This window comes from Mesoplodon mirus (assembly GCF_964341445.2).
Source record: "Mesoplodon mirus genome assembly, chromosome: 13".
Classification (NCBI taxonomy): Eukaryota; Metazoa; Chordata; class Mammalia; order Artiodactyla; family Ziphiidae; genus Mesoplodon; species Mesoplodon mirus.
Window position 1 is genome coordinate 1,264,549 of NC_138989.1, and position 287,120 is coordinate 1,551,668.

The 287,120-nt window shown below is 51.6% G+C and overlaps 2 protein-coding genes and 1 pseudogene across 7 annotated transcripts; 1 reads left to right on the plus strand and 2 right to left on the minus strand.

Annotated features, from left to right (window-relative positions):
* Nucleotides 1-7,071: 7,071 nt before the first annotated feature.
* MMP17 (matrix metallopeptidase 17) lies at nucleotides 7,072-28,465 on the minus strand. 2 transcript variants are annotated; one of them, XM_082640620.1, is made up of 10 exons: nucleotides 28,257-28,465; nucleotides 18,426-18,558; nucleotides 17,498-17,627; nucleotides 16,729-17,012; nucleotides 15,618-15,794; nucleotides 13,987-14,086; nucleotides 12,230-12,312; nucleotides 11,977-12,129; nucleotides 8,869-9,126; nucleotides 7,072-8,126 (listed from the first exon to the last, which is right to left on the minus strand). In XM_082640620.1, the coding sequence occupies exons 1-10, from the start codon at nucleotides 28,407-28,409 to the stop codon at nucleotides 7,813-7,815; spliced, it is 1,785 nt and encodes a 594-aa protein (XP_082496746.1). In that variant the 5' UTR covers nucleotides 28,410-28,465; the 3' UTR covers nucleotides 7,072-7,812. The 2 variants fall into 2 exon arrangements, with proteins under 2 accessions (XP_082496746.1, XP_082496747.1); XM_082640621.1 differs by lacking the exon at nucleotides 28,257-28,465 and having other exon boundaries at nucleotides 18,397-18,471.
* Nucleotides 28,466-41,336: 12,871 nt separating this feature from the next.
* On the minus strand, nucleotides 41,337-125,353 carry SFSWAP (splicing factor SWAP). 4 transcript variants are annotated; one of them, XM_082640317.1, is made up of 18 exons: nucleotides 124,992-125,353; nucleotides 122,274-122,443; nucleotides 121,561-121,692; nucleotides 117,036-117,121; nucleotides 110,876-111,101; nucleotides 109,814-109,926; nucleotides 108,732-108,867; nucleotides 90,616-90,856; nucleotides 89,474-89,605; nucleotides 88,863-88,956; nucleotides 87,754-87,925; nucleotides 80,311-80,541; nucleotides 78,997-79,187; nucleotides 61,370-61,635; nucleotides 54,805-54,930; nucleotides 43,474-43,626; nucleotides 42,028-42,100; nucleotides 41,337-41,648 (listed from the first exon to the last, which is right to left on the minus strand). In XM_082640317.1, the coding sequence occupies exons 1-18, from the start codon at nucleotides 125,207-125,209 to the stop codon at nucleotides 41,583-41,585; spliced, it is 2,826 nt and encodes a 941-aa protein (XP_082496443.1). In that variant the 5' UTR covers nucleotides 125,210-125,353; the 3' UTR covers nucleotides 41,337-41,582. The 4 variants fall into 4 exon arrangements, with proteins under 4 accessions (XP_082496443.1, XP_082496442.1, XP_082496445.1 ...); XM_082640316.1 differs by having other exon boundaries at nucleotides 43,474-43,629; XM_082640319.1 differs by lacking the exon at nucleotides 124,992-125,353 and having other exon boundaries at nucleotides 43,474-43,629; nucleotides 122,321-122,425.
* On the plus strand, nucleotides 47,739-49,529 carry LOC309814442 (heterogeneous nuclear ribonucleoprotein A1-like; annotated as a pseudogene). The gene has a single exon. The product of its transcript is annotated as a heterogeneous nuclear ribonucleoprotein A1-like (transcript).
* Nucleotides 125,354-287,120: the final 161,767 nt, after the last annotated feature.

Here is a 287,120-nt window from a genome sequence, read left to right on the forward strand (position 1 = left end):
GCTGTTCCCTCTGCCTGGAACACTGCCCCCATGCTCTCCCATCACGGAGGGCTCACTCACATGTTGCCTACTCCAAGGGGCCCTCCGGGACCACCTGGTCTAAAGTGCCCCAAACCCACCTTCATCCCGGCCGCTGTGATCACCACTTACAACCCTCCTTTTATTGACGGCGACACTGACTTCTCTCTTCTGCCTCTGGAACGAGAGCTCATGACGTCTGCTGGCATCTTGGAGTCCCTGAGACCCCAGGAAAGGGGCCAGGTGTCCAGGGGCTACGGTGCCCGTGGTGCAGCCTGGGACCTTCTTGGGGTCCCCGAGCCCAGGCACCGTTAACGCCACTCCTGGTTCACAGAGCTCTCCCCCGCTTCCCCTCCGTGGAGTCTGTGACACCCTGTGCTCTCCGGCTTAGTAATACTTCTGTGTTCAGTCAAATCTAAATGCCTCTGATAGTAAGACCCCCATTCATTTACGAGCTGCTAGAAAGAACACAACGTTGCGGGTTGTACCTTTGTTTTCCTTGGCTGTGCCGCGCGGCATGTGGGATCTTACTTCCCTGACCAGGGATCGAACCCGCGCCCCGGCAGTGGAAGTGTGGAGTCCTAACCACTGCACCGCCAGGGAAGTCCCTGTGGTGTACTTTGACCCTCCATCAGCTTTAAGACACATCCTGATTTCACGTGCAAAACTGTTCATCAAGGACTCGGTGAAACTCGGTCGTGACACGAGCAGGCTCTGGCCTTGCACCTGTGCCCCGGCCGGGTGTGGCTGTTCGTTTAATCCGGCCCACCGGGCAGGTGCGCTTATCCCCAATTCACAGATGAAACAGCTGAGTAACTAGTCAGAGTCACACCGTCAAGGAGAAGACCAGCAGGCGTGAACGGGGGCCTGGCCGGGGGACCCACGCTCCCGACAGGCACGCACCTGGCTCCACAGCCCCCGGGCCGCTTGGGAGGTGGGAAAGGAAGCCTCGGAGGCCGCTAGTGACTTGCTTGGCACCGCAAGGCAATAACCCCAAGTGCTTCTAGGTGGAGCCTGCGAGGAGGGGGCAGCTGGAGGCTGCGCTGGGGGCCGGGGCCCCTGGAAGGGCACAGTCCAGGCCGGCAGGCCAGCGAGGCCACACGAGTCCAGGCAGGGGATTGCATCAGAGACCACGCTGCTGTGGCCCGGGGCTGCCTGGGGCCTCGCTGGGGGGATGCAACCCTGGCCGGTGGCCGCCTTCCTGGGCGGTGACTGTGATGAGGGCGGGCCCTGGGAGCTCCACATTCCATGACCCTCTGACGGTCCCCAGACAGCTCTCAGCCCCGGCTGCTCCGCGCAGACCCCTAGGGCCTCCGTCCTTCCCAGAACTCCCGCCTCTCACTCACGGCGTGAGGTCACCACCCATTTTCCTTGCTATTTACTCACTTTCCCCACAACCTGCGCCCCCGTCCCTGCAGAGCCACCGACTTACATTTACCCGTTGGTTCCTGGGTGCGATTGTGAAGTGCGTCTGACAGTAAGTGCTGCGGTGCAGTCTGTCTCGGGGGCCCGCCCGTGTCCTCTGTGGGCTCGGTCAGCACTTTGCGTCCTGCCCCTGTGTCTCTGTGACAAGGGCTCTGCCGGGCAGGGAGTGGCCGCATCGTGAGGAATCACTTGTTCACGTCTCATGTGTTATCACTAAACAAAGGGCCAGGAGACCCTGAGGCTGCTGCGCGGCGTCCGTCTGCTGAGTCTGTTCTGTCTCTCGCTGCTTCTCGTGTCTCCACCTGGTGCTGATTCGAGGTCCTCGTGCTGCTCGCCGCAATCAGCCAGGCGGCCTCTGCTGAACCATCCCTGGGCCTCCCGATAGCGGAGCGCAAGAGGCTTACCTCTCCCCTCTGAAACCAACGCTGGACGGAGAGAGATTCAAACACTCCCTCCCCAGGAGGGGGTCAGGATTGAGAGAGGCTCCGGGCATGGAGCTTGTTTCAGTCGCAGGGAGTCTACCCCCGAGTCAGGCGCCGCACTCCTGGTCTGGCCTAGAACGAGGGGCCAGCCGTCCAGGTCCATCCAGGACAGTCCTGGTTTTCATCCAAATTGAGCGGCCGCCCTCCCAAAGGCCGCTTCCTGGGCCAGGAGGAAGAGGGGAGTCCTGAGACGGCACAGGGGAAAGAAGGCCTGGCCCAGCCGCCAGCATGGGGCCTGGGTCCACCTGCGGCATTTCTGTCATTTTGTTTGTTCGCTCAGCAGACATTTAGTAAGTCAGAACCACGGCGTTGAACAAAGTAGGCCAAATCTTTACACTCTAGTGGAGAGGAAAGACAGCCGACAAAATACAAGCTGAGTATATAAACTGACTATAGAGTGGGTCAGATGGTAGTGGGAGCCATGGAGAAAATAAAGGAGGGAAGGGGTGTGGGTGCGTTTATGGGGAAGGAGGGCTGTTTGCAGTTCCAGGGAGGCGGTCAGAGAGGCACCACTGCAAAGGTGACACTGGAGGCACCTGCGTGTGCAAAGGCCCTGAGGCAGGAGCTGTGGTCCGGGAGGGGCTGGGTCAGGGTGGCTGGAGCGAAGGCGGGGAGGGGAGGTGGAGGGCAGGGACGAGGGGCCTGATCTAGGCCATGGTGAGGACTGGGTTTGTACCCTCACGCTCACTCCCAAGGCCAGGGGATCCACGGGAGGGTTTGGAGACCAGAGGGATCTGGCCTGATGAAGCTTTTCACGGGTCCTGTGGTTGCCGTGTGGAGAACAGACGGGAGGGTGGCCAGTGCAGATGCAGAGGACAGTTAAGAGGTAGAGCGGATGGTGGCTTGCCTGGGGGTCAGAGGGGCTGAGGGGCCGGGCGGGAGGTGAGAGCAGCGTGATGAAGTCTCCGTCTGAGCCACGGGGTGGCCTGCTGTCTGCCTGTGGAGGAGCAGGTCTGGGGTGCTCAGGGGAGCAGTGTGGCCAGCTGAGTTTTCCAAGAGGGGCAAAAGTCCTTGGATCTCACATGGTTTCTCAGCCTGTGGACTGACACTTGTCACCCACTGAGAGGTGGGGTCTGTCCCCTTCCCTTGGGGCCAGTGGGCATGAGACCAGCAGAAGTGACCTGTGGCTTCCGCTCAGCCTCCTGGGACTCCTGCCCTTGGCACTGGCCGCCGCCGGGTAAGGAAGCCCAGGCCAGGCGGGAGCTCCAGAGACAGCCAGCATCACCGCCATGTGGGTGAGGAAGACGCGGCCCTGGTCACCACCTGGCTGCAAGTCCACGACGGCCCCGGGTGAGAACCCAGAAATGGGAGAGGGCAGGTGGGAGTGCTTGCTGTAGCCTCGAGCTTGCCCAGTGCCTTGGGAGGCAGGGGAGCAGGCAGCTGTGCTGGGGGCCATCTGCTTTGGTTTCCTCTCATTTCTCTGGACGCACTGGGACCCTGTCTGGGTCCACCCAGAGAGGGCAGGGGCTGCAGAGCCAGCAGGGGCCCAATGCCCAGCTGGAGTGGGAGGCCCACAGGCACACAGTCGCGAGGGACACCTGGGAGGCGGGAGGACACCGGCCCAGCGCTGGCCTGGTCCCAGAGGCCTGGAGGAAAACCCGCTCACCGTCCTTGGGATCCCAACGAGGGGCACCCGCGCTGCTGTCCCATAATCACACCCCCTCCCCACCCAGGGAGGGCCACAGCAGCTTGTGAGCAGGACCCCCAGAGCAGGAGCATCACGGGTTCACTCCCAGCTCCCCCACCCACTAAATGCCTGAGCTTCAGCAAATCACCGCTCCTCTCGGAGCCTCAATTTCCTCATCTGGAAAATGAAACTAAGCACATTCCCTCCCTTGTGCCTGTCAAGTGCAGAACAGAACCAGTAACTGCACCATCGTGATTATTCTCTAGGGTGAGTCACCCAGAGCCTCCTAACCTCCCATAATTTGCTCCTAGGAAAGGTGGCAGGAGGGGATGAGGTGTGGCTGGAATCTGGGTCTGGCCTCGGTCCCATCCAAGGGGCAGCTGCGGTGCTGGGGGCCCCTCTCCCTGTGTGTTACGGGCTGAATGTTTGTGCCCCCCCGAAGGTCGTATGTTGAAGCTCTAACCCCCAACGTGATGGTACTTGGAAATGAGACCTTGGGAGGTGATACGCTGAGATGAGGTCATGAGGGTGGGGCCCTCATGATGGGCTTAGTGTCCCTATAAGAAGAAGAGACCACATGTGAACACACGGCCAGAAGGTGCCGTCACCAGGAACCCAATCTGCCATCACCGTGGCCTTGGACGTCCAGCCTCCAAGACTGTGAGAAATAAATAACTGCTGTTTAAGCCTGCACTGCGGCCTTTGTTATGACAGCCTGAGCCAAGACCAGAGCCTCAGTTTCCCCACCTGTAAAATGGGAGCTAGAACAGAGACCTTCTGGTCCCAGGGGTCCCCTGTGTAGACGCGTTTTGTATACTTGACACCCATGCACACAGGCATATGAGTGTTTGCCTGCAAGGCCCAGTCATGCTGAGGTCAGCCAGCACCTGGGCCTCCACGGCTGACCTCGCCTGGGGTCTGTGCTCTCACAGGTGTGGTGTGAGCCCTATTCTCCTCCTGAGGGATCTCTCTGGGTCTGTCACCATGGCTGCAGGCTCCCTGGGGGATCCACAGCTTCTCCAAGTAGAGCCAGCACAGCTTGGGGTGAAAATAGAGACTTTTGACTGAAAACCTAAAATTTTACATGAAAGCTCCAGGTGTTTAAATAGTGACTCACCTAAAATTGAAAATGTTATGTGAGCATAATATCTTTCTGTGACATTACTACCAGAGATGCAGGACCGGAATTGAACCACGGGGACACTTAAGGCCGCTGGCATTGAGGGACAGTCTACAGGACAGCCAGCCTGTGACCTTCATGAGGGCCAAGGTCATGGAGGTCAAGGGAAAACCAAGGCTCAGAGAGCATAAAACCTCAGGACAGCTGAGTGTGATGCTGGGTTGGGTCCTGTCAATAAAAGACGTTGCTGGGACAAATGCAGAAACCAAGTGGGGTCTGATGTGTCCTATTATTTCTTGATTTTACAGAGACTTGAGAGAAAGTCCTAGTTTGCAGGAAATACACAGAAAAGTGTCCGGGGTCATCAGTGTGCTCCCAAATAATTTAGGTAAGGAAAAAAAAAAAAGTCTTGTACTCTACCTGCATCTTCTCTGTATATGTGAGACTGTTTCAAGATGTAAAAGCATGTGTATTTATAAACAGATGGGCTCAAGCCAAGTATTTCCATGGGTTTGTTCAGTGCCCAGACCCCTGGTTTGCAGCCCCTGGCGGGAGCAGCTCTTGCTGCTCCTACTTTCACTGCTAATTTGTCCTTTAGGACTGAACACAGAGATGCACCACTTCTGTGTCTACTGTTTACTGCATGTGAGACAGAATTAGTGGGAACGTTTTATAAAATGGTCTTTGGCTTTAACACAAGAGTAAGACCACCACCCACCATGAGAGAGCCTGGGTTCTTGTAGACCCGGTCCACTGCCGGCTCTGACCCACGGGCTGTGTGCCCTTTCCCCAAATACACGAGGGCCTAGGACTGCGCCCCCCCACCCCGTCGCAGGCTGCTGGAAAATGAAGTGGGACCACGCGGGGCCGTCCTTGATGAGCAGAGGTAGCCTGTTCCCCCAGGAGGGACCTTTAGTCCATCTGGTGTGGTCGGACGGGCGGAGACCCTTCCTGGGTCCAGGGACCAGATGGCGAACAGACAGATGTGGGATGGGGCCTGGCCTGGCTCAGTGAGCATGGGGCCTGGCCCGGAGACTGCCTGCCTGGCCGTGGCATCCATGCATCCCGGGACGGGCCCTGAGCCTGCCTCTGCTACCTGGGCATCAGGTCGGGGTGGAGGTGTGCAGCTGCAGGAACCTGAGCCCTCTCCTGAACATGCAAACGTCTGTGCCTCACCCTAGAGCGGGGGGTGGGGTGGTTGATAACTCCCACGATGCAGGGAATGAGTGCCAGCACCTTAGAGCAGTCTACCATCCCCCATGTGGGCTGGCCTTGTGGAAAATCTCCAGGATGCAGGGTCTTCTGCTGAGCGGGCCCATTGCACCCCAGAACGTGTGCACCTGCCCCGCCCCGCCCCCCGGCTGGCCTCTTCCCTCTGATCGCTGCACAACCAACTCCTTCTCCTCTGTTTCGGCTCATTCCCCGGCTCAGGGAGGCCTTTCCGGAGCCCCCTGGAAAGCAGCTGTTCACAAACTTCCCCGTGTATCACACTCACAGAAAGGGGGGAGGGTAACACATGGCCAGCCCCACCCCCAGCCTTCTGATCAGCAGGTAGGGCCAGGCCCGAGAATCTGCATTTCTACCGGCTCTGGGTGATGTGGATGCTGCTGGCTGGGCACCCCGCCTGGAGAACCCCTGCTCCAAAGCGGCCCCTGCAGGGGCTCTTCGCACCCCCCTTATGGCCTGACGCTCACCTCACCTACTCTTCTCTTCCTAACCGACACCATTTTTGCTGCAGGCGTTCACCTGCCCCAGCCCCAGGGAGGGGTGGTGATTCCTCTAGACCAGAGGTTCTCAACCCAGGTGACCCTACCTTTGGGGTTATCTATGGCTGCGACAGGGATGGGCAGGGACCATCCCACCCCCATGTCCACGCACCCCCAGGAGAAGCACTGATCAATCGCTCCCTGCCAGTGAGAGCGGGCAGGCAGACAGGGCTTCTGGGAAAGGTCGCCCTCCCGGGTGAAGGAGGTACCGCTCCCACTCTTTGCCCCTCCGGGTGGGAGAGTGGTGGCTGCCATCCTGGCCTTGGAGCCAGAAGCAGAAGGAGCAATGGGACGGAGCCACCTCCCTGCACTTCCTGTTGGGAGGCCCTCGGGGGCATTCGGGGTAGCAGACAGCGTCCCAGGTGCCTCACCCAACACCTTGTCTCGTTCTGCACGTCCTGCACTGAGCACAGTACCTGCACGTGCAGGTAGTCACTCCATCCATCAGGGAGGTTGGGCGAACGTGCCAGAACCCCAGGTCCTGAGACCTGACCCGGCCCGACCCCTGCCTGCGGGCAGGAGGCTCGTTTCCCTGAGCTGGGCCTCAGCTTGTCCATCTGTGAAATGGGTGTAATGACCCAGGGGTCATGGAGTCGTCAACGAGGCGCTGGGCAGGAAGGTGTTGGTGACCACTGCACAGGCCTTCCTGGAGGCCCCCCACCCCAGAGTGCAGGTGGTCTGGGGCCAGGGCTGCAGAGCCCCTCGAGGCCCCGGAGGACGCCCACGCTCAGACCGCCTGGGCGCGTCAGGGAGCCGAGCCTGAGCCGTTACAAAGCAGAAAGAGATCGTGTTTGTCTGAAACGCGTCACAAGGGAAGCCCACCACGGCCCCAGCTTGGGGGCTCGCCCGTGGAGGCGGCTGCCCTGGTCAGGGCAGCCGGCAGGCCCACTGGGTCCAGGAGAGGAAGCCCCACGGGCGGGCGGAAGCACCAGGGGCGGCTCTGCGGCAGGTGATGGGGAGGGGGTGCCCGTGGGCCTGCGGACCTGATGTAACGCCCCCAGCCCAGCCTACCCCTGGCTCCTCGGTCAATCTCCGTGAGATTCAGTCACTCGCTCGCTGAAAGGACGGCTCCCGGCCCCGACCCGGCCGGGACGTGACGCAATCTCCCCAGCTGGCAGAGGGCAGGCAGGCCAGGCGGGCGCTCCCCCTGCATCCGCGCCCGCGGAGCAGCGCCCTCTGCTGGCCTCTGCCGAGTCGGGGAGGCTGCACCCGGTGGCCTCGGCCCGGGGGCTGGTGGCGCCGTCCCCATCTGCAAGGCGGGGTCCGCTCTGCAGGGACGCTTGGCTCAGGCGCTGGAGGGGCGGGCATCAGTCCTTGCACTTTGTGCCTCTGGGCCGTGGCCCCTTCTGTCCTGTCGCAGGCCAGCGCTGAATGTCACAGCGCCAGGGCCCGGGCCGCTGTCCACAGGAAGCTCAGCAGCGCGGCCAGCAGTGGGCCCGCGGCCCGCGGTGCGGCGGCGGCGATGGAGGTGCAGGAACAGACCTCGTAGGCGTCCTCGGAGCGGCTGTGGTCGCGCTGCCCCGGCCGGGCGTGGGCCCCAGCCTCTCCGTCTGCGCCCTCGGGGTCAGCGGGCGGGTCTCTGCAGACCAGCCAGTCCCGGGCCGTGGACTGCGGGTACCCGGGCGCCACCTCCAGCTCACCGTCCAGCACCTTCCAATACTCCTTGCCGCGGAAGAAGTAGGCGGCACCTGGGAGAGAAGAGGGCAGGCGGCTGAGCTCCGGCCGCTGCAGCACGCGGGATTCGGTGTAGACGGCAGGGGGACGGGATGCAGAGAGCTGCGGGGCCAGCAGGAAGGACAGACGTAGAACGTCTCAGGTGGGAGTCAGAGTCTTGGTCTCAGCCTCCGGGGAGCCCATCTGTGGGCACTCAGAGCATTACAGGCCTGGGAAAGCTCAAGGAGCCGCCTGGAGGCAGGGGGATGGATGAGATGACCTCTGCTTTTTCCCTACTATTTATTTACTGAGGGCCTACTATGTGCCAGGCTGTTCTAGGTACTGGGGACTTGGCTTTGCAAATAGAACAAACGAAACTTCCCGTACGGGTGGAGCTGCCCCTGTGGGAGGGTGCTGTACTTCTCACTGCAGCCAGGGGGCGCTCAAATGACGTTTGGGCGGAGCCCTGAAGCCGGTGGGGAAAGTGTTGGGGGGGCGGGGGACGCACGGCAGATGCAAAGGCCCTGGGTGTGTGTGTGTGTGAGAGCAGGAGGCGAGGCTACTATGGCTGGAGGGGTGACGGGGGCGAGGAAGGGACCCCGAGAGGTGAACAAGCGCCAGAGGGGGCGACCCAGGGGCCCCTCCGGGGGCGGGTGGTGTCTGCGGCGCGGGGGTGGGGGGCGGGGCAGACGCACACATCTGCCCCTGGATCCCCGCTCCCCAGGGGTGGAGGCTGAGGCTGCCCCGGACTCGCCCTTCCCCCGGCGCCCGGCTCACCATCGGACCAGCGCATGGCATCGTCGAGCGTGCTGGGGAGGCCCCTCCACGGGGGGCTCTGGGCGGGGTGGCCAGGGTCCACGCGCCGTGTGTGCTCATCGTAGCGCCAGTACAGCTGGTCCTTAAAGAAATAAGTCTTGTCATTGTGGGCCCAGGAGAAGGCAGCATCGACGCCGCCCGGCGGGAGGCCGAAGTCCGAGATGGGCCGCGGGTATCCTTCCTCTACGTTAGTGTCCTTAAACACCCAGTATCTGTCTCCTGGGGGCGAGAGAAAGAGCCGTGGGCCGGAGCTCGCCCAGCCCGCCGGGCGGGGGCCCCAGCCCTTGCTCCTCCCACAGACGGGCACCCCGATGCGCAGTGCCCACGGCGTAAGTCCCAGGAGGGTTCACCGAGCGCCTGCTGTGCTCCCGGCAGGGGTCCCACACGTGCCAGCCGCCTGGGGACGCGGGGCCAGATGAGGCGGCCACATCACAGCCAGGGGGCAAGACTCCCCCCTCCCACCCCGAGAAGCCACTTCGGTCAGTGGGGCCTTGTCCACTTCTGCTGTGAGGCGGGCTGCGCATGTTCACGGGCAAAGCAGGAAGGGCACTGGGTCAAGGCCCACCGGACCTGCATGTGTGCAGCCTTGTCAGATTACACAGAAGCAGGGCTTTAGAAATCACCGAGAACTTCAAACCTGCATGTAAAGCTTTCGGGAAATGGTGTGACTGAGATCCTTGTTGGGTATATCCTTGACTTTGGGCTCTGGAAACATCCTTAGCTGCTCTGCCGCAGAAGGGCGGGAATTAAATTTGGGTATGTGTTGTCAGGTCCCCCACTCCCACCGGGGTTTAGCAACAAATCAACCCTGTTATTTAGAAAACAAATGAGGGAATTCCCTGGCGGTCCAGTGGTTAGGACTGTGCTTTCACCCTGCAAGCTGCGGCCAAAAAAAACAAAACAAAACAAATGAAAAAAGAAACAAATGAAAACAGAAGATACAAATGAAAAAGAAGCAAAACATTAAAAAAATCTTTGGCTGGACAAAGGACTGGAATAGACATTTCTCCAAGGAAGATATTCAAATGGTCAGTAAGCACACGAGAAGATGCTCAACGTTACCAGTCATCAGGGAAATGCATGTCAAAACCCTAAAGAGATACCACCTCACACCCGGTAGGATGGGCACGATCAAACCGGCCCCCAGAAAACAGCAAGCGTAGGTGAGGATGGGGGGAATTGGGCACTGCTGGTGGGAATGTAAAATGGGAGCGGCTGCTGTGGAAGAAAGTTTGGCAGTTCCTCAAAAAGTTAAACATAGAAACAGTACAGGATCCAGTAACCCCAGCGCTGGGTATATACACAAAGGAATTGAAAGCAAGTCCTCAAAGGGCTATCTGTACACGCTTGTCTACAGCAGCATCATTCACAACAGCTAAGAGGTGGAAGCAACCCAAGTGTCCATCGACAGATGATAAAACGTGGTCCATCCGTACAATGGAACACTACTCAGCCTTAAAAAAGGGAATCCTGACACCTGCTACGTGGATGACCTTGAGGACACTATGCTCAGTGAAATAAGCCAGTCGCAAAAAGACAAATCCTGTGTGGTTCCACGATATGAGGTCCCTAGAGCAGGCAAATCCATGGAGACAGGAAGCAGGCTGGTGGGTGCCGGGGGATGAGGAGGGGGATGGGGAGTTAGTGTTTCATGGGGACAGAATTTCAACTTTACAAGATGAAAAAGCCTTAGAGATGGACGGTGGTGATGGTTGCACACAGTGTGAAAGAACTTAATGCCTCTGAACTCTACACTTAAAAATGGTTGAGACGGTAACTTTTACATTTGTGTGTGTGTGTGTGTGTGTGTGTGTGTTTTACCACAATTAACAATAATTTCTAAACAATCATCTGTCAGAGACTGGCAACAACTGACGGAAATGATAGCACAGCTGCAGACAGGGCCCCGTGCAATCACAACGAGGAGGGCTGTGAGGCTTTCCTCTGAGTGGGCACACACGCGGGGTGACGCTGCCAGGCAAGTGCACAGGCCCCAAGTGCCCACACTGTCTCATATTTCAAGTCTGGAGCTGTGGTTTCTCGTGGGGATCTCCCGATTTTTAAATGTTAAGAAATAATCCAAGTTACTTAGATGCCAGACAGGTCCCCCCACCATGACTGTGGCCGGCCCTTGACATCCAGCCTGGGAGACGGTGATTCCACTGTCAGGGGGCGCGTCAGGGTGAGTGTGGAGGGGTCGAGCCCAAGCACCACACAAGGGAGGCCAGGCTGGAGAGCCTGGGTCAGGGCAGCAGGGTGGCTTCACTCTGGGGAGCTACAGACCCTGCACCCCCAAAACACAGCTGCACGTACACACAGCAGTGCGTGAGACTGAGGAAGGCTCACAGCCCCCAAAGTGCCCACAGAACTGGCAGGGCTCAGTCTCCTGCTGCAGGCGGGGCACCTTGCCTTCTCCCCAGAGACAGCATGCTCCCCAAGGGCAGGAACCACCACCCCAGCCCAGCCCGGGAGCGGGGCTGTTGGGGGTGAAGTGACACCCCTCCTCCAGTGGACCGGTCACCCTGCACTGAGATGGGAGAGCAGTTTCCCCCTGCTCTTAGCCTAAATCCAGCTCCTTCCCACGGCCGCTGGGAGTCGACCTGCACTTCCCACCCCCGCCTCCTCACCCTTCATTCTGATCCAGCCTCATCACCCTCTTCCAGGTTCTTTCAATCAGCAAGATTGTTCCTGCCTCAGGGCCTTTGCACTGGCAGCTCCCTCTGCCTGGTATGCTGTTCCCTCAGGTCTATCTGAAATTAACTCCCTCATTACTCGCAGGTGCTTATTGTGTGTCCCCCGCCCCAGAATGAGGGCAGGGGTTTTCGTGTCTTGCCCACTGTGTGTCTGCAGGGCCTATCACAGTGCAGAGCACATAGCAGGTGCTCAATAACTACAAGTTGGTTGAGTGCACACATGAATGTGATACTCTCTGCTCTGAGCTCTGGACCCACGGAGCAAAGCACAGGACTGGCCTCCTGCGTGGACGCGAGCTTTGGGGGTCCTGGGGAGTGCGGGCTGTGGCCCCCGGTCAGCGATGCCCAGCAGGCACCCAGATGGGGGGGCGCCCACCTTTGAAGAAGACGATCTTGTGGTCACTGGTGCGCTCGTACACGGCATCCACGCTGTCCAGGTGCAGTGGCAGGCCCCGCCAGAAGCGGTGCACCTGTGCCGGCTGCAGTGACACCAGGTGCCGGTCCCGGGTCAGCCGCCAGAAGTACTTGCCTGGGGGGGACACAGGGGGTGGGGCTGCAGGTGGCCGGCCTGGGGCCCAGAGTGGGGTCTGCTCTTCTGTCCAGCGGCTGCTGGACCCCGAGGGGGTTACCTTTGAAGAAGAAGGCCTCGCCTCGGATCTGGGCCACTGCGTCAAAGTGGGCGCTGCATCTGTGGGGCACATCCTTCCTGGGCCTAGGGGCAGAGAGAGGGCCGGGCTGGGAGGCAGCCCCACTCCGAGCTGCCCCGGCGAGCTGGGCTGGGCAAGGCCATGGGGACAAGCATCCCCGAAGGACCCTGCACGCCCGCATCACCGCCTGCAGGCCCAGCGACCGCAGCAGTTTAGTCAAGAGAGAAAAGCAGGTGAAACTGAGCCCCACGCTCGCCATGCAGGATGCAAGATGGATCGCTGAGCGAGCGTCAGGGAGCACTTGGACGAGCAGGCGCTCTCAACGCTGCCAGCGAAGCATCGAGAAGCGAGCTGGGCACGTCCTACAGAAACGCTGAGCGTGCGTGCCGGGAGCCCGGTTCTGAATTTGGAGCTCTATCCACAGACGGTACTCACAGCAACATCATTTGTGACGACCAAAGGTCAGGAACTTAAATGCCCACCGATCCAGGACTTAAAAACAGGGCAGGGCACACATGTACCGCAGTGCAGCTCAGCTCCGAGACCCAGGCATCTTCACAGACCCAGAGGCCTCCACGGGCCCTGGGGCCAGAGCTGAGGCCCAGAGCAGCACAGGAGACGTCCCACTGGGTTCACGCATGTACATCTGCACGCTTGGCTTTCTATACACATGTGGAATCTCTCTAGAAGGTCACGCACACGCACGAATGTTTGCCCCGGGGAGGGGACTGGGAGGTCAGCGGCGAGGACTGACTTTTCACTGTGAGTGCGTTTTGTGCCTCTGGAACCGTGTACTGCTGGCAGGTGTTACTTATGCAATAAATAAATGCAATGAAGAACAATAATAACACAAGTCAGAGCAACACCTGTTGACCTCAGTGGAAATTCACCACATACAGCTGAGGGAGAAAAGCATAAAAACATCCCACGTTTGGAAAACCAAACCTCAAAACAAGCCAAACCACGGAAGCCTAAATACATAGATTTCTGTTTGTATTTTTGTGTTTAGTGTGAGCCTGAAGGTGGCAAGGAGGCGTGCCAGGCTGTGAGGGCAAAGGTGGGAGGGGTGGACGGGGACACCCCTGCAGACTCTGTGGCACTTGTTCCACTGGGGGATAGGGGGGTGAGAGTAGGCAGGCTCTGACTCCTTTCACCACAGGGCTAGACGAATCCAAGGCTGGGCCTTACAAGGCGGACAGCTGCTGCATGGCCTCCAGCACTGCCAGTCCTCCCTTGGGACAGCCACTCCAGGAATCCAGCCTCCGGCACGGGACACAGATGGTGCCCAGCTGAGCCCAGCCTTCGAGTCAGCCCAGCCCAGGCACCAGACCTGAGTCAAGATGCCCGCAGACGATTCCAGCCCCCAGCAGATGTTCCACAACACTGTGTAGCCGACCCCTGACCCCCGACTGTGTCCTGTCCAAGTTCCTGACCCACAGAACCCACGAGCCTAACGACATAGTGGTGGTTTCATGCCACGAGGCAGGGCTGCTTGTTACGCAGCCGTCGATGACTGACTGGGATGAAGGGTGAGAGGAAATCGCACATTTGAAAGTCAAGGCCTCTGCACGGTTCTGGGCTGGAGTGAGTGGGGGTCCCCTCCGCTGTCTGTCCATAAGAAAAGAAACTAACTGTCACTGAGGGCTCAGCTGGCCCAGAAGAGCCACGAGCTCAGGACTCGGAGCTGCTGCTGGGGGCCGCACTGGCCGCAGAGCGGCGACAAGGGGCCCACGGCTTACGGGGTGCTAGAACGATCATCAGGGGGCTCCGGCAGGAGGGGCGGCTCCTCGGACTCTGGGGTGTCCGGCTGTGCCGTTGGGGACACGGACTCCCGCACGCCTGTGGAGACAAGGAGGCTGCATCGGGCCCAGCACACCCGCCTCCCTGCAGACTCCACCACCCTCCCTGGAGCCGCCAGGACGGAGCCGGGGCCATCGGGTAGGTGGCACTGCGTCTTGACTGAGCTGGGCGCCGGGCTGCGGCGGTGAGCAGGGCAGGGGAGACTCCCGTCCCTGGAGCCAGAGCATCGTGATGCATGAGCAGAAGGTACAGGTGCCCCACTGACGTAAAGGAGTGTTTACACCCCGCCCCACCCCCCAGCTCCACTCTTGGGTACAGACCCAAAATAACAGAAAACCGGTGTTCAAACAAAAAGCTGTACATGAATGTGCACAGCAGCATTATTCATAATGGCCAAAAGGTGGAAACAACCCAAATGTCCACCAACGGAAGAATGGATAAATAAAATGATTCAGCTGTCAAAAGGAATGAATTACTGATGCATGCTATGACGGGGATGACCCTGGAAAACACATGCTCAGTGAAAGCAGCCAGACACAAAAGGCCACACATTGTATGATTCCATTTATGTGAAATGCCCAGAAGAGGCAAATCCAGAAAGACAGAAAAGTGACAAGTGTTTGCCGGGGGCGGGGGAGTGGATGGGAAGTGACTGCTAATGGGTGAGGTGGGACGGCGGGGGGGATGGGGGGCGGGATGAGAACGTTCTGGAAGTGGAGAGAAACGGCGGTTGAACAACATTGTGAATGTACCAAATGTCACTGAACAGTTTAGTTTAAAAGGGTAAAAATCGTAAATTTTACTTCAATAAAAGACGTCCACAGACGTCAGAGGGTGGTAAGCGCTGGGGCAACAGTGAAGCGGGGGGGGGGGGTGTCCAGGCGGAGGGGAGAGGCTGCGACGTGGAATGAGGGGAGGCTGGCCTCCAAGGCGAGGCACTCGATCCCAGGCTTTCAGAGGGTAGCTCTGGCCGCTGTGGTAGGGGCAGTCTGGCGTGGGGTCGGGGAGCCCAGCATGGAGTGGGGGGGTGACCGGGGGAGGTTCATCCCCCCTCCTCGCTCTCACAGTTCCCAGGACAGAGCTCCTTCTGCCACATTGTCTGATGTGTCCCCAGCAGAACGGGGCCCGGAGCTGGCCCTGGGTCAGTCCTGGCTCAGCGCTCCCATCTCTCAGTGGGGATGTGGTACCCACTTCACAGGTTGTAAAGACTGGATGACTTAATACATGTAAGTGCTTTGCGTGGTCCCTGGGTCACCATCAATGTCAGCTGTCAAGACCCGAAACCGTCTGGGGACTGGACGTGGGATCTTGCCCGGGGCTCTGAGACGAGCTCCGTGGAGAGGGCAGCGGGGCCCCAGGTCCTAGGGACCCCTGGCGACACAACCCACCTGCTTATTCATTCCACACACACCGCGGGGCAGCCAGCGTGTGCCAGGCAGTCCCAGACGCTGAGCACGCAGCGAACAAGACAGAACCAGCCGTCTTCCATGGGGCTCTGTGCTCTGGGGGTCCCCGGCATTGCTGTCCCCATCCCCGGCTGACCCGTGACGGCTCTGTGGGGAGGACTCACCATACAGCTGCCAGACGCGCACCCTGTCCTCATAGGGGAGCCCGTAGCGCAGCGGGTCACCCACTGGGCCCTGGTAGTACGGCTGCATGATGGAGCGTGTGGCCGCCACGTGGCTCAGCCCGATGGCGTGGCCGAACTCGTGGACAGCCACTGCGAACAGGTCCATGCCGTGGGCATCTGGGGACACAGGAGCCAGTGAGCCCAGGGAGGCACCACCAGCTCCTGCTGGGCCACGGGGACGGGACCCGTGGGGTGGGGTGAGATGAGTCCACCAAGCTGGTTACAGAGGAGGCCCTGGTCCTGACAGACGGGTCCTATGGAGTCACTCAGGGCTTGTCTGCTTCCTAGGAGGCCCTGTGGAGTTCACAAGGGCCTCTCGGGCCCTGGGGGTCTCTTGGTCCCCCTCACGTCCCACGTGCCCCTCACAGCAAAGTTGGCAAACTATTCTGTACAGGCCACATGGTAAGTATTTCAGGGCTTGCTTGCCATCACGATCCCAAGTTACAGGGGTCACCGTAAGCTCCCTCAACCCCACAGCACTGAATAGATGCTCCAGGCCCCACAGGACGGGCCTGGACTCCCATCAAGGTATAAAACCCACAGGTTCTATGGGGCCACTTCTGACTCCTCCAGCTGGGATGGGCTCCCCAGCCTGGGATATAGACTCACCCCACAAGGCCCCCGTCTACCCCGCCCATACCCACAGCCTGTGCCACGCGGCTCCGACCCTCGTCCCGCCTTGAAGCTAGGGGCCTGCGACTCCTTTGGCCAATGGGACTTAGCAGAAGTGATGGCGTGCCTAGGCCTGCAGAGGCCTTACAAGCTTGTACTCCCACTTGGGAGCTGGACCAGGGTGAGGACAAGCCTGGCTCACGGAGTCATGTCCCAGGCCTGCGAGCCCAGCCCGGGTCTGCCAGGTGGGCTGCCCGTGCAGAGACGGCTGGACGCAGAGCTGTCCTCCTGAGCTGGACAGGTGCCCACGGCTTTAGGCAGGGGAGCTGTGGCGGTTTCCTCTTCCTGGGGGGCTGGTGTGGCTCCCTACACCATCCTGGGCTCTGTCAGGGGCTGGGGGTTCTGCGGGGTCCCCGGGGCCACCCCAGCCCGGACGCACCTGAGGAGCGGAACGTCCAGGCCTCGTCATCGTCAAAGTGGGTGTCCCCTGCAGTGTGGTGGTCGCCCGGGAAGAAGGCGTGGGCCACCGCGCCGCCGGGGCCGTCGAAGGGGTAGCGGTCGTTGTGGTCCGCTGTGGAGAAGTCGATCTGGATGTCGGCGGCGCTGCCGGCCACCTCGTGGAAGTTCAGGGGCGTGAGGTCGCTCCAGACCTTGAGCGCGTAGTGCATGAGCGCGCGCACCGTGTCACGGCCCAGGGCCGAGTCCCGCGGGAACGTGCGGACCCTGGGGCAGGCGGGGTCAGAGCCGGGTCGGTCATGGGGACAGGCCCAGCGCCCCCGCCCCAGGCTGGACTGCACTCCCTGGAACAACTTGCCCTGGGGTCGTGGGGGGCAGCGGGGCCCTTATTTGGAAATGGGGGGTTTGCAGACGTAACTGGGGCGGGGATGGAGATGAGCTCATCCCGGAATAGGGTGGCCCTTAAATCCAGTGAGTGTCCTTACAACAGACAGAAGGGGACACGGACACGTGCAGATGGAAGCAGGGATCAGAGCCACGGGCCCAGGGTTGCCGGCAGCACCCGGACGGGGGCTGGGCCGGATTCTCCCTCACAGCCGCCAAGGGACCTGTGGCCCCTGGATCTCAGATTTCTGGCCTCCAGAACCGAGAGGATAAATTCCTGTCTCTTAAGCCCCGGTCTGTGGGTGCTCATTTTGGCCAACGCCCAGACGCCCGGAAAGGCCAGGTCCGGTGGAGCCCCGCCTGCCCACCTCCACGACAGGTTCCTCTTCCTCCACTTGGTCGGGGCCGGAGCCTGGCGCCTCCTTCGAGCCGGGGCTGCAGCTGGGAGGTCAGGGAGGGAACAGCGCGGGGTTCTCATCAGCGCCAGGGTGGCCTCATCTGCAGGGCGGACGGGCAGGCGGGGGTCAGGAGCCAGGCCCAGCGCACGCGCACCCCCAACTGGGGATTCCCAGCAGCTCCCCGAGAGCCGGCACCAAGCTCCCTGCACCAGATCTTGGGGGACGAGGCCCAGGCCTCCACCTATGTCGGGCCCCCCTGCCGGGGTACGTCCACAGACCAGGATGGGGGGCTTTCACAGCATTCACTAATGTACGGCAGGGCCCTGAGCAGTCGGATGGGGCATGGCCCCAACTTGGACCATTGGCCAACATTCCCTGCATCTCACGGGACACACACCCGACCGGTTCTGTGTGTGACACACGTGTCTACTCCTGAGAGGCCTGGGGACAGACATGTTTTGATCAGCTGGCCCTTTGAAGAGTCTTTACAAAATTGGAATTTGTAGCCAAAATGTAAAAAGTGGGGTGCTCACATAAACCCCCCCGATTTCTGGTTTCTCTTGGAAAGCGGGCAGTTTCAACAGCACAGGCCTGGCACCCCAATGGGGCAACTCAACTGGGGCGTGGGTGGCCAGACCCCACTCCGACAGTTGGCCTGCCTGGCCCGTGGCATGGAGTTTGAGACCCCACTGAAAGTGTGGAAAGGGGGTCTGGGTGCGGCTGGTACGCACTCACCCCCTGCTGTGCCCACGGGCGGGGGACGGGGAGGGGGATGACGGAGGGTTCCCATGCGGCGGGAATCCTCCCTCCATCCCAGGACAGCAGGGCAGGCTGGAGGGGGCAGTTAGGAGGAACTGGGCTCAGCTCACCCATCTCCCACTGCACCCTGAGAACTGACCTAGGACGCCAGTGGCCTCCAGGCCTCCGAACCGCTGCATGGCCACGATGGCCGTGGACAGCTCCTCTGGCGTCTGCAGCCGCCCCGTTTCGGGGTCTGCTGGGGGCAGGTAGCCGAACCTGCTCAGCCACTCCTGTGGGCAGAGAGTACAGTGAGGGGTGGATGGGGGGCTCAGCCCCACAGAAGAGCCGCCTGCCTGGGGCCATCACTGCGGGGAGGGGCAGGCCTCTCCCAGCTCTGATCAACACTCCAGCCCCTGCCCAGTAGCCCACAGGGCGTCTCATGCTCCTTCCTTGCCTGAGTGTCTTAATAAACTTGATGCCCCTTAGATGGGCGGGCTTGAGCAGTGCACAACCTGTACGACTGCTCATGGCAGCCTGCCCCACCTCACTGCTCCTGAGGCAGCAAAGTGCCCAGGGGACACTTAGGAAAGTGACAGTTTAAAAGGTTATTTAACGTCGTGAGTGCCCACTTCAGGCCCTGAGCTGGCCGTGAGGCAGCACTTTAGGACCCAAGGTCTGAAACCCACGTGAGAAGGGCAGTGGGCTCCGAACCTGGGTTAGGGATCCGGTCATGAGCTGCATGTGCACAGCAGTTAAGAGCCCAGACTCTGGAGCGAGGCTGCCTGGGTGCACATCCCACCCAGCCCCCTCCTCACTGTGCAACTGAGGCAAGTCACACCCCCTCTGGGCTGTTTCCTCGCCTATGGATGTGAGGATATAAAGGGTTAGAACGTGGAAATGCTCACACCAGCCCTGACACAGGTACCCTCCACATAAAGTGTGTGCTGCCAGCGGACAGCTCTGATGCAAAGTGCCCCGCTGGGGGTCCTCTGAGCCAAACAGGAAGCAGGAATGGGGGGCAACCCTTTATACCACGGACACACATAGAACCCCTTTACCATCTGTGGGGGGACGGGGACAGGGAGGCACCAATGCCATCTGTGGGGACCTCCTGGGGGCTTCTGTTTCTTCAACTGCCACACAGTGCTCATGCCCACTTCCTAAGCAGTGTGACAATCCCATAAAAAGCACTCAGCCGGGCTTCCCTGGTGGCGCAGTGGTTGAGAATCCGCCTGCCAATGCAGGGGACACGGGTTCGAGCCCTGGTCTGGGAAGATCCCACATGCCGCGGAGCAACTAAGCCCGTGTGCCACAACTACTGAGCCCACGTGGCACAACTACTGAGCCTGCACTCTAGAGCCCGTCCATGCTCTGCAACAAGAGAGACCACTGCAGTGAGAGGCCCGCGCACCGCAGCGAAGAGTAGCCCCCCTCGCTACAACTAGAGAAAGTCCGTGCGCAGCAACAAAGACCCAACGCAGCCAAAAAAAAAAAAAAAAGTCCTAAAGGATTAAAAAAAAAAAAAAGCACTCAGTCATATGGACGCAATGCTGGGGGTGGGCTCATCAGCCAGCTTCAGGATGACCCACAGGTGGGTGGAAGGCAGGGTTTTGGAGATTCTCTGAGCTCCACCCCCTCCCAGACCAGGCTTCAAGAAATGCACCGACTTGCAGGTCTATTTTTTTTTTTGGTGGACATTTAAGAAATCCTTGATTCATTTATGCTACCTGCAGGGCCCCCAGAAGCTTGCGCGTTTGCAGCCCCTGCCTGAGGACTCCCCGCCCCGGGGACCTGTCCCCACAGGGGGCCCAGAGGGTGCTCAGTGGGAGGGGGTCTATCCTCCTGGAATTCCCAGGGAACGCAACTGACCAGGAGGGTCCTCAATGATTTGCATATAATTTGCACACACCTGCAGCAGACTAGCTGGATTCTCTCCTTTCCAGGAAACACTGAGTCCTTGCTGGGGTTCTCTCTGTTCCTTTACCTCCTCCCCAACTCCCGAAGGAACCCCCAGAATGCGCAGAACTGGGGGACCCGGGAGACCCCCCTCAGGTCTGGGGGTCCCTCTTAGAGCCAGGCAGGACAGTGAACAGCAACCAAGGGGTGCTCCCGGTGGACACCCGAGTGATATCCTGTGCTCAGACGAGGGGAGCACGAGGGCCGGGCAGGCTCACCCCTGACCCTGGGCTCTGCCCTCTGTGGTATTGAGGCCTCTGCCACCCCTGAGCACCCTTCTTTTGGGAGGACCACCCTTCACATCACTTCAAACACATTTAAATGCATCCCGTCAGCCGTCAACAGGATTTACTGAGTCCCTTGGCTAACCACTGTCTGGGCCCTGGAAATACCCAAGAGAGCATTCCAGGTGACAGATGTGTGTTTGTATCCCCTTTGCTGTACTAACAGAAACTAACATGACATTGTAAATCAACTATACTCCAATAAAAATTATTTTAAAAAACGTGTACTTGTGGCTACACATTTTGGGGGAAAGTTTTACACATGCTTTAAGGTTTTGATTCTGCCGTTTTCTTTCTGAAAGTCAGAAAATACACACACACGTTTTGCAGCTCTTTGTTAAGATTGCAGGACTGAGCTACAGAGCCTGGAGGCACCCAGCGCCACGAGGAATCCCTTGGGAGTGTCCTCAGGCCATACACGATGCTGGGTGAGGGTGCCATCCCCACTCTCCTCACCAGGTAATGGTCCACCCAGGCAAGTGCCTTTCCCCACCCAGGCCAGGTGCTTTGGGTGGGCAGGGGCTGAGACAGCCTGGGGGGACCACCCATCTCCCGGCTGTCCCCTTCCAGGCTGGGAGAACAGCTGGGTGTCTGATCGTAGCAGACCCCTGCTCCGAGCCCTCGTGGGGCTCCACGGGGCTCACAGAGGAGCTGCGCCCTCTGGGGCTGGGCAGCCTGGCCAGGAGGCCACGCACACCTTTGGGCTTCAGGCCTCAAGAGCACTTCAGGTGGTTTGGAAACGTTTGCTAACATTGCAAAGCAGGAGGTTTCAGCTACAGGTCTGAGTGGCTGGCTCTGTGTCAACCTGCATAACAAGGGCAGAGCTGAGGGCCTGTGCCGGCCTGGGACAAGCACTGCTCTGACCACGGCCAGCAGCTGCTGGCGCCTGCCCGGGCCCTGGGCACTGCAGCTTGCAGCCCCTGCTGCGTGCAAGAGCGCAAGAATGGGACCAGATCTGAGGGGCTGGCGGGGGGGAGGGGCTCCCTCCCCTCTTTCCCCGCAGGCTTGGGCTCAGACATCCCACCTGCCCCCAGCGCAGCTCCCTTCCCCATCACAAAGCCGGTCCCCTCTCTTCACACCCCTGGCCCACCTCCTCCCCGTGGACCCCCAGTGGTGGTGGCTTCTGTGTCGATTCCTGGACAGCTCTCTGGGGGAAATCCTCAGGAGGTGTCTGACAACAGGACGAGCCCCTGGTGGGTTTGCTGGGGGGATGCTGCTGGCAGCCACCGGCCCTCAGGTGATGCATGGATCAGGGGGGCCTGAAGAGCCCATGGGGACCCTAGCCCAGCCCTGAGCCATCCTGTTCTCCTGCCTTCGGTGGAAACACAAGTGTCCCCAACAAGAAGCCCCCATCCCTGCTGGGAAGGAACAGTCAGCCCTAGAGCCCTGGGAGGGAGGGGGCGTCTCGGACAGCCCCTTTCTCTCTCCCTTTCTCTCTCCCTCTCGCCCTGCCAGCTTGTTCCCCACTTCAGGGGAGACAAGCAAATTCCCAAAGGGCCGGGGTTTTGTTTTTTTTCCTGGTAGTACGTACACGCTGGAACATCACAGAGGAACCAGGCTGAGAACCCGTCCTCAGGGCCGGGGTCCTTGCATGGGGCAAAGGCTGACAAAAGCCCCGCCTCAGCTGCCCTGGAGCCTGTGCAGCGCCGATCCCTGCACCCACCACAGTGGTGCCTGCATCAGGACGGCCCCTGGGGTGGGGGCCCAGATCTCTTGCCCCCCAGCTGTCCCCAGCCCTGCCCCTTGCCTCCCAGTACCCTACAGAGACTGTGGGTCGCCTGGGCCAGCCCCCTCCTGTGCTCATCCACTGGTCCTCCCTTCACTGTCACCACGGCTACCGTGTCTCCAGGGCAACGAGGCTGTGTGGGCAGAGGGTGAACTTTCCAGAAGGCTGAGGGGAGGGGGGGAGGGGGGAGCAAGGGGAGCCCCAAACCTGCAGGGGCTGCCCCGCCTTGGAGAATCCCTAACAGCCAAGGACATGCTCTCACCCTCCTCCCCGCAAGGACCCCCGTGAGCTGAGCCAGTACTGCAGATGGGGAAACTGAGGCCCAGAGAGGTGGGTGTCCTGCCCAAGGCACTGGCAGGAAGTGGGGCGCCGGCCCCTCCCGCAAACGCAGTCACCTACCATCCCTCCCGTGGCTTTCCCATTCCCCCTGCCCAGCCCCCGCCTGCTCTTGTTTTTCTCTGTATCGTTTATTGCTGGTTGACACAACGTGCGTTTGTTCACAGCGTTAACGCTGTTGAGCGATGTTTAACGCACACACCACAAAACTCCCCTCCTGACCTCGGCAAAGCCACAGGCAAGTGGGCCATCGCCGCCACCGAGTGGCCCCGCATTCACGTCTTCGGTGGCCCCTCCGCCCAGCAGGTCAGCCATCAAGTGCAAGCACCCAGGGGGCGCAGCAAACCGACCTTCCACAGACGGGGGGACCCGCGGGCGAGGGAAGGCCGCGCCGTGATGTGCTTTACGGTGCCGGTGCCGGTGCCCCCGCAGGTCCTTCCCACAGCCCCAGGCCTGGCCACTGCTCCCACAGTGTCCCTGGCCACACCTGTAAGTGGGGAAGTGAGGGCTCGCCGGACGTGCTGGCCGTGAGAGCAGGACTGGAGTGAAGCCAGCCGGGACCCCGGGACGCCTGTCGGCTCGCCGATGCCCCGTGAGCGGCCTGTGTCTGGCCGGGACAGTGGGGACGGACGGCTGAACTGTCGGCGCCCCCCTTCGCCCCCCATCTCTAACTGGACTCCGCCAGCCTCGTTTGTAGGGGGTATGGAGAGCGGGTGTCATCAGCCCCACGGCACAGATGAGGAAATGGAGGCCCAGGGCAGTGCAGACACCGTCACAGCATTGGGGGAGTGGAGGTGGGTGGGCAGTGGCTTTAGAGCACCCACCCCCAGACCCGAATAATAACAGACCCTTCAGCACCCACTGCGTGCCGCCAGCTCTGCATCTTCACCCACTCATTCCTCAGCACCCACGAAGGTGGTGTCACCATCACCTCCACGTGCAGCTGTGGAAATGGCTCGCGGTCACAGGGCGCAGCTCTGGCTCAAGTCTGTGTCTGACCCGCTTGGCCGTCAGGGCGCGAAAGACCCAGAGACAAAGGAGTTGGTGGCCCCCCGGCAAGGTGGGTCTTCCTCCAGGGGCTGCTGGCGGTTGGGATGACGCCTTGCCCCAGCATCTTCCCCAGGGGGATGCTCCCAGAACCCCCTCTGACGGTCCACTCATCCATCCGACACCCTCACCGAGGGATCCCTGTGCCAGGTGCCAGGGGACAGGGTAGGTCTGGGGAGACACCGTCCTGCTGTCTACCCAGGAGGAACAGTCTCACGCAAAAAGCCAAAGATAAACACGTGATAAGTGTCACAGATGATAAATGATTAGTGATCCTAATGGCCAGCGATTATTGAGCGCTGCTCAATTACTCACAGCACCCACAGGGGAAAGCTGTGAGAACAGGGGTCTGTGGGGTTCAGTTCACGCTTGGCACACAGTAGGTGCTCAATAGAGAACTACTGAAATGATCTTATAGGTGGGCGCTATTATTATGACCATTTTACAGGTGAGAAAACTGTGGTGCAGAGAGGTCAGGACACTTGCCCACGGTCACACAGCCAGACAGTGCAGAGCTGGGAGGGGAACCCAGGCTATCTGGCTTCAGGGCCTATTCCCAGGACCGCTGTGCTATGAGGGGAAGTGAGACAGGGTGGAGGGGCTCCTTAAATGGGTGCTCGGGGGGGTGGCACCTGAAGGATGAGAAGGAGCTGGCCAGATGATGAGCCGAGGTGAGAATTCATGGCAGTGGGAACAGCTAGTGCAAAGGCCCTGTGGCAGGAACCAGCCTTGGAAGTTCAGGGAGCAGAAAGGAACTGGTAGGACTGGGGTACAGAGGGAAGAGAGGATGGAGGAGTGGGCAGGCGGGCCAGGTAAAGGGGGGAAGTGGGTTCCGCATCCTGCCCAGGCCACTGTCCATCCCTCCTGAGAGCTGGACAGTGCCTGGGAGGGACACAGCAGGCTATCGGCTAGCCTGTGACAGACGCACCCGTCACCCTTCCCGTGCTCAGCATAGGCCCTGCACCCAGAGCATCTCACTGGAAGCTCCAAGCCACCATTAACCAAGAGGCAAAAACCACACGCACGCAAAGCACCCTCGGAAACCCTCAGGAGGGCACTGCATCAGGCAGCTCCCTGGTGAGCCCTCAAGCCCTTGTCCCTGTTCCCACACGCCCTCCTCAGAACACGAAGGCAGCTTACTTCCTGCAGACGCTGTGGTGAGAGATCCAGGGGCATCACCCAGGGAACGTCCTCACTGCCCCGTTCTCATGGCCCCACTTTACAGACAAGGAGACTGAGGCCCAACACTCAGATCCCAGGCTGTGAGCAGCAGCCTGGGATCCACACCCAGAGGCTGGTCCCAGAGCCCCTTGAAAGAGCAACATTTCCTCAGCTGCCAGGCTGGTCGCCAGCCCATTTAGTCAGCATCCACAGTCCCGGGGCTCAGACCACAAGCGGCCAGTGCGGTCCTGCCCACGCCACAGGCCCCCTCGAAAGCACCACAAAGACTTCTCAGTCATCCAGACGCCCAAGGCCATGAGTGTCTGGGAAATGAACTCACTTGTTGACAACGTGCCTCCAGGGTCTGGGAGGGGCCCAGCTGGGTCCTAGGACCGTCATCACATTTAAATTCAAGCTCTGGGAGGGGAACTGGGAGCCGAGGCTCCCCTCTTGCCGGCTCAGTGAGACCATCCCTGGTCCCCTTGGTTGGGTTCCCTGACCGCTGCAGAGAGGGATGTTCCTGGCCCCAAGCCAGGTCTGATACGGGTCCTGAGTGCACCGAGGTGCCAGAGGCTTGCTGGGGTGCTGGCACTGAGCAGCGGGGACCCAGAGGCGACTGGCTGAGGCCAGGGTGACGGCCACCCCCGCCACCCCCCTCCCTACCCCCTGGAGGGGGACATGTGCTCACAGGAGCTCCAGCCCCTGCCCAGCCCCCTGGGCCGCTGAGGGCCCTGCTTATTCCCGGCCACCCTCACATACTCTCAGTCACAAACCACTGTCACTGTCTGGGTGTTCTGATCAAAAGACCTGCCAACACGCGTGGTACAAGGCACAAGAGTTCACAGACTTTGTTGCCGGGATAGAAACCTGAGAACAAACTGTAGAGGATGGTGGCAGATCTGCCAACATACGATACGTTACGTGCACGCCTGTCACCTGGGCTCCCCCAGGGCCGGGTCCCTCACGTACTCACGTCGCAGTAAGTGGGCGTCCTGGCAGCTCCTGGCCACGGCGAACTATTAGGAACAGCCTGCACGTCCGTGCGGGGCTCTGGCTAATGGATGTGACATCCGTGCAGTGAAATGCGATGCGTGGAAAGAATGAACCAGGAGGACCTGACGTTCCAGCGTGGACCGTTCTCCAGGACACATTGGGAAGTGAAAACAGCAGGGCACGCAGCAGTGGACAGCAGGTTGTCATCCGCAGAAATAAGGGACCGAGGTCCCCATGCCCTTTTCCGTGCCCAGACAACCTCTGGAAGGATCCTCAGGAAATGAGGGAGACAACGACCCCTGCGGACCCTTCTGTACGGCCTGAATATTTTGCTGTGGGTATCACCTACTCAGAAATAAAGTAATGAAAACGGGCCCAGAAGGACTTGCGGCTCAGTCGACAACCCCAGGAGGGCACGGGGCTCTTTTGTCCTGCTCGCCGAAGCCTGAAAGACCACCGTTGGACCGGCGTGGCAGGCCTCAATCCGGTGCTTTGTTCTCCTCTGAGGCTCGGGCGGGCTGGGCTGGGGAGCCCCCTCCCGGGGACAGCCAGCGCACAAGAGACCCGCTGGGCACGGCTCTGTCTGGCAGAAGCTGGGTCACACTTACAAAGGGGCCCTTCTCCTCACTGGCAGCCCTAGACCTGAATATCCAGAGTCACTGGGCCCCTGGGGGCAGCCTGCAGAGCGGGGTGGAGAGGAGTCCTCCCTCCTCCCGGCAAATCCCTGCTGGTCTCCCAGCCTTCCTGCACCTCCGGGTCTGACGCGCTGAGGTGTCATTCCCCCGAAGGCCACCAGAGACCGCCCTCGGCCCGCAAGTCGGGGGCAGCAGGCAGGAAGGTCTCTCTCACTCGGGCTGGAGGGGGCCTGGCCTTCCCCGGGTTGGGGGGTCTCTCTGGGCAGCGGCAGCATCCTCTGCTCTTTACGCGCCGGGTCGGATACCAGGGCCCTGCCGTCTCTGGGGCTCCAGGCTGGGGAGCCACGTCCCCTGGAACCCAGGAGAGCAGGGAGAGGGCGGCGAGAAACTTCAGAACAGCACTGGACGAGATGCACGCACTTGGCTGGGCCAGGAGCTCCACGCCCTGCGTGTGCGGGCCCGACCCCCAGGAACCCTCCCGCGAGGCCCCTCACAGCTGGAAGGTGGGAACCTAGTTCTACTACCACCCAGCCCAGACGTAGAGACTTGATGCCCTCAGAGCGTGCGCCCCGGGAGGGGGTCCAGGACACCCCAGGGCCCGGAGGAGGTGGGCAAAGGCACCCCGATTTCAGAGCAGTTTGGCTGGGAGGAAGCGGCGCTGGGGACCCTCTGGCGTCTGGATGCAGACGGCAGGGACTGTGGTTGTTCCCCCCCAGGCGGCTGCAGGGGTTGCGGCAGCTGGGCGGGGGTGGCCGAGTCCTGCCAACCACGGGGCTGCGGATGCCGCCCAAACGCCTGCACTGGCCTGAAAGCCACCTGGAGCTCGAGAATGCCACTGGCCTGGGAGAGGAGCCTTATCAGCACCCCTTTAGGAGACTGCCGGGGGCCGGGGGCGGGGGCAGGGAGCCAAGGTCCCCGGCCCTGTCCCTTCATCTGTGCAAGTGAGGGCAACTGCAGGGGCGGAAGCCTCAGAAGGAATCTGCTGAATCCACCGCCCTGCTCTCGCCCTCGCCTGGCCTCCCGGGGCCTGGGGGTGGTGAGACCCACAAAGTCTGATCTAAATCTTCCAGGTCCCAAAGAGGAGGCTCCAAGCCTGGCGGGCCGAACGGGGGAGGGGTTGTGGGAAGAAGACACTGCGCAGTCCCCCAGTATGGTTTCCAAGCCAGTGGGACAGCTGATACTGGTGGGGGGGGGGGCGCAGGAGAAGGCTGGACGGCTACATCCGAGCCTGGGAATGGGAGGGGGACTCCACCAGGCTCAGGACAGGGACAAGGGTGGCAAGGCAGGGCTGGCCACCCTGGGGGTGGAAGGGGACAGGGACTAGGGCCAAGATCCATGCCCAGCAGGGGGCTGGGAGGCCGGCTCCCTTGCTCCCCGACATCTTCAACATCCTCAACGGAGCAAACTCGAAACCACCGACTTTCCGGGGCGCCCACACTCAGCAGCCCTGTCTTTTTCTCGGTTGTGGGTGCGCACCCCTCCCCCCGCCACTCCCACGGGGAACGCACTCGGGACCGCCCTGCTCTGGGCGGCTGCGACTGCTGTCCCACCCGCCTCAGGGGCCCCTTTGGGGCTGCACGGAGCCGGAAACGGGGCTGGGGCCAGGTGAGCCCCCAACCTCCGCGGGCTCCGGCGACTGCGGCGGGCTCCGAGCGCACGGAGCCCGGGAGGGACCCGCCGCCTCTTTCCCAGACCCGGGTGCGCGCGCGTAAGACACTCAGACTGTGACCCAGCCTCAGCCTTCCTGCCCAGGAAATGGGTGCAGGGCGTCCGAGTTCCCGCAGGCACCGAGGCGCCCCGATGGGGTCTCCCCGGCCCGCGGGAGCCCCGCATCCCGGCCGCGCACTCACCACTCCCAGGCTGAGGTCCTCGGCTCGGGGCGCGGGTGCGGCGCAGCCCCCACGGGTGGCCAGCGCGAGTAGAAGCAGCGGCAGCGGCGGGACCCGGGCCCGGGGAGGCGGCGGGCCGGGCCCCCGGGCGGCGCGGCGCCGCATCGCGCTCATAGGGCGGACGGCGCGGCGGTGGCAGTCCCCGCGCCTGTGCGCCCCGCGCCCGCGCTCCCCGAGCCCGCGCCAGGCTGCCTGCCCAACCGAGCCCCGCGCCGCCTCCCAGCGACGGGGCGGGGCATACTAATATATGTTAATGAACGCCGCCGGCGCTCCCTCCCCCCGCCTTAAAGGGCCCGCGCCCCGCTCCCGCCAGAGTCCCGCGCCCCCTGGAGGATGCTCAGACCTCACCCACGCCCCGCCCGGCGAGTCCACACGGGGACCTTGGCTGCGGCGGCCCGAAGGAAGACACTTCCTGTGTGTCCCCAGACGGCCCCGGGGCGGCGGAGGCATGCAGGCGGGGGCACAGTCCGGGGCTCTGTGCCGGCCCCCAGGGAACGGACCCCGCCTCCCGCCCGACCGCGCGTACGTGGACCCCGCGCCAAGCACGGTTTCACGGTCAGGGCTGGGGACCCGGAGCGGCAGCCGCAGCGCGTCCGGCGGACGCTTGGGGGAGCCTTTGCACCGTGGTAGGAGGGAGGTGGGGTCGGGTGGCGGTTGAGGTGGGAGAGTGGGAGGGGTCGGGGTAGGGGTGGGAGCAGGGAGGGGCTGGGGGCGTGCGAGGAGCCGGGCTGCAGCGGGGCTGGGGGTGGGAGCTCGGGAGGGACTGCGGGAGGGGGTGGGGTGAGAGACTAAGAGGGGCGCGGGCGGCGGCCCTGACTCTGGTGGGGTCTGGGCGCAGCTGGGAGTCAGCGAGGGCCGTGGGTCTGTGGTCGCTGTGGGTTTGGGGAGGAGAATGTAAATGGGTGACGTCTGTTGGGAGGTCAGTGCGTGCCCGGCACAAGCTCAGAACCTGCCATATATAATCGTTCACTTCTCACAACATCTTTCGTGATAGAAACTATCATTCCCATTTTTCAAATGAGGAAACTGAGGCCCAGAGAAATTAAATAACTTGTGGGAGGTCACAGAGCCAAAGGATCCTGGGCAGGGCATTCAGATGCAAATACCCCTACACCTTAGTTCTGTTTCTACAGCTGCTCCCCTCCCCCCCATCACAGCTGGTGCTATCCAGATTGAGGTCCCATTCTACGGACAGGGAAACTGAGGCCCAGGCGCTTCTGCTTGATCCACATCCCCCCAGTCTGAGGGGAGTGGTGGCCCCTTCACCCAGGTGAGGGCTGGGTTTTCCGGTAGAGCCTCCTCTCCACTGTCCTCCCGTGGCTGGGGTCTTGCTCATCCTACCCTGTTACTCTCCAAGCCTCAGTGGTCTGTTCTGGAGCATGGAGATTCTGCACCTGCTCAGAAGACTGTTATATTGACCCGCTGAGATCACTTGCAGTGAAGACCCTGCATACGATGACCATTCACAGGCACATCCCCCAGCTTTGCTCAAGTGCTACTGGCAAAAACCTAGCTCAGACTGGCTCTGGTCAGGGAAAGGAAATTTATGGGCTCATTAAACTAGGCCATCTCAGAGCAGGCTGACGTCAGGCAAGGCTGGATCAAGTTGCACAAGGACATGATCAGAATATGGTTTCTCTCTCCATCTCTGTGTTGGCTTCATCCTCAGGCGAGATCTCTCCAAATGGCAGCAAAGACAGAGCGGGCAGCTGCACCCGACATTCTTCCAGATTAGCAAACCCGGCCGACCGATTCTCAGGCCACAGTCCCAGGGCTATCTCTCATTGGACGCTGTGGGCTGTGTGCCCATCCCTCACCAAGCATGTGGCTGGGGGACAGAAGTGAGCAGGACCACCTGCACTGATGATGGGAAGGAAGCGGTTTTCTAAAGGAACTTTGAGATGCTGACATCAGAGTAAAGGAGGGTGGGTGGCAGCCAGGGCTGGCTCAAGGGGCTCGGAAGAGATACCGGAGCAGTCGACCCCATGGTGTAACAGTTCTTCCTGCATTTGAGAGGGGACGCTGGCTGAGGAGCTGTAGGAGGCCCTGAAGGCGGTGAAGAGCCATGGCAGTGGCAGTGGCAGGGCCACAAGCATAAGAAGCGGCCGACAGACACACATGGTTCTCCCTAGGTAGGTCCAGATGGTGCCTGGTGAACGGTGCGGGAGCCAAGGATGCTTGGTGTCGGGGGACATGTCACTTCATGGCGGGGGCCGTGTGGCACCACGGCTGCTGTTTTCTCCTCGAGCCTGCCACTGAATTCTGGCATTTGAATGTGGCCCAAATACAAGCGCTGACGAGAGGCCACTTTTCACCCATCAGATGGGCGACATTGAGAAAGTCATCTATCATCACTCACCGAGGAGGGAAGTGGGGACTTTGGTGCTCCTGGAGGGGGTGCCAGCTGGTACAACCTCGCTGGGAGGCCATCAGGGAGCAGCTATTAAAATTTGAAACGTACATTTCCTATGGCCCAGCATTCTTGGTGTCTGCCCTAGAAAAACACTCCCATCTTTGTACAAGACGGCTGATGCAAGATGTAATAGTTAACCAAAAAAAATAAATAAATAAACCCAGAAACTGCCTAACTGTGTGCTCTGGTGCTGGTTGTGGTCAAGGACGAGGGTGACGGGCAGAGCCCCTGTGCCCATTTGCCGGCCTGTGTTTGCTGCGGTGGGGTCATGTCCCACTGCAGAAAAGGGCACCTTTTCTAAGACCCGCAGGTGCTGTGGAAGCTGGTGGCTGCCCTGGGATGACCACACTGGGACGTACCCCAAAGATGGAACACTACACTGAGTGAGAAAGAGCGGACTAGATCCAGGTGCACCAACGAGGCTACTCAGGCCTATTGTTGAGTGAAAAAAAAATTACGAGAAAAAAAGCAGCAGAAAAACCCCACGAAGCAACTAGATAGTTACATTTACCATGTGAACCATGTACAAACACACGTGTCATCTCTTCTGAGCTTGGTCTGCTCAGGGGACCAGCTGAGGACCAACAGGTAGGTACCAGGATGTGAAGGGACCAAGGCCTTCAGTGTCTCAGCACAGTTTTACATTCTTACCAGGAGCAGCTACTCCTGGTTTGCTTGTGTAACTCAAGGTCAGTGGGAAGAGCAGGGTGCATGTGTGTGTTGGATGGGAAAGGTCAACTTGCTCAGGGAGGTCCCTGCTCCAAGATGGGCCCCAAGGGGATGTGGTGCCCTTAGACCAGGCCCCAGGCCTTCAGTCTAGCAGAGTGACGGGGCACTGGCCGCATGCCTGAATCCCTGCCCTTATGGGGCTGACACCCGGCAGGGTGGGCATAGATGAATCGGGTGCAAAGTGGAACAGTGGCTCCCAGAGTTTCCAGGCCCCACTGCTGGAATCCACGGATGTGTCCCCTTATGTGGTAGGGGGAGCCTTGCAGATGTGATTAAGTTAGAGATCTTGAGATGGGGGTGGTCGCAGCGTCCTCACAAGGGCCCTTGAAAGAGGGAGGCGGGGGAGGCTCAGAGTCATGGGAGGAGGCCACGTGGTGATGAAAGCAGAGGTCGGAGTGATGCAGCCGGGAGCCGAGGGATGCAGGTGCTTCTAGAAGCTGGACGAGGCAAGGAGCAAGCCTCCCTGGGAGCCCCAGAAGAAGCCAGCCCTGCTCACACCTTGCTTTCACTCCAGCAAAACTGTCTCTAGACCTCCGGACTCCAGAACTGTGGGAGAACAAATGTGCCTCACTTTGCACACTAGGTGTGTGGTCACAGTTACTGCAGCCACAGGAAACTCCTGTGCATCTCATGGGCGGGGTCGGGAGGATGAGATGTCAGCTTCGCAAAGGCCTGAGGGAAGAGCAGTCAGCCAGGGGGCCAGCCCGTGCAAAGGCCCTGGGGCAGCCTCTGTGTGTTGGAGGTTCAGCCATGGGGCTGGAGTGCCAAGAGGGGAGGGGGTTTTAAAACTTGTCCTTGGGACTTCCCTGGTGTCACAGTGGTTGAGAATCCACCTGCCAATGCAGGGGACACGGGTTCCAGCCTTGGTCCAGGAACATCCCACATGCCACGGAGCAACTAAGCACACGTGCTGCAACTACTGAGCCTGCGCTCTAGAGCCTGTGTGCCGCAACTACTGAGCCTATGTGCTGCAATTACTGAAGCCCGTGCACTCTAGCGCCTGTGTGCCGCAACTACTGAGCCCGCGTGCTGCAACTACTGAAGCCTGCGCGCCTAGAGCCCATGCTCCGCAACAGGAGAAGCCCCTGCTTGCTGCAACTAGAGAAAGCCTGCGCGCAGCAACAAAGACCCAACATGGCCAGAAACAACAACAACAAAATTGTCCTTGGACTCTTGGCTCTGCTTCCCAGCGGGGGCTGCACCCCTGGCCTTCGTGTCCACCTCCATCAACAGATGGGCCTGAAGGCTCACTTCTGAGCCTGCCTTAGAGAAGGCCACGGGCTTCCCTGGACCCCCGGCACTCAGTGCAAGACGCTTGCCATCTCAGTGGGGGCGGAGAGAGGGAGAGGGAGAGAGGAGGCACAGAAGCCCCAGCTGCTCTAGCCGGCGCTTTGCGTCTTCCCAGCTCAGGGGCCAGCTTGTGGGTGAAGAAGCTTCAGATGGTCTGGGGGTGGCTGCAGGGAGGCCTTGAGGAGCGCTGCCCGGCCGAGCCCGGACAGCCGCAGCCGTGGGAGATAGTCAGGATGGCTGAGAGGTGTTTAGTACTGCCACATTTGGGATGTTTTTGCTGGTATCTAGATGCCGTGTGAGTCTGCCAGGGCCGCCGTAACAAGCACCCAGACATTTATGGTCCCATGTCCTGGAGGCGGGAAGTCTGAGATGGAGGTGTCGCAGGGCTGGTCCTCCCGAGGCCTCTCTCCTGGGCGTGTAGACGGCCGTGTCCTCCCGTGTCCTCACGTGGTCGTCCCTGCACATGTCTGTGCCCTGACCTCCTCCTCCTATAAGGACACCAGTCACACTGGATCGGGGCTCACCCTATGGACTCATTTTACCTTAATCACCTTTAAGACCCCATCTCCAAGTACAATCACATCTTGAGGACCGCAACATCCAGATTTTGGAGGAACACTGTTCAGCCCATAGCAGACGCCCAGATGGAGGGGGAGGGGGTCGTAGCTGGAGGTGAGAGGTCGTCAGGGCGGGGACCGTATGTGCAGGGGGTTGTGCGGGCCAAGTGGCCGTGGGGGCTGGGATGGGGTGTCGCTGGTGTCCCTGGGCCCCGCCCCACTCAGCTGCCAAGTGCAACTCTTGGTCCTGGAGCTGGACCCTCTGCCCAGGCCGTGCCCCCGGGGAGCACCCCGGCCCCTCCCTCTCTGGGGCACCTGCCTGAGAGGGAGGCGGGTCCCTGTGCCACGGCCTCCAGAGAGGGCGTTACAAGAGAAATCAGTTCCGGCTCAGAATACTTGTATTCACCTCTTGGGATCTGAAGAGAAGATGCTCTAACTGCTGGGATTGTCTGTGGGACGTGCTTTCTGGCACTCAGGCTGTCTCGTTCCCTGTTGTCTTCCATCCAGGACGAGTCTCTGGCCCCCTTGGCCCCATTGGTCCCTGTGCAGGAGGAACAATTTCAGGCGCCTCCGAGAAACCCAGCTTAAGAGGAAAAATTAGAGGGTTGGTTTCAGGCATGGCTGGTTCCAGGGCTCTGGGCCCAGACTCTGCTTCCTCCCTTTGGTTGACCTCGCGTGCTCCCCCCCCGCCCAGAAGAGGAGGCCCCCCTTCTTTTGGGCCATGCCATGCGGCACGCAGCATCTTAGTTCCCCAAACAGGGATCAAACCTGTACACCCTGTGCAGGCAGCTCGGAGCCTTGACCACTGGACCGCCAGCGAAGTCCTGAGGAGGCCCTTCCTGACGTTTCAGGGAAGGTCCTGGATTGTCTCACTTGGGTCTTGTGCTCTTCCCTGAGCCCATCACTGGGCCAAGCAGAGGTGAGTTCTGATTGTCTGGCCGGGGTCTTGGGCTGAGGGCCTGTCAGCCCCACCCTTACCACGTGGGCCAAGTCGGGGAGGGGCGGCTTTCCGGAGGAAAGTTGGGGTGCAGGTGCCAGAAAGGGGTGTTAGCAGGAAAGCGGCCGACAGTGCATGTTCCCGCACCCTTTCCAGGCTTGTCGTCTGGTCGCTGTGCTCTGGGAGCTGATCTAAGGACGTACAGACCCAACTCAGTGAATTCTGGCTGCCCTACCTGGAGGCGATGTAGCTACTCCCAATTTAAAAAGAACCAAAGCTGAAAACCTATGTCCACAGACAAACTTGTGCATGAGTGTCTGTTGCAACATTATTCATAATGGCCAAAAGGAAACTGCCCAAATATCCATTGACCCGTGAAGAATGGACACACAAATGTGGTGTATCCACACAATGGAATATTATTCGGCCCTAAAAAGCTATGAAGTTTTGATGCATGTTGCAGCGTGGAAGAGCCTGGAAAACACTTTGTAAGTGGAAAAAAACAGGAAGACAAGCCCACGAGGTGTACGATTCCATTTATAGGAAATGTCCAGAACCAGCAAATCCAGAGAGACAGGAAGCAAAGCGGTGGCTGCCAGGGGCTGGGGGAGGGGAAGGGGGCGACTGGTAATGAGTAGGCGGTTGGTTTCTCTTGGGTGCTGGGAATGTTCTGGAATTGGATAGTGGGTGATGGCTGTACGGTGCTGTGAGTGTACCAAAAGCCACTTTAAAGGGGTGAATGGCATGGTGTGTGAGTCTCTGCTTAAAAGGAGAGAAGGAAACGCGGGGATGACGGGTCAGGGGCTCTGCCCCAGGCGCGCTGGTGAAGGGCCGGCAGGTCGGACCCGCCTGCCCCGTCTGTGCTGTGTGGCCGCTGCTCTTCCGGCCCCGGCTGCACAGTTGACAGCTGCTCGCAGGGCTCAGCAGGTTGTGAAACTGAGAAGCCAAGTTACTGTGCGTCACTGAATCAGCGGTACCACGATCTCAGAGAGCGCTAAGAACGGGAAGGGCCGCCACGCACACGGTGACGGGCTGCTTTGTCACGTGCAGTTGGTTTCCGACTTATGGGAAGAGCTTTCTAGACTCAGCAAGACACAGCTCTTCACCGTGCATCCCCATGGAACACACAGTAAAGGGCAAGGAAAGCTAAGCAGGCTGGTGAGGTGTTGGAGTCGCTGTCAGGTCTGTGCTCGGTCCCTGTGCGGGGGGAGGGGTGGGCGGAGGGAGGGGCGGGGCGGGGCAGGGGGCGGGGCGGGGCGGAGGGGGAGAGGGAGGGGCGGGGGAGGGGGAGGGATTCTCCTTCTTAAATAGTCCGGGAGGAGCCTAGCCGGCTGGGAACACACGCAAAGGGTCCGACGCTCCCACTGCCCTCAGCCTATAGCCGTGTGTTCTCGGAGCTCAAGCCTGCCCCTGCACAGCATCTGGGGTTTCCTTCCAAGGCCCTGTATCTGGGCGAGTGGTGTCCCCCCAAATTCACGTCCACCCAGAACCTGAGAATATGAGCTTATTTGCAAAGAGGTTGCTGCAGATGGCATCAAAGCTGAGGCTGGAGATGAGCCCATCCTGGATTGTCCGGGTGGGGCCTGAACCCAGAGTCCTTGGAGAGGAGGTGAGAAGCGGGGAAACACATGGGCAGGTGGCGGCAGAGCCAGAAGCCGTGCGGCCACGAGCCAAGGACACAGCAGCGCCCAGGACGCCGGCAGCACCAGGAGCGGACGGGCAGCAGCACATCCGCCCACAGAGCCCCAGCCCTGCGGCAGCCGGGCCTCGGGCTTCTGGCCCCCAGGACTGAGCGGGCAAACTCCTGAGTTTTCAAACCCTGCTTAGTGGTGGTCTGGGTGGCTGACCAGGACCCTGACACACCTCCCAGCTGTCCTCTGTGCCCACCCTGCCTTCCTGCTGTTCCCTAAACCAGGGCCGGGGCGACCTTCCCCACATGTGGAGGGATGGTGCCACCTGCATCAGCGTCAGGGTCTTCCGTTGTGCTCGGGGGGCAAGTCCCAGCTCGTACCCCAGCCTGTGGGCCCAGTCCACTCCGCCCCTGCCCCCTCCCCCCAGGCCTGCTCCTGCCTCAGGGCCTTTGCTCACGCTCTTCGTGCCCCCCCAGCCCCAGAGCTCCCCCCAACCCTCATTACTTCTCGCAGGTCTCGCCCGCGCCTCTTCCTGAGAGATGCCTCCTTGCTGAAGCCTCTGCAAAGCAGCCTCTGCCTTTGCCCCAGTCCCTGCTGTGCAGTCTCCACCACCCGCCATCTGGTACCTTCTCGTCTGTTCATTCCGGGCCCCCCTCAAGGCCGGGGGGCTTTGCTGTCCTGCCCTCAGTGGCTCTCAGCAGCACCATGAGGGCCACAGGAGGGATGCTCCACCTTTGAGGGGAGGCTGCCCCAGCCCACCGCCAAGGCGGCGAGGGACTGAGGGGACCAGCCACTGCCGGGGCTCTGGAGGCCTGGTTTCCCCGGGTGTCCTGGGCCCTCAGCTCCCCTCACTCAGCCCTTCAGTGCGGGGCTCCCAGAGGCTGGTCCTGGGTCGCTCTTTCCCTGCTCTGATGCCCGTCCTGCTGACTCTGGAGGCTCTGGTTACCAGCCACGTGCTGCGGGCACGAGGCCCCTGCCGCCCGAGCTCTGGCCTGTTTGAGACCTTTGGCTGACAGCCTCCTCCCTGGACAGTCCCATGGATGAGCCACGCCAGGCAAACCCGTGTGTCCTCAGCACCGGTGCGTCACCTCCCCACCACACACCCTGCACTCCTGACTCCGTGGCAGGTGTAGCCGTGAACCCTGAAGCCCAGGCTGGAAACCCGGGCGTGATTGTTATTTCTGTAGAATTGCTTACTGTGTCTTTAACCCAGAAGTGCTCATTCTGAACAAGTCTGTTACAAATAATGGCAAAAGGAAATGCAGCTCTACACCTTGACTTGATTGAAGTCAACAAATATTTCCTCTGGTAGCGTTTGAGCCCCTAGTTCCAGCTCTCTATTCACACGACGTTTTGGAAGATTAGCTCTGGAGCCCAATCGAGGGGCACCTGCGTTCGGATGGCAGCCTCAGCAGCAGGCGACGGTGCCCACCAGGCGTTCTGCATACGATGGATGCCGTGTGTGACTGAGGCCACTGTTCCCGAGTGACGCCCCTGTCCTCTCCCCGCCGGACTCTGGGTCCCAGGGTTCCAAGCACACTGGGCAAGCAGGTTTGATGGCTTATGTGCGCTCACCGTACAAGCTAAGGCGCATTCAAAACGCGGCGTTCCTAGGTGCCCGCTTTAGAAGGCAGAGTTCGCGTGTTTGAGTTTCTTTTCTTCTTTTTTTTAAAAAAATAAACGTTGGGAATTCCCTGGCGGTCCAGTGGTTAGGACTCTGCTTCCTCTGCAGGGGGATCCCTGACTGGGGAACTAAGATCCTGCGTGCCCCGTGGTGCGGCCAAAAAAAAAACTTAAAAATTTGGAACAGTTTTGCGTTTACAGAAGACGTGTGAAGATGGTGCAGAAAGGGCCCGTGTGCCTCACACCTGCTTTCCTGCGCTGTTACCATCGTACATGCTGTGGAGCGTTGTCACCATCAGTGAACTGATGTCCACGCATTATTATTAACTGAGGTCCCTGCTGTATCAGACACTCTCATTTTCCCCCCAACATCCTATTTCTGTTCTGGGATCCCAGGCAGGTGCTCCTGGGGTCTCGTGTGTCAGCTGAAAGAAGTATGTGCGTGTAGTAACCCGTGTGTGTAGTAACCTGTGTGCGCGCACATATGCATAAACGCTTCCACATGCAACCTTCCGGAGCTACGTTCAGCTAAGCGTGTGCTCCCGCTGCCGTCTCCGCATCTAGTCCATCACCACAGGGATCATCCGGCCTCTCCCCTTGCCGACCTGGGACCCTGGGAGTCACTTGGGGCTCCTCTTTCTCTTTCCCTGTGTCTCTGTCTGTCTCCCTCATTGGTCCCTGAGCCGGAACGCCTGGCCCTGCCCCCATTCCCGCCCTCTGCTCGGAGTCCCCTCTCCCCCAGGCCCACCGACCGCTGCTGTGGACCAGACTGTTGTCGGGCCTCCCGCCTCCAGGGCTTTGTCATCGCCTGGCTCGTGTGCTGAGCCCGGGCCCACGCTGGGCTGGAGGGCGCTGGCCCCTGGGGCGGGTTTTGCGCACTGAGTTGAGAGCTGGGAAGCCCGTGAGCCCACGGAAGGTCTCCGCATTACAGAGGGCGCAGCCGACCTGCCCTCCGCCACCCGCCCGCCCCCTCTGTCCCCGGAGACCCCGGCGCTGGTTGCGCAGCTTGAACATCAGAGTGAACGAGGAGCCACTGGCCGTGCGTCCTCAGCCCCCTGGTCAGCGCCTGACCCCCCAGCTCCCCTGAGCCGCCCGCGATGAGTAGTTCACGCCCCCGAGGTGGAGTGAGTTGGGGCCTGCCCTTGCGCGCCGCCTGTGGAGGGAACGCATGCCAGCGTCCTGTCCCGCCAGCCCTGCGAAGCCGGAGCCCCTGGCGCCTGCTGGCTGCGTGGACGGCGGGCGGCCTGGCCTGTCAGGGGGACTCAGCACCGGCCCCAGACGCCAGGTGGGCAGCCCCCGACCCGCGGGCACGGAGCGGGGTGGACGGCTGGCTCTCGGAGGGCCCGGCGTCCTTCGCACCTTCTGTGGGCAGCGGCGCCCGATTTCCTCGGGGCTTGGCCTGCGTCCCTCTCTCGCCCGGGGACCTATGGCCATGCCGTGCCCGCCGGAGCCCCTGCCGGCGCTGAGCCCGGACAGAGCTGGAGGAAGTCCGAGCAGGGCAGCCGCTCGCCCGCTCCCTCGCTGGGAGGTGGAAGGGCCGCTCCTACTCGGGCTCCCCCAGCCCCACGCCGGGAGCTGCCCTGCTCGACTCCACCCTCGGCCAGGTCAGTGGAGACGCTCTCTGCTGCTCCCCCCCACCCCCCACACCGAGTCCACGGCAGGTGTCGTCTGGGCGACGTCCGTGTGAAGACCGCGTCTCCTCACTGCACCACGAAGCTCCCCTGGCAGCTTGATGTCACCCGCCATCACTCCAGCCCGCTTGGCTGCAAACAGAAATGTCCACTGTGTCAGACAGGGCCTGACAGACGCCGGACAGAGCCCACGGCCCCAGCCCGGGCGTCCTCTGCCAGGGCTTGCCCGCAGCTGACGTCGCAGGATGCACCCCCATGACAGACGCCCACTCCACAGCGCTCGGTCAGTGACTGTCCTGCTGGTGTCGGCCCAAGTGGTCATTTTCCTGCCAAGGCTCTTTCTCTGGCTCATAATCCCAGTTCCTTCACAGTGGAAATGATACAGCCAATCGACGGCTCTGCACAAAACAGCAAAGGCGTACAAGTAGCAGGGATAAAGAAAGTCACGGTCGGAGCCCACACGTCTTGTCTAAGGACACAGAGCCCATACGCCATGAGAAAAATGAAGGACCGTGTAAAAAATCAATTTTTGCAGGTTAAAAATATAAAGTCAAGGGCTTCCCTGGTGGCGCAGTGGTTGAGAGTCCGCCTGCCGATGCAGGGGACACGGGTTCGTGCCCCGGTCCAGGAAGATCCCACATGCGGAGCGGCTGGGCCCGTGAGCCATGGCCGCTGAGCCTGCGCGTCCGGAGCCTGTGCTCCGCAACGGGAGAGGCCACAACAGTGAGAGGCCCGCGTACCACACACACACACACACACACAAAATAAAGTCAAGAGAGAAGTGACAAACTGGGAGAAAATTATTCACAAAATAAATAATACAGAGAGGAGTGCTTATAGTGTGGTAAGAAACTCAATAGTAACAAACAGCCAAAGTACAAGGTTGGTTTACAGAGGAGACATACAAATGGATTTTTAAATAGAGAAGTTGCTCAATCTTACTCATGATTAAAGAAATGAAATTAAAATGTGAGAACTTTGTATCTTTCTGATTGAGCCAAGGTAACGTTTGCGCCACACGGCTTTGGTGAGGGTGCAGAAAAGGCACTCGGGGTTGGTTGGCAGGGAGCCCTTTCTGGACGGCAATTACTTGCAGCAAAATCAAAAGCACACGTTCCCTGTGACGTCCACCGCTAGGGGTGGAGTCTGCAGACTCCGTGGTACCTGTGTGCACAGGTGACGCCTGCACCAGGATGTCCAGTGTGGCTGGCTCTCGTGGGGGGACGCTTCAAACAGCAGGAAGCTTGGCGTCCATCCGGGAGGATGCCCCCGACACACACGGACCCGGTCCGTGTGCCAGGACCGTGTCCAGGGGACGGCGATGGCCAGGGCAGGTCCTTAAGTGCCCACACGGCCCTGTCTCAAAGGCAAACACGTAGGACGAAGTACAGAACTCGGCGTGAAGTGGCCACCACTGTGCGAAGGGACAGGTGTGCACGACCCCGATTTGCACACGCGTCTGCCTGGCAGCGGGACCTCCACCGGAGTGGGAAGTGGTTCCTCGCCCTCGGCCCCGCCCCCATGGCCCCGCCCCCGCCCATCCGCCCACAAACAGCCCCCAGGGGCGTGTCCTGCTTTCCCGACTCTCTGGAGCAAGACTCCTGGGAAGGGGGCTACTTTCTAAGAAGGAAAGTGTCAAGGTTCCATTTTTGGGGTTCGGACGACTGGCAGAACGAGGGCGGACTCCGACTCCGGCGCAGGGGCGTGTGAGCGGGGCTGCGCTGCGGGGCCGGAGGCTCTAGAGGAGGCACAGACCACCCGGGGCCGTGAGCACTCTGCAGAGAAAAAGGCCCGAGACCCCGCGTGACGCCACCAAGCGCCCTTCCGTGGCGTGGCTGCAGCCTGCGGTGGGGTCAGTATGGCTGGTCGAACATCAGGGGTCACCAGGGGCCAGCTGAGCAGGGCCCAGTGAAGGGACGGCCTCAGTCGGCACCATCCACCGGGGTAAACGTGGAGGACATCTTGGTGCTAAAGATAGAAAGAAACCCACCCAAACGGCAGCGACGCCCTGCCCGGGGGGCGGGACCTCCCGGCGACTTGCCTCTCCTGCTTTGCCGGGGCTGAAACGGCTGTGGCCTTGTGCCCCGGTGCAGGGACGAGGGAGCGGGACAGGCGACCCCTACAGCCGTCCCCGTGCTGCGCGACACCCAGGCAGCAAGTGTTAGAGGCCAGTGACAGACGGCAAACAGTAAAGAACTCACAAGCCAAACAAGGAAGAAACTGCCCACGGTTACTAGCTAGAAAAGGTGTTTTCCTCCCATTTTATTTGATAATACATTTTCACAGAAACAGGATATTATTTACAAATATACAGGTAAGAGACTGCTGGTCAAAAATCTTAAACCTAAAATGTCATCAAAAATTAATTTACAAAACCCGCCAACCGTCCAGGAGCCCCAGCGGGATGGTCTGTGCGGGACGGGGCTCTGCTCTGCCAGCTCCTGGGGCCCCAGGCCCAGTCGCCCACGGCCGAATCTCAGGAGGCACTGGTCTGCATGTTTTTGGAAGCTGCGAGCATCGCTCTTACTTTGGCCATGAGGTCCTGTGTGAGGAGAGACAGAGGGCATCCCTGCGGGCTCCCGTTACGACTCAGGAAGCGGACGCTCCACACAGGGAAGTAGCTCGCGAACGTGTTAACGGGTGAAGACCGAGGAAACTGGGGGTAACGTGCTGGGTGGCTGGGGACACACCCAGGCAGGCTCAGGGCCCAGGAGGAGACGCTCAGGCCTGGCCGGGAAGGAGGAGACGGGGCTGACCGGAAAGGGGGGCCCAGGGACCAGCTGCCCCGGGCAACGCCGACACCACCACCTCCAGGGGACCAGCCGGGACCCCCCGTCAGGACCCACAAGATGAGGGGACAGGGAGTGGACTAGCCCCTTTAGAAGAAGATGGGAGGAAAGAGAGACCCACTCCCACCTTACCTGAGTGATTTTGCTCTGCACAGAAGAAACAATTGCTGAGGAGATCTGACCGTCTTTTTCCTGAGAAACTCCCCTAACGCAAGTAAAGAGAGAGATCAGAGGCTTGAAAAATACTTTAAGAAGCCATTTTGTTTTACTTGTTTCCAGTATCCTTAAAAAAGAAATCAACATTATAAATATATGTATTTCACTTTTATATTTTATGTAACACGTTTGAAATATTTCATAAAATGCAACATTACTCAAAGATATAGGGCTTCCCTGGTGGCGCAGTGGCTGAGAGTCTGCCTGCCGATGCAGGGGACACAGGTTCGTGCCCTGGTCCGGGAAGATCCCACGTGCTGCGGAGCGGCTGGGCCCGTGGGCCATGGCCGCTGAGCCTGCGCATCCGGAGCCTGTGCTCCGCAATGGGAGAGGCCACAACAGTGAGAGGCCCGCGAACCGCAAAAAAAAAAAAGAAAAAAGAAAAAAAAAATGTTCATATAAACATTATATAAGACACATTAAAAAAAAAGAAGAGATGAAGAAAAGGACAAAAGCACAGAAAGCTGGCGCCACACACCCAGAGCCTGACCACAACCCAAGTGGGCGCCTCTGGTGCATCGTGAGGACTTTCGGGGCCGTGGACACGACACACAAGTGGTGGTCGGGGCCTGTACTGAGTCACGTTTTACCTTTAAAGAAGCCGCGCCTTAGATTCTGACCCACCTCCAGTGAGCTGTGGCCTCGGCTACTCACCCACCAGCGTCGGGGCACCGTAACGCACACTTGCGGAAGCAGGGGGTGGAGGACCTGATGCCCTGCCTCCGACCCCCGCCCAGGCTCTGGGTGGGTGGGTGGGTGTGGGCAGGCGGCTTTTCGAAACAGGACTGTCTGGCAAATGTCCCCCGAGAACCACGGACAGCCAGGCAACGGGGGTCACCTGCGCTGGCACGGGGAGACCGCGGGACGATCAGTGTGGACGCCGACATCCCCACGGCCTGCGCGGTCAGGAAGTGACGGGTTCACCCCTGCCCGCTCGGGCTGAGAGGGAGTGATGGGTCGGTGGGGGTCCCGGGCCCCTGTCACTGTGGAGCCCAGTGCCCGACCCCCTCCTTTGGTCACACCGGGCTCCCCAGCTCCCACCCCATACGGCCCACGTGAGCACAAGCCACCATCAGCGGGGAGCCTGGAGAGACACTGGTTTGGGGACCAGCCGCTGGCACACTATGCAGCCGTCCCACTCCCGGTCGCAGGGTTCCCCCTGCCCGAGCGCAGGGCAGGCGGCCCAGGGCGCCGGGGGTGGCTTCTGGCCGCCCCCCTCAGTGTGCGCCCTCTCCTCACCTGGAGCCCAAGTGACACCCGGGGGGGATGTGCGGCGCAGGGCCCGGGGCCGGGGGTCTGCCAGCCCGCCCCTTCTCGGTGCCCCCCGCCCCCCCCGTGGCCCAGAGGTCAGGGCGGGGTTACCTGGAGCGCTCCTGGCTGGAGCCCCGACTCTCCACAGGAGAGATGCTGGCCGAGTGCCGGCGCGCGGCCTGCTTGCTCGGGGAGGCTGGCTGGGAGCCGGCCTTGGACTTGGTCCGTGACCGTGAGCGCCTCTTCTTCTTCTTCTCATGGGGGCTTCTGGAAGGAAAGCGGGTTTAGACAAAGGCACAGCGCTGGCTCTGACGGCGTTCCGAGTGCTCTCCATGGGACAAGTCGGCGATTCCACCCACCCTTCTACACACATGGACTCCTTTTTAAAACCATACACAGTTAATTAACTTGAAACGGATGGACATAACAAAATAAAAGTCGTGCAGAAGCAAAACGTAGACCAGCTTATCGGCAGAAGTCCTGAAGTCAGATGCCTGTGGGTTTAAAACACGATCAGCACTTTATCTACATTTAAAATAACCCAAGATAAGTAACCAAATGCTGTCTGTACTGCTTGTTCATCTACGCTGACTTAATGGGAATTTCCAACCAGAAGTGGAAAATCATCAAAACCGAGCACTGCGTGTCCTTCTGGCCTGAGGCTGACGGGCCCCGGGGCCACCCGCTCTCCCACCGGCCGCGCGGGCCGCGCCTCGCTGCCCACGCCTCGCTGCCCACGTCCTCCGAGTTGCCAAGGCCCGTGACTCCATGTCAGAAACGCCCCCCGGCCCCTGCCCCCTCCAGACCCGCAGCCCGCACTCTGCCTGGGCCCACCGCCTGCCGCCCAGAGGCAGCTCTCACTGCACTCCACGCCCTGCCCCGTGACCCCCCTCCCCAAGGCCCTAAAACACAGCAAGAAAGAGGGAGTGTGTAGGTGGAGGAAGCGCTGAGCTGCAGGCCGCTGCCCGCTTCTCCTGAGACCACGGTTGCCCGCCCTTCAGAACCCGCCGGGCGCCTGGGCTGCAGGCCGCCCTCCCGCGGGGACCGTCTCCTGGAGAGTCTCTGCAGGCACAGGTCACCGCTGGTTTCATCAGCCCCCGTCTCAGTTTCTGTTGCTCCCCACTTCCTCCCGGGCTGCGACTTGCTGCAAAGCACTAGAGGGTGGATCCCTGGCCGTGGGCAGATGGGCGACAGCACGGGAACTGGACCTCGGGAGACACCACCCGATGCCCGCGCCCTCGTCCTCAGAGCGCGGCCGGAGGGTGGATGACGGGCTCCTGGCGCTGTCACTTCCCCGCGTGCCGTCACCGCTCTAAATACGGACGTCCTGGGTCACCGCCTGCACAGCTCACACTCCTGGCTCCTCGGGACTCAGGTGGCTCACAGGCCCTTCCCAACCTGGAGACACCCCGGGGCCCGTCTACACGCCCACCCACCCCAAGACCAGTGCACCTGTCAGCCCGCCTGTCACTCGTCAGGGCACCTCCCTGGGGCGGCTCCCGCGGACCCCTGGTGCAGGAGGCTGCTGGCCGGGGAAGCAAGCTGACCCTCCCGCCGGGCAGGGCGCGGCTTTCGGGCTCCGCCTCAACAACAAGGACCTGGCCCTGGGTGGTGGCAGCTGGGCAACTTCAGTGCAGCTGTGGGGAGTGTCCCTGGTGCGCTGGCCTACGTGCAGGACAGGAGCAAGAGAAGTGGCCCGTGAAGAAGAGGCTGTTCCCGGTGCGTGCTGGGTACACAGAAGTGGGAAGTGCACACCACAGGCCTACTTCCTACACTGCAGACATTTTGTGACTTTTTGTCTGTAAACACATGGCTAGGATTTCAAAGGAAGCAGCTAATAAAACAATAAATAAAATACTTAGTAGCACGTGACATACGTCCCAAATGATTTCAGCCCCAAATCCGGCTAAGTTCCGATGGCTGCCTACATGAATTAATTAAAGGTAGGTGAGCAATCCTGAACTGTAAATCACGTTCAATTTCACTACAGCTTGATCTCATGACAAAACTTTCTAAGCGTTCGCTTAAGGAATTAACTAATCTTTTTGTTTTTTAAATTGAGGTGTGCTTTATATCCAGCGAAATGCAAAGGTCTGAAGGGCTATTTGATGAGTTTTGGCAGACATGGTGAAACCCAGACCCCTGTCACGACCAGGAACTTTCTACCATCCAAAAGGTTCTTCCACTGATGCTCTCAGGCACCTGCATCCCCTGCCCCACCATCACAGATACCCACTGCTCTGACTTCTATCACATAAATGAAAACTTCAGATAAATCGGATCACACAGTATTAGTCTTTTGTGACTGGTTTCTTTCGCTCGAGCAGGATGTTTCTGAGATGCTTCATGAGGTGGGTTTCTTCTCGCTGCTGGGTAGCATTACACCGTATGAATCTGCCATCACTGGTTGAGGCTTTCTCCTGTTAACAGACATCTGGGTTGTTTCCGGTTTTTAGCAATTACAAATCAAGTTGCGTCTGTGGTCAAATGTTTATGGCGAGTAAACGCCTGGGACTAGCATGGTCAGGCCATAACTCTGTAGGAAACCGCCAAACTGTTTCCCAAGTGTTTCAACACTTAGTAATGTCCGTCTTGCTTGTTTTCAGCCATTCTTGTCAGTGTGAAGAGCATCTCACTGCGGTTTTAATCTGCATTTGCCTGACAGATGACTAAGGAAGCTGAGCACCTTTTCATATGCTACCTTCACTGGCTATTTAAATATATTCTTTTTTTCCCACCAAGGTATTTGTGGTTTATTTATCAAGAGAAACTATTCCTTAGCCCAGATAGGCATAGTTCATAGTTTCAAAACACAAGCATGTGACAAACTACTGTGGAACTCAACCCAAAGAAATTCTTTACATTCCAAAATCACTTTGCACTCTAAGAGATACCAGCCTTCCTCATCTCCTCAAAATCTTTTATGGAATCGTAACTTCTGTCAACATCTGCATACGCCTTCTTTCTTGGTTCAGCCACAGCAAGCGTACAGACAGCTGCAACACCCGGGGACACAACGAACGCCCCGGCAGGAGGAAAGTGCAGGCGCTCGGCCAGGAGGCTGCCCCGCCGAGGCCTCGTTACGGGACGGGAAGCTCCTCTCCTTCACAGCGCAGTGACAACAGCCTTCCAGGCCGATGGAGAGATGGACCCGAAACACATCCTGTTAGGAAATGTCTTTCAAGCCGTCTGCCCCTCTTCTAATTGGGCTGCCTTTCTGGAACTGACGTAGACCTTTGTCAAAGATCCACAGTGCAAATATTTCTCCCCATCCGGGGCCTGCCGATGCGCTTTCTTAACTGTCCCTTTTGAATGAAGTTTTCAATTTCAATGAAGTCAAATTTGTAATTTTTTTCTCCTAGGGTGCCATTTTCTACATCCTCAGGAATCTCTGCCACCTCATAAATGTATTCTCTTTGTTTTCTTCAAAAACAGAATGGTTCTAGTTTTCATGTTTAGGGCTGTGATCCATCTTGAGTTAAGCTTGGTATTTGGGGTACAGGTCACTTTTCTTCCATTCTGATGTCCAGCTGTTCAGTCAAGATTTGCTGAAAAACGACTTTTCCTCACTGCACTGTTTTGCCTCTTCACCTTTTTCAGGTGTACGGCGCACACTGTCCGATTACTGTAGCTCTCTAGTCAAGTCTTGAATGGGTAGCAAGAGTCCTCCAACTTAGTTTTCAAGGTGGTTTTGACTGCTAGTCAGTATGCCAGCATCTACAAGAAGCCTAGGGCAGTTCTGACTGGGATTGTATTGGATCTACAGGTCATTTTGTGGAGAAGAGCCATCGGAACAATACTGAGCCTTCCGATCCATGAATATGGACTTTCTCTCCATTTATTTAGGTTTCCTAAACATTTTCTCTGAAATGTTTTGGGATTTTCAGTGTAGAGAGGTCTTAGACATATTTCCTTACATTTATCCATAAGTAGTTTGTTTTTTTGATACTGTTCCAATTAGTATTGTTTTTAACTTCATTTTTCGGTTGTTCTAGGTTAGTATACAGAAATAAACTTAGAGGTTCCTCAAGATTTTATGATTATGTAAGAAGACACAGCTTTACGCTCTCCTTTGCAATCTTTAGGCCTTCTATTTCTTTTTTCTTGCCTTACTGTTGAGGCTATGAATTCTATTACAGAGCAGACACCTTGGCCTTGTCTCTGACCTCAGGCGGAAGGCACCGCCAAGTGTGATGCTAGCTCTAGGTTTTGCAAAGACGTCCTTTGGGAATTCCCTGGCGGTCCAGTGATGAGGACTCCGCACGTCCACTGCTGAGGGCACGGGTTCAATCCCTGGCTGGGGAACTAAGATCCCACAAGCCACAGGGTGTGGCCAGAAAAAAAAAAAAAAGATGCCCTTTACCAGATGGAGAAAATTTCCTTCTGTTTCTGCTTTTGCCAAGTTTTCTCCCCCCCCCCGCTTTTCTCTTTTTAATGAATGGGTGATGAATTGTGTCAAATATTTTTTTCTGCATCTATTGAGATGTCATATGATTTTCTTCACTTATTCTGTCAATACTGTGAATTACAACGACTGGTTTTTGAATGTTAAAGAACCTTGCATTTCTGAGACAAACCCCATTTGGTCCTGATGTATTTTATCCTTTTAGTTAATTGCTAGACTCAAATCAGCTAATACTTTGTTAAGGATTTTTGCACTTATTTTCCTGAGAGTATTAGTTTATGAATAAACACATGCGTGTGCACACACATCCACACCCCCCCAACAAAACACACCACACTCCACACCACACAGATGTGCATACACTGTCCATCTGCTTTAGGATGGTCTCATGAGGTGAACTGGGAAGTGTTCTCTCTTCTATTTCCTTTGAAGTGTCTATAAAATTGGTTATCCCCTTTTTCTTGAATGTTTTTTAGACTCTACTGATAAAAGTCATCTGGGCCTGGAGTTTTGTGGAAAGGTTTTAAATTATAAATTCAGTTTCTTTAGCAGATGTGGAGCTACTTAGATTTTCCATTTCTTCTGCTGTCCATTTGGTAGTTTGTTTCTTTCAAGGAATTTGTCCATTTCACCTATGCTGTTAAATTAACCGGAATGACTTTCTGCTGGTGGACAGCGCCGAGTAAGCACCGTTAACGTCTCCCCCGCCCCCCTCCACTGCCGTCATGTCTAAGTCAGAGTCACCCAAAGAGCCTGAACAGCTGCGGAAGCTCTTCATCGGAGGTTTGAGCTTTGAAACAACCGAAGAGAGTCTGAGGAGCCATTTTGAGCAGTGGGGAACGCTCACGGATTGTGTGGTAATGAGGGATCCAAACACCGAACGCTCCAGAGGCTTCGGGTTTGTCACATATGCCACTGTGGAGGAGGTGGATGCGGCCATGAATGCAAGGCCACACAAGGTGGATGGAAGAGTTGTGGGACCAAAGAGGGCCATCTCAAGAGAAGATTCTCAAAGACCTGGTGCCCACTTAACTGTGAAAAAGATTTTGTTGGTGACATTAAAAAAGACACTGAAGAATATCATCTAAGAGATTATTTTGAACAGTCTGGGAAAATTGAAGTGACTGAAATCATGACTGATCGAGGCAGTGGCCAAAAGAGAGGCTTTGCTCTCATAACCTTTGATGACCATGACTCCGTAGACAAGACTGTCAGTCAGAAATGCCACACTGTGGATGGCCACAGCTATGAAGTAAGGAAAGCCCTACCTGAGCAAGAGATGGCTAGTGCCTCATCCAGCCAAAGAGGCCGAAGTGGTTCTGGAAACTTTGGTGGTGGTCGTGGAGGTGGTTTTGGTGGGAATGACAACTTTGTCGTGGAGGAGACTTCAGTGGCCGAGGTGGCTTTGGTGGCAGCCGCGGTGGTGGTGGCTATGGTGGCCGTGGGGATGACTATAATGGGTTTGGTAATGATGGAAGCAATTTTGGAGGTGGTGGAAGCTACAATGATTTTGGCAGTTACAACAATCAATCTTCCAATTTTGGACCCATGAAAGGAGGAAACTTTGGAGGCAGAAGTTCTGGCCCCTATGGTGGCGGAGGCCAATACTTTGCCAAACCCGAAACCAAGGTGGCTGTGGTGGTTCCCGCAGCAGCAGTAGCTATGGCAGTGGCAGAGGTTTTGACGACTGCCAGGGAACAAAGCTTAGCAGGAGCCGAGAGCCAGAGAAGTGACGGGGAAGCTACCGGTTACAACAGATTTGTGAACTCAGCCAAGCACAGTGGTGGCGGGGCCTAGCTGCTACAAAGAAGACATGTTTTACACAATATTCATGTGTATGGGCAAAAAAACTCGAGGACTGTATTTGTGACTAATTGTGTAACAGGTTATTTTAGTTTCTGTTCTGTGGAAAGTGTAAAGCATTCCAACAAAGGGTTTTAATGTAGATTTTTTTTTTTTGCACCCATGCTGTTGATTGCTAAATGTAATAGTCTGATCATGACACTGAATAAATGTGTCTTTAAAAAAAAAAAATTAACCGGAATGAGATTTATTTCCTTATCATCCTTTTAATGTCTATAGGGTCTTTCATTCTTGATCAATCTAAAAAAAGATTTATCATTTTTTAAAATCATTTTCAAAGAACCATCATTTGGGGTTTCCCTGGTGGTGCAGTGGTTGAGAGTCCGCCTGCCAATGCAGGGGACATGGGTTCATGCCCCGGTCCGGGAAGATCCCACACGCCGTGGAGCGGCTGGGCCCGTGAGCCATGGCCGCTGAGCCTGCGCGTCCGGAGCCTGTGCTCCGCAACGGGAGAGGCCACAGCAGTGAGAGGCCCGCGTACCGCAAAAAAAAAAAAAAAAAAAAAAAAAAAAAAAAAAAAGAACCATCATTTGGTTTTACTGTTTTCCTCTGTCAGTCTGTTTTCTATTTTGTTGATTTCTGATCTTTTATGATTTCCTTGCCTCTATTTACTCTGAGATTAATTTGTTCTTCCTTTTTCTAGCTTAAGACAGAAGATTAGTTTTTAGACCTTTCTTTTTTTTTCTAATATAAACACTTAAAGCTACTAACTTCCTTCTGAGTACAGCTGCAGAAGGAGTGTGTTACATTTTCAGTATCATTCATTTCAACATATTTTCTCCTTTCTCTTGTGATTTCTTCTTTGACCTATGGGTAATTTAAAATGTGTTAACTTCCAAGTACTTGGGGACTTTCCAGATACCTTTCTACAGATTTTTATGTGGTAAGACAACATACTCTGTATCATCTGAGTCTTTTGGAATGTGCTGGGACTCATTCAGTGTTACAGGGAACGATTTAGCCAGGTGACGGACCCATGCGCATGTCACGAGAGTGTGCACGCTTCACTGCAGGTGGTAGTGTTTAGCTGGTCAACAGTGCCGTTCACATGTGCCGCATCTGTAGTGTTCTACTGCCTGCCTTTCCCTTTAGTTCTGTCAGTTTTGTTTCGAGTATTTTAAAGCTCTTGTATTCAATGCACGCATTTAAAACATTATGTCCTCATGAAGGGCTGGCCCCTTCATCATTATGAAACTGCCTTCTTGATCTCTAGCACCACTTTTTCAAGTCTGCATGGTCTCCTGTTAATACGGCCACACCACCTTTCTTCTTATTAGCATTGTACGGTCTATCTTTTAGATCTTAACCTATTTGTATATTTAAAGTATCTCTTATAAGCAGCTTAGTATTAAGTTTTGCTTTTTAATGCAGTCTAAAATCTCTGCCTTTTAACTAGAGTTTTTAGTCTGCTTACATTTAATGTAATTATTTGTATGGATGGTGTTAACAATTTTCTTGTTTCCTAGCTGTCCATTTGTTCCTTTTCCTCCTCTTCCCCACTTTTCTGCTTTCTTTTGCATTAATAAGGCATTTTTATGGTTCTCTTTAACAGTCTCTATTGGATTTTTAACCTTTTTATTTTTAGTGGTTGCTTTACGGAATTACGATACGCATCTTTCAACTGTCATAATCTACACTGAATTAATAACACTTCATGTTATGATACAAGAACCACAGAACAGTAGCATATTCCCATTCACTCACTCAACAAGTGTCTGCTGATGTGCTCGGTGAGTGCTGAGCTGTAGGGATTCAATGCTAAACCCTGCCCCCCACCCTAACCAATCACATACTATTTACTGTCATAAAGTAACTGGGACTTCCTGTTGGAGTGTACTGTAATATGATTTGGCTAAACATTTTCATGAATTTTACTTTTAAAAATATTCACTCTGCCCAGATCTGGATCTCCAAACACTAAAAGGAACCAGGATTCCTAGGAGAAACAGCTGACTCCAGGTCTGGGGCAGGGAAAGCACCAGCTAAGCCTGGAATATCTTGGGCCAAAAGTGACAAAGTACTCAAAGAACAATGGGGCCAAATGTGAGACAATGTTATCATCAAATAGATTATAATGGCAACGGACTGTTGCACAACAAATAAAAAACAAACCCCCAAACCCAAAGTCCACAGTGACGCTAAAACAAAGGCGGGTGTTTAGAGAAGAAATGAGGAGGAAGCTGCTGGCCACAGGACACTCACATTGCTCCAGTGCCACCCCACAGATGACTTGTTAGTTCAAAGAGGAAAAGGTACAATTACACAGCAGACACAACCTTAACCAAGTGATCAAACTCAGTGTCACTGGCAATGGGACAAAGGGACACTTGTGTGCCTCCTGGTGTGATGCAATGGGAAGTTACACAGCATCACTATAGAGTATTCTTGCTAAAAATACTTAACATGAACACAGCCAAAAGGACACAGTAAGACAAATCCAGAGTGTGGGACCTTCAATGATACAGGTGACCTGGGCTTGTCAAAGTCATGAAATATACACTCACAGGAGGGCATGAGAGAGGGAGGAAGAGGAGGAGAGAGAAAGGAAAGCAAATGTGGCAAAACATTAACACTGAATCCAGCTACAAGTTACATGCAGATGGGTATTTTTAAGTAGTAAGTTAAAAACTTTCTAGTAAGTTAAAAGTTTTTCAAAAATAGAAGTCAGGGACCTCCCTGGTGGCGCAGTGGTTAAGAATCTGCCTGCCAATGCAGAGGACATGGGTTTGAGCCCTGGTCCAGGGAGATCCCACATGCTGTGGAGCAACTAAGCCCGTGCGCCCCAACTACTGAGCCTGCACTCTAGAGCCTGCGAGCCACAACTACTGAGTCTGCACTCTAGAGCCCGTGCTCCGCAACGAGAGGCCACCGCAGTGAGAAGCCCGCGCACCACAACGAAGAGCAGCCCCCGCTCGCCACAGCTAGAGAAAGCCCGCGCGCAGCAACAAAGAACCAATGAGTCAAAAATAATAAATAAATTAAAAAAAATGTTAAGTTTAAAGAAAGAAGAAGAAGAAAATAGAAAAAAAAGTTAGTGAAAGAAGCATTCAGTGATCAGCTTGTAGAAATAATCCTTCAAATCTGGCAGGAGGCACTTTCCCCTCAGTTGGGGTGACCTGACGGGATTAAAGTGACCCTGACTTGGTGGACGGGTCAGTCACCTGCTGCCACACTGAAGCAGAGACCCCGAAGCTACTCCGAGCAGAAGGACGGAGGGGACAGCCTGACTGCTGGGCTAACACAACTCGCCTGCTAACAGAACAGATTCTTGGCCTACAGAAACTCTGGGTTTATAATCAAGCCCAGGAAATCGACCAGTAATCGTGCACTTCTACTGGGTTCCTCCTGAGTCCACCACTGTCCATGACCCCTGAGTCAGGTCACAGGCTTGATCCCATCTACCAGGGCAGGGTAGCTAGGCCCTGCAGTAAGCTGAATCTTAACTTCTTTTGTCTGACTTATTAAAGTTCTGATGATAACACAAGCTCTGATGAATCCTAATATAATCACCATCTTCTCTAGTGACAGCTCTTTTAATGCAAAGGTTAATTTGAGGGCAAAGCAAGAACTCTTCTGTTAGGAGAGATCTTCGGCTACAAGGAATTAATTTTAGACCATGCCCTTTACATATACCAAGGGTGATGATAAATTTCAAATGTCAATTACTTGCATAAGGAATAAAATTTAAAATGGACTTCAATTTTCATCATTTTATCCTGCAACAGTCACGTATGCTTAGTGTGTGAGTTCCAAGGCACAAAATGAAATTTATAAACAGAAGGAGTGAGTCTGTATATGAAGCCTTCACTGAAATATATCAGTTTTACAGCTCCTTTCCTGATTTTTCTGTTTTAAGAAACAGAGATGACATTTTATCATTTAATGGAACTATTGCATAACTAGCCAGACTGCAGGAACATTTTTCAGTTAGAAACGCCTTTCAGAACTGCTCCTGCATGTATACATGTAGCTGAGTCACTTTGTTATACAGCAGAAACTAACACAACATTGTAAAGCAACTATACTCCAATAAAGATGTTAAAAAAAAAAAAAAAAAAAAAAAAGAACTGCTCCTGTTGAGGATGTTTGCTGATGGAGGGGCGTCTCTGAGGCAGGTTTGGGTGATGGCTGGGTTCATTTGTCCAAGAATGGTGGACACCTGAAATGCAGATTTGTCCTCTGGAAGACTCTGGAAGGTTCTGGAACCCCGGGTGTCCTGACACTCAGCAGCATGGCATCATGAATTCTGAGACTACGACAGGCAACAATGGCGTCTTGCCCTTTTCTGGGTGCCTTGGTCACTGGGGCAGCAATGCTCCTTGTCTACCTACCAGAGCCAGGGCCTGCCTTAACTCCAGTGCAGGGACACAAAAAATGGGAAGCCCTCATTTTCAGAGAGAATGGAAATACAGAAGCCAAGTGACATAAAGCATTCAGGTGGCATCATCCACGCTGGACGGGACAATCCCCAGATGGCACCCCTCAGCCGAGAGGGAAACGCCCACTGGTCCACCGGCCATGCTCCTGGCTTGGGTCCTGTGTCTCCTCAAGTCAGTGGTGGTGCCAGGGCCTCTGGTGGCAGAGGTCAGCCCCGGAGCTCTCTTCCTGGGAGCGGGGGCAGGGGCCCTGGCTCGCTGAGTGTCCAAGGCCCAGACTGGGGGTGATGGCGACATGGGAACCAGCCTCCCTCACTCTCCTCAACTAGACAGGTCTCTCCTAGTGGTCAAGGGGCCAGAGGATGGGCCCTCTCCCTGCTCTCAGACCCCACGAGGACCCTGTGGCACTCTCCTGGGAGCTGCAGCCGAGGCGTGGCCACCTGGGCAGCAGGAGGGATCCACTTGAAACCTGAACTTCGGATTCTCCTTGTCACTCATCCCTCCGCTCCTTTCCCTTCTCAACACGTAAAGGGCAAGGAGCTGTGTGTGGGGGTCTAGGGGCAGCTAGACTTGGGGGAAATGTGACCCCAAGAGTTCCCAGCCAGCTGCAAAGACAGACGTGTTCCAGCACAGGCAAGCGCCCTCTGCTTCTGAGTTCCAGAGCAGTGAAAACGCTGCCAGGGTGACTCGGGATCGGCCAGAGCAGCTGCTCCCCGGTTCCGGACAGCTCTGTGCCGGAGACGTGGGAGCCCCACCTTCCAGCGCAGGTCCCGTGTCTGTGAAAGCTCCGCCGCCTACCTGGACCGGGTCCGCTTCCTGCTGACTCCAGGGCTGTTACTCATTCGGTAGGCGGTGGGGACACTCCTGTCCTCCCGCCGTCTCTCGGGGGAGTGCGCTCGTCTCCGAGGGGACCGGGACCGGGACCTGGCAGAGGAAAGCAGGCATTTCAGTCCTGTGTGGGGTGGGCAGGGGAGCACCTCCACTACTGAGACGGAGGCCAGCCCTGGCCTGAGCCCGTGGGGCGTGGTGGGTCCCTGCCTGTCCCTTCAAGGCCCGCCCCCAGCCTCCCTACTCTTGCTGACCCGGAACTGGATCCAGGCTCAGAGGCAGAACGCTCCTCACACCAATGCTAAGCTTCTAAGTGGGGCACAACTCATGCTGAGGCTGCTGGTGCACAGTCAGCAGGAGCCAGCCCCGCCCACCGGGCTCTCCCTGCGGCCCCCGGCGGACGCAGGCCCGCTGCTGCTGTTCCTTCCTCTTGCCTTTGCCCATCTGGTCTCCCTGAAACATGTTCAGCTCACTGGTGTTGCTGTCAAAATTAGGTGAGGAAAGGCAACAAGATCCAAGTGAGTTGTTTCTACTTGTTCTGAACACTGGCGAGAGGAAGAAACTGAAACGTGATGAAGCTCGAGGACCCCCTGGAAATCTCTCGTTTGCACTCATCTTATGGCCTCTCAGCATGAAGAACAGGCTGCAGGCCCACTGGCAGGAAGCCTGAACCTTCAATCCAATTCAGACCATGCCGTTCCCATGAAAATTTTGGCTAAATCATTTGTTTATGAGATGTCTAATATTTTTTCTTCCCTTTCCTGTGCCTGGAGAAGGACTATTCTATTCATGCAGTGCCGTGATCCACACAGGGCAACCATGCCCCACAGACACCAGCATGCAGAACTCCAACTCGAGACCCTCACCCACGGGGTCAAGGTCCTAACGGAGGGCCCTTTAACAATGGGTTTAGGACTCTTATTTTAGTTTTTTGTCCATTCAGTGAAATTACTGTTTTGGGGAGACCTGAAATAAGCAGAAATCTGGGGGGGTGGAATTTCTTTCCATTCTATTTCTATGACAACCCACTCAAAAAACGATATACAGAAGAGATGTTTTGATTTTGTCATCTAAAGAAGCTCTACACGGAATCATTTTAGTCACAGTAAAACCCCCAACAACGCACACCGTTGTTGCAAAGATCAGCTTGTAATCACATTCCACCCTCTGTGTCACAGGGGGAACGGCTGAGTCACTCCTGAAAAACACCACAGCCACGGAATGACCTGCTCCGGGAGAAACGCGCCTTGGCTCTGGGGCTCCTCTGACACAACTGCTTTTCAGCTTATACAATGGTTGTGATTTTTGTTTCCAGAGCTTTCCTAAGATTTAAGTAACAGATTACAAAGGTGAGGTCAGTCAGACACCTTGACATTTTACCAGGCTTTCCCTCAAAAGAGCTCCAGGAGTCAGATCTGTTCGTGGTCGAGGCTGCCCGGTAACTGCCTTGCTGTGCCGCCGCCACTGTGAGCCGCTCTGACAAGGCTCCGAGCTCAGCATCCCTGGGAGGCCATGGGTCTGTGGCACGGAGGCACACCCTTCACATTCAGAATGACATGTGCTGGGCTGCGCGGTGCTAGGGCCCCGAAAAAAGCTCTGCTCAATCAAAGCCACAGCACCTATGGAACGCTTAAACACAGACTTCTACAATAAACTCAATCATCAGGAAAATAAATTCGTTTTTAATGCCTGCAAATCCCTAACTTTGACATACAATACCACTTGGCAGTGGCCACTGGTACTAGCTTTCTTTGAAGTGAAGTGCCTGTTACCAGTAGATTCCAAGTTACCTGGGAGAAAGCCCATCTCAGAACGAAGGGCCATGAGCTACACCAGATGATACTTAGGTTTTATTTTAATTAAAGAAGCTCCAATGCTTTTATTCTGTTAAGTAGGGTCTGAATATTGCTACCATGGCACAGTGCAAGAAACAGGAGTTCCATTTTGTAAGTAAATCATCTGTATAATGTGACCGGAGGCCTTCTCATAAAGAAAATGAAATAGTCTGAATTAAAAAATTTTCAAGCATAATGCAACTCAGATTGTTTTTCTTAAATGATCACAATGGTCTGCTTTCAAAGAGAGTCCTAAGGAGACTTCTCATCTGAATGATAGTGATATTTACAAATAGCTTCTTTCCAGCAGCGTTTAACCATTTCAGGAACCCACTTCCTCCATTCCTGTTACTTTACCACTCACACACAGGTCCTCACGGAACTGCACAAGCAGCATGGGGACCCGGCAGCAAGGATCTGGTACCAAGCAGGCTGAACAAGGAAGAGGCTCCCAGGTTTTAGTTCTTCTCAAGCTTGCACTGTGGGCCCGACCTCACCCGCAAGCCCTTCCCCCCTCCTGCGGGGACAGCTTCTCCCCCAGCGTGGTTACCAACACGGCAGCTGCCGGGGCTCTGCCTGGGGTTACGACTCACTTCCTGGACACCAGCACGTGAACCAGCGCCTCGGGGGAACGTCAAGCACCCCATCCTCCTTTAAGGGCCAGGATCAGGAGATTAAACCAACCACCCTCACCGGTTTGCTACGCAGTTTACCAGGGGGAAAACGTAAGGAATTACAAATTTCAAACTAAAGTACGACCCCAATTTTGCCCGCCTGAGTTCTTTTTGAACATCAAATATAGCACTTGCAAAAGCCACATCAACCCCCAGCTCCCAGACCCCTCCCCGGGTGAAAGCCCCGAGGGAGCTTGACTTCTGGAAGCGACCTGGGGGCCCCCGACCCTCCTCCACACAGAGCACCTCACACCGCAGGGCTGCACAGTTCCACCCAGAATCCCCCCAACCTCAGAACGGGCGAAGCCAACCCCCACCAACTAACCAACGACACGACGCCATAGGTGATCTCATCAAAAAGCCTTACAAATAAGCTGAATTTCAAGCTTTAGTCTCATTGAACTTTGTTTTAAAATACCTACACTGTTACAAGTGGATTTTAATTTTAGGCAGTGAATTGCATGAGTACATCTTCATCCCATTAAGGTATAAAACCTAATGTGATATAAAAGTAGAAAACAACAGAGAAAGAAGTCATATTATACTTTAATCAATGTTGATTTAAAAAACACCAAATACTGTCTTTCGGTAATCACTATGCTTTCTGAGAAGCAAAAGACTGATTTCCAAAACTAAAGATTTTTCTATGACGAATTCACCTTTGGAGAGCCAGAGTCATCTATAATTTAGACATATTTGATAAATGGGACTTCAACCATATGAGCATTAACATATTAACATAAAAATTACTTATGACATAAAAGCTTTTTAATCTTAACTTTCTACATCTTATATAGGATTTCAGTAATTTAATATACAAGAGAAAATATATTTCAACTGTAATATCCTACAAGTAGAAAGAAATATTAACAAAAGTCATTTTACTTGGAGCTGGCGGTAGTCTTTTTAGAACAATTGATTAAGTTGTGTCAGGCCCAAGAAACAAGTCTCATATATCCTATGCAGACATTATGTCTGTCATGGGTTAGTCTATCTGAAAAGACAGATAGTGAAAGAGAAAATTATAACAGTATCATTAGCAACTTCAATATTTTGGTTAAAATTTAAATTTCTTTTTTTTATACTTCATACAATTCATATCACCAAGAATACCAACCTCTCTCATTTTATAACTGTTTATTTTATAAATCCAGTTGGATCCCTAGAAATTATTAGTGTGAGCCTGGATTAAGAAAGCAGGTCTGTAACCAGCTTAAGAAAAAAGGCAGTATTATCAAATAAAACTCACTCTCCTCAGAAATAAGAGCTGAGGCAGGATTCTACCCGGTGAAGGTGACTTATCTGACTTATGTCCCCAGGGCCCAGAGACCCACCACAAGACAGCTGGTCTCTCCTCCATACCTCCGATCAGAGACCTGCAACCCGCCTCTGGGCCCTGAGCTCAGAGGTGGTCTGATTTCAAGGAGCATCACTGTCACATATAAGCTTTCAAGGCAAATACTCCTTGACAAATACTTTGAAGGTTTTATTTTATAATATTATTTTTTAAAAATTTTATAATACAGTTGCACTCTGCCTTGATATTTTATCTAAACTGCAAAATCAAACATCAAAGATCTGACTTATTTAGTGAACTTAAGTCAGCTGATTAAACTCAAATTAACTAAAAGTATCACAGAGATACTACTGAGATTAAAAAAACAGTTTGGGAGTTACGAAAATACTCAGCTCTTTTTACAAATATTTTAACTATAGGTCAAATTAAGGTAAAATTGGTGGTTTGCCATCACAGAACTCACACTAAAAATTTTTTGAACTTAACTTTTTCTTTTAACTGAAAATTACAAACTAAGGATTAGGATTTTGCTTCTTGCACTTGTCAGCACTGAATATATGAAAACAATATAAAATATACTTGCACATAAAATATGTAAATCTACTCTAAAATAAAAAAATATTTTAAATGTATTAAAATAACATACAAAATGACTTACTCTATTATATATAGATAGTCAATAAATATCACATAAATCCTAGAAAGTTAAAATTCCAAGTGCTTCACGAACACTTCTAGTTCTGAACGGACCAACCTGGGGGAAAGGTCTGTGGCCATCACATCTGACCAGACAGGCTCCCTTCAGTACTAGACACCGGCACCTACTGTATGTGCTGATCACTCACCATGAAACCCTACTCACTTCTTACACCAGGAAACAATCTAAGGAACCCTGAGAGTTACCAGTCCCCTAGATGGGGGGTTATGAATGCATTATACTCTCTTCTCTTTGAGCCCTGGAATAAAGGATAACTAGGAAGAGTTTTACTGGGTATGTTATTACTCAGAGGGCTGGTACAGGCCTATTTATTTATTTCCACTATATAATGTTACAAGACATTTTTTCAAATAAGAAACTTTAAAAATTTTGATATATACATATAAAGTTTCTGGGGACTTTCAAAAATTAAAAATATGTCAGCAAAGTTGTTCATTTAATTAAACAACAACAAGCTCTGTGTGTGTGTGTGTGTGTGTGTGTGAGAGAGAGAGAGAGAGAGAGAGAGAGAGAGAAAGGAGAGAGAGAGGGAGGAGTGATGGAGCTTCTAAAGAACTAGCAAAAACGCAGAGAACGGGACTTCCCTGGTGGCGCGGTGGTTAAGAATCCACCTGCCAATGCAGGGGACACGGTTTTGAGACCCGGTCCGGGAAGATCCCACATGCCACGGAGCAACTAAGCCCGTGCACCACAACTACTGAGCCTGTGCTCTAGAGCCTGTGAGCCACAACTACTGAAGCCTGCACACCGTAACTGCTGAAGCCTGTGCACCTAGAGCCGGTGCTCCACAGCAAGAGAAGCCACAGCAGTGAGAAGCCTGCACGCCTCAACGAAGAGTAGCTCCTGCTGGCTGCAACTAGAGAAAGCCCACGTGCAGCAACAAAGACCAATGCAGCCATAAATAAATAAATACATACATACATACATACATACATACATACATACATACATACATACATATATACATAAATTTATTAAAAAGAAATGCAGAGAGCCAAAGATCAAATTTATTCTAATTTCACTGTAGACAAGTGTAAATACTTGTCAAGCCTTTAAGGTCTGGTCTGGGTAAAAACAGGGAAAGCATGTTGTTCTAGGGAAAGCATGTTGCTCTAGGATATATTCAAGACAGGCAGATGTGTATACAAGTGCACTTTTTTTTTAAACATAAAAAAATAAAAGGTATATAGGGCACCTGCATTTTTCCCACGGGAAGGAAAGAACTAAGACCAGCGGTAGAAGAGGAACTAGACCAGTGCAAGCGCTGCGCGAAAGAGAAACTGAGAGACGTCCAGTCAACACTCAGGGATAAAGCAGAAGCGTGAGGTGAGCTTTCAAATTAAAAATTTGCTTTCCTGAACCTCCTGCGAGCCAGGTGCTTTAAAAAAAAGAAAAATACCTGCTTTACTAAGCAGCAAATTCTGTGATCCTTACAGGTTTTCTACTTCTGTTGCCTGAAATGTTAGGCTGCTTCCTCAAAAGCCGGCTCCTTGACTGTGAGTGAGAGGTTTGCAGAAGCAAATTAATCGAGGAAACAGATGTGCGCCGCTGTGCCCCCTCCTTTACGTGCACCTGTACGTGCTGTGCCAGGGGAGCTGAACACAGGCACGGTACACATTCCTCCTGCTTCGCCGTCGGCACAGTCATGAGGAGTCAGCCTGGGGAAGCCTACGCGTGCACACCAAGCAAAAGACGCCCAACCCTGTGGATCTTCCACACATTTCAGCCGACATGCTAGGCTTGCTTCTAAGACCTGTTAAAATGTAAATACCTCTACTTTTAAAAAACCTGGCAGTAGCTGATGAACCTTAGAAAGTCAGGTTAAAAAAATATTTTGAAAAGATCTTATTTGGGTTGGCAGGGCGCATCTCTCGTCAACACACGCAGGTGTGTGGGTCTGTGCTTTCGGGGAGCTGGGCTAGGGAGGCTCCGCCCAGCTCTGCTGGTGAGCAGGTGCGGGGGTCTGCACCCACACCAGATGCACGGCCACGCGGGCGCCCTGCACACCCACCTCGAGCGCCGTGCTGTCCGATAGGCACTGGGAAGACAATGCTTTGCTCTCGAGTGGGATCTAGACCTGGACTTGGACGACGAATGGTACTTGGGAGAGCGTGATCTTGTTCGAGACCGTTTTTTGTGCTTTTTCTTTTTCCTCTCTCTCTCTTCTTCTCTCGGCGGGTCTTTGCTTTTGCTTGAGCGCCCTTCCGGAGGCTTAATGTCTAAAGTGGGCAGAGGTCTGCCTCCGGCCAGTAGAGGGCAGGACACAGTACTGGCTTCCTGGGAACAGAAGCAAACGTCTGGATGTTAACAGGGAAAATGCGACATTTAAAGATGTGTGTTTATAAGCTTCCGACTTTGGGGCCCTCTCACCAATAACAAACCAACACCTCTTAGAGCGGACCACGCCTCCCTCTGTGGTGCTAAAAACACTGCCCTGGCATCTTAGGGAAAACGATGGCTCCTTCGAAGTCAAGAGCTGAATGCCCGCCTCTCCCAGCCGCACCTTCCCGCGCAGGGTTCCCTCCCAATCCTGCTGGGCTGTGGCAGCTGGATCTGATGAAAGGAACGCGGCACGAAGTGCTCTGTGTTAGAAGAGCCCCGCTCGCTCTTCCGTAAATAACTGTGACTTTCCAGCGAAAAGGAGGTTCCTCTAGTGTCGCGTTTTGATGAACCTCTGCTCTGCCTGAACCAAAAGAGGCTCCTCTTTGATTTTGTCACAAGAAAATACACTTCTTTCCTTCTTTCTCTGTACCTGTGTGAGGTGATGGATGTTAACTCCTAACTCCTACTCACTTACTGTGGTAGTTATTTTGTTTTATATGCAAGTGAGATCATGCTGTGTACCTTGAACACACAATGCTGTGTGTCAACTGCTAACCAGAAAACTGTCACTCGCCATCTGCTCTACAAGGATGAAGTCACTGGCCACTGCCGTCGCTGACCTCTGACACCCCCTGAAAGGAGTTCTGGGTGGAGATCAGGAAGGAGGCCCTCGGTGCTCTGGGAAAAGCTGGCAGAACAGGCCTTCAGATAGACAGTTTCAGATTTTATGGGCCTGATTTCTCGCACCTCCTCATGCCTAGAAAAGCACTAACGTCATTAATGGTGACATCGGCTCCTCGTGACGAGCTGCCACCTTCTGCCAAGATGAGTGCTCGACTGCACGCACCCCCTCTCCAGAGTCACGTGTCTACTGACCCCCGGCCCCCAACCTCTGCGGAGCAGTTCCTCGGAGCTCCTGAGAGGCTGTCTCCTGGGCTATCATCCTCATGTTGCCCCAAATAAAACTTAACTCACAACTCTCACGTGGTGCACTTTTTTTCCATTGACACAATTATATCTCAGTAAAACTGAAAGAAAAAAAGAAAGCCACTAAAGGGAATCACAAACAAGATACTCCCATCGGTGCAAGTCAGCCGTGCTCCACACGTGTGAAGGCACCAGACCACGGTACCGCGCTTAGTAAGTTATCAGTCATCCCTAAAAACCTCTTTACCCAAGCGTGACAGAACACAGAAGAGTGCACAGACCTCAGGACGCCGCCTGCTAAACTCTCACAGTAGGACGCCGGCACACACATCAAGGAGCCACCACCCTCAGCGCTGTGGCGTCCACGGCACTCCCATGTCTAGGACTTTATTCCAAAGACACAGTCACCTGAGTGTTGGAGACGCACACCTAGGGACCACATCGCAGTCTGTGATGACAAGAATTATAAACCGCCCGAATGACCATCAGAAGGGTACTCCGGGTTCACTATGGTCCATCCAACCAGTGAAGTAGTGCTCAACTTTAAAAAATGATGTGGTGACCCTGTTTTTATTGACGTTAACATTTGTCCACATCACGTTGTAAAATGAAAAAAATTAATTTACAAAAAAAAAGCAAAACCCCAACAAACCCAGAACTCCAAAAAACCACCACCAGTATTTTATATTTGCAGCTGTGGCCACCCACCTGCAGCCCTTCCCCTTGTCCTGAGAAAGGTCACTTCCTCAATTCGTTTTACATGAATTTAAACTACAGCCAGTGAATACCACACGCAGAGATATACCGAGAAATCTGCAGTGTATCATCTCGTGCCTTGGAGGATTCAGCTGTACGGTTTACGGAAAACAATCCCAGGCAGGGGCTGCGGCCCGGTCCCGTCTCGCGGGCCGCGTGGGTGCTGGCTGCTGCCGGCGCTGGGCTCCAGCAGGACCGGCCTCCCCTCTCTTCTCCGCAGGTCCATTTGGACAAGGCCAACTGGATGAGGGAAAACAACACTTTGTGCAAGTGGTTCTTCTGAAGTTGCGCTTCTTGCCCTGGCTCTGAGAGGATCCGCGGCGGTGCTCCTGCGGCCGACGAGGGTGCCACCCTGGTTAGGGGTCGGGGCTGCGACCCGAGGGCATTGCTCCGCCTGCCTACCGTTTACACGCACAGCACCCTCTCGCACACCTTCCCTTCCTTGTGAGCTGAGCGGCAGCAGTGCCGAGAGCCGCTCAAGAACTGTACGCCCTGTTCCCAAGCACTTTGCTCTTTGTAGCCGGGGCCACCGCAGAAGGGGGGGCGCACGGGCCGCCTGCCGCTCCTGGTTGGGCTTCGCTCGTCTCCTCCATGTCAGCGCCGCCCAGGTCACTTTTAAGGCTCTGCCTAAACTGTCTCCAGGGAACCCATGTCATCGTGAGACAGTTCTTCCTATCAAAAAGGTCTTTCTCACTTCAAATTCTTTTAGTGCAGTAATATTTTCGGGGTTACATTTAAAAGTGACTGGTTGCTGTTAAACAATTCTAACACGTAGAGATGAACCTTTACTTCTAAGAACACCTAACTCCCTCTCTGGCACTCCATAAACATATATACAAAATGATATGTTAAGACTAAAATAAGTAAAATGTAGTGAGCTTTCTAACGTTAAAGGCTGGCGGAAGGGAAATGCTGGCCGTGCCGCCAGCCGTGCTGCCTAGTAGAGAACGCTGTTGCCGCTCGGCTGGAAGAACCAGCTTTTAGTGCATTTAAAAAATCCCAGTAACTGTGGACTCTAAATTAGGAATATACATTGCATGAACAAGGAGACGGAATTAGGGGTAAGAGCCGCCAGTGAGCACTTCCATGCCAGCATGCACGAGGCCTCCAGCAATGGGGAGTTAGTGGTCATGGCCCCAGGCGCCACAGGGCAGTCAGGACTGCTGCGGAGATTTCCCCCGGGGAAGCAGAGTCTATTTTAGGAGAACTGAGACATGGTTTCCATCCTTTATCTAAGTGGTTTGTTGAGTGAGGAGAAGCACAGAATGGCTGTCTTCCTCCCTCAGGGTTCTCCCTTCCTGCACATGAGAACAGAAGCACGGCACTAATTAGTGGTGATTCGTACTGCACTAAACGGGGAGAGATGGGAAAACACGCCCCCCCGTGATGGACGGCCGCAAAGGGTAAGAACCAGGGGGGCGAGGCACTGCCGGCGGCCAGGCCAGGGCAACAGGAGAGGGTGAGTGGCAGCTCAGTGGATGAATTCCTGTTTATACGTTATTGCCAACCTGATACTTTGTACCTCTGAACTTTATTACTGCTTCTTTTGCCTTTATCCTAACTAACGCCCGTCATTAGGAGTACTCATTTCACCACTGTGGTTATAGTTTAGTACTTCATTTTGAGGCGAGGGAATAAGTGAATCAATATATTCAAAATATAACTCGTAATTAAGTCATGGGGTCTATTTATTCCAATAAAATGATTGATTACCCTTCACCATTAAAGTGAAAATCAGCAACTGAGGTGGGGGGCCTTGGCTGGGCTGAATTAAGATGATGCATTGTGACGACCTCACTGTTTTCTTCAGCCTAAAAGTACTAAGAGGATATTTAAAAAAACCCTGGTAGTTAGACTTGAGAATAAGAAAAAAGAAAGGATAACCAATCCCACACGCCCAGGGGCAGCCCCCCAACAATGGTGACCCCAGGAGCAGGCTGTCTGTGCCAGCACGTCTCGGGGTCCTGAGATGTACGCTCTCCCCAACACGGCTCCACCTCTGAAACCAAGCAACCTCATGACGCATCCCACCACGCAGGGCGGCGGCTCTCGTGACCGCACCAGGGGGAAGCAGGCGCGGGTCACGCCTCTCACGCAGGGTGAGGCTGAAGAGACTTCCAGGCCGCCCACACTGCCAGACAGGACGGCTGGATGCAGGAGCTCTACCCAAACACAAGCCGAAGGGCCTGGTCTGCCCGGGCCTACAGGGCTGCTCAGAGGCAGGGCCCCCGTTATGTCCAGTCTCGGGGAGCGGTCAGCACCTGGGACACGTCAGGACAGGAGTGTGTTCTGGCCTCTCCAACTACCTCCAAGGCGTTCCTGGGTGCACAGCTGGCGCAGGGGGGCACGGACTCAACAACACAGAGGGAGTGGTTCGTGGATATTCACGACATGAGCTACAGGACTATTTCAGGAAAACGTCACTCGGGCTGTTGAGAAAAGCGCGGCGGCCACCTGCTTTCTCTGCAGCCCGGCACCCTCTCCCCTACTTGCAAAAACACCGCTGACGTGGACAATGGCCCTTCCTGCCCTCTTGGTGCGTGAATTCTGGATGAAGATCTCCAGCTGAAGCAGAAGACAGACCAGAACATTCTGCGCTCCCCGGCCACCGTGCTACGTTGAGGGAGAAGCACATGACCCGAGTCTGGCCCAGGTCAGCAGATTCAAGGCCAGGCTGAGCGGGGCGGGGCTGCGGAGTGAGGCGCTGACGCAGGGGCCGGAGGGAACAGAGCTGTGGAGCCCAGCCCGCCCGGGAGGCCGAGCCCGCAGAGGAATCCGTGAGCCCCAAGCAACATACGCGAGCCCCAAGCAAGCTGCGCAGCCCTCACAACTCAGAAAGTGAACCCAACTAGTTACTGGACTGGCTGAAGTCATTTGGGGGCAGTCGGGTGGTTTTCTAGCGTGTGTAATCAGGGCCCTGACCGATGCAGCAATCCAGGCTTTCAAACTACCGGAAAAGAGGTTTAAATACTCAGCTAGCTCTGTAATCTAGACCTGGCTGCAGTGACGGAAACGTTCTGTTTCTGCACTCCCCCGCCACTGCAGTTAGCTACCAGCCACGTGCGGCTACTGAGCGCTTGAGATGTGGCCAGTGTGATCAAGGACCTGCATCCTGAATTTTAATTGAGTTAAGCTGAAATTGCCACGTGTGGCCGGTGGCCATACTGCGCGGTGCACATCCTGAAGGAGTCAATGGCCCTGCTAATTTGTACTATAAATTATACGAAAACCCCAAGACCAGTCACTGACGAGTCAACACCCTCCCTGCAGCCCCACACCTCCCTTGTCTGGTTTCTGAGGGTGCCTGGCTGAGGCTCTGCACAGGGCGACCCGTGAGGATGTGCCTGTGATGCCCGCGGGGGACACAGCAACAGAGCCGTGTGGCAACCAGTGTCCAACAAGCAAAGTGGCCCTTTGGGGATGGAATGTTAATACTCCAGCAAAAATGATCAAAGCACAGATCATCATGGGGGAGGAGAACACACAGGTTGGTCTGAGTCACGACTGGCAAAATCAGGAAGGAACTGGAGAAAGATTAGTCATTTATAAGAGTATTTAAGGGCTTTCCTAGTGGCACAGTGGTTAGGAATCCGCCTGCTAATGCAGGGGACATGGGTTTGAGCCCTGGTCCGGGAAGATCCCACGTGCCGTGGAGCAACTAAGCCGGTGGGCCACAACTACTGAGCCTGTGCTCTAGAGCCCCTGAGCCACAGCTACTGAGTCCCACGTGCCTAGAGCCCGTGTTCCACAACAAGAGAAGCCACCGCAATGAGAAGCCCACGCACCACAATGAAGAGCAGCCCCCGCTCACCGCAACTAGAGAAGAAAGCCCGTGTGCAGCAACGAAGACCCAACGCAGCCAAAAATAAGTAAATTAAAAAAAAAAGAGTATTTAAAAACTTGTGTCCCTTATTTTGGTAACAGTGGGAAACAATACTGATCAGTCTTTGATCACAATGAAGTATTTGTCAACAAATTAGCACACAAACCAGCAACTATTATTTCCTGCTGTGGGAAAATAAATTGCTCAAAAGCAGAGTAACATACATTTTAAAATAAAATCTTATTTCTGAAGTAACATTACATTAACCACGAAACGGGATAATTATACAAAGGACTCAAGATTTTTTATACGTTTGAAATCAGACTTTGAAACGCATCCTCTAAAACTGCATTTGCAAATGTCTACCCGCACACGTCAAGCCGGAGTCTCCCGAGTCGACCTCCCAGGCAGGGCAATCGCCCAGATCTGATTGCTGAGGCCTCTTTCCAGATGACTCCGCCTTTTCCACTCTGCTGGCACCCTCTCCTGCCCTCTAATCAGCTGTGCCCACTCAGACTGCTGTTGCCGCCGTATCCATATTCTTCCGTGGAAACGTCCTGCAGCGGTTCAGCCTCTCCCAGACCTGTCCCCACCGCCGTGCTGGTTCTCCCCCTTCCTCCACAGACCCTTCATTCAGTGCGGGGTTGGGCCAATCACTGCTGCCTGCGCAGGTTTCACCCGCCTCTGCAGCTTGTGGGTCTTTGGCCCCAGAGTGCCCTCACCCCCGTCACCTCTCCAAATGACCGCGGTTCCCCAAGACCCTGCCCAGTCCCCAAGCACTCTACGGACCCTGCCCTGTGCCACCTCTGCTGTCCTGGGGGCCCGGGGCCCTCACCCTCTTGCTCAGAGCTGCTCTGTGCCCCGCAGGGCTGACCTGGTGGAAATGTCCACAGGCAGATGCCAACCACACGAATGTGACTGGTCACGGGATAAGAAACAGGCTTCTAATTCACACCCCAAAGCACCCTGAATTGTAACAGAAGCTCAACAAACATGGGTTGATTTTTGTTCCCCTTTCCTTTTCAAACTCTTGTTGGACCTGTAAACCTGGCAGGATCATTAACTTGAAAAAATTACTGTTATCTAAACAACGTCCTGAAGTCTGTTGTTACCACGTAAATGACGGCATGATTCAACAGGGATTCAATTCAAGACTTCTGATTTCTCTTTGTTTTGAATTAAGAGCACAGACAAACACACACCAAAAATTGGATGGTATATAAACAGATTTCTAAGTACTACTTATGAATAGTGTTTTAAATATTTTATATACTGCTTAAAAATTGAATATACTAGTATCTGTCCACATCAATAAACACACTCCAAGGCATCATTAAAAGTTATACCTGAGTATGTAAAGCTCACCTCTCCTAAGAGATCAGTGGAACCGAACAGGCAACCACGTACTAACAGAGCACGTACAGCTGGGACCGAGTGTACAATGAAGGGGCCCTTGAACTAGTGCAAAAAGATGTGTGATTTAGTGGGTTGTGTTGTGTCTAGCTAGATGCTAGAATGAAATAAATTCTCAGTGGTGCAGACTAAAAGACAAAAAGGAAACTGTTGGCAACTCTGGTGATACAGAGCTAACACAAAACAGGAGAGAAAAGCCAGCCAGGAGAAAAGTAAAGGCTATGGAAGGGGTTCACAGCAGGGGAATAAAACGGCCACAAAACCCATGAAAAGTTACTCAGTTAACACCTATAATTAAAATATGTAGGTTAAACCAAACCGATACCACCTTTTCCCATCTATCAGACTCACAGAATTAAGGTGGATGACAGCCTGTGACGGCAGGGCGTGAAGACAGTTACATTCACACATCACAGAGACAAACAAAACGAAAACAACCCCCCCAAAACTGCTGTAATCCTTCTAGGCGCTAATTTAGCAGTAAATAAATTTTAAAACTTTTAAATCGGAAGTTAAACATCGATTCCACAGTCAGGGGTTCAGCCTGTGGACATCCCCACCTCCGTGAGTACACAAGGCTTGAAGCAGCAGTACTCTAAAACCCCAGCAGCGGCTTGCATCTCCACCAGCAGGGAGGGGTGAACCAAGTACGGCGCATGCAGGTGCTTGATTCCAGGACTGATGCGTGAAAGGACGGATACTCACTCATCCTGCAAACAGTTGCCAAGTGTCTATTACACACCAGGCACCACTCTGGCACGGATACGGAAAGATCCCTAGCGGAAGTGAACAGAATCGAGATACCGGAATAATGGAGAGGGCACGGTCCTATTATTGTAATATTTAAAATCTATACCTAGATAAATAGGACGACGGGTGCCAGGGGCTTGGAGAGGGGAGTGGGGAGCTGGTGTTTAATGGGGACAGTTTCAGCTTGGGAAGATGGAAAAGTTCTGGAGATGGATGGTGGGTGGGGATGGCTGCACAACAACATGAATGTACTTAATACCACTGAACTGTATGCTTCAAAAGCGTTAAAATGATAAACTGCATGTATATTTTATGCAATCAAAAATGAATTAAAAACGGATACTTCGGAGACGGGGGAGATGGCGGAAGAGTAAGACACGGAGATCACCTTCCTCCCCACAGATACACCAGAAATACATCTACACGTGGAACAACTCCTACAGAACCCCTACTGAACGCTGGCAGGAGACCTCATACCTCCCAAAAGGCAAGAGACTCCCCACGTACCTGGGTAGGGCACAAGAAAAAAGGAAAAACACAGACAAAAGAATAGGGCCGGGACCCGCACCCGTGGGAGGGAGCCGTGAAGGAGAAACGGTTTCCACACACTAGGAGCCCCTTCGCGGGCGGAGACTGCGGGTGGCGGAGGGGGAAAGCTTCGGAGCCGCGGAGGAGACCGCAGCCACAGGGGTACGGAGGGCAAAGCAGAGAGATTCCCGCACAGAGGACCGGTGCCGACCGCCACTCACCAGCCCGACTGGCTTGTCTCCTCACCTGCCGGGGCGGGCGGGGCTGGGAGCTGAGGCTCGGGCTTCGGTCAGAGCGCGCTGGCGGCGTGAACACAGCCTGAAGGGGGTTAGTGCGCCACGGCCGGCCGGGAGGGAGTCCGGGGAAAAGTCTGGAGCTGCCGAAGAGGCAAGAGACTTTTCCTTCCCTCTTTGTTTCCTGGTGCGTGAGGAGCGGGGATTCAGAGCGCCGCTGAAAGGAGCTCCAGAGACGGCCGCGAGGCGCGGCTGAAAGCGCGGACCCCAGAGACGGGCGTGGGACGCTGGGGCTGCTGCTGCCGCCACCAAGAAGCCCGTGTGCGAGCGCAGGTCACTCTCCACACCTCCCCTCCCGGGAGCCTGTGCTGCCCGCCACCGCCACGGTCCCGGGCTCCACAGACAACATCCCCGGGAGAACGCACGGGCGCGCCTCGTGCTGACGCAACGTCACGCCGGCCTCCGCCGACGCACGCTCGCCCCGCCTCCGTGCCCCTCCCTCCCCCGGGCCTGAGGGAGCCAGAGCGCCCGAATCAGCGGCTCCTTTAACCCCGTCCTGTCTGAGCGAAGAACAGACGTCCTCCGGTGACCTACACGCAGAGGCGGGGCCGAAGCCAAAGCTGAGCCCCGGGAGCTGTGCGAACAGAGAAGAGAAAGGGGACTCTCTCCGAGCAGCCTCAGAAGCAGCGGATTAAAGCTCCGCAATCAACTTGATGTACCCTGCGTCTGTGGAATACCTGAAGAGACAACGAATCATCCCTAAATGAAGAGGTGGACTTTCGGGAGCAAGATATATTATTTTTTCCCCTTTTCCTCTTTTTTGTGAGTGTGTATCTGTATGTCTCTGTGTGAGATTTTGTCTGTATAGCTTTGCCTTCACCATTTGTCCTAGGGTTCTGACTGCACGGTTTTATTTTCTTTCTTTTTTTTTTTTTTACTTAAATTTTTTTTCTTAATAATTATTTTTTATTTTAATAACTTTATTTTATTTTCTTTATTTTATCCTTTCTCTCTCTCTCTCCCTCCCTCCCTCCCTCCCTCTCTCTCTCTTTCTTTCTTTCTTTCTTTCTTTTTCTCCCTTTTATTCTGAGCCGTGTGGATCAAAGGCTCTTGGTGCTGCAGCCAGGTGTCAGCGCTATGCCACTGAGGTGGGAGAGCCAAGTTCAGGACACTGGTCCAAAAGAGACCTCCGAGCTCCACGTAATATCAAACGGCGAAAATCTCCCAGAGATCTCCATCTCAACACCCACACCCAGCTCCACTCAACGACCAGCAAGCTACAGTGCTGGACACCCTATGCCAAACAACTACCAAGACAGGAACACAACCCCACCCATTAGCAGAGAGGCTGCCTAAAATCATAATAAGTCCAAAGACACCCCAAAACACACCACCAGACGTGGACCTGCCCACCAGAAAGACAAGATACAGACTCATCCACCAGAACACTGGCACTAGTCCCCTCCACCAGGAAACCTACACAACCCACTGAACCAACCTTAGCCGCTGGGGACAGACACCAAAAACAATGGGAACTACAAACCTGAAGCCTGCAAAAAGAGACTTACCCCAAACACAGTAAGTTAAGCAAAACGAGAAGACAGAAAAACACACAGCAGATGAAGGAGCAAAGTAAAAACCCACCAGACCTAACAAATGAAGAGGAAATAGGCAGTCTACCTGAAAAAGAATTCAGAGTAATGATAGTAAAGATGATCCAAAATCTTGGAAATAGAATGGAGACAATACAAGAAATGTTTAACAAGGACCTAGAAGAACTAAAGATGAAACAAGCAACGATGAACAACACAATAAATGAAATTAAAAATACTCTAGAAGGAATCAATAGCAGAATAACTGAGGCAGAAGAACGGATAAGTGACCTGGAAGATAAAATAGTGGAAATAACTACTGCAGAGCAGAATAGCGAAAAAAGAATGAAAAGAACTGAGGACAGTCTCAGAGACCTCTGGGACAACATTAAACGCACCAACATTCGAATTATAGGGGTTCCAGAAGAAGAAGAGAAAAAGAAAGGGACTGAGAAAATATCTGAAGAGATTATAGTTGAAAACTTCCCTAATATGGGAAAGGAAATAGTTAATCAAGTCCAGGAAGCACAGAGAGTCCCATACATAATAAATCCAAGGAGAAACACGCCGAGACACATATTAATCAAACTGTCAAAAATTAAATACAAAGAAAAAATATTGAAAGCAGCAAGGGAAAAGCAACAAATAACACACAAGGGAATCCCCATAAGGTTAACAGCTGATCTTTCAGCAGAAACTCTGCAAGCCAGAAGAGAGTGGCAGGACATATTTAAAGTGATGGAAGGGAAAAACCTACATCCAAGATTACCCAGCAAGGATCTCATTCAGATTTGACGGAGAAATTAAAACCTTTACAGACAAGCAAAAGCTAAGAGAATTCAGCACCACCAAACCAGCTTTACAACAAATGCTAAAGGAACTTCTCCTTGCAGGAAACACGAGAAGAAAAAGACCTACAATAACAAACCCAAAACAATTAAGAAAATGGTAATAGGAACATACATATCGATAATTACTTTAAATGGATTAAATGCTCCAACCAAAAGACACAGACTGGCTGAATGGATATAAAAACAAGACCCGTATATATGCTGTCTATAAGAGACCCACTTCAGACCTAGGGACACATACAGACTGAAAGTGAGGGGATGGAAAAAGATATTCCATGCAAATGGAAATTACGAGAAAGCTGGAGTAGCAATTCTTATATCAGTAAAAATAGACTTTAAAATAAAGACTATTACAAGAGACAAAGAAGGACACTACATAATGCTCCAGGGATCAATCCAAGAAGAAGATAAGATAATCGTAAATATTTATGCACCCAACACAGGACTACCTCAATACATAAGGCAAATGCTAACAGCCATAAAAGGGGAAATCGACAGTAACACAATCATAGTAGTGGACTTTAACACCCCACTTTCACCAATGGACAGATCATCCAAAATGAAAATAAATAAGGAAACACAAACTTTAAATGACACATTAAACAAGATGGACTTAATTGATATTTATAGAACATTCCATCCAAAAACAACAGAATACATTTTCTTCTCAAGTGCTCATGGAACATTCTCCAGGATAGATCATATCTTGGGTCACAAATCAAGCCTTGGTAAATTTAAGAAAATTGAAATCATATCACATATCTTTTCCGACCACAACGCTATGAGACTAGATATCAATTACAAGAAAAAAATCTGTAAAAAATACAAATACATGGAGGCTAAACAGTGCACTACTTAATAACCAAGAGATCACTGAAGAAATCAAAGAGGAAATCAAAAAATACCTAGAAACAAGTGACAATGAAAACATGACGACCCAAAACCTATGGGATGTAGCAAAAGCAGTTCTAAGAGGGAAGTTTATAGCAATACAATCCTACCTCAAGAAGCAAGAAACATCTCAAATAAACAACCTAACCGTACACCTACTGCAATTAGAGAAAGAAGAACAAAAAACCCCCAAAGTTAGCAGAAGGAAAGAAATCATAAAGATCAGATCAGAAATAAATGAAAAAGAAATGAGGGAAACGATAGCAAAGATCAATAAAACTAAAAGCTGGTTCTTTGAGAAGATAAACAAAATTGATAAACCATTAGCCAGACTCATCAAGAAAAAAAGGGAGAAGACTCAAATCAATAGAATTAGAAATGAAAAAGGAGAAGTAACAACTGACACTGCAGAAATACAAAGGATCATGAGCGATTACTACAGACAACTCTATGCCAATAAAATGGACAACCTGGAAGAAATGGACACATTCTTAGAGAAGCACAACCTTCTGAGACTGAACCAGGAAGAAATAGAAAATATAAACAGACCAATCACAAGCAATGAAATTGAAACTGTAATTAAAAATCTTCCAACAAACAAAAGCCCAGGACCAGATGGCTTCACAGGCGAATTCTATCAAACATTTAGAGAAGAGCTAACACCTATCCTTCTCAAACTCTTCCAAAATATGGCAGAGGGAGAACACTCTCAAGCTCATTCTACAAGGCCACCATTACCCAGATACCAAAACAAGATGAAGATGTCACAAAAAAAGAAAACTACAGGCCAATATCACTGATGAACACAGATGCAAAAATCCTCAACAAAATACTAACAGAATCCAACAGCACATTAAAAGGATCATACACCATGATCAAGTGGGGTTTATCCCAGGAATGCAAGGATTTTTCAATACATGCAAATCAATCAATGTGATACACCATATTAACAAACTGAAGGAGAAAAACCATATGATCATCTCAATAGATGCAGAAAAAACTTTTGGCAAAATTCAACACCCATTTATGATAAAAACTCTCCAGAAAGTAGGCAGAGAGGGAACTTACCTCAACATAATAAAGGCCATGTATGATGAACCCACAGCCAACATCGTTCTCAATGGTGAAAACCTGTAACCATTTCCACTAAGATCAGGAACAAGACAAGGTTGTCCACTCTCACCACTGTTATTCAACATAGTTTTGGAAGTTTTAGCCACAGCAGTCAGAGAAGAAAAAGAAATAAAAGGAATCCAAATTGGAAAAGAAGAAGTAAAGCTGTCACTGTTTGCAGATGACATGATACCATACATAGAGAATCCTAAAGATGCTACCAGAAAACCACTAGACCTAATCAATGAATTTGGTAAAGTAGCAGGATACAAAATTAATGCACAGAAATCTCTTGCATTCCTATACACTAATGATGAAAAATCTGAAAGAGAAATTAAGGAAACGCTCCCATTTACCATGGCAACAAAAAGAATAAAATAACTAGGAATAAACCTACCTAGGGACACAAGAGACCTGTATGCAGAAAACTATAAGACACTGATGAAAGAAATTAAAGATGATACAAGAAGATAGAGAGATATACCATGTTCTTGGATTGGAAGAATCAACATTGTGAAAATGACTCTACTACCCAAAGCAATCTACGGATTCAATGAAATCACTAGCAAACTACCAATGGCATTTTTCACAGAACTAGAACACAAAATTTCACAATTTGTATGGAAACACAGACTCCGAATAGCCAAAGCAATCTTGAGAAGGAAAAATGGAGCTGGAGGAATCAGGCTCCGTGACTTCAGACTACTACAAAGCTACAGTAATCAAGACAGTATGGTACTGGCACAAAAAGAGAAATATAGATCAATGGAACAGGATAGAAAGCCCAGAGATAAACCCATGCTCATATGGTCACCTTATCTCTGATAAAGGAGGCAGGAATGTACAGTGGAGAAAGGACAGTCTCTTCAATAAGTGGTGCTGGGAGAACTGGACAGCTACATGTAAAAGAATGAAATTAGAACATCCCTAACACCATACACAAAAATAAACTCAAAATGGATTAAAGACCTAAATGTAATGCTAGACACTATAAAACTCTTAGAGGAAAACACAGGAAGAACACTCTATGACATACATCACAGCAAGATCCTTTTTGACCTACCTCCTAGAGTAATGGAAATAAAACCAAAAATAAACAAATGGGACCTAATGAAACTTAAAAGCTTTTTGCACAGCAAAGGAAACCATAAAGAAGATGAAAGGACAACCCTCAGAATGGGAGAAAATATTTGCAAACGAAGCAACTGACAAAGGATTAATCTCCAAAATATACAAGCAGCTCATGCAGCTCAATATCCAAAAAACAAACAACCCAATCCAAAAATGGGCAGAAGACTTAAATAGACATTTCTCCGAAGAAGATATACAGACTGCCAACAAACACATGAAAGGATGCTCAACATCACTAATCATTAGAGAAATGCAAATCAAAACTACAATGAGGTGTCACCTCACACCGGTCAGAATGGCCATCATCAAAAAATCTACGGACAATAAATGCTGGAGAGGGTGTGGAGAAAAGGGAACCCGCTTGTACTGTTGGGGGGCATGTAAACTGATACAGCCACTATGGAGAACAGTATGGAGGTTCCTTAAAAAACTAAAAATAGAACTGCCATACGACCCAGCAATCCCACTCCTGGGCATAAACCCTGAGAAAACCGTAATTCAGAGTCATGCACCCCAATGTTCATTGCAGCACTATTTACAACAGCCAGGACATGGAAACAACCTAAATGCCCACCAACAGACAAATGGATAAAGAAGATGCGGTACATATATATAATGGAATATTACTCAGCCATAAAAAGAAACGAAATTGAGTTATTTGTAGTGAGGTGGATGGACCTAGAGTCTGTCATACAGAATGAAGTAAGTCACAAAGAGAAAAACGAATACCATATGCTAACACATATATATGAAATCTAAAAAAAAAAAAAAAGGGTTCTGAAGAACCTAGGGGCAGGACAGGAATAAAGATGCAGATGTAGAGAATGGACTTGAGGATATGGGGAGGGGGAAGGGTATAAGCTAGGATGAAGTGAAAGAGTGGCATGGACATATACACACTACCAAATGTAAAACAGATAGCTAGTGGGAAGCAGCCACATAGCACAGGGAGTTCAGCTCGGTGCTTTGTGACCACCTAGAGGGGTGGGATAGGGAGGGTGGGAGGGAGACGCAAGAGGGAGGAAATATGGGGATATATGTATATGTATGTGTATAGCTGATTCACTTTGTTATAAAGCAGAAACTAACACATCATTGTAAAACAATTATACTCCAATATAGATATTAAAAAAAAACCAAAAACGAACAAAAACCCGACAGTTTTATTAGAAAATATAGATGTAACCATGTAACATAATGGGTTACAGTATCTATGTATGCAGATACCTTTTAATTAAGCCCTATATTCCCTGCACAAATGACATCAAAACAATAAAGGAAATTAAAGTAGTCCACTCACACCCCTCCCATGTGGCAGCTTCCTCACCTTCTTAAGCTCCCTGCCCCCCGCTCCCCGCACTATATGCATGTTTTTACAGCTGCAGCCATAACCGTGGAGCTGTTCTGTATTCTGCCTCTCCCTGCTTTTCCATCTGTGGCGGTTTTAGCGGCTGCATGTTTTCATCCCTGCCCTGGCGCAGAGGTGCTCCCAAAGCCAGGGCATGACTGCAGGTGCTCTTCTGGGCCCGCCTGCCTTTGGTCTCCCGGAGCGGCTGCCTCTGGCCTCCCCGAGCGGCTGCCTCTGGAAGCGGCACAGGGGAGCACAGAGGCGGCCAGGCCGGTGCTCCAGCAGGCGGCCGGGTGCCCAGGAGGACGGCAACAGCACCCAGACCGCCAGAGCGCAGCCCACAGGCCACAAGCTCTCACGGAAGCTGGCATCTGTGCTCCCCAGTCTGACCCAGCTATATTTTTGAGGTCTCCTGCCAGATTTGAATTTCAGACCGACTCCTGAGGTGAGAAAGCTGATTCGACCTTCAACAGAATGCTGAAAATCTGAACTTAGAATGCTGCTTTCCATGGAGAAACAAATAAACCAATGGCTACATGCAGCAAAAATCAGTTTTTAATAACGGCCTTAGACGCTAAGAAATGTCAACATAATTAAAGTAAAAAACGCACAGCGCTCGTTCTATGTTATAGGAAAAAGGCAGCTGCGAAAGACGTTTGGGGACCCCTAGAGAAGCGGGGCAGGCCGTGTTCTGAGCAGTCCAACACCCCACGCCCCACTGCCATTTGAAGGGAGGAAATGGGCCGGGGGCTAAGCTCTGGTTCTACAGCTTAGGAAAGAGTTGTGAGGATCTGACCCCTTTAAGAGAAGACGATGGTAACCATATCTTACTTTTCTTTTTAATTAAAAGCACTTTAATTAAAAAAAATTTTTTTAAATAACTTTTTTTTTGTTTTATTCTGCATTTCACATGACAGTCCCAAACCCAACACATGGTTTTGTTTTCTGCCTTTCTTATTCTCTCAGCATCTATGTCAACACGTTTTTTCCCAACAGCATATGCAATCTGATCCTCATCTGGTGGGTATACAGAGGCCCTTTAATTTAATTAAAGCACTTTAATTAAAGCGCTGCTATTAACACAGACCCCTGAGCAAGATTCTTGGCCGTCAGTGTGAGCTCAAGGGCCACTGCTGTGGCAGGAGCATCAGTGCTCTGGCGAGTCTGTCCAGGCCTGATGTGGCCCTCACAGCCGAAGCTCTCCTGCAGCTCCTGGGAGGCTCACCACGAAGCACCGGCTCCTAGCCTGGACCCAGAGGTCCGTGTCTCTGACACTGCACCCAGTAGTTGGTGTGCATGTGCATTCAGAGAGTTTTCATCAGGTTCTTACTGACCCCAGCTATACAGTACAGAGAGACCTCATTTTATTGTACTTCACAGATACCGCGTTTTTTTGTTTGTTTGTTTGTTTTTTACATATTGAAGGTTTGTGGCAACTCTGCGTCGAGCAAGTCTATCAGGGCCACCTTCCCAACAGCATTTGCTTATTTCATGTCTCTGTGTCACATTTTGGTGATTCTTGTAATGTTTCAAACTTTTTCATTATTAGATCTACGATCAGTGATGTTACTATTGTAAAAAGATCACTCGCTGAAGGCTCAGATGACGGCTGGCATTTTTTAGCGATAAAGGGTTTTTAAACTGAGGTAACTATATATTTTTCAGGCATAATGCTATTGCACAATTAATAGACTACAGATTAATGTAAACATAACTTTTATACACACTGGGAAACCAAGAAATGCGTGTGATTTGCTTCGCTGCTATGGTCTGGACCTGAAACCATGGTATCTCCGAGGTCTGCCCGGAAAAGCACGCGATCCCACGTGGCAGGAGAGCGGCGTCTGCTCACAGCCTTCGTGCAGGCTCGAGAGCTGAGTGGCCAGAGGAATCCACACTCAGGCACTCTTACCAACCGCACTTTGCCCAGAACACAGACATGGACCCTTGTTTAACTTACCTCTACGTTGAAAGGATTTTCTTCCACTTTCCCGACTTCTGCTTCTGGCAGAGGATTTTTTAAGGTTTGTAAAAATAAAGCTGCTTTCCTTTTACGTTCTGCTTGAAGCTGTTTCTCCTTTGATTCCTTAGACGCCTGGGCAAGCTTTTCCCTGGCAGCAGCTGCCAGTCGGTCCTCCAACTTTTGCTTTGCTTAAGGAATAAACAGAAAAAAAGATGTTTAGAGCAAGCAGTACTGTATAAATATCTTGCTATCTTAATTTCCACGGGCAGTAAAAGGGTCATGAAATATAATGCAGTTATTTTCATACATGAATATGATATAGGTTTCAGGAAAGGTCAACAAATCGGGCAAAGAGAATTCTCAGAGAATTAGTTTATAATGCTTACTATTGGTACTTCTCACAGTTTACATTCAAAATCAAAGTCAGAAAGTTGATGGGATTCCACAGCAGTGAAACCTGAAATGATGAAAACCTTGGAATGGTTCTCATAAACATGTGCCCAAATTACCAGGCAAGGAACACCGTGAAAAGTGTTTTATTCCAAATGACCTGGCACACTGTTCAGTTCACACGCAATAAATGCAGATTTAGGTACACATGCATGAACACAAGTGTGCTCGGGGACAGCAGTGCAATGCTCGTTCCCGAGGGCAGAGCATCCTGTGGTTAAAGAATTACCTTCCATCAATGTTGCGTGATCTGTTTGTGTATACGAAGAAAAATTAATCCACAAAACCAGTTAGAACAGATAAGTACTGCAAACGCAACTGTTAATTCACTACTTTAGTGAGAGCAGAACAGAATTTAGCTTGGAAGAGGGACGGAACACGACAAGACGTTCCCCACAGACACTGCTAGCCATGCGTCAGAGGCAAGCGGTGGCCACATCGTGACCCCTGAAGATGAGCCACAGCCTGAAAACCAGCTTGGGCCCCAGCACCTTCAAGGGTCCGATGGTTCTGCAGGGAGACGGCCTCACAAAGAGGTGTCTCCCAGCTCGGACCATTAGCCCGAGCTGGGCGCGCAGGTTGGGCATTTGCCCCAAGGCTGCCATTAAAGCCTCCTTGGCCACCCTCAGCGTATCCTCTGAAAACAAACCGCCGAGGGCACTGCATCTGAGCTTAAGGAACAGCAGGGCTCCTCACTCCACAGAGAACTTCTCAGATGAGCAAAAACACCACACGGCCCCCCAGTGGTTGTGATTTCCAAAGGCTGGAGACCCGAGTTGGCAGTCTCGTATTTTGGGCTTAGTAGGTTAATCTTGTATTTATGTACTTTTCTTTTAAGAAGTCTAAAACATATTGACAAACCTTGCTTTGCTTCTAGCTCCTCCTGGGTAAGTTGAGGCCGCTTCTCCTCAACAACTACACAGGGTGGGGCAACTGCCGGGTTAGCGTTTGTGGCAACACTAGAGATTTCTTGGCCTTCTTTGCTTTCTTCATCATCATCACTGTCGTCATCTAGCTTAACACGATTTTTTTCCAGGGGAAGTAGATCATTTTCTTTGGCCTTGATTGCAAAGCTTATTGGAGCAAATGAAGCTATTGAGAAAAGGTGAAAATGGTAATACATTTTAAAGTAGCTGGAAGCACAGAGCAGAAATCTACGCGGGCCCCACCATCCACATGAGCATGAGCTGGTAGGAGCACCGTCTTGAGTGGAGCCACATCTTACGCAGAGGGAGGTTCAGGGGCCGCAGGCAGTGCCTGTGATGTCAGAGGGCGTTTAGAAGGACATCACACGTGCTGAGCCCGATGGAGGGGACGGCAGAGCACGGGCTCCACCTCGGGCCACGTCAGGACGCACACACTGAGTGCCAGCTGGGGTCACTCCATGGGCAAATGGTCAATTTTTGTTGGTGTTTTCCTTTTTTTTCTGGGCTCAGCACATTGCTGAGTTTGCAGAAGTAAGCATATGATGGGACTCCACTACGAAAAGGTACTTCTAAAAAATCCCAACCGTGTAAGGTAACCTTTTCTTACAAAAGCAAGCTGCAGACACTGTTCCTTTATTCAGCAAACGTTTGACTGGGTGCCTACTTTGTGCTAGGCGTTATGTCAGACTATTCTCTGCACCTTTAAGAAAATTTTAAACCTAGTGTAACAAAAATTTAGGTGGTTCAGTTTTTCTCTCCTAGAATATTTGGAAATTTTAATTTAAGAGAAAATACAAAGGCCCCAAAGGAAACAATCTTCTTCCCCTCCCCCCCATCTACTCAACACTCACTCACTGGGTCCCTTCCTCCTCAGACTATGGTAAATGGCTCTTAACAACACCTAACTGGTTGTAATGAGATATTTATTTTTAAAAACCATGTGTTATTACTGATGAAAGCTATTCACGTAGACCACAGCGAAGGGCAAGGTCAAGTGCAGTGCAAACGGGCTGACTCAGAGGGAAGTGGATCTAGGTTACCGAAGGCAGGCTCTGATGTGGCTATAACTGTGGAGGTGAGCTCACCCAGCTGCACCCCCACCCACCCCAGGCTTCTCCACTTTCAGCATTTTACGGTTCCAAACCCAAGTGTGACTTGAAGCTGGTAAATAACCCAGATCTTTGACATGTAATCATCTCTCGTCAATAATCTCTCAAGCTACAGAGCACACCCCAAGATGTAAATGTTAGCAAAGTGATATTTTATAAGTCAGAATGAAAAGGGGGCAAAATCAGTCTCTGTGTTGATTATGCAACGCCATGCACTTGCACTGTACGTGGTGCGCTGAGGTCTACCTTCCTAACAACCCCCAAACAAAGATATAACACAGGGTGAAAAGTACACTTTGCTGGGAGAGTCGATATTAACCATTTTACCGTGGTTATGTTAAGAACGGCCCTTATCTTTTGGAGATAAGTGCGATCACACTGATGGATAAAATGCCATGATGTTGGGGTCTGCTTCAGAATATCCTGGGGGTGGGCTGGACTGAGAGTTCTAAGATGTGTCCTGCGTCGGCCACAGGAGCTGGATGCTGAGCACTGCGTGTGGCGCTGTGTGACTATTACACCAGGCTCTGTTTCTGTACTTGTTTGAAATTCTCCGTAAGAAAATACTTTCATAATATTACCCGTTTACATACTCTCTCTATATAGGCTATACTCCAGTAATATGGTCTCTTTAAGAATAGAGTCAAAGAAACATAGAAAAGAAAACTTCAGTTAAATGTTAATCAAAATTACTCAAGTTAACTTGGGCTAAAGTATTATATCACAAAATAATTTTAAAACAATTACTCCCAATCTCTTCCTCCAAATTAAAAAATATGCAATCAACAAATATATTAAAATGAAAACTCCTGGAACACAGTTTAATGCATGTCGAATACAGTGCCTAACAGCACCACTGTTTGACACATACTTTAAAGTGATTTAGGGACTTCCCTGGTGGCACAGTGGTTAAGAATCCGCCTGCCAATGCAGGGGGACACGGGTTCGAGCCCTGGTCCGGGAAGGTCCCACATGCCGCGGAACAACTAAGCCCGTGTGTCACAGCTACTGAGCCTGCGCTTTAGAGCCCGCGAGCCGCAACTACTGAGCCTGCGTGCCACAACTACTGAAGCCCGTGAGCCCTAAAGCCCATGCTCCGCAACAAGAAGCCTGCGCACTGCAATGAAGAGTCACCCCCGCTCGCCACAACTAGAGAAAGCCTGCGCACAGCAACGAAGACCCAACGCAGCCAAAAATAAATAAATTTATATTAAAAAAACAGTGACGTAATAAAAGAACTGACTAATGTGCAGAGTCTCCATGCCTCACCTCAGTTAACATTTGCAACCCCCGGAGGAGACAGATACTACCAGGCCTCCCCACTTACAGATAAGGAAACTGAGGCTAAAAAGGTCAAGTAACCTTCCCAGCATAGCTCAGCCAGAAGGCAGGGGATCAGGAACTATTTTCTTTGTAGAATTATTCAATTACACAACTACTGCTTCTACCTGGAACCTTACTTGCAAGTCACATCACAACACGCGAAGAGCACTTCCTACAGCCTTCAGCGGTGTCCTGTTGTGTTAAGGATGAACAGCCGCGGTGGAGGGGCCCCCTCTCCCGCTCCCACCTTCTGCACTGCGCTCCAGCCCTGCCCTGCCTTCTGCCTGGAGCCGTCATCCTCTTCTCATGCCTGGCTTTCCTGCTCGGCTCATCTCAAATGAAGCCTCTCCTCAGACAGGCCCTGCCCCGCCTCTCTCCTTCACGCCACTCTTGACGTTCTGTGTTGTGTGCGTGGTCTGGTTACCCCGGAGCCTGGAGCGGGCAGGACCGCAGGACTAACATGGCCCCGGTGTGCACTGATGCAGAGTAGCCTGTGCTCAGGAAACACTCGTGAGGGAGCCGACAGTGCCCGGCCCTCCACCTTCCACATCAAATATGCTTCCTTTCTTAAGGTATCAAGTTTCATTACTAACTTTTAACTTCTAAGGTAATATATATTCTCTATGGGAAATTTTGAAAACACAGGTGAACAAAATGAAAGACCAACTGCTCTTCAGATACGGGAAAGAAATGATCTGAACACAATGGTTCCGAGGCACATACGTGTGCATGTGTACAAACACACGAAAAATGGGACCATACTTTATAGCCTGCTGTTTTCACTTAGTACGCGACACCTTTCCATAGAAAAAGTTTAGACATCTTTCCATGTCAACATACATCATTTTAACAAACGGCAATAATATTTCTTAGTATGGATATGCCAACTGATTTCAGTCTCCCATGATGGTTCCCAATTTTTTATTTTTAAAAGCCCATGAGCCTTGGGAGGAACACCTGGTCGAGACGTCCTGGTGAGCCAGACGTTTCTAGGAGTGGGAGGGCATCTGCATTTAGGGTTTGGTCCCCATCATCGGGCTCTCCCCTGGAGAGGCCTCACCGACAACACTCCAAGGACAATGCGTGAGTGAGGGTCCTGCCACTCGCACCCACTCTGTTACTTTCTAACTTTACCAAATTGGAGGCAAAGAACAGTATCTTGTTAGTGAGGATGTATTTTAAAAGTTTAGGACTTCCCTGGTGGCACAGTGGTTAAGAATCCACCTGCCAGTGCAGGGGACACGGGTTCGAGCCCTGGTCCAGGAAGATCCCACATGCTGCAGAGCAACTAAGCCCATGCGCCACAACTACTGAGCCTGCACTCTAGAGCCTGCGCGCCACAGCTACTGAGCCCACGTGCCGCAACTACTGAAGCCTGTGCTCTGCAACAAAAGCCACCACAATGAGAAGCCTGCGCACCACAATGAAGAGTAGCCCCCACTTGCTGCAACTAGAGAAAGCCCGCGCGCAGCAACGAAGACCTGATGCAGCCAAAAAAAAAAAAAAAGTTTATTCACTGATCAACTGTTTTCCTTCTTTTGTGAACTACCTTTTTATGTCCTTTGTTTTTCTACTGCAGTGACTTTTCTTACTGATTTACAAGAGCTCTTTCTATAGCAAGGATTTTGACCTTTATCTTCTGTTATATTAGCCATCACTGCTATCCTGACATTTGTCTTTCAACTTTATACAGGCCCAGTTCCCATCAGACCTATCTTTCTTTATCATTCATGGCTTTAATTCTTAGAAAATCCTTTCCACTCTGACTAGAAAAAAATTACCTTTATTTTCTTCTACTTTATGATTTTATTTTTTACGTTTAAACACTTAAATCTATCTGGAATCACTATAATTGTCAGAGGTAATGTAAGAGTCTTATTTTTTTCAAAATGGAGAGCCTGTTTTTCCAACATCAATTATTGTCATACTAGGGAAGCTTTATCATAAAAATCTCAGGAAATGTTGGTGCTTTTCCAGCATCTGTTAGCAAGGTAAGACTGTACTTGGAGATTTTTCTGGTGGGATGCCGCACTGGGATGGCTGCAAGGAACCCCACCTGCTCATACCTGCTCTGTCATTCCAAGCTTGCTTCCATCTGAGGTGCTAACATCTGGGTTTCCCAGGGGTCCTGGCCTGCAGACTGCTAAGCTTTATGGGGTTAAGGTACTAGGGCTGGAGAGCTTCCTAACTTCCCATCTTTGGGCTCTGGAGTAGCTTTAATCAGACAAGTTTTTCTCTTTATTGAGGGAAGTTACCTTGACCTTGACTTTGTCCTGGCCTGCCTACTTGTAGAGGTATTTCACTGACCAATGTTTTCTAAATTCTTTCAGGCCTATAGATCTGTCATCTTACTGCCTCTCTGGAGACATTTTAGCAATTTATCAATATATTTTCTTAGACAATTTTTTTCAGTTATTTTCAAATTTATTCAAATTTAGTTAAATATATTGTTCTCGTGTACTTAAAAAATACCATTTTCTCTCTCATTATGCTGTGCATTTGCTTTTTTTTCTGTAAACTTGTACAATGATGATAAGTTTTACTGGTCTTTTATTATATCCTCACCCATTTCTGCTTTGACTTTTATTGATTCTCCCTTTCTGCTTTTCTTACATGCATTTTATATATAAAGTTTCTTCCTAGGTTCTTGAGTTGAATGCTTGTTCTGTTTTTACTTTTTCTTTACCAACATAAGCATATGAGGTTATAGGTTTTTCTTTTAAGTTTTCACTGCATTTGATAATTTTTGGATAATATTCTCATTGTCCTCACCTTCTTTGACTGATTAATTTCAGGGCATTGACACATCTGTAAGAATCTTTGTCCTCCAGCATTCAGAATACTTTTCATTCAAAATTTCAGATAGATCTTAACTACCTGGCATTTAATGCTACAGATACACATCTGAAGTGCCAGCCTGCTTTTTCTCCCCCGTGAAGGACAACCTGTCTATTTTCCCATCTGGATGCTTTTCCTTCCATCTCTATCCCTTTCCTTGGAAATTTGAGGAAAATTTTGAACTTGTCTTCTCATCCAATCTGATTTTTAGTGTTTTTATTATATTTTAAAATTTGGCAATCTTTCTCTAAACAGTCTTTTCCAGATGTCAGATTATCGGTTGCACTCATTTTACAGTACCTTTAATTCTGTGAGAATACGAATCAGAGACTAAAAGAATTTTCCTGTCACTTAGTAACTTTCCAAGGTGCCCACATGCTCCGAGGCTTGGATCGTGTCCTTCTGAGCTCCTGCCTCTTTGCAGGAGCCGTGATTCTCTGCCTCCTCGTCCTCACCCTGACGGAGCTGAGGGCGCGGTGGGTTCTTTCGGACATCCGCAGCTCTCGGGCGCCTCAGGCTCAGAGGGCACGACGAGGGAAGCGGCAAGCGCTCTTTCGTCTGCCGAGTCCCAGGGCGCTTGCTCACGGGAGCGTGGAGGGCGCTCCACGGCGGGGGCTGGCCCACTGCGCCCCGACCACACCCTGTTGGGGCCCCGCGGCCCCGTGGATGCTCCCGGTGGTTCTGGCCTTCTGCCCGCCCCCTTCTCTGGCTGACAGTGGGTTCCCCCGGGGTCACTGCCACTGAGTCCCCAGATGATCTGCTCTTTCCTATGAACTGAAGTCCGGTGGCCTGGCTTGTCCCTCTTAAACATGAACAGTACCTCCCCCTGCTTCTAGAGCAGTAACTGTTTTTACTCTCTCTTTACTAATACATTCCTTTGGTTATTCCAATGAGAGTTGAAGGCGGCTGGGAAGGGTGAGAGATTAAACACGTGTGCTCAGGTGACCTCCTGGACTGAGAGGCTCACAGGTACTTCCATGCTTTCCTAAATCACTGAAGTTTCCCCGTTACCCATCTGGGTCACTTTGGTTACTCGTGATCGCCATCTTTGTACCAGCAAAGGCATCTGTACGCTCAGAAAAGGCCTTCCTGCAATCCTGGCCCGTCCCGCCCATCCCGCATCTCCTCTGCTTTTCCTTTAACCCGGGCACTGGCTCCTGCACCGCCCGGCCACGCCCCCTCCTCCACTTCAGGCCACCAGCTCCACCCCGAACCTCCCGCATGGCTTCTCTGCCTCCATCCCTTCACACACTCACCACACTGCAGAAAGTGATTCCTCTGATCTAAGCCGTAAGGTGTGCTGCCCCTGCTGGAAGCCCCGGGACCCGCCAGGAAGGCAGAGCCCCACAAGCTGGCCATGGTTACCTGGGCAGGTGTGCCCCCCTTGACACCCGGGTCCCTCAGACCACTTCCCGTTTCTGAACAGGCCACACGGCTCAGACCACGCCGTCCCGCCTGGGAGCTCCGCTGGCTCTGGGAACCCTCTTCCCTCTGCACAGCCCTTCTCATTCCCACCTGGTGCAACTCACTGCTTCTTCACACGTCCAACCACAGAGTTCTCTGCTACCGTGCCTGTGTCGGCTTTTTTTTCTTTCTATTTATTTATATTTGCTCTTTTCATGTATGTCTGTCCTGGTAGATGAAAAACTCCTCCCAAGAACATAAAAGGTAACTGGAACGGAGCGAGTGGAATACCGCCTGGTAGAGACCCTCAAGGGACTTGCCTTAACAAATAAAGAAAACTAATTCCATTGGCACAATAGTTTGCATATATTTTCAGAAGTCCAAGGGGGGCGGTACAAAACATTATTTGAAAAATTCTAAACATTTCCATTAAATTGCTAGAACAGGCTGTTAGCAACAGCCTGTAGAACGCATACCTAAGATGAGCTTATATCCAAATGACCCCAAACCCGAAATCAGGAAAGTACTATGAAATAAGCAAGTTGTATTAATAACAGCAACTTAAAAGGCGCAGCCATTTCCTCCTGTCCTGTGGCTAAAGGCACCTGACCTTAAGCGGTCCAGCATTCTTCCTTGCTAATTTGAAGTGACACCTGTGAGGTACAAGGTCAAAACTGGAACCCTCGGTAGCGAGGGCAGCATACCTTTCACCAGCTTCCCGTCGGGGACGGCTTTGCTGCACAACACCTCCTTCTTCCCCGAGGAGCCACCTCTGCCCCCTGCGTCGGCAACGTCTTCAGACACACTATCGTCCCCAACGTCACTCGGCTTTTCAGGAGCAGACTCTGCAGGAGCCTCTTCCGGTGCTGACACAGCCTGCAGAGGTTAAACGTGACTCTGAACTGCTCCGTTGGAAATGACACAGGATTTGTCAGAAAAGATATGCAGCACATACATTTCATAGGACAACAGCACGGCTACGTTACTGCCTAAGTAACACCACGGAATATACTTTCTAACTCAGATTTACTATTTTCTGATACAACAGAATGAAAAGAGGAGCGGAAGGAGGTATTTTCCCTGTAATACTGTTTTGGGAACCAGTGCCAACTAGCTCTTCTTTGGAGACTGATCGCTGAGAACACGTTTAGAACAGCAAATTATGCCCAGCACCTACAGATGAGTCCATTTTCTTCAGGAGCAGTCAGAGATAAAAGCTTGAAGAAATCCACTGATACGCAAAGCCTACGTCATCTCTCTACCAAAACAGGTTTTAGGAAGACGTTAGGGTGTCCATGTAATTGAGGAGAGGAGAGGAGAGGCAGAAAAAGGATTACAAGGACAGGAGGCAATGCTTCCAACAGGCGCCTGAGAACCAAGTGCGGGACGTCTGCAGGGATGGGAGTCGTGAGGCGAGCTGCTGGCAGGTGGCGCTCGAGGCCAGTGGGTGGGCAGCACCTGTGTGGCTCCAGCCTGTCAGCTGGGAGCACCTGTGGTTACACTTGGGCATTTAAGTACATGCTAACACAACAGAAGTATAATACACAGCTTCCACCCAAAGTAGTTAAAAACAAGAGCCAACCAAAACACCAAATGCTTGAAGAGACAGGATTACTTTGTTTACAACATTCTGGACAAATGATCCTCAATGAACTATGAATACGGGGCAAAGATTCCAACAGACGTAAGACAAGAGAGGTGGGAAAAGTTAAATTCGGCAAATGCAAGACATACGTTACACCTAAAAGTGAGCGTAAAACCAACCAACCCTATTAGCGCGCATCCCGAGGATTACTTCTTCCCAGACACGTACCTGTGCGCTTTCGCCCCCTTCTTTCTGGAGGAAGAACTGCTTCTTAAACTCGTAATAGGCATTATATTGGTGCCACGGCTGCAGGAACTCAAACCTAGGAACAGAGAAGGGGACGGGTCATTCAACAAGACACGCTCGCTGGCTGTGACACCCCTCGGCTCCGACGGACCACACCTGCTGCTCGGAGGCTTCGCAGTGACTGACCCTGGCGATCGCACAGATCATGCTGCGACCACAGCCTCCTGTTGTTATGTTACGACCCGAGCACGGAACATTATTTGATGAAAAAAACAAAGTGCAGTGTGTGTCTGAATTTCCACAGTAGATTCTTGAAAAGCATGAATTCCAGCTTTTTATTTTAGGTAGGGTCAACATTTTTAAAAAACAAAGCAAAACAAGTTAAACAAACAAAAAAAATATAACAATAAAAAAGACCACCACCCCAACTCTAAGTAATTTAACAAGATATATTTATCTAAACACATAAGGATAAAAATATATAGATATGTATATATACATATATATAAACAATTATGTAGCTAGATTAAAAAAAGAAGCTAAACTAAACCCCAAATACCATTCATCTACCCCACATCAACTCCTTCACTCACCTCTGATCATTCTTGGCACGAACGCTGGTCTCAAACTTAAGGCCGTTCCTGGCCACGTACTCTGCCAGCTTGTCGATCACGGGCTGAATGTCGGGGGGCGGGGGGATGATGGCGGCCACGGAAGCAAGTGCACTGCAGAGGAGAGCTGGGTCACACCCACAGTGCCAGGCCCTCCTCCAGGTCAGCGGCGGGGGGCGGCCAGCAAGGCTGCTGGGGGACTTGCACTGTCTCAGTTCACACCGGCAGGTAAGTTACACGCAGACAGGGAGGCCCTTATCTGAGATGACTGGGACTACAGAAAACTAATCAAAGTCAATCCATTTGAAACAGGGACCAAAATATCATTGCCAATGATGAAAATAGGGGTTTTACTCAAAGTGACACTTAAGGTCATGAAAACAGGTTCATCTTTTCTCTCCTCACATTTCCCCCCAATTGCTAATTCTTAGAAACAACCAAGAACAAATCAAGTGTGAATTTTTGTTACATACATATGAAAGCATGCTGGCTAGCGTGATTCATCACCCTTCGTTTCATGTTTGACTTCCTTAGCATGATCAGAAAGTGGGAACTACCCAAGTGTTCCGTCAAGTCTCCCGAGCGTCTTTGCAGCTGGAGACATGCCAGTGCCCCTTACAAAGTGCTCGCTCACCCACAGGCACTCTTCAGAGCCCCCCTCACGCTACCCAGGACAGGCGCCGGGGGTCAGCCCCTGCCTTGCTGGCTCTGTTATTCAGTGGTTGGCTGGACGAACAGCCAGATCCTCATTTCCTGATAGCTTGTGAAAGATTCACTTGCATCAGCTTTATGAAATCCTGCATTTTTGGCAAAAAGTGGGCTTCACTTCACACTGACTGTGCCTAGTACTGCCCCACCGAGATGGTGGCACACGGGAAAGAACAGATGCTGGGTTCAGGGGAGCGGCGTGGGACGCTAACGGGGAGCTCATTCTCTCAGTGGTTAGACCTCACTGCTACGAGTGCTTATGTTAGGACACTTTCTGTTGCCCCATCAACCCTGTAACTCGGGGATCTGGATAATAAGTACTCGGATAACGGAGACCCTCTATGTGACGCACACCATAAAGAAGCCCAAACCGAGAACACAGGTGCTCCAGGTGACCAGGAGAAGTGAGAGCATACCTTGTGGTGATGGTGGTGGAGGTCACCCCACTACTCGTCTCTGCTGTGCTTGGGGGGGGCGGTGGCGTGGTCCCTGGAGGGGGCGGGGCCGTGGCTGTCACTCCAGTGGAGCCGGACACGGCCACCCCGGCAGGCAGGGTGCTGTAGTAAGTGGCTACGTCAACCCCTGGGGGGGGAGGTGCCAGGCAGTAGGTGCCGTCGGGCAGCATGTAGTAGCTGTAGTACATGGCTGCCACTGTTGCTGTGAAAAGACACATTGTGGGGGCGTGAGAGTGGCAAAAGACAGGCTAGTTGGTGAGTATCCACAATGCAGTAAAAAAGGGACACTTTTCCAAATGCAATGTCACTTCTGTCCAAGGTCAACCACATCGTTTCGTTTTTCTGATATAAGAAAGGCTGCCCAGGTGACACACAGTTTGGGAGAATCAGGCAATGCCCAGACACACACCCAGGGACGACGGAAAGTGAACATGCACGGGGACATTCAAGGCAGCCCAACGTGGACCTTCCTGCTACACAACTGATGTCCTCCCTAACTGCAGAGCGGGCAGGTGAGGACAAAGTCCACTGTCCAGCAGCACTGGCTCCCTTCCTCTGTGGCCTGTGAGATGACCCCTTTGAGGACTAAACACCCTTTGCTGGCTTCCCCGTTTGACACCAGCTCTCCACTCTCTCCTCTCCTTACTTTTCTCATTTAAACATTTGTCTGGGCATAAATCGCAGCCATGTTTTCTTAGGTCAGTCTCCCAAGGCATGACACAAAAGCAAAAATAAACAAATGGGACCTAATCAAACTTAATAAGCTTTTACACAACAAAGGAAACCACAAACAAAATGAAAAGGCAACCCACAGAATGGGAGAGAACATCTGCAAATGGTGTGAACGACAAGGGTTAATTTCCAAAATATACAAAGAGCTCGTGTAGCTCAGTGACAAAAAAAACAGACAACCCGATCAAAAAATGGGCAGAAGACTCAAATAGACATTTCTCCAAAGAAGGCGTACAGGTGGTCAATAAGCACATGAAAAGATGCTGGACATGGCTAATTATTAGGGAAATGCAAATCAAAACTACAACAAGGTACCACCTCACACCAGTCAGAATGGCCACCATTAAAAAGTCTACAAATAACAAATGCTGGAGAGAGTGTGGAGAAAAGGGAACCCACCAACAGTGTAGGAGGGAATGTAAACTGGTGCAGTCACTGTGGAAAAGAGTATGGAGGTTCCTTTAAAAACTAAAAATAGAACTACCGTATGATCCAGCAATCCCACTCCTGGGCATATACCCTGAGAAAACTCTAACTGGTAAAGACACATGCACCCCAGTGTTCATAGCAGCATTATTTACAATAGCCAGGACATGGAAACAACCTAAATGTCCATCGACGGAGGAATGGATAAAGAAAATGTGGTACATATACACAATGGAATATCACTCAGCAATAAAAAAGAATGAAATAATGCCGCTTGCAGCAACATGGATGGAACTTGAGATTATCATACTAAGTGAACTAAGACAAAAAGAAAGACAAATATCATATGATATCCCTAATATGTGGAATCTAAAATACGATACAAATGAACTTATTTACAAAATAGAAACAGACTCACAGTCATTGAGAACACCACCAAAGGGGGAAGGGGGAGGGAAGGGATGAATTAGGAGTTTGGGGTTAGCAGATACAAACTACTATATACAAAATAGATAAACGACAAGGTCCTACTGTATAGCACAGGGAACTATATTCAATATTTTGTAACAAACTATAATGGAAAAGAATCTGAAAAAGAATATATATTATATACAACATTCATATAAATGAATCTGGTATGTATCTCTTATATATATGTAACTGAATCACTTTGCTGTATATCAGAAACTATCACAACACTGTAAATTAACTATACTTCAATAATAAACAAACAAACACTTGTCTTGGAAGTCATCTTGTCTACAAAGCTGTGCTGCTCTGTAACAACCCCTGCATGCCTTCACCCCAGCACAGAGCCGTACTGCAATCGATTTAAGAAGTCCTCACGGACACTGAGGTCATCTGGGGCTTTATTACTATAAACAGTGAAGCACGATAACTTCCTATATATTTTGCCCACCCAGGCAAGTATCTGTAAGATAGAGCCCATTTTTTAAAACAATCAAAATCCCTGTAAGTTTATTCATTTTTTATTTTGGGGGAAAAATATTCAAAACCAGTGAAATCACAGAAGATCCAATGAACTAATTAAGAATTTAAATTTCTAATCCTGTTGTAGATAAGCAACTGGTTCTGACCACACAGAGATTTAATTTCCTCTTCATTAGAGCATGGTGAAAGATTTTTCTCATTATGGAATTTTATTTTGATCTTCAATTAATCTACTTTAAAACAAAAACATTTGCAAATAGAGAGAGCTTTTACACTGACTACAGTTTCCAGCACTGGAAGCTCCGTGGGGAAGATGACAGTGGTGAAGCAGCTCACACCCTGTCCTTGACAGCTATACCCCAGCCTTTGCGCCTTGGCTGGAACAACTGCATCATTCACCCGTGCTGCAGGCATATCCGCGGCTGGTAATGACTTACTTTCTATGAATTATACATGTCTGAACTCCCAAGTTGTGAATCGCTGGCTCGATGCGGTGCACCAACCACTGTTCACGTTCACCACAATATTCCACATTTTCAAAAAAAGATGTGTGGCCTCAATATCCTCTGTGTGATCTTCAGCACAGAGACATTCAAACCATATCTCTGAAGGAAGGCGGGGGCAGAGGGCGGGAGAGACACGTTTGTTCTGTAACCCCAGCACTCAGCACACAGACTCTGTTGGGTGGACAGACGGATTCGATGCTTCAAATATAAGCTTTTCCTAACCCAATTAGGTATTCACATATGAACAGAGGCTTCTGCGAGCTGTATCCTCCTCCTTGAAACGATGGAACGACTTCCCCACTCACCCCGCACTCGGTCGAGCGACGGGGGCCCTTCCTCTCACCCCTGGGCACAGACACCGCCACGGAGGAGGGGTGAGGCTGCAGCGGCCAGCCCGGAGCGTGGCCCCGCCCACAGAGCACCCCCTGTCCTGGGAGGGGCAGCAAGAGCTGCGACCGCCCACAGTGTCACATCCCAAGGACAGGACAGACACTCCGTGTCCTTCCTATGCCAGGCGGCCAGCCTCTGGCCTGAAAACAGGCCAAAATACATCTCAAAGTCGTAGCTACAACCAGTGAGGCGTATGGATTAGAAAAAAACAGTTTACAGTTAAGTGTCAACTGTATGTTATGCAATTGCAACTTAATGCATTCTTTATGTAACACAAGTGAATAAATTATTTTCAAAACTAAGAATCATCCCTTTGAAAGAATGAACATGCAGATAAACCATCAGTCTGTACCTGAGCCACCCATCACATTAAATTAAAACAAAGTCTAAAAATAACCCTGCCAGAAAGACGGCAGATTAACTCAGGAACTCACCCATTACAAATACCTAAACATGCTTGTAAAATATAAGGAAAAAATTTAAATGCATAGCTGAGCTCACAAAGAGAAAAGGCTCCATTTCCATGTGTGAAAATCAAACAAAGCCTCCAAACCTGAAGGCACCTCCTAAGCCTTGAGCCAAGTCTTACTCCGGATGCAGGGATTCCCACGCTAGAAAGCCAGCCCAGGGCACGCGCCCTGGGGAACTTGCAGAGGAGGACACACTGGAAGCAGAAACCTAAAGACGATGCACACAGGATGCCCTCTCACTTCCTACCCACGCACTCTGTGAGTCCTTTCCAACAAGTTCTAATTACACCTTGCAAAGGTGAACAGGAATTTGAAAATCCCTCTGTATCCAAAAATAACCCTGATGCCAATGAAACACCCGAGGCTTGGCGAGCTGAGAACGCAGACTTTCCTGCTGCATGGTGCCTGCTGGGGCAACGCCACGGCTGAGGACCCAACAGCGCAGCCAACTGTGCACTGTGTCTCCCAGATCCCCACTTCATGTGCAGGACGTCACAGAGGAAAAGATTTTAGGGAGAAGGTTGTTTCTGTCCTCTTCCCCACAGACACTGAGGCCCGGGGCGGATGTGACAGTGACAGGCCCACCTCAGCCCGGAGCCACGCCTGGCCTGGCCTGCCCCCCAATCTATGGTGAACAGTATCATGCCCCTCATTTCGTCTGCAGGTGCCAGGGGCACCTCCAAACAGTGTCTTCTGCCTGCTGTGAAGCCCCTCCTAAGTTTTACCTCCAATAAATAACAAAGGTTGGTGAGGATGTGGAGAAAAGAGACCCCTCATATGCTGCTGGTGGTAACGTAAATTGGTTCAGCCACTGTGGAAAACAGTACGGAGGTTTCTCAAAAAAACTAAAAATCAGGGACTTCCCTGGTGGCGCAGTGGTTAAGATTCCGCGCTCCCAATGCAGGGGGCCCGAGGTTCAATCCCTGATCAGGGAACTAGATCCCACGTGCATGCCGCAACTAACAGTTCGCATGCCACAACTAAGGCCACATGCCTCAACTATGGAGCCAGTGAGCCATAACTTAGGAACCCGCCTGCCGCAACTAAGACCCGGGGCAACCAAATAAATAAATAAATATTAAAACCAAAAACAAACAAAAAACCCCCTTAAAATCGAATAAATATATATCTTAAAAAATGAAAACACTAATTTGAAAAGATACATGCAGCATTATTTACAATATCCAAGATATGGAAGCAACCTAAGTGTCCATCAGCACATGAGCTGATAAAGAAGATGTGGTGTACACGCACGCAGGCACGCACAGACACACACACACACACACAGTGGAATATTACTGAACCATAGAAAAGAATGAAATAATGCCACTTGCAACAACATGGATGGACCTGGAAGGTATTACACTTAGTGAATTAAGTCAGACAGAAAAAGACAGATACTATATGACATGACATATGTGGAATCTAAAAACTAAAATGAGTAAACATAACAAAAAAGAAGCAGACTCACAGAGAACAAACTGGAGGTTACCAGTGGGGAGAGGGAAACGGGGAGGGGCAAGACAAGGGTGGGAGATTAAGAGCCATAAACTATTACATATAAAATAAATAAGCTACAAGGATATACTGCACAGCACAGGGAATACAGCCAATTATTTTACAGTAACTATAAATGGACTATAACCTTTAAAAGTTGTGATTCACTCTGTTGTGCCCCTATAACTTACATAACATTGCACATCAACTGTACTTCAACTAAACCAAAGTTTTTACCTCCAGAACCATCTCCCACCCCAGGAGGCCCCTGCTCTGCCCTCCTGCACACACAACCCTGGGGCAGTTCTCTGCGATCAGGGCTATGGTCCCAGAAGGCAAAGCATCTTGAAAGCAGTGAGAGGGAGGCTGCACAGCTCCCAGGTTAGAGCAGGCACTAGAGAAGCGTGTGACAAGCAAAGCCCGTGGATGGCAAGGCGCGTGCTGAGGTATTCCTCAAGAGCAGGAGCCAGCGGCCGGCACCGCCCCGCAGCGGACACTGCAGACGTGCGCTCGTCGCTGCAGTGGGGCCTCACAGCTCTTGAAATCCTTGAATTGGAGATCCTTTAAAATGACTACCAGCTAGAGAACATGTGTTTTTGTGTACAGCTCCCAACTCAGAAATTCTCATGAATGTTAAGTTTTCAGAATCGCTGCACCAGATGGAGCCAAGGACAGACAGAGGTCTGGCTCCCTGGAGCTCACCGTCCCGTCCTAGACACGGGGTGGTGTGATGTGCAGGGCTCCAAAGGGCACCCGCAGTCCCACTTCTCACCGGGCTTCCGAGGCGTAACACTCCTTACTAGGGCTGTTGCTGTTCTCAGGGCTCTCTGTTTAATTTTTCAAGAGGGGATTGAGTCTTACACAAAGTTAAATGCCGATGTGATTTTAATAAACATCATGATAATGTTTATTAAAACATGTCTACTCCAAATAAATCTAAGACAGAAATGTCAACGGGTGCCTACACTTCCCAAGGGCAGGCATAGTTGTGTGGAAAGATCAAGCTGCTTAAAACCCCTGGCACATTCTTAAGCACTTCCTCCCTGACACTCTGTGAGCTTAGAAACGTACAGAGCTGCGGAACCCAGGGTCAGACAGACCTGCCTAATTACCCTCCAAAGCCCTTCTATTCAACGGGCTTCTTGCAAAAATCAGAGCCGATTTACTAACTCTTGTTTGTGATCTTAATCTCGTATGAATCTAACTCTCAGAAGAGAACGTCAGCCTTGGAAGGGCTCTTGGGGATCAGCGGGCTGCTCAGCAATCCCTGCTGTCAGTTCAGAAATATAAACATGTGTCTCTATTAAGAATGAAAGAAAAGAGCTTTCCTGAGTTCCGTGGAGAAAAATAAGTACACTCTTAAAAGACCGATCTACTTTATCCACACGAGATCGTGAAAAAGAAGCGCTGTGCTACCAGCTGAGCGGGCCTGGGCAGCAGCAGCAAGACCGCCCGCCCGCCCGCAGCGCCCCTGCCCACCCCGGGCAGCGCCTGGCCCCCTGGCCTCCGTCACTGGATGGCCAACCGGTCTCCATCCACCTGCATACTTGGGACTTCCCTAATAACTTCAACGGCTTTAAATCCTACTTACACTTGCTGATTCCAGAACTGCTATCTCCAGCTCTGAGCTGAACTGGTATGTTAAGTGCCTGCTTAACACGCACACTGGGACATCTCATAAACCTCTCAAAGGGACAGCGTCCAGAACACAGCTGTCCCCACACACCGCCGCTCCTGCTTCCTGCGGCCGCGCCTCCTCCCGCTGAGTCAGCCCGGGCTCCGTGGTTTCTCTCGGACCCATACCCGCCTCCCGGGAACCAGAGCCCTTCCTGCCGCTGCCCTAGAGGCTCCAGGGACCCCTTCCTAGACCAGCCAGAGCCCCCATACTGCCCGCCCAGCCGCGTCACTCCCCATCAAGGCCCCAGCCACGTTCCCTTTCTGTGAGGCACCTGCCTTGGGTCCCATGCCCCGCCCCCTGCTACCCAAATCGGGCCTCACCTGGGCTTCCTCAGGCCTCTGGGCCCCGGAAGCCTTGGCTCAAGGGCCTCCCTGGTTCCGTCCGCCAGCACTGCGGACTCCCCCAGGGGTCTCACTGATTCTGCTCCACGATGGAGGGAACGCTGTGCCCTGCTCTTCCCATCATGGCTTGCCCGTGATGCCAGTTTGTTCAATGAATGTACAAGTCACGTGTGGAAGAACAGGAATTGGAATGGCACAGGGCAAAGCCTTCTAGGAGATGGTGGCCTGGAACCTTCCAAATTCTGAAGGGCAACACTCAAACCACAATTCTGGGCCCGTGCAAATGATCTACTAAGGCATTTTCAGACATTCAAGAATCAAAACAAATGGTCTTCCCGTGTACCTTTTCTTCGCAAACTACTGGAGAACGTGCTCTAGCAAAATACAGGAGCAAACAAACAAACAAGGAGAGAACAGCAACACAGGAAAACAATGAATGCAAGTCAGTGGAACACCCCAGGTTACAGGCTGGGAACACGGCCTGTCCAGATTGGTGCCAGTGGCCAACAGCTCAAGAAGTACAGCTGTCGGACTTCCCTGGTGGCGCAGAGGTTAAGAATCCACCTGCCAACGCAGCGGACACGGGTTCGATCCCTGGCCCTGGAAGATCCCATGTGCCACGGAGCAACTAAGCCCATGCGCCACAACTACTGAGCCTGTGCTCTAGAGCCCACATGCCACAACTACTGAAGCCCGTGCACCTAGAGCCCATGCTCTGCAACAAGAGAAGCCACGACAATGAGAAGCCCACGCACCACAACGAAAAGTAGCCCCTGCTCACTGCAATTAGAGAAAGCCCGTGCACAGCAATGAAGACCCAACACAGCCAAAACTAAAAACAAATTTACTAAAAAAAACCCCCAAAAAACAGTCTACTTGATTGGAGAATCTTTTTCTGCCTACAGTTAAGAGTTAGCTTTCTCACACTGAAAGCCTTTACATGAGGATAGGTTAAACTATAGGAGTTTAAATATTAAGCATCAACAACACAATTCAATGGTAAGCAAAATTATCACTGAATTCTGCATTTTCAAGGGTGAGGAAAGTGCCCAATAATCCCAGGGAATATTAAAAACGTTCAAGGTGCTTCAGAAGTAGAATGAGAGAAATCAAAGCTGAAACCTCCCTCTCTATCCCTTTCTTAAGACTCTCTTATCCACTCAACTGTCTCTTGATGTCTGTTCTCAAGCCTTCTGGCTTCACCTCCTGGACTGGGATAATTTTCGGGAGTTCCTTAAAAACCCCTTCTGGCCACCGTTAGTTCTAGGCAGAGCATTTACCTACTGGCTCTCTATCATACACAATCTATGATATAATTGTGTATCATACACAATTGCAAGGGAAAATTACAGTCAAACCAAAACTCCCTCAAATTCTACATCCACAGTTTTTAAGTGAAAAAATATTATGGCCCTGGGACTTCCCTGGTGGTACAGTGGTTAAAAATCTGCCTGCCAATGCAGGGGACATGGGTTCGAGCCCTGGTCTGGGAAGATCCCACATGCCACGGAGCAACTAAGCCCATGTGCCACAACTACTGAGCCTGCGCTCCAGAGCCCGTGTGCCACAACTACTGAAGCCGAGCCCCTAGAGCCCGTGCTCCACAACAAGAGAAGCCACCGCAATGAGAAGCCCACGCACCGCAATAAAGAGTAGCCCCCGCTCGCCGCAACTAGAGAAAACCCGCACAGCAACGAAGACCCAGTGCAGCCAAAAATAAATAAATAAATTTATTTAAAAAATAATATATTATGACCCTCCCTACCCCCCAAATACTTAAAAGCTTTCACCATCTGGATCAGCACATACCGTGTCTAAAAACCTGGGGCTCCCCTCACCACAGTGAACGGCGGTGGCCGACGGCTGTTAAGGGCTCATGAGCCAGATGCTAGAGAAGACGGAAGCTCAACATGGGCTCACAGTAGCCACCCTGCTTAATTTCCTTCACTGTGACATCCAGACAGCCCTGTGTTTAAGGAAAAAGAATCCTCAAACAAAAGGAGACTTGTTTTGCTGTCACCAAACTGGAAGAGGAAAATCTGAAGACTTCTGTAGTGACACGGAGAATTTCTCACTTGTAAACTCACTGGAAACCACCCAAATGGATCCGTTTGAGATACATGAATGTGTGACTCAGGAACTTTAAGGCCAGTGTTGAAAAGCGACTGTTCTTTTTTTTTGCTTCTCGAGATGCCTTGTCTCCAACTATTACTTAAAGTCTTCATCAGTGACCCTCAAGCAAAATGACCTGAATTTTTTATACCGTATGGAGGTTTTGGAGGCAAGTTACCTAAGAACAGGTTCTGCGGAGTCCAGGTGGAACAACAGGCAGCTCAAGCGTGAGACCAGGAGCTCAGGGCAGAGCCTCAGGGGTACGGGAGGTGGGAGCCTGCGGCCGGGGCTCTGTGCCGTCAGAAGTCTCCCCTGGGCCCCTGACTGGGGGAAGGACGTCTGCTCCAGGGCATTTTGGGGATCTCGTGAGAGCAGAGAACGGAGTCTCCAGAGGAGCTGCACTTGGGAGGGACGACAAAGCATCTCAGGGCAGGTGAGGATGGTGTCTAGGAGGGGTGGCCAGTGCTGGGATAACAGGTCTGGATGGAGCTGCCGACCTGAGCGGGGGAAGGTGAAAAGGACAAGGCCCAGCAAGCGAGCCCAGCGAGGAACATGCCGGGCAAACAGCAGAGAACTGAGTCTGGAAGGAAACAGAACCCAAGCCACCTCTGAGTTCTTTGGGCCACGGACAAATCTGGAGAGACAGGAGTTCAACTGAGCACAAAGAAAAGGAAGTAAAACTAGTAATGAGATGGAAGGGATCCTGCTGAGCAGGGTCAGGAACTGGGCCTGTGTGCCTGCTTCAGCCCAGCCCGGGAGAGCTCAGGATGGTTTTACATTTTCAAACGGTTCAAAACCAAAACCCAAACAAACCAACGAAACAACATTTCATGATGCAAACATTCTATGAACTTCAAGGTTCGGTGCCCATAAATCAAGTTCTATTGGGGCTCAGCCGCACGCCCTCGTTCCCGATGGCCAGTGTGGCTTTCACGCTCCACCAGCGCCAGCAACTGCCACAGAGGCTGCTCGGCTGCCACACGGGAAACGCTTACGTCCTTCACAGACAAGGCCTGCGGACCTGCTGGAGAGCTTAGAAAACAAACCGCGGACCAAAATACCGCCATCACCCACTGCAAGGAACAGAACAGTCACAGCTGAAGAAAACCAAGTCACCAACCAAGGAGAAGACGGATAGGAAGTGGACGTAATCAAGCTGAACGCCAAAGAGAAACAGATGAAAAAAAAAGAAAAGAAAATGACAGGTATGGAAGAAAAAGATGATCCAAAATAAGGAAACGTTCAGAGGTGTAACAGAAAGTAATTTCCCTGAAATGAGAACTGCATCTTTGACGGAAAGGGTATACAGAAAATTCCAGGAAAACTGGGGGCTTTATGCTGATTAAGTTATTAAAATTTAAGGGCACAGAGAACTCTTGAGGTATCCAGTCAGAAAAAGCAAGCTCTTAAGGGGTGAGGGAGGGAAGAGGGAGCTGGCCTCGCCCCTTCCACAGCAACATGCAGCAACGCTCCCAAGTTCCGGGCAAGTGTGACTAAGTGTACTATTCTCTGCCTAGTTGCTACTTATGTCAAAGGGTAGCAGACATTTTCAAACATAAGATCTCAGAGAACAGCACCCAGGGACAACGAATGAAAACCAACCAACTCACTCACTCAACTAGTCGGTGGCAAAAGTCAGCCAACCCAGGTTTCTCTGATGAAGGACCACGTGAGATTCTAGTTTACAAGGTCTGAGAAAGAAAATACAACCCAAGTATTTTATACCCAGGCAAGTTTTCCTTTCTACACCAGGGTCACTGGCAGGCACTTTTCAAGAATGCGTGAAATGGGGGCTTCCCTGGTGGCGCAGTAGTTGAGAGTCCGCCTGCCGATGCAGGGGATACGGGTTCGTGCCCCGGTCCGGGAAGATCCCACATGCCACGGAGCGGCTGGGCCCGTGAGCCATGGCCGCTGAGCCTGCGCGTCCGGAGCCTGGGCTCCGCAACGGGAGAGGCCACAACAGTGAGAGGCCCGCACACCGCAAAAAAAAAAAAAAAAAAAAAAAAAAAGAATGCATGAAATGGAACCCTTGTAAAAACTTACTTGTTTATGAAATTCAAATGACCAAGAAACGAATCAGATAAAGAACTCAGAGATGCTCTGACAAAAAAACTAATCCGTGGAACTCAGACTAACCAACCAGGGAAAAGAACAGAATGTAAATACTATTTTAAACTCTCACAGTCAGAACACAGTATTTCTTCTAAAAAACCCAGCAGTTAGGGTAGGGGTGAAGGGAAGGCATTTTAATAGCACTGAATTTTCTCTAGTTTCTTAGTTGATTAATAACATCTAAGATAAAAAACATATGGCTCGAAAAAAACCCTACAATTCTAACCTCTCTGATGTTCTCCTTTTAGAATTGAATTCTTGAGGTATGGAAGAAACTTTTAACTGAAGTTCAGGAATTACTTCATTTTCATTTTGATTACAGTTCTTCAGCTAAATTCAAGTAAAATTATAACGCTTATTTCCACTTTAACACAAATATTTCTATCTATACATCAACTTTTTAATCTATCTTTGCATAAAAATTGTCTTTGTATTCTAAAGATATGACCTTTCTTTTTTTCCCCGTTTCCCCACAATATCTCAGTCTTTTTCACTGTGTCCATGATGCTCACTTAATGTTAAAAATGGCTATTTCTGGATGGTGGCATCTTGGGTAGTATTTTTACTTTTTCCCTTTTACTTCTCTTGAATTATAGTACAGCTATTTCTAAAAAAGAGTTTGCGGGGCTTCCCTGGTGGCGCAGTGGTTGAGAGTCCGCCTGCCGATGCAGGGGACACGGGTTCGTGCCCCGGTCCAGGAGGATCCCACATGCCGTGGAGCGGCTGGGCCCGTGAGCCATGGCCACTGAGCCTGCCTGTCCAGAGCCTGTGCTCCGCAACGGGAGAGGCCACAACAGTGAGAGGCCCGCGTACCGCAAAAAAAAAAAAGAAAAAAAAAAAGAGTTTGCAAGGTAAGTAAAGCATTTCAAGGTCATGACTTTGCAGGAAAAAAATGCTAAAAACAATAGCAAAACCACATTTTAAAAACTGGGAAGAAGCATGAAAATATCTACTGCAGCCACGTGATGTGGTTTAATTTCACTTAAGCTATTTATAAACCAAAAAATCAAAAAAACCGAGCTGGCATTTTATTTTTAAAAAAACGCATGTTGTAATAGTGGGTAGTATTTCAGCATTACTGCTTCCGGCATAATTTATTTTATTTATTATGCTTTTTTGCAAGGATTTATAGCTAAATAGCATAAGACAACTAACTAATAACAGAAAACAGCATGAAAGACAGTTCACTGTCAGGCTAATAAATGAGACTGTTTAAGTTTCACATATCTATATTTAAGGAGCTTCCAGAAAAAAAATTCTTTTAAAATAAAAATAGGGGCTTCCCTGGTGGCGCACTGGTTGGGAGTCCGCCTGCCGATGCAGGGGACACGGGTTCGTGCCCTGGTCTGGGAGGATCCCGAATGCTGCGGAGCGGCTGGGCCCGTGGGCCATGGCCACTGAGCCTGCGCGTCTGGAGCCTGTGCTCCGCAATGGGAGAGGCCACAGCGGTGAGAGGCCCATGTACCACAAAAAAAAAAAAAAAAAAGATGCTTTTCTTCCTAGACTGCCAAATCTAGGAAAACCTCTGATCAGCAGAAAGTAAATAACAAGGGACGACTGAGTACATTCTAAGGTGATTATTAAACACTAAGTAATGTAAAAAGACGGAAAAGCTCAGTGACTCCAGCTCCCTGGATGGGCCCCAGCAAGTGGGCTCCCTAGCCTCTGTTTGGGACACAAGCTGTCACAAGGACTGCTTCAGCCTCAACAGGATACAGGGAGAGCTAACAAAACAGTCTTGCCATTAAAATCTCAAAACTGCCAAGAATTAACTCAGGATACGAGTGTTTCAAATGAGCTTCACATAAACCTGCAATTTTTCTGAGAAGGTTCAAAGCAGTACAAATGGCCAGGGAAGGAGTCACCCCCTCACCCTGAACCCTCTTCTAAGCGCACCGCTGGCACCAGTCTCTTGCCTGCCCCTCTAGGCTCACACCAAACGCCCCCTTTGGCTCCACCCTCACCCACTGGGAGCCCCAGGCAGAGCCTCCAGCTGCCGCTGTGCCCTAACCCTACTCCACTCGTCCTCCCCGAGGGACACACAGGGCATCTCAGCCTTTGCTGCTCATAAAAGTCATTCTTACAGTGAACATTCTTGTAAGCTCAGTCTGTACACACGTAAGCTCAGTTCTGGGTCAAAGGCCCGCATTTCAGGCTCTGGTCTACGCTGCCAGCTTCCCTCCACAAGTCGAACACTCCCACCAGCAACATGATGTCGACCTTTTTGCCTTCTTTGCTTACGTGACAGCTGAAAAATGGCGTGTCTCCCTTTTATTTAATCTCTATGATTACTAAGAAATTCAAATAGGTATACATGAAACAACATTTTCCACAGCCCAGAAACCTCGATTTTATCCTAAGACTTATACTTTCAACGTGTTCTTGTGGGCCTGCGAATGGATATTTTCCCACCATAACAAAAAGTCTCGGATTCTTCATATATTTGCTGCAGCCTGATTTAAATGAAATGCTGGATTTTATTTTCCACGGAGGTTAGGTTCTAAAGTCAGTAGATACAATGCTATTTGAGTGAGCAGCAAGGGTAAACCTTTAAAAAAATTTTTATGGTCATTTTTACCTTTGTGAATTATTCATGCTACAGTTCATTCTTCTACTGGGCTATAAGTTTTTTTCCTATTTGACTGTAAAAGCTGTTTCTGTTAGTTTTTTCTGCTTTCTCAATGGTTTTGTTTTTTCCATTAGTTGAATATAATGTCGGTTGGCTTAAAATAGATGATTCTTGTTCCGTTATTTTGGGGCTTCCCTGGTGGCGCACTGGTTAAGAATCCACCTGCCAATGCAGGGGACACGGGTTCGAGCTCTGGTCCGGGAAGATCCCACATGCCACGAAGCAACTAAGCCCGTGCGCCACAACTACTGAGCCTGTGCTCTAGAGCCTGCAAGCCACAACTACTGAGCCCGCATGCCACAACTACTGAAGCCCGCGAGCCTAGAGCCCGTGCTCCGCGACAAGAGAAGCCACCGCAATGAGAAGCCTGCACACCACAGTGAAGAGTAGCCCCTGCTCGCTGCAACTACAGAAAGCCCGCGTGCAGCAATGAAGACCCAACGCAGCCAAGACTAAGAAAATAAAATAAATTAAAAAAAAAAGTCGTTACTTTCCTGAGAACTCTCACATCTGGCACTTACACCTGGAAGTAGTCTTGCTGTGGGATAAAAGGTGAGGCTCTAATGGGATCTGTTTTCCGAATAGCTTTTCCCCGACACCATGCTTTTCATAAGCCAGTCCTTCCGTGTTTGAACCTGTCTCTGGGGGGCTCACTCACCCCTCCCCTCTGAAGCGCCCCCTGGGTTTGGGCCGGGGAGGCCCCGGAGGCACTAACGCGCCGGGCCAGGGCGCTCCTCTTCCGAACGCTGAACCTTTCTGCTTTTACCAGCAGAGTTTTTCACTTAAACTCTTTCTGGTTAAACGTACTGTAATTACGTATTTAATTAAAATTTATGCAAACAGATGAAATCTGAGTGAGAAAAGAGAATTACTGATTCTGTGAAAATGTAACTGAATCCTTTGAAAAGATTGGATAAAACACCAATTGCTTAAAAAACAAAACCAAAAAACTGTTGTGGAACCCAAGGAGGGAGAAAGAACTGTGAAAGCCTTGAAGTAAGACCCTGCAAGCCTGGGGTTCTGCTCTTGGGCGCCTGGCGTGCACCTCACCTCACAGGACTCAGGCTGGCTGTGCTGAGGACGTCCGTCAGAGCCAAGGCCGTGGGCCACGTCAGAAGTGGGTCAACAGCAGCACATGTCAGGCACATACGTACGTAGCATTTTTAGACCTGTTTTAATCACACATTTTGTGTAAACCACCAATTACTTAGGCCTCCCAAGTACTTCTTTTTTTTTTTTTTTTTTTTTTTGCGGTACGCGGGCCTCTCACTGTTGTGGCCTCTCCCGTTGCGGAGCACAGGCTCCGGACGCGCAGGCCCAGCGGCCATGGCCCACGGGCCCAGCCGCTCCGCGGCATATGGGATCCTCCCAGACCGGGGCACGAACCCGTATCCCCTGCATCGGCAGGCGGACTCTCAACCACTGCGCCACCAGGGAGACCCCCAAGTACTTCTATTGTAACATCTCATTTTATTATCTGATGGGCCATGTTGCCTTTATTTGCCTCTTTTTCAAATTTTTCATATTCTTGCTTGCTATTTTTTAAGATAACCATAGACTCTAATCACAAATAAAAACATCTTCGAGAACCCAAGTACAGGTGTCTGTGTTCATTTCTTCTAGGCATTTTTCTGATCTAGATCCAAATTCTAAGGCCGCCTCTCCCATCCTATGACTCCCGGATGCTAGATGGGCTGTTGTCATGGCAACCCAAGGGGCCGATCCTGGAGGCAGGGCTCTCAGGGAACATTTTCTCCACTAGGCACAGCCCCTCCCCTCTTCACAAAGCGGCCCGTGCTCAGGTCTCCCACCTACACCACCCATTCACTTCCCACCAGCGTGGAGTCTGGCTTTTGTCCTCCCCATTTTAATGAAACTGCTCTCAATTCCCAGCACGATGCATTTAAATCTGTGTGAAATCTGAAGGACACTTGACGGCCCCTCCCCAGCTTCTGGGCAGAGCTGACCACTGCTGAGCACCGTCTCCACAGAGAAGCTCTGCGACCTCCCTCTGTCCCGCTGCCCAGGTACCCTCCTGCACCCACAGGAGAGGATGGACGCGGGCACCTATGAGTAGCAGCTGGCTTGCCTAACATTTTGTATTTTTACAAAATATGAATTCACTGCTGACATTTGTAAGTTGAGATGTTTCACCTAAACACGCTAGGTTCCTTGCTTCTCTGGAAAACCCAGAACCTGGTCCCGGCCCTCTGGCGTGGCTGAAACCCACGTCTCAGAAGCACACACTCTGTTGGCACCGACTCCCTCCTTCCTCTCCACTGGCCTGGGCACACGTGAGGCTGGCCCTCAATGCAGCGCGTGTCTAGCACCAGGCGTAACCCCCATTCCGCCTCTCCTACTCGTGTCTGTCACTCTTGCACGTGTGAAGGAGAAGATGACTGTCGAGACAATGATTTCACTGAGGGGAAGAGGTGGTCACTAACTGGTACTCCGCTGCTGGAGCACCTCTGGCTGGGGTCAGGGGTCAGGGAGGGGACCAGGACACCCCGCCCATGGACTGGCCTGCAGGGTTTGCATAGAGCAAGGGTGGGATTTCCCCCGGGCGAGAGGCTGCCAAGGGTCACCCTGGCCTCTGGGGCCCCTGATGAGTGGCAGGAGGGACTGAAGCCATGGGGCTCCAGGCTCCCTGGGTCCTGCCCACCCCTCTCTTCCTCCAGCCGGCCGTGACTCGGCCCAGGCCGTGGTCAACAATCAGAGCGTGGGACCTCGCAGTAAAACCCCGAGTCACGGAGCAGCCTTCCTCGGCTGCTCCCCTGCCCAGTCCTACAGGGTGTGTGGAAACACAGAGCCATTACCGACCTCATAGCTAACTGCACGCACACTAGTGACAAGCAGCGCGAAAAACCTGATAATGGCCACTCAACCCTGAATTTTTATTCCTTTCCGATGCAAGAAGCTTAATAGCTCTAGAAATCTAGAGGAGGCGCAGGGACACTGCATTCAACTTGTGCAAATTCAAAGACAGGTCTGAAAAGAGAAAGCAAGGAAAAAGGAAGCCAGAGACGTCCCACTCAGCGAGCTTATACCCTGGACTGAGGTAAAGATGGGGGCAGAAGCTCCCGGTCACGCCCAACTCCTGATTCGCGGGCTTCACCTGGGCGGGTGGGCTGTCCGTACTGAGAGCCCCGCCAGGAGGCATGAGGAGTGATCTACAAAGCGCTGCAGGGATTACCGCCCACTCTGACGCCCACTGCACCCCCAGCAGGTAAGATGAGACCGCACCAGATCCGCTCTTTGATTTGAACGTTTAAAGAAACTGGATTTAACTTGATTTATGCATTAAAGAAATTATCTGAGTTCTCTAAGAGATTTTTTTAAAGACACATGCATTAAGTTCACTCAAGTAACTGATTTTTGAAGTCTAAAAATGTTAATTTAGCACATCAAAATTACACACTGCATGCCAGTGCCAGACGGGAATTGCAAAAGGACACAGTTATCATTTTTAACAAAAGCTTCTTCCTGAAGTAACAAAGCAGCTTACATTTTAAAAGGGAATTAACCTCAGGCTGACCCTCCAATCTCTAACTGAGAGTGACAAGCTTTATAAATTCATTGTATCAGGTGTCCCTGTGAAGTAGGCTGAACAGATGAATTCCCGTGGCTTTGCTAAAGGTTCTTCTCATTCAGTATTTAACCTCTGGATAAAATTATTTTAAAAAGACCTGATAATGCGACCAAGGTTAAATACTTTCAAATGATTTCTTGAATAGAACTTCAAGGTTTACCTTCTATTAATAATCTTTAAGTAATTAAAGAGAGAAAAGAGTAGCAATCAGCAAGAACAAGCAGGAAGTGTAACCAACCCGAGGTGCACATCAGACCCGTGTCTTTTAGGAAAGCAACCACGGCAAACGGTAGTACAATACATGTCCACCAATGTCCACTTTCCCCGTTCTTCTTAACAGACTCTGACTTTGTTTAGGGCAGCGATGTATCCAGCTGAAAGCCCATTTCCCAGCCTGTGCTGCAGGATGGGAAGACCATGTGAAACTGTTTTCTGCTCTTGCCCTTCCTCTTCATCCTTCCTGGAATGCAGGGCTGATGCTGGTGATAGGGCAGCCATCTTGCCAACGTGAAGGGACAGGCAAAAGGATGAGGCCACATGCTAAGGATGCTTAACACGAACGCTCCTCATGGCACCTCCACCGGACCTGCATACCTGCCCCCGCACCTGACACCCTGCCCGGAGGCGCACAGTGAGGTACTCACAGTCAGTGGTGTACTCCACCTGGGAGGGCTGCACGGCCGTGCCATCTGCTGTGGGTGCAGTGGGGGCAGGACTGTCGGCCTGGGCTTTACGGACCAGTGCCGCAAGGGGGTGATCTGGGTCCACCACCTTCAAAGGCTGCAGAGAGAGAGGGTGCAAGGTCACACCACATCCTGCACTGAGTCACGCAGAACGCTTCTGTGGCAAGAAGGCTCTAGGACGGTGTCTACGCTTCAGAAAAACCTCAGCACACGCATGCACGCGGCACACACGCGCGCACCACACCCACACACGTGGGCGGGCGCACAGAGGGAGGCCCTAACGTGGCCGACGAGAGCTCTAGCTGGTTGTGAGTTCCAGAGGAACTGAATGAACAAATCACCTCAATCTTCCTAATGATGTGAAGGAAAAGAAGGAGGGATGACCAAGACTAGGTTGCTGCTGAGCCAAGTGTGAGCCTCCAAATTCACTCAGAACCTCACACTCTGTCCATCCTTAAAGCAGTTTCTGATTTTTAATCACCAACAGCTTTTCAAGTCCAATCAATCAGCCACACTGCGTGACTGCTGAAATGATGTGCTTAGGTCTGATGGACCCCTGTTTTTTCACATCACAAATGGCACCATGAGTGGTGTGGATTAACTCCTTATAATAAGAATGAAAAGAAAATTTTTCTTTAATTTATGTTTCTCGCTAACACATTATGTTATCCGTGACGGTAACAGACTATTTCAAGCGGCACATAGCCTGGACACCTATGAAATCTAATCCTGTTTTAATAAAACCTGCATGAAAAAGTAATTTTCCAAGTCTTAACCAACATTTTACTTATTCTAAATATCCCAAATAGTAAAACTATAATAAAATGAAAATAAATTGCTTGTGATTTATAAAATGGGATATATAAGAAATAAAGGGAGCAAATCCTTTGCCACCAAGCCAAACAAAAAGGCGAGATATAAGTCAATGCTAATAAAATTTTAAAAAGCTATTATACAAAGAAATGTCTGCTTAACAATTTTCCAAAGTTAAATGAGCAGTCTTGTCATGGCATAAAGCTACAGCTCAGTAACGAGATGAGAACCTTCATGAGCTCCTCCAGGCGGCTGCACTTCTTGGAAGCAAAGAGGGACGGGTGCAGGTAACTCCCGCCCTCTTCGTCGTCGTCATCTTCATTGTCAGAGCTGACCCCCGACTCTGAAAGCAAAACACATGTCAAGACGTCAAGGTACAAATAAATTACATTAAGACCTCAGACGCACACAAAGGCAGAACTATATGCAGCCATCTCTTGGTTATCTGTCCAAAAACCACCTTTGGAAAATATTCCCTATCTTGCTGCCACCCAGGTCTTTCAGCAGAATGACATTTGCTTGTGATTTTATCAAGTGGGATTATAAGAAATAAAGGCAGCGAGAAAGGAGCGTGACCGCGGCCCCGCTGGCACCTTCCCTCTGGCATTTACTAGTCTGGAGCCACTGAATATTTAAATTTTTTGGAAAAAAGGCAAAACTCTTAACTGATTTATGAAGGTAAAGTAACAGCAAGAGATTTTTTACGAAACTACAGCAAACAAACAAACACGGAGAAGATGAGGTCTATAGTAAGATGTATACAACTGATTTTGAAAATCGTGCTTCGGCTGAAAGAAAACTTCAAGGGCAGACACATGTTCTGTCGTCTCGGAATGTTATTCAACAGACATAATTGGTCTTTGTAGTAGGAATTCCAAATTTAGACACTTATAAAAACAACAGCTTAAGGTAGAGTAAAACAAAGAGAGTAAGATTAGCCACTTCATTCTGTGGACTTGTGTAATTTAGCCTCAGGCCCTAACACGGGGTGCACGCTAGAACAATCCACGGAGCACGAGGCTCGCTGTTTTGTCGGTGACATGTTCAACAACCAGAATGAGGGGAAACGTTTCCAACCGACATGGTTATGCTCTGATGGCATCAACATTTAATTCTATGTCACCCATCTATGAAAACGGTAATTAAGAATCTAATATATGCTCAGACTTACGGCACAGCAGGTTTAATCCTCGTGCCTTAGTGGCAGGATTTCACAAACGTTCAGGAAGTCCTACAGCGCAGACCTCACCCCCTCCCCCAGCCCAACACAGGACAGAAACCGTTTCACATACTCTTTTTCTCTTCACTTTTGTTCTCGGCCAGTACCGTATACCGTCCTTCTTTCATAGCTTTCTGGATGAATTTGTAGTAGGGGTTGAGGTAGTGATCAAAGCGCAGAAAGTCGAATTGAGAGTTTCGGGCCTGTTTGGCTTTCAGCATTATTTCAAACTGTGCGCCCTGCTTGCACACGAAGTTGGCCGTGCGCTCGATGATGGCGTGCATTTTGGCTGTTGGTGGCTGCAAGAGAACACACGCACTCACGTCACCAGCCTGTCCTCTTCTCCACTGCGCGTGTGGCTTAAAACACAGGAATAACCCTGGTTTTACTAGTGACCAGAGACATTTCAATGGGAAGAACCCATTGAACAGACTGTGGCACTGGCCCCGTTACATGACACTCGGTCAGTTTCTGAATTTTGCAGTATTTTGTGGGGAGAAAACTCACCTGCTGAGGCAGGCCATTCTAGCTTTGTACTGAACCCACAGGAGGCAAGCTTTTCCGCACCAATCAATGTGCTTCCGTATGTTGGGGGCCCTTAACCAGGGTCCGTGATAGGGTTCAGGGGCGTGTGAATCAATCCTCTGGGGAGCTGTATGCAAATTCTGCACATACACATGCACTCTTCTAGGGAGAGGGGTGCATGTTTCAGTAAGCTTCTCAAGGATCTAAGAATCCTTTCTCTTCCCTTTTCCTCAGCAGGGACTAGTGTTTAGAGCTTGGAAAACACTACCTTTATACGTCCAAGGAAAGCCGCAGGCTCACGCCCAGCCTGACCTCTCCTCACCCGGTTCCTCCTTCCTACTCCCTGTAAGACTGCCCCGTGGCGCCCGTTCATCAACGCTCCCACTTAAAAGTACAGAGCTCCAGGGACTTCCCTGGTGGCGCAGTGGTTAAGAATCCACCTGCCAGTGCAGTGGACACAGGTTTGATCCCTGGTCCGGGGAAGATTCCACATGCCCCGGAGCAACCGAGCCCGTGCGCCACAACTACTGAGCCTGTGCTCTAGAGCCCGCGAGCCACAACTACTGAGCAAGTGTGCCACAACTACTGAAGCCCGAAGGCCTAGAGCCTGTGCTCCGCAACAAGAGAAGCCACTGCAATGAGAAGCGTGCATATCACAATGAAGAGTAGCCCCAGCTCACCACAATTTAGGGAAAGCCCGCGTGCAGGAACAAAGACCCAACGCAGCCAGAAAAAAAAAAAAAAAAAAGTACAGAACTCCAAACTGAGGCCCAGCTACCTGTGGTCTGGCCAGAGCAGAGACGGTTTCACCCACATTTACTGGGCGAGTCATCTGGTTGCCTTGGAGCACGTTCACTACCTGGAACCAGACCCCACCTCTCTCCTGCACGTGCTGCTAAGTTACCTCCGCCACATCATGAGCTGAGCAATTCCTACCCACACAAGGAGCCCCTCGGACCAGAAGCTGGAAGCCACACATCTGAAATACTTTTAATATTAATGAAGAGATTAACACTAGAAAATTACATGCAAATAAAGCGGGTAATTATTCTCATTAATAATGGGCAGTTAAGAACTCAAGATGCTTCCTGTAATTTCAGGGCTGAATCCTTCACAAAATACAAACGCCTTAATTCTCCAATGTAATTCCTGAACTAATGATGTCCTTCACACTTAAACTGGATAAATGTCTATGATTAAAGTCATTTACTGATCCCAGAATACACTAGAGTCCATGCTAAAGGCTCACTGCTGCACCCAAGTGCGGATCCTGGTGCACTTTTTCAGTGGCTTTGGCTCAACAGGAAGATTAATTTTTGCATTAGTGTATTCCGTATATATGACAATTATTAATGATCACTTCAGAATAATGATCCTTAAAGGAAAATACGACCCCTCCCGCCGCCCAAGTAGAGATGTTCTCTATTGACCAAACCAAACTGTTGGTCTAAAATTTCTTAAAAGCAGGCCCTCTTATGATGTCACATTATGGCTACAGCAGTCACAGAGCGACGTGTGGGTCATTTTACAAAGCGACGATGATTAGAGAAAAACAAAGCAGCTTATGAGCGTCCTTCAAGATCTGCTACTGAAGCAAGTGGATATAAGATAAACATTTGGTTTGGAGAAAGTCATTCTCTGCTCTCCTTATCATGTAGGTTTTAGAAAAATCCTCTTCTATTTAAGAATATGATTATTCCTACCGTAAGGTGGGATTTTAAGGATGTAGCCAGCATATAAATATGTATGTGTTACAAAGACTGACTGATCCAGGGGAACATGCTTTTCTAATTTATGGAAGCCTTTCAAGAAAGCAGCTGAACCCAAGAAGAGGGACTAACATCTCCCAGCATCTCCAAAGTTAACATGGCTCTAGAAACTCCAGAGGAGGCATCGGGAAATGGGACAACAGTATGTGAGGTCAGAAAGCCTGTACCCATTTTCCAAAGAGCTTTGGAAAATGCTGGAGCTCCGATCCCTGGAGCAGGGTGGGGCTGGGGCCAGGCTGGGCGGCAGGTGGGGTGAATACGCGAGGAGCCCCAGGAGCAGCTGGGCTGGCCCTCTCTCCTCCTCTGTGATCAGAGCCCCAAATAATATCAGACTGAGGCACGAACTCAACTGTCAAAACAAGACTATGGAAGTAACAGCAGGAAGTATAGGAAAATATTTAAAAATTGTCAGGGGTGGAAAGGTCTTCTAAGACCAGATTCAAAATCCTGAAGCCAGAAAGGAATATGGTGACATATATGGTGACATATATGACTTCACAAATACCTTTAAATTCTGCACGGAAAGAGGAGCAAACAGGTAAAAGACAAAGTGCCAGGAGAACAAAAGTGTACGACACTTACCAGATCAGGGCTTAGCACTCATCATACGTGAAAAGTCCTCACAAACCCCCAAGAAGAGGCAGGACTCCACAGGAACACAGGGGTAAATCGTGCTTCTTTTTTCTCCCCACCCCCATCCCATGGCAACACAGCACCTGAACGTATGGTGAGACCGACACTCTGATCAGAACAACTTTCAGTAAAGCGCAACCGCAGTGGCTGGAAGCGCAGGCCTGACCCTTACAGGATGACCTGGGGCGGCTGCTCTCGACGGCTCTGCCCCGTGTCCCCGTCAGAGGTACTGGTGTTGTGAGGACGGAAGATCCGAGCTAACAGAGCGCCTGGCACACAGCACACGCTCAGTGAACACTCACTGTCGGATGCTGTGATTAACCCACTGGTGCCGCCGCGCAGGACCAGGACGGGATTGTACACTGTATCCTCCCCCCTTTTCCTTCTGTCCGTAAAATACGTTAAACAAGCACATTTCCCTTGTAAATACACTCAGACGGGTGTGCCGAGGTCCCCCTAGCTGATCCGAGGGGAACGTGGGGTGTTACAGAACAGGCGGGGGCTCACGAGACCTCGCGCGCCTCTGGACAGCACTTGTGGAAACCTCGTTTGGGCTCAGAACTCGGATCTGCGGTGTCTCGGGTGGGTGAGAGGTTCGGCTGAGACGTGCCCTCCACCTTCCCCGCAGCGCAAGATGACACAGCACAGCCAGAGACGGACCTGGGCACGTGTAGAACTCAGGAGGTGACAAAGACAGGCCTTCAGGTCCTGGGAAAGGGACAGGTGACTGAAAACACGATGTCGGGACAAGTGACGCTGGGCTACATACTCCGGGAGAAAACAGGTCCTTACTTCCCGAGAAACATACAAATGGACAGAGTCACTACGAAAAGCTAAAATAAAGCTGTGAGATCATCTGAGGAGCCGGCGTCTAGGGGCCCAGTGGCACCAGGCGGCCAGCCTCGAGCAGGCGCCGGCATGCAGCTTCCAGGGCGCTGTGACCTCTCACTGCTCCTGACCCTTCGCACGGACCCCCAGAGACCCTGCAGCCATGAGGTTCTAATCCAAAAGCCTAGTTTAAAACCTGAGAACCCCGCAAGCACCCGCTCTCTTTGCCACCCCCGCCTCCGCTGCTGCCAGAGCAGCCCCTGCCCACCGAGGCAGCAAGCGTCACCTAAACACGAGCCGGCAGTTTCTTGCTTGGTCACCAAGGTGGAACGTACGACGCAGACACCTGTCTCCTAGACAGTGTCCCCACTAACGTGGACACGACAGTGTGTGATGTACACAACGAATCACGGCCCCGATTCACAGCAATTCTGAAGAATGACACACTGATGCCACCATACAGGAAAAGCTAGCTGTCCACAGGTGACCTGGTAAGCACTTACACACGGTTTCTACACACCGCAGAGATTTCCTACCCAGGGGACCATTTTATACGAACGTCGGGAGAGAGCAGACCACTATACGCCAGGCTTGCTGTGCTCTCCATGGGGTGCACACGCTTTGGGTCCCGGCAGGCCACCACGCAGCCTAGTGGTGCTGACTCTGGGAACGTACAGCCGTGAAATACTTCAGTAGGAATTAAGGCAACAAAATCTACACCTCTATGTTTATGTTCGCATAAAAGCTTAGAAATGATCTTTCGTACCAAAACTTAATAAGAATCTATATAGTCAGCCTTAAATAAAAGCTTTTAGCATTACGTGTGGGTAAGAGAGCAACTGTTTTTAATGCGTCTCTCAGGTAGAATAGCATACTCCAGAAAAAACAGAAATACAATACATAAAAATGTATCAACCCCAGTCTCAGAATATCAAATCTTCAGATAACATTTTCAGTTTTAACTGTAGCAAACTGATCAACGGTAGAAACGGGAATCAAACATAAATAGTAATTCTACTTGGCAAAATCCAAATAAATTTTTACCCATATTTGCAAGAAAAGAGCAAGAGAAGGAGAGGATTTATAAATGAGTAAGTGGAGGAAGGACTGGGTGGAGGCAGGCATTACATTCTGTTATCTCCCATCGTCACAGAAAACCGAAGGGCAAGAACCAGCGGATTCACGCTGCGCTAAATAAGGGAAGTATCACGTGCTAGTGCGGGGAACACAAGAGACTCCTTCTACGAGGAATTTTCAGCATCCACTGTTTATTCAATGATGCTGTAGCAGGACACAATGAAGGAGCTGGAATACCCACGTCCGTGGTGCTTGCAATCCAGTTAGGAAGATGCCAAAGAAAAACCTTTACTCTGAGCACGAATATCCCTTTTCCAAGTATGTACACGCAACACAAATATTTTAAACATCCCTAATGAACATGTAAGAATCCCACAAAGCACAGTGACTCCTGATGGCACAACAGCTAAGACCATGGGTTGGAGGTGCTGCCTGGCACGCACGACCTAACTTCTTCACTTTTCTTCATCTGTGAAAGGGGACAGGACGCTACCTTATAGGCTTACTAGCATTAAGTAAGACTTAGAAAATCCTCACTGGGGCCTGTTACAATGTAACCTTGACTGGACGTGGCTGGGGCCTGTCACAATGTAACCTTGACTGGATGTGGCTGGGGCCTGTCACAATGTAACCTTGTCTGGACGTGGCTGGGGCCTGTTACAATGTAACCTTGACTGGACGTGGCTGGGGCCTGTTACAATGTAACCTTGACTGGACGTGGCTGGGGCCTGTTACAATGTAACCTTGCCTGGACGTGGCTGGGGCCTGTTACAATGTAACCTTGCCTGGACGTGGCTGAAATAGAGACATGAGACCGGTGGGAACTAGAGACCCAGCTGCAGAGCACATAGGCCACGAGGATGCGACCCAGGTGTCCCTCCCGAGGGCAGGGGCCACCTGGAGATGCCACAGGTCCCTGGTCATAACGGAGAGGAGACCCGGGTGGACGGTGCCAAGAGAATGTTACGGTGAAGGTCCCTCTCTTGAGTGCCCACAAAACCACAGCAGCAAAAGGCAGGACACAGCGACGGTACTGAAGCCGCGCTGCCGTGAGCAGGAGGGTGTCTGCATCTAAACGGGGCCAACGATCTCCTCACCAGAAATTCTGAGTGGGTTTTTCCATGCTGGTAAAATCTGGGGATTCAACCATATGGTCTCCAAGAGTGAGCCAGCTCCTCAGGCCCGACGCTCTGGTCTGGTGAGTCTGCTATAATTTCTCCCTTTTTCTTTAGGGGGGAAAGAGGTGGTGTGTGATTTCTTCTCCATTAACTCACAAATAGTTGTAAAGCATTACACACCCAAACTAGAAAGCAACTACGATCGTGGCAGGGTGCTCACACCAGTACTTCCCGATAAGTAGTAACAAAGGTTAACAGTACTGTGACTGAGAAAGACACCTACCAGCTCCACATCAGACGGCACGTTCAGTCCTAAAGGGGCAATGAAAGGCTCCTCGTTTTCCTCCAAATTTTCAGCCTCGTGTTTTTCTGTATGAAAAGAAGACATAGAACTTCAGAACCGTGACCTGCAGAGGAGGCACGCCCACCAGCTGTAAGCCACTACGGGGCCGGGGGGCGCGGGCATGACGGGCCCTTCCCGGTTCCGTCGCACACCATCCCTCCCGGGAACACTTCCGTTCTCTGCTCGTTCCACCACGTGTGGGCGGAATCACTTTACCACACCCCCGAGGGGCTGGGGGTACAGACGCGGCGGCAGCGTGGACTCCCCGGCCGTGGGGAGGGTGCAGCGAGACAAGGCACGTGAGCATTTCCCCCAAAAGGCTCCGCCCTTGGCAGGCACTCGACACACACCCGGCTCTCCTCCTTCCCAGCCCCTCTGATCTGCTAGGACCACCCTTCAAACTATCGCTGTGGGTCCCCCAGAGCGTCAGGCACAGGACACGGTGCTCAATTCCAAGACAACCACTTTGACCACTGAACTGTAAAACCCCTGCACGTAACTGCCAAGACTTCTCCCCCCAAGCAAACCACCTCTCTTTTCACAAATAATCAGATGTATTTCCAATTCTTCTTCTTCTTCTTTTTTTTTAAAGACGTATTTATTATTTATTTGTTTATTTATTTAGTTATTTTTTGGGGCTGCATCGGGTCTTAGTTGAAGCTTGCGGGATCTTCCTTTGCGGCGAGCGGGCTTCTCTCTAGTTGCAGTGTGTGGGTTTTCTCTTTTCTAGTTGTGGCGTGCAGGTTCCAGGGTGTGTGGGCTCTGTAGCTGTGGCGCACAGGGTCCAGAGCGCGTGGGCTCTCTCACTGTGGCACACAGGCTCAGTAGTTGTGGCATGGGGGCTTAGTTGCCCTGCGGCATGTGGGATCTTAGTTCCCCGACCAGGGATTGAACCCGCGCCCTGCACTGTAAGGCAGTTCTTTACCACTGGACCCCCAGGGAAGTCCCTCCACTTCTTCTTTAATGGTTCGTTTAATAAACATTTGTCTACTGTATATTAGACAAGGCACTACACATTATAGCTTTCTGAATTCTAAGGTACCTATATACAATTCAATCACTCAGATGATCAATTTAAAAGAATATAGTGAAGTGTATAAAAAATAGTAGAAACCTTGTAAAAGCTAACAGTTTTAAGGAGTTCAACATCTACTTAAGTTTTTCTTTCAAAAAAGATGACATGAAATAAACATTAAATCTTCATCAAAACAAACGTTTCCATCATACATGAGAGTCTCTTGAAGAGATGAACAGTTTCAAGTCTCCTATCAAACCTAATTCTCTGTGAAGCCAAGAGGGAATTTTAAACAGGCTTCACAGTACACAAAGACCTGGGGACTGTAGTCTGATGAGATACAGATTGATTCTAAGTTCCTATTAAGTGAGTCCCACAAGTTCACGTAGCCTCACTCTCACCCAAGGACTAAAGACTTACTGTGGCCTGAAAGCTCCCTGTAATCAACAATACCCCCGTTCAGCTCCAGTAACCAAATGACACGCTGAACTGGTAGATATTAGAAAACACTGGTTTGCGACATGCCAAGTAACAGCTCAAAATCCTCAGTTTCCTTTGGGAATGAAGCCAAAGGTGTCTCTATAAAAGTACAACTTTTACCGTACCTCCCTAAAATGACAAAGTGATGGAAACTAAGGAAATAGCCTTTCCTTAGTGCTAAGTTGTTCTCAAAAGTAAAGCCATGGGAATCAAAAGAGCTGTTTGGAACAGGTGGGTTACACAGCTTTGCTCTATTCTTATACATACCTTTCTTTACAGAAAAATGGCTTTAGCAGCACAAAATAAAAACCAACCATTGCAATACTAACTCAGATTCAGATAAATTTAAATAACTTTTTCTTGTTTAAAAAAAATGGATATGTAATAATGATGAAAAACTGAAAATCTAAAGGATGGAACTGGGATGAAAACAGTAAGCTGCAAAAAGGGAAGAGAGAAGTTACACAGAAATAAAGGTGCCATCAAATGCTTCTGTTTAATATCACAAGGTTTTAAGGCGCTAAAGACGCCCAGACAACGCAGTCATCCCTCAGTATCCGCAGGGGAAACCAAACTCCGTGGAGGCTTAAGTCCCACAGCTGACCCACTGTACCCGTGGTTCCACATCTGTGGATTCAACCAACAGTGCAGCACTGTTTTATCGGAAAAAAAAAATCTGAGAATGAGTAGACCTGCACAGTGCACACCTGTGTTGTTCAAGGGTCAACCGCATAGTAATTCTGGAAATCAAGGAATATTTAGACATGTTGGTGACTCCGGAAAACAAACAAAAATTAAATTTTCAAATTTTAAGATAATGCAGCAGTAAAGTAAAATTTGGTTGTTAGTGGTACTGGGTACCAAATACCCAACATTTTGAATTCCATCTAAAAACCGTGTGTGTGTATAGCTACACATACACGTATGTATGTGTTTGCGTGCATGTGTACACGTTATCTATATATGTGGCATTTTATTTATATTAGTGTATATTAAACATAAAGTGTCAAGCTGTAAGGTTTACATGGGCCCAACTTCCACTAAAAAGTTAATCAGCACACAAAGCAAAGTTCTGAGGATGTGATTACAGAAAGAAACAACACTTTAAATACAGAGAACTTTACGTTAAAGAGAAAACATACTAAAACTTGGAAGAGAAACCAAGTCACGTGGAAGTTCTTAAAATGCCATAATCGTAACAAAGTTCAGCATCAGTCAGCCCAATAAGGACGCCACGACAAGTGCCCGTCACCTAGAACGGGGGCTGGCAACCTCTGTCTGTAAAATGCCAGACAGTAAGTATTCCTGGCTCTTCGGGCCACGCAGTCTCCGTCTCATCTACTCAACTCTGCCACTGAAGTGCAAAAGCCACACAGACAAAACATGAACCAATGAGCACAGCTGTTCCAATAAAACCTCACAGAAACGTGCCAGCTGGGCCTCGGTCATAGTTTGCTGATCCCTAATCTGAAATGTTAAGGAATGATTATTGTACATTTTTCCAAAGATAGTCGATGGACCTTGCAAAAGACACCTGGGCTCTATAAATCTCAATTCTTCACTTGTGAAATGGTGGCAGTATGCATTCCTTCCTTCTGATCAAACACTAGATATTTAAAGCAGACATAACGTATATGGTTCAGACACAACAATAAAATAGGAACTATTCAGCATCCCAAAGTGGATGAATTATTTTGGATAAAGGAACGAGTGTATACTTCTTAAACCTGCAAGAACATGTCTACCGCACCCTAACTTCTGAGGTATGGTCAGATCCAAAAGTCAACGGAAAAAGGTGTTTAATACCTTAACCACGCTTTAACTCAATATGGTTAAAATTACACCTGGAAAAACTCTTTAGAAGCTCACAGAACAGAGCTGTGCAACAGTGATTCTTATGTCCATCAAGTAATGAGCAGAAGGAAAGGACGGGCAACAAGGCAAGTGTCTGTCCTGCTCTCCCAGGATCACGGCCCCGGTGAGGGGCCGGGAGAACCCCAGTGCAGCTGCACCGTGCAGGGCAGACAGCACTTTAACATGAAACTGCTGTAAGGACTTCATACGTGTCAGGAGGTTTGCTACTTAAGGAGAAAACAATCAAGTCCCACATCACAGGTTCAGTTAGCGCGAAAGTTAAATCCCTCTGTGATGTGATTCCTGTTCATTATTCTGAACATCTGAATAGGTTTCTGAAGTTCTCCTTCTCTTTAAACAGAATACCATGAATAGAGGGATCCACCCTTAATAATTATCGTTACCGATAAATCATGACTGATCAGTATGCAGGGCTGTAATAAAGGTGCTCTCAGGTCTTACCAAAGTGACTACGGACGTTTGTTCCTGAACTGCATGGGTCTGGATTTTCTAATAGCACTATTTTTTTTTTAAATAAATATTCCAAGTTAATCCAGAAAGGCATAAATTTAAAACCTTTAATTCTATGTAAACATTATTTTAAAATACCATGGAAAGTCTATATCCTAGGGCCTACTGAGCCTAAGCAGGACATACTGTGCTGTTTTCTGTTCGGTAACAACTGACTCCACAGGCGTCCTTCCACTGGACATCGGCCACTATTTCAGTCGTGGAGGGGATGTGAGGGGCAGGCTAGCAGGAGGGTGGTTAATGCCTGTCCTTTCAATGCCCCAAGAGCAAGTCACTGCAGATTTCAACACATATATTGTCTATCCAGAAACAAAGAATCCAGGGTGAGTAACTTCCTATTCCCTGAATCCAAAAGAAATAAAGGAAAGGCACGCAGATCCTAGACAGCTACTGCAGTCTGCGTTCACTCTCCATCTCCACTGACAATTCATCTTCTGGTCCTTAGCTTTGTTTTACCCTAACACCAATCATGTTCTCCCTCTGTCCCAGTGACGCTGTGATTACTGCGTGCCCGTATCGTGCTGGGGAGCCTCTACCGCTGCACGTGGCACCTGCCCAGCGTCATCGCCCCGGGCAGCCGCCCACCTCTCTGTTTGGAAGGCTCCTCTTCCTCTGTCGGCTCGGACGGGTCATAGTAATCACTGCCGTACGTGAATCCCACTGCATTATAGCTCCCGTCCTCCGCCAGCGCTTCGCTCAGCCGCTTGTATTCTTCCTCTTGAATAAAAATGAGAATTATGTTAACAAAAATAGAAATTTACTGAGAAAAATTTTATATATTTCTAAAGTTGTAGCTATCAGTAAAGCATACAGCACACTTTTTCCAACCTCTTTTTGAGGCAAAAATGTTTCTAAAAATTCACACTTCATATCTATCAATATGTACTTTTGCCAGTACATGTTTACCACAGACAGCAGAATACATGTCTTTTGTGGAAAATTTCTTCCTGCTGAGAAATTTGGGGATTAAGAACTGTATTAAAGATTGTTAAGGCAAAGACAAGAACATCAATTTTAATTTATACGATACTGTTAAAGAAGAACAGTTAAAGAGTTTGGTTTTTGTTTTTTCAAATCCCAGTCTGCCCTCAAAAGCTGGGAAAATTCTTTGTGGCTCTATATATAAACTATCCTGAGGTCCTCTCAGAACGCAAAGACTCCTGTTTTTCCAATCCACTGGGTACTGTCAAGATAATATCAGAAAGAGTGAGTATAAAAAAATGAATGGGAGTAAATTTTTAAATACTTAAAAAATTTTAAAGAGTTTGTTGCTTAAATAAGTTTTTCTTGAGCAGTACCTTGCCTTGCCTCTTCCTCAAGCAAGTCCGTATGCAAGGCTAAATACCTCTCTTCATCACACAGGGCCTCTATTCGTGCCTCCTCTTCAGAGAGCTGGTAATCTCTGTTCCATGTGGAATACTCAGCATCGCACTCAGAAAGGTCATGCAGGTGACCACGCCCATCATATCTGTAATATGAACATGCTGGTCAATGGAAAGAAATTAACGTCTGGGTTGGTTTGTGTGGGATGTTTTATACATATACTTACCGATTAAGATAAAGAAATAAAAATAGGAAAACAAACATACAAACTCTTCTCAGATTTATATTTAATTTGGCTAGTCATAGCTCACCTACTTTTAAGCTCAAGTTATCTTAACAAAGTCTAAACTCCTTTCTGCAATATGATAAAACTTATAATTAAAGGTAAACAATCCTTTAATAGCTTAAAATGGTATCCACTTCAGTGGCAGTTCTTACCGTGTATGGTTTGGTTAACCATTCAATGCCATTTGCAAAAAAAATTAAAAATTAAAAAAATTTTTTTTTCTGAAAAGTCAAATATCATAGCTTACATTCACACAAACCGGATACATAAATACCTATCCGTAAGAACCAAACGGTGGAAATTTCCTCGCTTCCTTCTGCTAGTCCCGAACTCTCAGGAGAGATCTTCACCAAAGAAACTTGCGTCCATTGGAGGTAAAATCTTGGCTAGGCTCGCCCCCTAGCCACTTGGCTGAGGAAATAAGTGCTGGGTTATGTGATAGAGAGACACACATACATAGGAACAGTGACATATACGTGCAGTTTAAGGAGCTTCACTCGAAACAGAGCAAAACTATTAGGAGACGCAGGATCATTATTTCCTTCCAGACTTTATGCCCCCAAGATATAACATACATGAAGACGCATCCACGCGTACTTGCGTGGACCAATAGATACTTCAGCCAAATTAAGAAGAAGAACACTTTCTGCCACGCTTTTAACACAGAAGATTCAATGAAGAGGCTGTCAATGTGCACCTTTCAGATAATGAGTGAATTAGTAAATTTCACTTAAAACACTCAGATTTAGGGTTGCAAAAACCAATGTAGAAAGACAAACAAAAGTCTGCTTAATTTTTTAATGCTGACTTTTGTAATGAGGACCAGAAAATACTACAGGTAAAAAAAAGACATTTACAAGAAAAAAAGGCCAAAAATTTCAGGGTAGCCAAGTTATTGCATTTTATTAAATTTCAAAATTATGTTTACTATGCTGTAAACCTCCTTAACTTACAAATGTAGATCATTATTTTAAAATATTACACATGTACATGTGTAGTGTTTGCTCCCCACTGGTTTTGGAAGACCTAACTCACATCATATACAGAATGATATGGAAAACTGTATAAAAAGCTCAGATTTCCTCCCTTATCAAACTTTAATAATAAATACCGCAAGTAACACTTTGGAAAAGGAAGCTGCCTGACAGCTCAGGCAGCATGATTCAATAGGAACCATGGTTTAAAGGCACAGCATGCTTGAGCAGAGCATGGGGGCCCTCAGGTCCAGACCTGAGCTGGCCACCCTCCGTCCATGAGTCCTTCTTGTCTAGATCTAACTCCAAATGGAAACGTCGGGGATGGAAAAAGGCGTCTGGTCATTAATGTGTCCATTCTGGCCAGCTCAGAGGTCATCCCTACAGTCATGCTCCAGGGCTCTGCAGAATCCAGTTTTAATTGTCTCAAACGATGGGCTTCCTTCACTCGGAGACTATTCCACAGTCTAACGGTTGGTCACGGTTACTTTTCAGTCCGGGCCCCAGAAGCAGAGTTGCCAAATTGGCAAAAACCAAACCGACAAACAAAAATCCCAAGGAGAAGGAAAGAGGGACTGAAAACTTGGGAGGGGAGGAGCGCAAACAACCTACATCACGTAAGGTCATCCTTTCCAAACCAAACACCTTTAGAAATCCAACCCCGGGAGCCCTCTGCCCAAAGTGACGAAACACCCTCCAGGGTGATTACCTAAAGCACCTTTGATTTGAAAAGAACACATCTGTATCCCAGCCCCACCCTTCAGTTTTAAGAGACAGTGAAACCAGCCCTAAGAACGCTACCTCTAAGAGCAAGGCCAGTGTCTGCACGAAGTCAACTGGCCTCCAACTGATTGGCAACTTCACCCTCGGCCTGAATCTGTCAAACTCATGGGATTAACACAGGATGGGGGAGGAGTCGGGGGGAGTCAAATGTCAAGCCGGCAAAATACGCGCGCTCCACAGAGAGCGCTGGGGGTACGACAGGTTCAAAGCCAACTCAGGGGACCCAAGAGGTATCTAATTGCGGCATCAAGCTTGCGGCGTTTCGGGCTGCCCTCCCACCCACACCGAGCTATGGGAGCGCGGAGGGCCCCAGAGCGCCGGTGAGGAGAGGCCCAGGGCCCGGGCAGCTTCCACTGCCCGGAGTGGCAACTGCAACCCAGCGACAAGAGAGGTCGCGAGGGGCTGCGGGGGCAGAGACGATCCCTCCGGCGACAGACGCGACACGCAGCTCCAGCCAGGGCCTTAGGGCCGGTTTCACCGTCCCCCTCCCCCCGAAAACCAGGGGGATGTGGGGACAGGTGAGTGGGTGTCCCCCCGGATCCCTGATGGCTCCAGAAAACCCCTTTCCAGTCCTGGCCATCAAGTCAACATCAGACGAAATCAAGCGGGCGAGGGACGGGGAGGACCGGCGGGTGGGGGGAGGAACCGACCTGTCGATGAGGATCTTGTGGTCCCCCATCCAGGGGATGAGGTGCTGTCCCTGCTCCTGGGCCAAGGCCCGCTCGTCGTCTCGGAACAGCTTGCAGGCATAGCCGAAGACCAGCAGCTCCACTCGGTTCCCCCCACCGCCGGCACCGCCCGGCCCGGCCTCCTCCTTCGCGCCGCTTTTCCTCTCGGTTTTGGCGCGGCCTCCGGTCGCGCCGTACATGACAGCGTCCCCGGCGTCCAGGCTGGTTCTCTTCTGCGCCGCGACGATGTCCCCGATGTCTCCGCCTGGCCTACCCGCTCAGTCAAACGCGCCGCATCCCGGCCCCAACCTCTACACCGCCGCCATAGCGGGCAACAAAATGGAGGAAGCGCAACTTCCGGCGAGGGGCGGCCCTACTTCCAACGAGCAGGTCCTGCAGATTCGCCACTCCCGCGGCAGTTTGAGCCGCTAGAAAAGATTTGGCTTTAGCCTTTCGTATTCGGAGGCGCCGCCACGTTAGGGGCTGCAGTTATCAGAGGGGAGCGTGTTTTTCATGTTGATTTTTCTCCGGCGGCCGCCCAGGGCAGTGGCGAAAGCGCAGCTTTGGATCGCGCGCTGCCCGCACCCTGGCCCTTCCCGGCTCTGGGCGGAAGGAGCGCGGGTGCTTCGTGGGCCGAGTGCGCGGCTCGGTGGGGGCGGATGTACTTTTCCTGGGCGAGGTTTCCTCTTGGCTGCCGCCTGGGCCGGGGGGCAGTGGGGTCGGGTGCTTTGGAGTCGGGGGGCCGTGGGGTCGGGTGTTCTGGCGCCGGCACTCTGAGGCCCGGGGGTTAGCTGACAGGCTGTGCCCTGGGATGGGTCGCATGGCCTTCTGGTGCCCTGGTTTGTTTTCGGTCCTGGGGGTCACGACCCTCGTCTCGCGTACCACGGAAGGTTTCCTTAGCGGGTGTCAAAGAGCTTAGTAAACCGGGAAGCCCTTCGCGGTGACGGACTTGGGGGTCCTGGGACCCATGTGGGAGAAAAGTGGTTGGGGGCGCTGGTGGCGACCCCGTTTGCGGAGACCTGTCACTTGCATGCGGGGTGACTTTGCTTTGTTTTGTTTTGTTTCTTATTCTATTTATTTAGTTTATTGGTACAACCCCTTTTTAAAACCGTCGCTATCTAGTGAAGGTCAACATTCTTACCAATACCCAGCAGTTCACTTGTCTTACCTGATATCCGAAGACCTGCAGGAGACCTGGACTCAAGTGTTTATAGCAACTTTCTGTTTCATTTTAAATATCTTTACTGGAGCATAATTGCTTTACAATGGTGTGTTAGTTTCTGCTGTATAACAAAGTGAATCAGCTACTCGTATACATATATCCCCATATCCCCTCCCTCTTGCGTCTCCCTCCCTCCCTCCCTATCCCACCCCTCCAGGTGGTCACAAAGCACCGCGTTAATCTCCCTGTGCTATGCGGCTGCTTCCCACTAGTATAGCATCATTATTGAATGACCCCAAACTGGAAACAGCCCAAGTGTCCATCAACAACAGAATGCTTAAATAAATTGTAGTATAGTTATATACACAGTGGAATATACAATGAAACTGAATGAGCTGCAGTTGCAAGCAAGAGCGTGGATGAATCAAAAACAATTTTGAGCAAAGGAAGCAAGACAGAAAAGTACAAATAGTACTTTTGTGATTCCAATCCTAAAATTCAAACAGGCAAAACTAAGCTATAGTGTTTAGGTGGTAAAAGATTAAAGCAAAGGGGACTTCCCTGGTGGCGCAGTGGTTAAGAATCCACCTGCCAGTGCAGGGGACACGGGTTTGAGCCCTGGTCAGGGAAGATCCCACATGCTGCGGAGCAACTAAGTCCGTGCATCACAACCACTGAGCCTGCGCTCTATAGCCCGCGAGCCACAACTACTGAGCCTGCGAGCCACAGCTACTGAAGCCCGCATGCCTAGAGCCTGTGCTCTGCAACAAGAGAAGCCACTGCAATGAGAAGCCCGCGCACTGCAACAAAGGGTAGCCCTCGCTTGCTGCAACTAGAGAAAGCCCATGTGCAACAATGAAGACCCAACACAGCCAAAAAATAAAATTTAAAAATAAGTAAATAAAATTGAAGTTGCTTTTAAAAAGAAAAAAAGATTAAAGCAAAGTAAAGCAATGTTAAAAGAGATGAGTACGTGAGGGAGGTGGGGGAAGCAGAGGGTTATGATCAGGAAAGGCTGATGGGATGCTGCAAACATTCCAGTAGTTGTGGCTCGCGGGTTCTAGAGCGCAGGCTCAGTAGTTGCGGCGCACGGGCTTAGTTGCTCTGCGGCATGTGGGATCTTCCCGGACCAGGGCTCAAACCGGTGTCCCCTGCATTGGCAGGCGGCTTCTTAACCACTGCGCCATGAGGGAAGTCCTGTCAAGTGCATTTTTGTTTAATGTTTTTTAAAAAGAATAAAGGGCATCTCGGGTGTAAGCTGTTATTATTTTTTGATATTTTTATTTCAGCCACACACACATATGGTCATAAGATGTAGTTCTTATTGTGGACCACAGTAAAAAAGTTTGCTTATATTATCTGGAAGATTCCTTCCTATTCTGTAATTTGAAATGGCCGATAGCTTCCATTAACATTCTTCCCACACAGGAATGCCTGCTTTTTAACACAACCGGAATCTTAAAGTGTGGGTGGGTTTTGGGCAGTTGTGATGGGTAGGATGGCCAGCCCTGTCCATTGCTGTAGACATTAGCTCAGTCCAGCCAAACTGGAGCTCTTTGATCTCCAGTTACTTCATCCGTCCAATGAGGCTAAGAACCTAGCCAGGTCTCTGCCATGAATGCTAGCTGGCCACGTGAATTGTAACTAGTCACAGCCTAGTTGGGTGAGGCCATAGAGGAAACGACTCTCCTAAGATCACTCCACACTGGCAGGCACAGGCTGTGAAGGGGTGATACGTTTTTGGAAGTAAATAGTCATAGAAAATGGGTCTATATGGTCTAGATTTCTAGGTCCATCTTCGTGCAATTTTGTCCTTTTCAGCCAAATGTGATTTAGTTTTTATACATTTGCAAGCGTTTCTGTGAATAATGCAGTAAATCAGGAATATAAGTCCTAGGTCAGGTCATGGGTCCCAGCTTGCGTTCAGGTTTATGAAAGAGAATATCAGTCACCCCATCTCACCTGAGCACTTGCCATGTGTCAGGCACTTGAGTGCACCTCACAGGACTGTGAACTCCTGGGTGATAGGAAACATGTATTTCTATTCCCAGTTGGACAAAAATTAATGACAATGCCTTGTCTATCATTTGGAAATTTCATTCAGTGGCCAATAACGTTGCGGCCCCTAGGTGAGATGCATTGTCTCCTTGAATAAAGATTCTTTGCTAACAAAGAAGGGAAGAATGGGTATTGGGTGGGCAAATAAGCAATGTCTGTTACATTTTACATTATCCCTACTCATAAAAGGCAGGGGGAAGACATGTAAACACATAAATACTGTAAAGGGGCATACAATTTCTATGAATCTGAACATGCTTAATTTAAAAATAATAGCTTATATTATCGAGCACTTTTCAATCAGGGTTCACTTAGGAAAACAAAGGTGGTTCTACAGAGGGAAGTTAGTACCCAGGACTGGTAACAAAGGCGTAGGAAGAGCTGAAAACAAGAGTAGGTGGGGCAACCCTGAGACAGACAAGAACTGGCGCCCCAACCATCCTGGATGCTGGCTGAGCAGGGGGAAGGTGGCCCCGTCAGACCTGGGGTTGTGAAGGAGGTGCTGTGCAGAGCCCTGGAATCAGGAAAAAGATTCAGATAGAACAGGAGGTGCCTTTCAAAACAGAGAAGCAGAGAGATACACAGGCTTCTTCCCTCCCGCCCTCCAACACCCAAACTGTCACCATTTGCTGGACGGAGGTGACGCCAGTGGGCAAAGGAGCCTGGAGGCTCCGCCTGCAGGCCAAGCCCCACGTGACACTGGGCAGAAGGACCATAGTGGACATGAGGGCAGATAGGTGCCCTCCTGAGCATGTGTATTATCCAATTGGTCCTCACAAGGCCTGGCTAAAAACAAGACGACAGTCCCCAAATGGAGTTGATTGTGCTAAGCCCCACATCACCAAAGTAAGACCTAATTTAATAATTGTTTTGGCTCTCCAGAAATGGGATCTTAAACCTGTGAACCAGGAATCACCACATCAGCACCAGTTAGGTTACCTGCCTGTTAGACGCCTGTCACCTCCTACAGGAAAGTAACCTTGCAATAACCAACCAATTTTTGGTCTAGTATGACTTCCTTGTTCCTCTTCCCTTCTGTCTATAAAAGTCTTTCATTTTGTACAGCTTCTTGGTGCTTCTTTCTATCTGTTAGATTGGATGCTGCCTGATTCATGAATCATTGCATAAAGCCTGTAAGATCTTTAAGGTTTGCTCAGTTGAATTTCTTCTTTGATGGCCCCTTCATGAAGGTGCTCTGTGATCTCAGTCTTACCTGGAGATGTTTGTTAACTTGTCCAAGGTCACAGATCCCTGGCTGCTTGCCCCGCGGGCCTGTGCTCCTGCCCACCAAGGAACTTCATCTTTCCGTATAGACGTGTCTGGGTGTCAGTACCCTCACATTCACTATCGACATGGCCTCGTATGGCCAGAGGGACTTTGCAGATGGGATTAAGTTAAGGGTCTGGAGTTGGGAGATTATCCCGGATCATCTGCGTGGGCTCAACGTGGTCACAAGGATCCTTGTAAGATGGAGGTGGGAGTTTGGGGAGCCGACCTTGAATACAGAAGCAGATTGGAGGGACGCACGCCTCTAGAAGCTGAAAGAAGTGAGAAACAGACTCTCCCCTGGAGCCTCCAGGTGGAACCAGCCCTGCCAACACCGTGATTTTAGCCCCTTTAAGACTCCTGACCTCCAGAGTGAAAGAAAATAAATGTGTTGTTTCAAGCCACTAAATTTGTGGCCATTTGTTACAGCAGCAGTAGGAAATTAATATATATGGTAACTCTGTATTTAACTTTTGGGGAACTGCCAAACTGTTTTCCAGATGGCTGCACCATTTTCCATTCCCACCAGTACTTGGTATGGTCCATCCTTTTGATCTTAGACATTCTAGGGGGTGTCTACCTCATTGTGGCTTTAGTTTGCTTTTCCCTAATGATGTTTTCACGTGCTTATTAGCCATTCAGATATATTCTCTGGTGAAGTGTCTATTAAAATCTTTTGCCCATTTAAAAATCATGGTCTTGGGATTTCCCTGGTGGTGCAGTGGTTAAGAATACTCCTGCCAATGCAGGGGATATGGGTTTGAGCCTTGGTCCAGGAGGATCCCACATGCCGTGGAGCAACAAAGCCCATGCACCACAACTACTGAGCCTGCACTCTAGAGCCCACGAGCCACAACTCCTGAAGCCCGTGTGCCTAGAGCCCGTGCTCCGCAACAAGAGAAGCCACCACAATGAGAAGCCTGTGCACGGCAACAAAGAGTAGCTCCCGCTCACCAAAGCTAGAGAAACCCCGTGCACAGCAACGAAGATCCAACACAGCCAAAGATAAATAAATAAATAAAATTATTTTTTTTGAAATCATGGTCTTTTCCATATATCACGATACACTGATTTGTCTCCTTCTTAAAGGTAGCTGTTCCCTGACTTTTATCATGGTAGATCAGCTTTGCCTATTTTCATGTTTTAGGTGAACGGGATGACGTTGCGTGTGCTCGTCTATGTTCAGTGTCTCACTCGTCACGTTTGCACGTCATCCACGCCCTGGGGCGTGATTTCTCGATTTCTCATTCTTAGTGCTGAATAATTTCCCACTGTGAAAACCCGCCAGTCATCTATTCGTTCTACTGTTTATGGCATTTGAGCAGTTTCAGTTTGGGTCAGTGCTGCTATGACCATGCTTAGGTGTGCCTTTTAGGGCCCAGGGTTATGCACTTTTGCACTGAAATCGACAAGTATATACCTAGGGGTGGAATTGATGTGTTACAGCACTCAGCTTGAGAAGATGCCACCACGCTTTCCCACTGGGGTGTACAGATCCAGACCAGGTTGCTTTTGTCATTGGACATTTTCACTGTGGGGACCACACCCAGGTGACACTGGTGTTGATCAGTGTCATCTTTGAGCTGTGGAAGCACAGGTGAGTGTAGACATTGGAAACTGGGACTGGGCTGGGGAGAGACCAAGGTCGGTGTAGAGATGAGTGAGTAAAGGTCTATTTAGTGCCTGCTCTGAGCCCAGCACCACTGCAGAAAGCATCCAGCCCCTCATGCTGGAGGAGTTAGCTTAGGGGCACGTGTGATTTAAGGGTGTGCGGGTATACTGGTGATCTGTGAAACAGGTGCGAGAGCGTTTAGTATTTTCTGCTGTTGCCAAGTTACATCCTTTGCCATCTGTGAAATGAGCCCAGAAAGGACAGAAATGATGGCATCAAGCTGCCGTCATCCAGGGGCATCTGAGAACGAACCTGTCCTTCACCCAAGACTCTCCTCCAAATCAGCGGCAGAAACAAAGTTGGAAAACATTTTCTTTCCACTGAGACCAATTCTTGGTGGATCTCCTTCCACAAGGAGCAGGTGGTCTGTGGAGTTGCTGACTTATCCTGTATTAAATCTCCCTTTTCTAAGCCTCAAAATTCTTACAGCCCTCTAAAAAACAACCTGGTTCTTTACGAGTCTCCAAATAGTCTTTTCCTCTACGTCGGGAACATGAAAGGGCTCAGGCATGTAACACCAATGAGGACGCCATAGCAGGGAAGGGGACCCCAGCCCAGGGGAAAGGGACACTGGCCACGCCCTGCTCGGACCTCAGCCCAGGGCCACTGAGGTGCAGATGAAAGACTGGGTTTTTATGTGAACGTCTTTTCCCCCTTTTTAAAGTGGGAAGAAGCAGCCCCCAATAAAACATCTTTCAGTCTCTGCTTTACATGCTTTTATTTATTTACTTATTTTTTGGCCTCGGCCCGTGGCATGTGGGATCTTAACTCCCCAACCAGGGATGGAACCCGCGCCCCCTGCATTGGAAGCACGGAGTCTTAACCACCGGACCGCCAGGGAAGTCCCTACATGCTTTTACATGTGATTTGAACCAGCAAAATCATACTTTAACGAAGGGGCTCTGGTAGGGAGGACCTTGCGGAGCTCAGCGCTTCTCAGACCCCTGGAAAAGCCCGAGCGTCTGCCCTGTAACCAGTCCCTTGGGCATGCCCCATAGGGATCCAGTTGCTCAGGAACTGGGGCTGCTCCAGCTACTGCGGCCGCCTCCGCCAGGGGCTCCGGGAAGTGAGATGTCCTCCCGCCGTGCTCGCTGGATGATGCATCCCCTGGGGTGTGTCCACATTTGAATGCACGGCTCTCTCTAAACTTAGCTCTCCGAGCCCACTGAGACTCACTGCGGGCACCATCCTCTCTCTGCTCACCTGCCAGAGCTGTGTCATTTTGTCATTAGGAGAACCCGGTAGGGAGGCACGCACGCAGAGAAGGCCACAGGCCGCCACAGGCACGAACAGCCTCCACAATCTGGGCCCAGTCCACAGAGAGCTGGCCTCTGCCTCCTGCTTCCCAGAGCCTGGGGTCGGTGGAAACCACCTACCTCCTGCCTACGAGGCTGGCAGCCAGGCGTGCGACAGGGCATCCAGCCTGGCCGACCTGGAGGTGGGTAAGAGCAGCGGGGTGTGGGCTGAACCCCGCAGACTGGATTTAGGAGGCCCAGAGGCGTGACTTCAGTGCTGGGACCAGTGCTCGGGAGTCTACTGGGCTGGACAGGCTGATTAGCATACAAATGATGGCTGGTGAGTGAACAGCATAGAAATGATGATGGTGGCAAATGCTGTTTCCTGTGCGGGGGCGGGGAACGGTTGTGTTCCCAGACAGTTAAATCTCAGGGATCACAGTCACTCTGTCGAAGTGCTGGATAAACCTGTCTGGGCTCCCACAGCCCTGCCCATGGCTCTGGGAGGCCGAGTCAGGGTCGTCTGAGCGAGTGGGCCAGGGGAGGGGGCGTTCACAGGGACAAAACCCGCCTGAGCTCTCCCTGGGCCACGCCCCCAAATGCCCCAGCTCCACTCAGCTTCCAGGTCTGAATTCCCCGTGTAAATAAATGAAAATTGGTGGATTTAGGGGACCTGAAGATTTGCAGAATTGGGGATATGTGGACATAGGTGAGTTTTGCACTAGAAAGGACTCCCTGCCGCCTGCGGTCTGCATTCTGTCTGGAATGAGTCAAGTTTGGTCCACAGAGGGTTTTTTAAAAATCTGAAGCAATATTTATGTATTTGGAAACTTCTCTTGAAGAACTGGAATGTCTGCAACTTTGGGCCGGGATTCCGGGATTCTGGCGTGTAGATGCTGTCCTGGGGCTGGGGAGTGGCTGTCCCTGTGGACTCAGTGTGTCCCTCCCCTGCCCCTCCCCGACTCAGCCTTGCCAGGCATTAACCCGTTAGTCACCAGGTCCTGAGGAGGCTGGCAGAGGGCCGGGCGCTTGCGGGGCTTGGGGCAGTGCCTGTTCACCATGGTTAGAGACGCGTTCCCATATTTCAACACTAACAGTTGTTAGGGCCCGTGAACTCAAAGCCACACGGTGGGGAGGTGGTGGCGGTTGACTGTGTCCCAGGCCTCCCCAGCTGCTCTGGCCTCTCCCTGAGCGGGTCTGACACTGATCTCGGAGAGGCAGCAGTGAGTGGTGGCGTGAAGCGAGATCTTAATTCCCGGCCCAGGAGTTGAACCTGGGGAGCCTGGATGAAAACCAGGAATCCCAGCTAGCACACCCCCTGGCTCTTGCCCCCGGTGAAAAACGCATTTCTCACCGAGGCAAAACTGTAAAAACGGGTGCAAAGTTTATTATTAGAGACACTGCACAACAACAAGTGGGAGAGCACACAGAGAAACAGCTTGTTTAGTTAAGACGGAAGCAGGGCAGAGACGCACACCCGGAGAGCAAGGGTGTGGGCGTCCCCCCTAACGAGGAGGACCCCAGTAAAGAGGCGGTAAAGTCACTTATATAGGGCAGGTCTTCCGGGTCTCTGTGCACCTCTGGCCAATTATCTGGTTTCTTTCTCCACACCTGCCCTGCCCTAGGACCCTCCCTAACACGCGTGTGCAACTTCTTTCCAAGATGGATTCCAGCCCAAAGCCTATGGGACGGCCTTAGCATCACCGATTATGGGGTGGTGCCCCCTCCTTTTGACCCCCAAGGAGGCTTTCTGCACATGTGCAGTGTCTCCCTTGCCCCAAGGATGGGAAATGTACGACCTCTTGATCTTTTAACAGGGTTTAGTCCCACTCCGTCCCTGCCACAAAAATGTCCAATGTCTGGTTATTTACCCTATTTCTGTTGCTGGTTTTTATATCGAGGTGCAGGTCTCGAAATATAGACAGGAGTCCGGTCATAAATATGTAGTCCTGGAGCCTGTTTGTCTCTTGCTTCAGCAAACGTAAACAGGGGGCTGGGAATGAATGTCGGGCCTGGAGCCCATCTTCTTCTCCCCCAGGAAGTGTGAACAGGAGGCCAGTTGTAAATGTCTAGCCTGGAGTCCATCTCCTGCCTCAGCACCATCACGTGGACCCATGGATGTGCCCTTTGGGATCAGTGCTTCCTGTCACTGGAGCAGACACGTGATGCTTCTCCTCCTCTCTCTCCCCCATCCTCTGGCTCTGGTTCCACGTCTCTTTGCAGAGGAAGGAAAGAGGAAAACCCCAAGTCACCCCCTGCCCAGATCCTACCTCACAGGACTGGGGAGTAGGGTCCCGGCAGGGCCACCCTGCACCTCCCAGAAGACACCCCTGACGCCATTTCCTCTCTGTCTCTGTCTCTCTATCTCTCTGTCTCTGTCTCTCTATCTCTGTCTCTCTATCTCTCTATCTGTCTCTGTCTCTCTATCTCTGTCTCTGTCTCTCTCTGTCTCTGTTTCTCTCTATGTCTCTCTCTCTCTGTCTCTGTCTCTCTATCTGTCTCTGTCTCTCTATCTCTCTCTGTCTCTCTGTCTCTCTATCTCTCTCTATCTCTCTGTCTCTGTCTCTCTATCTCTGTCTCTCTATCTGTCTCTGTCTCTGTCTCTCTCTGTCTCTGTTTCTCTCTATGTCTCTCTCTCTTTCTCTGTCTCTGTCTCTCTATCTCTCTGTCTCTCTCTGTCTCTGTCTCTATCTCTGTCTCTCTTTCTCTCTATCTGTCTCTCTTTGTCTCCCTGTCTCTGTCTCTCTGTCTCTGTCTCTCTATCTGTCTCTGTCTCTCTGTCTCTCTATCTGTCTCTGTCTCTATCTCTGTCTCTCTATCTGTCTCTGTCTTTGTCTCTCTCTGTCTCTCTCTCCATCTCTCTGCCTCCCTGTCTCTGTCTCTCCTGTAGATTCAGTCACTGAGCTGACAGGGTCAAGGGTGATCATTCAAAGCTGACAGGGTCAAGGGTGATCCTTAAAAGCCCATCATCTCAGAAGAGCCACTTTTGCACCCACACGGGGGTTTGAAGGTGCACAAGGTCAGTGCATTGTCTGCAGTCACAGGCGGCTGGAGCTCCCAGACCCCCGCTGCTGACTCTGCGGTGAAGATGGTCCTGACTCTCCCATCCAGGGTCCCCTCGAGGGGCCATTTCTGTTCAGACGGGCAAAGCTCTGCCTGGAAGTTTGTCGTAGGGGTCACGCTACGTGTGTTTTCACCCGCTAAGATCTGCGCAATCGCTCCGAGCTGACCGCTGCCACTAGTGTGGACGGAGGCTGGCGCTCTGCCGGATTTCCCCGTAAAGTGTAATCCTGACAACCTTGGGAGATTTCAGCTGGGACACCCACCCCCGCGGCAGAGGCGCTGGGTGGCCCAGGAGGAGAGACCTTCTTTGCGCAGCCCCAGGCCGGCCCCTGGGGACAGAGCTGGCTCCCGAGCCTGGGGACTGGGGTCTTCACAGGGACGGCGTCCGTCCGTAGGGCCCCCGCGGGGCTGTGAGCTCCCTCAGCTGGGACGGCTCCCTCAGGCCGCGTCTCCCCTTCCACAGCTCTCTGTCCAGACGCCAGCACCCCTCCCTGTGCTGGGCGTGACCAGGGGGCCCAGGCACTGGACTCAGAGGGAGCGCCCAGCTCAGTCCATCCGACCCCCCTCGTCGGGGGCAGGCGCTTCCTCACGGTCCCCACCAGCATCCCGGCTGCTGCCCAGGCCCCATCCTCCGTTCTGGGATCCACAGGCTCCCAGGACCACGGGGCATGGCTGGTCCACGTGGGGTGATTTGTGGGGTTAAACAAACCCTCAGGACCCAGACGGGCATCACTCAGCTGGTGACCAGTGGGGGGAATCCGTGCCTGCTGTTGACGGACAGCCCCAGGGGCTGCGGGCAGAGGGAGATGGCTCTGCACCTCACCCTGGGCAATGCGCAGGGTCACCTGGATGAGACTGGACAGTCACTGGCCCTGACCCCACCCCCTGGGGCCCCTTGTGGGTGGTTTCAGTCAGGGGACTCCTCTGACCTCAGACTCTTTGACAACTCAGCCAGGGCTCTGCTAGCACTTTCTGCGCCTTTGTGCAGACTAGAAGAAGTTACCTGCTCCAGGGGGCACCTGGATACCTGCGGAGTGGACCACAGGCTCCTCCTCAGCCCCTCCCTGCCCCTTCTGGGACCTCTGAGCAATATGCAACCTGCACCACCAGAGTGGGCAGCCCGGACTCAGGCCTTGGGAAATGGGCTTGAAGCAGTTTCAAGGTTAAAATGTGTTTACCCAGCAGCTCCTTCTAGAAATTCATCCCAAGGAAGTATTCAGGGGTGCGTGTGAAGATTTATGATCATAGCAATGCTATTTATAATGGTGGAAAAATTGGAGACAATTGAAAGGTTTAAAAACAGGGATCCATTAAATAAATTATTGTGCAGTGTTCTACAGCTCTCCAAGCAGGCACTGAAAATAGTGCTGGGGCTTCCCTGGGGGCGCAGTGGTTGAGAGTCCGCCTGCTGATGCAGGGGACACGGGTTCGTGCCCCGGTCCGGGAAGATCCCACATGCCGTGGAGCAGCTGGGCCCGTGAGCCATGGCCACTGAGCCTGTGCGTCCGGAGCCTGTGCTCCGCAATGGGAGAGGCCACAACAGTGAGAGGCCCACGTACCACACACACACACACACACAAAATAGTGCTGTGATATGCACAAGGGCATCCTTGCAAGGATGTTCTCTGCAGGCTTGTCTGTTGAAACAAAAGACTGAAATAAATGTCGGCAGATAGGGAACCACTTCAGTGAACCGTGGGCGTCTGTACAATGGCCACTCTGCAGCCTTTGACCGTAATGACGGCAAGGTAGTTCCAACAATGTGGAAGAATCTTTGAGATTTCTGTTCATTGAGAAAAGGAAGGTCATATAAAATAAAAAATGTGTCTGAGTTTGCTACCATTTGTGGACAATCTGTATGTATAGATATGCAGATATGCGTATAAACTTGATCACATTCTGACTACCTCTGGTGAGGCCAACAGGAGGCTTTGTGGCCAAAGCAACAAAGAAGAAGGTCCCCCCACCGGATCCCGTTTTACACTCCACGCTTTCTTGTGCAGACTGGGCTGCTGGGCACAGGCAGAGGGCCTCTCCCCCCAGAGAAGGAGGCACATGGCGTGGAGCAGCCCCCTGCCCATCCCCACCACCCGCCTCAGCCCTCACTCCCCCAAGAGGACACCTGCCCAGCCTGTGCTCTGTCCTCAGCAGTGGCTCCTGGGGGCAGGGACAGTGCCCACCTGCTGGGCATTCGGGGAACCTGCGGCATTTCAGGAAGGATTTGTGGCCACGTATCCCACACCCTTTCTTTCTTTGATCACTCAGCAAAGATTCCACCCAGAGGGTAGGAAGCACCTCCTGAGGACATGGCTCCAGAGGCAGGGAGGGAAAGGCTGAGGACGGAGGCTCTGTCATGTCCTCGTCCCGCGGCACCTGCCCTCCCATCTGAGTTCCTTCTAAGAACAGGGCCATTTTCTGCAACTGAACGCTTTTTCTGTGACATTTCCTTGATCATGTGTAAATATTTCCTCAACTGGGTACATTTCAAACTCTGTTTAAAGCATAATGTAGGTGAATATAACTTCCACGTTCACAGGGCAGAAACGAGCACCGGAGCCGGTGGGTGCGATCTCCGTACTACCCTGGGGGCATTGCTATCTGCAATAAAGTCAGGCTCTCTCGCAGGGAGGGGGCAAGGACATTTGATGCAGGAGGACACAGCTCACAGCAGGGTCGGACTCTACTGGTAGACCCACTTCTGTTCAGCTGTTCTTAGCCTGCTGCTAAAACACACTATTGTGTCACTATCATTTACGTGGGGTCTCACAAGCAATCTTTTAGGAATAGCAAGGTGTCAAGGCTGGGAACTTTTTAGTGTTTAACAACTAAAGGGATTTGCTCGAGTAACTGACGTTTGGTCAGTTAGCTGCTCATTAGTCCATGCTCCTGAGGACTTGCGGGGCCGGTAGGGGGGAAGGGGGAGGGGGCTTGGGATTCCAGCCAGTGTGACATCTACCCAGTACCCCGAGGCTAGTCGTCCGAGGTTGTGGAGACTGCACAGCTGGGGACAGTTTCTGTGCAAAGCACCAGATACCCTGACCCTAATCGTCACATAGAGGGAACCTGCTGGCTCACAAAATGAAGGAATCTACGTATTTTACCTGGACTTAGGTGTGACTGCGCTCGTCTACCTGAAGCTACCATCCGGAAGTTTTCTGTCTCTCCCTCCTAGCTCTGCCCTCCTCCGTGTGGGCTTCGGCCTCAGGTCCCACAGTGTCCCCGACAGCTGGGTCCTCATCAGGGCTGCAGGACCTCCAGCCTCCCCTGCTCTCCAGAAAGGGCACCTGACTTCCCCAATAGCTCCTACAATAGCCCGACAAGACTCTGATTGGTCCAGATTACGTCACACGCCTGACCCCAAATAACACTGTGGCCGGGGATTCTGTGCTATTATGTGGACCCAAGTCACATGATTCACAGGTAGGAAAAGGCAAAGGCCCCACCTAGACCGCAGGGACTGACAGTGCGGGGTGGCGGGGGGGTGTCAACCCCTAAAGGAAAGCCATCCCTGTAAAGAGGGGGACGGTGTGGTGGAGGGTGATGTTTACTGAAGGTCATCTGGGGCTCAGGAGCTGCTGTTTCCACTTACCCCCTGCACAGCCTTTCTGGGTCTGTCAGACTCTAGATGAGCCCCGGGAGAGTGTCTGCTGCGCATTCGAAGAGCATCCATCATGCGCACGCCCCACCGTGGAGAAAAGGCTGAAAGCCCTGCAATTTCACACCTGAGCGACTAAACCTTTAGTCCATGAGGACTCAGGGTGGAGCCATGACTCAGGAGGCTGGGCTCCTGGTAAAGCCTCGTCTGATCCGCCGCTCACGGCCGCATCCCCAGAGCTGTAGACGTGCCCTTATTTCCTGGCAGTGTGCTTGCTGCAGTTTATTGCCCCGGGATTCATGCCGAAGCTGTTTTCCTGCTCGTGATTCAGACCATGCAGAGGCCCAGTGAGAAAGGTCCTGACCAGGCACCATCCAAGGCGGCTTTGCCCCCGTCATTAATGCTGCCTGGGCCTGTGCCCGTGCTCTGGGGGCAGAGGAAAGAAAAGCTGGAATCTCAGTTGGAGCTGGTGGGGAAGAGCCTGGGATTTGGGAGAGGAGGCCCCGTGGTCTCCATGTGCCGGGGGCCGTGCTCTGGGGGCAGAGGAAAGAAAAGCTGGAATCTCAGTTGGAGCTGGTGGGGAAGAGCCTGGGATTTGGGAGAGGAGGCCCCGTGGTCTCCATGTGCCGGGGGTTCCGGGACCTGCTGGCAGGACACCCAGGTCTGGGGCAGGAGGACATGAAGACACAGGCTGAGAGGTCGGGCAGAGCTGAGCTAGAATGCAGCTCGCAGCCGCGTGCGTGGGCAATGACGTCACCGCTCCGACTCTCAGTTTGCCCGTCTGTGAAATGGGGACAGTCATCATGTTGACGTCACTGAGTCGTGAGGACTAGACAGACAGCCCCGCTGAAGCAGCACAGACACAGCACAGCCTCCATCAGCGGGGGGCTCGTTCACCCTCTCACCTCGAGCCCTGCTCCTCCTGGGAGCCCCTCCTTTGGGCTCATCTCAGCCCCACCCTCTCCTGTCTGCATCCCCAGCTCTTCTAGAACTGAGCTGAAGGCCTTCCTCCACGACCTCCGTCTGGTCAACCCAGAGTCAGGCCCTGGCACCCCACCCCAGCCGGGCCCTACCTCCCAGGGGAGAGACGCGTTAGTCCAGCCACGTCGTGCGTGTTTACTGAGCACGGACCGCGCGCCCACGCTGCTCTGAGCAGTGGGATTACACGCGTGAGAGAAACGGGAAAAGCCCACCTTGCGGAGAATGTCCTGCAGTGAGCTTGCATACGGACGAATCACCCCTTCTCAGTGTCCCCTCCAACCCACCGGCCCTCTTGGGAACGGGGGGAGGGGCCCTGGCTCCTGGGGAGGAGACTGAAGCAGAACGGAGCTCAGGAGGTGCTGTCCCGGGCTGGCTTCATTCTGGGGCAGCGTGTTTTGATCTGCAGGTTTTCAGAGGTCATTGGACTGCCCAGCTGTGGTGCCCAGCTGTGGCCCCCAGCCTGGTGGGAATGAGTCCGTGGCCCTACTCTGAGGTCAGCACGCTGGCTCACTCCTGACTCCCTGCGGGATGAGGGGTGCTGGTGTGTGTCCATGGAGCTCTCGAATTCCCTGGGGAGGGCACGGTTGGTGGACCTGTGACACTGTCACGCCTGCGGATCCCAGCACTCTGGTTTGGATAAAGCTCACGTCCCTCTGGCCCCGGAAGACTTTACCCAGCCTCTCCTTCCTATCCCCAGCCCGGCCAGAGCCCTGCACCTCTGTCTGCCCAGAGGGCCTGGCTGGAGTCGCCTGGGGCCTGTTTCCCTGAGCATCCGTCACAGGTCAGAGACAGGACAGGTGCGAGGTGGAGCCTCACTTTTCACATCAATCTGTGGTGTCTTTTGATAAAATCCAGCCAAGGAGTGTGTGCTCATGTCAGCGTGAGTGTGAGAGTGTGAATGAGTGTGCTTGTGTGTCCACACGCCACAGTCGACAGGATACCCAGTTCAAGCACTGTCACTGATCCTACAATGAGAAATAATGATGACACACTTATGTGGCTCTTGCTGTCTGCCAGGCGCTGCACTCAGCATAGGCAGATGGAAAGATAAATACATAGGTGGATAAATGAGATAGATTCATTTAATCATCTCCACAACCTACAGTGTTCATAGCAGCATTGTTCACAGAACAAAGAAACAAATGTGTGGAATGGACAGCCATAGACTGGATAATAAACTGTGGTACAAACAAGTGTACACAGCAGTGAAAATGCACATTCAATGGACGTTTTAACACAGACGAGGCTCCAAAGGTAAGCTGAACACAATACGCAAATCACAGGGGATCACGGGCTGGACAACTGCATCCCACAGATGTGCAGAGTGACGGCAATCACCTCTGTGTGTGAAGGATGCCTGAAGAGGGGTTAAAGCATAAACAAAAGCAAGGGGGAGGGAGACAGGACTGAGGACGGTGGTACCTCGGAGGGAGGGGGAGGGAGGCTGGGAGGGACTCGGGCTCTTGTGGTCCTGATGCTTCTCCAGATGTGAGTGATCCAGCGTGCGCGCCGCCGGCCACAGGGGCCACGCAAACATCACCCACACCTCCAGCTCAGGTCACCCCTTCCTCCTCCCCTGCCCACGGCCACGGAGGCGGCAGTGATGGCAGACGGGAGGCTGGAGCTCAGGTGCGGTTCCTTCCTGCTCCCACCTGTGACCTCCTCTCTGTCCTCTCATGGCGGGTCCTGGATGGTCAGGGCCCAGCGTTCAAAGTGGCTTTAGACCTGACTCCCCAGGGCGATCACGTTACTAAATTAACCTAAACCCATTATCCCACCTGCACTGGTGTGCAGACCACAGGTGGGGGTTGCTACGGCACCGTCACCATGGTACCCGGGCATCCAATGACTTACTATTGTGTGTCTGTGGAGGGGGGTAAGCAGCATCACTGTCAGCTGTGCAGGAGGCCCGCGGGACGTGAACCTCTGCCTCACCTCTGTCCCCTGATCCCCCTTCCTGGGGACATCCAGGGGCCCTAACCTCCTCTCTACTTGCGCCTGGGGCCACAGGGCCAGGTGTGCACTGCAGGGTCCCTCTCGTCTATTCTCCCCGGACCCTGCCTGTGCCCCCTCCGTACCCCACAGAGGGCTTCCACGGGGGCAGCAGAGAGCAGAGGAAAGCTCACGTGGCTTCCCCGCTGCCCTGATCAGCCTCAGACGCCGGCCTCTTGCTCAAACAGGAGGGGCCCTGGAGGGTCTGGAGGGGCTGCTGGGATTTTTACATCAGTATTCACCAGTGGTATCGGGGTGCTGGTCTGTAGTTGTCTTATACTATCTCTGTCTGATTTTGAGAGTTTGAGAAGGATTGGTATTAAATTCTTAGATGTTTGGTAGAATTCACCAGGGAAGCCAGCTGGTTCTGGGTTTTTCTTTGTTGGGAGGTTGGGGTCATGATTCACACTCCTTATTTGTTGTGGGTCTGCTCTGATTTTCTATTTCTTCATGATTCAGTCTTGGTATGTTGTATGTTTCTAGGAATTTATCCATTTCTTCTCAGTTGTCAAATTTTCGGGTGTAATTGTCCAAGGACGTCTCTTCAGATCATGTGTATGTCCGTGGCATCAGTTCTAATGTCTCCTATTTCATTTCTGATTTTTGAGTCTTTTCTCTTTTTTCTTCTAGCTAAGGGTTTGTCAGTTTTCTTGATCCTTAAAACAACTTTAGTTTCGTTGATGTTTTTCTATTCTCTGTTTTATTTATTTCTGGACTAATCTTTAATATTTCCTTCCTTCTGCTAACGTTGGGCTTAGTTTGCTCTTCTTTTTCAAGTTCCTTGAGGTGTAACGTTAGGTCGTCCATTTGAGGGCTTTCTTCTTAAATGTAAGCATTCACTGCTTCCACCTTCCCTCTCAGCACTGCTTTGGCTGGATCTCACACGTTTTGGTATGAGGTGCTCCATTTTCATTTGTCCCAACATATTTTCTAATTTCCCTTGTGATTTCTTCTGTACCCACGGATTGTTCAAGAGACTGTGGTTCAATTTCCAAGTATTTGTGAGTTCCTGGCTTTTCTTCCCTACCAGTTTCTAGTTTTATTCCCTTTTGTTCGGGGAAGATATTTGGTATGATCTCAATCTTCTTAAATTTGATAAGACTCGTGTTGTGGCCTGGCAGGTGGTCTCTGCTGGGGGACGCGTCGTGTGAGCTGGAGGCAGGTGTGTGTCTGCTTTTCCTGGGTGCAGGGTTCTGCACGTGCCTGCCGTGTGGGGTGAGCCCGTGTCTGCCCACTGAACTTCGGTCTGGCTGCTCCGTCCCTTACTGGAATTGGGCACTGCGTCCCCTGCTGTCACTGTGCTACTGTCTACGCCTCCCCTCAGCTCTACCGGCGTTTGCTTCCTGTAACTAGGAGCTAGGCTGTTGGGTGCACGTATATTTACAATTGCTCTGTCTTCCTGAATTGACCCTTTTTTTCATTATATAACGTTCTTCCTTGTCTCTTGTGACACTGTTTTACTTCAAGTATATTTTGTTGGATCAGATATAAGCAGAGCTCCCCGTGCCCCCTTCTGGTCACTAGTTGCTGGAGGACCTGTTTCCATCCTTTACTTTCAGCCCGTGTCCACCCTTGTCTCTTAAGGGAGGGTCTCATGGGCAGCATGTAGCGAAATCTTGTTTCTTTATCCATCAGCCAGTTGATGTGTTTTGACTGGGGAGGTTAATCCGTTTACATTTACAGTAATTACTGAGGGGAAGGGCTTCCTGTTGCCTTTACACCTTGTTTTCTGTCGTCTCTCATTACTTTCCTCTCTTGCTGCCTTCCTTTGTGTGTTGCTTTTTAATGTAGTGACATGTTTGATTTCTTTATCATTTTCTTTGGTGCATCCTCCATTGGTGTTTTCTGTGTGGTTACCGAGGGGATTAAAAAACACCTTATTAGACATAACCATCTATTTTAAACTGATAACAACTCACTTTCAGCCAGCTACAAAATTCCTACTTCTTTAGACCCCCTCCCACTTTGTATTATCAGTGTCACAAGGACATATCTGTATGTTTTGTGTCCATTCGCACAGTTGCAATCGTCTGGTAAAGGCCGTGGACCGGGTGTCGTTGTCAAGCTGACATCTCTGTGGGAGCCGGGTCAGGCTCTCCCTCCTCCGTCCCCCGCCCCCTTGTCTGGATGCTCTAACTCGCAGCCAGGATCCCCTCGTGGGACGGCCTCCGGACACTCTGGACCTCCATCCTGCTCCCTGAGCAGCCCAGTGAGAAAGTGTGCAGAGAAGGGCTAGCCTGGTATGTGAACCACGGTTCTCAGAAAGGCCGCTGGCAACCTTGTCCCCGGGCAAGGGTCTGGGAACGGGGCTGCAGACAGTCCCCACGCTGACGGGAACTTTCCCTCGGTGCTAAGAGGCCTCCGCCCGCTGCCCTCCTAAACCACTTGCGCAGACCACGTGGCTGAGGCTGGGCGCCTGCCTCCCTCCCTGGCCTGGGACGTGGGCACATGCAGGCAGGGTGGCTGCCCGGGCAGCCCGCAGTGCAGCTCTGGGCACCGAGTCTGACGAGCTTCACTGGCGACACCGTGTCACCGGTGCTGTCACGACCTGCTGGGGACGTAAGAGCATCATCCTGCGTGGCTCCACAGGAGGGGACTCTGGACGCCCGTGCCGGAAGACAGGAAACCCAGAGCCCGGCCTGCTCACCGCCCGGCCGCCCAGCCCTGTGTGGCTCCCACCTCCCTCGCTGACTCCACCGCAGCCAGTCAGGAGCTGCCATTTCTCTCCCAGAAGAGTGTCCCCCTCGGAGTCTGGCACCCAGGAGACGGGCGGGGCGGGCTGGCTGGAACGGAGGGCCTGGGACCGGCAGGGCCCTGCGCTGACCCGGGGCCGTGTGTGCGTTTCGCCCCGAGGCCGCCTGTCCTTCTGCCACGTCTCAGGAGCCGACCTCCAGCTCCTCCCGAGTCTCTGCTGTCGTTTCCCGTCACACACACAGAATGTCCATGCGACGTCTTTCCTCCAACTCAGGGAGCAGGACAGATGCTCAGGCGGGAGCCCATGCAGGCTGGGGGGTGAGGACGGGGCCCCGCAGACGGGCAGACAGACAGACAGAAGCCCCATGGGAACCCCGACTCTGCATCCTACCAGCCGCATTGCCCAGCTGCTCAGTCACCTGTCGGGAGCCCTGTTTGCTCACCTGAGGCTGGGGGGGCGCTGGTGTCTGCTGGTTAGTGCGCACCGGCCACGCCCACCGTCCCTGGGGGCAGCCCCCCTCCTCTCAGGCATGTGGACCAGGGCGGTGGGCACTGCACCCCCATGCCTGCTGCCAGGCTCCAGGGAAGCCCCTGGGCCCAGGTCACAGACAGGGGCTCAGGGGAGGGGGACGCCATGCAGGTTGGGCACGTGAGGTGGATCCCACAGTCTGGGACGATCGGAAGGGGGTCAGCAGAGACCACGTGAGTCCTGAGCTGGGAGTGGACGCTGTGCTCCAGGTCGGGCAGGATCCCTGGAGGAGGACACACAGGAGACAGAGGGAGAGTGTCTGACGCAGAGAGAGGCCAGTTAACGGCGTCTCTCGAACCCCCGGGTCCTGTCGACTGGAGGCTGGACCCCACCTGCCCCTGCAGTTGAGTCTCGTGACCAGCGCTCCTGGGGCTATGGTCAGTCTGGGTGCGGTTTTCTGTCGCTCATGACTGCCTGAGAGCTGAGGACTGCAGGGCTAACATCCACTCCCCGTGTGTGCAAAACCTTGAGGGGAAAGCTGGGAGGACGTGACCGACCCCCGAGCTCACTGTCCCTTTGCTGGGAGGAGCAGAAGTGGGAGGGTTTATCAACTTTGTCATCTTTAAAACAAGGAAGATAAACTGCTGCTTCCTCTGAGGTTTACAGAGTCAGGGGTCACGGGGTGGAGGTTAAGTTATCAGAATCCGGTCCCGCGAGATGGAAGCAGCCTCCCTGCGTCCAGTTAAGAAATGATCTCCCGCCTCAGACATCACCGCTCCCAGCTCACCTTCACTGCTCGGAAATTTAATGATCAACGCAAACGTTTAATTCTACAGAAATCAGAACTTTCGTCAAAGCTTGAATTTTCACCAGTGGCTCCTCGGCACCTGTGCAGTTGTCCAAACATTTACGTGAAGACCTAACTCGGCTCCTTTTCTTGCGCTTCACTTCACAGCGTAATTGCGCCCCTGGCAACTGTGCCCAGATGCAACTTCTACAAACAGAGGAATCAACCCCAAACCTGCTCTGAGCGTCTCCCCTGGACCAAGCCCGAGACCCCTGAGGCTGGTCGGGGCGGCACAAAACTCGGTGACCTCTGCCCACGGGCTCTGCTGGTGACACCGGAGGTGAAGAGGGGGAGGAAGGAAGGAGAACTCATTCCTGCAATCATTCATTCATTCCCTCCTTCGTTCAACACATATTTGCTGAGTCCCTACTCTGTGTTAGAGAGATTTATGCACTGGAAACACAATGTTGAATAAAACAGACCCAATTCCCAGCCCTCTTGGAGAATATATTCAAAGGACATTTATTAGATAAATTATACAATGTCGTTGGTGCCTGGAGCTCCGGGGGTGGGGGAGTGACGGAGCAGGGAGTGCAGAGGAGGAGGAGGCAGGGCTGCCAGGTGCGGTTGTCCAGGTTGTGCACTGCCCGAGTCTAGCAGCACAGCTCACATCACAGACACCCCGGGGTTATACAGACACCGGGATGGTTTCCCAGCAGATGGCAGTAACGTGTCTGAGGAAGGGTCCATTTCTAGTTTACCCAAAGCCACCTCCTGGGCTCACAGCCATGCCAGGGAGACACAGAGTGTGGGACCCTCACTTCCAGGCAGCTCAGCCCCTCACACCCAGCTCCTAACCACAGCACCACACCTCTAGGCCCACACACTGATGTAGGACAAGGCCATGAACTCAAATGTTCTCGGGGTGCAGACTGGAATGTCAGGAGAGCAGGGGCCTGGAGCTGAGTCATAGGGAGGGGTGGGGACTGCGGAGAACAGGAGAGGATTTGCTCCTCCTAAGGGCAGGACCTTCCAGTTCCACAGACAAAGCTGCACCAGCCACGCTCACCTGCCCAGGGGCTACTCCAGCCCTGCGCCCCGAGTGCACCCCTGGGAGAGGTTGGATGGCTCAGAGGTGCACGATCTGCTGAACCTGCACAGCTGCTCTGGAGGGAGGGGCCCCAGGCTCAACATGTCCTGCTGAGAAAAGTGAGGGCTTAGGGCTGGTTCCAGGCGCACGGGGAGTGTTCACGCCAGAGCTCCGGGATGGTGACCACGCCGCGGCAGGAATGGTTTTCTCGAGTCCAGGTGGGCAGATGCGCCTCTGTGTCTCAGAAATCCTGTTCCCACCTGCAGCCCCGTGTGCGATGCTCAGACACTGGCTGGACTAAAACACGTGCTCAGAGCTGGGGATGGAGCACAGGGCGACGGGACCCGTGACCGGGGAACCGATCTCCCACTTGCTCTCTCGGGAGCTGTCTTGAAGACGCAATTTACAGAAGGACGGGTGGCTGCAGAGCCTGATTTGAGGCTTTGCCCAAAGGTAAATTCAGTTCGATACACTTTGAAAATTAATACCCCTGCTCTGTTTGCAGTATGCTGTAAATGTCCATTGAAGCAGTCTTTCCGGATCCACCGCGTGAAGCTATCACCTTAGACTCTCCTCTTCTGGTCGCCCTCGTGACTGAGTTGGACCTTGTACCCAGCCATCCTCTCCACACCCCACCCCACCATTCACTCAACACACGCTTGTTGCAGCACCTGCTACGTGCCAGGTGCTGTTCTGTGCCGGGGCTCCCACCGCAGGACAGCTAGAGGGACAACATACAGGTAAATACATGAGAAAATGAGATTAAATCCACAGTGTTAAGGGCTATGAAGAAACGAAGAGATGACAATGCTCCAGGGGTATGCGAGGGGCAGGGAGAGGGTCTCTATCCTGGCCGGTCTGGAGGCTCCTCTGAGGGAGACCTGCACAGTGCTGGCCACAGGCAGGTAGGGCGCTCCAGCCAGAAGGAAGAGCACGTGCAAAGGGCCTGAGGCAGGGGACCCAGGGTCTCAGGGACAGGAGGCCAGTGTGGCTGGGAGGGGTGAGAGGAGGAAGACTTGGGGGTGGGGAGGTGGTGTGTCCTGACTCAGAGTCACCGGGAGGACTTTGGATTTTATTCTCAGTGCATCAGGAGCACGGATTCATTTGTTAAGACTTCAGCGTTGCTGTCGGGGCAATAGATGGGGCGGGGGGGAAGTATCTCTTTGCTCCGCTTGTTTTACCTGCTTAACACATCATGAAAATTCCTCCAGTGTAAGCGATGCAGAAGGAGCTGGTGATATCTAATGGACACGTAGCAGGTCACTCCGAGAGCAGCGTAAGCACTCTAACGCTCACCCCGTCCACACCACGAGGTGGAAGAGCAGCTTGTGACAGTGACCTTGTAAATTTCCAGGCAGAGACCACAGGGTCGCCTCTGCAGCCAGTTACCAGTCAGGGGCTGCTCTCCCTGTAGTGGGAACAGCCGCAGCAGGAAATAAGCGATGCTCTTGACACAATGTGATACTCAGATCATACACTTGGTTATTACAGAAAGTCTACACAGTCATCTTTCTTTCCCCTCGATGGGACATTGTCTCTATTCCCTCTGATAAGGGGCTTCAGAGAGCTCATGTTTATCGTCATTATACAAGAAAACACCATTTCCTTTCCAAAGCTTGTTAATGAGTTTGAAAAACCCCTGAGGTGATGAGGCAGAGGCTGCAGCTCCAGCCACAGCCTCGCAGGGTCACCGGTGGTGGGACGAGAGCTCGCCTGGGTCCCCAGGTTCCAATGTGAACGTTGCCCGAATCCGATGGGCTCCGGTGGGTTACCTGCCCGCTCCAGAAGCCGTCCTTGTGGCAAGAGGATGAGTCCTCACAGCTCAGGGGTTGAGTGGACACGAGGAGCCAATGTCCGCCGTGAACCGAGGAGGGGGGCAAGAACTGCACCTGAGGGGGTGCTCTGCTGGGCCGCTAGGGAGCAGATGCCGCTAGGACGCCCCACCCGCGAGCTGCATCCCACGTCTGCGCCCGGCCCCCTGCACTGGCCTGGCTCACATCTGCCCCTCTGCCGGACCCAGCAGGACGCTGCTCTGCCATAGTGTTGCTTTGCCCGCACCCTGAGGCCAGGAACAGCCCTGCCCACTCCCCTCCCCCGCCCACACACCCCTCCTCACTCCTGGTCCCGCTGTTCTCATCAGGGTGGATTCCCCAGCAGAGACATCAGACACTGATGGTCCAGGCAAATGTGAGCGAGGGGGCTGTCAGGGATGGTTTTCTTGTTAACCTGGCCGGGCTACGGTGCCCAGGTAGTTGGTGGATGTTCTGTGAGGGTGTTTCTAGATGAGATTGGCATTTGAATCCGTGGACTTTGAGTAAAGCAGATTGCCCTCCCTGGTGTGGGTGGGCCTCGTCCAATCAGGCGGCGGCCCGAATAGAACATAAGACTGACCTTTCCGAGGTCAAGGGGGAATTCTGCAGCAGACGGCCTTCAGACTGGGACCGCATCATCTGCTCTCCTGGGTCTGCAGCCAGCCGGCCCACCCTGCAGATTTGGGATGCACAGCCCTCCTGGTTTCCCTGAGCCAGTTCCTCACGATAAGTCTTTCTATAGATACACGTCCTCTTGGTTCTGCTGCTCTGGACCCTGACAAACACAGGCTCTGAGCATGTGCCTTTGGGCTGGCTCTTAGGATGCCTCCAGAAATGACATGGGGACCCTGTGAAGGTGTGGTGATGCCTGGCACAGATGGAGGGGGGAGGACTCACACAGGGGAGATGGGCGGCCCCCCGCTTCCTGATTCTCTGGAATGTGGCACCTCTCTGTCCCTTGTCAACGTTGCCATTTTTACCTGCCGATTCTCCTCTGGCTTCTCCATGATCAACAAGCTTGTCTATGAATTCTGGAACTCCAGGGACCCTCTTAAATTCAATCTGTCCCAGCTCCAGGGCCATCATGGCACTCGATGCTGAGAGTCCCACGTGCTCCCACAGGTGAAGCCCTTGGGCGTCTGCAGGGACCGGGAGGGAGTCTCTCCTGCTTGGAGGAGGCTGTGACCTTGTGTCACAGCTGTGAGAGCAGAGAACGTTTCTGAAGCTGGCAATTCTTGGACAGAAATTCCTTTCCAATAATGTATGAGCCTGAGCAACACATTTGTTTTTGTGGCACAGAATCAAGGAGGGCCTGTATTTTCCAAGTTCTTTTTTCAATCCGTTGGGCCCCATGTGCATGATTCCTGAGCTTGTCAATGTGTTTTAATTCAGGAATTTGTTTTTAAAGTGTGAGACTGGCAGGAGCTTGGGAGGGGCCCTTCCTGAGAATAGCTTTGCGTAATGAGTCCAATTCGTCCTTGAGCATCCATCCTGGGGACAGGGACGAAGCCCAGGACGATGCTCCCAGCCTCTCTGCTCACCTGTGTCCACAGCCCTGGGCTCAGCACTGCCTTTGACTCAAAGGGCCCTCGGGGAGAGGGGTGTCCTCGGCAGGGGGAGGGGCCGCAGGTCAGGGGCCGCCAAGGGCCTCCCCGAACCTCCTGCAGGAAGTCCCTGTTGTCCTGGGGCCCCAGAGAGGCCTCAGCACGAGGAGTGGGGACTGGAGGGGCCCCCAAGGTGTCCCTCAGCCCCATGTTCCGAGACCCCCCAGTCACCCTGTCCTCAGCCCCTCGGCCTTCCTGGGGGTCACACCTGCCCCGAACAGCAGAGCTTCTCCCCAGCAACCTGGACGATTCCGCCCCGTCAACAGAGCCAGCAGAGCGGGCCTTGGAGAAGTGGTGTCTCCAGGGACACAGTTCAGGCGTGGACTGGTTGTCCCCCTCAGAGAACCTGGGGACAGGACACAAACCCTCCCCAGGGGCTCTCAGGTGGGAGCCAAGGGCATGATTTGGGGGCCCAGCACAAGATCAAATTCAGAGCCCCTTGTTCCAAAGTCAGGACAAAGCTCTGTTGAATGGCACTCAAATACAAACCCTTTCTTTCTTCTGTGGTCTGTCTACACTTGCCGTGGGCTTTTTCATGTGCTATTTAATGTTTTATGTCAATAAAATTAAAGTTTTAAGTCGTTATCATAAACTTTACCACTCGTTTTTACATTTACAACAATAGTTTAAATGCAAATATGAACACTTAACTCATACAGGAAATCACGGGACCAGCGCAGGTCATATCTGAGGCTCTCCTGGAGGCTGCCTTCAGGGGGCCGGCCCAGGAAAGGTGGAAGGGGGGCCCCCCAGGCATGGAACCAGGAGGTGCAGGGGCACAGGGACCCCCGCGGTGCGAGGGGGACACGCACACTGGCTCGGATGGCCCCCGGCTCCCCTGCTGTGTGCGGACCCCGGGGCCCCTGGTCCTCACCCCGCCCTCCCCAGCGCCCAGAGGAGCCCCGCTCACAGCTCTCGGTCAGGTTCCCTCCTGAGCCGGTGGGGAGTAAAGCCCCCACAGCCCTGGACAAAGGCTCTGCCCTCACCCTGCATCACAGGCTTCTGAGAAATGCGTTGTTCATCCCACAGACACAGGGGCCGAGGCAGGGGGGGAAAGACTGCTGTTCCCCAGTTCCTTAGGGGGGACCTGAACGCTGAGATCCCCCAAGATCCACATGCGTCCAGCGGCTGCTCCCCCAGACCCGGACCGCGACGGCAGGGGGCTCAGTGGAGGGCAGCCCCGAGCACGGGGGTCATGGCCCAGAAAACACCTCGGGTCTGCAGGGCTCCCCCTAAATGCCACAGCTCTGACCTTCTCAGAGCCTGTGTGCCCTGTGGGTTCTTCAAAGGTTTCCCCAGGCTCCACCTGCCGGCCTTTCATACACTCTGGGAAAGCCCCCTGTGACCCCCGGCAGGGATGGATGCCTCCCGGCTTCTGGGCAAAGATCAGCCTGGTTACAACTGCCCCCAGCTGGAATCCGTGTCCTGGGGAAATGTGCCAAAACAGAAACTGCCTGGAAAAGTGTTTCATTTAGGCTTTTCTCCTGATGGCCCTCTGGTGCCACAAAGCCTTGCCCTGAATTCAATTTAGTTGAGAAAAGTCCTCTGATTGCTGGAGAGAGCAGAGTGGAGATTTACGTGAGAAAACTCATTTCAGAGAGACTTGTGGTTAACTGTAGAGCTCTGAGCGAGAACACCGACCACCACACCACAGGGAAAAGACAGAGGGCAGACGGGGAAACGACGTTTGCTGTGTTTAATAGACAAAGGTTTGGTGCACGAAGCATCAAAGGGGCTTCTGCAAATCAATAACAAGCAGAGAAATCCTGACAGAAAAGTCAGACATTAGGAGAAGACATTCACAGAAAAGGATGTGAGGGTCCAATTAAACACGAGGCAAGGTGTCCCGGCCACTAATCAGCCAGGCCTTGAATGAGCAGGTCTGTGACGTTTGTGCCCTCCCAATCCAGGCTAATGTGCTTTGGAGTGTGGACACCAGCCCGGGGACGCCAGCCCCACCGCTTTGCAGGGGCAGCGCTGATGCCTCCCCTGGAAACTGCCCAGGAGGTGGGCACATCAGCCTCCTTGACAAAGTGACCCAGCGCCTGCCCGCTGGTGTCCATTCCTGATTCCCCTCAGCCAAGCACAGTGGGAGCCACTGATCTTGGTGCTACTGCAGGAAACAGGGTCTGCTATGTTAATGAGCCTTCCAGGATACCAGGCCCAGTGGGGCCCTCGGTACAGGGTTGGGGGACCGGCCTGTGTCCCCTGCTTGCCTGGGGGACATGCATGCCTTCTGTAGAGGACTCCTGCTGAGGACAAGCTGGGAAGGGAGGTTTTCTAAAGGGGAGCTCGTTTCCTGCCTTCTAACCAGGGGCCCAGGACAGGAGGGGAAAAGTCCGCTTCACCAAGAACACGAGGTATTAATAAGAATGGTATTAGTAACGGTAGACACAGGGCCTGCTCCAAGCCCTGCCGTTACCCCATCACCTGTCCTCCTCCCCCTGGAAATAAGGCACCATCTTCACCGTCATCATCTCCATCACCATCCTCATCCCTATTTCACAGCTGAGGAAGCCCAGCCACAGGAAGCTAAGTGGTCACCACACGATAAAGAGATTAAGTTTCTCCAAAGCTCACAAGGTCCCCTTTTCCCTTGGGGCCTCCTGGGCCCAGATAAGAAGCCGACCCGAGCAGACTGGGCCTCATTCAGCCAGTGGATGGGAAAAATGGGAGGGGAGGGCTCCCCTGCATCCCCTCCGGGCACGACCCGCAAGCTGCTCCCATCACCTCTGCTCACAGTATACTGGGCAGAACTGGAATCCACTGGTCAGATGATCCCTGATTCTGCAAAGGTGGCTGGGAAATGCAGTGTTTGCCCTGGGCAGCTGTGTGCCCTGAGAATGCTCGGGGTTCTGATCCACCGAAGAGGCAGATACGGAGGGAAGAGCCTGGGAATCTGCATTTATTCTCCCCCAGAACGTGTCCCTGGGATGCCTGGCGCCTGTGTTTGTTTTCCCAACATTGATCCGATGCATGTAATGAAAGCACAGAGCTGGCTTAGCAGAGGGCTAATTTCTCCTGTCGATATCAGACATACTCAGTGCATCGCCAGTCCTGCTCATTAAAATTTCACCTGCATGCACAGAGGGAAACCTAAAAATACTCACCAGTCTCTCGCTGTCTCAAACCTCAGAGGGGAAGGTGTGTGAGGCCCTGGACTGGCATGAGGAGACCCTGAGACTCCAAACAAGGGGAGAGGACCCCTGGGGCCTCCTGGGCGGGGAGGCTTGTCTTCAATGTGCAGAAGATGTGGGAGGGAAGTGGCCACGGTGGACCGGGCTGCAGCACCCGGTGGGCAGGACACACGTTCATCAGGGACCCTGAGCCGCGTCTCCAAGGCCCCCAGCCCGTGTCCCTCCGCTCATACCTGAGGTCCAGCGTCAGCGAATGTCCGTGAAAGATGAGAGAGTCCCACAAACCTAACTCCACAGGAATCAGCGTGACGCAAACACTGATAAGTCAGGGTGCTGCCCACTGGGTTGCTCTGGCCGAGCCAGGGAAGGGTGGGCGCTGCTTCCCTGAGGTTCACCGTCCGCCCTGCGGTGACTGCCTTGTAGGACTTACAGACCCCTTGACCCAGCCTCACTGCATCACAGTGGGGGGGGCAGCTGCACACCCCTCGTCCCAACCACACTGTTCTACGCACCGTTTTACGGCAAAGGGGTCAGCCAGGAACCCCCTCCCCCAGGCTTCCTAAGTCCAAGAACTGCAGCACCAGATTCTTCTGCATTGAACCAAGTCTCCATTGCAGGATGTTTAATTTTTCCCTCCGAGGTCTCACTCCTTCAGGGAACATGGTGGTGGATGTCCTCTGTCTCACCTCCTTTGCACACGAGTGGGCGTTTCTCCAGGTAGATCTGGGAAGCGGAGAAGCCAGGGCCTGTGCGGTCTCTGTGCCAATAGATGCGCCCAGATCCCTCTCCGCAGAAGGCCCTTCAAAGTACATTCTCACCAACAGCACGTAGGAATCCTGTCTCCACACTTCTCTGCTGATACCCGCTATTATCAGTCGTGCTCATGTTCGCCAATCAAATAGGTGAGAAAGGATGTCTTGTTTCAGCAAGTTTTCCCCTCATTCCTACTGAATTGAGCATTTCCACGTTTGTTGGCATGTGTAATTTCTCCCCCATGAGTCGTGTGTTTATATCCTTTGCCTGAATTTCCACTGTTGTTTATCTTTTTCATATTACTCTATGGAGGTGATGACATATTCTATCTGTGAATCCCTTGCTATGTCTGGTGTGAATGTTCTCTCCAAGTCTGTGGGTAATTCTTAACTGTATCGTGAGTCGTAGAGGAATTTTCAATTTTGAGGTATTCAAGCTTATGTGTTCTTTATTTTAGCCTTTTGCATTTTCTGTGTCTGTTTGAGGTCTTTTGTCTCTCCAGGTTACATTTTCTTATATTTTTGTCCAATGTTTTTACAGTTTTGTTTTACCTTGATGTCTGAAATCCACCTGAAATCACTCTGGGAAATGATGTGAGGTTGAAGATTAATTCTATTTTTCTTCCACAACAGTAGACAAATGTCTCACACCATTTAGCGCCGTGAATCCCTGTGGATGCGAAGTGCATCCTTTCCTGTGTATTAACTTCACATACGCTAAAGTCTCTGTTTCTGGACTTTTCATTATGTTCGATTGATCTATTTGCTCACGTCAGCTGCCCTCCCCCTGTTTTATACATGTGTGTCATGTGCCCAACATGGGGAGAGAATCACCACTCCCCCTCTTCTGCCTTTTCTTCTTCCTTTCTTATCTTTTCTGATCTTGCCCTTTCTCTTCAAGATGAATTTTAGATTCCGTTTGTCAATATCTCTAAAAATCTATGTTGAGCTTTTGCTTGTTGTCTCACTGAACATGTAGAGTAAAATGGAAGAAAGTCAGCCACACACTCCTGAGGCTTCCTGTTCAGCAAGGTAGCAAATCTCTGCTCCCTCTGTCAGGGCGTCGCAATGTCTTGCAAGGATGTCGTACTGTCATCTTTGTAAGGATCTCACACGTGAATTAGGCTCACTCACGTACGTTAAAGTCATGCTGCCATTGTAAATGGAAAATTACTTTTCTGTTGAATCTTCTAAGCAGTTACTGCTGATAATTAGGACAATTTTGGTTTTTTATTAAAAAATTTTCTTTTGATTTGTGATGTTGGTTTTGGGGTTTCTGCTTAGACGATTATATATTCTGCAAATATGAATGACTGCATCTCTTCCTTTGCAGTATTTGTACCACTTTTTTCATGTCCTGTGCATCACCCAGATCCTCCATCAAAAGTTGTCCATGTCAGTGACATTAGGCATCTTTAATGTGTTTTCCTGACTTCAGTGGGAAAGCACTGATATTTCATTATGAAACATGACAGTAAATCGGTTTCTCTCAGTTCTTTGAACTTTGTGTGTTTACAATGTCCTGTATAGTACTCCTGCTTAGTGCCCCAAAATGTTTTAAAAACTATACACTCACATCCTGGGAAGATGAAAAGGATGTAGGAATAAAACCAACCAGAGTTGCTGCCCAAAAGTCACAGCTGGGTTCCTGAACCTGGGCAGGTAAAGGTGGACTTTTCTCCTGGGGAAATGGACAGAGACCCTGCATCACCTTTGGGCTCCCACAGCCTCCATGACTCTCAGGCCAGAGCCATGGGGAAGACGAATCGAAATCCACCCAACACGGATCAAATTATGATTTGAATTAAAGAAAAAGTGAGATTTCCAAATGTTTCAGGTTCACAAATTCAGCTCCTTCATTGCAGATGAGCTCCCTGCCTCAAGGAAAGTCCATAGTCATATACTTTTCATTTATATGGTCATCCTATTCACCTGATACCACCTGTGTCCCCTAGGAAGAAGCAGTTTCTCAGGGGCATCTCAGGAAATCTTATACCACATGAGTAGGTGGTGGGGCATTGCCAAAGTCTCCATTACAAGTGAGTGACTCATTATGTATACATCGTCAATAAGGATTCATATCTGGTCCTTATAGGACTGTGGATACAAGGAAGTAGCAACGTCAAGTTCCATTCTCCATAGAAAGGGCTCTAGGACAAAACTATAGGTGAAGAAATGTACCGAAGTCCCAAACTCCTGGTCTGCGCCAGCAGCAAGCCTTGGAAAAGTTGGGGGAAAACCATGATAATAGAGCCAACCTCCTTCATGTGGTGTCATAGTGATGTTCACTAGATATGTCTGCCTATCACCTTTCTGCAAACATGGAAGGATTGTACCTCCAGACCCCTCGTGGTTGGTTGGGAACAGTGACTGGTTCTAGCCAATGAGTTTTGAATGGATATGACACATGCCATATGTAATCAAAGGATTTAATTGCCAAATGGAAACTCTCAGGGACTCTCTTTCCTTCTGGCATAGAAACTGGCAGCATTTAAGGTGATGACTGCTCCATCTGCAATGACCCATTGTGGATGTGTAGCATGAGTAATACATAAACCTTTAGAATTGGGAGCCACTGAAGACTTGATATTGTTCCCGCAGCACAGTTCAGCCTGTTATGACTATTGTACCTCTAGTTCTTCTCCTCTTATTTGCTTACCTAAAAATGTAGTATTTTCTTGCACATAGTAGGAGCTTGATTAATACAGATGGATGGGTGGATAGATGGGTAGTGTAATGGTGCCACAGCCCTCCAGAGACTCAGCAGTGTCTAGTCTCATGGTCCTGGAAAGCTGCACACTAGCAGAACTTGGAACTTTCTCTTCACCCACATCATGCACATGGATGTTACGTTGCCCTTAGGTGTCATTGTCACATATGCAGGACCTACTTTGTGTAAGGCACATAAGTCATAATCCAAGTAGTGTGATGCTAGAAAGAAGATCTAGCTCTTTGGCAAAATGATCTTCTCCTTGTCCGTCTGGTAGCTTTCCGCTACTAGAATGCTATTCCTTTGAGCTAAGCAGTGACTTCTCAGGCTCCTTAACACACCATGCAGCTGTGTCCAGTTGAATGTGCAGGAGTGTGTTGGCTTCTTTCCTCCAGGAAGAATTATGACATAGTGCCTGGACCCAGGCTTCATGACACGTGGGGAGAGGAAGATGCATGTCCAAAAGGAAGGGGAACCAGTGGTACTGGGGTGACTTCTCAAAGTTAACTATGTGTTTGTACATGTGTTTGTGTGTGAATGTGTGTATGTATATTTGAGTGTGATTGTATTGAGTGTGTGTATGTGTGTTTAAGTGTGTGTGTTTGGTGCAAGCTCACCTTTCCTCCCAAAGGTCAGGAGTCACACAGTTTGTCTCCTTCTGTGACAGAAACATATGATGAGCCGTGGTTCATTAGATGTGGTTGACACTGTTTACTACTCTGCAGCCCATGAAACTATGTCACAAGATTTCAGATAAGCCATCAAAGTACATGCTAAAGGAAGATGAAAAATCTTAGAGGAGACTTCTGAGTGCACCTAGGAAACACCATTAGGGAGAAAAGTAACTTTCAAGTGTCCTGGGAAGACCATGGAAAGCAGAAGTTTAGTAAGTGTATTGTTGCCTCAGGGGCATAGAAGGTGGTGGGTGAATCAGCCGGGAAAATGAATGCTTTCTCTCTGAATATCAAGTTCTTCACCCGCAAAATTGACGTACTTGGCAATGAAGTTTTAAGAATGAAACAGGATATCATGTTGTGAAACTCCTGGGACAGGGGCACATGTCTCGATAAAATGTCAGTAATTTTGTCTCAGTAACTGAGCACAGGTGTTCAATAGAGTGTCACTCACGCAGCTGACATTTGTCATCCTGTATTCCCAGAACAGTAAGTTACCACATCATCCCATTATGGATGATGCTTCTCCTAAACATGTAATTTCAGCCTTCTCAATTGACTCCCTTTCCTAGCCATGGTAACTGGTCTAAGGCTGGACTATTGACACCCACTGGACCAAATAATCAGGGAGGGAAGGATCTCTATTGTCTATTAGGTCTATTATATATCGACTCTCTGTAGTAGTCAGTGTGTGGGGTCTGTGGGGAAAGTCAGTGTGAGGTAAAGGAGATCAAAGTTTGCACACAGACAGAAACAGAAGATGGAGAGAGAGAGAGACGTGGCTATTTGAAAGTAAAACTGAGCGTTGACTAACACAATTTTCTTATTTTCTTGAGATTTCTTATTATTTCTCATTTATTTTTATTGAAGTATAATTGACTTATAACATTATACTACTTTCAGGTGTACAGCATAGTGACCTGATACTTGTATACACTACAAAATGTTCACCTTTTAAATTCTATTTACAATCTGTCACCATACAAGTTATTACATTATTATTGACTTTATTCCTCTGCTGTACATCACATCCCTGTGACTCATTTATTGATGTTTTATGACTGGAAGTTTATACCCCTTAATCTCCCTCACCTATTTCACTCATCCCCCCGTCACCCTCCCCTCTGGCAACCTCAAGTTTGTTCTCTGTGTGTCTGTTTCTGTTTTGTTGCGTTTGTTCTTTTTTTAATTTGTTTTTTAGATTCCACATATAGTCAAAACCATATGATTGTCTTTCTCTGTCCGACTTGGTCCACTTAGCATAACACCCTCTAGGTCCATCCATATTGTTGCAGATGGCAAGATTTCATTCTTTTTTATGGCCAAGTAATATTCTACTGTACATATGTACCACATCTTCTTTATCCATTCATCAGTTGATGGACACTTTCATTGCTTCCGTATCTTGGCTATTGGAAATAGTGTTGCTATTAACATTGGGGTGTATGTATCTTTTGAACTAGAGTTTTTGTTTCCTTGGAAAAAATACCGAGAAGTGGAATTGGTGGATCATATAGTAGTTCTATTTTTAATTTTTTGAGGAACCTCCGTACTGTTCTCCATAGTGGCGGCACCAGTTTACATTCCCACCAGCAGTGCATGAGGATTCCCTTTTCTCCAAATCCTTGCCAACGTTTGTTATTTGTTGTCTTTTTGATGATAGCCATTCTGACAAGCCTAAGGTGATAGCTCATTGTGGTTTTGATTTGTATTTCCCTGATGTTGAGCATCTTTTCATGGGTCTGTTGGCCATATATATGTCTTATTTGGAAAAATAATTATTCAGGTCCTTTGCTCAATTTTTTTTTTTTTTTTCCGGTACGCGGGCTTCTCACTGCTGTGGCCTCTTCCGTTGCGGTGCACAGGCTCTGGACGCGCAGGCTCAGCGGCTGTGGCTCACGGACCCAGCCGCTCCGTGGCATGTGGAATCTTCCCGGACCGGGGCACGAACCTGTGTCCCCTGCATCGGCAGACGGACTCTCAACCACTGCGCCACCAGGGAAGCCCGTGCCATATTCTTCCGCATCGAAGAATGTAGGTAGTTGCTGAAGTAGAGGCACAGGACACCGGCACTGAGCAGGCAGAGTCCTGCTTGTCCCAAGAAACCTTGCAATGGTAACACGCCCCGGATGACACCTAGGACCACAGCCATGATCTGTCGGGACCAGTAGGTCACATCTAAAAATTCATCCCTGTCCTCCCAGGCCGCGTCGCCCCGCAGCTCCAGACAGAGACTTTGAGGGCCCCGTGGGCCAGCTGCGGCTGAGGGGGCGCCTCCTTCCGCTGTGCCCCGCTCGTCCTCCTGTCGCGCCGCGTGGGCCGGGCCTGGGGCGCGCGGGCCGATCGAAAACAGGTCGGGGTCTGGGGTCGCGGGTCCTGGCGCAGGGGGGGCGCGGCGGCAGCGACAGGCTCAGCAGATCGGTTCGGCTGCCCACACTTAACCTAACACGCCGGCTCTGCCGGCTCTGCCGAGCCCAGGAGCGCGCCGGGCGGAGCAACCCTGGATGGCTCGCTCTGGAGTAGCAGGAGACATCTTGCCTGAGGTCAGGGATCCGTCCACATGTGGGCAGATTTCCTCCACTGTCACTACCCACGCTCCTTGGTGGCCATCTCACACTCAGGCCCTACAGGGTCCCGTACTCTAGACCTAAAACGTACACTGACTGAGCCATTGTGACATGTGGTCTGCGTTCTGACGCACGCCAGACCCTTATTACAGGAAGGAAAAGAAAGAAGACAGAGAAGAAAATGTTATAGCTCCCAACACCGGGCAGAAAGACTTTGTTAAACAAACCAACCAACAAACCTATTTCCCCTCAAGACTCAAGACCTATGTCCCCTCTTCATTCCCCGCTTCGGGCAGCGATACTAACCCAGCTTCCCTCCCTGTAACCTCATTGCTTCTGGGACCTGCACCCTGTGCTCAGTTCATGGCTGGCAATGGCTCTGCTGGGTCTCACTTTACCTCCTGCTTTTCCTCTCTGAACATATGTGCACACATACTTATTATTTCTTTACGTTTGTTTGGTGACCCAACTGCTGTTTACTTTAATTAGAAAGTTCGCCTTGGGCCAAGCAGAATATACATTTGCTTTGTTTGACTACTTTTGAAAACAAAAACCCACCCAAGACCCCCCATAGCTAATTAGCTTGACAAGATTTGTTTGATAACAAAGACAGTGGAATGCTCCAAAGGCATCCACCCAGCTTGGCAAGAAGGAGGCGGAGGGAATGCCTTCCAGCTCTATGTTGGCCCAGGTGTTGAGAAAGATGGATAACCTGAGGCTCAGAATGTTCCTGTGCCCTTCCCAGGACAGGGCTGTCCACCCTGAAACCCTGAGAGCTGCCTGCTCAGCCCCCTCCTACGACCCTTCCTTCTGAAGGGCTCTGCTTCTCCTGAGCCGTGGACATCCACAGCCACACCCAGAGGGGCATGGCTTAGCCTGCAGAGACAGAGGCTTGGTGCCTGCACCTCTCCTCCTGGCTCCTGCTTTGTGGCTTCCTCTCTGTCTCCTGCAGAGACAGAAAATATGCACCACGAGAGGCAAAGGTAACTGTGCTCCAGCCTCAGAAGTGGCCCCGGTCCCTGAATTAAGTACAGGGACATGGGATTAGATGATGCCATCACCTCCCTCCCATCCCTGCCGCTGGCTCAGCAGTCACAGGTGGTTACAGGTCATTAGAGAAGTCTGCACCAGGGAGGTCTATTTCCTGTCACAGATGATTCCTAAATTAATACTTCATCCTCAAATCTAAATCATTAAAATAAAAAACTAAATGTGACTACATCCAATTAAGATAATAATAATCTTACCTTGGAGTTATCTCATGCCTTATCCTGGCTAAGCCTCCAAGTCTTTCTGTGTTATTTCTTCTTATATCCCTAAAAAATTCCAACTAGAGAAAAAGGGTCAGGAATTATTCTGCCCATTTTGCAGATGGATAACCTGAGGCTCAGAATGTTCCTGTGCCCTTCCCAGGACAGGAGTGTCCACCCTGAAACCCTGAGAGCTGACTGCTCAGCCCCCTCCTACGACCCTTCCTTCTGATAGGCTCTGCTTCTCCTGAGCTGTGGACATCCACAGCCAAGGCTCTGCCTGATGCTCATGGGTTGTGATGTGATTTCATCTGAAGTCCTCTCACCCACGTTCTTTGCCATCCAAGAGAAGGACATCTCCACTCTTCCAGCTGGTTAAGCCAAAGCCTTGAACTGTGTATGCAATCTTTCAGAAAATCCTCATGGTTCTACCTTTAGAATATCTTCACCATCCAGCCACCTCCCTGCCCCATATGGCAATTCTCATACAGGACCATCACCTCTTGCCTGGATCCTGCATGAGGTGCACCAGCTTCTGCTTCCACCGAGACCCCTGCAGTCAGCTCCCCACGCAGCAGCCTGGGGGTCCCTTGCCCCCATATGTCAGACCATGTCCCCCTCTGCTCAAACTCTCCAGGGTCTCCACCTATGCTGTGCTGTCCAAAATGGTAGTCACAGGCACGTGTGCTGCTGAGAAATTAAAATGTGGCAGTGTGACTGAGGAACTCAATTTGCATATTATGTAATGTAACGGATCTAAATTTACATAGTGACGCGCGCTCCGTGCTGTAGAGTGAAGATCTAGGCCCCGCCCACCTCTCCACCTCCCCCTTCCTCTGCTCCTGGCCACCCACCCATCCATCCACCAAACACATCACTGTGCCTCTCTGGGCCTCAGTGTCCCCACGTGACAAACGGGGGAGCAGTTCTACTTCCACATCCTCACAGGGAACGTTGGAAGAGTGACATGTCCTTATAGACAAGTAGGGAAGCTGTGCAGCCACCTGGGTGACAGGACGGAGAGTCTGCAAAGTGGCAGCTCAGTCCAGCCTTCTTCCCACCCGCTCCCTGCTGCGAATCCCAACATCCCCCACACTCCCCTGGGTTCTGTGTCCCACCCCCTTCCATTCTGAGTGCCCAGCTTAGTCCGTGAGCTCCCCACATGGTGAGTGGGAGGGTGAGGGCCCTGGAGCAGCTGGCCTGTGTGCAAATCCCAGCTCTGTCCATGAGCCGGGTGCCCTCAGGAGGGACACTTAACCTCTCTGGGCCTCAGTTTCCTGAGGACTCTCAGGGTTTCTGTCCTCCTGGCGGCTCCCCTCACGTGTCCTCCAGTGGCCCCTCCCCATAACCCCCACTGCGTCACAGGGACATCTCCTCATGTCCTCAAGACACATCACAGTGAGGCCAGCATCACCGAGACGTGTAACGGGCAGTGCAGCAGCCGCTGGGTGTGAAGTGGCAGCTCTCGCCTCTCCGGACGGTCGGGGAGTTTATTCTGGGCAGCGGGGAGCAGGCAGAGGCCACACTGAAAGGTTCCGTGGCACATCCAGGGATGCGGCTCTCCCTGGGGTGGCCCTGCCCCAGCCTGCGGGCTGACGGGAGCTCACGGCCGCCCTCGTCCTCACATTCCCTCTGGCATCAAACAGTCCAACTCGTGTGGCTCAACACAAGATTTTCCTTTTTTAAAAAACAAGAATCTGTGCAGCCCATTCCTGTGAAACGGGGATGGAGCTTTTGGAAAGAGCCCCGACCTGCCGGCTGACAGGCGCTCACGGCCGCACTTGTCCTCACGCATTCCTGCCTCTTTCTGCTTCTGTTTTCTGCTCCCCGCTCCGCCTTCCCTGGGACCCACCCCTCTGCTCTGAGACGCCACAGCTGTAAATGCCAGATGCACGAACGGGCCTGGGGACCAGTCTAGCCCGTGTCAGCGCATTTTCCACTGACACCTTCCTGACTCGTGTTAGCTGGGCCACGGGGACGATTTGAAAACACTTTCTGTTCAGTTCTGAGGCCGGCTGTTCTAATTCCAGATCCCTATGTAAGTTCACAGGTGTTTTTTCTTTGCTTTTTGCTGGAAGCATCGGAGCAATTTCCTCTCTGCGTGTTTCCCTCACCCGACGGGCAGGTTTACACACCGAATATAAACCGTGAGCATAAACCTCAGGAGTCTGCAGGCCCCGTTCCTCTCAAACTGGAGCCGTGAGGTTTAACAGAGGAGAGAGGGCCTGGGGAACCACGGGCGATCACAGTTAGAATTGAATTCCCTTCTGGCACCGGACCCACCCCTGCGCCCAGCACCCCGCAGGGACGGGGAAGGAGGGGAAACCCGAGTTTCCCGCACGTGTGGACCCCGCGTTCCCCGGCTCTGGACGGGTCCTCGGTGGGCGTCTCCGCCCTGGACCCGGTGGTCATGCTTCTGTGTCTCGCACGCGCCCCTCCTGGCGTCCCGGCCGTGCTCAGCTGCACGTGGAGAGATCAGCAGGTCGGGGCCTGGGGCGCACCTGGGCCTGAGGGCCCGCCGCCAGCTGAGGGTGAGGACGAATGCATGTCAGCACCTGCCGGGCCGTCCGTGCCTCGTGTGGTCACGACGTGTGTGTCCACGGACAGGACGGAGAGACTCAAGCCCAGAGGGGCCTCTATCCGCCGGTGGGCCCGGAAGGGCCGGGGGAGCTGGGGATTCAGGTGGCATTTGGACAGGGGAGGGCGCGTGCGGGGCCAGGGGTCAGGGCCTTGGGGTGTCCTTGGATGACCTGGTCACACACTGACGGATGTTGGGAGGGTCCGAGCACAGCGCCTGAGGGTCCTCAGTGCCCTGGGCATGGCCCACCTCCCTACTACCCACCATCGTTACACATGTGAGTGTGTTCGATCTTGGCTTCCTTTTTCTGAGAAGTGCTGCTCCACTTAGCTGGTGAGGTGTGGGGCTTTCTTATCCCACGGCTGCTGTCCCGACGCCCAGAGCCCACGCAGCACTGGGTGAGTTGTGAGTGTTCCGAGTCCTTGAATGGGGACTGTCCACCCAGGGTACGTTGGACTCGAGGGCTGAGATGAGCACCCAGGGTGTGTCCAGTGCAAGGACACATGTGAGTTGGGGGAAAGAGGAGTCGTGCTGGAGGCCGCTCTCCACTGGAGCCCCGTCAGGGGGCCAGGGTGCAACGCTGCTGAGTCCTCACTGTTCACAGTCCTCACACAGACTGTGGTGGAAGAAGCCTCCCGCTCCCCCCCTTTTTTTTTTTTTTGGCTGCACCTCCCATGTGGGATCTTAGTTCCCTGAGCAGGGATGGAACCTGTGCCCCCTGCAGTAGTAAGAGCACAGTCTTAACCATGGGACCGCCAGGGAAGTCCCTCCCCGCCCCCTTCCTGATCGTCTCCGTGCCCCCGCCTCCCTCCCTCCCCAGCCGGCGGGGGTCCTCAGTGGAGATGGGAGGGGGCAGGACACTGTCTCTGAAGTGCACGTCTGACTCTTCCTGTCACACACACACACACACACACACACACACACACACTCATGGTTTCTGAAATTAATAGCTGCCGTTTTCAGTTGTCTTGCTGTCTGCGCACAGAGGTGGGAACAGGGGGAGACCCCCAGAGGGGCACTGGAGGAATTTATGAGCCCCCAAGTCATACTCAGACGACACCCTGTCTTGTGCTGTGAGGAAGCTCTGCCCATGACTGGCCTTGGAGAGGGTGACCCAGTGACACAGCTCTGGGCCACGTCAGAGGTCATACAGAACTGTGTCGTTGCCCACGTGTGCTGGGTGTCCCTGGGGCTGTGCACGGCTCCCCCACCCTGCGCTGGCTGTCAGGTCAGTGCACAGGAGGGAAATGGGGCCCTGGGTGTGGGTGGGCAGGTCTGGTACCCGGCTTTCCCTGGGCTTCGCTCTCCCCACACATGTATGCTCTGTGTCCGTGTCCCTGTGATGAGCCATGGGTCACCTGTCCCTCTGGGTTACATCCTTCCCGGGCTCACAGCTCCCCAGGGAGCCTGAGAGAAGCAGCTGCCCAGGCCCCACGTGGAACCTCCCACCAGAGAGATGTTTATGAGTTGCTGTGACTGGTACAGCCTCCCCAGGCTGATGGGCGGATGGGCAGAGACAGGCCCTGAAGGCTCAGGCAGGGCCTCGTAGGGGGGCTGCCCACCCAGGCCCTGACCAAGCCCACCCCCCGGGGAGCCGTGCTCTAAAGAAGAACGTCCGAAGCTCTCCATGGATGTCCCCATGAGGGCATCAACATCTTAAAATGCCAGCCCAGGGTGGATGGGCTGAGTGCAGGTGAGGGCTCAGCACATACAAAGTGTCTGGAGACTGCGTCTCAGCTCAGGCTCTGCAGCCATTATGCTAGAACATTCTTGCCACCCGGCTCCCGGAGTGCTGGTGGCTGCAGGATGTTCCGGGTCCCTCACGTCTGATGTCATTTACCTCCTATGCTCAGGTGGCATCATGTCCTTGTGTGACAGTGACCGTGAGCCTGGAGGACCTTGCAGCAGAGCTTCCGCCTCTGGATCCATTACACACTGAGAACTAAAGACCAGGCTGTCTTCCTGTGTGACGTGGGTGGGTCTGTAGGGTGGTGGCAGTGGGCAGAGGGGGTACAAGTTCAGCAGGAAGCGTGTTTGTGAGACGGTAGGGGAGAGGGAGGGAGTGTAAAGAACTGAAGTCACAGAGTTATTTGGGATTAAATATAACTTTTTCTCCAAATCTGTCACCACTCAATGTAGGTGACACCAGCTTTAGACAGTCTGTGGGTGTCTTCATGGAAGCAAATCACATCTGTTCGTTGCCAGGAAAGGTTGATCTGAAAATGGATTGAAGTTATCCGTGCTAAAAATGAACATTTCATGAAGCGTCATGTGAGCGAGTGACAGCCTGAGCACATGCCCGCCTCTCGGCTAGGGGTGGGGACACCACGATGACAGCATCTATCCCCACCCTGCCTGGCTGTGTCCGGGAGAGGGTGGTCAGGTCTCCCAAAGGAAATCCAGAGGGAGGGGGGGGAAACAAAGAGAACAGGGAGCCAGGGTTGAGCCACAGGCAAGGGGCAGCTCGTCCTAGAAGGCCACTCGGTGCTGGGACCTCAGAGACAAGGACTGTGTGAATTTGATATCTGTGCTTAATGACCAAATGGAAGTTTTGTGACTCCAAACAGGAAACCGAGGTATCAAGTACACACTTTTATCCTGAGAATTAGCAGACTGCTGAATATTGTAAGAATAGGACTCGGTGTATCCACCAGAAATCATGCTGTCCCTGGATTTGAAACTGAGCAGGACACTGTGGGGCCTTCCTGGGGACAGATCCCCTGCCCTGTGTCCCCTCTCTCTTGTTTGTAGAAGAATTTTAGCCTCTTAGGCCTTCCCCAAGTTCCAAAGAGCAAATTTAATCCGAGAAGTGAGAAAATGCAGAAACAAAGGAAAACAGTCAAGTAAGACAAGATAATAATAGTTTAGCCATAAAACAAAGTCAAGGACCTTTCGTTCCTCCTCAAGGGCTGTAGATACTATGCTGAACCGTATCCTTGAGGTGTTTTGCAGATACTGAGACCCCCACCAGGTGGAGAAACTAAATGCATGCCGACCACCACCGCGTAGACCCCAGACCAGCTGGAACCAGAAGGTTCATGATGTTGACCCCCAAAATACCACCTGTTACCTCACCACCAACCAATCAGAAGGATGTCCACTGATCACACACCTGCGACCCTCTCCCTCACTTTGCCTTTGAAAACTCTTCCTGAAAGCCATCAGGGAGTCCTGGTCTTCTGAGCATGAGCAGACCCGCTGGCCTCCTCGCCTGGCCCTGCACTAACCGCTGTACTTTCCTTCACCACAACCTGGTGTCAGTGGCTTTGCTAGCAGACCCAGGTTTGGTACAGTAATAGGTTTCTGTCTTTAATGCTTTTCTTTATTTTTTCTCCTTTGAAAAGATCTCCTCCTTCCTCCCTCCCACTCCTCTTCCCTCCTGTCACCTTCCCATCCGCTTCCATCTCCAGTTCTCCTCTCAGGCCGTGCCCCTCTCCGGGTCCCATGGGGACACTTGCGTGGTGCCTGGGCATTCTCCCCCTCGCCTCACATCAGTGCCCTCGCTCAGGTCTAAACCAAACAGGAGCCCTCCACACCTACTGTGAGCTGGTGTCCTGGCGGGCCTGCAGTGCCTTCCCCACTGATGGCTTCTGGCTCTGCCGGCGGGATGCCCAGCCCAGGTGTCTCCAAAGCCTCAGCCTTGCTCACTGACTCCCTGGCAGCTCTACCCACTTCAGAACCCACCCCAGTGGACCAGGAGGGTCACGTGCACCCTCCCCAGCCAATCCTGCTTCAGGGATGGGGATATTTATGCTGATTGGCCAGGCCTGATTCCCTGCCCTCTCCTGAGCCAATCACCGTGCTCGGTGGGGGAAGGGGGCATGCAGTGATTGGCAACTTCCTGAGTCACGTGCCCCATCCACATCTCTCCATCTAGAAAGGCAAGATGTGACTCCCCAGAAAGAAAGTGAGGCCACGTGACCAGAAGGCACCCCCAGAAAATGGGTGCAGGGAGGTTGGGACAACAGCAACCGCCCACTGCTCACACCCCGAGAGAGCTTACCCTCCGTGCCATTGCTTTGATCCTAGACCCCGTGCCAGGTGCTGGCCATGCTCCTGCACTACTTCTTCCTGAGCGCCTTTGCGTGGATGCTGGTGGAAGGGTTGCATCTCTACAGCCTGGTGATCAAGGTCTTTGGATCAGAGGACAGCAAGCACCGCTACTACTATGGGATAGGAGGGGGAGGTGGGAATAGGATTGGATAGGATGGGGTGGGATGGGGTGGGGTAGGGAGGGATGGAACAAGTTAGGTGGGGATGGGATTGGATAGGACGGGGTGGGATGGGGTGGGGTAGGGAGGGATGGAACAAGTTAGGTGGGGATGGGATTGGATAGGACGGGGTGGGATGGGGGTGGGGTAGGGCAGGTGTGCCTTCATTCTCAGGCCCTTCCTCGGACCCCTCTGCCCCCAGAAGGGCAGGAGAGGAAGGAGAGTTGGACAATTGGACAATTGATGGCAAAGACCTCTTGGTTTGTTTGTCTATCTTTGTTCTCGTCCATCCTGAGGAGTCCTGGTGAGTACCTGAGGCCTCGTTTCCTGCGGGAGGGTTGGGCTATGTAATTGACACCTGGCATTCCGGCATTTGCCATAAGGAATCCACCAGACGTTGGAGACCTGCTATTTATTTCTTATTGTCTCTAAGTGGTTTTAATTTTCACAGTCCGCATTATGCAAGAAGGTAACAGGTTTGTTTTATGCTTTGAGCTGGCAAATATTCCTTTGATGAGGAATTGGAGGTAAAATACACACACACCCCCCACTGGTTTTCCTGGAGTGAATCGCTTCATTATTCCCCTGGGAGGATAGAAGAGGGAGAACTTGGACTTTGAAGGGCAACTGGTGGGGGGGGGGGTGGCGTTCCAGGAGGGGGGGCCACTAGAGAGAGAGGGAAACTCCTGGGAAGCAAGAGGGGGGAGTGGACGCAGGGGGACAAACTGTCTCTGCCTCCTTCTGCATCGTCTTATTGCTTAAAATTTTTATATCTTTTATTGAAAATTTGAATCTTCCTTTTGCAATAGATGTGCTCCTGACAAGGAAGGGATTACTATGCTTTTTAGCAGTTGTATGATAACCAGGACGGGGCAGAGTTATGAAGACGAGGGCCTTCCACGAGCCTCCCGCTGATCGCTTCAGCTGAGGACCGATTCTTAATCAGGGGTTGCAAGCCCCCGTGTCCACTGAGACCTGACAGGGAAACGGCTGCGTGGAGAATAGCCCTGCTTGAAAGCATGCAAATTAAAAAAAAAAAAAGGCTGAAATTTTGTTGAGTCCACACAAAGCAGATTGGAGGGCTGGACCCAGCAGTTTGCTGACCACCCTCATTTCTGGGCAGTGACAGCCTGGTTTGCAAACTCCACAACCCAAATACACGTGCAAAAAGGAGATGTTTCGTAAACTGAAGCACTCACAGGTGGCAATACAGACCTAACCAACTCTCAGATTTATTTATTTCATAAATTCAAATTTTTATTTTCTTGGTGGAGACCCCAGAAACCCCCCTGTAAATCTCTCCCTCTAACCAAGGTCCGTGGAAAATGGCAGCATTTCCAGTAAAGTGGCCACACTCCCCGGGCTCCCGACGGCTCCCCCGCCTCCGTCGCCATCCCCACGGGCCCATTTATCACAGGTCCGGGGGGCGGGGGTGCAGCAGCCTCAGGAACTCGGGCGGGTGGAACACTGGACGACGTGGTGTTGGTGCTGAGCTCGGAGGGAAATGGGTGATCATAGAACACGCTGGAACTCCCCAGGGCGAGTGGCTGAAGTCCATGAAGTTGAAGAGCTTCGATCTGGGTTAGGATCCCCAGAGAAACACACGTGGAGATAAAAGGGATCTGGACTTGAGGTTACTTCCTCCCTCTTTCACCTCATCTGGGAGTCGCTGGCCAGCGCTGCAGGGGTCCTTCAGTGTGGTCCCCACAGGCCTCGCTGGGGGATGTGGGTTTTCAGAGGATCTGTGCTCCTCCCTTATCCCCTCCCTCACCCCACAAGCACCACAAGCCTCAGCAGACTCAGTTAAAACTGAGCTGGGCGCCTTCGTGGGGCTCACCTCGCCCTGGTCCCTATGGTGAGGGGCACCCACTTCTTACAGCCCATCAGACAAGGTCACAAGACAGTGACCTGCCAGCTCAGTCCGGCCTGTTTGATTTCGTCCGCACAGTGTTTGAGAAGCAAATGGATTAGACGTCGACACTTAACATCTGGTTTTACTTGAGCAGTTGTACGACCTGGCACCCTGGACTCTGTCCTTTCCTGATGGCACTTGGCTGGAGCTGGACAGCGCATGTCACCACCCCAGCCCCGGGAGGACACCAAGCCTGCAGGCCTGGATGTGAGCTCCCTGCACACAGAGCGCTCGGCTGCTTTCTAGCAGCCTCCCTCCATCTTCCTGCCAGCTTCCCCTTAATGAATTTCATCAGCGGCTCAGGAGCTGTGTTCTTCGTTCTGACTGGGTTAGACTTGGCTCTGGGCCTAAGTACAGACAATCTGCAGGCGGCAGGCCTCTACCTGCAGTTATTAATTAGGAAGGAGGTGGAGGCTGACCCAGGGTCCCAGGAGGTCACCCTGCAGGGACGGCCCCTCGGAGAGGCCACTTCTCCGCGGATTTCCTCCTGCTCTTACCCAGACCCTCAAACCACCTGAAGCTGGCAGGAGTAGCACCTTCAGATGCCAGGCCCCCTGCAGGCGAGTATGCGGTGGGTGGAGGTGGATGACAAATACACTCCATCTTCTAGAAAGTTCATGAGGAAGCCAGGAGAGGACAGCAGTGATGAGCACACAGGAGTTTCAATACCAGCATAGTGCACACCAACCTCAGCTCACACACTCAGGAACGGGAGAGATGTGTGTGCTTTATTTTCTTCTGTGATGTTGCCTGATTTCTTCTAGGAGCTCACGTTCAGCTGGAAGGTGGAATTTAATCAGCCAGTTCTGGATCCTACCAGGAAGATTTATTACACGGTGCCAAGATAGCTGAAGGCGCATCCCAGGCTGTATTGTGCTGCAATAGCAAATAACACACAAAATCCCAGTAGCTTGAAACAGCCAATTTTTTCTTGCTCACACTTCATGTCTCTCATGAGAATCAGGAGGTTTCACTTATTACAGCAAAAATCTCAATGAAAAAAGCACCGTCGGCTCCCTTTGAAAAGTTTCTATTTTCAAAGGTGAAAGCTTGAACTCCCAAACATATATTTCATTAAGATGGGACCAGGATTCTGAAATTTTCTGAACTATCTTGTTGGTATCTCACAGCTCAGAAGCTGGTAATAGAGGAAAAGGAGATGGGAACGCGAGTTAGTTGCTAATAGTAATTATTGTAGCGATTAGCTTCATGCCTTGAGGGACTTATTTTACATCCACATGGGACCCCTCATCTGGTCCTCACAGTAGCCTAACGAGGAGGGTATTCATTACCAGTTTTCACAATGAGAACATGAAGGCTCAGAGGGGTTTACTTCATTCCCTAAGGCTGCACAGCTGGTCTGGGGTTGGGAAAGGAGCCAGGCGTGGCTTGGCTCCAAAGCCCACTCACTCTTTTCTCCATCCTGCTCCCACGTTCCTCATTCTCCCATCTGTGAACTTTTTCTTAACACACACACACACTCATCTAGTCTCTGTAGCCTCTGTAGCTTGTTCTGCAGCTGTGGGTTCGGGGAACGATCATCCCAGTCTCTACTTTCTATTGATTGTTCGGGCCAGTATTTTGCTGCTGCCCTCAGAGCTGCAGAGAATATCTTTGTACTTAAGTAGGACACATTTCAAGCACAATACCTGGTACTTAGTCCTTGATAAACATTCATTACATTGATATGTTTATCTAGGTCCAGGTGTCATTAGCAGGGTTACACATGCAGTGACTTATTTTAGATGCTCTGCTTCTCCTCATTCTCACCCATCTCCCTCCACATCCGTCACTTCATCACATCACCATCGTCATCACCATCATCATCACCTTCACTATCACCGCGATCACGTTCACAGTTAACATCTGCTGGGCACTGCTGTTTAGTTGTGTGCACACTGGGCTGGGTTAAGAACTTTGCGTGTATTTTCTTATTGAGTCTTCCCCCCTGATGACTTGTTGCATGAGTGAGTTCATTAAGTCACCGATGACCAGTAGGGATCCTAAGACTTGGCTTACTTACCCTAAATACATCTGATACTTCTTCCCCCCTCCATCATCCTCCCACTAGCAGTCACTGAGTGCTTATTGTTTACCAAGGATGATAAACTACTTATTCGTTCTTACAGTGACATGTCGTGGTAAGGACTGTCGTCATCCCCATTTTACAAATGAGGCAGCTGAGCCTCAGAGAGGTAAACTGACCTGCCCAACGTCACCCAGCTCTGGATCAGCAGAACCTGGATTTCAACCAGGGAGTCTGGTCCCACATTTGGGATCAAACAGGACCATCCCACGGCCTCCCTGACACACAGGCCACCGACATCCTGACCTGGCCACTCATCCTTACCCAGATTATCTTGCAAGTATCTGGAGACACAAAGTCGGAGGGTAGTGGGACAAATTCATGGTCATCAAATCCTACTATGGAAGAATTTTGCATGTGATGTGGTTAGAACTAGGGAAAATGTGTCGGGGTTGCAGACACACTCTGACTTGGCACAAAGCTGGCTGTCACTCAGAAGAGTCTGTGAGGCATCAGCTCCAGGCATTTAGCACCTTGCCAGGAAGCTCTGTTTTCCGTTTCCCTTTCATTGCAATTTCAAACTTTTAATCAAGGTAGGATTTGTGAGAGTCTAAAATTGTCCTCACTACAAAGGATGGGTGGTGTTCTAGACAGAGAGAACAGGAGGGGCTGAATTCCAGGTGGAGATAAAAGAAAGTTACATGTGAGATGCTCAGGCTGACCCTATAATCATTCTCAGTTTCCAGCAGCTCCAGCAGAAGCCCGAAGAACAGCTGCAGTTCGTGCGAGTGGGGTCCTGTCCCTCCCCTGCGGGTCCTGATGCTCTGGAAACCCCTGGGCTTCCTCTACGCAGGGTCTCTACCCTGCAGGAGCCAAACTAGTTGGATCAGTGAATGCTCAGTGTCAATGCTCGTCAAGAATAGGTGCTGGCTCCTCCGGGCTTCTTTGCTTTGCTCCAGAGATGGAGGTCTCAGCACACTCAGGGGTTAGTCACAGTATTTCTAGAACCTGTAGCTGAGTCTGTGCTGCACCCGTGGAATCCAGCAGCATCCATGTGTTGGAGTCCTTAGGTTATGTTCCCAGGAGCAGGGCCTCAGGGACATCAGCTTCCTCATGCAGAGGACACTGTGGTCTCAGCTCTTTGCACCTGGTCAGGCACCAGCCCTGCCCCTGGATCCAGTCTCTTCACACTAGACTATGAAGGCAGATGCATATCAGCTCTAGACCCTGGGCTGGGGTTCCGGAGCTCTTCACTGGCAGAGGGAGCAGCGGAAGAGGCTGCTGTGCCCAGGGCGGCTGCGTCATTTATAGACCTTGGAGGATGCGCTACTTTCTGAGTAACTAGGGTGGGCTGTTTTCAGAAGTCAAGTCAGATTCTCAAGTCAAGATCCTCAGAACTCACCTGTGTGTGTGGAAGTGGAGAAAGTCCTATTTTCGATGTGTGCTCTCCAGGACAAACTCCCCAGATAACTGGGGTGGGGAACACTGCGTATCTGCCTCCCTGTTTGAGGTTCATAGACATATTAGCTTACAAATGCCTCTAAGCTACACAGTGTCATCTGGAAGAGAACGAGAACGAGGAAGGTTCCCCAAGGTCAGGCCGTATTTCCCAAAGCTCTTTTTGAATATAGGGCCCTTTCTTTGCAGAATGACTGATAGCTGATCCAGAGTAAGCTTTAAAAACTTTATTCTCAGTATGAGGGCTTTCTTTCAACTCCCAATCCCCAAACAGACTCTGGCGTGGCATGGATAAATATCAGGCAGATTTATTTTGTCTTAATTCAATGTCAAGTGGCAGAAACTCAACTGAAAGTAGCTCATGTAACAAAAACATCAGGGGCCTCCCTGGTGGCGCAGTGGTTGAGAGTCCGCCTGCCGATGCAGGGGATACGGGTTCGTGCCCCGGTCTGGGAGGATCCCATATGCCGCGGAGCGGCTGGGTCCGTGAGCCGTGGCCGCTGAGCCTGCGCATCCGGAGCCTGTGCTCCGCAACGGGAGAGGCCACAACAGTGAGAGGCCCGCGTACGGAAAAAAAAAAAAAAAAAAAACAAAAAAAAAACATCAGGGCGATGGCTTCAGGCATGCTTGCTCTAGGGACTCGAGTGACGTTATCAAGATTTTTTCCCTTTTTTCCGTCCTGCAGATCTGACTCCTCCATTCGTGCCTTGGCTCTCCCCATGTGGTATCAAGAGAGCTGCTGGGATCTGAGTCTCACTAATGTTTGCATCTCCTCCGAAAGCTCAGCTGCTTCTTTCTCAATCATTTAAATGAAAAGTCCAGGGCTGAGTCTCATCGGTCCATCCAGAGCTACACGTCCATCTTTGGGTCAATCTCTGGCAAGAGATTGAATGATTTAGTAAACTGGGTTTGGGTCACATAGGCATCTTAGACCCAGGACAGGAGTCAGATAACCTGACCACATAGAATGATGATGGCTCTGAGGACCTCCCTGGTGGTCAAGTGGTAAAGCATCCGCCTTACAATGCGGACGCGGGTTCCATCCCTGGTAAGGGAACTAAGATCCCACATGCCGCAGGGCAACTAGGCCCGCGTGCCACAACTACTGAGCTCTCACGCCTCAACGAGAGAGCCCGCGTGCCGCAAACTACAGAGGCCACGTCCCGTGGAACCCACGCGCCACAACTAGAGAAGAGAAAACCTGCACGCCGCAGCTAGAGAGAAGCCCAAGCGCCGCAGCTAAAGAGAAGCCCGAGCACCGCAGCGAAGAGCGGTGCACCCATGCGCCACAACTAAGATTCGACGCAGCCAAAAATAAATCAAAAATAAATCTTTGAAAAACAAAACAAACAAAAAAACAAAATAAAAAAGGGTAGTCTTCTAATAAAAAAAAATGATGATGGCTCATCAAGGAAACTGCAGGCTCAGTTACTTGAAGAAAGTGGACCAATGGAGCAGATCTGTAACGGTGCCTGCAGACCCAGCCACACTGACAAACACCCATCATCCTTCAAGTCCCAGGTGACCTCACCTGCTCCACCTGTCCCCCCTCCCCCACAAGCCATGGCTCTAGACTGGCAGATTGCTTCCCATCACTGCAGGACCACACCTTTTCCAGGTCATCCATTTTGACATGGAACCATTCACTTCTTCATCCTCGTGCGCGCATGCGTGTGTGGTGCGCGTATGCGTGCACAAGCATGTGAACACAGGCACCTACCTGTTTAATTGCATCTAAGCTCTTAGGAGACTTGTATCTCATCTCACGTTTGCCCTATGACCCCCAACTGTTAGATTAACCGGAGAGATGGTTTTGTAAATATTTTCTCCCATTCCATAGGCTGCCTTTGCGTTTTGCTGATTGTTTTGCTGTTCAGAGCTTTTTAGTTTGATGTCGTTCCACTCACTTATTTTTGATTATGTTGCTTGTGCTTTAGGTGTTATTCAAAAACTCATTGCCAAGACCCATGTCAAGGAGTTTTTGCCTGTTTTCTTCTAGTTTTATGGTTTCGGTTCTTATATTTAAATCGTTATTTATTTTGAGTTAATTTTTGTGAGCATTATAAGAGATGGGTCTAGTTTCATTCTTTTACATGTGAATATCCAAATTTCCCAGCACGATTTATTGAATAGACTGTCTTTTCTCCAATGAGTATTCTTGGCTCCAGCTCTGTCCTTTTTTTCAGGATTGCTTTGGCTATTTGGGGTCTGTTGTGTTTCCATATAAATTTTAGGATTTTTTTCTACTTCTGTAAAAAATGCTGTTGGAATCTTGTTAGAAATTACATTGACTCTCTAGATGGTTTTGGATAGTACGGAGGTTTTAACAACATTTAATTCTTCCAATTCACAAACATGGGATAACTTTCCATTTATTTGTGTCATCTTTGGTTTATTTGGTCAATGCTTTGTAGTTTTCGGCGTAGAGATTTTTCACCTCCTTGGTTAAGTTTGTTTTTAAGTATTTTATTGTTTTTGCTGTTTATTGCAAATGGAATTGTTTTCTATATGTATTTTTTGATAAATTGTTGTTAGTGTATAGAAATACTACTGATTTTTTATGTTAATTTTGTATCCTGCAACTTTACTGAATTTGTTGATTAGAACTAATAACTTTTTGGAGAAGTCTTTAGGATTATAAAATCATGTCATCTGCAAATACAGATAATTTTACATCTTTCTTTCAGATTTTGATACCTTTTATTTCTTTTTCTTGCCTGATTGCTCTGGCTAGGACTTCCAGTACTATGTTGAATAGGAATGGTGAGAATGGTCACCCTTGTCTTGTTCCAGATCTTAGAGGAAAAGCTTTGAACCTTTCACTGCTGAGTGTGATGTTATCTGTGGGCTTGTCATATACGGCTTTCATTATGTTGAGGTACTTTCCTTCTGCAACTAACTTTTTTTTTTTTGCAGAACACAGGCATCTCACTGTTGTGGCCTCTCCCGTTGCGGAGCACAACTCCGGACGTGCAGGCTCAGTGGCCATGGCTCACGGTTCCAGCTGCTCCACGGCATGTGGGATCTTCTCGGACTGGGGCATGAACCCATGTCCCCTGCATCGGCAGGCAGACTCTCAACCACTGCGCCACCAGGGAAGCCCCTGCAACTAACTTTTAAAGAATTTTTATCATGAACAGATGTTGAATTTTGTCAAATGCTTCTTCTGCTCTATTGAGATTATCATATTTCTTCTTTCATTCTGTTAGTATGATGTATCACATTGGATGATTTGCATATGTTGAATCACCACTGCATCCCAGGGATAAATCCCACTTGATAAAGTTGAGTGATCTTTTAAATGTGATGCTGCATTTGGTTTGCTAGTATTTTATTGAGAATTTTTGCATCTAAATTCATCAGGCACATTTACCTGTAGTTTTCTTTTCTTGTGGTGTGATGGTCCATATTCTTGACCACCCAATCAGGAGGGTGCTCATCATTGGACCCACTCAGCACCTGCAGGTGGCAACAAACCAAGACCTGTGGCTGGCACCTGGGCTGGGTCATACACAACATGGAGCATAGTAAATGGACTCTAAAAAGTATGTAATTATCCTCAAATGGGATGCGTCCTTTCCCCTCTAAATGTATTTGAACATTATAAGCTTTTAATTAAAACTAAGGCAGGGGTCACTCCATTCTGAGACCATGAATAAGAACTGAGAAGATGGAGGTGGTACTAAAAGGATACGGGTGTTGATAATGTAAGCTAACTGCAAAGCTCTTCCACAAAATGCTTTTTGTTCTAGAAAACTGAAATTGACTTTGATGTCCTTTGAGAGCCTTAATGTATTTTTATCTATGCAGAGCCTCCTTTCTCAATTCGCTATGCTCTGCCTGAGTGTATATCCTGTGCATGTGTGTGTTACCTATCTCTATGAGGGTACTACATGGCTGTAGTTCTTCTAGCGTTTTCCCTTGTGTTACATTGTGCACTGACTGCCTGTCATCTGTTTGTGTGCAGCCTACACGGGCACTCACTTGGGTGGGTTGCTTCTGTGTGTTGTCTGCATTACCCGTGTTCATGTGGCTGCTCTGTTACCTGAACGCAATAGCATCCCCTGTTATTTGTGCATGTCACACGTGCATCTGTGTCAGGTGAGTCTCTTGTGTCCTGCCCTTGTGTGTGCATGCTGCTGCTGTGTGCTGTTTCTGTGCATTGCCTACCTCCAGCCTGTGTGTGCCACCTCCACGTTACCTGTGCCTGTTGCTCCGTGTGTTAACATTTTCACACACTCCAATATATGTGATTCTTTTTTTTTTTAGTATTTATTTATTTATTTGGTTGCACCAGGTCTTAGCTGTGGCATGTGAACTCTTAGCTGCAGCACGCGTGCGGGATCTAGTTCCCTGACCCAGGATCGAACCCGGGCCCCGTGCATTCGGAGTGTGGAGTCTTCACCACCGTGCCACCAGGGAAGTCCCTACATGTGATTCTTACGTGAGCTGTCTGTGGGTTACGCACATGCATTATCTATATGTTTTGGTGCTGCCTGTACAATATCTGTGCCACCTGGGTTCATGCTACCTGTCTGTTACCTGTGGGTGGTGCTCATGGGTGCCACACGTGTGTACTGCTGATATGACCACTACCTATATGTTGTACCTAGGCCAGTGTAAGCCGGGTTTGTTACCTCTGTGAATGCTGCCCACCGGTTGGACGCCCTGCAACACAGCATCTACCCCATTTCGGTGTGAGGGGAAGGGGGCATAGAGAAGGGCAGAAATCCTTGAGAAGCTCCGGGCCCTCGAGCTTCTTCCCGCGTGTCTAGGTGTGTAACTGGAAGAGCAGCCAGCGTCATCCCCAAAGCCAGGCCCGTATCTCCCCGCCCCTGGCCGAGGCTGATTTCCTTGCTCAGAGCTCAGCTCACGCCCCTCTGGCCGGGCAGTCGAGGGTGCACAGGAGTCCGCCACACGGGAGGGGCTTCCCTCAGGCAGCGTCGCCGCCGCCAGTCGAACAGCCCCGCAGGAACCTGGGGCAGCCGCAGGACGGGACAGGACTCCGGATGGGGGCAGTGGGGGCGGGGCTGGGGTCTCGCGGCCGCTTCGGGGCAGAGGGTGTTCCGCACTGGCCCCTCACCCGTGGCCCCGCGCTCCTGCCCCCCGACCCTCCCTGTCCCCACGATGGGCTCCTCCATCCTCCTTTTACAGACGAGGGTCCAGAAGAACCAGGCTCGGACCGCATGGCGGGAATCCACACAATCCCGGTCCTAGAATCTGCTCCGTGCCCTCTGCACTAATGAGGCCTCCTCACTGCGAAGTGACGGACCCACCTCACATCTGCTCAAGAAAACAGGGCTGGGGCTGGTGCACTCCTGACCTGAGGTCTCTGCGGGCAGGGCAGGGCCAGCTTCAGGCGCGGTTGGATCCAGGGCCCCAGTGATGTCATCAGAAGTCAGTTCTTTCTTCCTCCTCATCCCTTTGCCTTCGTTCAGCCTGGCTTTGTTATCAGGCGCCAATCTCTGCCTTCTGGCACCTTCAGGCCCCTCCACGGTGACGAAATGGCAGCAAAGGTCCTGCTCACCTCCTCTCAGAGCTGAGCCTTTCCCGTCAGCCCCGGGCAAGGCCTGGCGCTCACTCTGATTGGATTGAATGAGGTCATGTGACCGTGCCTGACCCAATCACTGCAGCTAGGACACAGCCCCCGGAACGTGTAAGAGTCTTCCCTGTTGACTTGGGACAAACCCTAACCCTCACTCTGATTGGACATGTTAAGGTGATGTGACCTTCCTGAACCAATCACTGCAGCCAGAACACAGCCAGTGGTAAGAGCCTTTCCGGTCCGCCTGGGGCAAGTCCTGATGCTCACTCTGATTGGACATGCTGATGTCATGAGACCAGCTCTGGACCAATCACTGCAATCAGGGTAGGGCTTGACTTGACCCGAATCGCAGCCTCAACTGGAGCCAAGGGTGCTCTGCCTGGATCACGGATCTGAGCAGGTGGATTCCCGGATGAAACTTGGGGTGCTCCTAGAAGGAGAGGTGGATGCTGAGAGATGTCCTCCACAGAATCTGGGTCAGTGCCCCGGAGGCCCCCAGCTGCTCCTGCATGCGGACCCTGAAGGGAAGAGAGGAGGGATTCTGGCCTGGTCCTCACTTCTAGTCCTGGACACGAATCTCTGAGACCCGCTGACCTCAGCCAGAGCCTGGGACCCGCTGGGACTATGGCTTTCTGTACAGTTCTGGCCAGAGGTCGGCCACCCCGCCCAGCGTCCTGCCCTTTCTCTGGTCCTGCAGATTCCGTGCCAGGCTCCCCACAGCCCAGCCATGGGCTAATGCCTCTCTGAGCCTACCTGTAATGTGCTCCTTAAACGGTACTTTCATATTTTGAAGGTTTAGAACCTGAATGTATCAGTGTGAAGATTTAGGGATTTGTGCATTCACCGAATATAAATTACACTGAGCTCTGGATGGTCTTGAGGCTCTAATGAGATTCGAAATTTTAACCTGATTCATGAACTCGGAAGCAGATGAATCATTCGCAGACGTTTCAAGGTAGCAGTGAGCCGCCGACTCTGGATGTGTGTATCGGAGTGCCAGTCCTGGGATTCTCCACGCGATTTAGAAACCAGAAATGCTGCCTAATGCGATGCAAAGCTCACAAAGCTCTAGAATCAGAATGAGAGATTCTGGTGGGAAAGGCTCCCAGAAGTAAGGTTTAAGATGGGGTTACAACAGCCCCTGTGTCCAGATGAGGTGAGCACACTCCCGTGGTGGCAGGCCTGTCCTTAGGTGGAGAAAGCGCCCAGACTGGCTGCTCTGCGGTCCGCTCTCGGTGCTGCTGGGGAGAATCCACATCCACAGTTAAACAGCAGGACCCGAAAGAGGCAAAGGCTGAGACCCACACAGTGCTGAGACCTCCACGCACCTCCAAAAACGTCTGAGGCTCAGCCTTTCGTGCCCTCCTCTTCGTGGGCGCGGCTGCCTCTCCTGAGCCCCCTGGGAAGCCCTCCCAGACCCCAGTCTGCCCCTGTGCACCCCTCAGCACAGGGTGGAGCCCCATAGAGAGCTCATCTCATTCCCGTGTCTTGGAGTTAGTCTCACCCACCTGGAGTAATGGGATTGCTGGATGGAGGTCGTGACTCACTTCTATCCCAGGGCATCTGACGTCCTTGTGGAGCTCCTCCCCCCTCTGACATGGTGACCGACAGCAGCAGCCTGGGTCCTGGGGCAGCTGTGGTGAGCAGAGCGCCCCTGTCAGTCCCTGATTGACGTGAGAAATGGACAGTTGTTTTAAGTCACTGAGATGTGGGGATTGTATGTGACTGCTGCAAACCTTTGCTTTCCATGCACTAGCCAAAAATAGCTCTTGTAATAGAACAGGAGTGTTGGGCAGCAGACAAGCTCTCCTTCACAACCACCTTTAGTTAGTCTTTTGCACAAGCTATTGCCTGGCTGTCTTGCATCCCAGGGCTCAGAGCCAGAGCCTACACTTTCCTCTAACATCTCACCCTGCAAGGATTAGAGCTGATTTATTCTTTGCTTCTGGGGCATCTCTTTTGTTAGTTCTAATGTGTTTACTTTTACCAGTTCCAGTCAGTCTTTTAAACTTTTATTTGTGTATTTATGTATGCTTCCGTGTTCTCTCTTCGTTTCTGGGATGGGGAATTTCATTCAGCCTTGTCTTCCATTTAATCTCTTTTCTGGGCTCTCAGGGGCATTTCTTCAGTGGTTTTTCAAAACTAATGAATATGGTTTAGAGCATTTCTGCTGAGTGTTCTCACCTCTGAGTGGAGGGTTCACTGTTTATAAACAAGGGATCTGATGCTCAGAGCGTGTGCTACTAACCAATTAGCCTTTCAGTTAAGCCAGTAAGATGGGGGAGGGGAGGGAGGATACACAACTATTTGATTAAGTTAAATGTTCAGAAAAAATAAATATTAAAACCTTTGTCAGTACTGTATAAATTTAAGAAAGGACACTCATATTTAAAGGCATACACAGTACAGATAAATTTAGAAGAGATTAAGTGAAACAAATATTCAGAATTGCATTTTGACTTTACACAGAACCGCTTCATGTCTGCTACCAGTGTCCAGGTAACAAATGAATGCAAGTGGTCTCCATTGACCACCAGGGATGATGCATATTCCCCACCTGGAGTGATCACATGGAGACTCACCCCACAGACCTTGGAAAACAGGCCTCGGAGTCGATGTGTGGAAATAATCAACACTGGTGAGAGGTATTCACCAGTGTGTGATCTCAGTCCTCCCATTGGTGTGCAAGGTACTATTTTACCCCTCTCTCTCTCGTCCAAGCATTGGTTATGATTTTATATTTAATGGGGGTATAGGACAGGTCTGTACTAACATATATCACAAGGACACTGTGATCAGTGTGGTACATGCAATATTGGAGAAGGGGGAGATGGGGAGGGCACTAGGGGGAAGATGAGGATGGTGTTGAAGGGGTGTGATTCAGCTCCAGCCCAAGTGTTTGGGGGTCACTGCTACAGCCTCCAAAACCTTGTTGAAGATGAAGCCTTATTCATCCAACTTATATCCTTGAGTGCCTGCCACGTGAAGGCAATGGATTCTGAGGTATGATACCAAAAGCGTGAGTGACAAAGGAAAACATAAATAGGATTTCATCAAAATTTAAAACATTTGTGCTTCAAAGAAGATTATCAAGAAAGTAAAGAGACAACCTACAGAATGGAGAAGTTACCTGCAAACCACATATCTGATAGGCATCTGGTATCCACAATATATAAAGAAATCCTGAAACTCATCGCAAAATAGTCAACAAGCCCGTTAAAAGAATGGGCAAGTGACTTGAATAGGTATTTTTCCAAAAAAAGATATATATGTAGATAATTAGTACATGAAAATATGCTCAACATCATTAGTCTTTGGTGAAATGCAAATCAAAACCATAGTGAGATACCACCCCATTTCCAGAGAGAAGCATTGGCAAGGATCTAGAGAAATGAACCTTTGTACGTTACTGGTGGAAATGTAAAAAGGTTCAGTTGCTGTGGAACAGTTTTGATGATTCTTCAAAAAGTTAAACATAGACTTACTATATGATCCAGCAATTTCAGTCCCAGGTATGCACCCAAAAGAATTGAAACAGGCTCTCAAACAAATCATTTGAACATGAATGTTCATAGTGGCAACATGACCATGTAGCCAAAGGTGGAAACAGCCCAAATGTCCATCAAAGAACGAATGAATCAACAAACTGTGGTCTATACATGTATATTAATATTAATAATGGACAATTGTTCAGTCTTAAAAAAGTAATGAAGTACTGATACATGCCACAGTGAAGATGAACTTTCAAAACCTATAATAAGTGAAAGAACCCAGACACAAAAGGTCACATATCCTATGATTCCATTTATATGAAATGTCCAGAATAGGTAAATCCATAGAGACAGAATGCAAGTTGTTGTTTGCCAGATGGAGGGATGAGAGATGGTGAGAAAATGCCTAAAGGGTAGAAGGTTTTATTTTGGGGGGATAATCCAAAATGTTTTGGGGCTAGATGGAGATGGTGGCTGCACAATGTATTAAATGCCATTGAATTGTTCAGCTTAAATCGGTTAATTTTATGTTTATATTACCTCAAAAAATTGAGTGGTTTAGTATAAAATTCTGATTTCTGGATTCTCTTGAGCAGTCAGGGCTCTGGTAGCCTCAGGCTCCATGCCTGTATGGATTCTTGCTGAGCAGTGGACCTACCCTCATGGAGACACCAGTTTACCCAGCCCCACCTGGTCCATCGTATCCTGTAACCACCTGCTCCAGTGTTCCTAAGGATTCCAACTTTGTATGAGTCTATATTCACTGAGCAAGTGTTTGGAGATTGTGAGACTGTTCTTGACCTAGAGAAGGATTGGCTTTCAAGTCAGATGAGGTAGACAGGCAATTCAACAAATCACAGCAAACATCAAGTGCAGGAAAAGAGAGTAGGGCTAATCTTATTCAAGTCCTTGATGGTGTTGTAGGCAGAATAGTAGTCTCAAAAGACGTCTACACCCTAATTGCCAGAACCTGTGCCTATGTTACCATACACGGGGCTTTGCAGATGTCATTAACATTAAGATCTTGAGGTGGGGAGAGCCTCTTGGATTATCCAGGTGGGCCCAACCTAATCATGCAGGTCCTTAAAATAGGACAACCTTTCTTAGCTGGGCCAGAGAGATGAGGCAGAGAGGGAGGAGAGACGTGAAGTGCGAGAGGGATTTGGCCACTACTGCTGGCTCTGAAGATGGAGCGAGGGGCTGTGAACCAAGGCACATACATGGCCCTTAGCAGGTAGAAAGACCCTCCTGTGACAGTCAGAAGGAAACAGGGATCTCAGTCCTACAACCACAAGGAACTGACTTCTGCCAACAACTCGGATGAGCAAGGAAGCAGGTCCTCCCCTAGAGCATCCAGGAAGAAACAGCCTGCAGACACCCTGATTTTAGCCCAGTGAGACCCACATCAGACTTCTGACGTACAGAACTGTGCAATAACAAATTTGTGTTGTCCAACCCATTAAGTTTGTGGTAACTTGTTAGGTCAGCATTAGGAAACTATACAGATGGTTGTGTTTCTGGAAAAAAGCTGACCTTCAGCCCGTACAGACTGGAAGGCTGCTCTGCCTGAGGCCAGGTGTGTGTGCAAGGTGTTGGAGTGGAGCTGACCTTGTTTGATAAATACAAATAAGGTGTGGTGAGAAGGATGAGTGCGGGTGCCCAGTGTTCACAGTATCCTGAAAGGTGGGTGTCGTGTGCTTCTCTCAGCCCATCAATAACAAATCTGTGGCTGGACCAGCCCTTGTGGTTCTTATTATGGTTGCAAGATGCCCTTCAGGCCATCAGGGAACTTTGGGGGCAAAAGGTTTATTACTTACAGGATCTGGAGAATACGTGGCACACCTAGGGCCACACCACGATGCCACGGGTAGAGAGCGAGCGAGCGAGCGTGGGTCTGGGGTTCCGACTTTATTGGGGTCAGGGTGGGGGCCTAAGGTTTCGAGGTCTCACTCTTTATTAGTAAATGTAAAATACAAGAATGGGAGTTTAAAGCTCCGGAAGAGAAAAAACAAGTGGCCCAATGGTCAGCTATCAAAATCAGCCAAGATCTTTAAAACAAAGGGGTCCACTGGAGGGAGGCAGCCTGGCTCTTTATGGCTGGCAATGTGTTTATTTGAGAAAGCCATTTTGAAGCGGATGCCATCTTTGAAGCGGATGCCATCTTTGAAGCGGATGCCATCTTTGAAGTGGATGCCTCTTTGAAGTGGATGCCTTGGCAATCAAAGCTTAAGTCAGGCACTTGCAGAACAAAAAAGAGAAGACCCAGCGGTCAGGGTTTACCTTACTGTAGGACAAGGTGAGTCAGTCCCAAATCACCACCACCATGAACCAGAATCTTGAGAGCTAATTACCTGCATACAGAGTGCGATGCTGCCTGTGGCTTAGAAAGCTTGGCAAAGAATCAACAGATCAACCTCCTAGAAATGGTGAGGAAAGGAAATAGGTTTGGAAAATGGGTGATATGCTGAAGTGATGTCATTTTCTAAAAGGTTGTCATGCTTGTGCTTTTTGTGTCCTATGAAAATGGTACATCTGAAGGTTTATTTTGTTAAGAAAGTTAGTCTTTATGTTCTGTACTTTTCACACACTTTCTGAAGATTCTCAGGGAGGGGGTCATTTTTTCTTTCAACCACACATTGTTATTCAGTCAGGAAATTTCTCTCAGCTTCCCTTGTCATCACCAGCTGTACCAGCTCTGGGATTGATCCCAGAATGTCCTCTGTGTCCTGTGACAGGTGACCCAAGACAATTTCTCAGGATGATGCTGAGCCTGTGTCTGAGGGATGGGCACGACCAGAACATGGATGGTAGACCCCGGACCTTGGCCCCCTCCCCAGTTTCCCCGACATTCGCTCTTTCCACTGACATTGCTGACTCTGTATTGTGGGCCAGGTCCTCCCTGGGTGCTGGGTGGGAGCAGCAGTGGGAAGACCAAGTCCTGCAGGCCAGCTCACGTGTCAGAGATTCCAGGAGGCAGAGACAGCGAGGGCCAGGGAGGAGGTCTGCACCATGTGGATTCCAGGAGGGAGGCCATTTTGGCTTCACCTCAAACATTATCAGTTGGATTCCCAGAAGACTGGCTGCATTCTCAATGTCCAATGTGACAAAACTCTGCTGTGTCCCATAGCTGCAGGCCTCATCCTTGGCATCTCCCTGGGTCTGGGAGAAGCAGCAGCGCTGCCCTGTGGGCTGGAGGGGATGGACCTTCCTGAGAGATCTGAGGTCTCAGAGAGCAGGGCGTCCTGGATGGTGGGAGGTGGGAGAGTAAGTGTGAGGTTCACCCAGAAACCAGGGAAGGGGAGACGCCCTGCTGTAAGGCTGGAGGAGTCCTAGAGGGACGGCCCACTGCATCTGGGGCCAGTTGAGTGGTTTGCCTTGTATGCGTGACGATGGGAAAGAGAAGTAATAGAGGGAGGGGGGAGGGGAGGAGAAGGTGATCCTGGCTGACACGGGAGCCTGAGGGAACACCGGGAAATGTTGAGCCATGTCAGCTCTCACTCAGGTATAAATTAAAAATCATCTCTTGTGAGCTGACTGAAAATGACAAGTTTCCTTCCAGATGACAGGCTGGAGGAAGGAGATATGAAGAAATGAAAGGGATGGCCTGACTAAATGTTAATGCCCACGGGCATGTGTGAAAGGCAAGATTGTAGGGAATCAGAAAATAAATTTTAATCTAAAAGAACAAGTAATACAATGATAGTTCTAGTTCCTGTTATTCTTCTAAAGTCTAGGCTTAAGCATTAGGCCTGAGGGGATAAGAAATATGGGTTGAGGCTGCCAGGCGAGGAAAAAAATACATACATTAACATGAAGAAACATTTGAGTCCAGGGTCCTAGATATGAGAAAGCATGTGATAAAGGCCTTTGAAACCTAGTGCTTCATTCACAAGTGCCCTGAAATACAGCATGACAAATTTCAAAATTATTTCTGCACCGTTACTGCAAAGTCCATCTCGTGAACGTGAAGTTAATAACCACCACATTTATGGAGTGCCTCCTGGGTGGCAGGCCTTGTGCTAAGGGGCTTAGACGGATTATCTCCTTCAATCCTCTCCCAGTGAGCTAGGTTCTGCTCTCATCCACACTCACCAACGAGGAAGCTGAGGCACAGAGAGGTCACAGACTTGGCCACACATCCAGGGAGGGGTGGAGCCAGGACCCCACACAAGCGTGTTCCCCTCCCAGCTGGTGGGCCCTCGGCGCCCAGGATGGAGCACGGTGTGTGGGGGGAGCCGCCTAAAACACAGGGGCCCCGGAAATAATGACAACATGGGAGAATCCTACCTTACTCGAGTTTAGATTTAAATTGAGTTTCTTAAAAATCATGAGTAGTCCAGCATTGGAACAGATCATAGTTTTTTGTTTTTGCTTTTTCTCTGCTGAGCAAAAGATGAAATACATGCCTCGTTCGTAGGGCCATTTTGAGTGAAGAATACAGTTTTAAACACTGAATCATCTCAGAATGGTGAAGATACCCCCTGGAGACAGATGAGGGGACAGCAGATCCCTGTCCTCTGATTCCTGCATTTGGGACATCGACTCCTTGACAGGAATGACCCAAATGGGTTAAATAGTTTTCCCTCTCCCTCCACCTACCCTCTCCCTGTTGTTGAGTGTATATATCTGAATTTAACACCTAGATGAGTGTGTGCCAGGATCCCGCTGTGTGCCATATCATAGCTTGGAAGCTTCCTTGGTCGACATCCACACAGTGATCTCCCTATATTGAGCACCCGTTCTCTCTGCACACGATGACCACATGCTGGGTCAGCCCCTTTCCAGTGCTGGCCACGCCAGAGAAAAAGCACTTCAGGTGTGCCTTGTGAAGAAGGCTCCCTGCCCCCCCTCACACATGCACACACTCACACACACTCACACACACACTCACACTCACACATACACACACGCACACACTTGCACACACTCACATACATATACACACACACTCGCACATACACACACATTCACACACACACACACACACACTCACACACATCACATATTCAAACAAGAGGATCAGTTTTATCCTCGGAACATTCCTTCTGGGAGCAGCCCTGCGACTGTGTGGAAAGTGGATGGCCAGGATCTTCCCCGGTCACGGAATCTGGCTAAGTGAAGCGTGTCCTGCTGAACAGCAGGACATTTTCTAACCTTGTGTTCAAAGGGGGAGGGCAGGTGTGAACCAGCTTTGCTACGTCCTCAGGGCTAAGGGCCTTGGATTTGGGCGTGGTGTCCTGGAATGACTGGTGTAGTCGGAGGAAGCCTCTCTGAGGAGGTGGCATTTGAACTGAGGGCCGGCTGGCGAGATGGGTGGAGAAAGTTCTAGAAACGTGGGGGGCTGGGCCTGGTGTGTGGGAGGATGAAAGACGGAGGGGCCTGTGAGTCTTGCGGCCGGAGTCTGGCTGTGGGAGGAGCTGGCGTGGACGTCGTGCAGCCCCCGGCTGGCTGTGAGACCTCCCTTCCCAGGGGACATCTCCCTCACCACGAGTCTCACTTCCCAGGGTGGAAACCAGAGGTCCGTTTCCCAGCCTCCCTTGCAGCGGGGCCCAGTCATGTGACCCCGGCCCACCAATCCGAAGCCTCCCGTGAGCCTCTGCTCCGGAAGAGAGAAGGCGGAGCTGGCGGAAGCGGGGAAGGCGGTGGGGCTGGCGGGGAGCCAGGCCTCGGCAGGAAGGCGGTGGAGAGAAAAGGTCCAGTTCTCGGGGCCAGCGGCGGCAGCGGGGTCTGGCTGAGTGGCCCTGGTGTGGGGCAGGCGTTTGTTCCCCACGAGGGGCCTGAGCGCCTCCTGACATGCACCCTGGCCGCCCACCTGGCGGCTTCACCTGGGGCGGTTGGAAATGCTCAGGCTCGGACCCCGCCCAGACCTGCGCGCACATGAACGCTCAGGGACAGTGAAACGTGCTCCTTTTCCCCTTCACCCAGCTGCAGGGGTTCCTGTCCTTACACTTACCAACCCTGGTGATGTAGAAGCCCTGGGAGGACTTAACCAGGGAGCGAGGTGATCTGGTTTATCCTTTCCATGTCTGTCCTGCTGCTGGGCTCAAGAGGGGCGGAGGGGAGGCCAGGCCAGGAGGCCACAAGTTGTCCAGAGAAAACATGTCGTTGTCACAAGGTAGGCACACATGCACATGCCCTGTGCAAGGACCGAGACACACACCTGCAAACTTAGACGCACACATCACAGATTCTCACACACGCAGACTCCCATGCGCAAATTCAGAAACATCCCTATTTATACAGAGAACACAGACCCACAAGGACACAGGTAAGGGTGCTGGCCCCAAAGCTGCTTTTTTGTCTTGTGCCCCTAGAACCAGAGGAATGAACCAAGCCTGCCTGGCTTTGCTCCCCTCGTGCTGCAGAAAACCTTGCAACTGAATTAAATATCCACGAGCCCCGGGAGCCTGGTCTGGGAGATTGGATCCGGTGATGAGAAGTCCCAGCTCCAGGCCAGATGAGATGCCTGCGTCTGCCTCTCTCACGGAGGATCACTCAGCTGAGCCCCCCATGGCTGCAGATCAATATGGACCAAATGCTAATGGCTTTTTAGCTGGGGACCAGCATTGAACCGGGGCAGTGTGTGCTGGCAGTGGGCACCTTTGCCTTCCACAGGGCAGAGAGGGTCGGCCACGGGCTGTGACCCCTGGTTGGTGACCTAGTGTGTATCACTTGTGCATCAGCCGGGGTGTTCTGACATTGGGGACATCAGCTTCTGTCCACGATCAGCTGTAAACACTATTCATACCTTGGTGAGTCTATCCCACTAATCAATTACAAGGGAAGAAAATCACATTTGAGAGACATTCTATAGTATATTGCACTTCAAATTCTATATATAATATAGAATTATATATATATTATAATTCTATATTATATATATATATATTTTCAATTCTATTCCATCATAGTTTATTACATGATGTTGAATATATCTCCCTGTGCTATACAGTAAATCTGTGTTGCTTTGGAGCTGGTATCTCTGGATTGGAACTCCCTCTTGCAAGGTATTGAGATGGTTGTGGTTTTTTGTAATTTCAGATTGATGGCATATGAGTTCAGATTGCATCCTGAACAGTTTAAATATTACATTATATGACCCTGGATGTTGCTTAAATTCTAAGGGGAAGGCTTGTTTTAGCGGACACTTGACCTGGTTCGGCACACGCAGCCAGTCCCTGCCTTCGTTGATGGGCTATGGTTCAGCTTCTGTTCCAAAGCCTTGGAAGTGCTATGTGTGTCTGTCCCTCGTGTGCTCTAACCATCGGTCAGCCTGGGACCTGGGCCCTGGTCTACCCTGGGCACAGTCTTCAAAGCCTTCGGTGTGCTGATGAGTATCAGAGCACATGTGCATGGGTCAGGGGGAGCCCAGTAGTAGTTCAGAAATGCCCTTGTAGTTAGTTCCCTTTCTTGGTCTCTGTCTCCTCTGCCATCTCCCTGACACATTACGGCTTTCAGGATCCCCCCTTTCGTGTTCCTCCCCCCGCCCCACAGCATTCCAGCTAAGGAACCTGGTGTTTTAGTTTTCCCTTTCTGTGTGCACAGTACACACCCACTGCCAGGGCTCGTGCTAAGGGCAAACTGCAACCCAGGACACTCATTACATCTTCGTGTGTGATACCGAAGCCTCCGGAATCCTGAGGGACCAAGAGAGGGAACTGTCCAGTGAACTTCAGGACAGTGTCAGTGGAACACTCAGCAGAATAAGATGGTCGTGCAGATCTGCATTATTTATGTGCAGTGGTCTCTGCAGTATGGTGAGTGAGGGTGGTAGGTGATGAAATGTCATTTCTAATATGGTCCCACTTAGGTATAAATGAGGTTAAACATATTACGTGCATTATATGTGTGCCTCATTTTAGACAAAGTTCTAAAAAATGGAAAAGATACAGTATTCATGTCAACGGTGATTTTCCTGAGGATAGAATGTGGATGGCTGTACTTTCTTTCTTTGACGTCCTGTGTCTTCTGATCGCCTCTCCCTGCCATCAACGTGGATCACTTACACAACTAAGCAAATGGGAAGCTTTTAAAACTTGGCTTTGTTTGCCGGCACCTTCCTCCCTGGGCACGTGTCTGGGTGAGAATGCCCCCCGAATCTCCCATCTTGTGAAACACACGTGCATTATCTCTCACTGGCAGAGCAGAGATCACAAAAATTCAATCAAAACAGCAGTTAGACTGGACACAGACATCCAAGTACAAGGTGAATCTCGGAAGGCATCAGCAGTCTTGTCCGTGCATGAGCTTTAGTGTCTCGTGTTTTCTTCCGTGGACTAAAATGATCTACGAGTGGATAATTCCCAGCTAATTTATACTTGCTTTCAGAATACATGAGTTCCCCTTTTAAATTAATGCTTTCATCCTAGGAGAATTATGTTTAAAAAATGTCTGTCTTGGGCAAATATTAAAACAGTTGGGCTCCCCGATTCACAATGACTGGTGGAGAGGCAGGGCCAGGATGTCCTTTACTGGGGACAGGGACAGACAAGGGCATGTCCAGCTTGGAGGAGCCTCCGTGGGTCTCACAGCCCCTCTTTCACTGCTTCCGACTCTTTCTTCTTTATCGGACCTCAAGACAAAGGGGGTGAACCAGTCACACTACACACGTTACACGCCATTGGTCCGCACGTGGATTCCATCTGGTTTCAGTAGGAGGAGGAGGAGTATTTTTTTCCATTCAGTTTTTTGTTTAATTCATTTTAATTTAGCTTAAGGATAAATGTTTATTGAACTCCTACAATGTGTCAACACTTTTAAGATGGGGATAACAGTAGTGCAAAGAAAAAAAAATCAGCAGCCTTCTCCCTGTACCTTCATGTGTATTATTCCCCTTTAGTCCATTCCTCTCCTGCTCTTATGAAACCATAAAACTGTGTTTACTAGTATCTTTTTTATTTTTATTGAATTTTTACCTTATTTATTTGAGTATGTTTATTGAGACTTTGTCATAAGATTTATTTTTAGAAATTCCTTGATCTGTGTTTAATGACTATCTTTTTTCTTTAATGTGGTCTTGCAAAATGTCCACTGCTGTTTTGTGGGCATATATTTAAATATACACTGATGGCATTGTGTTATATATTTCATTCTGTTTATGACAATTTTTATTTTATACAAATAATTATGTTTTGACCAGATGCTCATGTTGCTAAGTGCACAGTGATTCCATCGTTTTTCAGGCTGCATCCTGCTTCGAGGCGGGCACCCACCACGTTTTCCCTCCACTTTCCCAGGTAGCCTCCAGCTCCCGGCCACCACACACACACTCAGAGAACATCCTCTTACACGTCCCTCGTGGACCCGTGTCAGCATCTCCCCAGGTGTGTGCTCAAAGACAGAGGAAAACGTGACCCCCGTGCCACCTGCTCTCCCCACAGACCACAGGGTCCCTCACACCTGCCAACCAGAGACCCTGGGCTGGTGGGAGACCCCCAGCTGGGGAGCAATAGTTCTTGTTACAGAGACCTCTTCTTTAAAGGGGTAACCCCTACACACACAGGTCAGGGTCTAAAGTGCATGTCTAAACACACAGATGACACTTCAGAGGGACATCACAGGGACATAGCCAAGTCATTCCAGGTAGAATGGTCACATTTAACAAATAAAGTACAGGATGCCAGTTACATTTTAATTTCAGATAAATAACAAGTAATTCTTACTCTCAGTATGCCCCATGGGGTTTGTTCCTAAACACGGTGTGTGGGGGGGTCTGTTAGGAGGAGGATGGGCACGTGGACGGGGCACCGCTTGCGATGCTCCCCTGAGCCCCTGGACGCAGCCCACGTGGGTGGGTGGGGTGACCACAGCGACAGGAACACCAGAAGGAGACACACTTTAGATGCTACGTGAAACCCTTCTCCTGCGGCACGCATTTGCCTGGAAGGTTCTCTGTGAGTGGAGAACGAAGTGTAGCCTGAGCTAAGGGGTGAGTGTGGCAGAGAAATAACGTGTTCAGTGTGGATGGACGTTTCTCAGGCACTGCTGGTGAGAAGCCCACGGAGGGGAGGAGGCCCAGGTCTCTGCAGGGCAGGAGGGACGGGGCGCCAGGGGTGGGTGCTGAGCAGCTGGTCCATGGTCACCTGTGCGAACCTGTCACCTCATCAGACTCACAATGAGCTTTGGGCATTAGATGGAGCCAACAGCCAAGCTTCCTAAATTCCCCCAAAATGAGTTTTTCTGGCTCCCTTTTCTTGGGAATTAGCAAAGCAAACATTGCAGTTTTCAGGATGTCTCAAGTCTCCCTCCTTCCGGCTGAGATCAAGACAAGTGAAGGAGGGAGTGCGCCATGGGCTGGAGACGTGACAAGTTTAATCAAAGTCTCAAGTTCAAGCTCAGAGTGATCCATCACCCGAGATCTTGGCTGCCTGGACTTCAGGGAGAAACAGCCCCAAGCCCTGTGGATCAGAACCATCCTTCAGTTGAGAAGGAAGCTACACCTGGCAGCCTTCACTCACCTGATAGATTCCTCGCCCAGATGCTCCTCCTGGTAACAAAATGGTCTCTGTGGAAGCTTTTGTGTTCTTGGTGGTGGATTTACCTGGGCTGTTTTCAGTGGTGCTGAAACAATGTGGCAGGTGAATAAGAACCTCCTAGAACCTTCCAGCTCAGCCCAGCCCCCAGCTGGGTGCAGCTGAGTGACCCCAGCAAAGGCCACATGGGGCAAAAGAACCAGCAGCCAGGCCCTGCCTGAAATCTGAGCACAGGGCTCCCAGCTCCTCTCTCGGAGGCACCAGTGGAAACAGCCGGAGTGGACGAAGGCATTCGTGGCCCAGTGTGAGATTCGTGGTGAGAGATTGTGTTGATGGCCTCATGTGGGAGCTATTCGCTCCTGCGAGCACAATCCGTCCCCACCTGCTCCCCATGCCTGCTCTTTTCCCATCTTTCTCACAACTGGCTCCGCACCTCCTTGCTGAGAACCCCCGGGGCCCCCCACCCCGCCACAGTACTGGCCAGGATGCCCAGCTGTCTGTACCTGGGTGTGAGACACCCTGGAGGGAGCATACAGGTCGGGGGCTCTCTGAAGTGGTCGAGGGAACCCCAGGCAAAGCACCAGCATCCCTTGCTCCAGGGTCTGATGACTCTGCCCATAAGTCAGGGGGTCCGCGCACGTTTTAATCTCCAGGTGATGTTCCCATGAGGTCCTCGGCAGTGTAAAGAATGAGGACTTTGCCCACTGTTTATTCAAGAGTAAATATCTGACCCCGCAGTGGAAGAGCAGCAATAAGACGCCAGCTGCAAAGATGGTCCTGGGGCAGGTGCGCTGATGCTGCAGTGGTGCCCGTGAGAACGACACACTGACACCCCCGGCCCCCAGCTCAGCTCTGAGCACTCGGTGTGTGTGTGGGGGGGGCAGAGGGGACACAGACGTGCTCAGTGGTCACGAGGTTTCGTGGCACGCAAGTTCCCTCAGTTTGTGAAAGTCTCCACACTTTATCTTGTGGAACTTTGCATTTGCTCTTCCCTCTGTCTAGCACGTTCCTCCCGATGCATTGACGTGGCTGGCGCCTTCTCTGCTTCCATTCTCAGCCCCAAAGACAGTTCACAGAGACCTCCTCTGACCCCGTGGAAGTGGTCCCCACCTTATTCTCCGGCTCACCACTGTCCTTTTCCTGTTGTAGCAGCCATCACTATCTAAAAGCGTCTTGGCTTTCTTCTCATTTTATTGTTCGCTGTCTGTTTCCTAAGAGGGCAGGGACCGCGTCATCGTCGACCGCCTTTTATCAGCAGCGTCAGGGACATAGTGGATGACGATGAAACTCCCCTGAGTGCGTGCAGGAACCAACGGAGGACAACACCTTTCATGAGTCTGACGGAGAAGCTCTGCCGGGTTTTCCTCCTCCGATCTGAAGGGTCCTCCGTGCTCCCAAGGCCGGAGGCCGAGGACAGGGTCGGCGCCTCACCTGTGTCTCCCCGCCCCCACGCCCCTCCTCCCAGCCCAGCTGTCCCTCCTCCTCCTTTCCTCTCTTGCTCCCTTTCCTCCATCTCTCCTCTGCTTCTCCCATCTCCTCCCAGCCCAGCTGCTCCCGGGACTTGGGTGAGTAGCGCCTTTGCCCACCCTGAAGTGGCTGAAGGTCCCCCCTGAACCCGCCCTCCAGATTCAAGATGGTGTCAGACCCAGAACAGCCTCCTCAGCCCTGGGCAAACCCTACTTCCTGGTTAAGAAACCATAATTGGTTTTGTTCCTCCTGGGCTCGAAAGCAAAGTTCACATTTGTTACTCTGCACATAACCATTTCTCCCAAAGCACTCTCAAATGGCACAGATTTCTAAGCCATCAACTCAAGTGTGTAAAATAACTAGATTCTTTAATGACTAAATACAGTTCCTCTCTAGAGCCCTCTCTGTGCATAATGGCAGAAAACAACAGACTCAATTCCAGGTGAATAGTATCAATGCAGGGCCGTAGCCTTTTTTGAGACAGTTGGGGAGCGTTCTCCCTCCCCGCTTAGGTGCCTGCAAGCGGGGTCACTCGGGGTGGGGGTGGGACTTTCAGCCGTCACCACCCTTGCTGACATCTTCGGACCATGCCCACGCCTGTTCAGGGTCTGGTCCTACAATGTTCAGTGTGTCTGACGCTGTCATACCCCCTGACCCGGCACAGCTCTCCTGGTGTCACATCCCTGACCCAGCTCAGCTCTCCTGGTGTCTCACCCCCTGACCCGGCACAGCTCTCCTGGTGTCACATCCCTGACCCAGCACAGCTCTCCTGGTGTCTCACCCCCTGACCCGGCACAGCTCTCCTGGTGTCACGTCCCTGATCCAGCACAGCTCTCTTCGTGCCCCGTCCCTTCCTTTGCTGTAGGACTTTGTCTTCTATGGGACCTGGGTGCTCTCATTCTTCTCCACATACCAAGATGTGTGGGTCTCCCCTGGGTCCCCTCTGCCCTGAGGCCCCACCAGCCACCTCCTCTCTCCCTGCCCTCACTCTGGTCGTGTGGGCTCCTGTGAGGTCACTGCTTCCAGAATCCCAGGCAGGGAGCAAACCCAAGTCCCCTCTGTTTTCAGACCCCAAATTTATCAGGGGTGCCTGGCACTTTCCATTTCAGAGCGACTTCGGGGAGGTGTTGGCTGCAAGACCCCTTCTCGTGCCTCTCCTCTTTCTTCTGGATTATTCTCCTTCTCCACCCCAGAGATTACCTTGACCTATTTGGCCTGGGAAGCAACTGACTCTGAAGATATTCTTCCAAGTCTCTCTGAATTACAGTGGGACAATGTATTTGAGAAAAACCCCTTAAAAAAGTAATATTATTCCTTTCTTCCTCCCATAGTGCTTCCTCTGGAGCAGAATCCTCCAGGGCAGTGACCAGGTTGGAGCGGCAGGGTGGTAAAAGAGAAGCCCAAGCCAGAAAAAACATCAGTCATTTCTTCACAGTACTATCCTGCCGATGGGGAATCGGGGACCTTCCCATAGTGGAATTACCAGCCCTGGAGACCGCTCTGGGGTGACCCAGCACCCGACCCAGGCCCCAGCTCAGTGGGCACCTTTATGGGCAGCAGGAGAGTAGCTCCTTGCGGGGCATCCAGACAGAGTCGTGAGTCTGGTCATGGGGTCCCCAGGCCTCCTCGGAGGGGGTGGGAGCAGCTGGAAGCCCCCCATCTCCTGGGATCATGTGGGAGGGACAGATCCTGGAGAGGTCCCGGGGGAGGAGGAATCACAGAGACCTGCAAGGACCGATGTCTGAGGGCCTCTTGGGAGCGATGACATCCCAGTGAGGCCAGACGCCCCTCCCACAGGGTCACAGCACCACGTGGCCCACACACCAGTCAGCATCTCAGACGGTGACTTGCGCTGACGAGGCAGAAAGTGAGTGTATGTAACAGATCCTGGGGCGAGCACTGAACGGTCGGGAGCACGGAGGCCAGGGCTGGAACAGTGACCTGACTGGGCCAGACGAGGACCTGGCCACCTTTGCTGTCACTACCCATCCTCCAGCCCACCCTGGATGCAGGGGGACTGGGAGGGGACTCGCGTGTTCTGATTCGGCTCATAATCATATGTCTGGAAATTTGCCAAACACGTCAATGTATTTAAAAGGTCTTGTATGTAAGTAAGAAAAAAAGTTGCCCACCTCACCTTTGCAGAACTTAGAGCACCAGGGAAAAGGGGGCGGGTGCCTGAATGGGCTGAGATGACATCTCCACCAAAGGCACAAAGTGGGGCCTCAAATAGAAATGAGCTTCAGTTACGGAAAGGCAGCCCTAACTGTTATTTTCTAGCCCACCTAAGACGGTAGACTGAGATCCTCACTCAGCTTTCCAGGACAGATCAGGGCAGGGAAGGGTGAAGGGTGGAACTTGGGGGACACAGAGAACAACCAGCTCAGAACCCCTTCTCACTGTCCTTGAACAGCACACGCCCCCTTGACCTTCGGCGTTTGGAACTGTGTTTCTGTTGCCTGAAACCAGGAGTTCTGACAAGTCAGTCTGTTTCCATGACTGTCTCCCTGTTGGGCTATAATCTTCTCAAGGACAATGCCTAGCCCAGGGCCTGGTATACAGTAGGTGCTCAACATTTATTGAATGGCTGGTTGGATGGACAATAAAGTCTAAGGCAGGGCTACGGCATCCTTATAGATGCTACCAGAAGGCTGATAACCTTTTGCCCGGTTGCATCACCAGCCCTTAGCTGAAAAAAGCATCTTTTGATCTCTTCCAAGTTTTGTCATAATAGAGCTAGGAAGAGGCTGGGGAAGCCGTCACAGAGCTTCTTTTATAGAGTCTACTTCCTAGCAGTGTACTGGGCTTTCAGCGTCATTCAATCAATATTATGAAAGATGAAAGAAGGGACATGAGTGGCTGCTTCTATTCTAATGGGAAGCCATGTTCCATCTCCTACAGAATTACAACTCCAGCTATGACCTCAGAAGGGCAGTGGGTCACCCACATAGCTCCCAGTTTTCCTTGGGAGCATCATGACAAAGTGGCACCTCATTTTGTGGTCCGTCCAAGACAAGCAACCATTCCTCTCTGCAGCACTTCACTGGAGTAGCTGCACTTGTGGTCCTGAAACATCCATCAGAAGGGTTTTACATGTCCAGCTCCACGTTCCCTTTCATCAGTTTACCCAGTGCTGGTCCCCCTACCTCAAGTACATGCTTCAGACCTCAGAGCATTTTTTTAACCCTTTAATCAAATATTCATTTTTTGTTTCCAGCATTATAATTTGCTATAATTCATAAACTTCAATCTAAATACGTTTTTAGACACTGACCTAGGTCCATAAGCACTCACTTACCCGGCAAAGGGATCATTCACCTAGCTACCACTCTTGCATGGACAATTCTCACTGGTACCTGAACAATTTAAAGTGCATATGAATTCTTTTGATGAATGGAGACACAGCTGTAGTTTTGCACTAAATTTTCAATTACTGAGTTGCATGTTTTTTCACCTTGATACCTTATGATCATTAGAAAGCTACTTAGCACATAATGTTATAATCATACATTATGCTAAATGCCCATTTGTAACTGCAAGAAGCTCATGTTACAGACACACTACTGACTATGATATTATACAAAAGTCATGGCCATAAGTTTCCACATAAGAGGTTTACTTCTCTATCTCTTAAAGCAAGAAATATCCCACAGTTCAGATTTACATAAGTTAAGTAGTGCCTCTTTTAAAATAAATTAAAATAAAATGCTGTCCTGTCTGTAAAATTCTAAATATGTCTAGTCCACTTTACAGAATGTTAAAATGCTTATAAATGCATTATTTCCTAGTAAATACACATTATGGCACTGAAGCCAGTTAAAAAACAAAAACAAAAAAACAGTCATCACACTGGCCCATGGAAAGATCTAGGGCTATTTCATATTTCCTATCACTAGGAAAATTAAACTAAATAAGGGAAAAAGAGCAAAGAAGAGGAAAGAAATCTTACAAAATGGCAAGTAGCATGACCTAAAAGAGTGTGCTGAAATCTCTTCCTTCAATTCAGTAACAAAGCCCTTTCTGGAATGAACATTTATGGATAACTGGGTTAGGAGAATGTTCCACTTAGTGCTCAGGGCAAAAAATACAAGGTATGTTAAAATAATTTTTACCCTCTATAAGGAAAGACAGACTTTGAAACGGAGTGACTTTTAAAAACCGCAAACCAAGATTTAGCCAGAATGTTCAAGATCGACAGGTTTTGAAGGAGAGAAATCTTCACTGGCAACAAAATTAAAAACCATAATCTTATGGATGCCCCTTATTTTTTACCAATGTGAAGAAAGGAAACATGATTGCAAGGTATGATACACACTGACAGGCTAAAGTGAGAAATTATGAACGATATAAGTAACCAAAATGTTTCCTGTTGAAACATAAAAACATGATTTCCAAATTGATTCAACTTGTAATATGTCTCTTAGAAGTAATAAGTTGTTTTAGTTCTGTGGGCTGTTGAATTGCTTTTTGCTTAAATATTTCCTCTATCTTAAAACAAAACAGGGGCTTCCCTGGTGGCGCAGTGGTTGAGAGTCCGCCTGCCGATGCAGGGGACGTGGGTTCGTGCCCCGGTCCTGGAAGATCCCACGTCCTGTGGAGCGGCTGGGCCCGTGAGCCATGGCCGCTGAGCCTGCGCGTCCGGAGCCTGTGCTCCACAACGGGAGAGGCCACAACAGTGAGAGGCCTGCGTACCGCAAAAAAAACAACAAAAAACAAAACAAAACAAAACAAAACAAAACGGCTTCTGAATGGCATTGACCCCTTCTGTGTGGGAAAGTAGTCTTGACAAACTTGTTTCCAAGGCTCCCTCTAAGGTGATTCATTCCATCAAGTCTACAGTATCTCCAAATCTACATGTCGAACTTCAGGATTTCGTTTTTTCAGTTCCTTCTATCTACTTCACCTCCTAAAGTATCAATAATATTTTCTCCATGTTTAAGCATAAAAGTCTCTAGTTCTTCAGGAGTCTTCACTTCTTGAATTTCTTGTAGCATTTGGTCAAAATCTTGTTTTTCCAAATATGATCTCGTAACAACTCGTCCATCGAAATCTACTTCTGCCTTAAACCTTACGTTCCCTAATCCTAGATCTGTGGCTTTAACATCATGAATTGCCCTTACTGATGGGTCGTTCTCCAGAAGTTCAAGTAAGAACAAGTTGTACTTGTTCTGGCTGGCTGGATCGCCCTAAGGGTGCTTCTGTGTTAGTGTAGATGAGGAATGCTGCGACCGCACCCAATAAGGTGCCCACACCCAAAGAACCTAGGCTGTCATACAGTGGGTTCTGTTGTTGAAGTAAGGCCCATACGAGTGGCTGCTACGGTCACTCCCAACATGGCTGCAGTGTCCTCCAATAATATAACGTGTACTAGGATCACAACTTTCCATAACATACTTGTAAAATGACATTTCTTTGGCCTGAGCACACTTACGAAGCTCATTTACAGCAAAAAGGCTGGGGCAGGGGAAGCAGATGCTGAGAAGCCTGGTTCCTGCTGAGGGGAGCCTCTGTCTGGGGGGAGGTCGTGGCTTTATTGCTCTGTGGGGTTAACTCCCTGTTCATTAAAATTAACCAACTATGGTGAGGATGTGGGGAAAAGGGAGCCTCCTACACTGTTGGTGGGAACGTAAATTGGTGCAGCCACTGTGGAGAACACTATGCTATTGAACTTCTTGTTTCCGTACTTTGTGTAGTATTTTTCATAAAATGACTGGTAACTTTTTTGTTTAAAGTCTGGGCCTTCTGATATTAATGATGATCTGAGTAGTTTGAACCTTTCAGGTGATGACATGTGATGCTTGACAATGGCCTTAATCAAGAAGGCAGAACTATGTGCTAGAGACTGTGGTCCTGACGACACTACTGAGCCCTGACCGCAGCTCCGCCTGGAATTGACACTAACATAGCCTTTTCAAAACTGCAAGCAAAAAACCACAGAAACATAAAAAACAAGCCCTGTTTGCTGCCTAAGTGAGAAAGAATCAGATTTAAGTCACAGGCAGCCAGGAGTGATTTATAAAACTATCTTCTCCAAGCATTTTGGAATTTTTGCCTCCTGTCTGGCACCTGTTACCATGACAACTGCGCATACTGTAATGAGCTGGTCCCGTGAGTAAAGGAGGTGAAGAGGCAGCTTATGGTATTCGTCTCCTGAAGCTTTATCAACTGCAGTGTTTTGAGATTAGATTCTCTAGCCATTTCGGACTTCCAGACGTTTCAAAGATCCCGAATGACCAGATGTTACCCTTAAAAAGGACAGCCTGTCTGAGGAGAATTTAAACCCCATGTGCACAGGGAGCAGTGCAGGAAGAATCAGAAAAGTGTGTCCACACTGTCCTGGGACATCTTCCTTATCTCCTAGGTGTGAAGACTCTGATTTGGGATTTCCCCCTTATTCCTGAGGTGTTGGCTCTAGCCTGGGATGTCTCCCTAATTACCCATGTGTGTCTACCCTGACCTGTGGCCTCTGGCCTAATTCCCCACATGTGTCTGATTTTATCTGGGATGTCACCCTTTGTCTCCCCTGAATAAGATTTCTCCCAAATCACCCAAGTATGTCTAAGCTTACCTGGGACGCCTCCCTATTTCCCCAGAAGCGTCTACTCTAACCTGGGGCAGTTGTTAAACACTTAGCATCACGACTCTGCCCTTAACCCGTGACAGTGTCGGGTGTGGGGGCTGACTCAGCTCCTGAGCTTCCCCTCAGAGACGTGGTGACACTGCCTGCTCCGGTACCACTGCACTGAGGCCACAGACCGAGGGCCACGTGGACACCACACTTTGCTCAGCTCTGTCCTCTCCCAGCCTGGCTCCTGGCCCCTCTCCAGCTCTCCGAGAGAGCCTCTGACCACATGGCTCATCCCCGGGTCCTCACCGCAGCATCTGCTTCTGGGATTCAGGTCAGGCTGGCCTCCTGGACCCCACGGCCATGCCCTCTACCAGCACGCAGCTGAGTGTGTGCCAGGCATCTTTGTCGTTGATGGTGATGTTTTCATTCTTCTGTGTGATTCTGGTCGGCTTCCCCCTAAGGGGGCACAGTCAACAAAAGCTAGAATATTGCAGCAAAACCAACAAACTAAATAACGTGTTCACAGGATGGCTGTAAAGACAGTGGTGAAATTGGCTCCACAAACAGGTACAGAGGATGGATGGTATGCAACTGGTGGGGGGAAACCAGTTGTATAAACGGAGAGGTAAGACTAAGTCCCTGTCCACACCGCTAACAAAGGTGGGATCTAGGTGGATTACAAACCTACATAGGAAAGGAAATAAACTAGCAGGTTATGTAGGATGCTGGTGAACAGGTAGCTGGCAAGTATATTTTAAACAAATTTAAAAACTATGAGCCGGATCGTTAAATGATTAATTTTCTTACATCTAAGTAAGGATGTCTGTTCATGAAGGAAATCATGGACAAAACTAACAGACCACTGACAGGTGGGAGAATATGTCTGTAATGCTTGCAACTGGTAAACAGTCAACACTAGAATACACAATGTAACTGTGAAAATCAACAAGAGAAAGAGAGAATTCCCACAAATGGACGTGATAATCCATCAGCGATTGAAACCTCAAAATACTAACAAGCTTATGCCAAGATGCTCCAAATTGTTGGTCATGAGGGACATACAAATGAACCCTGCAAAGTGATACTCGTTTACACCTAATAGACTGGCAGCAATTAGGAAGCTGGCAACTGCCAGTGTTGCCAGGGAGATGCGGACACAGGCACTCCAGTGCCCGGCAGGCGGGAGGGTAGAGGGAGCAGCCATCCTGGAGAGGAACCTGGCATTATTTAGTCAGACCAAGTACAGGAAAACTCTATTAGCAGGGGTCCCCCCTCCCCTGCCCCCAAGCATAAGTCTGGGGAGATGCTGACACAGGCCCACAGGGACACGTAAGAGGATGTTCTCTGAGCATGTGTGTGGTGGCCAGGAGTTGGCGGCTTCCTGGGAACGTGAAGGGAAAATGTGGTGGGTGCCTGCCCCCGAGCAGAATGCAGCCCGAAAAACAAGGCAGTCACTGTGCCCTTAGCGACGTGAGCATCTGGTCAAAACATAATTATTTGTGGGACTTCCCTGGTGGTCCAGCGGTTAAGACTCCACACACCCAATGCAGGGGGCCTGGATTCAATCTCTGGTCAGGGAACTAGATCCCACATGCCGCAACTAAGAGCCCACATTCCGGGCTTCCCTGGACACGGGTTCGAACCCTGGTCTGGGAAGATGCCACGTGCTGCAGAGCAACTAAGCCCGCGTGCCACAACTACTGAAGCCCACACGCCTAGAGCCTGTGCTCTGCAAGGAGAGGCCACCACAATGAGAAGCCCACACACTGCAACGAGGAGTAGCCACCGATCGCCGCAACTAGAGAAAGTGCACGCGCAGCAACAAAGACCCAACACAGCCAAGAATAAATAAATAACATAACATAATTATTCGTAAAAATAAAGTGTCATAAACAGAATGAAATATATAACACAATGCCATCGTTTTTTAAAATATATGCCCACAAAACAGCAGTGGACATTTTACAAGAACACATTCAAGTAAAAAGATAGTCATTAAACACAGTTCAAGGATTTCCTAGGAATGAAATCTTAGGAAAGAGTCTCAATAAACACATTCAAATTAATAACATAAAAATTCAATAAAAATTAAATACCAGTAAACACAATTTTGTGATTTCCTAAGAGCAGAAGAATGGATTAAAGGGGAATAAAGAAGCAATCAAACCAGATGGAATCCACCTGCAGACAAATGACACGTAATCTGTATAGTGTGATTAGTTCACCACATTTGTCTTGAGGTCCGATAAAGTAGGTGAAGATGGAAGCAGTGAAAAAGGGGCTGTGAGACCAACGGAGGCCCCTCCAAATTGGACATCATTCTGTTTATCCCCCATCAGCACAAGAGAACAGTGGAGGCCCCGCCCCCAGGCCTGCCCCGCCCCCAGCCTGGCCCCACCCTCATCCCCCCACCTGGGCCTTCCCCACCTTGCACACAGCACACCTGCCATGAGCTCAAATGGTCTGGCAATGGGTGGGATGGCCTTTCCTCTGCGGGGTGCAGTCCAGAGCCTTCACAGCCCTGGGTCTGCACAGGCCTGAGCAGGGGGTCCCAGGCCCCTTCACTGGTGCAAACCCAGACCCTGTGGAGGTGGGCGGGTGTGCAGCTCTAGGACCCCAGGCATTTGCTCCCTGTGTCCACTTCCCCGCTGTCCTTCCTCCCGTCCACCTGTAGGGAGCCCCGGGAAGAGCAACGTCCTCCTGTCCCCCTCCTGGGGAGGAGCCTACAGGGATGGGGGTCCCACAGTTCCCTCCCCAACGCCCCCAGCCCTGCGCAGGCCTCCGTGCGGGAAACATCAGGACCTCGACATTCTGTGCGCAGAGACCGTTCTGTGGAGACTGTAAAAATGACGGATGGTGGTTGAAGCCAGGTCAGTGGTGTCAGCGATGTTTTTCTGCATTTCTCATTGTGCTTCAATTTTGCCTCCGATACAAAGAGTTTGGAGTCAGGATAATGGGGTCCCATCTGCGGAGGTGGCCTTGAGAGAAGGCGAGGGGTCGGCAGGGGTGGGTGCCGGACTGGAGGCGACTCCCTCTCCGGGTTTCCAGGGTGGACGGTGCTGCGGGAGTGGTGGTGCCTCTGGACCTCAGGCATTCCTTCTGTACAACCAGCCCGGCGGGGCCACCTCCCGGGGCTCTGGGTGTCACGTCCTAACCCCTGTGGAATGTGCCCACTTCCATCCATCTGCACTGCTCCCCTCCCAAGCGCTGTCACCTTTGTCAGGCTACCTGCAGGCTCCTGACTTCCGCCCACACCCAGCCCGTTCTCTGCTCGGCGGCCGGAGTCATCTTTAAAGATTGACTTGAATAAAGTCACCTCCTCGCGTAAAATCCCTTCAGTGGTTTCCCTGTGCTGCCAACCTCAAATGCGGTAAAGGCAGGATCTGGGCAGAAACGTGGAGACTGGGTCACACCCGTGGTGTCAGAGCTGGGAGGGCAGGGGGTGGCTCGGGCTGGAGGGGCAGAGACCGTGGGTGATGGCAGAGAAGAGCCACCACAGGGCCAGCTCCGCGCAGCTCCCGGGGCCGGGGGCCAGGGGGGCGGGGCCCAGGAGCAGCCTGGACGCGGGACCACCGCCCACCGTGGAAGGACCCCTGGGGACCCCGGGACTGCGGCGGACGGCACCAGCAGGGTGGGAGCCTGAGGAGGGGGCTCTGCAGGGCAGCTGGGGGAGCCGGAGGGAGACCTCCGTGCTCAGGGGCCCCTCCCACCTCGGGTCCCGCGGAGCCCCTGTGGTCAGGAGCTGGCAGGGTCCTGCGCAGGGGGGCGCGTCCACGGACCCCAGTCCCTGATGCAGAGAAGAGCAGGATGGGGGCTGGGAGCTGTGTCAGCAGGAGATCCGAGCACTGAGGCCAGCAGGGCCCTGGGATGCCCCCCCGCCCCCTCCCCAGCACGGGCTGTGGTCCGGCCTCGCTGGACCCCGTTTGTCCCCAGTCACCATGTCCCTCCCCCTCAGGCCCTGCCCTCCTGCCCCTCTGCCCTCAAGCCTGCCCTGCTGTCCTGGTGGGCCTTCCCCAGCCCTCCTGTCTCTGCTCCAGCCTCCCTCCCCTGGGAAGTGCTCCTGCCCTGTGTCCCTGAGGTCACATCCCCTGGGCTGTCCCCTCCTTCATCCCACTCAGCACAGCTGACAAGGTAACCTCTGGTCCATACTGTCCCCTCTAGACGCAGGTGCTTGTGTTCAGGGACCACCCTTCCCTGCTGCCTTGCGCACAGTAGGTGCTCATTAAATACTTGTTGGGTGAATGGGTAGTGGGTTAATGGGATCTTAGAGCTGGGAGAGGGATCTGGGTCTGGCTGGGGCACCTGCAGCAGCCCCGGCGTCACCCTGGGAGGTCCCTGTGGGGAGCCAGCCCTGGCTACACAGAGAGCCGCCTATGTCAGCAAAGGAATACACGGAGGGGCTGGCCCTGCTCAGGGAGCCAAGAAGCAATCAGGGGCCAGAGCCAGAGCGACACTGCAGAGGCGTTCCTACTGTGAGGAGCCCCGCACAGCACCCGGGGCCAGCAGCTCGTGGGCGCTCCGTCGTGGCGAGTGTGAAAGTGGACCCTGCTCTTCCTAACACGCCTGGGGGCTGCCAGGGAAGTGGGGGGCACAGGGCTGGTGGCAGGAAGCGTCTGGCCCACAGAGGACAGAGGATGGAGGGGGTCATCCATAGGTTACCCTCCCTCAGCCCCGGACAGGAGGGGACAGTGACGGGCGTCGTCCCCTCACCCTTCTCCACCCCCATCCCACTAGGGAGGTCTGATCCGCGCTCCCCAGGTCCCCTGCTGCCGTCCTGGTCCAGGCAGCCGTCCCCTCCCACCTGGACGATCGCAGTGGCCTCGCTGTGTAGTCGAGGCCGTCACACGTCCACGTCAAGTTGTGTGAGTTGAGATACGTGCCCTTGGGCAGAAACCAAGAGGCAGGTGCCAGTGGGGACGCTGCCCCCGAGGGTGAGGGAGGGCTGCCTGGGAGGCTTGCTGCGTCTCTTCATTTGCTCCTACCGAGATGCGAATGGCTACTCCCTTATGTGGTGGATTTGTGCGCCATGTGGGCAGCGTCCTGGAACAGAGGGTGCTTGGGCAAAACTGCCTTTACAAACCTCTGAGATCAGCCATGAAACCCAATACCCAAAAGCTTTGAAAAATGCATACAGAACAGATGCAAATGTATTCAGAATGCAAAATACATACTGAAATGAACAGCGTATCATAAATAGTACATGTGTAAATTTAATTTTACAGCTCAATTTGAATTATTTCTCTCCTTTTTTCTGGCAAAATGCATATATTTGAATTCTTAGGAATTAAACGTGGATTTGGTGAGAACACAGTCGTTCAGTCTCAGAAGGGCCAGCAGAGAACAGGCTCCACTTCACACTGTGCTGACTCAGCCCCGGCAGGTGCACATCTCACGTCAGACACAGGAACTAATGATGCTCTCACCTGGCCCGGCAGCTCCACGGGGGAAGCCCCATGCGCTGGGGCTGTCGTGAGCTGGGCACCGCCTGAGCACTTTCCACGCAAGGCCCACTCGACCTGCAGGACCCCCGGGAGGCAGGTTTATCACTGTCCTGTTACAGACAGGATGCCGTGACGTTCAGCTCCTGCCCCAGGAACACAGCCAGTGAGTGAAAGTGAAAAGTGAACATTAGCTTTATCCTTGCTAACCTTTTTTTTTTTTTTTTTTTTTTGCGGTACGTGGGCCTCTCACTGTCGTGGCCTCTCCCGTTGTGGAGCACAGGCTCCAGACGCGCAGGCTCAGTAGCCATGGCTCACTGGCCCAGCCGCTCCGCAGCATGTGGGATCTTCGCGGACCGGGGCGTGAACCCGTGTCCCCTGCATCGGCAGGCGGACACTCAACCACTGCGCCACCAGGGAAGCCCCCTGCTAACCCTTAAAGTTCAGATACTATGTTCCCAAACAATTTGTCATAAAAGATGAATAGCTTAGGCCAAAAGCCCCTTAAAACTTAACTTTCAGAAAAATGAAAAATCAAAGTTCAGGTAAAGAAATGTTGCTCTGTGTGCCCTGAGTTAGAGTGTGTACTTTTTTAAAACAAATCTGGGGGCTGGAAGTCAGTTGTGGTAATCAATTATGTAAAGCCTCAGAGTCCCTCAGAAAAAGAAACAAGGTACTTTATGCTAGATGTAAAAATAAATCTGAGTGAAAAACCACAGTAGGAATAAAGGATCAGCTGTTAATGGTCATGTAATAAACTATCGATATTATCAGCTCTATTCCAGTCCGCAGAAAAACGAGTCTGGTTTGCAGCCAAACAAATCAAAAGAATAAATGAACACACAGGGCCTTGGTGCTGCTGCCTTTCCCTGGTGATTTTCTTCTGGTGTGTGTCTGGCTGTCATGACTAAAGACACCGAGGACAGAACATTCTAGAAGGTTCTGGCATGTGCCCAGGGTCGGCCGAGTCTGCCTTCCATCCTGTGCAGGGAGGGGCAGGTGGTGGCACTGCCCCGAGGGAGTCCTGCTGCATGGTGTCTCAGGATGGGGGGCAGGAGGGTCTGTGGGTCCCTCCCCAACCTGATGCTGCTCCCGCCAGGTCACTGCAGCTGCCCCAGCCCCCAGGAGCCTCCCTGAGCCAGGTCCCCTCCCACCCTCTTCCCCTGCAGCCAGGCTGGGATGCTCAGAGACCCAGAATGTCAAGAGTGACATACAGGAAACCATCACTCCCCTCTAGCTCTTCTTTCTGGGGCTTCTCCAGTTAGGATAACAAGCTCTAAAAGCCTTCGGAATCCTGCCAGGAAAGCACAGGGTGGAAACTTTACATGAAAAACTGTCTATTTATTCCTGTAGTAGACTTATTATTTTTTTTTTTGAAGTGTGCCTTTGCTTGCAGTATAAGCCTAATTAGAACCCTGCAGCAATGCATCCCAAACCACAAGGAGGAGAGCAGGGATTCCCAGTCTCTCTCTTGCCCACACACCCTCTGTAATTCTGCAGTTACCTGTGCATTCATGGCAGTGGGTGAGTGGTTATTGCTGATGAGCTTTTATCAGGGACCTCAGGGCTCTGCTAGGAGCCAAGACACCAGGAACATGTAAGGGAGCTCCTGCCCTCAGGGCGCCAAGCGCAGCTGGGGAAGAGGGCGGTTCCAGTATCAGAGAGATGTGAAGGTGGGCTGAGCACAGATGGCAGATAGACAGGGGCTGGGGAGGGAGCCCAGGAAGGGTGCAGTCAGGAAAGCCCTCAGAGATGTGTGAGGTGACAGCCGGGGGCTCTTTAGGGTGGAGCAGAAGTTCTGCGGAAGGGTGTCCAGGTTGTGGGCACAGTGGGCAGAAGCATGCTATAAAGGTTTTGGTGCAAATGGCGTTTCCAGAGTTATCGGTCCATTGATGCAGTGGGAAGGGGCTATGATGACCTTGGTGCTCAGAACCTGCCTCTCCACAGCCCACTTATTTCTCTCTCCCAATTTTTCTCGGGCTCAGAAGAATGAAGTGGGGGTGGGAGGGACAGAGATTGGTTATCAGCTACAACTTTGTCAGTGACAGAACCAATTTCTAATTGGCTTAAAAAAGGGGGAGGGGCTTTCCTGGTGGCACAGTGATTAGGAATCTACCTGCCAATGCAAGGGACATGGGTTTGGTCCCTGGTCCTGGAAGATCCCACATGCCGCAGAACAACTAAGCCCGTGTGCCACAGCTACTGAAGTCCATGCGCCTACAGCCCATGCTCTGCAATAAGAAAAGACACCACAATGAGAAGCCCGTGCACCGCAACGAAGAGTAGCCCCTGCTTGCTGCAACTAGAAGAAAGCCCACACGCAGCAACAAAGACCCAACACAGCCAAAAATAAATAAATAAAATAAATAAAACATTTAAAAAAGGGGGGGAGTTATTGGCCCACTTCACTGAAAAGTACAGGGTATTGCCTTCAGGTGTGGCTGGATCCAGGCACTCTGGTGCTGCAGTCAGGAACTTCTCTCTCCTTCACAGTGACTGTGTGTGTGAACAGGAATCCACTGGAGAACCAGCTCTGGGGAATGAGGACAGACCTTCTCTAAAACAGGATGGAGCAGGCAACTCAATCACCAAGCACAAGAAGTCCCTGTCTTTTCTGGAAACAGAGATTGGGGAATGCACAGCAACAGTGAGAGCATGGTGACACCCCAGCGCAGCTGGGTCCCCAGCGTCCCCAAGCAGGAGAGCCCTTGACGGCCTTGAGTCAGGTCCTCCATCACATAGAGATGTCTGGGGTGGGGGAGGTGTTGACCCTCTAGGTGGGGAGGGGTCAGCAGGAGAACTGAGTAAGCACTGACCCGCCAGCTGCGGCTGAGGAGAGAGAGCTCCTCCCCAGAACAAGGTGGGATCAGGACGGCGAGTTCTGTGAGACCCTGACCCAGAGGCGTCAGATCTCCCAGGCCGGGTCCTACTCCACCCCCATCCTGCTGCTTCCTGCTCTCTCCAGACTTTCCTCAACAAGAGGGACCTACCTTTCTTTCTTTTCTTTTTTAAATAAACAAATAATTAATTAATTATTTTTGGCTGCGTTGGGTCTTCGTTGCTGCGCGCGGGCTTTCTCTAGTTACGGCGAGCGGGGGCTACTCTTTATTGTGGTGCGCGGGCTTCTCATTGCGGTGGCTTCTCTTGTTGTGGAGCACGGGCTCTAGGCTCGCGGGCTTCAGTAGTTGTGGCTCGCGGGCTCAGCAGTTGTGGCTCATGGGCTCTAGAGTGCAGGCTCAGTAGTTGTGGTGCACAGGTTTAGTTGCTCCGCAGCATGTGGGATCTTCCTGGACCAGGGCTCGAACCCGTGTCCCCTGCAATGGCAGGTGGATTCTTAACCACTGCACCACCAGGGAAGCCAAGGGATCTACCTTTCATTCTTTTATTATTCATCACCTCTGATTCCCCAGCGCCCCAACTCATGGAGCTGGACTGTAAGGGTTTCAAACCTGCTTCCAATGTGGAGCTTCCTTCTAGAGGGACGTTTTCAAATACACACCCAAGCTCCCCAGAGATGACTATTAAACGATGTAGTAGTGGACACGACCTTCATGTAAAGTACCTTTAACCATAGGAGTTATACACACACATGCACACTCACACTCACACCTGTTTCTAAATATTGAGAAAAAAATTGCAACCTTTGCCTTTGAAGAACCCCTGAGGCTTTTACACTCTCCTACAGACTAAGTGATTTTGAAACACTCAGGAACAAATTAGCAGTGTATAGAGCTATATTTCAAAACTACTTTCTATTTATTTAATTTGTTGGCTTTTAGAACTTGCAGCTCTCACCAGGGCTCTGAACTTCTTTTTGATGACTGAAGAAATTGTTGGTACCCAGTTTGCTGAGGGCATCCATCTTCATCCCTTTAAAGCTACCTTCTCCGCAGATCGTGTAGGATTTTACCAGGTTCACTGTGACAAATTATTGTTCAAATGACAAAACGGGGCCTCTGTAATAAATGATTTCAGGTTCTAAGTGTATAATTATGGTGTTTTTACTAATTGCATAATCAAGACAGGTAATTATGTCATTAAAATATGACATTTTATCCACTCTGCAGAAGCTGTTTGTAGCTGATGGTGAACTTTGCGGGTCTGAGGTGTGAGTGAGGGTCTGTCTGGGGGATCCTGAGACCGTCATAGGCGAGGAGACAGGGATTTCACCTGAGAAAGCACCTCCCTGATTTCTGGCGCTCTGCCTGCCCCTGGGGGTGAGACATTCTAAGAGTTAATGACACGTGCTCTTTCCCCTATCTATATTAGGACAGACAACCCCCTTTTACTCTAACTGCTTGAATTATCCAGTTAAGATCCCATGTAATCTTCTCTAACGATTTGTAATTAGAACTCTATGCTGCCCATGTGGATCCCCGTGTACGTGGAACACAGTGGGGCGGCTGGGTTTTCTGGCAGGGGTCTTCTCAGGAGGCCTCCACTGCCCCCCTTGCTGTCGGGCTCCGTTACGCCCCCTGTTGAGATTCCTGAGGGGACCTGGGATCTGTTAATGTCTCTGCAAAGGAAGGCCCAGGGTTCACACGCTGAGTCAGGAATCGCCCCCTCCCACAGGCTCTTGATTTACCCCAAATCCTAACTCAAGCTTCATACGTGTCCACACCTTCCCTTCCTTGTCCACGGCTGGATCAAGGCCAGATTCCACGACTCTGAAATTCTCTCCTCTGTGAGATTTCAGCTTTTTCTCTTTAACACACCTTTGGAAGTTGGTGCTGGATTAAGTAACCATCCCAGGCCAGCGCCCCGCTCACACTGTGGGGTTTCAGCCTGGACAGAGGCTGGCAGAGGGTGGGGACTGAGACCCCAAGGTGCTGTCCCTCAGCCCTACTCCAAGGCAGGTGAGCATGCTTCTCACCCACCCACCCCCAGGGATGGATTTTCTGCCCCATACACGGGAGTCATGGCGCCAGCAGCTGCCTGGCCCGATATCCCCTAACAATTTCAGAGGTAAATGAAATTTCTGGAGATTAAAGGCAATGATTGTGAGCTGGTATTACTTTTCTTCCTTTATTTAACACAGTGAAAATGTAATTACATCCTTTATGGGAAATCTCACTCATTTTAACAGCTGTCACCCACTTACAATAAGACGGTCACACGTTTTTGGTTGCTTGTGTCTTCTCACTGTGCTTTGGCAGGAGGATCCCAGCGTTTGCTTTAAGTTCCATCTCACCACCAACAAGAGGACATGAGCGCGGTGAAGGGGTCCCAGGGTACAAAGAGAAGACTGTGATCTCACAAAATTGCAGAGAGCAGAGCCACACGCCCCAGCCTCCGCTGGCCTGGGCTGGTGATCCGGGCTAGAGGGTGATGGGGATGAGGGAAAGTGAGGGGCAGTGCCCTGCCTGGCAGCAGCAGCACAGAGCACTTCCGGACCTGCCCTTGTTAACAGAGACACAGATACCCAGAGGAAAGGTTAATAATGGAGAAATGCAAGCGGTTTATTTAAGTGATCACGAAAAAGACTTTCCTCCGAGCCTTGCCTAAACCTGGAGTTTCCCCTTGAACGATGAGAATAAATCATTAAATGAGATTCCATGAACTCTGTCTAGGTCTTTCTTTAACCCCATGCAGTTGTCACCTGCTGGGCCCTGTCCTATCACCCGTGGCTCAGGGACAAGCTAGGTGGACAAGCCACGTGGGCTGCTCTGCGGGTGGGGGAGGGGAGGGGGTCTTCGGGTCTGTGCCCCGCCTACATCCGTGCATCCCCAGCACACACCGCTGTGCTGTTCCCCACCCTTCCATCGGCCAGCAGGAGCCCAGCCGTTTTAATATTCGCGCAAGGCAGACGTTTAAAAACATAATTCTCCTGGGATGAAAGCATTAATTTAAAAGGGGAACTCATGTATTCTGAAAGCAAGTATAAATTAGCTGGGAATTATCCACTCGTAGATCATTTTAGTCCATGGAAGAAAACACGAGACACTAAAGCTCATGCACGGACAAGACTGCTGATGCCTTCCGAGATTCACCTTGTACTTGGATGTCTGTGTCCAGTCTAACTGCTGTTTTGATTGAATTTTTGTGATCTCTGCTCTGCCAGTGAGAGATAATGCACATGCGTTTCACGAGATGGGAGATTCGGGGGGCATTCTCACCCAGACACGTGCCCAGGGAGGAAGCCAAGTTTTAAAAGCTTCCCATTTGTTTAGTTGTGTAAGTGATCCACGTTGATGACAGGGAGAGGCGATCAGAAGACACAGGGCATGAAAGAAAGAAAGTACAGCCGTCCGCATTCTATCAAATCACCGTTAACGTTAATACTGTAGCTTTTCCATTTCCGCTCCAACCCCAGGAGCGCTGTCACCGCCGCGGCCGGAGCACAGGGGACGCCCGTCCTGGGGATGGAGGAGGTGGGAGGGGCTGGGGCTCAGCGCCACACCTGTGAGGTGTCAGGTGGCCTGGGCAGGAGCAGTCGCCATGGTGTCCCCGCTGCTGCGCCTGACTTCACCCTCCTTCCACCCGCGCTGCTCCCCCCACCACGGTCAGCTGACCCCTTCTGCCACTGGTGCCCACAGGGATGCAGTGGTCTGTATACAATGCCAGACACCCGGACACACAGTGAAGAGGCTTCCAGTCAGCTGTCTGGAGGCGCACCTGCTAAATCCTGTTCATCGAGCTCCTCCTGAGGCCCTGCGCTTCCTAAAGCAGGAGCAGCAAAGCCCCCAAGACCAACGTCCATGTGGCAGGTGTGATTTACAGTGAGTTTATTTTCTTCTCTGTTATTTGCGTTCTTTTATATTTAAAATTATATTTACTTTTCTTATTGAAGTCTAGTTAATGTACAGTATTATACATTACAGGTGTACAATATAGTGATTCACATTTTTAAAGGTTATACTCCATTTATAGTTATTATAAAATTAAGCTGTATTCTCCATGCTGTACAATGTATCCTTGTAGCTTATTTTATACCTGATAGTTTGTACCTGTTACTCCCCGATTCCCTCCCCACTCCCTTTCCCCGCTGGTAACCACTAGTTTGTTCTCTATATCTATGAGTCTGCTTCTTTTTTGTTATATTAACGTTTGTTGTATTTTTTAGAATCCACATAAAAGTGGTATTAGTATTTGCCTTTCTCTGTCTGACTCATTTCACTTAGCATAATGCCCTCCAAGTCCAGCTGTGTTGCTGCAAATGGCAAAATTTCATTCTTTTTTATGGCTGAGTAGTATTCCATTCCACACCCTTTGTATCCATTCAACTGGTGATGGACACTTAGGTTGCTTCCACATCCTGGCAATTGTAAATAATGCTGTTATGAACATTGGTGTTCATGTATCTTTTTGAATTAGTGTTTTTGTTTTCAGATATATACCTAGGAGTGGAATTGGTGGGTCACATGGTAGTTGTATTTTTCATTTTTTGAGAAATTTCCATACTGTTTTCCATAGTGGCTGCACCAATTTACATTCCCACCAACAGTGTAGGAGGGGTCCCCTTTCCCCACGTCCTCACTGTAGTTGGTTAATTTTAGTGAACAGAGAGTTAACCCCACAGAGCAATAAAGTCATGACCTCCACCCAGACAGGCTCCCCTCAGCAGGAACCAGGATTCTCAGCATCTGCTTTCCCTGCCCCAACCCCCGGGACAGGCCGGTTCCCTGGAGCAGGCCCCGCCCACGGGAAGCACCCGCCCCGCCCCGCCCCACCTCGCATCGGCCTCAGGCTCCTCCCTGTGCGTCCAGCGCTCGGCCTCCACCTGCACTTTCCTCCTCCCAGCGACCAGGCACAGCATCGTGTGCTTCCCACCCTCAGCCCCAGTGAGAGCCCGGAGTCCGCCAGGGCTCCAGCCATGTGTGTCCCTGCGTCACTGTCACCCTGTCACCCCACCTGAGACCAGCAACGTGAATGGGGGATTCCGTGCAGTCAGCCCTGCAGCCAGTCTGTCCTGCAGGAGGTGACATGGGGACAAGCACAGGCGAGAAGGGCCTGCCCTCTGCCAGCCTGTGATCCAGGTGCAGAGCCAGGGAGACCCACGTGCGACCTCGCCCTTCAGGGTAAACGACGCAGAGCAGGCTCCGGGGTCCAGGGTTCTCGGTGCCCCAGCAGACACCCTCTGTGTCTTAAGGACAAAGGGAAATCATGCTCTGCTCTCAGGGTCCAGAGAACTGCCGGGGACCCAGAAAACAGGCCCTTCTCCGGAGGCCCGGCAGCAGGGAGCCTGCAGAGGTCACACCCAGGCACCCCGCCCATGCCCCCCACTGACCGCCGCGTGACCGCTCCAGCTCTGCTGCCCTCACTTGAGCCCCTAGTCCTGGAGCAAGCGCCCCATTGCCCCAGCCTGGAGCATCTCCCCACCCCCGGGTGCCAGACACGGAGGAGCCTCACGTCTAAAAGGAGCCACGCGGGGTCCCTGTGAACAATGAACACGCGGCATTTAACCTGCCCCAGTCCACGCACACCTCTGTGGTTGCTGGTCTGAAATGTCTATAAACGCTCCAGTGAATGTTTTATTCATATACACGTACGCACATACATACACACAGGTACGTTTACTGAACTAATTTCCAGAAATGAAGGCCCCGTCGAGGAGGAGGGTAGATGGGAAGGGGCCAGGCTGCGTCAGGAGGCGTGCTGCAGGCTGAGGGTAGGAAGCTCTGGTGGATGATGATACAGTCCTTCCTCCGTGGGCACCGTGTCCTGTGGGAGTGAGGACAGGCTGCTCTGTGAGGGACGCCGCCTCCTGCTCGATGGAGCACCAAGGAGTCTGCTGCCCAACAGAGGCTAAATTAGAGCCCTGGCTCTTTCTGACTTCAGGGAACATTATGGCAGCCAGTGCCCCATTTTTTCCACTGTTGAACGAAAAACATTTTTTTGAAAACTGGTGATGGGCATTTGTTTCCTTCATGCATCGTTTAAGGCGGGCTCCTAGCTACCTTCTCCAGGGAAGATCCCACTGTGCCCAAGCTCACAAGGAGAACTGATGGAAACCAGACTCGTTTCCCTGGTTCAGGAGGGTGAGCTGGAGCTTATCACCTGCTCCTGACCGGCACCTGGAGCCCTGCTGGGCGCTTTAGGCTGAAGCCAGGAGGGCGAGTGGCCAGAGAGACTTTATAGGAAAAGGGAACCAGCCCAGAGCCCAGATAAACAGGAGCGACGTGGACAGGTGACTGGCACCCATCAGTCACCAGGTCTCCGTGTGGACTCGGCTCTCTGTGGGGAACAAGACAGAGACGCCAGATACAGACCCTCAGCCGACACACACCACGTTCGTGGACTGGAGGATCAGGCAGGATGTGCTAGGTTATGCTGCAGTAACAAACAACCCCAGGTCTAGTATTCACAAAAACAGAGGCTAATTCTTGCTCAGGCTTCATGTTCATCTTGTCTTGGCTGTGGATTTGCTGCTCATCATTGTCACTCCAGGACCCAGGATACTGAGGCAGCTTCTATCTGGAACGCTGCTGTTCACTGCAGCAGGGAAACGAGTGACACACTGGTTCCTAAAGCTTCTATCAGAGGGGACACCCGTCACTCCTGTCACATTCCATTGGTGCAAATTCCAGGACAGAGGCAGGTGACCTCCCACTGGACTTGAAGCTGAGAGAGTGTGAGGTCCGGAGATGCTGCAGCCATTCTGCATCCATCAGGGAGAGTGTATCTGAGAATGAAGCTGACCCGGAAGAAGAAATCAGACAGTGAGAGGGAGAGAGGGAAAGTGAGCCCTGATTGCATCACCGGGTCTGAATCCAGCCTTGGAAAGGCCAGCTCTGGCCCTAGACTGGGGAGGAGCTTGAATCTGAAACCCTCCATTTTGCCTGAAGCCGGTTAGCGTTGGGTTTTCTGTCCTTTACAAGTAAACGAGTTCCAGCTGCACAGAGCACTTAGGGCTCTGCCTGGCCTTTCTCAGGACACAGGACTGGGCAGGTGGAGAGTCCTCTGATGCAGGGTGGCCTCCTCACAGGCAGGGACTATGGACTAGCAGGACGGTTAGGGCCTCAGCTCTGGATTCTGACGGCCTGTAGTGAAGCCTGGCTTCTCACTTGTGCAACCTCTACCTCACCTTCTCTATGCCTGAATCGGGGACATAACAGAACGTACCTCATGGGGTTGCTATGGGATTATGGAAGCCAGACATGTAAATAGTAAATGCCTGGTGCCTGTCAGTGCTCAAGAAAGGTCAGCGGGGGTGTCTGTGTTCCCAGTACCCATCCAGGGTCTGGAGTGAGAAGTTTCTCGGGAAATGTGACAAGGCAGCGAGCGGGATCATTTATGAGCTATGACCCACGTGGGGAGGGGGCCTCAGAGAACATGTGGGTGAGGGGGTCTCCCACAGGAGGCAGGTCAGGAACTGATGACCATGAACAAGTGGGGTTCCTATGGGAATTGGGGGACCGGGGTGCAGACGCTCGCCTCACTGAGCAGCGAGGACAGGTGGGAGGGGCTGGCTGGTGTCACCTGTGAGGGCTTCACATCACGAGGCACAGGTAGATAGGTGAGAGTGGGCAGGAGATGTTACAACAGTGTCCAGTGGAAGAAGCAGGTTATGAAATACCACATGCCCTATTACCCTATGTTTGGTGAAAGAAAAGTTTTGCATACCTTTGAATAAAAACAAAGAAGGAGAACCATCAAAATATTACTAGTGAACATGAATTCTTAGTTTTTTCTCTTCTTATTCTATAAATGATTGTTTAGTCTTAATTTCATAATGTCTGAATATTTACCTTGTAAGTATCTGAATAATATGTATATAAGTTTTAAAAAGTTATTTTATAGAGAAAGAAGCCAAACCACAAAGGAAAAAAATGACTCTGCTTTCTCAAAGAAATCAATGACATGAAAAAGAAAGACTCTTATTAAGTAAAAAGGAGGAAGGGAGGGGCGGTGATGACAATGGTGATGATGAGGAAGGTGTTGATATGCGGGTGATTATGATTGGGGAGAAGATAACGATAACGGTGATGACACCTTAGTCCCGTCATTCACCAGCGTGTGTCCTCGTATCCGAGGAGATGGACCACTCTGTGCCTCAGTTTCCTCATCTGAAAACTGAGGATAAACTCCCCGTCAGGGTGAGGACTGAGCGAGCTGGTCCTGTAATCAGAGCTCCTCAAGCACGGCCGGCACGGAGCAAACATCGTTAATGTTGGTCTTCGCATCTGCACATTGGCCAGGGGAGATTGGGGGTCCTTTTCCCAGGGCTGGGGTCTCAGAGGGGACAATGGCAGAGGCCACTCCTTCCTGGGCTGCCCAGGAAGGGGACGTGCTCAAAGGGAGGCTGGTTTGCTCCTGTCAACCGTCAGTGGGGAAGCCCAGTCTGGGTCAATTACACATGCTGTTCTAAGTCCCTGTCTGCATCTTGCTACAGCAGGGAAACTGTGTAGGTTTAGAGGCTAGATTCTCTGTAAGAAAAGATAATGGAGTCTCCAGCAGGGAGATCAGATGGAGAGTGAGTTCCCTTTAAGAGGTGCCGGCACAGTCGCCTTGTGGGGGAAGACAGGCTTCTCTGCTTCAATCTGATTTCATTCAAATTCATTATCTCTCAGTTGCCCACCTCACAGGCTTACATCCAGAGCCGGGGGCCCCACGCTGGGGCGGGGAGCAGCAGATGCCTGTCAAACCCGAATGATGCCACGGCCATGTCGTTTCTGTGGCCTGTGATGTGAGGACATTGAGAGACCAGGAATTTCAGGTGATAAATACCTCCTCCCTGACCTGGTGCCATCATCATCAGAGCTAACAACAGGCTGCCCCTGGACATCCGGGGGAGGTGCTTAGGGCACTAGAGTCCATCCAACTGGAGAACTGCCTCTGTGGTTCTCAGGACAGTGCTGCAGGTGGTCAGTGTCCGGGGGGGGCGGGCAGACAGCAGCAGCACTGTGAGCGTCTGGAGCTGGGGAGAGATGCTAGCAGGGGCTTCATGAGAAGGTGGACCAGAGGGAAGTCTGGAGGATGAGCATGTTGACAAAGGCTTAGGGGCAGGGAAGGACACTCTGGGAACAGCTGAGGTGAGGACACAATCCCAGTGATGGAGAGCAAAGACTGTCGAGGGAGATCGAGGGCGTGTTGTGCAAAACAGAGAGTGGGTGAGCGCGTGGATGTCGGACCAGGCTGGTGGGTCTGAGCCCGGACTCTGCAGCTCACTACCTGTTCAACATTAGGTGAGTCTCTTAACCTCTCTGTGCCTCAACTTCTTCATCATTCAAACGGGGATGGTGACACTATCTTATAGACTTGTGACGATGTTAAAAGAGTAATAGACTGAAAGCACTTAGAGCAGTGCCAGGACTTGTGAGTCCCACATTCCGTGATGGCTGCGATCATGACGATGATGATGATGATGATGGTGATGACGACAGTGATGTTGGTAATGACGGCAGTGATAATAATGGTGGTGATGATGACAATAACAGAGATGAAAACAAGCAGCCCAGAATGGATATAATGTCCTTCCAGAGTCAAACCCTGAGACTCCCAGAGACTTCTAGAAGCCCCTGATGGTGCTGCTCAGTTCCAGACACATCAGGAAGAAAACCACTCTCAGTGACTGAAACACAGGACCTTTAGAAAAACAGCATTCCTCATAAGAGCAACAGGAAATGCAGTTAAGTAATCAAAATTAAATCTCTTTCAGTCTAGACACAAATAATGAGATTTCATAAAATTATAATTTGAAGTGCAATATACTATAGAATGTCTGACTATCTCTCAAATGTGATTTTCTTTCCTTGTAATTGATTAGTGGGATAGACTCACCAAGGTATGAATAGTGTTTACAGCTGATTGTGGACAGAAGCTGATGTCCCCAATGTCAGAACACCCGCTGACGCACAAGTGATACACAGTAGGTCACCAACCAGGGGTCACAGCCCGTGGCCGACCCTCTCTGCCCTGTGGAAGGCAAAGGTGCCCACTGCCAGCACACACTGCCCCGGTTCAATGCTGGTCCCCAGCTAAAAAGTCATTAGCATTGGGTCCATATTGATCTGCAGCCATGGGGGGCTCAGCTGAGTGATCCTCCCTGCGAGAAGCAGGACACAGGCATCTCATCTGGCCTGGAGCTGGGACTTCTCATCACCGGATCCAATCTCCCAAACTAGGCTCCCGGGGCTCGTGGATGTGTAATTCAGTTGCAAGGTTTTCTGCAGCACGCGGGGAGCAAAGCCAGGAAGGCTTGGTTCATTCCTCTGGTTCTAGGGGCACAAGACAAAAAAGCAGCTTTGGGGCCAGCACCCTCACCTGTGTCCTTGTGGGTCTGTGTTCTCTGTATAAATAGGGATGTTTCTGAATTTGCGCATGGGAGTCTGTGTGTGAGCATCTGTGACGTGTGCCTCTAAGTTTGCAGGTGTGTGTCTCGGTCCTTGCACAGGGCATGTGCATGTGTGCCTACCTTGTGACAACGACATGTTTTCTCTGGACAAGTCGTGGCCTCCTGGCCTGGCCTCCCCTCCGCCCCTCTTGAGCCCAGCAGCAGGACAGACATGGAAAGGATAAACCAGATCACCTCGCTCCCTGGTTAAGTCCTCCCAGGGCTTCTACATCACCAGGGTTGGTAAGTGTAAGGACAGGAACCCCTGCAGCTGGGTGAAGGGGAAAAGGAGCACGTTTCACTGTCCCTGAGCGTTCATGTGCGCGCAGGTCTGGGCGGGGTCCGAGCCTGAGCATTTCCAACCGCTCCAGGTGAAGCCGCCAGGTGGGCGGCCAGGGTGCATGTCAGGAGGCGCTCAGGCCCCTCGTGGGGAACAAACGCCTGCCCCACACCAGGGCCACTCAGCCAGACCCCGCCGCCGCCGCTGGCCCCGAGAACTGGACCTTTTCTCTCCACCCGTCCCCGCCGACGCCTGGCTCCCTGCCAGCACCACCGCCTTCCCCGCTTCCGCCAGCTCCACCTTCTCTCTTCCGGAGCAGAGGCTCACGGGAGGCTTCGGATTGGTGGGCCGGGGTCACATGACTGGGCCCCGCTGCAAGGGAGGCTGGGAAACGGACCTCTGGTTTCCACCCTGGGAAGTGAGACTCGTGGTGAGGGAGATGTCCCCTGGGAAGGGAGGTCTCACAGCCAGCCGGGGGCTGCACGACGTCCACGCCAGCTTCTCCCACAGCCAGACTCCACCCGCAAGACTCACAGGCCCCTCCGTCCACACTTCGCCACGCTCCACACAGACCCAGGGTTCCCCCTGGGAGGACGGCTGCGGTGATAAAACGGATCCACCGCGTTGACTATCCTTACGGCGTGTGAGCCGCTGTGTGGGGCTGTGTGTGCGGCTTCTTCTCGAGGTCTCGCTGAAGTGCCCTTTCTCTGACAGCGTGGTCGCAGTTCTTGACGCCAGCATGTACAAAGCATCGGATGTGATGGTACAACGCTGAACTTTCCCTTAAATGGCATTTTTAAAGCTCCTGTCAGCCAACACGTGGACAGTATCTCAGGTCGTGGAGATGGAAGGGGGCGGGGTGAGCGGAGGCCACAGCTTCACTCAGGTGAAGGGAAAGTAAGTTTGGAATCGGGTGGGAGCGGAGAGGACGGACGCCAGCGATGGGGGAGGCGGAGGCGGTGAGAGCAGAGCTGTCGGGGGCTGGAGGAGTCAGTGTTGAGCAGAGCGAACTGAGAATCAAAGCAGAAAAGAAAAATCTGTGTTCCCCAAAGTAAGGCTCTCTTTCCTCTTCCTGCCTATGAGTAGAGTAGATGGTGTGGTTATCTGAATAAAGGGGAATAAGACGTGGAATCATGATAAAAATAAGACCTGTACTTCTTGAAAATATTTTTTAACGTGAAGTATGTGAATGTACAGTTGTTTGCTAATGTTTGGAGTTTGGATTTGATACTGGAGTTGGGCTTCCTTTCCATTACCTCAGCACAGCCATAATATAGTTTTTAGGAGCTACAGTTCTAGGGTTTTGTTTTTGTTTTTGTTCTTTTTAAATAAGATGATGAAACTTACAATCTCAGTACAAAATCCTTCAAAGTTTTTACCCAGTTCTCTACAGTTGCTTCATCCAAACTTAATTCGAAAGGACTTTTTAAAGCATCGCTCTTTATTAGGTAAACCTAACGCTTTCAGTTCAGGTTCATAGAAAGAACAACCCTATTTTGCCCTATTATCTTATTCACTTATGATGATTTATTAAAGTATCTAAACTCAATAACGGATACAACTGGCATGAGCAGGTTGGGGACAGACACACCGATTCTTGGTCAGTCAGTAGCTCCCCCAGCAGGAGCAGATGTGGCAGGGACTGGAGAGGGGCTGACCCAGCCCTTGGTCATCCTGTGCAGAGGGAAGCGGAAGTCAACGTGCGGAGCTCGCTATGTGGATGTCAACCAAGGAACCTTCTTCCAAGCTATGATACGGCACACAGCGGGATCCTGGCACACACTCATCTAGGTGTTAAATTCATATATATACACTCAACATCAGGGAGAGGGTGGGGGGAGGGAGAGGGAGAACTATGTAAACCATTTGGGTCATTCCTGTCAAGGAGTCCACACTCCAAATGCAGAGGAGCCGGGGGATGGGCATCTGCTGGCCCCTCATGTGTCTCCAGGGGGTGAGAATCTCTTCATTCTGACGTGAACCAGTGTTTAAAATTATGTTTTCATTCAAAATGGCCCTACAGGCAGGTATGTATTTCATCTTATGTTCAACAGAGAGAAAAAAAAAATCCAGCTGTGATCTGTTCTAATACTGGTTAACTTGTAATTTTGAAAGGAACTCAATTTAAATCTAAACTCGAGTAAGGTAGGGCTCTCCCATGTTGTCATTATTTCCGGGGCCCCTGTGTCTTAGGCAGCTCCCCCCACACACCGTGCTCCATCCTGGGCGCCGAGGGCCCACCAGCTGGGAGGGGAACACGCTTGTGTGGGGTCCTGGCTCCACCCCTCCCTGGATGTGTGGCCAAGTCTGTGACCTCTCTGTGCCTCAGCTTCCTCGTTGGTGAGTGTGGATGAGAGCAGAACCTAGCTCACTGGGAGAGGATTGAAGGAGATAATCCGTCTAAGCCCCTTAGCACAAGGCCTGTCACCCAGGAGGCACTCCATAAATGTGGTGGTTATTAACTTCACGTTCACGAGATGGACTTTGCAGTAAACGGTGCAGAAATAATTTTGAAATTTGTCATGCTGTATTTCAGGGCACTTGTGAATGAAGCACTAGGTTTCAAAGGCCTTTATCACATGCTTTCTCATATCTAGGACCCTGGACTCAAATATTTCTTCATGTTAATGTATGTATGTTTTTCCTCGCCTGGCAGCCTCAACCCATATTTCTTATCCCCTCAGTCCTAATGCTTAAGCCTAGACTTTAGAAGAGCAACAGGAACAGGATATAATAATAATGTAAAAATAATCCCATTGTATTTTTTTCTCTTAGATCAAGATTGATTTTCTGGTTCCCTATAACCTTGCCTTTCACACATGCCTGTGGGCTATTAACATTTGGTCAGACCATCCTATTCATTTCCCACCTGTCATCTGGAAGGAGAGAGTCTCCCTGAGTTGAGTCCACTCACTTGAGATGATTTTCAGTTTATCCCCGAGGGAGAGCTGGCGTTGCTCAGCCTTGTCTGTGTTCCCTCAGCATCACCGTCTGTCAGTAGCACCTCTCTCTCTGTTTCTCTCACTTCTCTTTCCCATCGTCACGCATACAAGGCAAACCACTCAACTGGCCCCAGATGCAGTGGGCCGTCCCTCTAGGACTCCTCCAGCCTTACAGCAGGGCGTCTCCCCTTCCCTAGTTTCTGGGTGAACCTCACACTTACTCTCCCACCTCCCACCATCCAGGACGCCCTGCTCTCTGAGACCTCAGATCTCTCAGGAAGGTCCATCCCCTCCAGCCCACAGGACAGCGCTGCTGCTTCTCCCAGACCCAGGGAGATGCCAAGGATGAGGCCTGCAGCTACGGGACACAGCAGAGGTTTGTCACATTGGACGTTGAGAACGCAGCCTGTCTTCTGGGAATCCAACTGATAATGTTTGAGGTGAAGCCAAAATGGCCTCCCTCCTGGAATCCACATGGTGCAGACCTCCTCTCTGCCCCTCGCTGTCTCTGCCTCCTGGAATCTCTGACACGTGGGTTGACCTGCAGGACTTGGTCTTGCCTCTGCTGCTCCCACCCAGCACCCAGGGAGGACCTGGCCCACAATACAGAGTCAGCAATGTCGGTAGAAAGAGTGAATGTCAGGGAATTTGGGGAGGGGGCCAAGGTCCGGGGTCTACCCTCCATGTCCTGGTCATGCCCGTCCCTCAGACACAGGCTCAGCATCATCCTGAGAACTAGTTGTGGGTCTTTAGAGGGCAGTGGTCCCCTGTTACAGGCCACAGAGGATGTTCTGGGCTCAATACCAGTGAAAGGCTGTCATATTTTAACAACTGATGGATTAGATTGGGCCCACATGGATAATCCAGAATGCACTCTGTATTTCAAGGTCTGGACCCTTAATCACATCTGCAATCCCCCCTCTCCCAGGTAAGGTAACACAGTCACAGGTCCTGGGGATCAGGGTGTGGACACGTTTGCTGCCTTTATTCTCCCAGCCATGCCCTCATGGACTTGAATCAAGGTTCTCCCCCTCCGTTTCCCTGATGGGCTGCTGTGCTGTGATTTGATGAACTGCTTCTCTGTCCCCATCCTCTGACTCGAGGGTCAAACCTTCTCAAGGTCAAGAAGGGTCTCAAATTTCCGAAGGTCTGTTCAGTGAATATGAATTGATGCAAAGGTGAACCCTCAGGACACCTGCGGGCAGGAGGTGACAGGAAACTATGGACCAGGAGGGCCTGGGGCGCTGGGGAGAGTGTGCCCCACAAGGGGGTGTCCACTGCTCAGCACCAGCCACCGCTGGCTGCCATGTGTGACAGGTCTCAGGGATCAGCTATGTGGCATCTGAGCCCTGACTGCTCACGAACATGCAGAAATTAGCACTTTAGGCAAAACTTCTTAATTTTTCAGTGTTGGACACTAACTCACATTGTTTCCGCACTGACCAGGTGAAGCAAACACCTGGGGGTCCCCCAGGCGTCCTGTAGTTTACAATCTCTGCTCTGGGAAATTTCTTATTTGACAAATCAGCCCATAGCCTCCCTCCCAGGCCTCAGAGCAGCACTGTTAAGATCAGATCTGGTGTCGGCCAGTCACGTCACACCCCTCAGAGGCTCTCTCCTCCTCCTCTGAGGCTCACCTGCCGCCCCAGCCCCTCCGCAGAGTAGTTCTCAGTCACCCAGTGTGTTCACACCCTGAACCCTGGTCCTCATGGTCCCCACACCTGTGATGTCCTCTCCCCTCATCAGCCTGGAGAATCTCCCTTCAGCCCCTCCTCCAGGAAGCCTTCCTCGGCTTCACCAGGGAACTCTGGAGCACTCTCCTCTGGGCCAGCATTCTCCATAGCAGATGTGTCACTGTGCACAGTAACTGCCCTTGGAGTAACCAGGAAATGCTTACTTATCACCTACCTACGCCAACCACCTTCTGGGTCCTGAGGACACAGCCATGAGCAGGACACACCAGGCTCAGCCTCAGAGACAGCGATGCCAGCTATGGAGGGAACTAAGTGAGAGGAAGTGGTGGAGGGTGTTGAGCGCAATGGACCAGCACAGTCACCTGGGAAATAGTGCAGATACCATGAGTGAAGGGAACGGAGGGAGGGGAGGGTCTGTAGGCTGATTCGAGTTCCCGACCTTCCGAACTCCTGCACACTGACTTGAGCTCACTTCTCGTCTGACATACTTAGAGAAAGGATCACAATATTCCAATGTCTGTTCAGGGGTCTGTGTTAGCATGTCAGTGTGGCTGCTTCACTTGAGGCCCCATAGCCTTGTCTGAGCAAGATCAGAGGTCAGCCCCATCTTGTAGGAACGTTGAGGCTGGCAGGGGGTCCAGGGGCCCTTCCAGCTCACTGCTCTGCCTTCCCTGGGGCATCACCTAGTCCACAAGGCCGAGCCTGGGACCCCCATCCCCATGTCTGCAACCCAGCCTGCAGGAGGGGAAAGGGACAGGAAGTGGAGGGCAGTCATCTTCCTTATAAGGAAGTCACTGGAAGTGAGAGCATCACACCTGCTGACATCCCATTGGCCAAGACTTAGTCGCATGACCACACCTCACTGCAACGGGGCCTGGGGAATGTAGTCTCCAGCTCAGGGGCCGTGCATCCAGCTAAATTCAGGGGCTCTGTTAAAATACACTACCATGTGTAAAATAGATAGCTAGTGGGAACCTGATGTATAGCGCAGGGAGCTCAGCTCGGTGCTCTGTGACGACCTAGATGGGTGGGATGGGGGTGGGTGGGAGGGAGACGCAAGAGGGAGGGGATATATGTATACATATATCTGATTGACTTCATTGTACAGCAGAAACTAACACAACGTTGTAAAGCAATTTTACTCCAATTAAAAAATATATATTTCTCAAAATCCCATGTATTGAAATCAGTATAAGTCAAATTTTTCTCTTAACTTGCAGCTAAACACCTTCCTAACTGATCCAATCTGTTGTATAGAATTTCTTATATAATAAAATTTCTGGTCTCCACTATGAAAATAAAATAAAATTAGAGAGAGAATGGATACTAGAGGTTACATATCAGTCTTTTCAACTGACTGCAATTTCAGAAGGGAGTGACTGTCGTTACCTTTCCATCAGTAGCACTCCAGAAGTTCAGATGCATCAGTAAACATTGGATGACTGAATGAATATATGATAGTGAAGAAAAGGATATCGTTTTATTTTTTTAATTTTTAAAAAATAAATTTATTTATTTTATTTATTTTTGGCTGTCTTGGGTCTTCATTGCTTTCTCTAGTTGCGGAGAGCAAGGGCTACCCTTTGTTGTGGTGAGCTGACATTGCGGTGGCTTCTCGTTGTGGAGCATGGGCTCTAGGCATGCAGGCTTCAGTAGTTGTGGCACGTGGGCTCAGTAGTTGTGGCTCGTGGGTGCTAGAGCGCAGGCTCTGTAGTTGTGGTGCATGGGCTTAGTTGCTCTGTGGCATGTGGGATCTTCCCGGACCAGGGGTCGAATGCATGTCCCCTGCCTTGGCAGGCAGATTCTTAACCACTGCACCACCAGGGAAGCCCAGGATATCTTTTTAAGTTGAAGTATAGTTGATTTACATTATATTAGTTTAAGGTTTACAAGATAGTGATTAAAGGTTTTTATAGATTATAAGCCACTTAAAGTTATTATAAAATATTGGCTATATTCTCTGTGCTGTACATTACATCCTTGTACCTTGTTTATTTTATACCTAATAGTTTATACCTTTTAATACCCTTCCCCTGTATTGGTTCTGTGTCCACCCCTCTCTCCACTGGTAACCACTAGTTTGTTCTCTGTATCTGCAAGTCTGTTTTGTTGTATTCATTCATTTTATTTTTTAGTTTCCACATATAAGTGAAAACATACAGTATTTGTCTTTCTCTGTCTGACTTAATTCACTAAGTGTAATACCCTCCAGGTCCATCCATGTTGTTGCAAATGGCAATATTTCATTGTTTTTCATGGGTTAGTAGTATTCCACTGTATATACGTACCACACCTTCTTTATCCACTCATCTGTTGATGGACATTTAGATTGTTTCCCATATCTTTGCTATTGTAAATAATGCTGCTATGAACATTGGGGTGCATATATCTTTTTGAATTAGTATTTTTGTTTTCCTTGGATATATACCCAGTAGTGGAATTGCTGGATTATATGGTAGTTCTATTTTTAATTTTCTGAGGAAATTCCATACTGTTTTCCATAGGGGCTGCACCAATCTGCACTCCCATCAACAGTGCATGAGAGTTCTCTTTTCTCACATTCTCACCAACATTTGTTATTTCTTGTCTTTTTGATAATAGCCATTCTAACTAGTGTGAGGAGATAGCTCATTGTGGTTTTGACTTGCATTTCCCTGAGGATTAGTGATGTTGAGCATCTTTTCATGTGCCTGTTGGCTATTTGTGTATCTTCTTTGGAAAACTGTCTATTCAGGTCTTCTGTCCATTTTTAGATTGGGTTGTTTGTGGGGTTTTTTGATATTGAGTTTTATGAGCTCTTTGTTAACCCCTTGTCAGACATATCAATTGCAAATATCTTCTCCCATTCGGTAACTTGTCATTTAATTTTGTTGATGGTTTCCTTTTCTGTGCAAAAGCTTTTAAGTTTGATTAGATCCCACTTGCTTATTTTTGCTTTTGGTTCCTTGGCTTGAGAAGTCAGACCCCCCAAAAATATTGCTAAGACTATGTCAAAGAGTGTACTGCCTATATTTTTTTCTAGGAGCTTTTTGGTCAGTCTTACATTTATGTCTTTAATCCATTTTGAGTTTATTTTTGTATATGGTGTTAGAAAATGTTCTAATTTCATTATTTTACATGCAGCTGTCCAGTTTTCTCAACACCACTTGTGGAAGATGAGGTAGGAGGTAGATGGGCCCTTGGGCTGAGTAGCTGGCATTTGTCAAGCTGAGTAAATTGGAACTTGTCTCCTCCTGACAGTTCAAGGTAAAAGTTAATGGAGGAGTGGTGAGGAGCTGAGCTCTGCTGGAGTAAAGAAATAAGATAGACCACATCTATCATTCTTGAGGTCAAGGAGACCTCCCTGACTGCACATGTGCAGAAAGGCTCCTCAGTAGTCAAAAAGGGAGGGGGGTGGTGTCCCATAATAGGTGCTGTCAATCTCCTAGAGACCCTCACACTGAAATCCGTCTTGGCTAAAAGATGTATGCGCATATTGGGGAGAGCCCTGGGTCCGATTAGATGTGTGAAATGAAGCAAGATGATTGGCCAGAGGAAAACAAAGACCCAGTAGAACTGCCCCCACATAAATGATTTAATCCATCCCCAAAGCACACAACTCTCTCTCTCTCTCTCTCTCTCAGCCTTCCCATGCTTTCTCTGCACATATCTTCTCTCTTAATAGATACTTTACTTGCCTCACTACTTTTTGTCTCTTTGCCAAATTCTTTCTTCAAAGCATACAAGAGCCAGGGCAGCACTGCAGCCCCGGTTCAATCCCTGGTTGGGGAACTGAGATCCTGCTTCAAGCTGCCACAGCTGCAGCCACCCCACAGCCACCTGAGATCAAAGGGAATGTCTTTCCCCCACTGTATATTTTTGCCTTCATTGTTGTAGATGAGTTTATGTGCATGGGTTTATTTCTGAGCTCTCTATTCTATTCCATTGATCTTTGTGTCCGTTTTTTTGCCAGTACCATACTGTTTTCATTACTGTAGCTTTGTAGTATAGTCTGAAGCATGGGCGTGTGATACCTCCAGCTTTATTATTTTGTCTCAATATTGCTTTGGCTAGTCAGTTTCCTTTTTTTGGTTCCATACAAATTTTAGGATTATTTGTTCTAGTTCTGTGAAAAATGTCATGGGTATTTTGGTAGGAATTGCACTAAATCTGGAGAGTGCTTTGGGTAGTATGGACATTTTAGTAATATTAATTCTTCCAATCCATGAACATGGAATATCTTTCAATTTCTTTGTATCATCTTCAGTTTCCTTCATCAATGTCTTATAGTTTTCAGAATATAGGTCTTTCATCTCCTTGGTTATGTTTATTCCTAGGCATTTTATTCATTTTGATAACATTGTAAATGAGATTTTTTTCTTGCTTTCTCTTTCCAATGGTTATTAGTGTATAGAAAAGCAACAGATTTCTGTACATTAATCTTGTGTCCTGCAACTTTACTGAATTCATTTATTAGTTCTAAGAGTTTTTTTTTTTTTTTTTTGGTGGAGACTTTAGGGTTTTCTATGCATAGTATCAAGTCATCTGCATATAGTGACAGTTTCACTGCCTCCTTCCCATTTGGATGCAATTTATTTCTTCTTCTTGTCTGATTGCTGTGGCTAGGACTTCCAATACTATGTTAAACAGAAGTGGCGAGAGTGCGCATCCTTGTCTTGTTCTTGATTTTAGAGGAAAACCTTTTAGCTTTTCACCATTGAGAATGATGTTAGCTGTGGGTTTGTCATAAATGTCCTTTATTATGTTGAGATATGTTCCCTCTATACCCACTTTGTTGAGAATTTTTATCATGAATGTGTGCTGAATTTTGTGAAATGCTTTTTCTGCATCTATTGAGATGATTGTGTGATTTCTATTCATTTCAGTAATGTGCTATGTCACATTGATTGATTTGTGGTACTGAGCCATCCTTGCATCCTGAAATAAATCCCACTTGATCAAGATGTTTGATCCTTTTCATATATTGATGAATTTGGTTTGCTAATATTTTGTTGAGGGTTTTTGCATTTATAGTTATCAGAGATAGTGGCCTGTAATTTTCTTTTTTGTAGTATCTTTGTCTGGTTTTGGTATCAGGGTAATGGTGGCCTCAAAGAATGAGTTTGGGAGTATTCTCTCCTCTTTGATTTTTGGGAATAGCTTGAGAAGGATGGGTATTGACTCTTCTTTATATGTATGGTAGAATTCTCCTGCGAAGCCATCTAGTCCTGGACTTTTGTTTTTTGGGAGTTTTTTTTCTTTTTCAGTACATGGGCCTCTCACTGTTGTGGCCTCTCCCGTTGCGGAGCACAGGCTCTGGATGCTCAGGCTCAGCGACCATGGCTCATGGGCCCAGCCGCTCCACGGCACGTGGGATCTTCCGGACCAGGGCACGAACCCGTGTCCCCTGCATCGGCAGGCAGACTCTCAACCACTGCACCACCAGGGAAGTCCTTTTGGGAGTTATTTGATCACTGGTTCAATTTCAATGCTAGAAATTGGTCTGTTTAGATTATCTACTTCTTCCTGATTCAGTCTTGGAAGATTGTATATTTCTAGGAATTTATCCACTTCTTCTAGATTGTCCAATTGCTTGGCATATAACTATTCATAGTATTCTCTTATGATTGTATTTCTGTGGTATCAGTTATAATTTCTCCTCTTTCTTTTTTTTATTTTGTTTATTTGGTTCCTTCCTCTGTTTTTTTTTTTTTTTCTTCTTCATGAGCCTGGCTAAAGGCTTATCGGTTTTGTTTATCTTTTCAAAAACCAGCTCTTGGTTTCATTGATCATTTTTATTTATTTATTTTTTGGATTGTGTTTTATTTATTTCTGCTCTGATCTTCATTATTTCCTTCCTTCTGCTGAATTTGGGCTTTGTTTGTTCTTTTTAAATTTCTTCAGATGGTAGGTTAGGCTGTTTGAGATTTTTCTTGTTTCTTGAGGTAGGCCTATATTGCTATAAACTTCCCTCTTAGAATTGCTTTGGCTGCATCCCATACATTTTGGAAAGCTGTGGTTTTATTTTCATTTGCCTCAAGGTATTTTCTGATTTCCTCTTAGATTTCTTCATTGACCATTTGGTTTTTTAGTAGCATGCTGTTTGTTACCCATGTGTTTGTCTATTCCCAGTTTTCTTTCTGTAACTGATTTCTAGTTTCATACTGTTGTGGTCAGAAAAGATGTTTAATGTAATTTCTATCCTCCTAAATTTGTTGAGACTTGTTTTGTGCCTTTGCATGTGAAAGAAAAAGATATCTTGAAATTCTGTCTACAAAACAAAAATCTTATAGGATGAATGGCTGCCTTAGTGAGATTATTTAACCTGCAAGTCTTTTGAGAACAAGGGGATATGTTATGAATAATCTGTGTACTTTGAGTAATAGCTTATTGGACAAGATCCCCAAAGAAGAAGATTTTCCAGACCTACTCATTTTTTTTCTTGTGGTGTTGCACATTTGGGAAAAAAAGGGTAAAGTTCCCAACCAGAATACTTCTGACAATTCCCAGGTATGCACAAGCATAAAGTTGTAAAAACCCATTTGTCGGTTACAAGTGCACATTCTGTTACTTTGCAAAGGACTGAAACAAATTTAAATTCTGCAGTGAAGTCACCATCCAGTGGAGACCAAGCATGGAAATTTAATTCCTAAGAGGAAACTTAATAAAGTCATGTGTGGCTGAAAATGAGACAGCTAATGAAATTATTTCTGGGACAGTGTCTGAACATTTTACATAGAAATGAATGGTTCTTGTTGGAAGCTATTTGAATAATCCGTTGCTGATAGATGATAAAAAGAAGAATCCTCTAATGTTCTAAGGCAGACTTGAAAAGACTCACCGGGGACATCAGGAGTTTAAGGCTTTTGAAATTCTAGAAATATTCACAGCCCTTTATCCTATGGCTGCTAAAGAAGAGTTCAGATAGTGTGACCATCAAGATTTTACTGGCATGTCCCCAATTATGTAATGGTTCTTTTTAATATAATCCACATCTCTATAGCATTGCTGCCTTCATGTTCAGGTCAACAACTTAGGCTTCATCCATGATTTCTCTCTTTGCCTCACATCCCACTACTAATTTAAGTCCTGGAGGGTTTACCTCTAGTATATGTTATCTTAGTTTACATTTCCCCATAAGCAGATCTGGAGCAAACATTCAAGGTCGAGCTATTTGGAGGTCAAGTATTTGGGAGAAGGCTTGAGAAATACTGGTAGGAGAGGGGTGAATGAGGCTAGACAGGGGAGGCGGCTGGTAAAGAGTTTGTGTCTGAAACCAAGAGAGGCAACTGAAGCACCAATAGATACATAAAAAAATTTAAAGACTGATTAGAAGTGATAGGAGTAAACACACTAGAACTAACAAATAGATGTATCAGATATAAATAATAACTAAACTCTAATCCTTACAGAAGAGGATGTTCCAGGAAATGTGTGTTCCAGCTTTGAGTTCTGGAATGCAAGATAACAGGGTGAAACCTAAGCCTGTGCAATAGATGAGCTAAATGCAGTTGTGTAGGAACTTTTGTCTGCTGTCCAAGACTCCCATTCTATTACAAGAGCTGCTTTTGACTAAAACACTCAAAAGTTTTCAGCAGTCACAGAAAATCTCCACATCTCAGTGACTTAAAACAGCTGTCCATTTCGTGCTTGTGCCACATGCCAGTCATGGACAGGGGCGCTCTGCTCACCACAGCTGCCCCAGGGCCCAGGCTGCTGCTGTCGGTCACCATGTCAGAGGGGGGAGGAGCTCCACAAGGACGTCAGATGCCCTGGGATAGAAGTGAGTCATGACCTCCATCCAGCAATCCCATTACTCCAGGTGGGTGAGACTAACTCCAAGACACGGGAATGAGATGAGCTCTCTATGGGGCTCCAGCCTGTGCTGTGGAGGCTCAAAGGAAAGTGCATCAGGGGCAGACTGGGGTCTGGGAGGGTTTCCCAGGGGGCTCAGGAGAGGCAGCCGCGCCCACGAAGAGGAGGGCATGAAAGGCTGAGCCTCAGACGTTTCTGGAGGTGCGTGGAGGTCTCAGCGCTGTGTGGGTCTCAGCCTTTGCCTCTTTCGGTTCCTGCTGTTTAACTGCGGCTGTGGATTCTCCCCGCAGCACCGAGAGCGGACCGCAGAGCAGCCAGTCTGGGCACTTTCTCCACCTGAGGACAGGCCTGCCACCACGGGAGTGTGCTCACCTCATCTGGACACAGGGGCTGTTGTAGCCCCATCTTAGACCTTCCTTCTGGGAGCCGTTCCCACCAGAATCTCTCATTCTGATTCTAGAGCTTTGTGAGCTTTGCATCGCATTAGACAGCATTTCTGGTTTCTAAATCGTGTGGAGAATCCCAGGACTGGCACTGCGATACACACATCCAGAGTCGGCGGCTCACTGCTACCTTGAAACGCCTGTGGATGATTCATCTGCTTCCGAGTTCATGAATCAGGTTAAAATTTCAAAGCTCATTAGAGCCTCAAGACCTTCCAGAGCTCAGTGTAATTTATATTCGGTGAATGCACAAATCCCTAAATCTTCACACTGATATGCTCAGGTTCTAAACCTTCAAAATATGAAAGTACCGTTTAAGGAGCACATTACAGGTAGGCTCAGAGAGGCATTAGCCCATGGCTGGGCTGTGGGGAGCCTGGCACGGAATCTGCAGGACCAGAGAAAGGGCAGGACGCTGGGCGGGGTGGCCGACCTCTGGCCAGAACTGTACAGAAGGCCATAGTCCCAGTGGGTCCCAGGCTCTGGCTGAGGTCAGCGGGTCTCAGAGATTCGTGTCCAGGACTAGAAGTGAGGACCAGGCCAGAATCCCTCCTCTCTTCCCTTCAGGGTCCGCATGCGGGGGCAGCTGGGGGCCTCCGGGGCACTGACCCAGATTCTGTGGAGGACATCTCTCAGCATCCCCTCTCCTTCTAGGAGCACCCCAAGTTTCATCCGGGAATCCACCCGCTCAGACCCGTGATCCAGTCAGAGCACCCTTGGGGCTGTGATTCGGGTCAAGTCAAGCCCTGCCCTGATTGCAGTGATTGGTCCAGAGCTGGTCACATGACATCAGCATGTCCAATCAGAGTGAGCATCGGGACTTGCCCCAGGCGGACCGGAAAGGCTCTTACCACTGGCTGTGTTCTGGCTTTAATGATTGGTTCAGGAAGGTCACATCACCTTAACATGTCCAATCAGAGTAAGGGTTAGGGTTTGTCCCAAGTCAACAGGGAAGACTCTTACACGTTCCGGGGGCTGTGTCCTAGCTGCAGTGATTGGGTCAGGCACGGTCACATGACCTCATTCAATCCAATCAGAGTGAGCGCCAGGCCTTGCCCGGGGCTGACAGGAAAACCTCGGCTCTGAGAGGAGGTGAGCAGGAACTCCGCTGCCATTTCGTCACCGTGAAGGGGCCTGAAGGCTTCCGAAGGCAGAGATTGGCGCCTGATAACAAAGCCAGGCTGAACGAAGGCAAAGGGATGAGGGGGAAGAAAGAACTGACTTCTGATGACATCACTGGGGCCCTGGATCCAACTGCGCCTGAAGCTGGCCCTGCCCTGCCCTGCCCGCAGAGACCTCAGGTCAGGAGTGCACCAGCCCCAGCCCTGTTTTCTTGAGCAGATGTGAGGTGGGTCCGTCACTTCGCAGTGAGGAGGCCTCGTTTGTGCAGAGGGCACGGAGCAGATGCTAAGATCGGGATTTTGCGGATTCCTGCCGTGCGGTCCGATCCTGGACCCTCCAGTCTCGGCCTCCTCGTTTGTAAAAGCAGGATGGAGGGTTAATGTTGGGGTGAGTAGCCCAGAAACAACTGACGTGAGTAGCGCGCATATAGGAGTGTATGAAACTTAACACCCAGAGCAGCAGGCGCAGGAACAGGGAGGAGGGCACACAGGCCACCGGAGGGCGGTGCACAGTAAGAGCCCACAGCAGAAGCTTGCACACCAGGTGGATGTGGACCAGGATACGGAGGAGACTCACGTGGCAACACAAATAAGCACCAACACATGCAAGTGACATGCACATGCACAGGATGCCGCCACATCCAGGTAGCACAGGTCACATATACAAGGATGACATCCCGAGAGCAATATGTGGGAAGCAGATGATACAGTCACTGGGGACACACATGAGAAGCACACAGAGCACCAGGAGACAACACGTGCGTGACACGCATAGCGTCGCAGATGCGAGACAAACGTAGGTAACATACACCGCTAGCCCATACGTCACACCCTCAGGCAATTCACATGGGAACCAGAGAGAGAAGTCTCAGGCAGCTCCTGCAGGTAACAGAACCATCCCCAGATGCACACCCATAGATTAGCCACGTGGGTGGCACACCTGTAACACACACACAAGCTGACGCAGGCCCATGCTTGGTCATAAGGTTGGGTAAGAACTAGACATGGGCCCAATACTTCCCTCTAGCCTGAGACTCAGATCTGCTGGGAGACAAAACATGCTTGGAAACCAGGGAAGGGGTTGAGAAGGGCTGGCAGCTGCAGCGCTTGGGCCTCTGAGAAAGACTGGGGCGCTATAGCGGTGGGCTGAGTACTTGTTTGTACAGCGTATCACGATTCTAGATCATTAGCCTTCAGTCTTCCCCAGAGAAGGCCATCAAGATGTTTAAATAGAATAACCCTCGTGTGTATTTCGTTGTTCTTTTTTCTTTTCTTTTGCGGTACGCGGGCCTCTCACCGTTGTGGCCTCTCCCGTTGCGGAGCTCAGGCTCCGGACGCACAGTCCCAGCGGCCACGGCTCACGGGCCCAGCCGCTCCGCGGCATGTGGGATCCTCCCAGACCGGGGCACGAACCCGTGTCTCCTGCATCGGCAGGCGGACTCTCAACCACTGCGCCACCAGGGAAGCCCCCACCAAACGTTTTTAAAAAGTGGAATGATGCAGTCAGATTTGTATGGTAGAGGGAGAACTCTGGAGCCAAGGCCGGGGGATGGACTGCGGAGGAAGGGAAATTAAAAAGAAACAGGAAGAGCAGTTAGGAGACCAGCTGGTGCAGGTCAGACTTGACATGAAGGTCAAGGGAAAGAGCCAGTCAATAGGAGGTAAAATAGATCTGATGGAGTGAGAGGGTGTGTGAGAGTGTGCGTACATGTGAGTGTGTGTACTGATGTGTGTGTGTGTGTGGTACACGGGCCTCTCACTGTTGTGGCCTCTCCCGTTGCGGAGCACAGGCTCCGGACGCGCAGGCTCAGCGGCCATGGCTCACGGGCCCAGCTGCTCCGCGGCATGTGGGATCTTCCTGGACTGGGGCACGGACCCGTGTCCCCTGCATCGGCAGGCGGACTCTCAACCACTGTGCCACCAGGGAAGCCCCCTCGTGTGTATTTCTTTTTCAGTATCACAGATGCAGTAAATACTTTGCAAAGAAGCCTTTATCTCTTAGACAACAGAGAACTCGTGGGGACCCTTGACTCAGTCCACAAACCTTCCCTCCCTCTGTCCTGCTGCCTAGGCTTTCCCAAGAGCCCCTCTCATCATCGGAAGTGGGGCTTCTTTGGGATGTTGTGACTGCTGACAGGCTCCCAGGTCGTCGGAGGCCCTGAGCATCTCCAGGAATCGGGATGTGCCAGTGTTAGGTGGGGGAACACTCAGTTTACTGCATCCACTCTGACAGCTCAGAGAAAAGACGAGGCCAGGGACCCTCACGAGGAGGTTGTTAACGAAGCCATGCTGCACTTGAACTTTCTATCCTGGGAGCACTTTTATTCTTCACCTTTAAAGGGACGCAGGAACGCTCTCCCTGCTGTAGGTCGGCATTCACGAAGCTGCGGATAACTTGCCAAGGTGGGGCCGATGGAGGAAGCCAATCCTGGGAGGTGGTGTCTTCTGCTGGGTCCTGAGGGGAACTCCCACCCAGGGTGGGGTGAGGGGGCTGTTTCACGGATGTCACTTTGAGTCCGCTTTGAGCCAAGCTCCTCCCCCCTTCCTTCATGCAGCACGCACCGGGTAGCAGGAAAGAAGAGGAAATTCTTAAGATCAGGATGAAAATCCATTGAATTTCTAAGTGTCTCCAAGTTTTCTGGTGCTTGGCACTGGCCAGAGCCCAGGTCTGTAGCCTGGTCCCAGAGAACCCTGACCCGTCCCTGGCAGAGACTGTGACCCATGAACACAGCACAGCCTTGGACCCGGGTTCCTTGGGAGGTGATGTGCCCTTCTGCATCATGGAGGTGACTTTCAGCTCAGCCACGAAAGGACTGGGACCCCTCACCCTCTGCACCCAGACTCCAGATGCCCCCAGTGCTGCCCACCATCAGACAGGCTTGGGAACTGGACCATCTCATTATGACTGTTGTTCAAAACTCATGCTCCGTCCAGCTCCCCAGTGCTCCTGGAAGAGCCTAGAAAACTAAGAAAAGAGTCCCTGCATGGATTAAAAATGAATTGGGGCTTTGAAAGACATCAAAGCCAATTCCAGTTTTAAGAACAAAACACATTTCGTGAAGCATCATCGCGATTACCCTGCATTATCCACACCCGTCCCTCTTAGCTTCCTCTCCATCCTCTCATTTCTTAGGTATGATCTTAGCAGAGTGACACCTGCCTCGGTTTTAATTAAAAGCGAATAATGTCGAAATGTATTTAGAAGGAAAAAGGACACAGATCCCCTTTGAAGATAGTCATGTGCCTGTTACAGCCCGTTTACCACTCTTCACAGTGTGTTAAAATCACCCCATGTGCCTAGTGCAGACCTTGCTGGAGCTTTGCAGCTGCAGGTGCTGAGTGGGTCCGGCGATGAGCACTCGCTTGATCAAGTGATCAAGAATGGGACCATCTAGTGTATAAGGTGTTGAACAATAATGCTGTACACCCGAAGTCTGTATAGAATAATAAAAGAACAGGGGCCATCTATAGCTTCGAGCGGGTCAAAGGGTGTCTCTAACCCCCACTGCCACAGCTCTGAGGGCTTGGACTTCTCCTCCAAGCCTGAGCCACCGGGGTGGCCCTCAGCCCTGGAATATCTCACATTTTCCCTGTGAAGTTGTCCCTGAGTTACCAGAACATTCGGTTCCTCCCTCCCTCCGTCCCTCCCTCCCTCCCTCTCTTCCTTCTTTCCTTCCAAATGTATTTTCTGAGGGGCCAGGCTCTGTCCTCGGTACTGAAGCTACAGATCGTAGCAAACCAGATTCATCACACGCCTTCAAGTTCACGGTCTAGACAGGGATACAGAAAAAGAATAAGTGCTCTAAAGGCATAGAATTGCAAACTTCAATGCATATTGGGACAGAAAATTACAGGGACCTTTGGGAACATAAAACGGACATTCGGGGAGCTGGCATCTGAAGGAGGTGTGATCAAAGTAGATGGCATTCCAGGCAGAGGGAACAGCAGGTGCAAAGCCCTGAGGTGGGAGGATGAGAACCCCTTAGACACAAGCATCATTGTTATAACAAGCGCTGACACTGACACAGGCCTCACCGTGCCCACACACAGTTCTGTTTTTTTTAAATTTATTTATTTTTTAATTTTTATTTATTTTTTTGCGGTATGTGGGCCTCTCACTGCTGTGGCCTCTCCCGTTGCGGAGCACAGGCTCTGGACGCACAGGCCCAGCGGCCATGGCTCACGGGCCCAGTCTCTCCGCGGCATGTGGGATCTTCCCGGACCAGGGCACGAACCAGCGTCCCCTGCATCGGCAGGCGGACTCTCAACCACTGCGCCACCAGGGAAGCCCCCACGGTTCTGTTTTAAATACAAGTCCTCATTTCACCCTGAATCTGTCCTATGAATAAAGACATCTTAATGAGCACAGTACCATCAAGATTCCTGTACTTTGGGTGAGGACATTGAAGCACACGTGGATAAGTAACTTGCCTAAGGTTACACGGCTCCTGAGTGGCAGGGCCAGGATCTGAGCCACAGGCCATCTGGACCCCTGTACTGAGCCCCGTTAAGATCTTTCGGTGTAGCTTGAGCTCCAAGAGGAGATGGAGCATCATGTGCCCAGAGCCTGGGGGTGAGCAGGGTCAGAGCCAAGTAATGACGAGCTGTGGCTATTTGTGTTTGTCAGGATCCTTTATGTTGTGAGCAATGGGAGCAAAGCACCGCCAAACCAACTTAAGTGAAAAGAGGTGTTATGGTGCACCTAGCTGGAAACTAGGATTGGTTTCAGGCCTGGCTTGATCCAGGGGCTCAAGTGGCATTACCAGGGTGCATTCTCTCCTCACTTTCTCTGAGCTGGCTTTATTCTCAGAGCACCTTTTTTCAACAGCTCAACCTTAACATCCCCCTGTCCCCCAGTTCATGACACAGAAGTCTCCAGAAAAGTCAACCACCACCTCCCAGCTATTCAGCCATAATTTCAGGGCTTCCCTATTTGAGCCGGAGGGTTTTGCTTGAGTCACATGCCCATCCCTGAACCAATCACTGTGGCTCAAGCCAGGATGAATAACCCACCCTCAGGACACCAGGAGCAAAGCCACATCTGGGCCACAGGAGAGGCTACGAAAGAGGGAAATAGAGGCTGAATGGCCAACACATGAATGTCACTCTTCAGGCCCATCTAGGACGTTGGCCAGGGAAGAGGGCTTGGCCAAAGAAGAGGGTGTGTACTCTGGGAACTCTGGCCAGCAGAGACCATGGCTATGAGGAGATAGGACAGAGGATGGCTTAGAGGACGCAGCAGCTCCAGGGGAGCTTGAGAATGCCCCCGAGCTCAGCTCACTCCCCACTCCACCCTGGACCCAAGCTTGGGTGGGACAGAAACCTCCAGAGCCCAAGAGGGCTGGAGGGGCTCTAGCCAATTGTTCCCAAAATAGCTGCCCATTGAAATTCCGGAGAGGCTTTAGAAAGACTGGATCCTGACTGCCACCTTCGGAGATCCTGGTGTAATTGGTCTGAGGCACAGTTTGGAAATCAGGATTTTTAAATCTCCCCAGGTGATTCTTATTTGTGGCAGATTCTGTGATCCACAGACTGAGTCAGTCCCTGCATGAACCAGTGGTGCCTCCATTCCCCAAATACAACCTAGGGACCCACTCTATTTTAATTCGTCTCAATTTAATCTATCTTGTAAGAAAACAGTCAATTCCATTACTCACCTTAAATTTCTATCGATTTTTTCCCATCCTCCCTGGGGCTTCTTCAGAGTAACTGGGGAGAAATCAATATCTGACCCGGACAGTCCCTTTTTCCCTTTGCTGTGCTGATTTGCTCAAAAATTTTTTGGTGGTAGTGAGCCTGTGGCTGTAGCCAGATGCGTCCTCACCTTTCTAAGGCTGGCCAGCGAGGAAATGACTAAGAGAGAGAATCACAGAATCAACCTCCACGGCAGGCCTGCAGTGGGGCTTAGAGGAGAGGGCTCCAAGTACGTCGTACACAGCTGTTCAGAGCTACCTCTACCATCCACCCACCCACAGGGACCAGCTCATGACGGATGTCTCTGCAGATGTCCGTGAGGATGGAACGGGGATCCCGGTGCATCCAGACCCACACCTCCCAGGAGAGGACGGAGGGAGGCGCATCCTGAACCGAGCAGGTCCAGTCTTGCTGGGACCACGCTTACTTAGAATTGAGTAAGATCGGGTGCTGTGCCACCAGTCATTTTGGATGAAGAAATAGAGATTAGGCTGGTTTCAAAAAAATGTTTCATTTTTTCATCGTTCAAAGTTTGAACCAGCTGCAGATTTGGGTGGATGGGGGATGGTTCTCGGAGACATGCTGCTGCTACATGATGAATCAGAGCACCGGATTGCTCTCCTTGAGTAGGTTTATGTGTGGCTGGAGAGGCAAAGCCAGGGTGTGCGTCATGGAGGGTCCACGTCCATTAGCACTGTGCCTGAGACAGGTGTACCCAGTAAGTGCTCAGCCATGACCTGGCACAGGATGCATACAGTAGGTTCTCAGCAGTGACCTAGCAATGTGAATGTACACAGCAAGCAACTGGCAATGGCCTGGCGCTGTGATATACAGTAGGTGCTCGATAATGACCAGACCTCACGGATGTATGCAGTAACAACTCAGTAATGGTTTGCTGGGTCATCTCCATGCCCAGCTGATCACCAGGTACAGGGAGGTGCCTGAAACCCACTGCTGGTGACATGACCTCCAGGTAAGTTAGAGGTTCTAGAGATATAACACCTGCAAGAGCAGAGGTCACCTGATGAGGTGCCAGCCAGATAAGTGACAGCCCGGCCCTCAGGGGCACTTTACACATCATGCGCTCTACGGTAGGTGACTGATATTGACTGCTTGCGCTCACTGGACGCCTACCTCCCTGTGTGGCGCCTCTTCCTAGGATGTGGACCACACCCCTCTCAAGCCTGTGAGCAGGTGTTGTGCTCGCCCACATTCTACAGCTGGACATCAGACCCAGGAAGAGGTGCAGTGACCCGCCCTGGGTCCCACAGCTAGAAAGTGACTGAGCTGGGTTTGGGGCAGCGCTCAGGCTGCAGACCCCTCAGCCCACAGGGTGGGTGTTGGTGTCATGGGCCCAGGGCTGTGCATTGACCCAGGCATGGCCGATGGTGCCTGTGATCCCTGACCCAACCACGGGGAATCCCAGTGACCTGTGGGGGTGAGAGACTAACATCTGGGTGCTGGGAAGACGGGGTACCTGGGCTGCAGGCAGCTGCCTTCCTGCCACACGGGAGCATGAGGCTGGAGGCGCCCAGAGGACAGCAGAGCCCAGAGGTGGGGAGGCAGAACCAGCTGAGCCCCTGGATCCAGCTGTACCTGCAGCCCATGGGGAGCCTGTGCTCCAACATTGTCCCTCTATCCAACCTGAGTTGGACTCTTGGGCTTGTGACCTTCTGCCCTGCATGATACAGAGCCCCCTGCAGATCTGACCTCACCCTCCCTCAGCCATTCTCCTGTCACCCCCTGCCCCAGGCTCACAGGCTCTTCCTGCGACACTGTGCCCACCCCATGCTGCCCCTTACCTGCAATGCCCTCTGGACCCAAAGAGATAGTCATTTCTTAAGGTCACATAGCTAATACATGGCAGAGCCAGGATTTGAACTTGAATCCACCTGACAGCAGGGCCCATGTTCTTGACCACCTTGCAGGGTGGTGGGCCTCTGAGGAAGGGGTGCTGAGGACTGTGGGCCCCCAGCGCAAAGTCGCGGTCACAGTCCCTGCGGCCCCGCCCTCCCGTCCAGGCCCCGCACCTTCCCCAGCATTGTTTTCAGTGAGTCTGTGCAGGAACCCCAGGGAGGACGGGCGGGGCTGGAGGGAGAGTGACCCTGTGAGTCCAGGCAGACCCACGGTCGGGAAGTGCACTCAGCATCCTCAGGTGTGAGTGATGTAATCGGGGCTCCTGGGCTGCAGCCCCTGATTTCTAACCAACCCTCGGAAGACAGAAGGGGAACCACTCTGAAAACTCAGCAAATGGCTCAGAAAACCTACTTCAAGGATTAAGAAAAGCATGAAACTATTAACTCGTCCTCTGGACCCTTCCTGGGCCTCTGATATCACAACGATGCCCCAGCTTCCTGCTGTGGAAGGAAGGTTGCAGGGGAGGGGAGGTGGTGTGTTTCCTCCAGGACCCACATCACTGCAGAGCCCCTGCTCCCCGCCGGGCCCATCACATGCAAGTCCTCTCTGCTGATCGCTCTTCTCCAGCAGCTGCTGTTGTGGGCAGAGCTGGGCAGGAGCTGCCCTGCATGGGGCAGGTGAGAACACCCAGGCCGAGACCCGTGAGGCAGATGAGTTCTAGGCCCTGGGGTGGTCAGGGAGCTGCAGCCTGGCATCCCCTGAGATGTGGGGAATGCAGAATCCCAGGCCCCAGCCCCAGCCCCAGCCCAGGACTCAGCATATCTGCAGTGTAAGCAGCCCCAGGGGACTCGTGAGCACGTTGAGGGCAGCTGCTCTGTCCAGTCAGCACAGCACAGGGGGCAGAAATGCATCCACTGTGGCTGCATCGGGTGGGACAAGTCCGCTGTGAGCGACTGCAGACCTCAGTCCACAGGAGCTCACATGAGACAAGCTACTCTCTTGCACAAAACCCAAGTGTGGAGAAGTGTGGTCCAGGGCTGGCGTCGTCATCACAGTCATAAGGGAAGGGGGCTCCTCTCTCTCGCTTCCAGGAACTCCTCGAGATCTGTTTCTTCCTCATGTTCCAAAATGGCTCCTTGAGCTCCAGCCCCCACATCTACATTGCAGATGCCGGAGACAGGCAGAGGCCACCGTCCTTATCTGACTCTACTCTCCTGAGCCTCTCCGGCTCCTCCAAGCTTGGGGACCAGAGTCACACAAAGCCACGGCAGCTGTGAAGAGACCCATGTCTTGGGATGAGCACTGGAAAAGTCAGAGTAATTTTTCACTGCCTTGACACGGTGTTCAGAACCAGCATTAAAACTCCCAGGTGGCGCATGTGTTATAAGTGGATCTGCCCTGCAGAGACAGGGTCACCCCAAGGCCCCAAGGGCAGGGTGGCCCAGTCAGCCCAGGCATGGGCATTCTTTGTGCCCTATGCTCTCCACTGCCACATGGAAACAGCCTGCACAGTGGCCATTTAGAGTGGAGACCATCTAAATGGTAGACCCAAGGAGAGAAGAAATTGGCTCCAATTAGTGAAGGAAAACATCTCTCAAAACCCAGGAGATCTGTAAAACCAAGAATAGAACAGAGGGACAGGGCCATTTGCAAACTAACTGACAAATGCAGCTTGTTAAGCTAATAAAAGCAGAAGAGTCTCCAGAAGACCCAACCACAGGAGCAGGCAACACGGCACACAGGGGCCACTTACCTTGAAAGACTCCATTAGGCCCATTCTTCCTTGACTAAATCTCCTCGAAGGGTATCTGTCCAGTGAGGGAGAGGATAGATACACATTGGCCTCCAGGGAGAATGGAGGGCAGAAGGTGGTGCCCCTCTCCCACTGCACGCCCTCCCCCAGCCTCCCGAGCAGGAGCGGGCTTCGTCCCAAAGCCCCGCCCTCCAGCCTCAGTGATGATGTTGCGGCTCATGTGGCCGCTCCAACTCATGGCTCATCTTCAGTCTCATCTTCCTTCTTTCTGAAACCTTTTAGATGACAGACCGGTTCCTTCACTGTGAAAAGTTGTCGCTGACTGTTTTAGCCAGCAGTTGTCAGCTGATTGTTCTACTGCACTTCTCAGTTTTCTCCTTGCCTGGTTCTTTATCTGCCTCCACCATTGTCTCTCCTCCTTGTGACCCCTACACGCAGACATTCCCCAAGGCTGTTTTTAGCCACCGTCTCTTCGCAAACTCTCCCTTGGGATTCCGTGGTCCAAGCACTGTGTGAGTAACTTCCATCTCTGCGTCTCGACCCAACTCCTCCCCAGACTCCATAGAAAGTCTCTTACGCTACACGATCTTCTGGGCTAAGAAGGAATCACGACGCAGGATCTTACAAACCAAGCAGACCGTCAGATCCATTACACGGCCGCTCGCTCAGTCAAGAGTCCACATCTGTGCGAGCTGGAGAAGTTAAGAGGGCTGCTGGTGCTGCGTGATGGGGGATAAATTCCCCGGTCGTCAGCTGATGGCTGTGATCTCTCATCAAAGAAATAAGCGGCTCACAACTGCACCCGGAGGATAAAGGCATTTTTAGCAGAGTGGAGCCCGTGTATCACGGCCAAGGAGATTTACTTACAGTATAAGGCTGACCTCCTCGTTCTAGTGGCCCATTTAATCTGAATTAAATTGTTTCCAAGATAAGGGCAAACAGCCCATTGCCCTGCTGCCCTCTCTGCTTATTGATGGCCTCTGAGGAGAGCCCAGAGGCTCCATCTGCAGTGGGAGAGGCCAGAGCAGCATCTCAGAGCACTCAGCTCCCTGTCTCTGAGGAGGCCAAGACGTCATCAGGATACACTGCTACTAATAGGGACGGTTCAGTGTGAAGAAATCTTCCAGGAGTTGTTACTCCAGAGATTCCCAGATGTGAGCATGAGCATCACCCAGAGGGCTTGTTAAAACCCAGATCGCAGGGCCCCGTGGCCAGAGCTTCTGCTCGAGCAGGTCTGGAGGACCCGTCTCTAATGTCCATGAAAATAATCAATAAACAATCTATAATAAGAATAGAAAAGGGTTTTACTTGAGCCAAACTGAGGACTCCAGTCCAGAAAAACAGCTGTTCAGATGATTCTGAGGAACTGCTCCCGAGAAGCATGTTTTTCAGCACAGTTTTATGTCTTGTCAGAAAATAAGAACATCAAACAAGTCAAAGATACATTCCTTCAAGGTTTCAAAAACAACAGACCAGCGCATACCCAGCGAGGCAGTGTGGCCTTGGCACCTGGGAAGGGAGTCTTACCGTGGAAGAAGGACCAGCCCTGTCATCCCAGGAAGGGAGCCATTTATTTTTAACACGGACATTCTTTACTTCTGGTCCGCGTGCCCTTTTCTTTAATATTGAAAGCAGATGTACGATGTGTGTTTGATAGGCCATAAACGAGCTGGTTTTGTTAGCATAAAATTCTAGTTAACTCATGCATGAGGCAGAATGACTTCCCCACGCCTCAATATGTGCACATTTCTCACTAACAAGTTCCCAGGTGATGCTCATGCAGCTGGTCCCGGGGCCCCACGCTGAGGACCAAGGGATTTGATGCGAGAGGGGCCACATTCCAAGATGGCATGGGCCCCAGTGCTGTGATCGCCTCGTAAAGCTCAGATCCAAAGAGCAGGTCCCGCAGGGCTCTCACTGGCCTGAGGCGCTCGTGAAGGGCGAAGCCCAGCGTTCCTGGGAGACGGGGCCCCGGTTAACCTGTGGTCAGAGATGCCCTGGCCGGCGTCCCTCTCCCACCCTGTGCCTCCCACTGGCCGAGACTCGGGGCCGAGACTCTTACCTGTCTGAAGCATGTGACCCAAGCTGCCAGTAGCTTTATTTAGCGTCACGTGACTCATTCCCCACGTGTCGGTGTGAGGCCACTTCCTGCACACTCAGTTGACAGATTTGTCTGGCAAACCGGATTAGCTTCAGATATCCCTCATCCTCCCAGGCACACGCTCCACACCCCTCCCCCTCCCTCCAGGACCCGCGACACTGTCTCACACGTCACACGTGGGACTCCTCTTGGCTTCTCCAACCCCTTCCCTGGACTGGGAGCTCCATGAGGGCAGCCGTCGTCACTGGTCTCCTTTACTGCTATCCCCACAGCTGGATCAGTGCCTGGTACATAGAGGCGCTCAGTGACCACCTGGCGAACGAACGGATTTCTCCAGATTCTAAAGCCACGATTGGACCTCGTTCCCGAGTCAGAGGTGTGATTTCAGGAAAATGTCACGCGAGTCCTCGGCAAAACCAAAGTGGACAGGTCCTGGCAGAGCCTTCTTGGTCTCAGCGTTGTGGCCCGCATGTCCTCTGAATGGTGGTGGATGTGAGTTTTAGGTACAGTGACCACCATAGGGCACAGACCCGGCACATAGCAAACGTGTGCAGATGTGCTCGGGAAACCATGGAAACGCGCCAACAAGGACCCAGCCCAACGACGGGGGAACATCTGGGCTAATAGCGCCCACGGCACGTGTGTCTGAGCCCCGAGAGAAAGAGGCTGGAACCAAGCACGGTATGTGCATCACACTCGGCCTCGCAATAACCCGTGACACAGTTTACAGATGAGGAAACTGAGGCTCAGGGAGGCTGGTCACGGGCTCAAGGCCCCACTTTAGCCACAAGTGCCTGTAAACCCGAGGGCCGTTACCACACATCAGCTCTCCGGGAACCTGCAGCCCGAGTGTTTTCATGAAGTTAATACTGTCAAAATAAAACACCCGAATCTGGGAAAGAACATGTCATGAATTATTCAGCTTCAGTCTTTAGATCCTAGAAAAGCCATATTTGAAAGGAGCAGCCGCTGAGAGATAGGCATCTAATGTGCGACTTTTAAAGTGATGGTTTATTTAAACCAAAGTAAAGCAATGAATGATAAGATTTTGGGAAAATTCCTCTAGTCGAAGCCCCCTGACGACTCTTGTTAACAGAGCCAGAGCTGCCAGGTCGGTTGCCAAAGGCAGAAGGAGCGGGGTGCCTGCAGGGGAGGAGGGCTGGGCAGGCGGGGGATGCTGTCCAGATGCAAGGGACTCCCCGATGCCGGGCCTCCTCTCCCAAGGCTGGGCCTGTGGGTGTGCTGCGGGCTCCGTGTGTGACCCACAAGCATCCTTCCTCTCACAGGGCACAGCCCTTGAAGGTCTTGAGAAGCTGAAAAAAGCCCAGATGGGCTAAGGCCACTTGTCACCTTACTCCCCAGGGTTTGGAATTCATTCCAGGATAATTATCGATTTTACTGCAGACATGTTTACTGTTTTTCCTTTTAGATCCAAAAAGACATGACGTAACTGAAGTAAATGTAATTGTGCCAGTGCCTTGGAAATTTGAAAGCTGCCGGCATTTAAAATGTTTTTAGTTTAAGTTCTGTAAAATGGAAAAGACCCTTTGTGACAAACTTTCAGCACGGTGGAGCCAGTGTCCTGGGAAGTCACGCCCTGTCACCACCCCTCCCCCAACTCCAGCCCCAGGACGAGGCTCCCCCGTGTGCTCCGTCCCCTGGCTCCAGGGCAGGTTTGCCCACATGTCCCCCTCTTGTTCTGGAAGGAAAGGCCTCATCCTGGGTGTGACGTCCACTTACTTGTCGTGCCCACCAGCATCGATGCTCTGAGTGTTCACAGTGGCCCCCAAATCCCCTGTGAGGAACCAGCTGCCCCTCAACTCTCTGGCACCGTGGTTTGGGGGTGCTGACTCTTTCTCAGAGCCAGAGGGGACCCTGTGGCTCAGGTCCAGGTTAGCTGGTGACTTCCATCCACTGTGACTGGTTCAGGGATGGGCATGCGGCCTAGCCTGAGTCACCAGACAAAGGGAATATATATACGTATATTCAACCAGAGCAAGTGTGGCATCCAGTCTGTGGGTCGGTGCCCTACTGGCTTCAGAGTTGGCGTCCATCACCAGCCTCCCCTGGCGGCACCTGCTGGAGACCCGGCCAAAGCACAGCGAGCCGTGTGTGCTGAGCAACGCCACAGCCGCTGTGGAGGCCTGGGCCCCCGGGCCACCAGTGTGACCTCACGCCGGCCGTGGGGACCCTTGCTCACTGGGACGTGGGCGAGGACTCAGCTGCCCATGGGAAATGTTCCCAGGAGGCGGCCGTGGGCTCTTTGCAGGAGCCGTGAGGAAGAGGGACAGGAGTCCCAGCCAGCATCCCTTTCAGCCCTGCAGCCTGTCAGACACAGAGCCCAGGAGCAGCACTCGCTGACAGGCGTTAAAGCTCTCTGGTTACACGTCTTCACGTTCAGCTGGAATCCTGTCTCACTTTTTCATGTGCACTTGTAAGATTTTCCCATCATGTCTCAAAGTAAAGGCTTTAAGAAAGAAAGAAAGAATGGCCAACAGAAACATGAAAAGATACTCAACAGCACTCATTATTAGAGAAATGCAAATCAAAACTACTGTGAGGTATCACCTCACACTGGTCAGAATGGCCATCATCAAAAAGTCTACAAATAACAAATGCTGGAGAGAGTGTGGAGAAAAGGGAACCCTCCTACACTGCTGGTGGGAATGTAAGTTGGTGCAGCCACTATGGAGAACAGTACAGAGGTTCCTTAAAAACTAAAAATAGAACTACCATACGACCCAGCAATCCCTCTACTGGGCATATACCCTGAGAAAACCATAACTCAAAAAGATACGAGCACCCCTCTGTTCATAGCAGCGCTATTCACAATAGCCAAGACATGGAAGCAACCTAAGTGTCCATCGACAGAGGAGTGGATAAAGAAGATGTGGTACATATACACAATGGAATACTACTCAGCCATAAAAAGAATGAAATAATGCCATTTGCAGCAACATGGATGGACATAGAAATTGTCATACTAAGTGAAGCAAGTCAGACAGAGAAAGAAAAATATCATATGATATCGTTTATATGTGGATTCTAAAAAAAATGATACAAATGAACTTATTTACAAAACAGAAATAGACTCAGACATAGAAAACAAACTTATGGTTACCAAAGGGGAAAGTGGGGGAGGGATAAATTCGGAGGTCGGGATTAACAGATACACAGTATCATATGTAAAATAAACAACAAGGACCTACTGAATAACACAGGGAGCTATACTCAGTATCTTGTAATAACCTATAATGGAACAGAATCTGAAAAAGAATATATATATATATATGTGCATATATGTGTGTGTGTGTGTGTAACTGAACACTTTGCTGTACACCTGAAACACAATTTTGTAAATCAACTATAGTTCAGTAAAAAAAATAGATTTAAAAAAAAGAAAATGATTTTGCCCAGTGCAGTACCCACTTCTCCTTTCTCACCCATTCCAAGGCTATGGATTCTCACAGCAGAGGGCTCTTCATCTTATACCCAGCCGTCCCCCCTTGCTGGGAACCTGCTGGGAGGCTCCCGTTGGGGGCTGGGGGCTGGGAGGCTCCCGTTGGGGGCTGGGGTCTGGCCGGGGCTGTGAGGGTCCCTGGCAGAGGCTCTAGCACAAAGTGTCCCCTCCCGTGGGCAGCTGTCCAGGGTCCTGAACAGGAGCCTGACCAGGCGGGTGAGAGCAGGGGAAGTGAGGCCCCTCATCTCCTTCCGCTACAGGGTCCACAGCTGGATTCGGGGCTGGGCTGTATTCAGGGAAGTTTAGTTTCTGAAACATCTGAGGTCATTTGGAAAACCTAACTTGTTTCCTGTGAATATCTCAGCAGTGTCCTCAGGGACAGGAGGAAAGGAGATTAACCGTGACAGTTCTAGTGATTCAGGAAAGGGGATGGAGAAACCACGGAGCCTGGGACCTAGGAAATAGGGACCACTTGGGACATATATATGTATATATATTTACGAATGTATATGTGTGTGTGTGTGTAATATACATAGGGAGAGACGGAGGGAGAGGGAGAGGCAGAGAGAGAGGGAGAGAGACAGACTCGAATACTCTGCGTGGGCCCTGAAGTCTCAGCACAGGCAACCCCGCATGGGAGCTCAGGGTTCTCCTCATAACAGCCTTTGCCCCTGAGGCCAGAAAACTCGCCTCTGCCCGACCTCTCATTAAGCTTGAACTAGATGCCTTGTTGAACCAGTGGATTATACAGATTTCTGTACATAGACATCTGTGATGGAGCCTCTGAAAAGAATAATAAATTATAGCAAAGTATTTTGCAAACATGAAAGTGTGCTTACATGATTAATAAGGGACTTACAGGTCTTTTGTTATTTCCTGGCCTATCTAAGACCCAGAAGAAAATGCTTTAATAATGGTTAAGCTGCTCGCCTTACTGGCTGTTATAATTCATCATCATGCCGATCTATCCAGGGATTTTGCTGTGTTTTATTTCTCTACGTTGCGCCCTCTCTCGCCTGGGTCTGTCTGGTTTCCCCTGGCGCACATAGCTCCTCACCGTGGTGGGACAATCACATTAGCTGTGACATTGTGAGAGGAGGTGCAGCTGCCCCCGGGCTCCAGCCCCGCGTCAGTGTGTGATTAAGAGGGACAGTGGCTGTAAGTGAAACCAACCTAGTGTTTTAGGAAAATTCAGAACAGAAGCCGGCCTGTGCCTCCGCTCTGTTTCATGCGTCCCGCTCCTGGCATCCTGGCTGGAGGTGCCCCCCTGACCTACTGCCCATTAGAAAAGCCCCGAGTGAGGCTGTATGAATACGATGGGTATTTCACCAAGTAAGCATCTTCCTGTTAGAACTGCCCCTAAGCTACTTATACCAGATGTGGAATAAATCACTGGAAGAATAATTCAGGGGTTGCATTGCACCTCTAGGTGAAAATGAAGACCCCGCTGCCTTGGGATGCTGGAACATTGATAAAACGTGGCATTTCTATCTGTCCAATTATTTAAACTAGATAGGATTCTTGTTTTTTTGGTCTTGTTTTCTCATCTCATCAAAAGCTGCTTTCAAAACTGTGTTTGGAATTATGGTTTACATTCAGAAAGGTAGAGAGCAGACAAGTGTGTAGCTCCCACCCAGACAACATGGAAAAATGCCCAACAGACTGCAAGTCAACAGCTTCTCTTGACTCCCTTAAAGAGCTGAGATTTCACAGCCTTCAGCCGGGCCCCGCCCAGCTGCCTTTCTCCACCTGCCGCCTCGGGGATTTGCACCCAGGTTGGGGAGTTTCTACCCCATCGCTCAGTTCAGGGCAGCTACTGCAAGAGCTTCTACCAGCGTCATGTCTGACCAGCACCGGACGTTGTTGTGACTTAATTAGCACAGTGAACGCAGACGTGGGTTTCTTAGGGTGAAAAGTCCAGCTTATTAACTAGCATCCCAGGCCATAGAAATGCATTCTTGCTGGTCACGAGGGGACTGGCTCACATATTTTGGAGACACCCCGATCTGACACGTACAGGTAAAGAGACCAGCAGAACAGGTGGTCTGCACCCACTGTCTCTACGCAGTTCTGGGTCCATCTTGTGGATCAGAGGATGCTGAGCAGGAAGTAAAGGTCCTGCCTGTGGGAGGTCAGGTAGGCCCTGCCTGCAGGTGAGGCTGGATCAAGTCCCAGCAAGGAGATCTGGGGTTTTCACGGGCTCTCAGGAGGGCTTGACCTGGGCCTTCAGTGTCTGCCCCCGAGTAAGTGTGTGTAATACACGACCATCTGCGTGTCAGGGCTGGTCTGGGCCTGGCTTCATCATAACCTGGGAGGAGGGCTGTGTGGGAGCACACGACCCTCATCATCTCAGACTTTCTGGAAGTAGCGGCCACGCATCAAAATAACAGAACCCTTGTCCATGACCAAGTCGGCTCAGATCACGTCACAACCGTCCCAACTTTCTGCAGGCTCCTGGCAGTCCCTCCCCACCTCACGGCCGGGAGGAAGCCGCAAGAGGGGCTGGAGATGTGCTGCTCCCCGAGGCAGTGGCTGTTTAGACTCCTGAAGAGGGTTCTGGACAGGGAAGGTGGCTGAGGGTTTGGTCTGAACCTAGATTGCACTTAACCATCGACAGCTTATGAGATGTGATTCCAGGAACTCAGGCAGGACCGCCATCTTCCTCTCTAGAGCACCAGAACTGCCAAGAGCCCGGGGTCCCTGAGACACGTCACCTCCCTGGATCTGGGGGCAGCCCTGGGGACCTGGCACACCCGCCAGTATCTGGTGAGGCGCACGGCGCATCCTCACAGACGCAGGATGCAGACGTCCCTGCGGGGCCGCCTGGTCACTCACTCACACCTGCTCACCCAGCGCAGCCCCCTGACAGCACAGCATCGCCCCCCATAACCCCACGGTGCCCCTGAGGCAGGCGCTGTGATGACCCCACCCTGCAGAGGAGGAGGCTGAGGCCCAGGGACGTTAGGGGACCCAAGTCCACGCCTGCGCCCTGCCTTTCTGCCCGCGTCCTCCCCTGAGACCTCCTGGACCAGGAGACACGAAATGCCCCAGACAGGTGACAGCGCCTGTAAGAGGCTCGTTCCCGTCTTGAACCCAGAGCCTGGAGAAAAGAGCCTCCCGTGTGAGGACGCGGCATTTAACGTGGAAACTCACGGCGAGTCTGGTGGTCCCTCTGCAAAGGGGCAGCTCCAGCCCAGGCTCCCTGGGAGGGTGAGGACTCTGCAAGGGGAAGCTTGTGTTTCCACCGTTTTCGTGCAGAGCGTTAAGTGCATGAGGATCTTCAGGTCCCCCGTCCTCCCCAGGCACTCAGTGAGCTTCCGGACCTGTGCTGGGGCTGCCTTGCTGCAGGCTCATATCAGACACAGACCCTGGAGTCCAGACACCACCACTGTGGACGGCCCGGAGGTCACAAGCTCCCCACGAGATAAAACGGAACAAATGCCATTGACATGTGTCTGAGGAGAACATTCTTCTTTTAATTAGCGCCTCAACTTCGGAAACATTCCAGGACTGCAAGGAATGGGCCAGTACAATGGTTGTTTAATCATTCTTGTTTCAATAGGCACTCAGACAGCACTTTCTTTAAGTGCTTCATCTCCAGAATATCATTTCCTTACAGCAGAAAAGGCCAGATTCCTCCTGTTTTAGCAATTCATCTGCAAAATTATCTCTTCCTGAAGCTGTAACAATTGTTCACTCCCTCTCTTTTTAAATGCTTTCAATGATGTTTCATTGTTTCATCACTGAGAGTTTCATCATTGTGATTCATTCACCAGCTTGTCTGAAGAGAGGGATTAGCTTCTTAAAGACATTTGAGGCAAAAATCTCAAAAAAAAAAAAAAAAAAAAAAAGAAAACAGAAAAATGTTCTGGTAATAATTTCTCTGGGTCTTGGAAAGAGACCTGGGCCCACACCACCATCCCATCTCCTTTCTGATTCAACATTCCTAAGCTACATTTTCAAAATGGCAGCAGGAGATGTTGGACCCTATTAATTCCTACCCCATCCTACCGAAACAATGGGAATCCTAAGCCCCACCTGCCTGTGGCACAGCAAATCACATTCATCTGACTCATTCACTTGACTGTAATTTACTGAGCACTTATTGTATACCAGCTCTGTGCCGACCACCCCAAATCAGCGACAGGGTCACAGAATTGTGTGTGACCAGATGTGTGTGTCTGAGCTGGACTTGTCTCTCAGTCCTTCTGGCCCTTACTGCCCAGGGCTTGCAAAAAAACACAAACCAAAACAAAAGAAAAATCAGCCTTAAATACCCCCCAGCCATCCCCACATAGAACGATGCTCTGGACCAAGACAGTGGACATCCAGACCCTGAGGTGACCTCGCCCATGGAGGTCATGATAGTCCGGAGGGTCAGGCAGCAGACGAGTCCTCTCGCCTGACTTCACACCCTCTGCAGCTGTCCCAGGCCGACGACAGGGACGTGATACAGACCAAGACACGAGAACCTGCAAAACACCAGAGCAGAAAAGCATGTCGGCCGACTCAGGTTCCCTTCCAGTCCTCCTTCCCTCCATTCCTGAAGCACGACCTTGACACTCGACAGATGCAGACATGATGTGCTAAGAGCTGGGGTCACAGAGCAGATGTGAGATGAGACACAGCCCTTCCGAGAGCCCAGAGTCTAATCACACAGACAGCACGCGCACACCCCAGGAGGATGATGAAGTGAGGAGCCGTGTCAGCATGGATGGCCCAGGACAGGGGGGCCCTGCAGGATGGAGGGTGGGGGGAGGAAGCTGGCCAGCCGGGAAGAGGCCTGAGGAGGAAGGAAGGAGCACACACGACGGCCTGGAACTTGAAGGGCGACGCATCTGCTGGTGCTGCCGGGTCTACACGAAGTCCTCCTCCTTCTGGAAGCCGAACCTGCATTCTCTGCGGTGAACCATCACCCCCATCATTCCGTGCGGTCGGGGGGCTGGATCCCCTCCCGATCTAAGACGGCGACGTGACCCAAGCCGGATAACTGCCTCCTCAGATCCCCCTGCCAGAGATCTCCCCAGGGATGGGCATGCAGCACTGGGTGGACCAACGGGACACAGTTCTGGAGTTTTCATTGAACCTGTTGAGAAAGAAAAATGCTGAGCTTCTGAGAAGACACAGGTGCTAGTGAGACTCAGACCCAGGCAGCTGTCTTGGTATCATACGCAAAGCACCAAAGCACAGACGGAGAACTCTATGTGAGATAGCAAAAAGACAAAATCTTGAGAGTGTCACTTGAACCCCTAGATACGCTGTGCAGCTCAGAGGCTTTTATGAGCTAATGTGAATCTCAGACAGGGAGGCTGAGAGGCAGCGTTTCCAGCCCCAGCTGTCTGGGGAGTTTGTTCTGGAGAGCACACATCGGAAACTCACCTCCTTCCCTAACCCTTCCACATGCACACGTGGATTTTGAGGATCTTGACTGAGAATCTGGCTTATTTCTGAACACAACCACTTCCAGCTGCTCAGAAAGCAGTGGTGTATCCCCAGGGCCTCTGTCTGATCAGCTCCCTGAGCACAGTCTCTCCCTCTGCTCCCCTGCAGGGAAGGGAGGGGGGAGAAGAGACAGCAAAGGGTCCCTTTCCACCCACTGACCCTCCCCTCCAGAGGGTGGTCAGGAGAAAGGGCTCCTGACCAGGACACTGCATCTCTCAGATCCCTGGAAAAAGGAGGGAGACAAAAGAAACCCCCTGAGTCAGTACTTGGGGCTATTTGTGTCTCAGCAGCCAAGGCTTGCTTCTACTAGAGGATGTGCCTGGGGAATCTCAGCTGGTCCCTCCAGGTGGCAGGAGGAGGAGGAGGAGGGGAAGGGGGAGGGGAGGGGAAGGGGGAGGGGAGGGGGAGGGGAGGAGGGGAGGGGAGAGGGGGAGGAGGGGAGGGGAGGGGGAGGGGGAGGGGCGAGGGGAGATGAGGGGGGAGGGGAGGGGAGGGGGGTGGGAGGAAGGAAGGAAGCTCCTGGCTCCAGGGGCCCTGGTGGCAGAGTCAGCTCCATAGGCCCTCCTGACTGTCAGCTTTAATTAACCAGCTTCCTGGAGAGCTGGCCTGACTCTGCAAGGCTCCTGCTTTGCATGTAAGACAGGACAACTCATTACCAGAAGTCTGGGGAAGTCAGGAGAAAGGTATCCAAAATACCAACAGCACAGCACAATAAAATGTCATTTTGTCTGTTGCCTCTCAGTACTTTTTTTTTTTTTTTTTTTTTTTTGCGGTACGCGGGCCTCTCACTGTTGTGGCCTCTCCCGTTGCGGAGCACAGGCTCCGGATGCGCAGGCTCAACGGCCATGGCTCACGGGCCCAGCCGCTCCGCGGCATGTGGGATCTTCCCGGACCGGGGCACGAACCCGTGTCCCCTGCATCGGCAGGCGGACTCTCAACCACTGCGCCACCAGGGAAGCCCTCTCAGTTCCTTTTTTAAAAATTAATTTATTTTTTATTTATTTTGGCCGTGTTGGGTCTTTGTTGCTGTGCGCGGCCTTTCTCTAGTTGTGGTGAGTGGGGGCTTCTCTTCGCTGCGGTGCGCAGGCTTCTCATCGCGGTGGCTTCTCTTGTTGTGGAGCACAGGCTCTAGGTGCACAGGCTTCCGTAGTTGTGGCACACAGGCTCAGTAGTTGTGGCTCGCGGGCTCTAGAGTGCAGGCTCAGTAGTTGTGGTGCACGGGCTTAGTTGTTCCGCCGCATGTGGGATCTTCCTGGACCAGGGCTCGAACCCGTGTCCCCTGCATTGGCAGGCAGATTCCTAACCACTGCACCACCAGGGACATCCCGACAAATGAATACAGTTTTCTGGAACAGAGTGAACTGCTAATGTGTCCAAGCTCACTTGGTCCCTCAGCAGCAACACCTCCCTCTGCTGGTCTGTGGCTCGGAGTTTCCGTGGGATTCTGGAACCAGCCTCCAGTGCACCTGATGCGTTGACTTCAGGGATGTGCCCAGAGAATTAAGGATTTGGGAGGCTTCCCCCAACCTCCCTCTAGACAGATCGCTGGCAGAGCAACGAGGACTGGAAAAGGATGGGGAGGCTGACTCTGGTTTGCATCAGGAGGGTCCCTCACCTCTTGTCTGGCTGCCACTGCTCAGAAGCCAGATCTTGGGGGAGGGGCCCAGGGGAGCCCCACAGAGCCAGACCCACCTCCTTGAGGGCTGTGGCAGGCCCAGATGATGCCTGAGCTGTGTGCATGGGCCCTTCATTCTAAGGGACAGGACACCATTGTAGATCAGAGTTGCAATGTGCCCAGCTATGGAACTACATTTCCCAGAACCCCCTGGACATATGCTGGTCATGTGACAGCGAAATGCAGACGGCGGAAGAGGATTCCTTTAAGGGGTGGAGTCAGCTGGCTGGTCCCTTCTGTCATCTGCCCTCCCCGTTCCTCTCGCCAGGAATGCGGCTGTGATGTGGGAGGTGGGGCAGCCCTCTTGTAACCACAAGATAGCACAGTGGTGCCCAAACCACACACCACGGCAGGTCCTGAGGGCGTCGAGAACTGTCACACCAGCCCTGAACCGCCTTCCTCGGATGTCTGACGAGGAGGAAGGTAACTCCCTGTCGGGTCAGGCTCTCGGTTGTCTCCTCCGTTTCTTGCAGCTGAGCACGATCCTTAACAAGAAGAGAAAACACCCACTTTTCACCCTCCTAATGATTACCAGGGATCATTAAAAGGGAAAGAGAATCAGAGTGAAATGTCGGGCCCTGCCAGAACTTAAAGCTGTGTATTAGGTCATTTCCTAATCAGTATGCTAACAAGGTGCCTTCTCCAGAGACCTGCACCCAGGGAAGGAACGCTTGTGGAGAGCACCGTGGGCTGGCAGAGCCTGCAAGGGCGGTTCTGAACATGGCACACACCTGACTCACCACCGCCCTGGCCTGGCAGGGAGGGGGCCCCATCACCCTGCTCATGGAGGACACTGGCCGGAAGCTGAGTGTGTGCCCTGAGTGCCCAGAAGGGTCTGGCAGAGTTTCCCTCCAAGGGGCGTTCTCCCAGGAGCCATTTTGGAGCTCCTGGCGGCGAGAAGCCCCTGTGTCCCAGGAGATGCCTGTGCACCTGAGCAAAGGCGGGAGGGGGAGTTGGAAAGGGAGAGTACTACTGGGTTCAGAGGTCAAATCACTGCCCCAAACTGCACCACGGTCTTTACTTGGGTGCCCAGAGCGGAAGGGCCCAGCAGGCTGGGGCTGAGGCCCAGACGAGCCCTACCCCCTCCACCAAGCGTCTCTTTGTGCCTTCGGGAGGTGATTAGGTCTTGAGGTGGAGCCCTCATGGGTGGGGTTAGTGCCCTCATTAAAGAGGCCCCAGAGAGCTCCCTCACCCCTTCCGCCATGTGAGGGCCCAGCCAGAAGTCGGCAGCCTGCAGCCCAGTAGACAGTCTTCCCTGGAACCTGGCCAGGCTTCAGCCTCCAGGACCCTGAGAAATAAACGTCTGCTGGTTGTAGACAACCAGGCTGTGGGACTTTGTTACAGCGGCCCAGGGGACTAAGACACCGCCCATGATTCCTCTGATCCATGAGGCAGCTCCGATGCATCCAGTCCATTCCCAGGGCCGAGAGAGAACCTCCCTGCACACAGCCGGTGAGGGGCGAACTCCCCAGGGGAGAGCACGGCCAGCTCAGGGCAGTTTCCTCGACTTCAGAACCACTCACGTTCGGGTGTCACGGGTTGGCCTCTCCAGGCTTTATCCAGCTCCCCTGACAGCTGGGGTGACCCAGTCTCACTCGGGCACTCTCCCTCCTGCGTTCACATCCAGCCACGCGGGCTCCTGCCCGGACTCGCAGGGACACCCCTCAAACCTCAGGTTCAGCCTCCTGTCCCCCAGGCTTCCTCTCCTTGAGCTCTGGCAGCAGCATCGCCTCCCCTGTTGGCTTCCGAGGTGCATGCTCTGGCTTTACTGTGGAACAGACACCAGGCTGTGGTCTGGGCGGGGACCCAGGACACAGTCATTTCACCCAGGGCCCTTCCAGGGCCTCCGAGGTCCAGGGGTAGATTCTACTCTCCACCCACGTCAAAAGGGTCCCAGAACTGTTGACTCTGGGCCTCCTTCTGGATCGTTCCTCCAGGTGCCTCCTGCCCATGGAATAAATCACTCATCCCAGACACCGTGGGTTGAATTTCTCCAAGGCCTTCTGCAGACTGCATGTCAACATGGTATTCATTCTCCACATGAGAAGAAAGGAGCTGAGCTTCTAAAATGATCCTCTTGACCTTTTCACACCTCCACCTCGATCTCTTATTCCTGAATTGTTGGAGAAACACCAGGACTCCAGGGAGGCTGGCTCTGAGCAGCTGGCTTTAGGATGATGCCTTTATGACAGTGAAGGGTGAGCCATGCCCCTGGCCCTGGCAGTTCTCATTGGGTCTTGTGTCCAGTGGTCCTTCTCAGGAGACACAGATTTTCCATAATTAGAAAAAACCTCCTTTCTAATTGACTTAACTGCTTTATAGCCTATGTCCAACCAAAGGAGTTTATAATCAATACAGGTAATCTCTCCCTCTCTCTCAAATGGGCTTCAACTGGGAGAAATATTGTTTTTAATAACACACACTACAATGCAGACCTCTGAACACACCTCCTTGGATGGAGGATTTGCAGACGATGACGCTCAGCTGGAGGTGTGGCCCCCAAGGGGATCCCATCGCAGCCCCCAGGGAGATGAGGCTGTTATTTCTGTAGCGGTTTTGTTCCTGTCGGGAGGCAGTGGAGTTACGCTGATTTGCCTCACACCTGGCCTGAGGGCTGAGAACGACAAGAAGCATGCTTGTGCCCTACCACTTCTCACGTTTTCCTCCAAGATGATGAGTTCCACTCAGCGTGGAAAGGGGGGCATTAGGGGCCCACCCTCTGTATCCCAGGCTGCCTGGGAAGGTCGTGACGCCTGAGCCGCTGTGACCCTCACCAGCACGTACCAGCTCACATTTCTGTCCTCTCCCTTGTTCCACGTGGTCCCCTGCGAGCCACTCTATTGGAGAAGCTCACAAATAAAATACCTGAGCCCACCTCCCTGGCCTTGGTCGCAGGAAAATCTCATGGCTGCTTAGCACCCACTGACCTGCTTCCTGGTTCACTGGGCCCTGATTTTCCTGGAGAGGCACTGCCCCATCACGTGGGTCTCAGCCAACCATGCATCTGGCTCCTGCCACGGTGACGGCCAGGTCAGCAGTGACGCCATCAGGGCAGATAAGTGGCGGTGAGACCTGGGAAGGCTGGGACAGGCCCTGTGTCTCCTGCTTGGTGTGAACGAGGTAGCCCTTGGCCTGGTGACTGCTGGAGGCCACACTGTCTGAGCGCAGAGTCAGCGTGGCGACACAGAGCTGAGCGGAGATTCTGACTGTGGCATGTCAGCCTTGATCCAACCTGCCCCTAGCAGGTCACAGGGGCCTGTGCATTCCTCTGTGGATATTGCAGGTTGGGTCAGGTTTGCTTCAAAAAGTCCTTATGGAAGCAGATGAAAGAGAAGGGGAGGGGAGACCTCAGCTCCCTCAGCCGTACGCTTAGGAAGGGAGTGTGTCACCGCTGGGATCTTCAAAGTCATCACCCCCAGGAAAGCCCTGGAAGCTCCTGTGGCTCCTCGACGGCCATGAACAGGGGCGGTCACTCCACCCGCAGGGAGAGCAGTGCTCCTGCCCCAACGAAAGGTGCGCCGAGTCCAGGCGCAGACGAGACGGCTCAGAGATGTGAGTGAGGGGTGACCACAGCCGTCGGTGGAGTGGCTGGAGGCCGGGCAGGAGCCCCCAGGATGGCTCAGGGCCCCGGCCCGGCGGGGGCTGAACTCTGTGCAGAGTCTCAGGCCCTCCTGTGGCCGCAGCCCCAGCCCGTCCTCCTCCAGCCCCTGAGCCAGCGGCTGTGACATGAGGGCCTGTCGTGAAGACACTGCCTCCGTGGAGAGGGCGGGGCAGGGTTCCCAGGCTGCTGGTCCATTTGAATCCATCGGCAAGGGCGTGGTGACTTGTCCACACATGTTTCAACAGGTGGAATAAAAATCACGGAAGAAAGGAGTCAAACCACCAACTGATGGGAGTTAACGAGACCCCCAGTTGTGAGAATGCACCCACAGCTCTGAGAACCTGATGTAGGTGAGACGGGCACAAGCCCAGGTCACACTCACCACACTGACTTCCGTGTTTTTAAAGCACAAGTATTAAAAAAAAAAATCAGACAAATAAGGAGGCGGTGGGTACACTTTAATGATACAATTTAATCTGTGGGGGATGTGATCTGGTGACTCTCCATGCGATAATCCTGCCTTTCACAATTATAATTAACTGTGAGAATAAAAAGCTTGTCTACATTATAATTACTGCTTCATGAAATTTATGTATACTTGTAACAACTAAATGGTTCAGTGTCTCGAAAAATAAATACCTTTTTCCATGTTTTATTGTGAATTGCAGCCGTCCCTCAGTATCCACAGGGATTGGTTCCAGGACACCCCAAGGACACCAAAATCCACAGGTGCTCAGGTCCTTTATAGACAGTGGCGTAGCATTTGCATATAAACTATGCCCCTCCTACCATGCTTTAAATCATCTCCAGATCACTCATAAAACCTAAAATGAGGTACAAGCCGTGTAAACTGTTGTGGATACATTTTAAGTGCTATGTAAATAGTTGCCTTGCAGCAAATTCAGGTTTTGCCTTTTGGAACTTTCTGGAATTTTTTCCCCAATATTTTCGATCCGAGGTCGGTTGAATCCATGGATGCAGAACTCACAGATATGGAGGGCCACCTACATGTTAATCTTGTTATACACATTTTTCTTAATAGACAATAATAGGCAATTTAAGTGACTGACCTTCGCAGTAGATTTATCCTCAAATCTCTTAAAACAGTAGCTGAACCAGGCTGTCTGATGGATGGACGTCTGTGTTCATTAAATAACCAGCTCAGCAGCACACTGCAGTTCCTGCCCGGGGCGTGAACACAAACACGCGGGCAGATGCAGATGAAGTCCGGCCTCTCCCTCAGAGGAGACACAGAGCAGCGCCCTGGGCTCTGGCGTCTCACGCCGGGAGTCGGGTCCTGCAGCTACGGCAGCTGCACTGTGTCAGCAGCCTTTTCTAACCTTTGATCGCCATTTACCAAGGACTGTTATTTGTAGTTCATTTTATTCTGTAGATATTTGTTGAGTTCCTATTGTATGCCGTGTGCTGCGCATTCCATGATGAACCAAAAACATGAGCTGACAGCCTAGCAGAAAAGGGAAACAGGAGCTGAGTGACCACAGGAGGCGTGCAAGTGCCAAAAGGAACGGGGGACAGCACAGTGATGCCACCTGGTCCAAGAGGGCCACCCCTCGGGAATGACAACAGAGCTGAGGCTCGGGGTGGCCAGCAGTGACCAGAAAGGGAGGACAGGGCTTTGGGCTGGGTGAACAGCGTGTGCAAAGGCCCAGCGGCCGAGGCAGAGACAGAAGAGGAGAGTGGTACAGGAGGAGGCAGAGGGGACAGTGCCGGGCTCTGGGCCACGGGGGCGGGTCTGACTTCACCCCGCGTGTGACAGGAGCTGGGGAGGACCCACAGCAGGGGAGGCAGACGACCAGACTTGTTTCTTCAAAAAAGCACTCGATCTGCCACAGGGAGTGCAGAGGGCAGGAGTCCAGCTAGGAGGCTGCGCGGGCACCAGGCAAGAAATGACACTGGGTGCACTTGGGGGCGGAGGCCGTGGAGACGAGGAAAGTGGGTGGATTTCAGGGAATTTGGGACATGAAATCAACAGTTAGCAGTGAGTTGGATGCGAGGAGAGTAAGGGAAAGGGAATACAAGGAATGGGTTCTCTTGATTCGTCCAGGTCAATGGATTGTGGTTCAGTTTAGCAAAGTGGAAACGCTGAGCGAGGTCTGAAGTGAGGGACCGAGATTACTTTGGCCTGTGGACGCTGCACTGCCCACGAGACATCCAGATGCAGACATCAAGGAAACAACTAGACCCATGAATCTAGAGCTAAGAGGCAGGAATATTCTAGAGACGTGACTTTGGGATCCATCAACGTACGGGCAGTTTCGAAGGCCTGGGGAATGAAAAGGCTAACTACAGAAAGAAACACAGTGAGGAGAGAAGAGACCCAGGAGGCACCTCGGCGGAACATTTAACTTGCAGTGGGGAGGCTGAGCCTGAAAAGGAGGCTGAGAAGGAAGGGCCAGTACGGCGGGAGGAAAGCGGGGAGCAGCGCGCTGTGACGGGTAAAGGGCGCGGAAGGCAAGACGGGCGGACAGTGAGCCCCCCCCACCCCGCCCTGTCCTCCGCCTGCCTCTGTCTGTGGAGGAACTTCAGCCAGAGAATAAGTTTAATCAGAGAAGGGAGAAAATGCAGAAGCAAAGGAAAACAGTCAACCAACACCAAGTATTAATAGTGCGGCCATTAAACAAAGTCAAGGCCCTTTAGTTCCTCCTCAAGGGCTATAGGTCATATTCTGAGCCACTGCAGGCGGCTCTTGTCAGGGGAATGGAAGATGGTGGCTCAAAAAATCTATTACCTGTTTTTCAAGGAAAGCCGAGAAGCCTGCTTTTTTCACTGACTTTCAACAGAAAAGCCCATCTGCAGCGGGGCCCCATCGTGTAGCACCTGCCACGGGGCCTGTGGTACCCAGGAGGGGTGGGACCGCGCTCCCGTGTGAGCCGAGTGAGGTAGAACCCTCCCCGGCCCTCTAGATGCTCACGTCCCGCACTGGCACGTGCTTCTCCCAAGCGCACCGAATGCTGCGTCTCTGAATCCTTCAGGACACCTATTAAGTGTTAAATGTCTTGACAAATCAAGAAGCCCCGTGAACAGTGAGTAGACTCTTCACCCACATGCATTAGCAGGTCCTGAAGAGTTTCGCCAACCCCGTGGCGCTTCTGCCTCTGGACCGTGGGGAACCTGCCAGGAAGAGGAAGCGCTTTGCCCCAACTCATGCTTCCCGTCAGAATGCATCATCCTCCAGACACAGGAAATGTGTCCTCATGACACTAAGGCCCCCCCTGAAATCCTGGAGGGCAAAATCACTGTGAATCACCGATGAACCAAGCCCTGTCAGGTAAGTGCTTTAGGAGCAGATCTCTCCCGCGAGGGCACAATGCCAATCACGGCATTTCAAATTCCTGCACGACAAGTCACGGTCTCTCCGCGGACCCCACCTCATGTGTTTTTCCAAAGATGGTGATGAAACAGCCCAGAAGGAACACGCCTGAATCAGTGAATACGCTCCACTCCTCTTAAACAAATTCAAATGGATTTTGATTTGCAAACTTGGGCATGCTGATGGACGCTTAGTTGGATGGTCTGAAATGAGGAGAGATGAAGAAAAGACCTGCCTTTATCTTCTCTGTCTGATGAAACTGCAAGTTTGCATCTCACGCTTGGTGGAAAGACCAGACTCGTGGCTGATTATCCAAATGTAATGCGCCAGTGTTGGGTGCCTAGCCCCTTGCATCAATGTGCTACTGAGGCTGGTGGGTTGGAGTACATTTCTGAAGCTGATGTCTGGAACCTCCTGCTTTAATGAGGAAAGAGAGAAGAAATTTTCTGCTGTTAAAAAAGGTCTCTTCTCCACTGAGCCCTGAGCTCTGGGTTGCTGGTGCGTCTCTCAATTTCCGTTTCACCTCTAGGTCTCCTCCAGGGGAGATGGGGGAGGCCACCTTATCTGACGTTTCACTCTGTTAACTCCTTATGTGAACCTGTGGAAGCTTTGCAACAAACAAATGAAGTCAGCTGAGGCTCTCTGTGGTGCCTGCAAACAAAGGATGCTGATGGTCCTCGTGGCCACAATGATGGCAGATATAAAACAATCACGATTTTTGTGAGGACATTACTCACTAAATGGGGTAGGAGAAAACTTTTTATTGATAAAAAGTGAGTGGACGGGCTTCCCTGGTGGCGCAGTGGTTGAGAATCTGCCTGCCAATGCAGGGGACACGGGTTCGAGCCCTGGTCTGGGAAGATCCCACATGCCGCAGAGCAACTGGGCCCGTGAGCCACAATTACTGAGCCTGCGCGTCCAGAGCCTGTCCGCAACAAGAGAGGCCGCGATAGTGAGAGGCCCGCGCAGCGCGATGAAGAGTGGTCCCCGTTTGCCGCAACTAGAGAAAGCCCTCACACAGAAACGAAGACCCAACACAGCCATAAGTAAATAAATAAATAAATTTAAATCATATGGGCTTCTAAGAAGACCTCTGCTTAAAAAAAAAAAAAAAAAACTGAGTGGACGGTTCACATCCACATTAGCAGTAACTTGGGTGTTTTCATCCATTGAAAAAGAAATTCAACGTAGAAAAAAAGTAAAGTTAAGATGCATTAGGGCAAACTTAATGGTGTGTTCTAAGCTCTCAAGTGTGTTTCTCTCAGGCAGAAGGCATTCCTTCACTTGCCACTGGCTGTTACACAAGACCACTGAGAATTGGCCAATTTATCCCCAAATCACATCTCCCTCCCCCGAAAACGCATTATTTCTATTCATAGAAACATTCCTAGTTGCTATAGCAGTGTGTGAAATCTTCAATTTGGCCTCAGATGCCTTTTACCCGTTAATACCCTGAGATCAACCCTCACTGCCACTGGAGGAGCTTTTCTGCTACAGATCAGGAAAAGGAAGGGCCTCTTGGGGGAGCAGGATGCCAAGTCAGGCCACCACACTACTGAAGACTCTTTTTATGAGTGTGTGGACAAACAACTGTCCTAAATGCTAAACCAAATCAAAGAAGAGCACCTCACCTGTTTGTGCCTGAGACGGATGATGTGAAGATAAGCCCCTAACACTCCCTGGGAGAGTCAGTGGTATGATTCCTCCAGGGAAATATGGTAACCGGTTGCAGGCCTCACGGAGTCTTTGACATTTACTGCTTCAGCAATCCCTGGAAATAAAAGGGACATTATTACAAAATGGCAAAGGAAGCCATTCAGCTAGAAGATGGGTTTGAAATTTAATATTAAATTTCAAATTATTGAGACAGTGAACTTTTTTTGGAAGAATTTTTCAATTCTGCTACTGAACACTGCTCTGTTTAAGACTTTATTCTGCCACCTATAGGGACAACCAAGAGAGCTGCAGTGCAATCTTGGACCACAAATAACAACCTAGTTGAAGCCCAGGAAGCTGTCAAATAACAAAGAGTCAAAACGACTGGGCACAGACTCTCAGCAATTCCACTCAATCGCTGTGTAACCTTGGGGAGATCATTTACATTGCCTGAACTTTAGTTTCCCTAATTATAAAATGGTGTGATAAGTAGTAGCATGGTGGATGAGAGGAAGAAATAAGTTTTTTTCCTCTACACATCTTAGCTTCCTTGGCTGGAGCCCTGGACCTTAGACTGACTAGACAGATTAACAGGAGAAAAACAAACAGAAGTTTATTAACATGTGCATCAGAGGACTCAGCGATGAGTAACACAGAAGAGCCGTTTAGTACCTGGGTTTACGTAGCATCTTAACTAAAGGAATGATGAACTTTTGGAGAAGTGACAGGACTTTGAGTTTCTAGGGTGGCAAACTGTGGAAGGCAGGCACATGGGGGGACTGATGGAAGAGGAAGAATAGTCAGTGAGTTTTTTTTTTTCTTTTGCGGTACGTGGGCCTCTCACTGTTGTGGCCTCTCCCGTTGCGGAGCACAGGCTCCGGACGCACAGGCTCAGCGGCCATGGCTCACGGGCCCAGCCGCTCCGCGGCACGCGGGATCCTCCCGGACCGGGGCACGAACCCGTGTCCCCTGCATCGGCAGGCGGACTCTCAACCACTGCGCCACCAGGGAAGCCCAGTCAGTGAGTTTTGTTACGTAGATTCCTCCCAGGGTGTCGCTAGGTGATAAGGGTCTAGGTTTGTCTCTGGTTCTTCCTAGTTAGAAACGGGAGCGGAAGACAACTTTATAAGTGTACGCCCTGCTTTTAGGAAACAGGTGGAGTCCAGAAAGCTTTTTTGGTGTCTGTTTCTTCAAGTCTGCCTTCAGGATAAAAAACAACAAAACAAAAAACACCCCCCAGCCCCCCAAAAAACCCCAAATAGAAACAAAACAAAAAACCAACCAAATGATAAAACTAACCAAACAGAAAAAGACTGCCTTCAGCTCAGAATGATCCTCATGACCAAGTGGCACACTTTGAGGTGGCGTATTTTACTCCACTTCAGTGGACATCTGCTGTTTTGCCTCTCAGCAGCCCTTCATTCTTCTCCTGTAAAAGTCTCCTCAACTTCCCTCCAGGTGACCATCTCCTGCCCCACTGGCAGCCCATGTAATTTGAAGTTGACTCCATCCTGGGCTTAAAGGTAAACCCTATTGGACTTCCCTGGTGGTGCAGCGGATAAGAATCTGCCTGCCAATGCAGGAGCCACGGGTTCGAGCCCTGGTCCGGGAAGATCCCACATGCTGCGGAGCAACTGGGCCCGTGAGCCACAACTACTGAGCCCTCGTGCCTAGAGCCTGTGCTCCGCAATGAGAAGCCCGCGCACCGCAATGAAGAGTAGCCCCCACTCGCTGCAACTAGAGAAAGGCCGCGTGCAGCAACGAAGACCCAGTGCAGCCAAAATTAATTAATTAATTAATTAATTAATTAAAAAAAAAAAGAGTAAGCCCTGTTATTCAGGCCCGAATGAATCAGTGCACTGTGTTCCTCAAGGCCATGGTTACTGATCAGGGCTGAGCACACAATCCAGTAAGATCCAAAAAGGTGCAACAGGACGAGGTAGAGAACGCTGGTTCAAAGATGCTCACTTCTCTTCACTAGATGTCAGCCCTGAAAGATGAGGTCCTGGGAGTGACTTTCACACATGAGGGGAGAGAGTGCCTGAGAAGGGAGCCCACCTTCCGAAGAGAGCTGAGAGATTTTGCCAAGTGACATCAACTGGACACTGGATCAAGCTGCTCCTGAAGCTAGTGTATCCATGGACCGTCCAAAGCACGTGTGCCAGGGAAAAATACACTTTTGATTAAGACACTTTAGGTTGAGTTTTTTGTCATTTATAACCCAAAATACCCTACCTGGCACATAAAGTACTTGTCTCATGGAGGTCTGATGCAGAACTGAGGTGGTATTGACTTGGTATACAGTAGGTGTCCAGTGACTTACTGAATGAGTTAGAACCTCAGACACTGCACCAATGCCCCTGAGATGCAGGATCATTTGCCCCCCAACATGGGTCCCTTACCATCTACTTGCTGCTTCTCTCATCTGGACCCCATGTGCCTCCCAGCTTAGCTCTGCAAAGCAAGAACTGAGGTTTCTGCTCAGTTACAGATGTCGGCAAACTCTGACCCCCGGTTCCCACCTGACATTTAACAAGCCCTTGGGAGCTGAGTGCACCATATTTTCCCTCCTTTGATAACTGGTTTTCCCTAAATAATAGTCTCGAACACACTGTCCAGTGACACTGTACTGATGTAGGGCCGGGGGGGGCACACACAGCACACTCCCCTGCCCCAAACACTACATGGTTTCCTTACACACCTCCTGGATGAAGAGCAGGCCCCCAGGAAGCATGCAGGGACGTCCCACTGCGAGGACAACTGGAGCCTCCTGGGCCACTTGTCATTAGGAGACTCTGGCCAGGACAGGAGTAGAACGCAGGGCCCTGAACAGACAAGCCCCTAATCCAGCCTTAGGAAACCCTGAGAAGGGGGACTGGACGTGGCCAACGCCATTTAATAAGCCCCACAGAAATCCCTTAGCATTAAATTTGACCAATAGGAGCTTTTCCTCAGCTAACTGCCTCCCTCCTCACTTCCCCTCTCCAACCTGCACACACCCACACAGGCTGAGGAGGGCCCCCCACCGTCTGGAAAGGGAGCCCAGGAAGGTGCCCTCAGGTTCCCCACCGGCCTTTTCAGTCAAGCCCAGCACCGTGGGATCGTCCTGAGCATCAGCAACAGAAACACTGAAAATCAAACTTGCTTCAGAATCACACCAGCTGGATGCACTGAATGCACGAAAACAAACTATTTAGGGTTTGGGTGTTGGTTTGTTTTGCCACTTTATGCTGAAGCGCGCAGAGGAACAGGCAGCATTTTTCGTGCATTTCCTGTGGGCCAGAGCCTGGCCTCACGGTGACCAGAGGAGGTGGGTGAATGCTATCTCTCATTTCTCAGACTGGGAGGTGACCACACAGAGGTCACACAGACAGGCCAGAGAGCTGGCCCGCGTCACCCAGGCCAAGGGGCTCCAGGCCGTCTAACATAGACAAGGGGCCACTGAGAGGCTCAGGCCAGGACAAGGTCCCAGCTCCACTCCGACCCTGGGAGCTAAGCATTGAAACGGGACCCTCAGAGGCTGGACGGAGCGGGGAGTCCCTGGGTCACTGCATGGAGGAGCCCCCGCTGACCATATGGGACTCGGCAAGAAGGAGAAGCAAATGTCTATTTGGTATGGCAGTGACGAGGGGGGCCGAGAAACAAATGAATCCCATGCTCCAATGCAGACACGGCGTGGGGAGCACCCACCTCAGGAACAAGCGCAGAGGGGCCTCAGCGTCCCGCCCACCCCTGGGCTTGGAGACAACACACCCAGCCGGCCTCCCACCAAGCTGGCGCTCATCTGGCCTGGGCCCGACTCCTGCTCGCTCTGCCTTGGCCCCAGGTCCTCCTGCAGAAACCCCGGCTCTCCCGCGGGCTCTGCCTCTCCCATTTTTCGATTCCCCGCGGCCCCCCGTCCCCCCGGACCTCAGCATCCCCGGTTCTATCCCCCACGGCTGCACAGCCCACCAGCTTTTGAAAGTCAGAGGAGAGCCAGACGGGCAGGGCTCCGGGGCAGGTTTCTCACGGTGGGCTTCAGACCCGCCTGTCCCACTGGACGGGAGCTTCTGGAACATTCTTTCCTCTTAACACCCATCCCGGAAGTGCTTCCCATGGGGAGCCTGGAAGCGCTCAGACACTGGTAGCCTTGTTCCCACCCATAGCTCCTTATGATTGGCTGAGCCCTGTGCCACTCCTGCCCCTCTTGACTAGTGATTGGTCTAGAGTGGTCATGTGACCCAGCTCTGACCAATGAGCTGTGAGGGAATATCTGCAAGGGGAACCATGGGGAAGATTTTGCCTCCTTGGTGAGAGGGAGTCAGCCCCAGCCCTGAATTCGCGTCCTGGCCATTGTCAGTGCAGTCCTCACCGTATTCCCACTGCTGCCATTAGGAAGCAGAGCAGGATGTGGGAAGCCTGACGTCCAGGGTTTGCCTGGGACTGAGGCATTTCCCAGGACCCTGGACTGCCAGTGCTAAAACCAGAATGTTCCAGACAAATTGAAGGAGTTGGCTACAGCATGGCGGCAGAGCCAGACCCAGGGAAGCCTGACTGTGCAGTCTGCCCGGGACTCGCCCGCCCATGGGCTTCTTGTGCTGAGAAGGAAGTAAATGTCCTGTGTTCTAAAGGTGACTTAGGTATATTATCCTGTTACTTGCAGCCAAGGGCATCTGACGGACAGAGACTTGGGTCATCTAATTATCCCCGTGTCACAGATCGGGAAACTGAGGCTGACGGAGGTTGAGTCACTTGCCCAAGGACACAGAGCTTGGGGCCGTGCCCAGGCTTGCCTGATTCCAGAATCACTGGGCTGCCTCCTGCAGCTCAGCACATCCCCTTGTAGCCCTTTTCAGACCCTCTTGAAATCAGTAAGTGGTTCTTAGTCATCCTGGATCCCCAGAACCTAGTTTGTCCTATGAGTGAATGAATGAACTCTGAGAATTCCAACTGGGAAGCATTGTCAAATGAGTAATAATAACTCTTCTTAAGTTATACTGTATAGGTAAATGTTATTAATGTATGAAATTATATGAAGTTCCTAAAATTTAAAATGCCATGGTATGTTGTCAGTTATAATTGCAGTTATTATCTTAAAATGTTCTATATCAGAAATGGCTAAATTTCCTTGACAGTCACATTGTAATCAGGTCTTTAAGCATGCTTTTTGAGTCTTTTGTCATTTAGAGGCAGTCATTGTCTTACTGTCTTATTCTGATGCTTTTACAAAAATACTTGGAGATGACTTGCTTTTATGCTCTGAAGACTCAGTAGCAAAAGACTTCCACTTTGTATGACAGTTATTTCAGAAACAGCTCTCTCATGTAAGGCTACTGAAGAAATAGTATCAATAATAGGGTCTTTTTTCACTATGTATGTCCCACACTCAGTTGAGTCTCTCCTAAGCTCTCACCACACTCAGCTGACTAACTTCTTATGAAGTATTGTTGCTTTCTGCACTGAATACTCTCTTGGTTCCATGTAACAACCCTAACCTTGCAACTTTGCTTCCAGCACTACAGGAAAGAAACAACCACGGCTACATTTTGTTAACAGATTATTTTCTTGCTCCCAGGAATGACTTACAAGAAGCCCCTATTGATAAGGCTGATCGAATTTAATTTACAGGGGGGTCCTGCTTAAAGGATGAACGAGGACATTGTTGAGCTGGATATACAGTAACGCCCACAGTGGACATAACTGAAAACTTTTGTTTATCAGAAACAAAGTCAGCATAACTGGCCAAATTAATTGCCTTAACTCTAGCTTGTCAACTAGCTAAAGGCCAGGATAACAAATATTTATACTGACAGTCGCTATACTTTTGAAGTGGCTGGCACACAACTTTGGAATGCTATAAAAACAATGATGTTTTTAACCTCTTCAGCACAACTTATAAATTAAAAAAACAAAACAAAACAAAACAAAACAGGTTACAAATACACAGCTGCCAAAACAGTTAGCAATTATTAAAACAACAGGATATTCCAGATCTGACACTATGGAAGCTAAAAGAAATCAGCTTGCTGATGCTGCAGACAAATAGGCAGCTTAAAATTTTTATTTATTTATTTATTTTCCCGGTACGCGGGCCTCTCACTGTTGTGGCCTCTCCCGTTGCGGAGCACAGGCTCCGGACGCGCAGGCTCAGCGGCCATGGCTCACGGGCCCAGCTGCTCCGCGGCATGTGGGATCTTCCCGGACCGGGGCACGAACCCGCGTTCCCTGCATCGGCAGGTGGACTCTCAACCACTGCACCACCAGGGAAGCCCCAGGCAGCTTTAAATCTTTGTCCTGTCCAGTCTTGAGACTGTCCACTGCTCCCCATTAACCTTGCTAACCCTATAAAAGATTTCTTTCTACAGGCTCAGGAGACCCCACTAAAAAAGAGAAACAAATACGGCAACAAAAGGGGGAATTTTGATCCAACCACACAAATACGGCTCAGACCTGATGAAACAAAACTTAGAGTGTCTGTTGAAGCCCAATTGCCATTACTCTAGCGTGTACATTCTTTAACACACTGGGCATCTAAAAAAATGGTTTTATGGGGAAAATAATATTTTGGAAATTTGCACCCATTTTGGTTCAAGGGAAATCTATTACGTTATTGACAGAGTCTTATTGAGACACTTCAAAAAAAAACGGTGACTACTTTTACAGTGAGCTCCCAGGAGATGAAACGATTGATGGATTACAACCTAGAGATCTTGTTTATTGGAAAGGACACAAATAAAAGATTATTTACAAACATGATGGAAAGAAACTTATCAGGTATTACCAACTAATCTATGTACAGCCGAACTGAAAGACATGAATTCATGGATTCACGTCGCTCATTTTAAAAAGGGTCCTCCCCCTGAATGGACTTTGACCCCTGTTTCTAGCACCCAGCTTCAACTAAGCCAAGCGTCTCCAAGCTGGGAGAAGAAGCTAACAGCAGTAACAGACAGCTGACCCACGAGTCCGTGGTACAGAGTATGTGCTCCCCAGTACATATGAATGTTATAAAACCCTCCGGAATCGAGCAAAGAATCAATGTCACCTTTACCAAGCGTGGAGGGCGAGGTGAATTTGCACCCATGTGATTCAGGCCCTCCCCCGGTGGGTGCCTCTCCGCTCAGAGGTAGCCGGCTCCCTGGGGATCCAACTCAGCTCATTGTGAAAGTTTTTGAGGAACAGAATTCCCAGAGGGAGTCAGAGAAGGAAAGTTCTCCAAATATCTCAGCTGTTTTTAAGGATTCTTGTCATGCTGTTCAAAATGACATTCTGTCTGGGCCAAATAGCTTGCTGTCCTCGAAGAAAAATTAAATTTTAAACATGAACGGTGGAGTTAAGTGATGATGCAGGGTGAGTAATGGAATCCACAAGCAGAGCTCACGTCGCCTTCAGCCCAAACTGCAGAATAATTGCTTCTGTTGGAGCAATGACTTCAATTTCACCATCCGCTCAGCTCCGCCCAGTGCCCCGGAAGGAACTCAGAATCAGCTCTGGGATTGGAATTTTGAGAAACTTTGCTCCTTTCACTTTACGGATCCGTAGTATCGATACAAAGAAGACAACAGATCTGATAGAAGGAGAAATAAGTGCCGTCTTCAGAACTTACTTCGATTTTAAAAACTTGTATTAAGTGTTTAATTGAAGTTCACCCAACACCAAAGTGAGAGAGGGGTTTTTTTCTCTGCGCATCAAAAAAATCCAGAAGTCACAGAAGAAAAAGTTGGTATGGTTGAGTCCCAAGAGCCTTTGTGCTAGAGCCGACTTGAGTTGGGGCTTTGTCCTGGCAGAGCTGGCACTGGCCTTTCACCACCAGGAGGAGGTGAGTCCTCGCAGCCCCAAGGAGCCCACACCGCACAGTGGTCTCTTTGCTTCCACCCCTCCCCCATTTTGTGATTTCCAGAAGAGTGAGACCTCAGGAACAAGAAAGCAAATTTCCAGCACGACTGACGCAAATACAAACCCCCTTGGCTCCAACAACAACTCTCACTTCTCTTTGCCCCTCTCCCACCCCAGTGGGATTGTTGAAGGTTCAGAGGCACAAAACAACAAAATCACCGTAATCTCCAGGGTTGGTTTTTTAATGTTTTCTGTTATTTTCTTAGAGCTTTACATACCTAAGATTTTCCACCTTTTTCCATAAGGATTTTACCCCAGATTTCCAGGCAGAAGCATGTGAAGTGGTAGGTCTTTTCTGCTGGAAGTGACACTGTCAGAAATACTATCAAGTTCCCTTCCCTCTGGGTCAAGGTCTGACTCAGAAGGACATCTGTGTGTCTGATGACAGTGCCCAGGTGGACACTGACACTGGTGTGGGACCCAAGAACGCGGCCCTGAAACTGGGCTCTTGCACCTCATTTACCAATTGCAACTATTCGCCAACTTTTAAAAACTGTTTTCCCCTCGGCAAATTATTCCATCGTCTTCTCACTCTCAAGTGTGGTGTTAACATCACCGTTTCACCCTGGGGTAGCACCCATGGGTTTTGTAATCTCAGTGGGATCTTTAGGACACGTTTGGGTCAGAGGGTGCCTGAGCCTGGCTCACTCTATGGAGTTAAGAAGAGATTATTTGTACAATCTGCTGACAATGACTGGTGCCCTGTCTTGGGTCTTTACTGTTTTGAACTTCCTTTACATTTTTTTTTTAAGACATGTCAGTGGGTCAGTTGCACTAAGTTTAGCTGTCCCCTGAGAGTCTTTCCAAGTCTAAGAATCTGTGATAATATTTACTATTAAACAGGCTTGTGGGCAACCATGGTGGATGGGGAGGTGTTCTATGAAACATAAAAATACAAATAGAGGTGGGAGATGAATAATTCAACCATCATTGGGTCTTGTCCCTTCAGGTAGCGTGGAATTTCCCCAGGGAACGTCACTTGTGGCATTAGGTCACATTTTCCAATGTACGTTCAGTACAGGAACCGTCGAATCTTACTTTTCACACCCCGGCCAGTCAATGTGGGCATCCAGGGATCACACCAGGTTGGAGATGGTCTTAAAGGGATCTCCAGCTGTTTGCAGAAGCATCTTCTTCCCCATCCACATTGTGTCTTTCCTTCCTCATCCACGTGGTTCATGTTACCCACCTTCGAGTTCTCGTGTGTGTGTGTGTGTGTGTCTGTGTGTGTGTGGTGCTGCAGAGTCCAGGAATGGCAAATGGTGAATCACGTCACGTTACAGCATCTGTGCCAGGCAGTGTGGAGGGTACCACGAACTCCCCAACCATCAGGTCTTTAAGTTTTGGTTTTTTGAGGGGAGGGGCTGATTGTCATTTATGCTGCCTGGACTACCAGTTTCTTATGCTTTCTCTCAATACCAGTAGCTTGTTTTGTTGATGTTTATTGCTTTTTCCATTTAGCAAAAGTCTCTGTGGGATAATTTGTTATGGCGTTTTCATATGCCCAGATGGCCTGACATTTTTGTTTTCCTATAAAATTCACTGGGTGAAAACTGTCAAGGGAGAAAGAATCTATTAGATATGTTCAACAAAGATAATTAAATTAGATGAACACAATTTCGAAGGTTCTCAATTAGTAGCATTGCATTCCTATTGCAGATTTTTCCCTGAGTTCATGTCTGAGTTGGGTTATTTCTAATTAAAATACCATTGGGATGGGGGGATTTTATTTCCCTTCAGTGGCATAGGATATAGATTTTGTTTTAATTGTTTCACAGAGATTCAGTTAAAGGGACAAATGAGACAGAAATAAAAACAGATTAGAGACATTTGTTTTTGCCATGTGACCATTTTAAGCAGTGATGGAAATAAACAGTTTTAAATCTACTTATTTTAGAATTAAACACATACCTTATATTTAATGTTTATTGCCTCATTGTAATTTCTGTGTTGTTTCTAAACCATACGTAATTTATGATGAAATGCAACGCTGTGTGTGTTTATTTTTTAAGCCTAGTTTTGAGTATTGCCTCAGGTACCCAAATACTTCCTCACTACTATTTTGAGTTTGGTGTAGAGAAGGTGTTGGCTAATGCAGAAACAATATTAGGGCAATTTCCATGGTAGGTCGTGCAGATGTTTTCCTTTGGGAACATCTGCATTTAAAAGTTTTGGATGGGGAATTTCTTGGTGGTCCAGTGGTTAAGACTCCACGCTTCCACTGCAGGGGGCACGGGTTTGATCCCTGGTCGGGGAACTAAGATCCCACAAGCTGCATGGCACGGCCAAACAAACAAACAAGAATCAAAAGTTTTGGATGACCTGAGCAGGGGTCCCCAGGTTCTGGCACGTGGATTGGGGGGCTTTGCCATGAATGGAAACACATATTTCAATGACTGGCCTACAAGGGGAAGTCAGAACTGTCACGGTCTCATTCAACCTGCAAAAAATGTCCCCACTGCCAAGGGACAAGGTGGAGATTACGTGGTTTGTGATCAGAAAGCTCCAACAGGAAAACGCCCACAGCCAGTCTCCTTTCTGAGGAGGGTTAGCACAGCCAATTACTACATCTGAAACCTAATATTTGTCCTGTCGCTTCAAAAAGCAGCAACTGAAGTCGGGGGTGGGGGCGGGTGAGACAGGCCCCGAGGTCCCGGCAGTGGGAGGGCGGTCCTGAGCCGCGCGCGCCCCCCGTGTGGGAGGCGCAGGTCTCCCGCCAGGAGGGGGCGGTGGGCAGCTAGTCAGGCAGGTATCTCTGACGATGAAGGACTCCTGCTTTGGGCCCATCAGGCGGCAGCTCTGGCAACTCGGCTGCAAGGACTGCCTGTGGGCCTTAAGGCGCTGTGGCTACACGCACAGCGCTAGGAAGGAAATGGCTCTGCCTCCCCTTGGCTGATGGGCAGGGCATGAGGCATAAAAAGACAATCGCGTGACGTTGCTGACGGAGGCCCTGTCTGTCAGTGGTCAGTTTCAGAAGCTAACCCTGTGCCTTGTGGGACCACAGTGAGAAATGAATGTCCCCGCTGTTTCTAAGGCTTGAAGACACCCATGGGCAATGCTGGGATCTGGTCCATCGGAACGGGGCGGCCGTAAGGAGGACTCTGCTCGCTCTGAGTTGTCTCCAATGCCCAGGGTCTAGAACATGACCCCTGTCTCCAGGGCACAGCCAAGAACACAGGGCTCCCAGCCCCCAGTCCCCAGCCCCCAACCCCTCCACCCCCCAGCCTGCAGACTGTGGACTTGCTTCCCAGGAGGAGCGGCCTTCAGACGTCTCATCCCAGCCCCCAGCTACCTGTTTCAGAGGCTAAGCCCCCGCTTGTAGAATTGAGGCTCCCCTTGGGGGCGCCACCACTGAGAATCCTGGGGCCCTGATCGCCTCCCCCCGACTGTGAGGTGGCGCCTTCACACGAGCAGGGCAAGCCCCGGGGGCTGCAGCCGCTCCCTTCTCATTCCACGTGTGCTCCACTGCTAAGGCAGGGCCGCCACACAGAGGGGAGCTTGCCGTGGTCCCAGTGTCCAGCTCCAGAGCTGAGACTCAGAGATGATGCCCAGGAGAGGGCACAGGGGCTCCAGATCTGTTCTGAAAGGAACCGACTCATTTGCAACAGAGCACGGGGTAGGGGAGGCCCGAGGATGCTCTTAAGAACAGGGGAGGTGGCAGTGAAAGGTGATTCTGCAGAGGTTGGAAGCTGCGTGGAGACACAAGCTGTAGGCTGGTGCTTCGCTGGGCCGGTTCTCAGAACAGGAGCATCAGGGTGGGCTGGGAAGATGCCCCGAGATGCCTGCTCCGGGGGTAAGCAGCCTGCACACCGTCCACTGGAGTGCGGGTGTGAAAGGGCAGCACAGGGCCTGGCGCCCAGGTGTGTACCGTGAGGATGTGAGCTCAGGAAGGAGGGAGGGAACATCCTGGCTGGGAAGCAATGAAGATGCCATTGCTTCAGTTTCACTCGTTAGAAAATGATTCTGGGTTTCAGTTCCTGTGACCAACCAAAGTCTAGGTGTCCTGAGCTGTCTAGGTGTTGGGGTCTAAACGAGCTGCCGTTACTGCAGGTCTAGGTGTGCGAGGCCCAGCAGAACAGAGACCCAGAGTCTGTTTGCTCAGTTCACCCCTGACTGCTCCTCCCACGGTCTGGGGCAGGGACGTCCAGTGGCCCAAGGGGTGGATAAGGGCTCTTCTATATCCCAGTCAGGAGGCCTTTGTAGTCCAGGCCCAGGGGTATGTGGGGTGAAGCCCAGCTTGCATTCAGCCCCCTGGCCGTGGGCTCTGACCAGGGCTGCACCCACAGAGGGCCCTTTGTGCTAATTCATCAGCCCAGCAGGGGCTGCCTGCTACGTCTGCCCCAGATGGGCCCAGGTGGGTGGAGGGGGCCCAGGTGGGTGGAGGGGGCCCAGGCCCTGTGCCCTGGCTCTGCTGTCCCGCCTCTGTCCCCCTCTGCATCGCTACATGACCCCCATATTGCATTTCTGCACACGACTCTTACATGTCCCTCCTCTGTGCCCACCCAGTGGGGTCCGCCAGCCCTAGAGGACCCCGGAGCCCATGTTCCTGAACAAGACAGGGGTACTGTCCAGACCCCGGGCCATCCTGTGAGGTGGGACCCCCCCACCCCCGGGATGGAATGGTATCAGGGTCCAGCCACTTCCCTCCCCTCCCCCTCTGTGGAGAGCAGGCCGACTCCCTCCTGTCAGCGTCTGGAATTATGAAATTTTCCCAAATTAACTTACTTTGCCAGAGGTGCTTCACTTAAAAGCCAGTTTCTCTAATTGCTCATTTTGGGATCTGATCTGATACTCCACCAACGGGGGCCTGCGGCTAAGGTGTTGGCAGAAATGAAAATGTCTACATCTCTAGATCCTATCTACACACACTCAGACACACACACACCAAGTGCCTATGCTCCTCCTGCCTGGGCAGGAGTTCCCATTTCTTGTTAGTTTCCTGCTGTCGGAATCCTTTCAGGTTTTCCTCTTCCCTGCCTGGGTTCAGTGGAACCACACCAGTCCGAGGAAGAACATTCTCATTACATTCAGGACAACATGGCTGACCCACGTTGTGCTAATAACACAGAGGCCACATGCCACAGGGCAGGCGTGTGACAGCCCCCAGTGGGGCTGGAGCTGGGTGTCTGCCACAGCCCCCAGGTGATGATGGCGATATGGGATATGGGTCCAGCGTTGCTAGATGTCTCAGCATGTCGAGAGCCCCCAGGAAGCCACATTGTCAGCGAGACTCCCTGGTTCACACTGGTGCTTCTCCACCTGATGATGGGGAGGGAGCCGTGAGGGGCAGCCTGAAGCGAGATCTTAGTTCCCTGAATGGCGATCAAACCCTGGTTGTGCTGGTGAGACCGATAACCGCTAGACCACAAGGGCCAGTGACTGGGGTCTGGGCCCCAGCTCTCGTGTGCTTTGAAAGAAAAGGAATTTGACAAAAAGACGGGAGGTAGAGAGGGAAGTAAGGTGTTTCTTAGAAAAGCAGAGCATCTGCGGACAGACGCGTGGGTGAGCTCAGAGCGAGTCGCACCTTTGGGAAGTTTAAATCATTTATAAGGGGGCAGTCTTCCGCGTCTTTGTTTTCCTCTGGCCAGTCGTCTTGCTTTCACCCCACAGCTGATGTGTCTCCGGGCCCTACCCCATGTGCGTGTGCATCCTTTAGCCAAGATGGATTTCAGCGCAAGGGCCTTTGGGAAGTTAGCAAAGCTGATTATGGTCTGGCGTCCCCTCCCTTTATGATCCCCAGGGAGGCTTTCTGTGCATGTGAAGTCAAGGTCTCCCTGACCCCAAGGATGAGAAATATGTGACCTCTTAATCTTTTACCCAGGCAGGATTTAGCCCCTCTCTGCCCGGGCATAATTGTTATCTTCAAGTGTCTACTGGAGACAAAGCCAGCTATTTACCCTGTCCCTGTTGTCATTTTCGTCTTGAAGTATAGAGAGGAGGCCGGCCGTAAATGTCTAACCTGGAGCCCCTCTATCTCCTGCCTCACACGCACCACCCTCCACCCTTCTCTGACCTCTGCCCAGAGGCTGCTAGGGCGGCTCCAGTGACAGTAAATGCCTGGTAGGGGTCAGACGTGCATGCGGTGCCGACCGATGACCCAAAGCTGTGAGTGTGACTGAGGCCCCTCGGGAGGGACTGGGCAGGGAGGAGGAGACAGGCCCTGGGCCCTGGGGACAACGGCATGTCTCTGCCCAGCTCGCCCCCCAGGCCTGAGCCTGCAGGTCCTCCAGGCATACAACCAACACGGCCTCTGCCCAGCGATGTGACACACTCATGCACTCGAAGGGGACAGCTGGCTTTGCTGCTCCTGTAGGTGAAGGAGCCATGGACACCTGAGTGACACCTGAATGACACCCGAGAGAGCCCAGTTAGAAACGTCTGCCCTGCCTGGAACGTGCAGCCATGTGGAGCCTGGTCCTGCGGCCTGTCTCTGTCCTCACGGGTCCTGGGTGCTGTCTCTGAGGTCCTTGTCACTTCAGGGGTGGGCACGGGCCAAGAGCAACATCTCCAGGGGATCACTGGAATGCAGAACCTTGGGCCCCTAGACCTGCTGGATCAGAACATGCATTTTGAAAAAATCCCGGTGATTCACACAAAAATTAAAGCCAGAGTTAGCGCCACCTTACCTGTTGTCAGGAGCCCCATCCCCTCCTGAGACCTCAGCGTGGCCTTGAGGGGCTCCAACTGTCTCAGGACGCAGTGGGAACCCCTGGCTGAAGGCACAGACTGAACAGATGCTGCCCGCTGGTCCTCCTGAGCACCCACCGAGAAGGTAGTAACGGGACATGGAACAGGCGTTAACCCAGCAGACAGAGCAAGGAGAGGTCATAACTGGAAGCTCCCGGGAAATGGTACCTGACCATCACTCCATGGAACCCACACTGGGGAGATGGGAGCGGTCTTCCTGCCCTTAGAATCTGGCCAGGCCATGAAGAAAGCCCCATGGGCTCTGGCATCAGGGATCTCCCAAGAAAATGCTCCAACAGTGTCCAAAGGCCACACACGACAGCACACAGCTTCCCACTAGCTTTTCCCTCCTGCAATTGGACATACGAGCCCAAAAGACAGAGAAAAATGTGGAACATGAAAGTGGAGACTAAAAATAAATAAATGGGAGGGAAACATGGTGTTTATGGAGAGAGAAGACTATTTCAAACCCACAACTATTAACTAACATCCTCAGGGAGTTAAAAGAAGACACTACACCTATTTAATAAGAAAGGGATTTTATTAAAAAGAGCATTAAAAATGTGATTAAAAAGGCAAAAGTTGTAAAAATACTGGACTACGAAGTAAAGGAAATGTTCCTGGGAAAGAACAGAAAAGACAAGAGAGGGGCGGGAGAGGAGGGCCGGGCAGGAGGACCAGTGCAGGGTGTCTCCAACCATCCCTGAGCACAAAGCCCTCAGCGTCACCCCTATGCCCGCCCCTCCTCCTGTGTGTGGTGGGTCTCTCAGGACGTGGGTTAGACTTGGACCCATTGCTTACCTCGGGGAGCCCCATTCACTGCTAAGCCAGGACACAGAAGGCGATAACTTTCTATTTTCTGAGTATTTCATTTATCCTCAGGTTGGAAACCATCTTGTTTATTCATTTCCTTTATTATCAGAAATTAACCCCCACGCTCTCCAGCAGTTGACCAAACCTCACCTCCCGACATCCCAGCCCCCGCTACCCTGTGGTCTCACTTCCCGAGGGGCTCCCACGGATCCTCTATCCTGTCCCGTCTGGGCTGAGTAACCCTCTGTGCCCACAGCCCATGTGGCCTCCAGGCTGTCCCTGCCCCACCGTTCTGGCCAGGTCCTTCCTCTCTGTCCCTTGATGGACCTTCCACTTAGATCACGGTGTCCCTGGAGCCCCAGGGGCCTCAGGACACCCTTTTCCATCTCCCTGGGGACTCCCCTCACCCTGCTGGACCTTTTGCTCCTGGAACACCTCCCTCCCACGTCAGAACTGCTGGCACCCCAGGGCCCACGGGGTCTGCACCTCAGGGACACACTGAGACTGCGGACCCTCTACAGGGCCTTTGGGACAAGGAGGTGCAGCCGTCCTTGTTCTGCTTGCCTGGGCCCAGGGCGCAGAGTCCATCCTCCAGCAGTCCCAGGTCTGGGAACCGGGGACGACGTGGTGTGGCAAGCGGAGTGTCTTCCGCTGGCCTCTCTGAGTCTCCTGGGAGAAGCTGCCCAGTGAAATCCTGTGGCCTGAGTCTGCGGGCTGAGCCAGGGGTGGGAACGCGGCTGTTTTGTGATTTCTGTGTGGCCAGTAAGTACAGGAAAAGTCCCTTAGCATAATTTAGTGGGAGAACTCCAAGTCAGCCATTGGATTTCAGTAAGATTCACCTAACTGATAGGAAACGTCTTCCAGCTCTTATTCTCAAAGTTGTCCTCAGAGGGGGATCCACTGGGATGCAGATCCAGCAACAGGGTAGAGAGAGAGAGAGAGAGAGAGAGAGAGAGAGAGGCGCTTTCTGCTTCTCTCCTCCTTTCACACCTTCTGGATTCGCCCTGATCTTCCTTTGCACATTCGGCCTCTCCTCACCCGTCACATGAGCAAAACCCACCGACTATCAAGGTTTCAATGAAAATTGTTCTTTCCTGCAGCACCTCTCTGGTAGGCAAATGAATGGAGCCAGTAAAAATCCCATTCTTCCTGGTAGTGACTGATTACTTCCTCCGGCCCCAGCGCCCGGAGAGCACGGCACGCTGACTGCTCCAGCTCTCGCTGTAAAGCTCCTCATTAAGAGAAACTGTTTATCGCCGACTAGCTGGCCCAGCCCGTGGCGGGCCTCCTCATGAGCGTCAGTGGTGCGCGAGGACGGCGTGGGTGGAGGTGCGGCTCCCCAGAACGGACTCTGCCCTCGGGTCCCTCTTTCCACCCAGAATAATGAAATGTTGATTCAAACCTGCATCGTGTGCGGGGTCTGTTCTCCTGACCCACCAGTCTCCCAATAGCTGGGAACCAGAATGTACTATATCCTTGCATTACTCAGTGCGTCCATGACTGGAATCCTGAGCTGTTCATTTCCAGAGGACACACAGCCCCATCCAAGGCCCCGTGGGTGCTGAACCTGTCTCGGGACCAATAACCGAGACTCCCATTGACAAACCTGCGCAAAGCAAACTCGAGTTCCGTCCCATCTCCTCTTAGCCTTCCCCATCAGGGAAGCGGGTCCGACATCCCCTCTGCTGCTCCAGGCCAACTCCTAGGCATCCCCAGGACTCCCGTCCAGCTGGGCATCCTGCCCTCCCCACGCCCAGGATGCGGGCTCCTTCAGGACACGGTCCCGGGGCCCCTCGTTCACTGCGGCTCCTCCACGCCCAGCGCAGGGCCTACACAGAGCAGGTGCTCAGTGCGTGTTTCCTGATCAATGAATGAACCCTCTGGTTACCACCCACCCGTCTCCTCTCTGGAATCCTGTAGGGAAGGCCTGTGGGTCAGTGTTGCTGGAGTCTCACAAGCAGGCTTCGGGTGCCCAGCTTGGCCTGTGCACCCCTCACGGCGGTATCCTTTTCCCCCAATGCCTCCGATTTGCTGGGAGGTAAATGTCTGACTGCTATGAATATTCGATGGGCCTGGCTGTGCAGGAGAAACTCTAAAAGCCGTCCATACTTAACCACGAGCACAGCAGCCTTTGGCGCTCACAGCAGCCTCCTGCGCGGTCAGCAGCCTCTCGAGGATGGAGAGGCCTCAGGAGTTCATTCTGCGTCACGCATGCAGGGGCCAGTGGCCCGAAAAGCCTTTCAGCTGTGCTGTCGGTGAGGCCTCGGCAGCTTCTGGTGGCCACCGGGTTCTCAGACGCTGTCACTCTCAGACCACCTGCTCTGCCGTGCTGGCGTCACCACCTGGTCCTGACCCTCAGCCTCCCTCACCCTCCCTCAGGTGGCCCTTGGATTCCCCGTTTCCCATGGGGCTCACACTGACACCCCGTCTTCCCACTGGAGCATGGATGCTGCGAGCACCAGCCTGGTTGCCCCAGTCACTATGTCCCCGGCACTGATGAGTTAGATGGAGGGAGGGAGGGAGGGAGGAAGCACGTCTCCTGCACGGACCCCACAGCCCTTCCTACAGCACCGGTCCTCACACGTTAGAGACACGTGAACAACTGGGGAGCTTGTTAGAATGCAAGTGCCTGCGTCTCTCCCCCTATATTCTGATCCGGGAGTCTGGGCTGGGGCCCAGGAACGTGCACTATTCACTAGGGCTTTAGGAAGCTTCTGTTATCGGGTGCGGTCCCCACAAGGGCAGCCTCTGGAGGAAAACCGACTTCCCAGAGACCAGCGTGGGCAAAGCAGACGAGCGGCGTCCCTGCCGCTCCTCCAGGGCGCGGCTCCGGGTCACCACAGGAGCTGCTGTCCACCTCCCCACCCTCTGCTCTCCCTCCAGCCACCCGGGGATCCAAAGGAGGACGAGCCTCCGGGGTTGCTTCCTTCTGGAAGAAGGATGATGCTGGAGCGCAGATAAGTGCAAACTTCTCCCAGACAGAGGCTCTTGGGATTTCCCACTGGGAAGGAGATGCGCGTTGGCGAGGCTGTTTCCTCAGCAGCAGGGGGGTCGGCAGGGTTGGACCTGAACCTGAGCCTCGGACGCCAGCAGATGGGACCTTGGACCCTCACCTCCCTTTGCTCGGGGTTCATTTAGTGCCGGCGTCCGGGCTCTACTGCCTGGTGCCCAGGGAGGAGGTGGGAGGAGCTGGCGTGAAAGCCCAAGCTCAGTGCGAGGCGAGCTCATGGGCGGGGCCACAGTGCGTGGAAGAGAGAACAGGGTGCTCGCCGACCGCAGGGGTGGCCAGGGCCGACTCTGCACCTCAGACACAGACCAGCACGTGTGCGCACACACACACACACATGCACACATGCACACACAGGGGTATACACACGCACACATATATACATGTATACACGCAGGTGCACAAACACACCTGTACACGAACACACGCACACACATATACCACATGCATACACACCACATGCACATACAAACACATGCACAGACATGTACACAAAACAGGCACACACACAAACATACAAGCACACACCTGTACACACACAAACATGCACACACATGCACGTACCCATACACAGGCACACATATATACACGTGTACGTGCAGGTAACAAGACACCTGTATACACACTAACATGCACACACACGCACGTACCCATACACAGGCACACATATATACACGTGCCCACGCAGGTACACGAGCACACCTGTACACACACTGACATGCACACACACACACATGCCCATACACAGGCACACATATATACACGTGCCCACGCAGGGACACGAGCACACACCTGTGCACACACTGACACGCACACACACATATGCTCATACACAGGCACACATATATACACGTGCCCACGCAGGGACACGAGCACACACCTGTACACACACTGACATGCACACACACGCACGTACCCATACACAGGCACACATATATACACGTGCCCACGCAGGGACACGAGCACACCTGTACACACACTGACACGCACACATGCACACAGCGCGGGAAGCACCACCACCACCTCTCCCTCCGCTTCCTGCACTTTGACAAGGACTTTCCGTCCCCGACGTGGTCCCCACCTGCCTCGTCCTGCAAACCTCGCGGCTCCAGGCCCCGCTGGCCGGGACGGGCTCTGCTGCTCCAGAAGCAGCGGCCGCCGAAAACCGGAGCCTCGGGCTCACCGTCCCGAGAGCCTCCGGGGTCCTGCGCGGGGGGAGGGCCCCCGGGACCCTGGAGCCCAGGACGTCACACCTGTAAGACATTCCGGAGCCAGCTTCCCCCAAGATGGGAAGGTCTGCAGCCACAGGACATGTCCCCCATCGTGTCAGGAGACTGAGGGCTCAGGGGCCTGTTCCAGAACCTTCTGTGAGGAGCACATGGGGGCTGCTGATGCTGGTGATGGAGCTGGACAGGCCTGAGAGGGACACGATGACCTAGAGGAGCTCTGCAGACGCGGCGGCAGGTGGACAGCGCGCCCCGATTTGCTGTCCTTGAAGGCCTGGCCTGCTCAGAGCGATCGATCGCTAGGCCTGCCGTCCACCCGCCGGTCCATGTGTCCATCGATAGGCGACCGTCCGCGCGAGCACCGCCAGCTGGGCGGCCCGGGAAGGGGGGAGGGGCGGCCCTCCTGCGACCCTGCGCACCGCGCCTGCCTCCAGGGCCTGGTCTGCGGGGGTCCTGGGAGGAGGGCAGGGAAGGGGCCCCTCCCGGAGCGCTGACACCACCTCGGGTTGTCATGGGCACCCGCACGGTCGGCCTGAAATGGAAGCCTCTGGAGCTGGACTCCCGGGCGCAAGGGCAGTGGCACGCACAGGACACTGCTCGAGGGCCGCCGTCCTGCCCTGTGTCTCGCCTTCCCTTTTCTCCTCCCTGTAGGGTAGCAGCTGACAGACCCTGCGCCCCCGACAGGCCCTCACCTGGGAGGGGCCCGGGGGTAGGAGGGGCTGCTGGATAGCTGTGGGACCCCTGGGCGCTGGGCTGATCCTTGGGCCCGCTCCCCCCGCCCCGTCTATTCTGCCTCCTGGCCTGGAGCCCGGGAAGGGACCACAGGTCCTTGTGAGGCGGGGCCGCAGCTGAGGGCGGCGCGATGTTGAAAGGCCCTCCTGGAGCCACACAAGGCGGCCGTGTTAGGGACCAGCCTCCCCAGGCGCTGATCTCCTCCCTCCCGAGCAGGAAGGGGGCCTGGCCACGGTGGCCGGATGGCCCGCACTGTGTGGGGTCGCTGTCCGGCTATTTCTAGCTCCGGTCTCTAGCCTCGCAGACACAGGGGCATTGATTGAAGCTATTTGCAGCTTGGAACATCCGGCCCCAGGGCCCTCCCAGCAGCTGTGACCTCACTAAGGGCGGAGGTGACAGATCTCAGGGCGTGAGAGGGTCAGAGGGCCCAGCTGCGTGGAAGGATGTGGATAAAGCCTCCACAGTGGCCAAGAGGTCCCCTGGGGATTCTGGGGGCAGGCTGACCTTCCTCTACGACCTTCCCTGGCTCCCCATTGCTCTGGGACGAGTCCAGGCCCCTCCTTACGCAGGGCACGCCTGTCATGACCGCCCTCAGGGGTTTACCGCCCCCCGCCCCCGTCTCTGAGTGGAGACCAGGAGCCTCCCCAGGGCAGGGTCGGGAGAGCTGCCCTCTAACCTCAGTGCCCAGAAGGAGACTCAGCAAAGACCACGCTCGGCAAAGACAGGCCCAGGCGGTGCACAGGCTGAGATGATGGTGACCCTGCCCTGGCACGTGGTGAGCACTGGTGTCATCCCGCCAGAAGTCCTGGTGGTGCCTGTACCAGGGGATGAGGGGGGCAGTGGTCGGCCCTGAATGGTCAGCTCAGGGTGGAGCCAGTAGGTGACTTGGCCTCCGATGACCTGAGTCAAACCCCCTCCAGGTGCCAGCTGGAGAGCCAGCGGGACCACTCGGCCTCTCTGAGCCTTGGTCTCCTCATCTGTAAAATGGGAGTGAAAGTCACAGCAGGGAAGCCTCATGGGGTTGTCTTGAGGGTAAATGAGTGAACAGGTGGGAATCGTTCAGCCCCCGCCTGGCAGGATGAGCACCATGGTGCTCAGAAACCTCACTCCAGGTCAGTGATAATCAGACAGTCCCCTCCCTCCTCCCAATGAGCAAATGGTCTCTGGGACATAAAGGGAAAGAGAGAGGGCAGGCCTGCTCCTGGGAAAACGTCCCCCTAAAATCTACAGCCCAATTTATGGATGAAAAAATAATGGGCCTCCAGGGTGTCTCTTCTCGTCTTTTGTAACGAGGAGGAAGCCCCGTGACTCAGCCTGGAAACTCAGGAGCATCTCTGAGGCTCCAGTCCCTGGACTGTCCTTGCTGGGAAAGCCCTCTGGCATCAATGCCCCAGGAGGTGACCGAGGGGCACAGAGCGCCCCTTGTGCTCACTCGGGGTCCCAGGAAAGAGCAGCAGGTGTGGGAGGCGTCACCAACTCTGCCCTCATGTCCCTCCCTGCTGCTCCTGGGGTGACTTCCTGGGGCTACACAGGAATCCACCCGGGCTGAAAGGAAGGAGGGGCCGGTGGGTGCCTGGGGTCTCTGCACCCCTGCAGACCCTGACGGAGACGCCCCCTGTCCCTGAGCCCCGTGTAGTGACCATGATCCTCGCTGCTGCTGCTGTCGTCAGGTCAGCATGGGGACGAAGACCCCAGGGATGGTAGGTCAGAGGGGGGTTAATGCGGGGAGCTGGGTGCTCACAAGGCTGGAGGGTGGGAGGAAGGAGCCAGTGCAGAGGAACCCCCATGGTGACTTGGGGTCGCTGCAGACCCAACCCCCAGGGAGCCACCTCCCCTGATGGTTGGATGTAGACGCAGACCCTGTAGACCAGTGGGGTGGGCTCCAGCCTTCTCTGTTCCATCTCCACCTGCCACCTGTT

What these genes read in the sequence shown, in the direction of transcription:
- SFSWAP (XM_082640316.1), bottom strand. Translation starts at nt 125,209, where the DNA reads ATGTACGGCGCGACCGGAGGCCGCGCCAAAACCGAGAGGAAAAGCGGC. An exon ending in GGAGCCTTCCAAACAGAGAG is followed by an intron (nt 117,122 to 121,560) that starts GTGGGCGGCTGC and finishes CTTTTCATACAG; the next exon opens with AAAAACACGAGGCTGAAAAT. An exon ending in TCCACCACCATCACCACAAG is followed by an intron (nt 89,606 to 90,615) that starts GTATGCTCTCAC and finishes TCTCCTCTGCAG; the next exon opens with TGCACTTGCTTCCGTGGCCG.
- MMP17 (XM_082640620.1), bottom strand. Translation starts at nt 28,409, where the DNA reads ATGAGCGCGATGCGGCGCCGCGCCGCCCGGGGGCCCGGCCCGCCGCCT. An exon ending in AGGACCTCAGCCTGGGAGTG is followed by an intron (nt 18,559 to 28,256) that starts GTGAGTGCGCGG and finishes CTCTGCCCACAG; the next exon opens with GAGTGGCTGAGCAGGTTCGG. An exon ending in CAAGATCGTCTTCTTCAAAG is followed by an intron (nt 9,127 to 11,976) that starts GTGGGCGCCCCC and finishes TCTCGCCCCCAG; the next exon opens with GAGACAGATACTGGGTGTTT.